General features: G+C 39.6%; 1 protein-coding gene across 1 annotated transcript; it reads left to right on the top strand.

Annotated features, from left to right (window-relative positions):
• Positions 1-9186: 9186 nt before the first annotated feature.
• On the top strand, positions 9187-161495 carry ROR2 (receptor tyrosine kinase like orphan receptor 2). Its single transcript, XM_033086343.1, has 9 exons — positions 9187-9253; positions 113936-114013; positions 124529-124816; positions 125874-125904; positions 148260-148387; positions 151731-152045; positions 154420-154665; positions 156264-156466; positions 158125-161495. Exons 2-9 carry the CDS (start codon positions 113941-113943, stop codon positions 159565-159567), a joined length of 2727 nt encoding a protein of 908 aa, XP_032942234.1. The 5' UTR covers positions 9187-9253; positions 113936-113940; the 3' UTR covers positions 159568-161495.
• The last annotated feature ends 87827 nt before the right edge of the window (positions 161496-249322 follow it).

Below are 249322 nucleotides of genomic sequence, written 5' to 3'. Positions count from 1 at the left end.
AAAGATTAATTCTTTTAGAGTTTATCTTGACACTGATGCATGTATGTGATTCCCACAAATGGTAATGCAAACTAAAAAAGTTGTAGGCTTCAAGTTTTTCCAAAAGTCACTCCAAACTTATATACCTCTAAATAAACAAAATTAATGCCATGCAGTTTATTGTAGCTAATAGGAAGGCTAACTTTCAAGCCTTAAACATCACAGTTCTTTGGATGTTATCAATGCTAAAGACAGGAGTTTTTTGATTAGACTTTGCCCTGAAATTCTTAACACTGTTTGCTTGTTTTGTTTTGTTTAAAATATTGAAGTTGTAACTAAAAGTAAACAGAAAAAGTTAAGTTTCCAAGAGTAGAAATAACTCAGTCATATTGTACATGAGGAAAATATTTGTGTTTCAGCTGAAATTTTTTTGTGGGAATTTTATTACCTGGGAATACAATAACAGAATTTTTAAAAATTCCAAATGTAGAAAGAAATTGATTGTAGAATGAATTTATGCAGAACTCTGTTTTAAGTTATCTTCTTCTTACTGCACTGTCAATGCAGTCTCCTTCCTTTTGTTTCCAAAAAAATTTAAAAAAAATAAAAAAGAAAAAAATGGCATTAAAATGTCTTGTAAGATTCTTTATTTCAATAATATACACAGTTTTATCAAACCATGTCTTTAGTACATCATTAATAAAATACCCAGTATATGGTCTGCATGTTCTAGGAACTCAAGCTCTTGTCCACAAAGAAAGTCCCTCAATTTGGTTAATATCTGAGGAAAACTGTCGATTTCATACTCATTTCCACTAACTGCAGTTCTGCTAAAAGATATTGAAGCTACACACACACACACATTATTTTAAAAAATAATTTCTTATTATTTCTTCCATCCATCCAGATATATTTATTTAGTTGTTTTTATTTCTATTGCCATGTGTGGCTCAGAAGCCCTGTACTCCATTGAATATAAGCAGCTCTGTAAGTCACAAAAGAACAGTCTTCCAATTCTTCTCCTACCCTTTCAAAAGTATGTATATATGCTGTCTTTCCCCACTTCCTGTTGAATTAAAAGCTGAGCAAGGGTAGAAATGCAGAGGTTAAATCGATCACCTTCATATGTTTTATGTTACATACTGGAGCAAACTTTCTGCCAAATCAGTCTACGCCTTCTTATCTGACTTAGCTGCTATTAAATACCAAGTACTTCAGAACAAACCACATAGAGAACTAGTATTACCCTCCATTGTCTTTTGCTTTTCCTATTATCCACAACTTGCAGGCAACAGAAAAAGTGCTGTTCAGATTCTTCACATTTGTCTTTGACATTCTCAGAGGGCTTCAGTTCAGAGTTGGAGATGAGCTGTCCTGTTTCTCTAATTTTCTTAGGGGGGTTGATTCCCACGCTGCTTGGTAGTTGCTGAGAACCTGACAGAGGACAGTGGTGCACAGTGTCTAATTTTTCCTGGGCCAGCACTGCCTAATGTTAACTGTTGCACAAGGCAGAGACTGGCACATACTGGGGACTTTTAGATGAACTCTTCTCCACAAAAATTACACTGGTCTCAGAAATATCATCAAGTCTATGCAATAGCTCAGAGCATCTGAGTCTAATTTTACTGTGCTATTTAATATAATTACAGATTTGTTGCAAGAATTTGGCTGCTACTATGGTTGGTTGGGAAAGAAGTAAGATCAAGAAGTTAGTCTGAAAGTCTTTCTGATAAGGCAGATAGACACTTGCATGGCACAGCTACTGATGTGGGGCAAGTAAGATAAGCCCCCATCAAAATCTATAATTCAGGAATTTCTGAACAACAGAAACCAAAGTAAGTTTTCTGTCCTCCTTGATCGTGGTGAAATCACAGCTCTTGGGGACAACAGTAGTGACTGAACTGATAATCCGTCCTTGCCTGTTTGCTTAAAGTGGGAATGTTGACTGATGCCAGATGAGGGGTAGTGATCCCTGTAAGCAGAACCTCAGATTAGGCAGAAATTCAGTTTCATAACTGGGACTTGAACCCCAAAATGTATTCTCACAAGTCCTGTAGTGAAACAGAACATGGTGTCATCAAAGCAGCAGACCAGCTATGAAAATATTGATTCCATAACAAAAGGTGAAAAAACTTACTGACTGAAATCCCTTTTCCTCTGCCTCATATGTATGGAGATAAGATCTTTGCACTCAAGAGAGTTATCTAATCTGCCCTTAGGTTGAGGCAATTGCCTACCTCCCTCAGTAGGTCAGGCTGAGTTTGCAATTAAATGTAAGACAAAGCATGAATCATTTTTCCAACTATTACTTGTCTCCAATCTTGTTGTGTCTCTTGTGAATGAATGATACTGAATGTAAAAGGGATGATGATAATATCATGAAGGCAAAATATATTTAGATAAATTTTTTCTTCTTGTACACAGAAGAGATGGGACAATGAGATATTAAAAATTCACTTTAAGAAAAACAAAGCAGTTCTGAAAGAGGGTCAGAAAAGGCACAAACTCGTTTTTGCAATTGTGTAACAACTTACTATTCAGATTACTCCAAAGAAATAAAAGGAATGAGAAGAGGTAGAGAGACTCTTCAAGTAAACAGAAATAACTCTCTTTATTGTTTAGTTTTGGGAGATTTTTCTTGTAAACTCTTATATATTTATGGGACTGGTGCACAGAGAAAAAGAAGGGGAAAATACTATACAGAAGGTAGCAACACTGCAAAATCGAACTGATTTGAGAGACAATTATGATACAATTCAACCTTGCAATTGGATATAATGAAAAAGTATATTATAAAATAATTTTACTTGTTAGCACTATACTGCTTTTAATAGAAGTGAACCTCACTGATTCATGTGGGAGCTGGGAACACAATTTTTTGTTTTGTTCCAGGTGATTGGCTTTGCAAATCACTCTGAAAAGTTCCCTTTAAAATGTTTTAAAAGTGCAATCCAATATAATCACATATGCTTCAGTGCAAAGACTTTATCATCTATATTGTTAACTAGTTGTGTGTGAAGCAATTTTATTCAAACTTGTAAATCTATTTGAGCCCAAGTCACTCTCACAGGTTTCTTTTCTTTAAGCATAATGTTCTGTGAATGCTGTAGAAAGCATTATTAGCTTATGGTATCCCAGTATTTAATATATTTAATGTTCTTTCCACATTTTTTTGGAGTTCAGATTGTAGGTAAGAGAAGGGAAAAACGTGGCAGACTGTCTTCCTCTGAATTACAGACCAAAGGGAAAACCCTGGGGAATGCGTACTGAGAGCCACCTGCTCCATGCTATAGAACACAGCAGCACAGAAGGGATTGTAGTTGTATTCATGTTCCCATTACTGCTTGTTTCTTGTCTTTGAAGTTCTTCCTGTAGCTGCTCTTGCTCCCTTATGTGTGCATGCAATATGTACCCCCAAGCCTGGGGGAGAAGAGGGAAGGTTTTTATTTTACCACATGGCTGATCCCTACTGCAGGATTGTAGTGTGTTTGGCTTGCCTCTGCTAGATTGTTTGTTGTCTATTTGGGGTTTTTTTGGGACTCCAGAGGCAGAGGACTTGCAAGAAACTTCATGTCTATAACATAAGAAAAAATAAATTGTGATGGCTACTTTTGGTTTCCTTACAAATTTTATCTCTTTCTCAATCCATCTGTTTGTGAGCCTGCACCTCCATGTTCCAATCCTGAAGATTGCCTGTTCTTCAGCTAAGGTTGCCTTTCGAAAACAAACCAACAACAACAACAAAAAAAAACAACAAAATGCCCCTAGACTCAGACCTGGATTAGAAAAAACAAACAATCATCTTTTATTCCCAGCCTCCCCCATAACTGTCATTTAGGAACTGACAGGCACATCCAGGCTCTCACAAGATCATTCTCCATAGACAATATCCTTTGAGTGCTGGTTTAAATTCTTGGTTCAATTCAGGGTTTGTTTGATACCTTCATATCCAGGTGATCTTTCAGAGTGAAGTAATATATGGCTTTGTACTGACTTGTAAAAATCCGATGCATTTTGAAATTGAAATTTTATCCTGCATAGTGTAAATATCTCTGGTGTAGGATCCACTGATATGGTTGTATCTGTCTTACTGACATAATGATGTGTTTTTGGTCTTGCCTTGTAAACTGCAATCTTTAGCATTTTATCCCAGTACTGTGAGCTTGGGTGAGCTTGGCATTTAGAGTTCTTTAAGAACTCTGCAAGTAACTTTGGGTGTCAAGGATATTTTACTTTGCAGTCACTCAAATATCTGATGGTTGGTGTTCCAACCTGACAACCAAAACTTCCCTTGGAATTTACATAAGTTAAATAGCTACAATTGTAATTGTTCACATGCTATTTACAAAATTGTAGCCTGACATGGGATAGCTGACATAAACAACTAAAATAAATATACATAAGTAATTCTGTGCAACCAACAAGATTATAATGAAAACTGCATGAAAAAAGAAATTCAGTTTTATTTTTTTGAACGTGAGACTAAATGCCAAGATGACTCTTTAGTGTAATCACAACAATTTCAAGGAGTATTTGAGTCCTAAATTTAATTAAATCAGACATTCATGTTCTGGTTTAGTTTATATAGTGAAAACCTAAACCCGAGTCCCTATTCAGATCTTTATCTTCAATAGCTTGTTCTGTAATTGTTTCACTTGTCGGAATAATGGATACAGAAGAGAGATGCAGCTTTTTCCCCCTTTCAGTTTTTAAGATGAGAGGTTTGAGGGTGCATCAGTCTGAAGACACTGCAGGAAGTTCAAACCGTTGAGTGAGTGTGATTTTACAAGTTAGGGCAACTGGCTCTGGTTTTGGGAATGTTGTCTGCATCCTAACTTATGAAACAAATAAAACACTTTATTGTTTCCTGTGGTTCTAGACATGAGAAATATCCTTGGTGATTATCCTTCAATAACAGTGTTGATGAATCTGCAAGAATGCTTGCAGATTTGTTTATTCAGTGGTGGGTTGGCTCCTGTAGCAGTACTACTTGACATGTTTGTGTATGTTGACCTGGAAACAAAAGCAAGGAGATAGCTCCTGAGCCTGTGTAGAAATGGGTTTTACCTTCTGGAGGTAAAATAATTCCTTCACAATATTTATTGTGTCTATTTTAATACATGCACACACATGTATCTCTCAAAATCATGTATATTCAAAGCATAAGAAAGACTGGTCTAAAAGTGTGGACCAAAACCTGATTTTTTTTTTTTTTTTTTGAGGTAGGAAAATATTTTCTAATTAGTGTTTTTAACCGGTGTTTTATTTTAATATTCACAAGATTTAGTTCATTTAAAAACTACCAACAAAACAACAAACCACAGAAATGTGCAGGTCGACTGTAAAAATGCAGTTCTTTATTCGAACAGCAGCTTCAAACGATTTTCTTTTTGTTCAGTGTTTCACTAACTGTAACATTTATCAGGTGACCAACATTGTCATCGAATTCCCTACGCTATGTGCAATGTCTGAGCAATCCAGCTGGACTTCCCACTTCAATCCCAGACTCTCTAGTTTGTTTGCATACAATGGCAGAGCTGCAGTAAGCAGAGTAGAATGTGTCCCACTCTTCTGCACAGTGTTTTGTGACCAAGTCACTCCCTGAGGACTTAGATGTTGAGAAACATTGAGAGCCCAGCTCTCTGTGAGTTAGGCTGGTATTTGCTGGGGCAATACATAACACTGAGTACAGTCACTTCAGTTTTCTTCCAAAATATGCTCTTCAGAGGACAGTGACTAAAATTGTATGGGTGGTCAGAATCAGGCATGGTTTGTCAAGAGTCTCAAGCATTGTGGCAGGAAAGTTTCTGGATCTCTGTGGAAGTGATCATTTGGTTGCCGTGGCTGGGGCAGTTCTGAATGTGTATAACTGATCAAAAAAGGAATGTTTACACCTAGCAGGATTCAGCTAGGAATGAATGTTCAAGAGTAAACAAGTGAATTTCTGCATTACACATTTGGACTTTGAATCCTATGTTTTATGCCCAAATCCTGTTTTCAGTTTTGACCAATAGTGGGAATCTACATGATGTACTTTAATACTGGAGAAGAAAGCCCAAGAGTCGCTCCTGAAAATGTGGAACATGTAGGTAATGTTTTCTGTACTGCTTTCATCACAAGAATAAAAGGATCAGGTGGGGAATTATTTTTTTGCTAAAGATAGTGTACCAATTAAAACTGATCTAAGCTTGCAGAATGGTTATAGACACACTAAGACCTTTGAGTTGGAACCACATTTAATCTTACACTTTCTTTAAAGCAATTTTTGTTATATTTATTATGAAAGAAGACAAAAATGGCTTAGGGAATCCACCCAAATTCTGTCAGTGATTCCCAAGGAAATTCATGCTGAATTCCACTTTGCCCATTTCTCTTAAGTGCTCCTGTCAGGCACATACCATATGGTCATGCAAACCAATATGTGCACGGCTTTTTCAAACAGTGACAAAACAGTTTGAGACCATATGCTGTACAACACAAGTGACCTCTCTAACGGCTTATGTGAACTGGGAGAACCAGCTCAGAATGTCCAGTTGTTCCATGTGTCTTTGCTGTACATGTTTTTCTTCAATACAGAGTAAGAATTCATACTGTGGTTTCTTCACTATAGTGACTTTATTTGCAATGTGAAATATGAATAGCAGTTTTTGTGATTAGTGACAAAATAATTTTTGGGGCTGAAGCTGACTTAAATTCTCAGTAGCTAACTTGGCCTAGTCATTTAACCTTCATGACACAACCAGTTTCCCCTCCCAAGTCAGAAAAATTATTCACAACCAAAGTTTATATCAAATGCTGATTTATGCCCAAATGCAAAAAGTAACTTTGCAAGTTCTTTGAGAGTATAAGAGAAAAAAACCAAAATATTCATTGGCATGATTATGCAAAATGTAGAATAATTTATGCTGACATTTTTATTTCCTATTAAGATTGGAAGGCAAGTAACAATCCTAAATTTCAGAGGAACATGGAGTTTGAACTTTTAATACTTTAAGCAGGTAATTGTTGCAGTTTTTAACCACCTGAACTTTGTTTTAAAAGTCATAGCACTGTCTCTTTTTTAGTTGCTTGGGGACACTTCTTCACACTGATTTTATTTAGCAATGTGCAACCAAAATTTTTTTGTTGATGCAGAGCTAAGAGGTGTTCTTAATAAAAGAAGGTGCAGAAGGAATTGATCTTGATGGGTTGTGCTACAAAAAAGGGGAGTGGAGTGGCTTTATGAGGCCAGAATTTTGATGCAGGTCTCTGCTGTTAGTTATACAGAAAGAGGGAAGTAGATTTTCTAACACATCAGAGTATACCTATAACTGGCAAGGTGCTGTAAATCAATGGTATTTCAGTCTTTTCACCACTAAAAGGAAATTAAAAGTGCTCTAGTAGAGAAAACATCTTCAGCACTATGTTGAGCTCAAGCCACTCACCATCAGAAAGATTAAATCAGACTCGCAAAATTTTGGAGGAATCGGAAGATATTCAGGGTGACAGGAAAAAGAATTAGGGTGATCAGGGAACACATAACGGATGATTCCAAAGGAAATGAAAAGATTTAGGTTTTTTTAGTGTAACAACATAAAGGCTGAGGTGTGAATCTGTTATTTTACGTCATAGAGAGGAGAAGTGGGAAGGGTAGTAGTGACACAAAAGAGAAGGAATATAAACTGATCTGAATACATATAGTCTGGAAATTAGGAGCGTGTTCCTAACTATCAAAGAGGCAAGTCTGGAGCAGCCTTTAATCCAAGGAATGGAGTTTATAAAAAGGATCATCATTACTTATACATTACGTTTCATATGTTTATGAAAGGGATTTTAAAATGTGTTGTTGTGATAGCAAGGGGTTGAAGTCAGTCAGTCTTACATTCCTGCCAAAGAGGGATCAGGACCCCCCTTTGTCATTCTTAGGTGCCAGAAGAATTTTCAAGATGGAACTGAAAACTTGAGAGGAAAGAATCAGAGTGCAAAAGGAGGAAGAATTAATATGTCATAAAGTTTGCCTTTGTTTGCATTAAGAAGCAAATTTAATGTAAAATGAATTTCACCAGAATTATTGTGAATTTCGAGCTTGATTTGGAGAAGAACTTAAAGGGATGTATGTATTCAGCATTCCTCAGTGTCAGATATTTAGAAATGAAATCTAAACCAATAGAAATGTATTTGTAGATACATTGTTAAATTATAACTTTTAAAATGCAGCAATTAAATGGCTGAACTGTATTCTTGGATCTTATATGAGGTAGTTAAAATAAGCCTGCTTACAGTTCTGCTTTGTCTTCGAATACTGATTTCTTTGAACTGCAAACCCAAACCAAGAAAATTCCTTTTTTCCTCCCCCATCCCCCCAAAAAATCACTTTGGAAAGCTTACTTAAAATATACTTAAAATGCTCTTATTTCTGGTAGTAAATAACTTGGAAATATTTTGAAACTCTGCAAGCAGAACATTTTCTGCCTGCTGAAGACAGAAAGCAAACTTTACTTTTGACACCCCATCATGAGAGAACTGGTGGAGCACAAAGAAGATCCCAGTCGTGGTGGTTCTTGCCTCTCGGAGTACGTGCAGCGGGGCTGACGCCCCTAAGCGTTTTGGGGGCAGGAGTAACTGTGTTCAATCAATTGTTTTTAACGCTGTAGGGGTGCAAAAACTCCTCAGTTGTGCAGCGAGAAGGAAGAGGGCTAAGGAGAAAAGCCGTAGCGGTTTTGGCCGATGTGCCCTTCTCCCGCTTCTTTCTGTTTTATTGGGGATTTTTTGTGAGGAAGGTTGCAGGCTCCTGAGGCTTCTGGGAGCAGGACTCGCCTTTCAGAGGGGGCCCAAGTCCTGCAGGCTCCTGGTGATCGTCAAGTGCGGAGGGAAAAGTGTGCGCGGACTCGCCCGGGGCCGGGGTCTGCCCCCGGCAGAGGGTGCCGGAGCGAAGGGACTGTCCCGTCCTGTCCGCCCCTCGCGCCGCTCCCCTCCCCTGTGCCGGGTCCCGGGTGACGTTCGGATGCTGGAGAAGGAGGAGGCGGAGGAGGAGGGGAAAGGAGTGCGGCTTCCTCCGCCCCCAGTCGGGGCCGGTCCGTTAGCGGGAGCGCAGGGCCGGCGCGGCGGTGCCCGGGACGAGCTTGCGGCAGCGCCACCGGAGCCCTCTCCGCCCGCAGGCGCTGCTCCCGGCGGCTCCGGGCGGATCTGTGCCGCGGCGGCAGCATGGACCCCGCAGCGACGGGACGGCGGGGGGCGGCGGGCCGCTTCCTGCTCCTGCTGGCAGCCGCCGCGCTCCTTCGCCTCCGCGCGGCAGGTAAGGAGCGGGACCCTGCCTGCAGGGCGGGATGCTTCTGCTCTCCGAGCAGGAGAGTGTGGGGACAGGGCAGGCGGGGAAAGCTGCTTCTGCTCCTAGGAGAATTGCGCGTATCCATTTGGGACCGGTAGAGCCGCCAGCATCCCCAGGTGGTGATTCATGTTGTCTACTTTTTCTTTCTTATCTTTCTTCTTTTATTTTATTTTTTAAAATAATCTTTCTTTTGTTTTCTTTTCGTCCTTCCCTTTTCACTTTCTTGCTTTCTTTCCTCGTTTTTTTTTTTTTTTATATTTTTTTCTTTCTTCCTTTTCGGTTCGTCTTGGCACAATGGAAACCTGATGTTGTGTTCTTTACGAGGGGGCGGGGGTTGGCAGAAGCCGAGGGTAGCTGAAACTTTTACCCCGAGCGCGTCCCCGCACCTCTGTCCCACACGTGCGGCTGGCGCTTGTGCCTCTATTAGGCCGGTTCAGCGCTTCGAGGCTGTTGGTAGCCCCTGAGAGAGGCCAGGGTGGAGGGAGAAAGAAGGAGAAAACAAAGGAAAAGTTCAGGGTTTTGTTATTGCTGAGGGTGGATAGCAATGAGTGGAGCTTCCTCTTTCGCTCTGCCCTCCCTCCAGCCCTCTCCTCGGATCTCCTCGGAATGGTTATAATAATGTGTTATTATTTGGGACGTTGTGTTGCCAGAATCTCAGCGGGAATCAGGAGGAGTTTTAAGTTGACTGGGCGAGGGGGCAGCCGCCGTGCTTGCAGCTCATGGAGGCTTGGCGGGGGGTTCTTTCTGAGCGCCTTTGGACTTTAGAGGATCCCATTTTCTCCGTGTACCTGGTCGACCTCAGGGACTGAGGAGGTCGGACTCAGGGCTCAGGAAACGCTAGGACGCGCGGTTCATTGAGCTCCGCGATTGCTTTTAGGGTCGAATAAACTGTTCCTATTAACATCTGACCTTGTGCCGTGGCAGCAGCGGTGCAGTTGCTGAATAGATAGATACCAGTTTGTTCGCTATCTCCGAAGTAGCGCTGTGATTTGCAAGACCTTAAGGGAACATGTGGGATTGGAGAGCCACGATGGTGTAACACAGTTCCTATAAAAGAAGCCTCATAAACGACTTTTTTTTTTCCCCTTAATTTTTTTTTTTTTTTTAAATTTTTCCCTCCCACTCGCGCCTAAGTTGTATGGTACTTTCAGAGCAGGAAAGGGGAGGCTTAACGTTTTCCTTTTCTCTGGGATGTGAAATGCACCGTCGAGGTAGGAACTGCCGGATCCAGCTCTTTGATCTTTCATGAAGCCGTTCTCTGGAAAATTGCCCTCTCCTCCTCTGCACCAGATAAACCTTACTCTCAAAGTCCTTCCCGGGAGTCTTTGCCCAGGGACTGAGGGAGCAGATGACAAGGCTGCACAATTTCCATGCCAGGTTTGTAACCCTTCCCGTTATGTCCTCACCGGGCAGCGCGGGAGCTCGGCGGGTTAGCAGTGCCTTCTTCCCCCACCTTTTCTGGCTTCAACTTAATTGCACCGACGTGCTGGGGGAGACCGATGATGTCTTTAAGGAAAAACAGTGATGCTGCAGATTAGAGGGGACTTGTTAATCAATTGCACGTTTGAAAGAGCTTTTCTTCCCTTTGTTGCTTTCGCTAATCCATTTAGCTCTCCCCGGGAGGTGACAGATGCCTATATTTCCTGTTATTCAGCTCCGGGGTCCGAGGTCTTGCCATTTGTTGCCTTGCCATGTAGGGAGAGGGTCAGCAGAAAGCTAGAGGTCTGTGAGCTTTCCGGGGCGAGAGCAGGAGGCGGGCATGTTACAGCTCACGGATTTGGGGTCAGTTCCCGCAGCGTTTATTTTTCCTAGAGCCTTTATTGCTCCCTTTGAAGAGGCTGCCCCGCTGCTCTACCCCTCCTGCGGGGTCCCGGGCTCTGGGGATCCCCCCCGGCGCCGCAGGGAGGATGCAGTGTGTCCTGCGAAGGTTGTGAGAGGAGATGCCAGATTGTCTGTCCCCCGTCCGCGCCTTATCCCCTTTTCCCTGAGCAGCTCGATCTGTTTTTCGAATGCAGCGGGAGGGAGATGTGCACAAGTGTCCCGTGAACTTTTTTCCTTCCTTCCTTCATTCTCCTGGCCCCCGTGCTGCTCGGCAGCACCGACGCTGGTGCATCTGGCCGGACTCTCTCTGCCTTCCCAGAGCATCCCCACGGCTTGCCGGAGGGTGGAGGGGTGCGGGCTCCCGGGACACTCTGGCCAGGCGCGGAGCTGCCCGCGGGTGGAGCGCCAGGCGCCGGCAAAACGGGCTGGGAAAACGGGCCGGGAAGGCGCTGGGAGTGTGGCAACGTGTCTCCGTCTTTTGCGGTGGGCAGTGAGCTGCCCCGTCCGCTGTGTGTGCTCTCAGGAGACATGTCAAGTTTCAACCTTCTCGGAGGCAGTATAAAATCATAAATAACCATTGAAAGTGTATTTGGGGTTTATCTTTTTTATTTATTTATTTTATTTTTATTTTTAAATTTTTTTTGAGCACTACCCCGTAAGCAGGCTTGTGATTATCGTCTCTACCACCTCCACAAAGTGTGGATTCACTCTATTTCGATAGGCATGAAGTCTGAGACTCCATTTTCTTCTCTGAATAAGCAGCACAATGCTTGAGAGCCCATAATCACAGCAATAAATTCTTGTGTACTTCTATTGTTGAGGGGTATTCGTCTGTTTAATTTGATTTGCTTAATGGTAAACAGAATATTTGTTAATCTACATATCCTTTAAAGGTTTATTTTTGAAAATGTTGCTTCAGCCTTTTCAGTGTTCACTTTTAGAATATGGCCAGATGAGAAGCAACGTTGAAAATGGTGATGCACCATGAACTGGGCTTACGGATTTTTGACCTCTTGCCATTAAAGAGGAAAGGGTATTTAATCAACTGGAAGTTAATGCTCATGTGACTTGAGAAATATGCAGAATGCAGCATTAAAAAAAAACCAAAACAAAAACAACCAATCAAAACTCCATCAACAGACTGTCTAGGACTGAAAACATATTGGTAACTTATGCCTATGATTTTGAAGGCCCTGAAGTTCGTAAACTTCTACCTAACTTCATAGAGGAAAAAAAACGCCTCTAATTTCTCAGAGTACAATTTTGGTGGAGGAAATTAATACAAGTATGGATTACTTCTGAACGCCTTTAAATGCTGAACGACAAAAGTTGTAAAATACTGAAGCCTTGAAAGTTGCGTGAGATTTAGCTATAGCTCCATTCTGACTTTAATAAAAGAGATTCAGCTCTGGAAATTGTATACAGGTCATCTGATAAAAGTGAGTACAAGGAGTTTGCAGATAGCTTTGAATTAATTATACTGACCACATTAACTATTTTTAGGTCAAATCTTAATCAGACCTTTCTAGCGTTAATGAAGTCATTAGTTTAGTGATGAGGTTTATCTTTGGGTCAAGATTTGGCAGTGAATCTTTTCCCCATGAGCATCTCGATTAAATTAAGTATTTGTAGTGGAATTGCACTTTTTCCCTTAATCCCTTTGTTACTGTAAATAGCACAGAAATACAAGATGCTGGAAGAAAAGGACAAGATGAGAGACAAAGCAAATTAATCCTGTTTAGTGAGTTTTCAGTTGTTTGCAGAAAAGCTGATCTCTTTTCTAAACTCACTGCACTTTATCTAAGGTGTGAATAGCTTTCAGGCATTGGCATGGAAATATGTTTGACCACTAATTAGGAAACTGACAGTCTAAGTCCACGAATAAGTGAGAGACGGAAGAGTAAAAGGAAAAAATGGTAAGAAATGGTGAGTTTTGTTTGATAGCTGTGAGAATCTTCTGTATAGAAGACTTGTGGTGTCCTTTTCATGGCTTATTTTCAGAGTCTTAAATTCACATTTTTAGATTCAATAAGAATGCCTTTTAGAAGAAGTCAGCATCTAAAGCTTTTAATCATACTTCTCTTTGTATTTATTTTTATAACATTGCAGGCAAGGTATTAAGCAAATTTTTTCATTTAAAAAAAGAATAATTCTTTCTATAGATGTTCTCTGTTGCCTTGTGTGGTTGCTCAGAAGGAAGAAATGCTACTTACAGTATTCCATCTAATTTATAGCATCTGTCACTGTGTTCTCTGTGCAAAGAATGGTTTGCTATTTAAGTTTGTTTATTCATTGTGAGGCTGTTGCTTTATAAAGGAAGTTGTCATTAGGCTCAGCATGTCTGGAAAGCATGCAAGCACTCAAGTCTTCTAATCCAGTGACTACAAAGTAGTTAATGCTTCAAAGAAAAGGAAGACAGGATTTTGTTGCAGTGAAAGAAGATGCATTGTTTGTTAATCCTGGTTTTAGTTGTTACTCTACTAAAGACTGCTACAGCATTACTAGTAATCATTTGAGACAAACATGGATTTTACTAGAATTATTACCTTTTCTCTTGATTTTGTCTAAGCATAAGTAGTGAAATGTCCCTTACCAGCTTTTTGCATTTACTTTTTCTGGGCCTTCGCTATACACCAATATTCACTCACAGCATCCTGCTAGATAGTTTTGCTGATGTTTTCCACAGACTTGACTCACAAAAAAGCTTTTTCTTTTGACATCTGTTTGTCTTCCTTGGCCAGCTTGGGAAAGGACTTCCTCTTCCAAGTGATGCTAGCTGGTGATCTTTTTCTTAAAACTAAAAATGGATGTACATTACCTTCTAGGCTATAAAGTATACTTTCCAAAAAGTCAAAAGGTGATATCTTAGCTATAAATCGTGCCTTTGTCTTTTAGATGGCGAGAGGCAAAAGCTTTAATTTAAGAACATAAACAAATGTGCATTGTAGTTCAGTGAGAACAAGAAATCACAATAGAAATACTTTTCAGTAAGTAGCACACTATTATTGTGACGGGCATAAGTAAATTAATTCCACCTCCACCTGTTGAGGACAGTTCCATCCTTCTGAGCTGGTGTTAAATTAATCTGTGTGTAGCTCCTTGAGCCATTATTCACATGCATTAGTAGTAGTCTGTGCTGCTCACCAAGCACAGGGAAAAACATACTCCTCTGTGTTGACTGCCTTAGCCCTCAAGTATATTGGTACATTCTAGTTTTGCTGTGACGTGTGCCTGTCTTTGATGGTGAAGAAGAGTGATATAGCGGCTGAGGAGAGGAAGGGTATCACAGTATCACTGGTTCTGTAGAAGGTATTTAAAGAATGAATGTGCCTATCCCTCTGAGTCTGTAGCAGAGTTCACTGACATCTAAAGGGAAGGCTGTGTGGTTGGTGAGGATGTGGTTTCACCAACACCTGAAACTCTTGGTTTATTTTGTTAAATAAGCAAGCTGACTCCCCCACAAAGTAGCCATAGAGAAAAAAAAGTGGAGGAATATATGGATTGAGAATTAGCACAAAAGATAAAGCATTGTTTTCTTCCACTGTAATGATTCTTGTTGAAGCAAAAAGAAGTTGTTTTGTCTGGGTACAGCTTACAGAAACAGCAAAGTGAAATTAATGAGGAACTGTTGGGTGTCACAATTTGCCAGAGTTTGGTTTTAAAGTGTGAGTAGCTGATCAGGAAATTAGATTGGGTCCCCAATTTATTACTTTTCCCTTGAGCAAGCCATCAATATCACATGGGAGACACATCTCTAATGTATCTTTTGGATTTGAAATTTCTATTCACATGTGATTTTAAGACGGCAACAAATAAAATCAGTATTCTTTGTTGACCAAAAAGCACCATGTGTATATTGTCATACCTATGAAACTTCTACTGAACTTAGATTTCTGTCTTGTAATTCCTTTGCTGCACTTCCTTTCATATAAATGGCATAAACAATTCTGTAACTCCAGGTTACTTTTCTTCATCACTTGCCACTTGTCTTCATCAGAACTGCTCTAGGGTATTCATTTAACAGTTCATCTGGTAAGTACGTTTTCAAGGTGAAGTAGTTTCTGTAAATTATTTTCCTTGCTTTTCACACTTTAATATCTAACATTATTTTTTTGCCCCTGTGGTATTGTCTATATAAGAAGAATGATTTGAGTGGTTGTATAAAGAAGAGGTAAATTCTGTAAGAGTTCTAAAATTCTGAAGACTTACTTTCCAAACAATCTACACAACTGTCTAGTTGAATCATCATGGAATTTATTAGTTCTTTACCGGAGCAGTAACACAGTCACATGTTCAATTGTTGTGTAGATAGAGGACAGATAATGTACCACAAAAGACAGGAAGAATTTTATTCATGTGTCTTTAAGTATAAAAATTACAGTTTGAAAATAATAAGCTTGATTTCTATTAGTCAGAAACATTCTCATAAGTCAAATGAATAAACAAACAAACAAAAATTATTGTATATAAGTCTAAAAGAGGAATCACAGAGCTCTACCAAAGGCAGACTTGTGAGAGTGGCAGGCTGGCTGCTGCACAAATGGAAGAGATTGCTTTCTTCCATGTCTGTGATAGAATAGATGGATGTCATATCTCCAGCTTGGCTGTAAAGGAGAGACAAAAGGTGTTTTTGAAGAACAAAGTCCAGGGGCAAAGATAAGCAGCCCAGGGAAATCCTAGGAGTAGGTTAACTCAAAATACACACACCTCAGGTGCTGGAGGCATGTTTCACAGGAAGATCTTAATATTGCTCCTTTGTATTTGAAAGACAATAATCTTTCACTTCTGAGGCCCTTAACAAGCTGTAATTGTTGAACTTTTTGTTTTGCACATGGCAAGGCATCATTAAAAGAAATTACCTCTTTTTGCAGCCCCAGTTCTTCATATATATATATGTATATGTAAAGAAATACAAAGTAAAGAAATAATAATGTGAAACTGGTACAGTAGGTCCATGTGAGAGCAGTATGATGAAACTGTAATTGTCTGTGGGACAGCCAGTGCTGGCAGAGGGGGTTGTGCATTGAGGGACCAGATGTCTGAGAAGCAGCAGTTCCTCAGATCAGATGAAGGTGCTGTGGGACGTTGTTTGTTTGTTCTTCTCTTTGGAAGAAGAACAAGCAAAGGTCTGATGCTATGAGATGTCTCTGGAGGAAAAAGGCCACAAAGAAATGTTCTAGAAAAATTAATTAAATTTGCTTGGATTTGCATGAGAAATTATTCATGCAAGTATATCAAAAGTATTGTTAAATAGAGCAAGGTCTGAACATGAGAAAATGGAAAAAAGTAAGAAAAATGATGTTACTTGGCAGTCTTGGACTACATCAGCTAAGTAACTTTAAAGTAGGTTCTGTCAATCTCTTGTTTGAACCAATAATAAATAAAATTGCTTGAAAGCTTAAGATGTCCCAACAATGCATAAAATTTTCTGTGTCATTTATCATCTTAAAATTTAGGAAGAAGTTACAGGATGTAAAGAGAATGCTGAGATATTTTTTATGCTTAAAACGAGAGAGCATGTATTCTGGAAGATAAGTTAACAACTGTTTTTACTGTGCTTGTTTCTATTTTGAAAAAGTGACACAGCAGAGCTGTGTTATAGAAAAGCCCAGTTATAACACTAGAACTAGTAATGTTGCAGCAGTATTGCTGTATATAATAAAATTTATCCCTTCTTAAAAATCCAAAAGTATAAGTAGTGAAGGCTACAGACAGAGAACCCAAATATTATATCATATGTACACTTTTATTTCAGGCAATAACAATTCTGTTCTGATTATAAATATGTGTTGGTTTCCACATTTTGCTGACAAACTAGACGAGCATTTTTAAAATAAAATGTCTTCTTCACACGTGCTGCTCCGAAGTATATTTGTCAAGTAATACAGAACTGTGGAAACTGCATATCAGAGAGCTGACTGGAAAAAAATTAACCCTGCAGGATCCAACCCAATTCTTTCCAGGCTCCCTGAACTGGCTTCCCTCCAGTCCCGTGTATAACCAGTATTTGTGTGGGGAAGAAACAATCGATGACTGGGAGGGTGAGCACATGGCAACCCTGGCAGAACAGCTTAAATTGCCATGGAACTTAATTCTTGGAGACAGAAAATTGGATATGCAGAAGTATCAACCTAGTTGTGTGGGCTAGAAATTTTAGAGACAATTCCAGAATATTATTGTAATTGATGGCTGTCTAAGATTTGGATTGTGCAGTGAAGCTGAGCCTATGCCGTTTAAATAAGAAAATTCTCACCCTCCTCAAAAGTCTAGTCTGCAAACAGGTGTTTGATTAGTTGTCAGATTCTCACCACAAACTGTCTTAGCCATTTGTCTTTGTGTTAGAACTCTTGAATCTTCAGCAGTTGTTGCTTAAGCTGCATTTTAGAAGTCCACTGAGTTTTTCATTGCATTATAGGAAAGAATAAATGAACTTCAAAATTAAAAGTTGTAATAAAATAACTGGTGTTTTTTTAGTACAATAAACGTGGAAATAGACAGAATCCAAGTTCTGTGAAAATTCTAAAGACCTAGCAAAGCTTTCTGAATATGCTGTAAGTTGAAAACACCAAGCATCTATTTGCAATGACTCCTTTAAATCTTACAATTTCCTGTGCAGAAATGCAGATCAGGCTTCTTTTGAGTAGATGTGAAACATTTCTTTCATCAAGTTGAAAAGAAAAAAGCGGAGGAGTCTGTGGCAGAGAAACCAGAGAATTGCATTCGTGTATGAATTTCCTTTACTGGGGAGTGGAAAATTAAATTAATTTATGATGCCCTACGAACTCGGTAGTTGAAGGCTGAGCTTAAACATAAAAAAATGTTCTAAAAATTGTAGTTACAGTGGTGGTTAATGATGACTCCTTTCATGGTAGACCAGAATACCTTACAAAGGGAAAAGTGGTAGTATGTAGATAAAATTGCAGGCTTGAATAGGATCTGAACCAAACCTATATGAGAAAAACATATCTGCTGTTGTTTCAGTTTTAAAAATAACAGTGCTTCATAGCTCTGCCTGGAAACAATTTAATACAAGAAATTGGTTTTTTATAAAAAGTATTTCCAGTCAGACCAGAAGTAGTACTTAATAAATACCTTGAAAGGGTGAGTCTGTTCTTTCAACTTTGTTTTGCAAACTCAGTTTATTTGGATGTTTATATCTGAAATTATGGATAGTAAGTAATTCAACCCATATTTCTAAAGCTGATTTATATTTTTCTCCCTGGGTGAGTGTAGAAATAGGATTCATATATCTGTTCTGTTAACAGAGGTAGTAGAGAAGCTGTTACCAAGTTCATGATACTGTGGTTTTGAAAGCAACAGGAAAAACCCAACGGTGGTTCTTTCAAATTTTATGCCTAGAGAGCTCTTGGATAATATTGTTCTTGCGAAAAATATGCTTATTTTTAATAGTGTTTTATTTAAGAACCTATCACATGCAGAAAATGCTTTGAAGAGGATCATGCTACTCAAAGACAAGAGCATACAGAGTTAGGAAAGACAGGTTTCAGAAATTACAGTGGTCTGTAATCCAAAGGCCAAATTTAAAATCAGGAGCAGCTTTGATTCTGGAACTTGAGGATGGTGTGTTTACTCAGAAAGGACTGCAGAAACAAAGGTGTTGGTTTATAGCATATTTTCAGAATTACTAAACCTGGAAAATATTATCTCACATTTACTGAGTACTTACTGTGTCCATGGAGACAATTATTAGAAAGTGTGAAACCAGAGTAAACTAGATGCAATTCTTTTCCTGCAGACAAGGCCTTAATGATCAGTGGAATACTTGTAATGCTATCTTTACTTGCGCTAAATCAAATTGGCATTTGATTTATAATTTCTAGAAATAGAGAAAAAACAAACCTCAATATTAAGGCATTAGGCTCCGTATAAATATTTCAAGTGTCTTTATCTCTGTGATATTTTCTAGGAAGATCAAAGGTAACCACAGTATGATTGGGGGAAAAAAAACCTACAAAGACTTTGTGGGGTTGGATTATTTGCTCTTCAAGACAGAATCAACTTTAACTGGCATAGCTTATTCTCTAGAGGTTACAGAGCAGAGATTCGGTGACTTCCACAAGCAGACATACAGGCTTAGTGATTACTTACACTTGTTTGCAATCCAAGTGCATTACTTCCTGTTGCACTTTGTTCGTCTACCTCTTGTTGTAATTGTACTTGATTTTATTTTTGCGGTTTCTGAAATAGTTCCTCAAACTTTTACAGAAATACTTCCCAAAAATTATCTTGTCTCCTTGTAGGTATCTCTCTTTCAACACCCACTTCACCCACTATAGTTTTCTCAGCCTTTCCTCTTACATCTTATTTTCTGAATCTCATGGTTGTGCTCATTCTTTTCTACTGGACCTTCTCCAAAACTTCCTTCCTTCTTGAAGCATGCTACCCAAAACTGGTATATTCTAGCTCATGCTGTACCAGGACCAGCTGAAGGAAGATGATTGTTTCCTATATTTACTGGATGACATTTTATTTCCCAAATTGAAGTCTTACTGTTTTGTGGCAGGGTGGCCTTGCTTAAGTTCTGATCCACTCCAGATCTTCCACAAAGAATTGTTTCCAAGCCCCTGTTTGGTACTAGTGAAATGGTTTAAGCAGGAAACTTTCTGCCTGTCCTCACTCTATTGCCCATCTTTATTCCCACTGCTCCATATAATTTTTGCTGGTGTTTGACTCCATTTACTAAGACCAGAAAGTTGGTTGCACCTAACATCTTGGTGTTCAGTCAGGCAGATATCCATAGCACTGGAACTTGTGAAGCTCTGTTGTTTGAGTTAACCGCGGAGACTTAACTCTAATGGTTTTCTAAGGAGCTGTCATTTGCCTCTGTATAAAATTTCATGTTTCACCTGTAAGAATGTCATAGGGAACAGATCCTCTCCACTAGCACCTTCAGGCTATCATTCTCTAGAGGATAGTAGATGTCCTCAGGAGCTAAACTTCCAGCAGCAGAAACTCTTTTAACATGTGCAAGTCTCTGCTTTTGTGGTTTCTTCTTGAAAAACTTGCCTTTCTGTAACTTTCATTTTTATCTCTGGTAAGGTACATTTTCATATTGTACCAGATTAATCAATTTGAAGGGCAGAGAGTTCATACCTGCCTATTTTCAGAAACTGATTTTTTTTCTGAGTTCTGATGAAGCCCATAGAAAACTTTGGAAATGACAACTTTCTCTCTCTCTCTCTTAATATCATGCCTTAATATCATCAATTTCATGGATTAAAACTGTACCCTTTAATCTTACAGTAACGTATTCCTACTTCTTTTAGTCTTCAAAGTCCCATGTGAAGTGAGTACTTGGATGTCACATGACCAAGGCAATTATCTAAAACTACTCTAGCTTTGGAACCATATGATATAAATTCATTTTCAAGCATGAATACTTACATGAAATAGGATATGGGTTTAAATTTGTAGAACTGATGTAAGAATAAATAGGTGTAGTTGTCATTGTCTCTGCAGGGTTCTCCTCATTTCCTCATAATCCCATCCTTTTTCTTCATCTTATTTTTCTGTACTTTGATTTAATATTTTTCCCTATACCGTGTTTCCTTCTGAAATTTGGGCATTTTATTGTTTGATTGTTTTCTTTCTGACTAATTCACTGCCTATTAAATAGCACTTTAGATCTTAGGAATTCACAGACATGTTATGGTTGCCTACTAATGCTAGTAGGTACTTCAGTGATCCACAGCGGCTGCTCCTAGCTGTCTGGAAAAACGGGTTCCTGGACATCAGGTAGGAAAAATGCCTCTAAAGAGATGGTTTTCTGTGACTGAGCAATTAGCATGGTCCTTTGTAACTCATGTTGCTTGAGAAGCTGCTGGTATCAGTACCTGTATTTATTTTAACATGAAATAGAAGACTAAAGCTAGGAAAGAGTGGTATGGGAACAGGCTGGTACGGATGTACATGTCTGAGCACAGCATCTGGACTGCGATGCAGTTTATGAAAGAAATAAATGTCTGTGGGGTGTAGAAATAGGGTTAGGATTGTAAGAATGTGTGACAGCAAGTTTAGGGGAGTTTAATGTGCTCATGAGTGTGTAATGGCAGAGAATTGGAATGTTCAGCTACTGGACCACCACCATAGCTGCAGTGCTGTCTTTGGAAAAGTCCTACCGTATACTGTATTTATTTTTTTTCTTCTTCAGAACATACAGTGTGACAATGGCGATGTCTTTCACCCTGCTTGTATAGCAAGCTTTGCTTAGGAAAAAGGAGGGAAGTGGAATTGGGCCTGCTGTGATGGCCAGGCCATATTTCAAATACTATGTTGAATTTGAAACACTCAAAGTGAATAGAGGTGTGAAGGAAGATTTTATCATCTACAGGTTCTGACACTTTGGGAGCTTTAATAGTGTAGAAAATACAATGGACTCTGCTTTTTTAGCAAAAAAAACCCCATGCTTTGTTTTTCTGCATGCCAAAACCATAGTTGTGAAATAGTGAAAATTATTACATCTATTATTGTTGCACATGTCTAATGTATGAAAACCGTTTGTGGTTTTTCCTCCCCTCTTTACTGTTTTTCTCTTCGCCCTTTTAATTCTTTCTTTTGCCCCCTTTTCTTTCTTTTGCCCCCTTTCTTTTCCTTTGCTCCCTTTCTTCTCCCCCCTTTTCCTTTCTTTTGACTCCTTTCCTTCCTTTCTTTTCCCTCTTTTCCTTTCTTTCCTTGCTTTCTTTCTCCCTTTGAACTGATAAAACCACTCTCTTTGGTAATTCTGAGTTAGTTGGGTCAGTCCTGGGTTTTTCTGTGCAGAGACTGCCAAGTTTTTAGAAAATATGTGGTGGTTTAGGGATTTAGATATATATATCCAAAAGGGACAAGATTTGAGACCTCCAAATGTCTTTAATTTAAAACCATAATTCGGAAACAATCTTTTCTGAGTCCCAAGAGAAAAAAACCAATACTTTCATTTATACAATTAGCCATCATTCTCTTCACCATTAGGGCTGTCCTCCCTCTTGAAAAGGCTACAGTTTGTTTTGCTGCCTTAACAAAAATGAGTTCAGTTGATTTAATGTTCTGTTTCATGATGAAGTGTCTTATCTAGGTCATAGTTTAGCTGTTAACAGGATATTTATGAAGTGGTAAGAATTTTCTGCTCTGCGGTGAATTTAGTCTCTAGAGTGGGGCAAAATGCTATTTAGCTAGCAAATAAAGCAGTTTGACTTCAAATTATGTCAAAGTTGACTGCAACAATTTTAATCTTTTAGTAACCCCCTAAATATGTAGAGTGTCTGGAACTGCTCAAGACTTCAGTAATTTGACCTCTGCTGTAGAAAAAGTATTTCATATAAATTAATATTGTAAGTAGCTATCCAAGGAAGGGATTTTTTTTTAAATTTAGAAACCAAGTTAATACTTTTATAGTATGTGCAGACTGTAAAACACAGCTAAAGACTAAGAACATATTCCTGAGCTCCCTGTTTCAGTACCCAAGACTTTTTTTACTGGCTTATCAAATACTGTGCTAAATCCTTGTAAGTATTTGAAGCTGGTATTTGTGATATTTCCTTGGAATTGTTTTGTCTGCCATGTAACAGTGTTATCAGCAGATATTTCCCTAATTTCTGTGTAGTTCTTATTGGTGTTTGATATGATTACAACCATAGTTGTGAAGGCACAGGCAGTAGAAATGTTCATGTTCTGTGTGTTTCCCAGACATGGAGTAAAAATACAATTTTTTAAAAGGAATTCTGCATGAACTACTGCTTCACCATAAAAATTTTTGAAAATCACACTGTTTGGTATTTCATTTATATCTTTTGAAGCAGCAGTGGTTTGTTTCTGTGTCTCTCATGTTTACAAAAAAAAAATTGTATGTGAGCCCTTCTCCTGTTGTGTATCAACAGACCTTATTTCAGGCATGATTTGTGATGTACTGAATTTTGCAATAAATATAGAGTTGCACTTACATGATAAGTGAACAATTAGTGACTTACAGCACTCATTCACTGGCCATGTGTCATTAGCTCTAGACTGCTACCCCAGCTCTGTGGGAATAGTCCTGACCGGATTCTCAGAAACTCAATTTTCCTTGTATTTAATTTACATGAACAACAATTTCTGTGGAGTCCCTATTTCTGGCCTCATCTAGACAGGCAAACCTTTGTAGAGTATTGTGAAGAATAGAATAGTTGCTTTAGTCTCCTCTCTATTTTATGTTTTCATTTGTATAATTATACATCTGAATGAAAATAAGTCTTCATGACGATTTGATTTCCTGACTAATGTGCGTTTTTGCATTAAGATGGTTTATAGTTCACTGTAAGGTTTTGTTGAACTGGACAACAATGACTGAACCTGAACCATCTAAAGACAAACCTGACTCTGTTTCCATGAGACTGCTTGGTTAAGGAAGAATGTGAACCATGACTTGTTCATTCCTGAGATCCCACGAAACTGTGTGCGCAAAAAACTGTAGGCTGTTATGCCATTTCTCCCCCAACCAACCGTCTGCTGGGATGAACTTAACAACATCTGGTTTCATGAGCACATTTTCCATTTTATTTTACTTTTAAAACAGTTATCTTTCAGCAGGATGAAGACATTTGTATCTTATGTAGCAGCATTATAAATTGCATGAGAAGCAGTGCAGTTCTGGAAGCCGTTTCTACCTTTTGTATAAGAAAGACAATTAAACTTTATTAATTAAGGTAGCATTTGTACCTCTTTTATAAAGGTAAAAATGAGTTTTTAACTCTGTAAATAAACCATATTTTCTTGTGAACATAGAGTGTTCATTTTTTTTCCTGAATAAAAGATATTAAAAATAAAAGGTCAGACCTAAATGGTCATAGTATATCTTTATAAAATTTGAACTGAAAAACACTTCCATCACCAGAGATAAATTTTTGTGTTACTTCTGCACCCGTTAGTGTTCAGCACCTAAAATGGAACAGGGAATCTCGTTTCACTAACACAGTCACAGCTGTTGGTGGTATCTTGCTTTGTAGAATCAGTAGCATCTTCTGAAGCTCCTGTTACCAAGGCAAACAAAGTAATGAAGGCTATTTAATTTTAAAATTACACAAGAAAGTGAGATAGTCATGTTTATGAGAAAAAATGAAGTAGAAGGAAAGTGTGTGAAGTGTGCTGAGAGCAGAGGAGTTTTAGTGTAAGCAAGAGTTTTTGTACAGTGTGTCCATGCACACCTGGCACCGAACGTGATTTTGCATTTATACTTAATATGATGTTTAATGGACAACTTGGCAAAATTCTGTAAAGAGAAAATGAAAGATCAAAATACTAAGATAAAAGCTTTATGTCAGAGAATTCTTGTTGTTGATTTGGATTCAAGTAGTCAAGTAACTAGCTTGCTCACATTTTTATCCAATGAAATAGAAAATTTAAACTCTTACTGCATTTTCATATCCTGGTATACATGTACCCTACTTCATTTAAGTAACTTTGACTAATTTCTGTGGTTCACTCTCACTGATTACTTGTTAAAAGGAGGGAACAGATAACACAGCATAAATGGCAAAAACTTGACAGCATTTTATGAACAAGAAGTGTCATGAACAAATTATTATCAACCAGAATTGTAAAGACACATATGAAAGCCTGTTTTTAAAACAGAAAGTATAGAAGAAAACTTGGCATTTCATAATAGGATGCAACAGCTGTTCTAAAGTGACTGAATCTCACATCATCTCCTGCTAAAATGGGTCTACTAGAAAATAGGAAAATGTTCATGAACAATTGAATAACTGACTTATGGAATCATTGTGCCATGTTTGTAGTATGTGTTTAGAGAAAATTAGTATTTTTCCAATTGATATCGGTGAATAGAAAGTTCCTGTGATAATTCCTTAAAGTAATTTGGGGAATGAGCAATTTGGCATTTTTATTTTAATGGCAATTCCATCTTCCTTCTTCACAAGATAAAGGTAAAATGCTTTATCTACTAGATTTCCATTAGTAATTATTCTAGACACCATAATTCACTCAAGTAGATAGCAAGCTTTTGAAGTATTTTTGTGAAGGACAGACTTCCAGGCTTTGGAAGACATTGAAATTTTATTTTATGTAGACATAGAAGAAGGGATTTAGTCTGAAAGAAGAAATTGAGTAATGGGGAGTTTTTCTGGGACCAGAAAGCCAAAACATCATCCAGACACTTTCTTACAATTACTGCGTATAAGTTTTTGTTGTTGTTGTTGTTGGTTTTTTATTGGTTTTTGTTTGTTTGTTTTGTTGGGTTTTTTTTGTTTTGTTGAGCTTAGATTTTTGTTTGTTTGTTTTTTAGTTTGGTTTGGTTTGTTATTTTTTTCGATTTCATTTTACAAGAGAAATTGAATTGTGGAACAGTTCATTTTATCAAAGTGAATTTTAAGATACTGGTGACCACAGAAGTACCAAACACCACCAGGGCATTTTCTCTGCAGGTGTTATAAAATGGCAAAATTCTGTTGCAGTCAGTGATGCTACAGTGAGGGTGTTATTAAACAATTTAGACTAATCTAGACTTTCCTGATGATGTTTCTATGTCTTGAAGATATTTTAGATTAGAAAGCCTGTGTTCAAGCAAACTGGCCTTGAAACATAATAGTTGTAAATAGCAACATTCCTCTTGCTTGTTATCAAAATACAGGAAAGTATTTAGTCTTGCACCTTTGTATGTTTTTGCAATTGCTTCCTGCTGGATTTCAAGGTATCTGTTATTTTTGTTTTATTTTGTTTTTCCCTTTTTATTAACTTTTAGTTAAATGATGGCTGAATGATGTTGTTCGGATTGCTTGATTATAGTTTACAGCCATTCATTATTTGCTTTGGTTTTTTTTTTTTTGGTTTTTTGGGTTTTTTTTTATTCTCCTAAAGGTAAATCAGAAAGGTGGGATATTTTAGAACACTAATATGCTAGGGATTCTTTCTGAAGGCAAACTGGTTAAAATGAAAGAAATTTTTAAAAAAATTTTGCTTTGTGCATCTAATTTGTACAATCTAGATAGAGATGTTAATGGATGTGTATATTTTTATATATGCAGAAGAGCACATAAATGAAGTGTAGTCTTCTCTGAAGTTTGAAAATTTTCATTTGCCTAAATGTATCTTTTTTTCTGACTTAGTTTAGTAGTGTATTGTCCTATGCCTATTGATAGAACTTGATTTTGCTTTTTATCTCACTGGAACAAGTGTCACTGGAAATTTTGCTTTTAAATGTGCTTTAATTTACAGCAGTTTGCTTATCTTCAGGTTGATTTCTGTATTTGTGCTGAGGGAAGGCTTTCTAAGAGTGCTGGAGCAGAAAAATACACAGCTCAGCCAATGGTCATTTCTAGGGTTTTTCTTGAAGGACTGGATTTACAATGTAGCCATCCTGAAGAGGCTGATATTTAGTTGTGAGATGGATAATAGGTCAAAGAATGGCAGAAAATGAAAATAATTGAACATTAGGTAGGCTAGACACTGAATAGGAAAATGAGCTGGAATATTCACCATTTGGGGAACATTAGTGTCGGAAGGACCTCAATTTCTCATAGGATACAGACCTCAAAGCAGGGCTAACATTTATGTGGCTACTCTGCCTTTTACAGTAATTTCACGACCATAAAGTGCACCGGACTATAAGGCGCAGTTTTTTTTTGCCACGAAGATCCACGCCGTGTGCAGCAAAGTAACGAATTAGTAACAGAATCCCGTGGAGTTTACTGTCATGTGCTTAAATTGGAAACATTTTAACAGATTGGTGTAGCCTTTAAACGCAGCCCCAAGTGCCCTCCCTGTGCGTGGGGCCCGACATCGCCCGCCCCTGGCTGGCGAGGTGGGGCTCGCGTCTGCTGTGGTTCAGGGCAGCCATGGCTCACACCTCGGGGTTGCTGCGGTTCAGGGCGGCTCGGGACCGTCTGCGGCTCGGGGTGGCGCAGCGCTGCCCGGTCCCTCTCTCCCTGTGCGGCTGCCGCTGGCCGGAGGCTGGCCACTCCTGCCCCCCCCTCACGGCTCAGCTTATGGCTCGCACTTTTTTTTTGCAATGTGGAGCTGAACCGCATGCAACAAAGTAATGAATTACTGGCAGTGGCTTGCATGGGTTTTTTTGCAGCAAGGAGCTGAGCCGTGTGCAACACAGAAATGAATTACTGGCAGTTTGCAAGCATTTTTCACAGACTGGTGTAGCCTTTAAACGCAACCCCAGGTGCCCTCCCCTGGCCGGGGCCGGGGGCAGCTCCCTCTCTCCCCACGCAGCTCCTGCCGGCCGTGACCGCCCGCTCCCACCCCGCCTCACGACTCGGCACTCCCACGGCACCGCCCCCACCATTGCAGCTCACACTTCCCGGGCGGCAAATGTCCATATATAAGGCGCACCGGACTATAAGGCGCACTTCTGGGTTTGGGGGAAAATTTTAGTCAAAAGGGTGCGCCTTATAGTCGTGAAATTACTGTATATTAAATCACCAAAGAAAAAACAGATATCTCTAAGGCATTTTTCATTTCTCTTGACAGTCTGCTTTACAGCATCTTTCACGTTTCCTTTTTCTCTGACTCTGCAGGAATCATATGTTGAATTAAAAGAAGTATGAATCAAATTTCAACCTGAGTGCTTGATTGCCTGAGCATTGATTTCACAGCCTGAAGGTGCCATCAGCATTTAATTTTTCTCTCTATGCGTAGTAGGGAGGATACTCTGAGTTAGTGAAGAGTGGAGATCTTCTTTGTTTACTGCTTTGAAGATGAGGTTATACAGCTGTAATTACTAATAACTGACCTAAGCCCTTTCCCTTTAACAGGTGAAGCATCATTTCTTTTATTTGCATTGTATACTTTATTACATTTGAAAAAGAGTTCTTAAAAGTGTTCTCTGGTGCTGAGAACTCTTGTTCTGTTTAAACAACTCCTCTTTTTGATTGCTCTTGACCAGCATAATCTGAACTGTCGTTATATTTTTCTAATATAATTTAAGTAAATGCCCTTCTAGCTCCTCTGTTTCTCTCACAAATCTGAAAATGTTTTTAGGTTTATTACTCTATTCCTCAGCCTTCCAGAAGAGTTTTCTTCCTTTTTTCTGTGATCAGCAGACAGTGTGTAAAGCTGTGCAGTTCAGAGTGTAAGAACAAAAAGGAATCATGACTTCTTTGCTTTCATTAAATGTGTGCTGTTGTATTTTGTGTTGCATTTTGCAAATTTGGGAAGCATTTACATTGTATTCAGTGGCCAAATTTGGCCAAATTTTCTAACTTGGATGTTTGAATTTGCTTGTAGAATTTAACTAACTGTAGAAATACAGAGTATCTGCAACTTTCTTCAGAAAAAAACCACTTGGTTTTAAAATTTTAAAGTATTTTGTATGGATTTTACTCGTATCATGACATACCATGTACAAGAAGAATATTTTGGTAGAGAATTGTACTCTACATAGAAGTCAGCATTCATATTTTCCCACCAGAAACATAGCTCAGTTTCTATATACTGTTGTAACTGTGACAAGAACATAAATTAAACTCAAAATACTCTTTTATCTTGTGTATTTACACTGTTATTGTTTTGATATTGTTTTTTTTACTATCTTTCACAGCAAGGCCCTGGATTTTAGCCTTGAGTATTCAGGATCACTTGGAAGCCTGTCTTGCTGATTCTTGGCTAGTTAATAGTTTCAAGTGGATGCAATTTAATAACCCTTGTGCTGTTTTGATTTGCCTCCCACACCATCTGGTCTATGTCTTTCTCCTGATCTTTTTTTTCCTGTCTTAAAGGATAGTATTTTTTCAATAATTCAAACTCTCAGGCATGTCATCTGAAAGTGTAGCTTGCTCTGAAACTTCCCTGTGCAATGTGTATTCCCAGAAAGAAGGCTTTCTGTGTATACAGGAAAAAGAACATGAACAGGAACCTGTGGACAGGTTGGAATGGCAGGAATGTAGAGCACAGTAAAGATGTCTGTTTCTTCACACTGAAATATTGTTTAAACACATTTCAGGAGTTAAATAATTTCATGGCTCCAAGGTCTCCTGGATGGCTCTTTGTACTTCTCTCTAGTGGCCTCCACATTTAATTATTGGCGAGTGGCAAAAGATGTCTTTGAAATAAAAAATCACTCAGCTTTTACTGAGATGAAAGTTAAGTTGTGATGAAATTTGTGGTCTATTAACTGACCTTATTTGTACTTGATTTAGTAAAGATAACTTAGAGTAGTGTTAATTAAGCTTAGTTCTGTTTGTCACAATGCTTTGAAAATACTGGGTGAAAAGTTTGTTCATGTTGTGTGAAAGTATAAATTCTTGACAACATTTTTTTCAAATTTTGGGCGATCATTTGCCTGGATGCTTGTACTTTAGCCTTTATGTTTTAAAGAAGTTCCTTTAGCCAGTGTTCAGTTTATCTGTGATTTATGCATGGTTAATCTGAGTCTGTGTTGTATAGACTGGGAAGACTGAAGGGATGGACTTTGCTCTGTCCCATGTTGTGTGTGTTGGCTGGGAGTAGCTACTGGAGAAGCAGCAGGTGGCCAAGCAGTGGCACCAGCTGTCTGAGCTGCAGAGACAGAAGGAGGGGCTGAAGATGTCCATCTCAGGTTTGGTTGGGTTTGTGTTGCTGTCTTCACAGCAATTCTTCAACATCTTCCATTTTCTGCTGGACTGTGTCAATCTTTAGGAAGAGGAGTGTTTGGTTTCCCTTTTAGAGAGAGAGAGTGTTAGGACCTTGCTTGCTTTTTTTTTTTTTTTTTTTTTTTTAACCTGGTGATTTTTACACCACTGGGTATCAGAACAACAGTTTGATTAACATTTAGTCCATATATGTGACCTTTGGAAAGAATTTAAGAGATTCTTTTTCTCTAGTTCTGTCAGTGTTTCACTTCTTTTGACTGTACAGTAAATGTTTAACTTGAAGTGTGTGGGAATAATGTGTCCATGCAAAATAGCATTTCAGGAGAATCTCTGTTCCAGAAAGCTTTACAAGTCTAACCCTAATTTTGACATCCCATTTTCCATAAGTAGAAATAGACCATACCTAGTTAAGATTATCTAAATTTTCAGCAGTGCACTGGTCCTATGTATTTTGTTTCCTTTTGCAGAGATTCTTGGGCAGGGAAGAAATTAAGATGTACACCTAATTCTGTGCTCTGCTGACTCAAGCTACACCCAACCACAGAGTGTTCTGCAGAGCATTCATTCCCCATGATGCAGAGATCACACTTCCCTCCTGTGAATCAGGGCTGGGACATTTATATTGCTACAGTGGGCCACATAAACATTTCAGGAGCCAGCTAAAAGAAAGACATACTGGACAGCCATGTGTGACTGTGGCACGATGTTTCTCATCATATCTGTGGAGGAAGCTCTTGTAGCAGTGGCCCATCTTCAGAGCTGGGAAGGAAAGGGATGCAAGTGAGCAAAGGAACCCTTGATATTGGAAGCTTATTTTAAAATCAGCTGTTTTTCTTGTTCCATAAACTTCATTAGAAAAAGTGTGATTGATGATTTATTAATGCTCCATTTTCCACAGACTTCCCCCACTGTTATTATTATGAAGGGATCAACACCTACGAGATATTTAACAACAGAGTCACTGTCAGGTTTTTATCACCATGGTAATCAGTTTTCTTTTCTCCTAATGAGTTGAAACTTGTAGTTTCAGTGCACTGTATTGCACAGCAATAGATCAAGTTGTCCATCACCATAATAGTGAAACAATTTGAAAAGAAGATTCATTTTGTGAGCTCTGAAGAACTTGGTTTGCCGGGGCATGCAGAAAACAAAGCATGTTGCTGTGGTGTTTTTGTGGTGAAGGGCTTATTCTACTCCCCAGAGACTGTCAGGTCGTGCTGTTAGTAGTGCAGGAGATGGAAGAGTGCCCTTCTCTCTTGTTTGACAGGCCATCATTTGAGGCTGGGAGTTTTGCCAGCTAGTGACCTAGTGTATCCAGTTTCTAATTTGGGTGAAATGTTACTGAGAAGGTGGTGGCCTGACAACTCTGGCATTTCCTGGGGTTCTCAGATTACCGTGACACCATGTGATTGGTTTTTCAGGCAGAGTCTTGAGTTGAACCATTTTTGCTGCTTGTTCTGCTAGTTTACCTGTGACCTGCAGACTGAAATAATATTTTTAATTGTTACTTACCAGTGATTAGTTTTGATGTTGAAGTTTCTGGGAACTCAAGAGTCTTTATGTGCAGATGCCTAGTACTAAAGGAAGTTCTAAAGAAATTCTGAAGAAAGCCTTAGAGCGGGACATATAGCACTGCTTGCCTTCTGGGAGCCCAGACTTCTCTTTCACTGTTTTTTGGTTTGAACAATACATACAATGAGCTAGATGCATTTGAAGCATAAGATTTCTTCCACCACCTCTTGGAACATTGTTGATGAGATATAGGGTCATGAGGCAATAAAATAGATTAATGTTTCTCTAAGATTTGGTCTAAATTAATCCAGTTGTTGTGTTCTGTTTTGTTTTTCCTGAGGATCACTTGAAAATGGGAAAAGAATGTAGGTGGCCATGCAAACTTAAAGCAAGAATGTTTCATGATTTTCCTCAGGGATCTTCTCTGGGTCTGCCAAAGCCTTCAGATGATGAGCATCACCATCCCTTCAAAACAGGCTACAAAATAAGGAAAAAGCTTGTTGTCAGAAAATCTGGAAGGAAAATTTTGTTTTCAAGAGAGGTGTTTGGAATTGTGATAATTCATGCTGACTGCCAGTCTGAGGCCAGACTCAGTTCCTATGATTTAAACATATTACAGGGAAGATGATCTTGGGTTCATAACCCGCTTATTGCATTCCCAACTGTAGAACAGAAAATATTTAACAGAACAACAAAACATTCTTTAGTGTAATGTAGGTAGCTTTCCTCATTTTAAAATCCATGATCATTACCTTCTGTATTGCAAACTCTAGTTTTTTATGTTTCACATTCTCATATATTAAAAGTTTTCTTGTTCTGCTTTGACTGTATTGTACACAGAATTCTTAGCAAGTTTCATTTAGCTCAGAGCAAATATAATGAATCTTTTATTTTTGCCTTTATTGACCTTTTGCTTTTATATAAACCCTGTAGCAAAAGTTGTCATAAATTGGCTCAAGAAAGTTGCTTGGCTGGTCCTGCTGATTAGGGTCAAGCATCAGGCTTGGAATTCTGATAATTTATCTGAACAAGAGCCATAAGGTTTATCTTTAACCTGACTGAAAAAATGTTATCTATGACAAAAAGCAAATAAGTATTAAAGTTTTTCCTAAACAAAAAGTATTGAAGTGTGACTTGATCTGTTTATGTAATCATATGAAGATGAATTAATCTCCATTTTCTTATGTTCCTAAGTATTTACAGTCGCTTTACAGTATTAGAAGTAGAATTGTTTTTATTGACTTGTCAAGGCAAAGAACCATTTTCTTATTCATTTTGTTTTCTTATGGACAACCCATGATGTGGAAAGGCTGTGATCAAAAGAGATTTCCGTTCGGCACCAGACTAAAGTTTGGCTTGCCAAATATCGAAGTTACTTTGTCTTGGAAAGCGGTGCAAGTAATGCTGCACATGTAAGGAGTGGTGAGCTATGTCTTCTATTCTTTACTTGGATGCAAAAGCTGCATGAGGCAATGAATGTGCCCCAACCTGACCAGGCTGTGTGACATGACTCAAGGTTGCCCTGTTTGTTCAGCTAGCTGCTCTGCCTAGTGTGCAAATGAGGCACCACCTATATGGGCATATGTGGCTTGTCATCTTTTATCCAGGAGGAAGAAGACTTTTAGAAAGGACTCTTGCAACTGGAAAACAGGAGCTCCTTGTTTCCATTTCTGTTGCCTGGAGGGAATTTCTGCCTCCCTTGTCAACAGTGTGTAGTGTCAGTTTTATCTGTCTGTTGCATTATTCATAACATGTGCACGCTCCTTCCTGTGGCTGGTACATTTCATCTTTTGTTGTAGAGGCAACATACAGCCCTAAGCATATTAGCCGCATGCTTTAAGGACTTCAGGCTCTAGAGCCTTAGAAAAAGGATTTAATTTTCTCTAATGATTCACATATATTCTGTTGGAAAAACACAACTCAAAACACAAATGCATAAGAGACATTTAATTTATTGATTTGCACAAATTCTTAGGGAATTATTACATTTCTTCCCCTGGCCATGCATCACAGTGTTGTATTAGTGCTAGCATGAATAGACTCTACATCCACTTTTTCCTAAGCACAAAACTACCTCATGAGCATTGTTTCTGAGATTGATCAAGAATTTATGAATATTTAAAATCGATATTTTAAAAAATCATTGTTATGCAGAAATAGCATTATGGATGTGTTGTTTGTAAAATTCAGAGCTCCTGTGTAAATCTGATGCCCAGTATAACCAATGAAACTTTCTGGTGTACAGAAAAAAAGGATTAGTAACACAATGTACATTTGTGACTGTGAGCATTTTCAGCTCAGGACCTGCTGAAGGTATGGATTGTTTATGTGCTCCAGACTGGAGCATTTTATGGAATCTTGTGAAGGATTGTTCTAAAGGCAGGATCACATCATAGTCTTCTCCTATACAAGTTCATAAAGAACTGATAAGTTTAAATCTTAATTCTATTGTGTTTGGGTTTTTTGTGTTTTGGTGTTTTAGGTTTGTTTTTTTGGGTTTTCTTGGTTGCTGGTTTTTTTTTTGTTTGTTTGGTTGGTTGGTTGGGTTTTTTTGTTCTTTTTTTTTTTTTTTTTTCCAGCCACCAAGGCAATTGTTTCAAGCTTTTCTGACTTTGATCAGATATTTTCAAAATCTCTTTGTCAGAGTTTTTCTCTGAGTCTTTTAGCTAATGTGATGTATTTTTATCTCTATCTTGGTCTCATCTGAGTATGAAACAGCATGGTATCATTAAATTAGACCTAGTGGATGCTGTCTTGCCTGCAGTGGAACAGCCTTCCAGAAAATGGGGAGGAGATGGCAGAAGAGGACATTTCTGTTCCTTCTGAAAACTCTGTTTACAAAACAGATGTGTGTTTGGTATTGTCTTCCAGAGCAGTGAGCTCTAACATGAAGTTAGAGTTTCACGTTCAGGGTTTCAGCTTCGAGGATGAAAAACAGAGCCCAAAATTTCACTTAATTTAATATGTTGCTACAACTACTGGCACTTCATTTAAAGTCAGAGGAAGAGTGATTCATTTTAATGGATTTTGGTTCGAACCCATTGGTGTAGGAAAATTATATATAGGTTTAGTATTCTATTCTCTGAAATGGGATTTTTTTTTTTTTCTTTCAGTAGCAGAAGACTTGCTCTCTGAAAGATGTGCTTCTGCACAGTGAGTCACCATCACTGGAGGTGTTTAAAAGACATGTAGATGTGGCACTTAGGAACATAGTTTAGTAGTGGGCTTCGAAGTGCTGGGTTAACAGTTGGAATCAATGACCTTGAAAGTCTCTTCCGACTTTAGTGATTCAGTGATTCCATGATACATTAACATCACTAGATAAATATATGTGGGTCTTTTGATTTGCCAGTAGTGTTGTACTGAAAAATTATCTGTTTTCTACTGGTGGTGTTAAGCTGAGATCTCAAATGGTGATACTTTTAGCAGAATTAATAGCTAGACTTATGTTTTATCTATTTATTTTGTAATATTTTGTGTTAAATACCCCATAAGAGTTGATGGTCCTGAAAAATAATTGATCCTGGAACATACTCTTAGGTTTAGGTATTTTAAAAAACAACAAAAATGTCAGTAACACGCTATAGCAACTGATTAGGCAGACTAAAGTTTGGTTTTGTACCTGGTTTAGCCAAAATTCAGATTGAACGAGAGCAGTATTTCCGAATTAAAGCAGAATTCTGCTTGTGCATTTGTTACCCAACCTCTAATTTAACCCTTACGGAAGCCTGGAGGTTTGAAATAAGTATGTTATCCAAAGAAAAACAGGTTATGGAGAGAAATGATGGGTAGTAGAGCACAACTGTGATTGCTGGGGCTGGGCCAAGTAAAAAGGGAATGCATGTCAGGACTGATTAAAGAATTCCATATTGTAAGAGTATGATATTTTAGGATGATAATGGAAGGATGAGAAAATCATGAAAAGAATGCAGTTGGACAGAGCATTATTTTGTTTTAATCAATTCAAAGTCTAAAGAAAAACAGAATTGCAGCAGGATTAAAATAACCTTTTTTTTTTTTTTTTAAGACATGCTTTCAAGTTAGTATAATTTAAACACAAACGATTTTAAATTATATGGTGTAGTATTTATTTGCCTCTTACATGGAAATAGCATGGTAGTGGAGATGATGGGGATGGATGGGGGAAATCTGGGGACCATCTGAAAGCAAATGTTAATTTTTTTTGTAATTATGCGTTCTCTGTAATAATAAAAGACTTTAATATTCCTGTATGTAAAATGAAAGCAGCTGTCAGAAACAAATGTCTCTTTAAAAGAAGCCATGAGTAGCATTATTCAAAACACACTTTTCGTAGGAAAGTTAGAAGAACTAGCACTGACCTGTGATTACAATGGAGGTGTTACCTTTGATTTGACATCTGCATTCAATTCTTTAACCATCCTGGGGGTTTTTTTTCCTGGCAAATTACTTTTTAAAATATTTGTTCCTTAAGTACAGGTAACAGCTAACATAAAGCAAAACAAAACAACAAAAATAACCAAAACCAAATAATAAAAAAATTACAGCATTTTAATTTATTACTAAGAAGGCCACATTTAATGCCAGTCATTCCAAAAGGTTGCAACAAAGCCTTAGCCTAAGTTCAGTATTAAAAGTTTCTACAGGTGTTTTTTGCTGAATAAGGAACCATAGTTAACCATTCTAGGAAGAGTATGTATTTCTGTGTAAATTAGAATACTGTGGAAAACAGCAAACCAGAAAATAAATAAATTTCTTTTAACTGTATTTTTTAATGTTTTCTTATTAGCTTAGGCAGCCAGTGTACTCAATTCTGTCAAGTTTAATGCTTTCTGAATGTCAGTACATGTATTTTTTCTTCTATTTTTGTATAATTTGGAGACTTTGGTCTGTGTTCCTCTTTAATAGACCAGCTTACATTCACTCATTTGCTGCACTATTTTTCTTACTGTCAGTAGTGTCAGATACCTTCTTCAGGTATTTTGTCAAGTGATGCCATTGAAATGCAGCTCAGCTGTTCTCTGAGCTGCTTCTTCAATGCACCAAGCTAACAAGGCAGACTAAGGCACTGTGGTGGTGTTGCTACAAGTTGTGAATTACAGTGCCAGCCAAATACAGTTCTGTCCAAAGTCTGCAGAAAGCAGTGTTTTAAAGGCAGTTTCTTCAAAACTTGTTTCACTCCAAATATTAGAGAGGGCAGAGCGATGGGAAGAACACAGTATTGTGAACATTTGTCCTTTATTTCATTAACAACCTTTTATGTAAAATCAAAACCAAGTCTGTACGGGCTGCATTGCTGTTGGCATTATTTCTTAGACCCTTTTGAATATTATAGTCTGTGTTTCTTTAATAGAAAATTCCGCATCTCATTTTTAAATTAGTATGACTCCTTCTGTGATTTTGGAAACCATCAGCAAAGTTTCCATCATACACTTTACATCCTGCATTCTGCTTTGAAATGTTCCTTTGGCAGGATTTTAAATACAACAGGAAATGGAGTTAGAAGGTACATTCCTAAACATGACTCCGTTACAGCTTGCAAGCTATTTCAGAAAGTTAACTGAGTCTGGGAAAAGGGATTTATAAAACTCCTGCAGTTTGCAGGCAGTTGCCAGTATCAACTGAAAAGTGAACAACTCTGTTCTTGGGATATAGGAATTGAAGTATGATCTGGAAATTTTATAGTATACAAAATGTATATGTGATAGTATATTTCATATATATGTGTATATGATATCCTAATGTATAGTGTACAAACATCTGTGTCTTTTTTGTAAATGCTATCTGAGGTGGAGGTAAAAATGTATTTATGATCCTTCGTGTATACAGTAATTTTAAAGTATGTTGAAAACTTCTACTGAAACTGAAGTGTCATGGACTTCATGATGTATTCATGATAAATTATATATTAAGATCTTTTCCTAAATGAAATTATCAACCTTATTTCCATTTTGTGAAAACAATGTGTGTATTGTTTTTCATTCAGTGTTCATTTACATAATATTTTTGGTGATACAAAACTAATTAGATATGTTTGATTTAGGTACTTGACAAAAATTGTTTTTTTATGATGTAACTTTTCATTTTAAGTGGAGATTCTGTCATTGTAAAAGCTTATATAAGATTTTTGCACACAGAGTATTTATACTTTTAGAATATTTTAATTTTTCTTAATTTTGCAGATTCTTCTTTTTGAAGTATCAAACTACTTTCTTCTAAGCATGTCTACCTATTCTTCCATGAAAGATGTGATAGATCATAAGAATATTTTTACCTCCACATTATTCATAATTGAGAAGACATGTCAACATGATACAAATATTTCATGTAGGTAATGAAATCAATATGTAATAAAACTCTCTCCAACCCATCTTCTATTTTTTATACAAAAACTTCTTTCTGAATACCTGTGAACTATGAACGATAAAGACCAAAATCTTGCTTGTCTGTGTTGATGGCCTTGGAGTTGATCATTCCTGAACCTAGTGAAAATCATACAAATTTTTGCCAGCTTTTTGTGGTGTGCGGTTTGTGGGTATTGGCTTTTTAAAATTTTTAATTTTTTTTCCCCAACCCAGAAGATCAGCTTAGTCTTAAAGTGCTAAGAGCTCCAGAGAATTGAAACCTACAGCATGTACTTCTAACTCATATTCTTTTCACTTTGAGAGAAACCTTGAATTGCAGTTGTGAAAAGCTGAATGGATTGAGTTTGATAAGAATTAAATGTACATATCTGAAGCTAGAGAGAACAGTTTTGGAGGTGGGTTGTGGAGGATGGTGACTTTGTTTCTGTCAGTCTCATCACTTTCTAGTCCATGAATATGGGTTCTTCTGCTGTGAACATTACTTTAGTCTTCAGGATTTGCAGGACAAAGAGAGTATCCATGTGGGTGAACAAGAAGTTGTACAGCTCAACACACCCAGCTGGTACATGTAGGATATTTATAAGCCCACACAGATAAAAAATTACTGCCCCTAGCCTGTATCTCTTGGATGTTTCTCCTTGGATAGTAGTTTGAATTCCCTATGTCACAACTTTGCACAGCTTTTGTAAACTGTGGTAAATGGACTTGGCTCATGGCAGTTTTACTGCCATGTAACCATTCAGGCTTAAGCAGCTGTAAACTTTCTAAGACTTTAACTGGTAATTGTGTTATCCTAGCTGTGAATTTGAGGTGCAAGTACTGCATTTGTTTTTTGTAATACTACCTTTGCAACCGTAAGAATGCTGTTATGCAAGCAGAAGATAGACCAAGAAGGAACAGGCAATATGCATTAAAATGAAAGCACAAAATTTTCAGGAAAAATAAATACAACGGGACATCCTCCCCTCCCTGCAACAAAATACCCCAAAACCCCCCAGCCATATCTTCTGGGTAGGACAGGATGTTGGTTAGTCTTTATTTTTTATTTGATGTAAAGAATTTCTAAAAGAGAAGATAGTGTGATTCACTTTTAAGAAAATGGGGCTTGTTTTTTTTTTTCTTTGGTTACTTTTTTTTTTTTCAAAAATGCATTTATGCTTTCCATTATTGCACTAAAATTGACTTTTTTGGCCTAGTCACAGATTTCTAAGTGTGTTCCTCACTGCCAACAATTAAGGCTTCTTTCTTCTGCCAAATGAATCATTAAGGCAGTAAAAAAACCCCAACTAACCTTCCTTTGCTTCTATTCCAAAAATTTCTGAACAAATAAGGGTAATAACAGATTTAAATGTAATTGTAATATTTTTTCCCAGTTGACCAAGGATTTGAAAAGGCAGCAGAGAAAAATTTAAGATAAGAAGAAGCAAAACATAATTAATACTGGATTTTTTTCAGAAGGAGTTATGGTAATATGTAAGAAGTAGGATGGGAGAACTAAAAACAATAGGGATGTTCAATAACATTTTTGCCCTGATTATTTTTGAGAATGACTCTTCAGCAACTTTTGGTTGCCAGTTTTAGTCATTGCTTCCTTTTGCTTTAAATCCAGCCCTTCTCCTGTCTGTTATAAACAATATTTTTATGCATCTGGTGTAGTGTGATGATGTTTCAAGTACAAACACCCAATTGATGATTGTTGATAAATCTGATCAAGGGTAAGTCTCAGCTTTTAAGCAAAACTGGGCGGTGAAGTAAGGTGGTGAGATAGTGAAGATAATGAAGATAATGGTGACTCACTTTGTAGCTCTCATATTTCTGTAGTGTTTCTGCTAAACGTAGAGCATTCCCATAAAAGATAAAATCATATATGTATGCAATAGTTTCTACTCATGGTGAGAGAGGGTGAAATGTGAGTTTTCCATGTCTTTGGTGTGTTAATCTGTTAATGTTTTGTTAGCCTAGTGAGTTATCTCCTCACTTTTTCTAACTTTACATTTCCAGATTATATTATATCACCTTTATGCAAGTAGCCAACACACGAATCCTTCTTCTGACAGACTCTGAAATTAAGGGAGACTAAAGAGCAGGAGCTGTAAGTTGGTACTTTGCATTTTGGACCAAGCATAACTGCATACAGTGTGTTCTGCCACATAATAAATGACGAAAAGGACACATAGAATTCTGCTCAGCAGCAAAACCTTCCTCAATGATCCCATAATGCAAATTCACTGGACAGAGGTGGAAAAAAACAGTTCTAGTTCTCACTATGTTATCTAGCCCTGTACCTCCCTTATCTTGAAAAGTATCAATTGGTAAAGCATTATCACTTTGTAAATATGAATCAAGATTTAAAGTGCCCACTTTGTTTTATAAATCACTGTGGCTGTATATAAATGGATAAAATACTTTGAGGTGGATTGGTCTGAAAGGATTTTCATAAATTTAGTAGTGCTTACAAATTTTGGTAATTTAGAACTGAAATTTGAAAGAAATATTCTTGCTTAGAATTTTGTATTCACATTATGCAATGTTAATTTCTAGGACTAAAGGTGTATTTCAGTTGTAACAGTGTAGATGTTAATTAAAAGGTTTTCATTCCTGACATAGCATGTTCTGGAAAATTATATTCATCAGGATGATCTCAGAATAGACCTACTGCTGCATCAGTTATGACTTTCATATTTGTATTTGTCCTCTGAAAGTTTTGCGTGTTTTTAGTGGGATTTTGTAATGGTTTTCACAGCAGAAATGTTATTGACCTACCTTTTCACGTGTCCATTGCAATTTTCTTCTTCTTCATCTTGGGTTACCTATGGATGTAAAATAAATTGCATGCCAGAAAGGAGGAAAAGATGGCTTGTATACTTCATTTGGCATAGTCTAGGCAATGTGGTCCCTGGGGAACAAGAGAAAATCTCTTTAATGTAATTTTAAGTGGCATCTCTGGTCTTATTACTTTAGGAGACAGAATGAAAGTCAATTTGTCAGAGGTGATTTATCATCTGAGCTCTTTCAGAAAGCAATTACTCCAAGGAGTGTGTGGCTAAAGAGCAGGGCAGTGCTGATGATGTGCTGAGGATGCTTTTTGACATGGCTTGAGGCAGCTGTGCTCTAGAGCATAAACTGTGGTTCTGTCACCAATTCCACTTTTGCTCAAGTTGAGAAGTACTTTTATTTGATTAGGAAGAAACCTTGTGCATGTCAATGGAAACTTTGTAGATGCTGTTCAGAATGCATTTCTCCAATAAACTGTTTATACACTTAATACCTTATAACTGTAGCAGATTTTAATTTTCTCTGGATTAGGAATGCATTTGTGCAACAGACAATTTCTTCATTAGAGTTCTTTTACAAAGAGAGCTCCTTCAGCATGTAAGGGAGGGACAATACAAATTGTAATTTAACTCTGGATGTATCTGAAGTGGCTGTCATATTTTTTTTTACCCCAGGAAAGAAAAAAATAGATGGTGAACTATACTTGAAATGGTGCAGTTGATATTAACTGAAATTTCCCCAGTGCCTCAAATAATTTAATAGTTAGGAGCAGGAACACACTAATATGAAGAGGGAAAAGTTGAGACTGCATGGAAGCATAGGAATATATGTTAGTTTATATAGTCATCTTTCTGTATAAACAAAGTATGTTGGTATTTCAGAGTGTCTGCTTTCCTGATAAGGAGGCGTGTTGATTCTGTTTCTGATTCTGTACAATATGACACACCCAAAAAGTCCAGCATTTGGATGTTGAGTTATTGCAAAGCAGGAACACTTGTGCTGGAAAAAACACCACTTACATGCTTGAATAAGTCTGTATAGGACTTCTCAAAAGAGTAGATTTATACTAAGATGTGAAAACCCTTAATACATGTTCACCATTTTAGAGGCACTAAATACTCAGTAGGGTAAAGCTAATTACATGTGTGATGTTTGTAGACCTAAATGGTAATTGTAAAAGTCATATTGAAAATACATACTGAGAGAGTGACTGTGTAGCAAATTTGATCACATTGTGTGATATCCTAATTGTTAATTTAGTGTTATATTTCTTTTGCTAATTTTTGTTCATATATTTCAAAGATAAGAAACCTGCTTAAATGTAACGAGTAACTGTTGGTGTGCTCAAAAATTCCACTGAAAATACTACAAGTCAGTCCTCAACAAGTTTGGTGGCCACAGATCTGGCTGTTGCTTGGATAAATATTTTTCCCCAGGTGCACCCAATATTATGCAGACCAGCACCAGCTTTCATTTAAAGTCTACTCAGTAACTGTAGCCAGAGGCAGTCCCATGCTGCCTGAAATAATGCACTCCAGACTCATCAGCGAAAAAAAAACCCAAACCAAGAAACCAACCAACCAACCAACCAATCAACCAACCAACCAACCAACCAACCAACCAATCAAGCAACCAACCATAAAAACCCCACCACTACACAAAAAACCACCAAACAAATAAAAACTCCAAACAAACAAAAAACCTGACCAACCCCACCCCTGCCTCCCCACAGGCCCAACCAAGGGTTGTATCCAATCTGTAATTTGAATGTGGAATATTTTATCAGGAAATGGTTTTAACTAAATAACTAAACCTATTCTTTTATAATAACATTGAAATATCAGAAACTGTCTCCTTGCTAGTTAAGCAAGGAAGCTGCTAGCTACCAACCAGACATGACGAGAGAGACTCAGTGTGATGATTGTGGACTTTTATTGGTAGCTGTAGTTAGTGCTCCTTATAGGAGGAATGAAGCACCTGTGTGTTTTGCAGGGTCTGCCCAGTGTCCTTAGTGCATTAATCTGTGCAATCCACTTACTCTGTCTACCAAGGCCTTTGTGTGATCCTCCCATTCCTCCACATATAGGGAGTTCCTTGTGCCCTTAGCTTATCCTCAGTGTTGAGTTTTTGTCCTTTTTGTCTTTCCCTTGCATTCACCACCTTTGAACCCCAGCACCTTGGTCTACATTCTTGCCATAAACTACAGAGGATCTGTTTGAATCTTGGACACCAGTATGCAGTTTCCTGGGGAGTTTTCTGCCATGGTTCTGGCCTGTGGGTGTAACTGTGGTGCTGCAGTAGCATGATGTGGAGGTGGAACACGTGGCAAGGTGTGTTCGCAGGCTTAGCTTTGCTGTGGCCAGCCTCTTTGGGGGTGAGAAGAGAGGTTGCAGACACATGGACATGACCACTGCTGTTTCATTTGTCCTCAGGGCCAACAAACTGTCTCTGTCTTTTCTGCACAGAAAGATCTGGTGTCTGTCCAGCTAGAATATACTGGGTACACCCTATTCATGTTTCTAGTGACTTCCAAATTTCAGCTCTCAGATTTCTTTCCGTGCTGTCTCTTCTTTGTGTATAACAACACCTTGAGCCTTCCTCCCGAAAATGTCCTAACTTCCTAGTTTGTCACACTTTCTCCATGTCTTTCTTGTGACTCCTGTTTGCATCTCCCTACTTCTAGGCTTCCTTGCACATTAAGTCTGTTCATGTATCCTCTCACTTTGCTCTGCTGAAACAGTGTTCTTCCTCTTCCACCATGTTCAGAACTCTAAGAGGTGAGACATTTGGGTTATTGCAATATTCAGTTCCTTGAGAACAAGAGGGGAGGTGGACTCCTGCTTCAATCTGCTTCATTCTGGTAGGTTAAAATACAGGCAGCCTATTCACATCTTGAAAAGTAGTTGTGTCTGTACAGAACAGTCCTGCTGCAGTTTAGCTGTGTTTTGCTTCCAACAAATAAACCAAGTTAAGGCTGCAGTTTACTGTGCCAGTTCTTGGACTTGGCAACAGGTGACAATACTGACTCTGAGGATGCTGATCCTAGTCTTCTTGTACCTCTGTATTGCATGTGTCAGACAAGGACTGAAGGCAGTATCTTTCCCTCCTGGTAACAGTCCCAACATCTTAATTTGTAACCAACTTATTTGGCATATTGAGGTGCTGGTCTCCAGGGTTTCTGAGGCAGCATTTTACAAAGAAAATGTTTTTCTCTGAGAGCAGCTGTGTCTATGGTTATGCTATTGGAGGAAAAGTCAAGATAATTTTAAAACTGGATAGCTATATTGTAGGCAATCTTGTTAAACAAAATAAACATGATTGTGGGTTTCTTTAATTAATTTCTCTAGTGATACTTGTGCAAATCTGAGGGAAAAACAAATTTTCTCTTGTCAGTGCTTTAGTGGTTTATTATCTACAGTTGTAATTGAGAAGTCACATGTCTAGCTTTTTGCCTTCAAAGTTAACCCCTTTATTTTCAAGTGTTTGCTTGAACAGGATTTATGCCTGATTAAGTTACTGTCTTTTATCATAATTAAAGAAAAATGTTGTGGAGGGAGAACTAAAACCTCTGTTCAATGGAAAACAGATTGTTGTGCCTGCAGTGAAACAAAAGGGACCCTGTCACACAAAGTGGCTTTTTTTCCCCCCTGTCAGAATAATCAGCAGTCAGAAAGATTTATCTGCTGTGAGAATGATTCAACTGTCCAGACTAAGGGTGTGTGGGGGGAGGAAACATGTTTAAGCTTTTCAGAAAGAAAGCAACATGCTTCAGAATTTGCCTGAGATCACAAGAATGGCAGCTTTAGCAACAGTACTTATAATCTGTATTTGTAAACTGTATCGCCTGTTTGCAGTTCATGCCAAAAATGGATTAGCAGATTTTAACAATCTCTCTCTTCAGGACTGTTAGTGAATTACTGTATACAGTGTGCCCTTGATTTATAAAAGGTTTCTTCTTGTGGTGCCTTAGAGTCTCATTTTAAACAGCATAGCGTGCTTGCAGAATTTTTTATTTTTTAATGTATACTCCTGGCAGAGAAAACTCCACTGTTGCTGTCAGCTTTCACCTATTTGAAGTTACTTTCAGGCAGTAACACACTGGATAAAAGTTTATAAGAGAACATTAAAAAGTGAAGAGAAAATGTAAACCAATAACTGTTGGATTATTCTGTCCTTCTAACAAAATAGTGTATTCTGACAAGCTATAATAGAACTTTTGTGGTTGATCATATTTTTTTTTTATTTAGAAAAATTTTCTGTCCTGCTGATTTTAAAAGTTTGAAATAAGTTTCTAACATTAAAGCTTGAAGCAATTTCTATCAAAGAAAAATTTTTTCCAAGTATCAAATCAAAGAAGAGCTGAGTAAATTATAGATGCTAAAGTATTTTCTTTAGTGCAGATTTGGCTGCATTCTTTGTACTTACACTCTTTGGAAAATTACATAGAAATAAATTCATCTCTTACACATATTCTCTCTGTATATATTGACAGTGTTTGATAGCAAAACATTCTGGCCTAGACCATCGAGGATTGTTAGTCTATATCAGGGCTTTATCAGCTCCGAATGCTGTGAGGACAACTACACAGTATTTCTCAACACACTATGAGATAATTTACCATTAGAAATTACAGATTAAGTCCAAGAGCACATCACAAACATTACCTTAAAATTCCTCTAAGAAATAATAACTTCTGTTTCTACTCATGAATGTGCAAATATGGATTGTCATGTGGGCATTTTTGAAACTCTGAAGTGCGAGTAGTACAAAGCTAATTGTAAGGACCACTGTTGATACTTTTTTCTTAGTTATTACCCTTTGTACTCTGTTATAGGTGTTTGATATACATCTGACAGTGGGATATTCCAGTTCATAACTCATTTACAGATCACAGTTTTTTCCAGAAAGCATGGGTGAGACAGATGAGGTATTGCATTTTCAGTATTTTTAAAGTTTCATCTTTGGCTTCAGAGAAAATATTTTGGTACATTCAGTATTTTCTTCCTGTAGCAAGAGTAGCAAATTATTAGCAGTTTATATTCAATTTGCTCCTGAGAGTTTATATGGCTGGGTCTTGTTTGGATGCAATATGGACTGATCTGGTTGAACATGTAATGATTTAACTCATCTGCCGTTGTATCTCCTGGAAGTTTAACATCAGAGATGGTTCTTTCTTCCTCAAGCAACAACACCATACACTTGTAATTCTGTCTTACACCTGAGCTGGTTTTATCTTCCTTATGGTTCATCTTTTGCCTGGCTTCTTGACAAGGCAGCAATTATAATATCTGCTGTGCTGATGGCAGTGATAGATCCTCTGTCACTACGGCAGCATTTTACTCGCCTTCATTCTTGATTTTTATACAGGGAGGAAGTATTTCAGTTTTATGACTGGTTTCCAATGCAAGTTTACAGAGCAGGAGAGTAAACTGAACAGATTGCTTTGGAAATCATTAAGGCAATAACCCTGGAATGAAGTGATGCCTCTTATGAAGTTGCCCAGAATGGAACCATAATTAGTATCAAAATGAGAAGATTCAAACAAGCTGTTCTTAAATTCCAACATTTAAAAATGTTGTTGCATTTATTTATTGTTTTTCTTGTTAACGTACTCTTTGAAGATTTACAGATCTCAGTTGTCATTAAATTTTTGTAAGAGTTCTGTCATTAAAGAATACTTCTTTCCTAATCACATGCACAATTTTAATGCATTATTTCATTAATGGAGAGTGGCAAGTAGTAAGTAAACATTAGTTCTCAATTTGACTGAAAGACTCAATGATATTGATAGCATTCAATGATACCAATAACATTATTTAATGCTCATCTGTTCCACATTTACCAGAGAGTTTGAGTACTATTTATGAAATATTAAATTGAGAGTTGCAATGGAAATATGTGCGCTCCTCTTCTTATGAATTACAGTAATTTCACGACTATAAAGTGCACTGGATCATAAGGCGCACCTCCGGGAGTCAGCAAATTGCGCAACGTTGTGCATTATATAAGGCGCACCAGACTATAAGGAGCACTTTGGTTTTTTTTTTTGCAGCGTAGATTTGTGACGCGCGCAACAAAGTAACTAATTAGTGACAGAATCCCGTGATCGTGGAGTTTACTGACGGGTGCTCAATTTGCAAACATTTTTCACAGATTGGTGTAACCTTTAAACGCAACCCCAAGCCCCCTCCCTGTGTGCAGGCCCTGGCACTCCCGCCTGCTCCCGGCTGGTGAGGCGGGGCTCGGGGCTGCCTGTGGCTCGGGGCCGTCCGTGGCTCGGTGCGGCACGGGACCACCCGCTCCCTCCCTCCCCGCGTGGCTCCTGCTGGCCGGGGGCTGCCCAGTCCTGCCCACCCCACGTGGCTTCTGCCAGCCATAGCCGCCTGCTCCCGCCCCCCCCCGCGACTCGACTCATGGCTCGCACTTCCAGATTGGCAAATTTTGCAACTTTGTCCATTATATAAGGCGCACCGGACTATAAGGCGCACTTCCGGATTCAGACCAAAATTTTAGTCAAAAGGGTGCGCCTTATAGTTGTGAAATTACTGTAATTGAAAAGCAGATCTCCACTGACATCAGAGGAACTCTGAGCCATCGAGGGCTACTCTGATGATAAAACTGGTAGTAACTGTTCAGCAACGAAAGATGATATCCTGCTGGTGATATTTAGCATGATATGTTTGAATTGCAGGTTCAGGATTTTCTTTTTAATTGTGTTTTCTCAGTCACTGTTAAGGTCCAATGCAATAAAATAAGTCAGTTTTGGGAGGAGAAACCTTTTCTGACTCATCTTTGGCTCAATGTGTAAACATAGAAATTGCCTAAATAAAAAAGAAAGGGAGACTGATTTTATTCTGGGGTGAGTAGGAAGATAACTCACCTTTTTCTCCTGAAGTTTTGGAGTGTTTGACATAGAAATGAGGTAATTGGAATTTCATTTGGACTTACCATAATCATGAAACAATTGCTATCCTATTAAACCTTGTGTTTGGAAGTGAATGAGTTTCTGGAAGGAGGTGGATAGAAAATTAAGTCTTATTCCCTCTTTTCCTCCTCCTGTATTCCTTGTTACAGTAAATTCACGAATACAAGCCGCACGGAGTATAAGCCGTATATCCGGTGTGTTGGCAACATTGATGTCTTTGTCAATAAATAAGCCGCACCCGGAATATTAGCCGCACTTTAGTTCGCCGCGAACTTTCACAAAGTCGTCATTTAGTAACACAATCGCGGGATCGCCGGGGCTTACTGGCTTCCTGCCGACCTCGGAAACATTGTTTCCAAGTGAAAAAAGACACACCCTTTATTTACAAGCCGAAAAAGACAGGAACAATAGTGTGGTCATTTTGCGAGCATTCCCAATGGATCTGTGTTGCCTTTAAACAGCCGCTCAGCCGCGCGGGCAGGCAGCTGAGCTCCGAGCGGAGCCACATCGCCGTGCTGGCACAGGAGCGGCCGCTCTAGCCCTCGCAGCCCCGCGGGGCGAGCGGCCGCTGTAGCCCTCACGGCCCCGCGGGGCGAGCAGCCGCTCTGGCCCTCTCCCTGCGGGCTGAGCGGCTCCCCCAGCCCTCTCCCTGCGAGCCGATCGCCCGCTTCATCCCTCTCCCTGTGGGACGAGAGGCTCCCCCAGCCCTCTCCCTGCAAGCCCAGCCAGCCCCGCAGCCACACAAGACTGAAAACACTTTAAAAAGTACAGAGAAATATCACACACTTTTATCGAACTGCCGAGGTAACTCGCCGAGGTAACTCACCCCGATAACAACCCCCACCCCTCAGTAACGCCACCATCCACAGGCAGGCAATAAGCTGTTCTCTGATTGGTTCATCGTCGGAACAACGGGAAACCATGGATTTCAAACTGTTTCGTCTTGGGACTGGACTGGTATGATACTAGGTAAGGGCAGATATCACATTTTTGTTCATAAATTAGCCGCACCCAAATATTAGCCGCACTTCTGGGTTTCCACCAAAATTTTTGTCTAATTACTGAGGCTTGTATTCGTGAAATTACTGTAATTGGTTCCCAGTCCCAAGCAGATTGATTCCCTTGTAAGCAAAGGGAATAAGGTTATCTTCTTCCCCAAGATGTCCTTCTAGTGACTTTGTGATATGTTTTCTCTCCCATGGACTGTGGGATTCTACAACTCACCATTAACTGAAGTTTCAGCTGCTCATCACCAGAAGTGGAAAAACTGAATGGTGGTTTACTCAACTGCACAATGTCTTCTCTGGGTCATTGCTGCAGAGAGGGGAATTGCTTCTAGTGTGACATCATAATCGGCTTTAGCCCTTGCCCAGCTTTGAGGGGTCACAGAAGCCAAGGCTAGACAAGCCTGAGTTTTAGAGGTGAGGCATAATTTTAGCATTGTTGGCCAGGCACCACTGCCAGCATCACTGCCTGACAGCAACAGTAATGTGGTTGTAGAATTGGACAGAGTTTGGCTGAAGAATATGGGTGTTTAAGGTTGGACTCCCTGTGTGTGTTCTTACACTGGTATCATCCTTTTATAGCATAGCCACTATAATGGTAGTAGCTTAGTAACCTTCTTCTTCACCACATTAGAAGATGAGACATCACCATGTGTATGTAAAGGGCAGTAAATATAGAGATGACTTAACCCCCAACTTCACTTATTTTTGCAATGCATAGCCAATCTGCAAAGTTAATTTTTTTTATTAGGAAGGAGATTGTGCTTTTAAACTGTCTAGCACAGACTGTGGTTTGGAAATTTGTAGTTTGAACTACGTGGTGCTATCAGATGTAAGCAGACAAAATGGTGAGTATTAAATTCATTTTGGGGGAGGAAAGAGAGTATGTCATATTTCAGGGCAACCCACTCTGCACAAAGCAATTATTCTAATGTTTATTAAGTGCTCATGACAGTGAGATAATTAACCACTTTGACAAATTAGATGGGTAGAAAATCTGGGCTAAAAGCCAGTAAATAGAAACAAAGCAAAGCATAATGATTCCTTCCTTGTAACACCCACACATTAATGGACACACCTCTCTTCTGGGTGAATAGTAGAATTTTTCTTCTGAACGTTTTCTTAATGATGAATTATATCTGTACTGAAATTCTTCTACTGGCAGAAATTTTAAAGTGGATGAATATGTGTAGCTCATGATATGTGAATAATAAGTTTTTTTGGGGCGGAAAGGTTACCTATCCTCAGATTCGTGGAAGGTTTGTATGTCAATCTGCATTTCTTAGAAATAGATATGCTTCAGTGAAGTTTGAGATTTCACATTGAGATCCATATACTTAAAAAAAAATTTCACTGGTTTTCAAAGAAAACTCTTGGAAAACATTATAAGAGACATGTCAGCAAGTGAGAGAAACTAACTGTATTAAAAAAAAAATAATAGTAGGTGTCAGGTCATGTGCTTCCTGTTCTGTCTGTCCACCAGACTGTTGTGGAATATGCCATCATGTAGCTGTGCCACCCATTGATCAATTAGACATGAAGAAAGTGTGTTTGGGAGTACAAAAAACATACGGATTTCTTCATGTTTTGATCACTTAGAAGTTTCCTAAGGTTCAGTAGCGGCATAGCAGAAACACTGAATTATTTTGCAACTGCTGTTGTATTTTGTTGTTAGTATGGAAAATACAGAAGTATTAACTAGATCATGGAGGAATCTGATGTACAAAACAGGTAGTTTTGATAGACTAGTCCTGTTGAAAGAGAACTTCTGTTAAAAGGAAGATAGGCCATAACTTTAACAGGCTCTGGATTAACTTAGTTTCTTTGGGGATAATGCATCTGTAATAATAACAGAATCTTTGCTATGGTAGTGAAAGTTAATTTTTTCAAGATTTTAAAGATTTTTAGGAAGGCAACCAAAACACCAGAGTGATGCTTATTAATGTAAGTGCAGGTTTAGTACCTTTAAATATTATTATTTTCCTATTTAATTATATAACTCAATGTTGCAAATTTATAACCACTTAAATAGAAGATAATCACAGTTATATAATTTTTGTTGTACTACTGTTGGTTGCAAAATCTGGGTGTGTCATTTTATTTGTTAGTGTAGAAATTCTGCATTAAAGACACTAATATTCCACCATTGCATTTTCACATACGAATAGATTTAGTGTGTTTTCACTTTTCTCTAGTCTGTGCAAGCCTGTAGTTTAAGACTGAATGCTTTTGAAAATTGATTCATGTGCTTAAGTATTTTTTGCAGTATATTCACCCATATTTTTCCAGCCCCACCTCTTTTCTGTTGCAAAGATGAACAGAGAAAATTCTGGAATCAACATGCTCATTTAGCTCCGCTCTCTTGTCTCAGATTAAATCAGCCTCTGGACTGTGACCAGAATTTGCTTTCATCTCCTGCCAGTAAGACTTCATGCCTAATCTAGGCCCAGTGGGTGTCCACAGGCGACAAATGCATATTAATTTTGCTCTTTTAGGTAGGGAGAGGGAATGGAAGAGACAACAGATTATTGCTCATTGGAAAATACACCTCCTGACAGCACCTTTTTAACAGCTATTAAAGCTGAATTCAAGCATGGTAAATCAAGAAAGTCTGTACGAGAAGGTCACTGTCTTCAAACATAAAAAGGAGACATTCCAGGTTGTTCTTATTGTTTAAAGTGCTTCACGTCTCTTCAGGCAGCACTGATTGGTTTGCTTATGTCCTTTGAATGGAAGTGATATATCGGAGTGCTTTTCTCTAGGACCTGGGAAATGGTACCTCAGACCTGTCAGTTCCACAGGTCCCTCAAATTACCCATAGTTAAGCCCTATTGTTTCTATTACCTACCTTTTCCTGCCTTTTCTCTTGCCCATGGGATGGCTACTTTCTGTCCATATTTTTTCTCTGTCATCCATCCATTTCAGGAAAACATAGGTAGTTGTTTCATTTCTTTCAGGCTTGTACCTGGAAAGAGAAGTTTGGCTAGGATTTTTCTAGGAAGGAACTTTCAAAATATTAGGAACTTAGATGCCTTCTTTTAAAATACAATTAAGTAAGTATTGTCAGTTCTTTGCAGAAATTTCAGCTGTAGGATAAAAACTAAAAAGAAGTAATTAAAGGTTTAGGAAAAATGGAAGTTCAAAAACAGACAGGAAGTGATACTGTTCAGATTCCTGTTCCATTCACTTTTTGTGTACTTCAAAGCAAGCCCTGACAATCTCTAGTGCAGAAACTGTGTGTTCCTTTGCTCACCTGCCCTCAGAATAGCATATCCTCTCCTGGTTTCTAACCCAAATCCTCTACGCTGAAAATTGTCTTGATTTCACCTTCTTGTTCATATAGCAGAAATTAAAAGAGATGCTCTCTTGTCTTATTTATAACAACCTTTTGTACAATGGGCAAATGCTTGCCTATGCTTAAACATGGTCGTGCCCTTTTTTTTTTTTTTAAGACTCTTGTTTCCTGTTTCCTTTTGGAGCTATGGTGACCATAGCTTTTTCAGCGGTGCCCAAAGCCGGACAAGGACCTTGGCATTTTATTTATTAAGGGAGTAATTATTTCCAGTTCTTATAAGCATCTAGTAGACCAAAATAATTCATCCAGATTCCCAGTCTGATAACTTAGTAAAATTTTGTTTTTTGTTTATTGTGTTTTTAAGTCTTAAGCATTTACAGCCTACCTTTCTAGTTTCTGCAGCAGCCGGAGTTACTCTTTGGGCAGGTAGTTTTTGAGTTTGCTGTGAATCCACGGAACTTACCTTCTTGCTTATGTTCCCATTGCCTGTTTTGAAGAGAAGGTTAGAAGCTGTGGTAGTAAAGATATATTGCATGACTGCCATTCAGCCATGCCTTCTGTATTCTGACATCCCCCTGGCCCTGTAAAGAGGCAGCTGCTGCTCTTCTCACCTTGTATACACGTGGTCCTGCCTTGTGAGGACATGTCCATGGTATGATGTGGGAGCCTGGGGACACTGTCCTCATCTCAAGGGCCCTTAAGACAGAATCTGATGGGATAGGGCATGACAGATCAGATAGAGATAATGACCTGAAAATAACTTCAATTTGTATTTGGTTATTCAAGTATTCCTTAGTTCAAAACACAGGTCACAATTAGTTTTTAAAAACTGATTAAGAAATCTGCTGTTTGAGAAAGCAACTTCTGCCTCTATATTCTTGCATTTGTTTTCTTTCCCTCTTAACTAAGGACCTTAATTTTTGTATTTTCTTCAAAGGTGGTTTATAGAGAACATGTTTTTACTGTCTTTTTGTATCCATGCTGACTCTAACTCATTGTATGCTTTGGCCATTCTGATTTTACCCATATGTGTTAATGCAATTCCTCTATACTATGCCTAATCATTCATCACACACCCTTATTTATGAACTTTAAAAAGAATATTCCTTTTATATTTCCTGACTGTAAAGAGGCCCTTACATAACTGCATTGGTCCCATACTGTGCTTCTTGTTTCTTCTATTTTGGGACAAATTCTGTCTTCTTTTTGTTCAAGATTTTCACCTCCAGGCACTTGCCAGCATCCTTAGAATTTTGTTTTATGTATTTCTGTATACAGCATTCCTTATTATATCAGTTTTGGAGGTTGGTTTGGGGTTTGGGTTGTTTAGGTTTTATATTAATTTTTAAAGAAAAGTTTAATGTATCTATCAATCTTGGTTTTTTGCCTCCACAGAATAAAGAATTTGTCATTTTATGACCTCTACTTTGACTTCTGTTTCTTGACTTATCTCTCTTTTACTCAGATTTAAGTCAACCTCACCTAAGAAAACTTAAAAATTATGCTGGATTATCTGTATATTCCTTTTTGTCTGTTTTCCTTCTTACCCATGGATTTCTCAGTGAAGACCCCACAATCTCACCTGTTTTATTCAGGGTGCTACTTCTAGTTATTTAAGGGATAAGCATAATGCATTCTCATCTCTGATAAGTGATCTATAGCAGATTTTCGAGAACATGTGACTGACCTCACTTTTTTCACACTTTGTATTTGCTCAGAGATACTCAGTAATCTGCTTCTCAACTCTTCCTGAACTTCAGAGCAAGTGTATATGTTCTTGATTAACAATATAAGACCTTCTCTATTTTTCTTCAACCTTGTATAATTTCACCAGCAAGTTCATTTCACCCTTCCACACCAATTCCAGCTTTGTGAGGTGGATTAAGTGGCAATTTCTGTTGATTGTAAAGAATTTAATGTTCTTCCTGTTTATTCCCCTTATTTCTTATTTATGTATAAACATCTCAAGTGTTTAGTATGTTGCTCTGTTACTCTGCCAGCTGTCCTTCCTGTGATTCTCAGAAAATATTTTTTCTGAAGAATATAGTTATTTTGGATGCTCAGTAGGGGTGTTTCATAGGAATCCATTTTCATGAAGCAGCTTTGCCAGAACTAAGAATATGTCCCACTGAGGATTCAAAAGTGGAGGTGTGCAACATCATTAGTTTTGAAATTAACATCTTCACATCTGGAGTGAGCTCTAGTTAATTTTTTTAACCTTAGCTTTGTTTTCTGCAAAGTTGAGTCAGTTATAGTTCCAACAGCTTAATTTAGCGTAAGTCAGCACAGAGGCAGAAGCTGGAGCTTTGATAGTAATTTATTTTGATGAGTATTGGCTCTTGAATGTCTGCTGTGGTTCAGATTATGATTTGTGTTCTCAGTTACCGTATTACGGTAACAGTTTGTTTTCAGTTACCGTATTACGATTAACAGTTTTCTGGGCTATGATTTTAAATGTTCCCATGAAATGCTTATGGTGACTTGCCAGCCAAGGAGAATCAGCTAAGGCAGAGCAGCATAGGTGGAGCTCCAGTGGGTGTAGCTTCCCTCCTGGGCAGAAGATAGAGCACTTCCAGGGGATAAACAGATACGCCTACTGTTTTCTGCTGACTCAAAGTTCTTTTGTGGCTTGTTTGTTACAGAATATTGGAAACCAAAGTCGATTGTTTTTTTCTTTTTTACCACTTTTTTCTTTCCCCTGATGTGCTCTTTGGAGGGAGGTTGCTTGGCAGTGCAAGTTAAAGGTCCAGTATGCAAGAAGGGATGGGTGGAAGAATGGAAGCCAACAAGGGAAGTGGTAGAAATCCAAAAGACTTAACTACATGAAAATAATACTTCTGCCAAAGGGCAGTTTTATCCTTTCTGTTCATAATAGCAGACTTTAAGTCTTACTCATGTGGATGGATCTGTATGGAACCTGGAAGTGATTACTTAAATGGGAACATAAAAGGACTATATTTGTGCTTTTTTTTAAAAAAAAGAAAGAAATGGAAACTCTGCAATATTCATAGCAGCTCCTGCCAAGTGGTCTTGTCATCAGCCTAAGCCTTTTAGCTTTCTTCTTTTCTTTCTTTCTTTCTTTTTTTCTTTCTTTCTTTCTTTCTTTCTTTCTTTCTTTCTTTCTTTCTTTCTTTCTTTCTTTCTTTCTTTCTTGTTTTCTTTCTTTCTTTCTTTTCTTTTTTTTTTTTTTTTAAATTCAAGGAGATTTATTAAAATAGGGATTTAAGGATAAATATCTATATGGAATAGCTGTATGAACACAGTTGTCTCTCTGGCCTGCATATTCATTCCTTTATAATAAATCTAAGTTTAAGTTTTTCCCTTTTTGACTTTTTTGTTATGGCAGTTATTTTTCAAAATGTTATTTATTAACACTTTACCTCATATTCCATGTGAGTGATTCTGTCTTAATGTCAGAGTACATAGGGATACACCTTTGTGACTGTCAAGACAGCTCAGGATGTCTGACTTGACTTTCAAACATGTGATAATTACCAAAATTTGGTTGTGTATGGTTTTCCTGTTTCTGCTTTATACTTTCATGAGGTTGCATTTCTGTGCTCAGAAATGCCTTCTGAAATATGACCACCTTCTCTTAAACACCATCGCGTATCATTTTGGGACAAATTCTGGGATGAAAGAATCCAAAATTTTATCTGCTGACAGGATCTGTGCAGGAATCAGTGATACATTATTTTTCTTTTCTGTTCTTTACTTCTCCAGTGAAAAATATTCCAACTTCTCTTCCTTGATCTCTGAGTTGTATCATTTTACTTCTTTTTATGGCAGTTTTATGAGCAGTTTAGGGGATTTTACAAAGAGGAAATTAATGCAGAGTAATATAAACAATGTAACGAGAAAAATAAAAATGTGAATGTGAAGGTTTATTAAAGGCGTATAGCTGCATTATGTAGTGTGTGGGGTAGATTGGAGCCTCAGCTTACAGAAAAGGTTCTTGGCTCTTGCAATGCAATTGGGAAAGCTTGCTGTAAATATGCTATGCTTGTGGTTCCTTGTTCAACCAGTGGTGCCAGGAACCAGACCAAAGGTGGGGGGCATGGGGTAGATGTTTTTTTGTTTTGTTTTGTTTCTTTCACTAAAAGTTGCTTGATATTTTATTACATTCAAGTTTTCAGTGTTACGGTTCCATATTTGAATCATTATGGGCTTTGAGATATGCCTTGCTTGCAAGGAGTGTGGATATCACCAGGATCCTGCACAGTGTGTTTTCTGTATCTGCATCCACATTTTAATGCATTTTTTGACTCTTTGCCCAGGGTTTACTTATAAGGTTTTCCTCTCATGCTGAAACAGAAGTTAATCTGGTTTTCACTTCAGATCACACAGATACCTCATCTCCTCTAGTTTTAGTGAAGTGCTGTAAAGAATATAGCAGTAGTTGTGTGGTTTTCTTTTATACACACTTCTTTTGTTTGAGAACATGATATCTGTGACTATTCAATTTGAAAAAAGCAACTTACAGGTATGGTTTCTATACTTATACTATAAAAATTGCATTGACCATGTATTCACTTCTTGGATTTTTTGGTGTTTTCCTGTCTGAAAGATAAATTTTGTTCTGCATTTCACTCTTTTTATTGAAAACTGTTACCTAGGGATGTTGGGAGTGTTGTTTGCCAAAATGTAGTTTCAAGAAACTTTGGTCAAGGTTATGGATGAGAAATCCCTTGAGGGTTACTGAGAATGCACTTCAGGAAGTTTCTGAGACTTAATAGAGTTTGAAAGTGGAAGACTTAAGGAGAAGCGCCACATATAAACCTAATTTTGACTATTTTTAGCTGCAGGACTAAATGTTCATTTGATCTAATGTAATGTAGCCAGTTTAGATTATGCTTTCATTCTTTGTTAGCAATTTTGTTTCATAGTTATAAACTGGAGTAAGTTTTACATTTTGTTCCAGGTCTGCGCATTAAGGGATCTCCAGAAGTTCCAGAAGCTATTAAACAAACACCGATATTTAGCACAGAAGCTTTTCAACTGCAGGCAGCTAATTGATGTGAGACTGTTCTGGAGATGTCATTATAAACTGTCTTTTATTTTTTAATATTCCTTTCAAGATAACTGCCATAGACCACTGAGGGAGAGAGGGTATTCTCGGACATGGATACTATCCTTGGTTTGATGTGGCCTGGCCTGTCTTGTCAGAATGTCTCTGGGTAGTGTCTCAGTAGTGATAATTGCATGAGTTTCAAGTGGGTTCACCAATGCAGCTTCTTTATAGTCCATAGTACAAAAATCTGATTTTCTTTTATGACTGAAGAGCATCTTCATACAAGTTTTAGGTTCTTCCACAAAAAAGATGAGTGTGTCAGAAACTGCGTGTTGTGTACCAGAGTGATGAGTGTTGGGGTGCAAAATTCAATGGAGTAAGTGCTTTCAAAAAGAGTAATTTATGTTGTAGTGAGAAAATTCATGTCTTAACGCTGGATTAATTTCACTTTCTGATGAAAAAATTTCTGTGTGTGCAGTTACCAACTGCCTTCCATGTAAAAGAAGCTGTACTATTAGCAAGTGATTTTTTTTTTTTGTAGTGGTAAATCTGTTACTTTTCATGGTAAATAACTCATCTGTTAACACCGACCACAAATGCTCATGCATGGGCTGAAGGAAAAGAGCATCCTAGGAAGAAGAAAAAGCATTTATTTGTATTACTGGTGAAAGTACTACTTCTTTCCTCTAAATGTGGGAACCTCACAAACAATATCGAAAGTGGTTGTCTAGGGAAGCAAAATTTGCAAAAGGGAGAAGTGATGTTTCTTTGCCCTTTTCATCTTTGTTATTGAGTAACAGAGTCTGGAATGTTATTAACTTCTTATCTAGCTCTCTCTTTTTTTCCCTTGTTTTTTCCCCACCAAAATTGCTTTATGGCTGTTTCATTGTTTTATTCCTTGTTCATTATCAAAAAAAACCCCTTCTGAATGTTCTGAATATTAAGTCTTTGCTCAAAGTCAGGATGTAAGAGCCATGACCCTCAATATAAGGCAAAATATAATAAGAGGGCAGTATTTACTTTGCAATACATGCCACAGCTCAGTAGTGAGAAAATCTGCAAGAAAGGACGAGAAAAATGGCTTCTGAGTATCTCTTATTTCTATCATGTCTAAAATGGTGTCTCATTCCCCTGTCTTTGTTAGAGAGCTGTTTGGGTTGGTATAGTGTGGAGCGTTCAGAGCACTGCGCTTCTGGCAGAGGAGTTCTTTGTGTACCTGGAGCTCCTGAAGGTTATGATGTGAAGTAACCCTAGCTAAAACGGCGACATGTGTTCTGTGGTAAACATCCTGTCCTTGTCCTCAGCACTTAACAGCAACTGCCTGAAAAATGAAAGTAGAATAGAGTAAATTTTCTGCTTTGTCCCTCAGGTCAATACATCCCTTGCACATTTTGGTTAAGATCCGTGTGTTTTCATTGTTAGCAAAGCAGTGCAAGTAAAATTAACTGCTGTATAAGAACAGTTCCTATGCTCACCTCTTACACCATGTTGAGAGATTTGCATCTGTATTTTCAGAAATAGATCTCCAACTTCAGAGGCTGTGACTTTTTCTCCTTTAAAAATACAGATCTTGGGAGCAGTGCCTTCAACATTGCCTTTGCTTTTTTTCCTTTTTTTTCCTTGAGCATACATATAACCTCTTTTATTTAAAATTCTGCTTTCATACAGTTATTTCCCTCCTGAGCTGAAACACTCTAGTTTCTTTCTGAACAGGAAGGGCTTTGAATTTTGAAGGTGATTTTGGTGTTTTTAAATACAATATATCTAAAGCCTAGAAGTTGTAGCATCAAGTGAATTCAAAACCAGATACTGCTTTTCCTATAATCAGAACGGTCTGAATAGGGAGGGACCTTAAAGATCATCTTATTCCAACCACTCTGTTATTGACAGGGACACATTCTGTTAAAGTGGGTGACTTGAAGCTCCATCCAGCCTGACCTTAAGCACTTCCAGGGAGGTGGCATCCACAAGTGTGCAACTTGTTCCAGTATCTTATCATCCCAGTAATAAAGAATTTATTCACAATATATGGTCCAAACCTACTGTCTTTCATATTATAGAAGATAAAAATTCCAGCTGATTTATGGTGAGTTCTCAGTTATATGATAGATGGCAGTCTGATAAACCAAACTGGAAGGCACAAACTTACAGCTTCTCAGAAGAGAGTCCTCGCTTGAATATGGTGGTATGTTATAAAATTCAGAGTTATAAAATGACATTGCTACTGAAAAATACAGAGACTCTCTTTTCTGGATAAATCCAAGGCTAATACAAGACACTAAAATAGGTACACCAGGGCTACGAAGACTCACAAAGAAATTGACTTCTCACAGTTTCCTTGTGAAATTTTATAAATCAATATCATGGGATACTCTCTGAATACCAAACCATGTGTACTCGTTTCTCCAAATGCATATTTTATTCTTTAACTATGATAAAAGACACAGAAATTACAGTAAACTCTAAATTATTTTTAAGTATAAGTCAGTATAAGATAGTATTAGTTCTGTCAAAACAGTTTATTTGAAAATGGACTTCTATATTGAAAATCTGTGTTCTGTAAAATGCTGTTACATATGCTTGTCTTAGGTAGCAGCTACACATCTGTGCACGCCGACCTCCCCACGCACTCACACAAACCCACAAATGATTTCACTGTCTCACCTACACACTCATAGCTCCACATCCCTCCACCAAGACATGAACCTTTACAGACACGCACGCTCTTACACCCACACGTACTTGCACACGCATCTGCAAATACCCATCCATCTATACTCGCTCCTACACATAAACACACTCTATCTGCCCAGCTGTGTGAATCCAAAAAACTTGTATGAGCATCCCATCACACACATATGTTTATGTGCACATGCAAACACACACAAACATCTATGAGTTGTGTGAGTGGGACTGGGATTTAGAATGCAGCATCGGCTTTACATTTCATAGGCTATTGAGAACAGTGTGTTATGCTACAGCTAGGTCTGTATAACTCCACTGGCTTTAATGTTTGATAAGCAGGTAGTCAATAAATATTTGAGGGTCACTAAGGAAAAAAACCCCCACCTTCTGTCTTGGTTTCTGGGGGACAGCTTGAGCTGTGTTCCTCACCAGTGTGAGAGGACAAGTCACAGCCTTAGGTGGTGCCATACAGAAACACCTCAGGCAGCCCTGATGGCTGTGGGTGGCAGAAGCCTTTCAGCTGCTTTTCCCTGTCCTCTACCAAAGTGAGTGATGCAGTGCTGGGCTGTGTGATTTTTATATTGACCACTGTGTTGTGTTATCTCACAGGCATGTCTTTGATCACCCAATGAACTAAACCACTGAATTGAAATGTCCCCTGTGCCGTGGGGGAAATCATAAACACTTTTTTGTTAAGGTTAGAGCAGAGCGATGCTTAAATCCTTTCTGATAAGAGACTGTAATCGAGAGTGTTCATCATCATACATAAGGAGCCAGACAAAAGTTTTACAATCAACATTGGAAACAGTATACAGTATACACTGAAATTACCTATGTCAGCCAAGAGATTTCAGTAAAATCTTGATGGTTATCTTTTACATTACAGAAAAATATAGTTCAGCTTTCCAGAGAGCTGTGCGATTTAAAAGATAAGTATTTATATCTTAAACATAAGTCCAAAAATGTTCCCTGCTCCTTCACAGGTGTCATTGAAGACTGGAAAGTAGCAATCCTTGCCTTTTCTTACTTTCTTTGCAAGTTAAGCAGAATAATAAGTACATTATTATGAATGCTGTAGCTTGTTCCCCCCAGTTCTCTGCAGTGCAGTCACCTATTTTCAGGGAGAAAGAGCAATTAAAGTATTTCTTTAGTTCTTGGTAGTGTTTTACAGATGGTAGTTGCCTGTCAGAGGAGAGAAGCTTAACTCAATGTAGACTTTTCATTAAGCAAATTGAAAGGACATGGAAAACTCTAGAAAAACCCAAGGTGTGTTCACATAAGAAGTTCGCATGAGTAATAGGAGGATGAAGGGAATTTTCAAATAAGAAATCTACATTTTTCTTCAAGGAAAGAACTGTTTTTTGTAAAACAGATATAACTCAAAGACAACCCTTCTTCAGTACTTTCTGTCCAGTTATGAGTGACTTTTGACAGTGACACAATTGCTTTCTTCAGGATTGCTTATGCTTTTGATTTTTGCTGAGATAGTTGGAAGTTAACAATATACAGTTAAATTTTGCATCTGCTGTTATAGTACACAAAAATGGCCATTTTTTGGGTATTTGTTTTCTATTGCGGCTGTTTTTTGCTTGCCGCTAGATTCTGAACATCTTTGTGATAAAAAGAAACAAACATGAATGCAATTAAAAGTACAGCAATTTATTGGAAGAATTTAGGTCCCAGTTCTTCAAACAATTACTTTCATTAGCTTTGCATTGTGAACAGATATTGCAAGTTAAGGACCTCATTATGGAGGATACACAGGAAATGAAAATAAGCAATTTATAGTTACAAAGAAGTTATTTAATTCAAGTTCTAAAAATTATTCTTCCTTTTAGTTCCTGGCCTATTCTGCCACCAAAATAAGAAGAAAGTTTCTTATTAATAGGAACTTTATTTCTGAAGCCAAAATGTGACTGAAATTTTTATTGAAGTCTTTTACTTTTCTTTCAAAAATAATTTTATTTATCCCAACTTATGATGTTGATGATTTACAAAAAAAAGAAAAAAGAAGTGGTATTAAGAAAGAGTATTTGCATTCTTTTCCACTCTGATTTGTTTGAAGCTATATCTATATATTTAGAGTGACTTATTTTTATTTTTTTTTTATTTTGGAGACCTGATTATATATAGAATATCTAGCTCAGGGACCTGGAAAACCTATAGAACAGATATTGGGGGAAGACTAAATAATTCAAATGGAAAAAAAATATCATATTTCTGTGTTAAATTTTCCCTGTAAGTTTGTGAATTTCAGTACAGTTGAAGTGCTCTTTAAAAGCATAGAAATTGAATTGATTTAAATTATATGAATGTTCAAATGGTTTACCATTGTTATAAACTAATCTTGAGCTGGTTCTCACTTTGAATTTGTGGAATGATTCCTCTTACAAACATCAGTCCAAAGTAGAGTTTTACTTTTCTTTTTCTAGACATCAGCACTTCAGAACTCTGCAAAAAGAATTCAGCTACTGTAGTACAAATAATAGTCTTATGTAGGAACATCTCTTTTCCATGAAGTTAGCTGTTATATCACCAGGGATTTAAGAAATCTGGTTCTGTAAGAAAAGCAAAAATAATCTTTTCTTTCACTGCTTCTTTATAGTGTGTTCAGTGGATTCATTTGTGATTCCATCTGCTGTGAAATTGTCTTTGACATCTCCCAGTCTAGCAGTGTCACAGTCCAGTGAGACTCTTTGACTGGAGAGACTATTGAGGAGGGTCAGGTTATACGAATTTGGCATAGCCTTGTTGAAGTCAGTAGTCGAGTGTCAATATACACCACCCAGAATGTGGAATGCATCTCTGTATCTTATGTTTCCACCTAAGTTCACTGATACAAATACTCTTCACCATACAAAAGACCCAGCCGGCATTGACAATGCATTAGATGATCAAAAGGTGCACTGCATCCTTTTATCTTACCATAGTCCTACAGGTAAAGTTAATACAAATTTTGTCAAGTGATGTGTGTGATCCTTCCTTCATATTTCTTTGCTGTCCCTATCCTTCTTACTGTTTTTTTTTTTTTTTATAGTAAGATACCATTATAAGGCAAGGTTTTAAGAAAGAGTACTTACATCTAAACATGATGAAATTATATGATCTGCCATGACACAGAGTTTTAGAAGTATCATTTAATATTTGACAAATGATCTGATGAGTTTCTGTTGTGTGTGTTGAGCTCTCCATTGAGAGTGGTGTCAATCAGAACTTTAAATTCATCCCAAAGTGAATAAGCAGCCAATGAAGCTCAAACTGCTTGGATCTCGTAGGCATACTGGCTGATTCATGCATGTGGTTTGTGAGTTTCACTAGTATGTATCCTCTTCTAAACAGAATTAAATAATACATAATAGAAATGAAATGTAAGTTAATTTTAGAGGCAGTCTCTTCATTTCAGAACCAAAGTAATTTTTTTTTCCTGTCAGAAAAGAAAAATGAAATGTACCTTTGTTCTCTGTGGAGTTTGTTTGTGTTGTATAGCAAGACTTAACAAGAGCTTAATCAGAGACTCACAGATTCATTTAGATTGGAAAAACCTTTTAAGGTCATCAAGTACAATTGCAAACCTAACAAAAATAAATGCACCATGTCCCTAAGTGCCACATCTACTGCATTTCTTTTAAGTACCTCTATGGATGGTGATCCCTGTGCAGCCTGTTCCAGTGCCTGTCAACAGTGAGGCACTGTTTTAGGGTGGAAATTTTCTCTATATTTCCACACTCACTAATCACAGAAATGATAAACTGCTGTCATAAAAAGATACATCTGAGCAACCTTCAGTTGGGAGGAATATATAAATGTGATGACTACCCTGAGTAATACAGACATTAAAACAAAATATGTAAATATACATGTTGTTACAGAAATTAGTTTTCTTACACATATTGTTGTTTTTTCTAAGATCCTTGTGTAAAAAACTCTTCAGAAGTCTTTTAGGGGTACAGCAATATCCTGACACTGTTGCCTGCTGCAGAAATCAGATCAGATTTATATAGGTGGGAATGTCAGTGCTTGACTGGAACAACCAGCAGGCTCTTAGAATATATCAGTAAAAAGCTGAGATTAAAAATGTAGGATGCCTATAACAACAGCTTTCTCTAGTCACTCTGACTTTGCTGAAGTTGCCTGTGGTCAAAGTGTGAGAAGATCCGGAGCAGTATTGTCCAGTTTTTCAACAGCAGACATAGTGACATTAATGTCAATAGCATCTAATAAAAATACACTAAAAATCCTTATGTTTCCCAAGGCTCTGTTAAAATACTTTTGAATAATTTGATTATATTTAGAAATTAGTTAATTTCTAGTATTTCTCTTTGGTAGTAGTATTAATATGGTCATCAGATCAGGTTACTGCTGTTTCCTGTATGGAGCTTCTGACATCTCTTATGACTAATCTACTGCCCTTTTCAGTGGTCTCAAAAAGGGGTCTCTTATAATTTCTCTTATAATTTCCCTTCACAGCCCTCTTCTCCTCCCTGTCTCTTCAGTTTTGTCTCTAAGTATTTCCTAATCCTCTCCTGATTGCATTCCAGATATATTGTTACATTATCTCTTTACAGGGTGGCGAATTTTAAGATTATGGTGTTTTAACCTTTTTCTGAGTCAGTTAAGAGTCTTTAAAAAATAGATTGATTATTCTCTTTACCTTAAAATCTCTTCATACACTAGAGATACCCTTTTTTTCCTGTCTTTATTTTCATTTCTCTGAAATGTACTATATTACTGCTGTGGTGGTTTTCTTTCCCCCATGAGTATACTTTTTGATATATTTTTTTCCTGTACTTGAAAAAGTCTCATTTCACTTTGCCTAGTTATTCTAGATGTAAACCCTCTGGAAACACGTGGTTAATGTATTAATTCCTTTGACAGTTGAGTCTCCTTTGGGTCTCTACATCTTCCTTTCTCAGAAGATACTTGTGTAGTCTATCTCTTGTCTGCTATTAAAACCTAAATTCCTTAGGTTAAGACTTAAGGTTACAGTATGTCTTTCTTCTACAAATAGTCTTTTTACTCAAGGCTAATTTTCCCCTGTTTTTCATTTGCAATACAAAGATTTATGTTGCAAACAATTAAAAAATTCTAGTGACAACTGAGGCAAGACACTGTCAGATGTGTGTCCAAGAAGGATTTGATTTAAAGAAAGTCCTTCTTCTATATAACTTCCTAGGGGTAGTCTATGTTATCAAGTTGAATATTGGAGAAGGGCTTGGAAGTAAACTGTTTAATCTAAGTAAAGGCCTCCTAGTATCAATCAGTTCAAGCAGACTGGTGTTTGCTTGAATTGCATGTTAGACATTCATCTCTCAAATGTCTGTTAATGTCTTTGTGTTACTTGAAGAATATTCTTGTCTTTGTAAACACAGTTGTTATAAATCAGATAAATTTCGTTATTTGACAGAGATTTGGCATAAAAGATATTCTGATCCTTTTTGATTTAATGTATCTCTGGAGTACTTCTAATAGTGCTCTCAGTTCTGAGTAAATTATTAATGAGGCATACTTTCACATGTCTTTCTGCAACTGTATTAAACTGTAGAAAGTATTTCTTTCCAGGGATAGGCTTGCGCATCTGCTTCATCTGTGAGCAGTCAAAAGTAGAGACTTGAAGAGCTGTGAGGATGGAAAGCTCACTCTCCTGCTTTCCTTCCTGGAACTACTGAAATTGCTGAGAAGTCCTTAATTATGCTTGTTTGCTTAGGCTTTTTGCTCAGACTATGAACGTACTCCTTTCTGCCCTAGAATTGCTTTAGAAGTTGATTCTGATATATAAAAAACTCAGTGATAATTTTTTTAATAGGTAATTATTGACACATTTAGGTTCATATCCAAATCTTGTTAATTTCCAAATTAGTGTCCAAATCTTGTTTTTCTTCGTAAAAGTTCATTTGAGTTGTTTTTTCCTCCCCTGCTGTTCTTGCTTAGACATACCTATGTGTATTTTCTGAGGTGTGTTGTTGATGATTTTTGGTGTTATCCATCACCCTTCTTGCAACTGTTGTGGCAGTTCTGCTCAAAGTTCTGCTCAAAAGGTCTCTAATAAAACCATGTCCAGACTCTCAGGATGTTGACTCCTGTTACCTAAGGTTAAAAGATGTTCTTGGCTGGGGTGCGACTGAACACAAATGTGTCACAGGCTGTGAATAGGAGGGGGCAGCAGGGGTGGAAGGTCACTTCTGGGGGGCCCATGGGTGGGCCACATGGAGCAGGAGCCCCCCCAAAAACTGCAACCCACAGCCAGACCAGAACAGCCCATGATGAGGCAGGGGCACTGAGGAACAGAAGGGCAGAAACAATAATGGGAAGCTGAAACAAACTCAGCATCTGGCAGCAGAAATCCTAAGAACAAAGAAGCAGATTAAATCTGTCATGTGCACCCCTTCAACCTCTTATACTGCCTTTTGTTTCCCTAGATCCATGTGAATGGATTGAGCTTAATCTCTGGTGAAAGTCAGGTGAAATTGAGACTGGGGGAGGAAGATGTTATTCGTTTATGTAAATATCATCGTTTATGTTCATTTTCTCAGTGGTCAAGTCAGTGATCAGAGATTTGGGTTGCATGGCAATAAATTAATTAAAGTACAATTCCTCAGCTGCAGCCAGTTTTGTCTGTAACAGAATTTTATTCTGAAGAAAACATAGTATTTTTTTTCTGTAAGTGAAGAAGTCAATGTACAGGTAGAACAATAAATGAGGTGTGGCTGTGTAGCACAGTTTCTTTTTTTATTCTAGCTGATGATTACATAAACTTTCAAGCAGGGAAGTATGATTTTAACACTTTGTCTTTTCTTCATAATTCCTCAAACCTGGACAATTCCTATGAATGCATTTAAAGCATATAGCTTAATGTTGAGATACTTGGCTTTTGGGTGCAGGGCGAGGGCACAGTTTAATTTTAGAATCCACTTTCTTTGTAAGTGGTGTGGGGAATACTGGCAGCACGTTCTCTGCCAAGGGTGCTGCGTGGTATACTGCAGCAGTACTTATTAAGTACTCTCTTTCGGGAGGAACCAATTTCCTGGTCTTCATTAAATTGCTATGGTACCTTGGAATATATTTGCCAATTACAAAGCCGGTTTTGCATTGCAAATAAGGAAGAATCTTCTGCAGTAAAGTACAAGGATTTTGTTTATCAGAAAGTAAGTGACTTACAGAAAAAAAGTATGTGTTAGTGATGAAGCAGTATAGGAAAATTGAATCCACTAGTGGTTTCATTCATACTGTAGATCTGATTTGAATTTGTATGGAGATGTACTGAAGTAACATATAAGAAGAAAAACAGGATCATGAACTATGCAATATGTTATTGTAACTTTCTTGTTTGCTCATCCTCACAAACCAGCATGTTAGGTGTGGTAAAATCTAGGACCAATTCTTAATCTTAGCACCATTAGCTGAGACCTAAACTTAGTCTTTGAATCCTTCTCTTTTAGCCCACCCATAAACAGAGAAGTTGTTGCCAGCAGACATAAGGCAGAGCAGCATTCTTGGGTTGAACTGGAAAAGCAATCATTTCCTGGCAGAGAACAAACTTGGTCAAGTTATAAAGTGGTTTCACTTGAACAGAGCCCTTGCTATCAACTTTTATTAGGGTACTGTTTATCTTGGGCCTTGTGGGAGTAAAGAGAAATGGAAATTTTAGGTAAATGCTTCTGCTGCACTTAAAGGTTTTGCCTTTATGAAGTATGGGACTGGGGACAAATGTTTCATCTCATTTTGAAATCTCTTGTCAATTCAGAAATTGCCGGTTGACAAAAAAAAAGTGTTAAAAATGTTGAAAACAAAGAAGAGTAAATCCATTTCAGAAGCCCACTGCTGCTTTGATAGATGGGCTTAAGAATTATTTGTTGCATTTCTCTGAAAAGTAAGCTGCACACTTTTAGAAAGAGAAAGGGTCTGTGTACAGATTTTATTACAACACTAAAACCATGACCTATGTACTCTACAGCAGTGCTTGCTGTGGCCTAGCTGAGGAAAACAGTGGTGCATGAGATTTACAGAATCTAAACCGTTTTTCTTTATCCTCTTCACCCCCAGGCCCAAAAGTCATTACATCCAGCCAAGGCTTTTTATCCTCAAATGTGCTGCATAGATCTGCATCGGGAGTGCTGGAATCAGCTAGTAAACTCAGCCAGACTTTTCAGAGAAGTGTTTGGTTTTCTCCAGAAGACATGCCTCAGAGTCCAAGCTCTATTAGCATGGAGCAGAGCCACCCAAGCTGGTTGCCCTGAATAGCCCACATTCAGCACACCTTTAGTTTGATGTTACTGTTGTGCTGATGTAGTATTGCCACTCCTAGAAGGGGCAGCCACAATCTCCCCAACCCCAGCTGTTTTGCTCTGGTGCTGTTTTCAGAGCAGTATTTTTCTAGAGTCTCATATGAAACAGGACCCTGTGGCTGGGGTGACACACCCGTCACCTTCTCAGTCAGGCAGGATCTATCTGGGGAATATCCTGCTTGGGTCAGTCCACATCTGCAGGATGAAGTGTGAAGCATATTGCTGGCTTCTTATTTCCTCCTCATTCTGGCATTAATCATTCTGGTTCTTGGTGGTCATACTCTGTACTGTCTCAGGAACTCCTTTTTCACAGCCAATAAGTTGTAACAGGGATCAGCTGGAAGGGAAAGAGTAGAAGTCCAAATTCTTTATGAGCTGTTGAATCCAAGGGGAAAAAACCAAGTTTCCTAGCACTGTAAGAAACCTCTTGCATCACTGAGCAGTTCTCTGCTGTTGAAGGCACTGTGCCATATAGTCCCTTCCTTTAACTTATCAAAGTCAGTATGAAACCAGCTAGTGTTTTCTTGCCTCTGTTACTCCCATTGGAAAGGCTGTCCTAGGTTTTGATTGCTTTAATAGGTAGGAATCTTCACTTTCGAGCAGAAGTTTATCCACTCCTCATTTTGTCTGTTTATTTTTGTGCAAGCAGTTATTTTTCATCCTGTGCTTATTTTCCCTGTATTCTCCATGAAGATCAGACATGAGGTCTTTTTAATTTTGTCTTGCTGTGGGAAACAAGCAAACCTGGTTTTCATGTATTCAGTAAGTACTGTCTCTCAATTCCTTTTTCTCTATCTGTTCTATTTTCTCTTTCATTCTTTAACATATATGACATAAATTCAAGGATATATACAGAACTTCTAGCTGTTCTGCAGTGTTGCAGTGTCCCACCTGATATGTTTAAGAATTTTATTTTCCTTTTTCATATCAGTACTACTAGCGCATTTAGACCAGTCCTTAACTAGATACTGATTCATTCAATTCTTCTGATCCAGACCTCAAGGTCATGCTTCTTAGGCTGTTTTTGGTTCTGTCACTTGTACATTGTGATTAAGTGATTTCAGCATCAAAGTTATGATATTTCTTGCAGCTTTATCTATAAAAACATTAAGCAAGGTTGGACCAAGCACCAGTCAGTGTTGAATCTCTTAATGATCTCCTGACAGTCATTTTGTCAGTTGCGTGTTGCCATCTCTTTTTCATTTTGCTCTTGAAGTAACTGTCATTCGTCCGACACTGAATATAAATTTCCATATAAATGTTTTACTTAAGCAAAGCTAGGATGTTGTCTATAAAATACAGTGCTTTTATCAGAAAATGCTACCTGGTAAAACAGATAGAATCCTGTTATAATTATAGATCCTGTTATAATTTGGTTTTTTTGCAATTGATCTGCATATTAATTATTCTTCCCTTAAAAATATGTTCTGAAGTCTTGCCTGTGAATGAAACCCAGGCCTGGAAATTCCTTGATCACATTTTGGTTATGTCTGATTGGTTACATCCTAAATCCTAGCTATATAAGACTCTGAATTACTTCTTACTCATGCCTGATTGCTTTTCTCATTCATATTAGAACTTGCTTTCTCTTACCAACTTACTACTTTTTATTTCTTATTGCTATACTCTTATCTGCCAGATTTACTTTTTATTGTGTAATTGGTATGGAAATTACAGATATATCTCAACCTTTTCCCCTTGGCTTAGTGTAAAGCTCCTCTTGTTAGTCATGTCAGTCTTACTTAGGGAAGAATTTATCAGGTTGAGCCAAGCCTCTTGTTCTGCTTATGTTTATTGGGCACCTACCTTTCCATGGCTGGCTTCCTGTAATTCAAACGTAATTACAATTACTGTAATTACAAATGTAATCTAAATAATAGCAAAAAATGCAACTTCCTAAAGTATCCAAACCTCTATAACAGGGGAATTGCAGAACCTGTCTACCATTTTTCCTGTTCAGAAAAGGAAGAGTAGGAGTACCAAAATAAAGTTGATCAGAGTAAAGGTTTTGTTGTACCGTGGCACTGTCTTTGTTTTGGTTTTTTAAATAGTCCTTTGAAGACTCAGCCTGCTATTTCTTGAATTGCTGTTTTCCTTTCCTCATGTCCTTGAATGATGCCTGGAATTCAGGTAATGCTGCCAAAACTGTAGAGCAGATTTTCGCATTCTGTGTTGAGGTAAATATAATAATAGAGGAGGCAGAATTTTGTAGTGCACAAGTATGAAGCCACATACAATGGGAGTTTTAGGTTTTCTAAAGAACATTTTCAAAACATGCAAAAAGGACCATTGAGGGAAATGAAGAAGCTACCTCTGCAGGATCAGCAATGAAACCTTTGCAATATTTTTAAGATCCAAATTTATCAGCAGTTTTTGTTAGATCTTTACTAGATGATTCCTCCTGCACATCATTAGGTTCATTTGCCTTCCACATAATACAGAGAAGATTTTCAACAAGAACAGGCATATTTTTATAGTGTATTCTACTTTGTACTGAATAATCACAAAGTCTTTTCCTTAATATTCTGTCATCTTTGGGTGGACGAGAATATGTCATGCCTCTACTACCTGACAGGTAATGCATTGCTGTAAAGCATTGCTGTGTGCTGTGCTTGGTTCAAAACTGGAGGTTGTTTCAGTTGGTGCAAAATGAGTTCTTTAGTTCATGGGTGTCAGTCTTTAATATATGTTTGATCAAGTTGATTTTTTTTTTTTTTTTGGTACAGTGTGTGAGTTCTTGTAGTGCTGTCCTTTATTTTTTTTTGCTTTGAATCTCTGATTTGGACATCACTGGATTGGACATCTGAGTAAAGCAAGGCTTTTGATCCCACTGCAAGATTTAAAATAAATATTTGTTCAAATTTACAGTAATTTCCCGACTATAAGGTGTTTCTTAAACCCTAAAATTTAGATCGGAACCCGGAAGTGCGCCTTATAATCTGGTGCGCCTTATATATGGACAAAGTTCAGAAATTTACTGACAACCCAGAAGTGCGAACCGCGAGCTGAGCAGTGAGCCGAGCCGCGTGGGGCCGTGTGGCTCAACGGGGCTTGGCAGGGATCATGTGGCTCGGTGGGGCTTGGCGCGGCTCGCACAATTCAGTTACTAATTTGTTACTTTGTTGTGCACGGATCCTTGCTGCAAAAAAAAAGTGCATCTTGTATGCCAGTGTGCCTTATATAATGGACAAACTTCAGAAATTTGCTGACATCCGGAAGTGCGCCTTATAATCCGGTGCGCCTTATAGTCACAAAATTACTGTAATTATAATTTTCTACTTTAAAATTGCTTGAATTTCTCTTCCTGATAAATATATATTTTCAAAGACCTTGTTGAGGAAGTCAGGTGTTCTTGTATGAGTATGTAATAAAGTTCCTGGAGTCACAGTGGAAGTTGGGTAGTTCTCAGTTGCAGAAAGTGAAATACTTTGTCACATTAATGAAATTACAGTAATTTCACGAATACAAGCCGCACTGAGTATAAACCGCATCTCTGGGTGTTGGCAAATATTTCGTTCTTTGTCCATAAATAAGCCGCACCTGAGTATAAGCTGCTCTGTCATTCGCAGCGAGGACCCGCGTGCAACAAAGTTGCCAAATAGTAACAGAACGGCGGCAGGGCGGGGTTTACTGGCTCAGCTAAGGCTGTGCAGGCTCGGCCCGCTAGGGGCTGCTGACGGGGCCAGGTAGCCCAGCCCGGCGCTGCTGCTCGGCGGGGCCGCTGGGGGCCAGCCGCCGCTGCCACTGGGCTCGGTCACCACGGCCCAGCGCTGCCCCGTGGTGACAGGCAGGGACGGAGCCCCCCCCGCTCCCGCGGCGGTGGCGGCCGGCAGGGACAGAGAACCCCACCTCCTCCCCAAGCCGCGGCAATGACGGCGTGGGGCCCCCCTGTTTCTCCCCTGGGCTCTCCCTCCTCTCTCCCTGCCCCCCATGCTGCCTGCAGGGAGCCAGGCTCCACCCACGGTGAAACAGAGTAACAATTTGTAACAATCGCGAAATGCTGGCTTTGCAGCTGCTCGGCTCGGCACTCTGGCTGGCACTTCTGAGGTTGTAAATGTCAGAAAATTATTCACATATTAGCCACTCCTGAGTATTAGCCGCATTTCCGGTTTGTGAGCAAAATCTTAGTCAAAATGGTGCGGCTTGTATTCGTGAAATTACTGTAATATAATAATTTATGGTAGCAGAACTAAAAATCGGTCACTGTGGATTACCTTTTGGGGTTCTGAAGTGCAGAGAGGAAATTACCCTTGTCAAAGTGAAAGGATACTCCACAAGAAAATTCTGTTACAAATAAAATTGCTAACTTGCATGGTGTGGAGTAAAAAATATTCAGCCTTCTACATAAAGATGATACTTTGTATCTTGATTCTGTTTTCTGGTGGGAAGGGTGAAGGACAGTTAATACCTTCAATTACAAGGTGGTTAAGTAGGCTCTGAGCATTGTCCTTGATTTGGAAGGCTGTGGAAGAAGGGCCACAGAAGGAATTCTCATGAGGGCACTGTAACGGAGAGTTTATGAGAACCCAGAACAATATTGTAATGACTGAAAGGAAAGCACAAAGAAACTAATAAACAGTGATGTAAATGGAGAATACAGTGGCTAGAGTGCTCTGAAAAGAGGATAGGAATCCAGCATAAGGAATGAGAGAGGCAAGGCAGGAAGTGGGAACAGAGTATCTGCCTTCTTGCCTGATGAGGGCATGAAGCAGAAAGGGCACTGGCAACTGGCCACTTCCTGATAGAGAATATGTGCAGGTGACTTTTCCTTCTGACAGTAAATTTGTACTTTGTGTAACTTCAGGGTACATTTTTTACCTTAAGGCACTGAGAGAAAAGTGAGGACCTCTAGGTTTTCAGTCTTTCTCAGACCAGGTTCTGTTTTATTTACTGAAATCAATTAAACCAGTGAATTATTAGAGTATTGGTGTCCTGTCACTGGAAAGAAAATTTCTGCCAATGATTTGCTGTATCCAACACAGTCCACAAACACTTGGATCACAAATTGCATATAAATATATAACTTTTAATGAATACATGGGAAATAGTGGTTTTGTTGTTCCGCCCCCCCCACCGCCCCCCCAAGGTTTTTGTTTTGTTTTGAAGGACATAGTTATTAAAAGATGAGGTTTTAGATGAACCTTTTTTGAACTTTTCTCAATTCTGGGAAAACCATTGTATCAGTGATCCTGCTTGCATGAGCATAGCTGAAATGAATGGAAAATATTCTGTAGAGACGAAGGATAGAAATTCTTACTGGTAGTGAAAATGTACTACCTTATTCTACTTTTAAAAATATAAATTGCTTTGTTTGGAATGGAGAATAAAAATAGACCTGATTTCGCCAGTATCTCACTTACACCAGTGAGTGTTTCTTTGCACTTCATCACAGCACAGGACTCACTGGGCAGGCGATGATGTGCAGTTCCAGGCACTCCCTGGCAAGATGTTCCTCATGGGAAGACTGTATAGTTTCATAGCTATATCCTTTTCTGGCAGTGCTATTCTGCACTGCAGCCACTGCTTTCTGCTGCTTATTCAATCTCTAGAGATCACATCATCAACTGGTGCAACAGGATGTGCAGCTGTGTAGTGAACTAGATTGGAAGATTGATTTGTATTAAGAATACCTTTTTAATCTTTTGCTGTGTTATTTTTAGCCTGGTTAGTCACTTGACATAAGTCACAGCATGGCTGGATAAACTGATACACGGCTGCCATAGTCATACTGAGAAAATGGGGTCAGGATAGGGGAGATAAAGACAGATTTAAACAGCTTTGTTTCAGAAGGAAAGGTCTCTGGATGTTCTGAGAACGGCTGGGCTGGCAAGCAGACTGCAAAGGGGTGTTGTGTAGGTTGTGTGTGTAGGTTGTTGCAGATGTGAATGTGCCATTAATAGAGAGATCTTAGTGTGAATTGAAAGGAACTTGAAGGATAGCAGCAAAAATAATCAGACCTGTGTACTTGTGTACAAATGTATGAAGAGGAGTGGCCAGATGTGCGCAACTGGAGGAGGTGAGGATGTCATAGGAAGGTGCAAGTGAAGAAATACTTAAGTGGTGTAAGCATCATTGATGACAAGGGGTATGGTGAAATAATGAAAAATAATAATAATAAACTTATCTGGCTTTGGTTGGTTTTTTTTTTGGTGGGTTTTTTTTGGGTGTGTTTTTACTGCCAATGCAATGCATTGTAACATCAAAAGGTATCTGTTTCTGTCAGGCATAGTTTCTCAAAGGAGTTTCAATTTCTTGGAACTCATATAGCTGAATTGGATAAATACTAGAAAACATACTGTATGAAGTAATTGTCCATTGGCAGAGAGATGAATGACTGTGATCCGTTACACATTTACATCTCTTGCGACTGTGAATCAAAGGTGGCAAATGCTGTTGAAGACCAAAATGTGTCTCAGATGGGAAATTCAAGATGAATGCAGAGTATGCTGTGCAATCATGTTATTTGCTATACCTACTACCTTTTATCTGCTTGCTTGCTCTTACTCCTTCATATTGCAAGTGTTTCCTTCATGGCAGTCAACCATGAATGAGATGCTGGGCTGGATTCCAGTGAGGCTTGAATTGACTTCAGAGGTCAGAGTGTTGTAGTTAAGCTATATTATCTGTTTATAAAGCAATCCTCCTTGTGTAGACAGAGTTGCTGGTGATTGGAATATTTTGAGACAGGAATTTTCAACTACTTTCCTGTACAATGGTGAAAAGCTTTGCAGCCTTTTATGAAAGAGTGGATACAGAAAAGTTCAAACCTGTACTGAACCAGCAAAGCAGATTTTCACTTCTCTGTGGAGTACTCTGAGTCTTGGTAGTCTAGCACTGTAAATGTCTGGTAGGTATTGACTGGTCTTTTTTGTAGATGAGGGACTTACTTTGCTTTTCTCACTTTTTTTTTTTTCCATTATGTAATCAAAGCATTTTTAAAAAAATCACAATAGTGAATACTACTAAAAATACATTTCCATGCAATCTTCTTATATTTCTGATCTTATATTTCTAGTCAGGTATGTTCCTCTCATGTCCTTAATAATATAAATACTGAGATAAAATTGAAGGGCCAATTGGAATGATACTTCACCTGTGGTCTGCTGTCTAACAAACCCAAATGCTGATTCTGGTTGTGCCTGGCTTTAATTATGCTGAATTCCTGGAAGCTGCCCTCTGACTATTTCATTCCCCAATGGTAAAAGTATCTTGAAACCAAAATATTTCATAAGGTTATGTCTGTATTTGAGTTGGTACCGGAAAAATCAGATTGCATTTGGTTTCTGGATCAAGCTCTTATTTCCTTCCAGGCACTGAAGAGGACTAGATGGTAAGCTTGCTTTTTAACACATCTGTATTAAATACATAATATGGAGATATGGTTTAAATGTAATTGGTTATGGTTTATGTGTAGCTATGGAATTTGAGAATCATCTAATGATTTTCCCTTTAAACAGACTTTTTTAATGTACCAATGTGGCATGCTTGAAGATTTCATTGTTTTTGAGCCCTCCCTTTCATCCAGCCTATTTCTCATCCTTCTTGTGTGTTAGCCAGTTCTGACATTTTCTTAATTTGAAACCTAATGCATGACTTGAGTTCTAAGTAGTCATGTGAGTAATTCTACTGATTGTAACTCAGTGTGAAAGACCTTTTCAGAGTCAACTCTTTTAACTCTGTTCTCTCACGATCTTCTTCTGTAAAGTGGATATGTATCAGTGATGCTGTACGAGAATAACCTGTTTTATTCTTCTTGTGATTACTTGTTTCTGGCCTAGCTTGTAAGTATGAGAATGAAAGGAGAAACGTGTTGGGCTTGTCCTGACTTTGATAGCTCTGTCAGCACAGGTTTTCCTAGTCTCATATATGTAAAATTCCTTCTGATTTCTATAAAAACTGAAAATGGTGGGGTTTATTGTATATTTAAATGGTTCCTGAAACAGATAAAACCACATGAGTTAATTCTGCTGCTACTGACTGTGTATCTGAGGATTATTATTGACTCAGTTGCCTTTCTTTGTAATCAGTGAAGAGGCAGATTCCAATAATAAGGTGATGTGAATGAGAAATAGTAGTTTATATTAGCTGTTAAATTAGGTTTATTCTCTAATTCTCTTTGGATGCTCTTAGCCATTGCAGGACTGTACTTTGTGATATGAGAGTATCTGCTGTATGGTTAGGTTAGATTAAGAAACCAATTATTTTATGCTCCATCTTCAGTTCTTACTGAATTCAAGAGCCACATAGACTGCAAAGGGTGATTTGGATGGTAAATCAATAATCCCATAAGGCCTTTCTCTTAGACTGTAGCCCTTTACTCTGCAGTTTGTTTATTTTTACCTTTTGTATCCAAGGATTTTAAAGTGCACATGATGGTTTTAATTTTGCCGAGGAATAGAATCAGCTTGCTGAAATGCAAGCGTTGTTTACCAAGGTACTTACTCTTGTTTTATTTCTTTATTCAGTGCTAGTTCTGAATCCAACATATTCCCTAGTATTGTAGTAGCATATTATGAATAACCTTGAATATTCTATGTTGTTGAGGATATTTTCTTTGTATTATTCCACTGTTGTTCATAAAGGAAGAAATTTGTGGGAGACAGAGTGATAGATAAGTTGATATCTAATGTAAAACAACAATCATTATTTTGATGTATGTGTGGTATGTCATGCCATGTGTTTCTGAAGGCTGTGTTGATTTACTTTAGGAGGATGTAGGTTGCACTTCTGTCAGGCACAAATGAATGTATTTTCTGAGATGCAATTTACAATGCATCATTAATTGGGCAAATGCTTACATATCTTGGAGGGTAATACTTAACTTAATTCCTTTGTTAAACAATTAATGCAATGAAATTTCAGACCAGCAGGGGTCAAATCCTAAATCCTTTCCCCTGTTCAGTGCCCTCTAAACACTGGCAGCTAAAACCATATTTCAGAAATCTTTCTCCTGCGTGAGGCTTCTGTTCCTTGTCACAGGTTGATAAAAGCTACACAATTGCATTCTGCAGCTCTCTGGATCAAAAGCACAACCAGTTTTTGCAAGGGAAGGCAGACAAACTCTTCCATTTAAGGTTTTTTTTGATATATGTTTACAGGAGTCTACTGTTTGGCTGGGTTGTTATTAAACATGCTAAGGTTTAGTTTTAGTTGTACAGACCGGGAAAAAAGAAAAAACCCACTTCTGGAAAACAGCCTTCAATAACCTTTGCTACCAGAATAGCCCACTAACTAATTGCAAACACATGGAAATATTTATAAAGAGCAGGGCATGGACTCAAAAATGACTGATCTCCTGCTCTGGTTTAGCATATATGAATGACAACCCCTAGTAACCCTGCTCTCTGTCAAAGCAGGTCTGCTTTATCACACTGTGACAAAGTACAGCTGCTCTGTAGGCTGTGGGCACCCCAAAATATTTCAATGAAAGTACTTTATGCTCGGAGGAAAAAGATTTTGGAAAAGCAGTTGCCTTGCTAAGAATTAAAAAGGAAAATTTACTTTTACTTTCTATCAGTGCATTGTCTGTGTTTGGAAATTTGAGGAGAATTCAAAAATCTTGTGTATTTCTCTTATCTTTTCAGTGTTACTTGACACTTAGCAAGAATAAGTAATGGCTGTAATACAAATGTTGGCCTATGCACAGCAGGGCCCTAACATCACAGCCTTAAAGCACTGAGCACATAGTTCATTTTCTCTTCCCCTGTGAACTGTTCTCCTCCAGAAGGGTCATGTTTGTATAAACAGAACATGGAAAAGTAAAAAAAGACTGTCAAGTTTCTAGTAATTTTCATGTAAATAGCAGTATATTCACTGTTCAGTGGCTGGGGAGTTTGATGTTTTGTTTGATTCTTGGTGGGGTTTTTTTTGTTTTTTCATGTGGAATTATGAACAAAATATAGACCTATAGTTACTATTCCTTTGCCACAACACTGTTGAAAAGTGAACACAATTTCTATTTTCATTGATGTCCAGTATATTCCAAGGACTATTTTGATTAGCTTTTGGAAAAATATCATAGTTTATTACGAGTAACTTATTTTGTAACAAGGTAGTCAGAATTTGGGGTTCTGGAATGAGCAGCCATCCACCCTCATGATGTCTTTTGGTGTCTACGGAACCAGTTTTGAAATTCTCTAATCTGGAGGATTAGAGATTTTGAAATAACTCTTAATAGTGTTTGGCATTTGTTCAGCTACCTCTCTCATCACCAGAAAGTACAAAGTTCCTTACAAATGCTTAACAGAAAGAAGGGTTTTGAAAGAGAGCTTCAAGCTGTCGTTTTAGTGAGGTTTGTTTTACTTTATGCTTGGTGAAAAATCTTGGGTGTTTGGGCTGAATTTCCTTACAGTTAATAAGGCAAGTGGTATGTCTCCCATTTTACAGAAGATGTGAGTGTATGCTTTCAATCAGAAATATGAGTGGCCTATGAATCAGCTTGTGTTTTGGGTATTCCTTTCTTCTTTGCTGTTATTTTCCATCATATGTGATACATACGAAGAAGCAAAGCCTGCATTTCCATCAGGTCTGAGGTACTGACATGAAAAATGAAGAAAAATGGTTGAGAAGAAGAGAATATAACTGCCTCTTATCTAAGTCCCAGAAATTCTGGCTCTGTACTGTCTGTTTTCCTAAGAGTTGGATGTTAAAGTTTCGCTGTTGTGAGTATGGATCAAGTTCTATCTGACTTCAGACATGGTACTTCCATTACAACAAAGTGGCTTCTGATTTCAGAATATGCTACTTATGTTTCTAGAAAGTATAGAATTTTAATTGAGGAAATAATGTACAGTAATTTCACGACTATAAGGCGCACCCTTTTGACTAAAATTTTCCCTGGAACACGGAAGTGCGCCTTATAGTCCGGTGCACCTTATCTGATGGACAAAGTTCAAAAAAATTGCCTACCCGGAAGTGAGAGCTGCGAGCCACGGGGGGAGCCGGCAGGGCCATGGCTGCCAGGTGGAGGTGGGGCGGAGCAGGGGCAGGCACGCCCCGGCCCTGTGGAGGCGGAGCCGCCCCTCCAGAGGCACGCCCCGGCCCTGTGGAGGTGGAGCCGCCCCTCCAGAGGCACGCCCCGGCCCCGTGCAAGCGGGATGGCCCCTCTAGAAGCACCCCCCGGCCCCGTGCAAGTGGAGCCGCCCCTCCAAAGGCACCCCCCGGCCCCGTGGAGGTGGAGCCGCCCCTCCACAGGCACCCCCCGGCCCCGTGGAGGCAGAGCCGCCCCTCCACAGGCACCCTCCAGCCCCGTGGAGGCGGAGCCGCCCCTCCACAGGCACCCTCCAGCCCCGTGGAGGCGGAGCCGCCCCTCCACAGGCACCCACCGGCCCCGTGGAGGCGGAGCCGTCCCTCCAGAGGCACCCCCCGGCCCCGTGCAAGCGGGACGGCCCCTCTAGAGGCACCCCCCGGCCCCGTGCAAGCGGGACGGCCCCTCCACAAGCACCCCCCGGCCCCGTGGAGGTGGAGCCGCCCCTCCACAGGCACCCTCCAGCCCCGTGGAGGCGGAGCCGCCCCTACACAGGCACACCCCGGCCCCGTGCAGGCGGACCTGTCCCTCCAGAGGCACCCCCCAGCCCCGTGCAAGCGGGACGGCCCCTCCAGAGGCACGCCCGGGCCCCGTGCAGGCGAAGCCGCGCGTCCAGAGGCACCCCCCGGCCCCGTGCAGGCGGAGCCGCCCCTCCACAGGCACCCCCTGGCCCCGTGCAGGCAGCACGGAGGGGCGGCGGCCATAGCCCGGCCCCGGAGAGGCGGCACGGAGGGGTGGTGGCCATGCCCCGGCCCCGCCGGATGCAGGCGGGCCTGGGGCCCCGCGGCACCGCCCTTGCCAGGTACAGGCGGGCCCGGGGGCCAATGACTGCCGGGTTGAGGCGGGGCCTCGGCCAGCAACCGCGCGGAGGGAGCTGGGGGCGGAGCCTCGCTGCAAAAAAAAAGTGCGCCCTATAGTCCGGTGCGCCTTATCTGATCTACAAAGTTGCGAATTTTGCCAACTCCTGGCGGGTGCGCCTTATAGTCCGGTGCGCCTTATGGTTGTGAAATTACTGTAATCACTATCTGCCCAATCTTTGTCATATACTTGCTTTTCTTGTGGCGATTGGAGTAGCAATACAGTATCAGGAACTTTGGTATCCCGTATGCTGCCAAGTCAATAATTATTATTTTAATTTATTCTATTGTATTGATGATTTAATTATTAATATTATTTATTATACTAAGTACTTGCTTTATACAGCCAGGAGGTTCCTCACTGTCTTCAGTGCCTTGGTTTCTGATAAAAGTTTGTATTGAAAGAAAGCTGGAAGTTGTTGTAGCATAACAGATCATCAGAGCAGTTTATTGGTGTGCTGGAGTATGTGACATTCAACAATACACAACTTACTCTCAATTTACTGAGAGTCTGATAATTTTTCTGTTTATTTTGACTTTTGCTGTTGGATATATAGTGACTAAATAAATCAAGTATATAGGCAGAGAAAGAGAAATAAATGCTCTTTACTCTTTGACCTTGTAAAAGAGACAAAATACTTCATTTGTTGGGGGAGAAACTTGGGACACAAATCACTTCCCAGCACACAACAATCTGATTTAGGGAGATGAAAGCATAGTTTCTAGACAAATTAATAAGGGAAAATAACAAACAATAAATTTGATTCCATTAATGTTTTGGAATAAAATGAAATAAAAATAAATCTGTCTGAAAAGAGTTGACCACTACATTACACAGAGCAAAAGAATTCGTATTTGTTTTCCAGGATGTATACCTTTTCTGTGTTAGAACAGAAGGTATGTGGTGATTCCTGCTCTATGCATAGGTGGCATCTGCATGGGGAATCCCCACTTATGTGAAGGTACTCACCCACACTGAATGGGAATTATCTAATGCTAATTTAATTTTAGCCGTTTTGAACATTACAGGTTTTCTTTTTGTTCAGAGTATTTAACTAATTTATCTGCTTTTTTTTCCCCCACATGGCAGTCCAGTTCACTCCCATGAATTTACTACTGTTAGTTTACTAAAGATTGTTTCTATAGTGAACACTTTCAACATACACATAAATGTGGGGCCCTACCTAGCAAGAATTTTTTATCACATCATCCATAATTTATCAGTGTTGTTTTCGTTTACCACCTACCTCCCATTATGCCTGTTAAAATTGGCTAATGTTTTTTCAGGGTAAATTTTCTTAAATATAAAAGAAATAAAGTTGGAGGTGAAAAAGCAGAGCGTGGAAAATGCCATCAACATGCAATGTACATACATCTTTCATATTTGTTGTGAATTGTTTCCCTTCTAACTTGTGTCATTCATCTAGCTCAGCAAATGTATAACTATTGCAATTAGTGAGAAATTTCTTCCATAACAAGGGCCTCTGAAGTACACTGTTACTTGGAAAATAACAGTATTCTGGTTTTTAAACATTTTTAACATATTTAACATTTTGAAGTTCTGTTTTTTAAGATTACAGTAATTTCACGAATACAAGCCGCACCAATTTGACCAAAATTTTGGTGGAAACCCAGAAGTGCGGCCAATATTCCGGGGCGGCTAATACATTAACAAAATTCTAAAAGCTGCCAACACGGAAGTGAGAGCCCGCGGCAGCCCCAAGCCAAGCTGGAGCCCGGCCGGCCCCGGCAGAGGTGGGAAAGCCTGGCAGAGGCGGGGCCAGCAGTGTGGGGGGCGGGCGGCAGAGCCTGAGCCAGCAGGGCGGGGCAGGGGGGCGGCAGAGCCCGGGCCAGCAGGGTGGGGGAGCCCGGGAGAACTGGGGCTAGCAGTGCAGGGGAGCATGGCAGAAGCAGGAAGGCCGACGGGTGGGGCTGCCTGGCAGCGGGGGAAGCCCAGCAGAATCGGGGCCAGCAGCGTGGGGGAGCCCGGCGGTGCGGGGGCCTGCAGTGCCGGCCAGGACGAGGAAACGCGGCGGTGGTGGAGACGGGAGGGGGCGGCCGGCGAGCCTGGTGGCAGCGGCAGCCCACCGGCCGGGCGAGCGAACGTGGCGCGGGGCGGGCGGCGAGCCCGGCGGCGGCGGCGGCAGCCCTGCCGGCAGGGCTAGCGAACGCGGCGCGGGGTGGCCGGCGAGCCCGGCGGCGGCGGCGGCAGCCCTGCCAGCCGGGCGAGCGAACGTGGCAGCGGGGCGGTGCTGACAGGAGAGGGGGGCCAGCGAGCCCGGCTGCAGCGGCGGCAGCCCTGCCGGCAGCGCGAGCGAACGCGGCGCGGGGCGGTGCTGACGGGAGAGGGGGGCCAGCGAGCCCGGCGGCGGCGGCAGCACCACCCGGCCAGCCCCGCCGAGCCGTGGCGCTGAGCTGGGCCACCCGGCCCCGTCGGCAACCATGAGCGGGCCGAGCCTGCCTGACCCCGCCCCGAGCCAGTAAACCCCGCTATGCCGCGATCCTGTTACTAATTGGCCAATTTGTGAAAGCTGCGCACGGATTCTCGCTACGAACGAAAGTACGGCTAATATTCCGGGTGCGGCTTATCTATTGACAAAGACAGCAACATTGTCGAGGCACCGGAAGTGCGGCTTATAATCCGTGCGGCTTGTATTCGTGAAACTACTGTATATTTTATCTCTTCAGGAGTGAAAGAGATATTTCATTTGAGAGTCAACTTTCCTGAATCATTTATACTTCATTTAGGGACTTCACATAAAGGAAGAGGAAGGTGTATCAAACATCTGTGTCATCAGAAAACTGGATCAATGTTTAAATTATTAAGAAAGACACTCCCAAATGCAGATTAATAAAGTTTTTTAATATTATTCCATATTCATAAGTAACATTTGAATTTCAGAATGGGCATCTGTATTAGGATTGCATGATGTTATCTTTAGCAAATTCAAATAGTCAACCAACCCAACCCACTTAAAAACTATGAGCAGTGAATCAAAACAAACCAGCCAACAAACCAGAAAAATCCCCCTAAACAATAAAGACATTTCCTAATTATTGAATGAAGTTAATTTATTTAGATATGAAAGTTTTAAGAACTGCAACACTAAGTTACTGTATAACACTACTACATTCCTGAATACTTAAGAATTCATTGTTGAGAGAGAGAAATTCATATACATTTTTGGTGGCATTCTTGGAAAAAACTCAGACTTCAAGTATGACTGAGGAAACTAAAAATGAAAAAGGGGCTTTCAAAGGCTGGATTCATTTAGTTTGGCAAAAGCTACAAAATTAATATGTATTTAGAAAAGCAAAGACTTAAGTGATCACAGCTTTTGGCTCTTACAGAGAAGGAAATACCTTTAAAAATTCCATATTGCGCCAAAGTTCATTCTCTGCCTCCCTCCTCTTTCTAACCCCTGCTTAATGTTGTGAGGAACATCTGTTTGGGGAAAGTAAGGCTAGCAACAGATTTGTTAACGCTTCAGCTCATAGATATCCAGGTTTATTCTTCCCAGACTACTACGTTTTGGGTACCTTTGACTACATTAATTTTTTTTCCTGCCTCTTTGTCACCACATTGTTGTTTGTTTTTTTTTGTTTCATGTAGGAAACAAAACAAATAACAGCAGGAAAGCAAACACAGCAAGCTTTTCACTTCTTGTAAGAAAACAGAACAGACCATAAAAATAGTGAGAAGTAGGTGGATTGGGTAGCTATCCTGGACCTTACTGTCTTCATTTTGGATATAAAGGTCTAAAGAAACTTCACTGCATCTCTGAATGACATTTTTGTGAAGAGGTGCCTCATGCCTGCATTAAAAGCATGCTCTGGATTTCAGTGAACGTGTAAGGGCAGAGTCACTTAGCAGGGAACTGGAAAGTGAGGCTATGGGTTTGTTTACAAATATATTTTAGGAGCATATTATATTCAGTGGATAAGCATGAGGCAACCCTTGAATCTTCTAGGTTGTTTCACAAATTGAAGGGGTGATCTGGATCTGTCTCAATCTTTTTTATCTAAGTCAAGTGTTTAACAGAGCCCTTGCACATTTTCAGTTACACAATTGCCTTTAACCCTGGTTCTTGTGACGAAGAGCTGCCTCCAGTATTTATTTCTGCTACCTGGCACTTGGTTACCTTTTGCTGGGTGTCCGTACGATGTCTTTTGCTACTGCTCAGGAGATAAGCCTGAGCTGGCCAAGGCCTCACCTACCTCAGACACAGGGTTTCTTTTTGATCCCTAGAGAAATTAGCAACTGAGTGCTGCTGTTCCCTCCACTCCAGGAACTGAGGTCCTTTCATCAAACATCCCCAGCTGAATTCAGGGGAACAGAGGTGTCTCTGAGGTACCTGAGTCACCAAAGACATCACTTTCCCAGCAGGATTTTCTTAAGGTACCTTCTCTTTATTCACCTGGAACAGCTGAAATCACCCACTCGCTGTGTAGTGCTCTAATTTTGTTAGTTTCAGGTGATTCTGCTGACAGAGTTGTGGAACAGAACTGAAGGTCTTCAATATGAAGATTGGTACTTTAAGTTTTCTTTAACTCAAGGTCGCTTTCCCACCCAAGTTCATAACTACTGTTGATTAACACTGCAGATTTAATTAAGTTAATGTTTCTGAGACATGACTAATGAGATAAGGAGAAAAAACTCCATCTTTCCTCATATCAGTCCAGGAACCTGCCTTTGGCTTCAGAAGAACATTTCTAATGTATATATAGGATGGGTTTTCTGCAAATGTCTGCCTAGTAGCATAAGAAAAATGTGCTTAAAATTCTCACAAAAAACCCCACAAAAGAATGGAATTAATATTTTATAATGTTCCTGTTTAACCAGGTTGATACTTTTAAGAATCTATTTATCTAATGAATGATAAAATCTTTTCAGAAAATCTCTAATACATTTTCTAAAACTGTTGACATGTCTCAACCACGAAGACTCTGTTTCTCTGTTTATTGAGATTTCTCTAGATGGTGTTAGAGATTATAAAGCTTGTAACTATCATATATCTGTGCTAAAGACAGCATTCAAGAATTTTGAAAAAGCTTTGCTAAAAGTATAGAGACAAATCAAAGATATAAATGAGGGCAAAACCAGGGGCACTGTTGAGTACAAGACCTTCAAGAAACTTGGTTTAGCATCAATTTGAGCCAATAAATCTGTATTACACAGTACCATTAGATCATCCAGCTTTTATTTCTAAATACAGATGCAGATCCAGTGCATATTTTTACAATTGAAAATAAAAGCCCTGTGGTAATGTTCTCTATGTTTGGCAGCTCTGAAAAGGGAGTCTGGGGGGCTGACTTCTTTTGAAAGTCCAGAATTTAGCTTGTGCTGTGTTACCAAGTCTAAAAAGTTTACATTTTTGTGTCTTTTGTGTCTTTTTAAATAGAGAAAGAGAAAATAAATCTGCTTAACCAGATACTCTGAAATCTGTATTAAATACAGTGAAATGAGTGTATTTAAAGTGAGTTCTAGTCAGGTCTTCTGGATTGGTACATCAGGTTCTGCTTGAATGACAGAAGATACATACTGTGTGTTGCACTTACCTTGTTGGATCTTGTATTTACCATTTTACATGTTACAAAGTGATGGTTCTTTGCCATTTCTTTTCTTTCCCAGAACTGCCCCTGCTTGGTTAGTGCAATTATAGTTATATTGTTGCTACTGCATAATTACAGTGCTGCAGGGTTTGTGTGCTTAGAACTTACATGCTTGGCAAAACACTAAAAATTGAAGTGTGATGGTTCACTGACTGCTGGACCAGTGGGACATCTGTTGGGACATCTATTCACATATTAAGTCATGTGTAGTGGTCACTGCAAGAAGGTACCACATTAAAAAAAATATTAATAAAGACATTAGTTAGTAGAATGTGTCACAGACATTTCTATTTCAGCTCAAGCGTAGCCTGACTTTTTTCTACGTGAAGGTGGTGGAAGAATGCATACTGCCTCAGATGCAGGCATGTAACCACCATAACCTGGCTTTAGCTGTATGTATCTGAGCTACATAGGTTCTGGGGTTAAGCACATACTGCTATCACTTCTGATTTGTGTTTAACAAGCATAGCTGTATTTCTGAGCTGACTGTGTAGGGTTTATTTCCTTTGCACCCCGCTCGAGATGACTTTAACCTTCCCATCTGCTTTTGGATGTTGCAGGATCCATGTTCCCAGATACTTCTGTTCCTTGTCTCCTTTTTACAGTCCAACAGAAAACCATTTCTATTGTTCTGTGCTGGATACTGGAGACAAAGGATCCATCTCTGGGTACCAGAAAAGAAAGCTGTTCTCACTTGCACCTGGCTTCAGCCAGTTGTAGCCATGTTCAGTCATAGAGTTTTAGGCCAGATGCCGTGTCACCACTTCTCAGTGCTGTGGCTGTCACGGTTTTCCCAGGAAATATTGGGCAAACCCCTTTCCTAGAAAACTGACTAGATTTCCAACTCACTGCAATGTGTTCCTATCAGCCTCTGTAACCCCAAGGTGAAGGCAGCCACCTTGCATGATGCTGAGGATGAATGGGAGAGCGAGGCTTCTACATTGCCTAAAGTTATTGCTATATGAACTTTAGTAAGCCAGAGTTTCCTGACTTATATTTCATCTGCTCAGCCTTGAATCTGAGGAGGGCCAATGATAGGTCTGTAAAGGAACATGAAGGAAAAGGGGATTATGAGTGGCTAGCAAGCTTGGGGGCAGCTGAGTAGATGAACAGAGTTCACAGAGTTCACTCAGGGCTTTGCTACATTCTGTTCCTGCATTTTATGCCCCAAGATCCAGTTTTACTGCTGAGCCATCTCCTGCCCTGTGGAGGCTAATGCCTGGTATTGTGCAGTGTCTGCAAAAGGCCTAGTGCTGGAGGCAGCCAGAACTCCTTTGAGATTGACTCAGTTCATTAAAGCATGGTGCTAACAATGCCAAGGTCACAGACTCAATCCATGCTATGAGTCATTGACTTAACATCTGGACTCCGTGATCCCTGTGGGTCCCTTCCAACTCGGACTGTTCTGTGGTTATTGCCCTTCTGTGATTTCAGTACGGACTTGGGTCTCATGGTGGTGCAGAGTGGAAAAAACTTAGAAAGCCAAAAAAAAAGAACTTTTACTCCTGCCATAGTGCATTTATCTTTGGTACAGTTTCATGTGTCCTAAGTTTCTTCTTTTGCTGGTCCTGTGAACAGATAGCTGTAAAACAGGGATGGATGGCTACTCACTAGCCACCGGAATATCTACAGGGTCACTGGTACCTGAAGAGACCATGAATACAAATGTCTTTATAACAGTACACTCTTATCCATTTTGCAACGTTTTTACTACCTAATATGGTATCAGAGCTCAGGCAATTGCAGCTAATTATATCAGCATAGCCAAACAGGATCAGCTTCATACCTTTCAGGTAGCTTGTTCTGGTTGGTGAACAAATTAGGCTTTATAAGTTCTTTGCTTTTACCTGATAACTTAAGAGTTGTTAAAATTTATTAATATATGATTGTAATAAGCAATTATATATTATATATACCTATATTTGTGACTCAACAAAATATCCAGACTATATTTGCAGTAAAAGCCTTGGTGTTTTTTATTCTGCCTTAACAAGTGGTTGTCTGAATGAACTTCCTTCGTTTGAATAGAAGTAACATTATCTTTAGATACTGAAAATTTTCAGTGGAGCTGGCGGAACTGTACATAAACTGTGTGGTATCGCATGCTATTACAGATCAAAACTGTGAGGAAAGCCTCATATTAAATCAGAGCCAAGAAACAGAACAACAAAAAAATATGTTCAAATTTTAAAACAATCAATATTAACCCAGAAGTGAATCTTGGAGGAAGAAAGCTTGATTTAATTGGCAAAGTAGCTGAGAGAAGTTTGTACCTTTATCTTAGTTCTGTGGTTTTGGTCAAGAACACCTACACTGCATCACAACATACCATTTCCTTTCTCAAGCAATTAATATTTTGCTTAAGTGATATAACTGCCTGGTTAAAATATAGACCTTCAGACTGGGATCAGGTATGCATCAAATTAACTGAGCCAGTGATACAGGTTTTTAGGTAATTACAAAGCTGGCTAAGCTAGTTATGCTTCTGCTGATAAACACAGCTGTAGCAGTTTGTTACATGTTTATATAGGGGAAAAAAAAGGGGAACGTTAGTTTCTGCCTTTATTTTACATTAAATAGTGCTCTTAACACGTTTCCTACCATTAACTAATATCAAACTCTTTGAATCTAAGTGCCAGCTAGACACCTGGCCCATACCATCAATTTGAGGTGTTCTGACTTCACCTGGATGACTTGACTGCTGCAGAAAACACCTCCTTGTAGCCTAAACTGGCCCTTTCAAGTCCCTCCTAATTTCTCTTAGGGATACAGAAGATGAATTTCTAACAGTAAATGACTTAATGAAAAGCAACTTGATGAAGTCTTTTCAGTATACAATCTACATAGTTATGGAGGTGCTGTTTTACATCAAAGCAGTTATCATGCTTCCACCCCAGGACTTTAAAGCAAATGAACTCAGATGGGATAGGTAGGCTAGTGCCTCCCTTGTCACTTCTACAGATGTTCTACAGTTTGGGGGAAATTCCCTCTCTTGTCCCTCCTTACACCATGCCTTGCTGTTGAAAGATGAAAATACTTCTCCTATACCATGAGAAAGGGAAAAAAATTGTCTTAAACAAGAAATGAGCTCTTTTTTGGTTTTTTTTTTTCAAGTTAAGATAATGGGGAGGGTGGTGCTAACTAGCAGATTGCACTGTCATCCCCATGCTGCCGTATTTTATTAAAAGAAGATGAAATCTTGTGCCCTTCAGTTTCCAAGCAGTGTAACTCATTCTGTTTTCCTCCAAATTCTAGCAAATGAAAAACAGGGTGGAAAAAAATTTAATGCAAGTGCTTCTGACTATAATTGAAATTGGAAAATCAGAAAAACTGTTACTTTTAATCTTATTTTAAGTTTGTTTTGGTTTGTTTTTGTTAGGGTAACATTTGTTGTCTTTGGTGATTAAAACAGTTTAAAGGTTTATGAGTATGTTACTAATAAAACTTTTTTTTCTGATAGGGCAAGGCACTTCATCAGTAGAGTGATTTAATATACATTTATTATGTTTTCTCATTTCCCAAGATTCAAACAATGTTAGTGTAAACACTTATTATCTGTGGTTGTGCTATTTGTGTATAAAACAAGTGTTGGAAAAAAACCACAGTAAAATAAAATCTCTTTAACATTCATATGGAAGAGAAAATTATTTTCCTAAAATATGTTTTTAATTTGAAACATATTGACTTAGTAAATACAGTTTTATCTCTAGTAGTGAATTGAACTGATTGTTTCTTGTTACCATGGACTTTGAGATTTTAAATCTGGATCTCAGCCGCTCACCTAATTTTTATTCATGGATTGTAAGAGAAAAATAAGGTTTCCTGGCTCTTAAAATCCCAGTTGGCTTTCCAGCTTTGAATAAAGTAGTTGAAATTTGGAATGAAACAAAGACTCACAGTGCACCTGTGGAATAGTCTGTTTCTATCAAAAGCTGGTTTTGCATTTCAGCTTATTCTAAGTACAGTTCCTTTGTCTTTGGCTTCTGTTTCTTCGGAGATGTGTTTTTTCTTGAGCAGTTTAAATACTACTCAATATTTTTGTAGCTTATATTATTTTTTTACTAGCTTACTGCTTTGCACAGAATACAATATTTTAATATTTAAATATAAGTAGGGTGTTTGAAAATAAAATGTTTTTAAATAAAGATCTGAAAAACAGCTATTAAAAAACAAAAACAAAAAACCACCCTGCCCAGACCCTTCAGAGATCTGAGAAAATGTCATCTTGTAGAAAATAAATTCAATAGAAAGGAATAGATTTTTCTATTTCAGTAAACATAGTTTTGCTCATCACTTTGAAAGCAGACAGATGCAGAGGGAAATGTAGTTTTATTCTGTCAAAGTGCCATTTATACAAGAGAATTGTTTTGTATGAAAGATAAAATATATGTTTTAGTTGAGATTATTTTGTGAATGACTCCTGTCATGGCAAACTTTCACTTTAAAGCACGGGGCAGTAAATACAGCATGTTTTTGCTCTACAAGCATGTTTAAAATAGACATGTTTCATCAAGGAGTATGTGATCTTGGCCTTGTACACAAATAAACAAGCTTTGCCATATGCTGCAGGTGGTACTGTTTCCCTGCCAAACTTTTTGGGAGCTCACCATTGCAAGAGAGGTCTTGCAGAGCTCTTACCTCTTACAGTTGAGGCACCAGTTTTAGTGTCAGATATCTTTACAGCCTGTTAGAGCAGGACAACAGGCTTCGTTTTCTTCTGCAAAATAATTCTAGCTTCATGTAATCTTTCTGACTTCCTTCCCTCACAGTATATTTATGAAAGTATTTTTCTCTTTTGATCCAGAGTATAGAAATCTCTTTCAAGATCTACATTGCTAGGTAGGGGCTTTGTATGTTTATGACTTCTATCACATAATTTTTCTTTTAAAATATGTGCTTATGTAGAGGTAAGTTGGAAAATTGAGTGTTGCTAGAAGGTTGTCTGACAATCAAGTCAATGTCATATTTTCCAGCAAGAATACCAGATCTATGTCATGTGTGATTTAACCAGCAGTTTCTGTGTGAAGAACAGTGTTCACTTTGTTTATTGGAAGATTACTGAAAATCCTACAATTTATCACTAGTCCATCAGAAACAAGCTTTGGCTGATTTAGTGTCTCATTTGGAATTGAAATGTGCATATTTTATCTTAAATGTTTATTGTTCTGTTTCAAGTCCTACATTCTAGCTTTGTGTAGAATACAAATAGCTTTAGTATATGTTTTCATAAAATGACAAACTGTATTAATGAAAGAAGATGCTTTGAGGCGTGCTGCTACGAGTTTTAAATATACTGTTTACTTATTATAAAGTCGTTTTTCAAAAGAAAATAACTGGAGTGCAAGGTTATTATAATGAATGATGAGGGTTTGTAGTCCTTTTTCACACATAAACTAGCATGTGTAGCTTCAGAAATCTGGGGTGGTTGACTTAAAAAGAGTAAATGCCTGTTTCTTACATCAGTCACTACTCTTTCCTCTACGTTAAGAGGTGACTATAGGCTACTGAGAATTAAAGCCTTTTAAAGTTTCTGCTTCCTTAAAATCCTTTTGTCTTCCTTGCTCTCTGCTTGCACTTTGGTTACAAGGTATAAACAGGAAAATTAACAACCATGTCTACCTGGCTGTTTTATCTAAAACAATGTTTTCAGTCTTTGTAATAGTAGAAGCTCCATTATTGTGATTGTGAAACCACTGGCTTGTGTAGGTCTTATGAACTTGTAGATTATGGTTCAAACCCTGCTCAGAACTGAGGCAGATACATAAACAAGCATTTTGACTAGAGTGTAATTTCTTCTATGTGTATATTACATTTCCTTATGACAAAGGCCGAGAGATCAGATAAAAGCCATATGTGGTTTTCCCATCCTCTGATTCTGGTTCTATTACTGCCAGTCTGTTCTCAGAAAGAGTGGCTGGGAAAGCTTTGGGTTGGCTTATGTTTCCTTACATGTGCTACCAGGAGGTTGAATGACTTTATAGAATTAGCAAACTGTTCTTTCAGAAACAGGAGTTAATGACATGACTCAGTCTGGCACTTAATGGCACTTTACAGCTGCAACAAATGAGTTTCAGTTAGTAGCTTTTCGCGGATACTAAGAAATTGAAAAGCACCAGGAAGAGGATTAGCCATTCAACCTTTAACTGTTTTTGTAGTTAAAAAGTATTTTACCTGAACATCTCTCATTCTCATCTGTAAATTAAGTTATTAGTGTATTCCTCTAGAAACCATCCCAATGTTAGTGTTCATGCAGATTCAATCTTTTCAGACTGTGACTAAAAGTAAAGCAATGTACACTTCAAATTATGAATGTCTTTGTGCAAATAAATTGTGCACTTGATGTTCTATGTCTTATCTATCAAGAGCTTTTTATTTGTGACTCCAAATTATGTTTCAAATGACAGAGTTTAGTTTTCCCCTTAACTCTTGGTTTCACAAATTTTCTAAAATGTCTTGGGTTGCTTTTAGCCTTCATGTCTCTGATATGTGAGAAATACAGGCTCAGGTGGTATGGTTAAAGGAGCTTATGTTATACTAGGTATGTGAGCAGGTGTTCTGCTTAGAAGTCCATTAACCAGCTGGCTTCCTGTTTTTCCTGATGGGACTTCTTTTCCCTCTTCCCATATGTCACTACATCTAACTGTGTTCTAGAGTCCTGCAGTCCCTCCATCCTGCCTGTCTTTTTATTGATCTCCATATGGACTTCTTCCCCTTTGCTCTGTTTGGTTTGCCAGAGTGAGGTTGCAGTATGTGCTGCTGGACAAGGAGAGTGGCTACTTAGCCAGATGTGGACCATACAGCTGCCATACATGCCCTTCCTCAGTCAGCAGCCAAGCTCCACTATGCCATCAGATTTGCCACCTTTGTGATCCTTTGGCTAAACACCCACCACATTCTACCTCTCCATGGGGAAAGGCAGAGTTTTAACTTTGCCCACATCTTGTAGGTCTGATATGTGTCTGTTGACTTAATGAAGAAGCAAGTAACAAGAATAAACAAGATTCCTTTAAATACCACAGATGATTTATGGTATAGTTGGCATCTGGTTTTACTGTCTTTGCCAGTAGTAAATGTTTAGACAGGGAAGCTGAGGTAACAAGCGTCTGCCATCCCACCAATCTTAAAATCCAAACAGCTCTGAAAAGTACGCTGTAGTGTACTTTAAGAGCCATTGTTCCAGAGAGAGCAAGTTGGAAAAGAGTATTTTGCTGTGATCAGAGTTATTGGTGGTGTCAGCCTCTGGAGCAAAAATGCATGTAGTGCTATCCAGAGCTGGGGAGCAGGGGTGCCATCATCGACTCCCAGTGCAAAACTTCACAGCTGTACTTTCTTCCTCTTCTTTCTGGCCTGAAGATCAGCTAAGCCACAGAAGCCATCTCTGCCCGGGTTTAGTTAGGCAGGTCCCCATTCCCATGTCCCCTCCTCCCCGCTTCTCCACACCTACTTTCCCATGCTTCCGCAGAAACAAACATATTGTCCCAAGGGCAGGTTCTCTGTTTGCGTGAGTTAAGAGTGCGAGTCTGATGTCTTGGCTCATTAAAGGAAATGGAAATCCCATCTCACCAAGGTCATAAACACTCACCTTTGTGCGAGGTGCATGGTCACTACTAGTGTTTTATCATGAAACCCTTAACTTCTTGTTAAGTGCATGTAAGGTTTGAAATGTGGAATTCAGAATACTGTTTTATTAATTTTTTTGTACTAGTTTTCAGATAATTACTCAAATTTCTACATTGTTGAATATCTTTTAGAATGTACATGCTTAAAAGATGCTGGAGGAATGGGACTGCAGAGAAAAAAACCCTCTGAATTAATATTTACTGTGTGTATATTTATGCACATGCAAGTTATTCCTACCAATACCTATATGCTCTCTTTGCAATATAACACAGACTATCTTTCACACAATGTTCAGGTTTCCAATTACCTACAAATAATGATCTATTCTCTTGATGCTGTCAATTTTGAAAGGAAACATGCATTGAAAATGTTGGAGATAAGAGATGTAAGAGTTTCTACTTCTGTGGACTCTTGAATCATCAAGATCAAAAGGTTTCCTATTTGAAAAGGTTCACCCTTTGCTATTTTTGAACGTCTGCAGAGCACCAGTCTCGGTTTTAAGTTCAGTTAGGAGATTGTTTAGTGTGTAGGTAATAACTCTTCCATAACACATCCCCAGAGCTGTTTATACATGAGCAAAGTTACACATTTCTAAAAAAGAAAGGAGACTTGAAAATGTAGCAGTGTCTGTTCATAGATTTAAAAATGTTAAATCCTAGCAGTCAAAAAACATGACTATTAGGTGTGAAAAGTACATTCTTGCAAAAACTATTGCAAAAGATTTTATGGAAAAATATTTTACTCCTATGATTGCACAATTTTAGTTCTACTTACTTTGTTGAGGAATCTTGATTTCCTTCAGACACATAAAATGCACAGCCCATCTCTGCACAAATGCACAATTCCTAAAACAACCCAGTTACTGTTTAAACAGCTAGTATAAATAATGAACCACTCCATTACCAAGAATATAAATAAATGTAGACAAGTAAGGGTTCTCCAGAGCTGAATGTTTAGGTTATGCAAAAACTTCGACAGCTGTAGTTTGTAGGTCCTTGTAGACTGAAGGGTGTGAGTGATGTAAACTCTAGAAAGCTGACATTTAATGTATGTCTATTTTGTCATTTTGCCAAAAGGCAGGACTTGACTGTTATGTTTCTTTTGCTGTGTACAAATTTTGAATAGGGCAACATCTGGCAGAAAAAATTCCACAAAATGCCTGAAGCTTTGCAGTGGTGTAAACAGAGCCCAATGTTCAACTGCTTGATGAGTAACAAGTCAACATTTTAGAGAAGTCTGGTCATAAACATCTTTTCCCTGGATAAAATAGGAGAGAAAAAAAATTTCTTAAAATTTATTACTTGACATGTTAATATTTAAAATTAATTTAATTCTAAAAAGTAGTTTCGTCAGACCTATGCATCTAATTAAATCTTAATATAACTGATTTGTTGTTTCTTATGATTTGAAAAATGAGGGATGTAAGACCTTTGGATCTGAGTCTTTAAGATCCCACATCTAGAGTAGATAAATGGAGGCAGGTCAGTTCTATCCTCTAGATAAATGGAGGCAGGTCAGGTCTATCCTCTACACTTAAATAATCCCTGCTATCCAAGGGAAGCACAGTGGAAAATGGCTTAACCAACTTAGAATTTGGTTGATTTCAGTGAGAACAAAACTTTCTGTCAGTAAATTCAAATATTTTTTGCTGTGGGTAATGCAAGTCCTTTTGCTTACATTGGTGAAAACATGAGGAAAATCAAGAACTTTCCTTGTGTGGGAGGCAAAAGGGAGAAAGGGGGAGGAAAAGTGGTAAAGATGGATGGAAAGGGAGAGACTGCTGACTGACCATTAGCCCACCAAGGTATCCTTACCCCTGGGAATTTTGTAAATACACAGAGAATGGTCCATTTTTTATGACTCTTGTCTAGAATATTTACAGAAACACAGATGTCTATAGAATTATAGAATCATTAAACTTGGAAAAGATCTTCAAAATCAAGTCTAACCCATGACTGAACACTACTTTGTCAACTCCACCATGGCACTGAGTGCCATGTCCAGTCATTTCATGAATCCCTCCAGTGATATTGACTCAACCATCTTCCCAAGCAAAACATTCCAATAGTTTGACAACCCACAGAAAGTGAAAAATTTCTTCCCAATGTCCAACCTCAAGCTCCCCTGGTGCAGTTTGAGGCTGTGTTGTCTTATTCTGTTGTACCTTGCCTTGCAGAAGAGGCTGACCCTCACCCAGCTACAGCCTCCTTTACTGTGGGTTAATCTGAAAATGCCTACACAAGCAATTGTGAACTACCAAGGTGCTATGTTACTATGTTATGAGAGAAGGTACAGAGTTTAAGCAGGCTGGTGATAGTGTTCACAAACCTGATCTTCTCTTAGAGTGAGAGGGACTTTTGGTCCCCCAGTACTTGTCTTGTGTACTGTGTGGTCTCAAGAGCTGTGGGAAGAAAGGTTGCCAGAGAAAACTGAGGCAAAAAATGAGTTACTTGTCTTCTCTTCTTCCATTGTTACCAGTTTCTCAGCCTTGCTTAATAGGTCTCGGGAGGGGTAGGGGAAATATGCTTTCTCTGACCTTCCTTTTTGGGCTCACATGCTTGTAGAAACACCTCTTTTTATTGTTTGCATCCCATGCCAACTTCAGCTCCAACTTTGCCTTGGTCATCCTGCCTCCCTCTTTATGGAGCTGGACTACATCCCTATACTCTTCCCCAGATACCTGCCCAAGCTTCCACTGCCTATGCATTTATTTTCTGCCCTTTAGTTTGACCAGAAGTTGCTCCCCTCCTCAGCCATGCCGGTCTCCTGCCTTCCTGACTTGATTTCCTACATCTGGGAATTGAGAGGTCTTACACTCTACGGAAGACATTCTTAAAGATCAGCCAGTTCTCTTTTGCTCCCTTGTTCCTGAAGGGGGTTCCCCAGGAGTCAATGACTGTCTAAGGGGTCAAGAGAGTCCTTGACTATCTCTTCGAATACCTGGAATTTTGCTTTCTTTAAGTTCAGCATCCTATCTTTTTCTTTGTCTGATCTTTGCCATATCTCTCAGGTCTGTGACTCCGCAAGTACATGATCAGTGCAGCCCAGGCTGCCTTCAGTCTTGATGTCTCCAGTTAGCTTGATCATGCTGGCGACTAGGTGGTCCATCACCCTGGATGGTAGGGTTTTCTGTTACCTGGCTCCAGAAGTTATCTGGGAGACTCATGGATTGCCTAAAACTTGCTTTGCTACTTTGCCAGTGAATGTCAGGGTGGTTGAAGTCCCTTGTAGGACACAAGTCTTTGAGCATAACGCTTCCCATAACCTGAACAGGAAGGCTTCATCCACTAAATGCCCTGGATCAGGCAGCCAACAGCAGACACTATCCGCAAGGTTCCTTTTGCTACCTTGGACTCTGATTCTCACCTCCAGGCTTCCAGCCTGCTTATGGCTGTTCTTCTGAGATGGCTCTTCAAACTCAGTCTACCGACATTGAGAGCAAGCTCTCCAGCCTTGCTTCCTCTCCTGTCCCTTCTGAAAAGCCTATAACCATCCAGCTGCACTCAGGAGCCACACATGGCATTTTCCCACCAAGTTGCAGTGAAGGCAAATAGGTGATATCTTTCATGCACTGAAGGGACTTGTAACTCATCCTGTTTGCTGCTCATGCTTCATGCAGTGCTGTAGACACTTCAGTGGGGCAGCTGACTATGTGAGCTTTGTAGAGAAACACCCCTTAATTTTTTGGAGATGTTTCACTGATGTCAATAGCCGCAACATTTTGGTGGTGACACCAGTCATGGAGTCATTAATGAGACAGGACTATCTGTTTCTTCAGTGTTTGTTTCTCCCACTGCTGCCACACAAAGGCTTCACCTTACTTTAAGATTGTGTGTTAACCTTTACGGAGTCAAAGCATTCATTTTTGAAAGATTAGTCACTGGAATGTGGGAAAGCTGCAGTATTTTAGTAATTCTTGAATTCTGTAATAAATGGTTTTGCTGAATATACCTCATTAGACACACTTGCAGTGAACTGACATAACTGGATCTTATGATACCCTGACTGATACAACAATTTTAGCTTATATTCTAGCACTTTGAGGATGGTGTTGAGTGTTGTATTCATTATTTGGTGAGCAAAGTGCTTATGAAACTATTTGGTTATTGATTTGCTTGTTGCTATTGAACTGGAGTTCTATTAATACCATTTTTATGAATTTCTCTTAAATAATAAATTAAAAGGATAAGAATTAGAATGCAATAAATCAGAATGTGCTGTAGTCTGTTTTATTAACTAAAGCAGCAAGGGGCTGTTGCTCACTTCAAATTTCTCCATGAATTTTAAGTCCACTAAGAATTACTGTTTTATGACTTGGGCCAATAAGGTCACTTAAAATCTACTTAAAAGCCTTGTTGCAGTAACATAATACTGTATATATGCTACTTCTTTTGTATATGAAGTAATTTCACAAACTCCTGCCAAGCCAAATGCTTGAAATTTGTGGTAGCCTTTGTCTCATGGTGGGTGGGAAGTGGATTATGGTAAATTAATTCAGTCCTTCTGTGACTACCAAAAGTTGAGTGGCAGTGCTGTGGCCAGGATATGTGCTCTTCGAAGCTGAATTTCACAGTCTGTGATTGTCCTTCTTCATCATTCTAATTTAATCTTACTTTTGCCATTTTGTAGACCTTTTCCAGGAAACCCAGGGAAGTGTTTTATGCCAATTAAGGACTTTGTTATTGTTATTTTCACAAACTTCTATTAGCAGTTGTAAGCATGCAAGAATTGCAGTGCCAGATACTCTATTCTGGCACTTATTTTCCAATTTCTGCATGAGGTGTGAAATTCAGATTCTTTCACAGCTTTTTCAGGGAAGGCTGGTGTTTTGTTGTGTACTTATTTTCATGAAGGGAAAAACAGGAGGAAGAAACATGCGTGTAATGCAGTCTATTTTGTTTCTTCTCTATGCATGATAATTTTTTCACTGATTATATTTAGGTTGCAATGTTAAATTTACATATTCAAATTTACCACTGTATAAGAGAGGCAAATTCAAGGAGAAAATGGAGTTAATTTACCTTGTGTTGTAACTAAGATTTTTTTCAGTTTGACTAGCATTTAGTATTATTCAAGATAGTTATAAAAACATAGAGAAATTTTTTTCTTGGTGAATAAATTAATTCACTGTTCTTTTTGTTCCAAGTAGGAGAAAATGCCAGTAATTTATGTTTCATTGAATCAATATACAAAATGTAAAGAAATATTCTTAGAATATGTTTTAGGTATTGCTATCATTATCCTGCAAGGAATCTTAATACGCTTTTCTAATGTTATTTTTCTTCTGAATAGTGACAAAAAAAGTCTCTGCTTTATTGCATAGTCAGGAGATACCTATGGACAGTCAAGTATCTGAGCAGAGTGCTTAATAACCAATTATCTCTACAGTGCTTACTTTATCAAATGAGAGAATATAGATATTTCAGATTAATATATACAAAGGAGAATACAGAGACAGAGCAGAGCAAAACAGACTAGCCAAGAATGACAAGGTCGAGGGTAATATATCAATCGTTTGGCTTACTGGGTCACAGTAGTTTTAAATATTTGAGAATCCATTCCAAGAGTTCTTTGTTTAGTTTTAGATCTTTGACCAGATCTTATCTACACTCATAGAGATGGACTGTAAATCACCCAGTCTCTTTCAAGTTGTCTGCTGAAAGTCTGAGAGGCAGTAGGTAGTGGACACAGCAACGGATCTGCAGGAGCTTTTTTGCAGTGTGTTCTTAATTTCATATCTACCATCAGAAAGTGCAGCATATGCAAATAACCACTCCAGACTTTTCAAAGATGCTTTTCTTCAGTGCCACAGTAGACAGCTAATGGTTATGTTGTGGTTAGCATCTCACTTCCTGCTTTGAACAAAATTTCCTAAGTGTTTTCTCAATGAGAACATGCATATATACCAGGAAAAATATAACCTTCCATACAGCTAGTTAACACAGCAACTGCTACCTAATGCAGGTACTCCACAAAGATTTAAAATTTTATCTGTAGTTGAATTTTTATAGGAAGATGTATATTCTCACAAATCACAGCGTGAGGAAGAGAAACTGGATGTACACAAAAGAAAGAGGAATGCTGTAAATAACAGACATTTTTAAAAGGTAGGCTCTGAGAAGTTGATGCCTGGTTATACTAGAGAACAAAGAGCTTTGTTTTCATTAAACTGATGCACATCTAATAAAGTTTCCTTGTCTTAGGTAACATGACAGATCACTCTTACCACTTAAATGATGGTATCTCTGGGTCTGCTTGCAAAGATAGCTAGTGGTTGCTAATTTTTAAGGTAGTCTTTTGTCATGTAAAGGTTATTTACCACAAATGAAGCTGAGCCCCCCAGGTAATAATGATTAGATAACTGTTTCTATTGCTGAGACCATTTGCCAGGATAAACTCAGGTGACTGGGCATATTTCATATCAGGGAGTCTGATGCTTTTGATAGGAAACAACTGTTCACCTTGTATTAATTTTGATTTGTGTGGGCAGCGAAATGCTTGGATGAATGAGAAGAAATGCATTCTGTTTTCAAGTCATCTTACCAGCCAACCGTTTTGTACCATTGTGAGTTTCTCTTCCATCCTGCTTGACTGGGCATGCCACTGTCATTCCTACAGCTTGACTCCTTCCAGTCTTGACTGAGCCCCTCAGTTGTCCATGGTGAGCTCAAAATGATGTCCTCTCCATCTGTAGCAGCTCCATCTCTACTGAATCTGCTACTGTGCCAAATACCACAGATCACAACCTGAGTGGGAGTGCAGAACAAGCTGGCAATTATCTGATGGGCTCTGTACCAGCCAGACCTGGGAAATTCACATAGCATGGAGAAAGTGTTTTTTCCTGCATGTGCTAGGAAGGATGGAAATATTTGATTCTACTTTTCTTTTAAACCAGAGGAAACCCATTAGTATTTGACAAAATATCCAGTATTGAGAATAAATAAGAGCATTTGACATCAAGAAGTTGCCTGTTAAGATTAGCAGTTTTCTGTCTTTACATAGCACAGTAGGTACTCTCTATGCAAATGTCACTTCCATGTACATCACACAAAATGGGACACATTCAGTGAAGCTTCATTATCAACAAATTCTCAGATTCCTACAAGCACCTAAAACCATGCAATTTCTTAATGTTCCTCTCCATTATAATGGCTGCTTTGATTGTTGTGCAGTCAGATATATTGCAGTTCTAGCATCCCTTCCTTTTTGCTAGAGTTAGCATCATAGCTCAGAAGCGTTAGGATTCAAGACTATCATATTTGGCTGTTACATGCATTTGCTGTTGTCTGCTGTGTGCTTTGCTCTTCAGGAGTGGATCCAACCAATTTTCCAGTGGTAACAGCTGCTGCTTCCACACAGCTAGTTCTACTCCCATCTATGATCAGGATTGCATGATCAGACATGTGAGCTTTTTTGTTGCATTTGTTCAAAATAAGAGGCTATCACTTCAAGCGAGTGCATTTCTGAAAACAAATCTAAGGAAATCTCAGCTGTGATTGTATGTGACTTCCTGACAGGTTTTGTTCAATACGTAAGTATGAATTCAAGGTCACAGCACTGGGCCATGAGTTAACCTTGCAATATGAAATTACTTCTTGTGAAAATAGGTGTTTTACAGCCACAGTATTTTGGATGACATAGAAGCAAGACCCACCATGTGATGAACAAAAACCTGTCAGTCCTGCTGTCAGAATAACAAAAACATGGCAAAGATTGTAGTTTGCAAATTAAGAGTTTATGCATATAAGATTCAGAGCTCTTCAATGGAAAAAATAGAACTTTGAAAGTGCACTGCACTTGTACCCAAGAGTTCCTTGCAGAACAGTAAAATGACGTTGTGGCAGCCTTGAATGTTGTGGCTGAAACAAAATACTAATACAATGGGTAAGTCTGATCTTGTCACCAGTTACAGTTATTAAACTGGGTAATAAATAATGATAGTGGGAGCTCAAGAAATCCATTCCTGGTATAGGGAAATATATGAGTTGGGTAGAAACTGCTATGTGCTTTGTGCTTGCTTGCTGATGGGTGCATACCTGGGCTGGCTGCACTGCAGTGTTACTGAAGCTGTTCCCTGCTTTGCTTTCAGGCAGGCACAGCAGAAAGGGATTCTTGTGCATCCTTATGGCCATGTTGGCTACTGTCAGTGACTCTGACCAAGTTTTCATTTAGTTCTTTCACTGTCCACTCACTGAAAATAGAGTGTATCCACATCCAGAAGCATTCTGAACACAGTGTTTTTCACCTCGGAGCTCTACTCTTGTTTTACTTTTCTTGAGAAGAACATAGGCAAATAATATGCCATCTTTTTTTGTCCAGAAGACTGTTGCTTAGCTCTATTAATTAAATAACAAAGAGGAACTATATCATGGTCCACATAAGCATCTGAGCTTCCCCGCCACCGTCCCCCCCCCCCCCCAAAAGAACAAAAAATACTTTAAACAAAAGTAGGAAGAGAAATGGGAATTTCTTTCAAAGCAGACAACTAATATGACTTCAGCGTATGCATTCAGTTGTAATCCAAGAAGTCAAACACTTGCAGTAGGAAGAAGATATTTCCAATGTAGACTGGACAAAACCTGTCCAAAAATTTCCAACAGAACTAATCTGGGGTTTGGGTATCTACTCTCAAATGAAGAGATATAAATACTATTTAAACTTGGCTATTAGTGTTATTTAAATAAATAACTCCATTTTGGGAAATGTAGAAAAGCCTACTAAACAAATGAATAACATATCTTAAAACTTCGAATTTGAAAATCTGTTTTGCATTTTTCAATGGCTGAAGTACAGATTGGTGTTAGTTTCTATTACATCCTAGCTCATTTTCTTATCTTTTTCCTCTCTTTTCTAGTCACAGAGGCAAATATTCACATATGCACATGCATGAGTGCACACACAGTAATGTTTAGCCACAACAATATTTGATCTGGTTGAAGGTGGTGGGAGTGCTCAGTTGTGACCTACCTGGCCACACCAACTGCACATCGACTTTCTCTCTTTATACTCACTCTGTGGCCATCAGAGCTTTATTGGAGGAGAGGAGTTAATATTTTCTGTGTGTACAAACCATGGCTAATTACTCATTATGTGGAGAACTTCTGGTGGGAAATTATGAATTTTGAACTCTTGATCCAGAAACCAAAATACTTTCTGATAAAGAGACATTTGCCCTCTCTAACAATTGAATCTGGTATATTTAACAATTAACTATGTTTTTTTTTAATCTAAAGCAATAGGGAGAAGTAAACTTCACTTGTGATCAGCTTCTTTTCTTTGAGCACAGTATCTGTTGTTAATTTTAGCAGTGTAATTTGTAAAACTCTATTCTACTCTGACTTAGAGCACACAAATCCCAAGTACTTAGGTAAAGCTTCAGATTGTCAGTATAGCATTCTGTCTACTTGGGTCTTTAAAAAATAATTGATGCTTTGTGATAGGAAAGACCAAGTCCACCTATTTGTGATAGCTGGTGGTAGAAAAGAGCATGAACATCTATTTAATGATTTTATTGAAGGATGAGTAATACCCCATCATTGGCTCACTTGCCAGCCTTAGTTTCTTAAAGTGTTGTTAACTCAGATGTCCTGCTTACGTGTTCAGGTTTCTCAAATTAGTCCCAGCTCCTAGTGTTTGAGAGTTAATTATTCCTTGGTTTTCTCTGTATCCTTTTGGTCAGGGAGATGTTTATAATATTTACCATAAATAATACAAAAAAGTACTCTAATTGATATGAACAGGTGATTTACTCTCACTATTTTCCAGAGAGGAGAGAGGCTAGCTGTGACCTCTCTACCATCCAAGACTGGTCCAGCAATTTTTGTTTTTGAAATAAAATTACAGAATGAAAACTAAACAACCCATAGGAAGGTTTTCTTTTGCACTAATGACAGTAGCTCAACCCAGTCAGAATAATTATTAGAATAGGTAGTAAGTTCTGTTCTGTTACACTCGGTTGTGATCTGTGCTACTTTTATTTTGCCTCTTAGGCTAAGGGAGATTATTATTGTTGTTTTGTTTCAAATATAGGAAAACTTTTAAGAGGGTGCTTAGAAATAAGCCCATTTTCAAGTGTTTTTCTGACTCAGGGTGTTTTCCTGAACTGAAGTGTTAAATATTTCAGCCTAAGGCTGCAAACAAGACTGGCATTTTTGGATTCTACTCCTTTTTTTCTTTCAGAAAAAAAGAGCACTGTGAAAATCATTGTTTATCCCAGTTGATGGAGTGTTATACTCATAAATCATGATTATTTTCAACCTTTTGGTTGAGATTATTTTGTTTTCACAGCCAGAAGCAGTAAAAGAATCAATCATGTAATAATACCATGGATAATTATCATGTTGCTTGGTGTTCTTTGAGCTACTGCAGGTGTGTTCAGAGCCTCTACTGATTGTGTTTAAACTGTGATTTTACAACTGAGGTGGTGAAGAGCTTTGGAATGTACCCACAATTGGTTTACTATTTTTTTTTTCCTCCAAAACATAATGCAGTAGCAACAAATACCATTCGTTATGAAGTCTGTAATTCCTTTGGGGTTTTTTTTCTATGATTCAAAGCTTTTATACGCTCTCTGGTGTATTTTCTCTCACTATTTAGCATAAAATTCTACAGAAAAGCTATTTTTGTGGTTGCTAGTAGACTTAGCTACATTTCTGCTAAATTAGAAATTATATTGAAATCCATTTGTGGTTTAAAAAACCTCAGGTACTTTTCACTGTAACTGCCATGAAGTTAATTCTTACTTATTAAACACTCAGAACAGTTTTAATATTTTAATTTTTTTCCAAGTAGTGGTTTATGTTTCACTTTCCTTGCAAAACTAGGGTTCTGGGAGACTGTGGAGTTTCTTTCGTCACAGATTTGACTCAAATTCTGTAGTGAGTTGTGATATGAATCACAACAGTCTTCCAAAAAACTCTCTTCCTCCTTTTCTCTGTCTTAGTTTCTTGCTTCCATGCTGCTCCCTTTTTTGTGCTGACTGAAACACTCATGCAGCTGCACTGGGAACCACATAAGGGAGCTAACCTTTTCCCCTCTCAGCCCCTGGGCAACTGAGGTAAAAAAGATTAAGGGATATTTGCTGCAGACATGAGATTCAGGTGCCCACATGCTTTTGAAAATCCTGGTAGACATCTGTCTGCATCTTTTGGCAACAAATTATTTTCTAATCTGGCCTAAGGTGACTTGGCCAGAACTTTGCAGGAAGCACTAAGAATTGAAAATAGGATTTGGATATTCCTTCATCATGTAGGCTGTGTTCCATCAAATATTCTCCTCTTTGCATTGTAAAATAAGAGGACCTGGACTTTATTTTAACTTTAGCAGAGTGTTTTGGCTATGAACTAATAGAATAATTTGTAATCCAAAATTTAGTATCTTCAAAATTTAGTTGCACACTGAAAATGGTGACTTGAAATGAATGTCTACTTTTCCATGTATCCTGCTTGTTGCACTTTAATGTTTTGACAGCTGTTAATGAGACTTCTTTGACTGAAATCTGAACAAGCCATTCTCTCTGGTTTGTCTCTAGCATTTCTGAACTCTCATTTTAAGTGGCAAATAGGAGCTGCAGGAGGAAGAATCTAAGTTATTTAATAGCTAAGCTCTATGATGAAAGCTGTGCAGTGAAAGGACGAAGATTGACAATGCAATTGAAAATACAGCTGTGTGGTTAATGTAAAATATGCTTTAACAGTATGAGGTGTTGAAATAAATCAAGGTATTCATTGAAGTCTGCATTTGAACCCCTGTTGATAATATTTTAAATGGCTTATCTGATTTCTTTCTTTACACACTGACTTCATCATACTTGCTAAGGCGCCTGGCTGATGACTAAGAAGATAAACTGTATCTTCAGTATACTTCTTTCTGTTTTGAGGGTTTGTTGCAGCTCTGTGTGAAAATCAAGAATCATTCCTTCCCTATAGTTCTGTGTGTGCTGATGACCAACTGATCTTTATTGCTGTGTTTAGAGTGGTTTGATGGTAGGTTAATAAAGATTATTTAATTAAATGAAGAAGTTCCTGCAGGTATTGTGAAATTTATAAAGTGTTATTTTCATCATGCACTGAACAAGAGTTCTGAAACAGACTACTAGTCTGTCTTGGATCAATCTGTGAACATACATTCACAGCAACAAAGATTAATGCAATAGGTAGATTACTTCTTTATGCGTTTAAGTGACAAAATACAAAATTTTGAATCTCTCTTAACATGTGTTTGAGAAATGAGTCTTCACTGTGCAGAATAAAAGTGATTTAATGTCTATGGATGTCTAAAATTTTATTTAAAATTTATATATTTTCCATCCAAATAATGATACTCTTTTTATTGCTACAGATCATAAACCTTGTATCTACTTTTTTTCCTGTAGTGTAGTTCCCACATTTTGCAATAGAATGTTTTCCCTCATACATATTGAAAAGAAAGCATTTCAGTATAGCTATTAGGTAAAATAGAAAAAAAAAATCTATAGAGGGGAAAATCCATGCTAATGAAACAAGATGTTTGCTTTAACAAGGAATGCTTATGAATTGTGGGAATGTATTATTTATAACTCAACCCTGGCTTTTAAAAAAGGTTTCTTGTCTGTGTTGTATACCAGCTTTCTGAAGGTTCTGTGACTTTTAGGCTGGTGTTGCTTTTACTTTAAACATACTTTTAAAATGTTATTTTGATATTATAGCAGAGCAGGCTTAAAAGAACTTACTCCCTTTCTAATGGTCTCTTGGTAAAAACTTTTTATTACTATTAATTTAGCCAAAAGTATTTTTGAAGAATTTTGGATGGCCAAAGTATGCAATTTAATTAGTTAACATGCTAACCTATGAAGAGTATGTTTTGCAAGCTAGCTAAGAAGTGACTGTTTTGTGGACTTCACCATTGTCTCAGTAGAGCAACAGCAAGAGAAAGTGAAGGTTATTTGCCCCACCTTCAGCTATTTTTATGTGAAGCTGCAGTAGTTAAGAAACGTGTGCTGTGAAGGTTCTAATCTGCCATCACTATGAAAGGGGTGCACTGATTTTATGTTGCAAACTGCATCTTTTGTAGCCTATTCACCACCCTTTACAGGTCTGCCAAGCCCACTCTGCAATTGGTTGCCAGGGGCTGCAGATGTTGGAAAAGAGAAATTTCAATGAAAGACCCTGATCCAGCAACCCAAGCAGCCTGCTTCCCCCAGCCAAAGTAATCAGATTGGCAGCTGAATCAAAGGGTACAGTGGGCCCTTTGTTTGGGAGCTCCAGAGGCAAGCAATTGACAGAAGGTCAACAAAGTTTTATGAAGAAAAGAACAGAATATTAGAAGGTATTAGGCTGAAGAGAGAGAGTTTGAGAGTTTTTATGTTATTGGAAGAAAGTGAGAGCCCAAGTAAAAGGTTACAGCCACAGGAAGCAAAGGTTGCATATTGATGTTTAAATCTGAAAATAGTTTCAGCTACAGAAACAGGATTATTGATGAGTGGAAGAAATGTTGGAACAAAAATCTACAGTTCCACTAATTGTAGAGCTGTACAATTTTTAGTGTTGAAGGATTTATTTGTAAGCTTTTGGATTTAAAATTAAATGGCAGAGGGATGGTTCATTCATAGAATCACAAGATTGGAAAAGATCTTATGAAAACCTGTTTCACCTGGGAGAATTGTCTATTACCTGCAGTATAATATGAATTAGACTTGCCAAATATGCCACACTGGAAATTTGATCCACTTAGACTTCTGTGTTTGAATAATACTCATTCTCAGTCCATAGCTAATCTTCTTCAGACCAAGCAGGTGTAGTAACCATTATGTTTTTGATTTTCATAGTCATGTTTTGTAGACTGTCTACATGGTGCTAGTCATTGTATTTTAGTTTCACTCTCATCCATCTTGAAATGGGAATACAGAAAATTGGAGAAAGTAGTCTAGAGCCTTACTAGCTTTGAGTGAATGGGGAAGATTACAGCTTTTTATGTGTTCTATGTGAAGTCTGTCTTGTTTGCAGTACCTTGTGATTGTTGACTTATGTGTGATTCTAATCAGTGTCAGCCAAGTCAACATTGGCTTCTATTTTAGTTATTACTCATCTCTCTGCTTTATCGTAAATGCTTAAAAATAACTTCTTTGTTCCATTATTTTTCCAGGAATTGAAGTTAAACTGATAGCCCTATAATTCTCTGACACTCCTTTTTTTACCCTTTTTAATAAATAATAGGAAATGTTTGTGCAATTTCTCATCTTTTAAGATCTCATCTGTGCTCTGTGAATAATGAAAGACAGTAACATTGCATGGTATTGCATCAGCCAGCCCTTAAGTGCTTTAAATCAATCAGGCTCACTCTGGTTGAAAATACTTGAATACTGTTTTTCTGTGTGAGGCTGAGGCCTTGGTTTGTTCCTGGTATCAATTATGGTAACCCCGTCCTTGTGACCGGCTTTTTGATGAAGATTAATGTGTTGTTTTGATGTCTGCTTATGGCCATGAGCATTTTGGAATCTGTTTATTGCACTTACCTCTCAAGTAATGAGTGATCTGCGAAATCATAACTATTTCAGAAGAAAAAATTCAGCTCTTTTATGATGAGAGGTGTATGCCCTATGAGTTGATACTGTGATCAGCTGGGTAACTTAGTTTTCAAAAGTGTAAAAGAGCTTTCCTGACTCAGTAACACTGGATATTTGCTTCCATATTTTGTCATTGTCAAGCAGTGGGCCTACCTGTGCTGGATCTTATCAGTAAGAAAGTCCCCATATTTTCAGAAGAAGTGAAATTAAAAAATAAGCAGCAATTATTTACATACAAGTGGGAAAAGAATTTTCTGTGTCACCAGTCCCCTTGCTACAGCCTGCTTTGTAAATCAAAGGAAAGTAATGCATTTTTTACATCAGAAATATAGATTTTTATATTTATTTTAAATATGTATTTTCTTTTGGAGTGGGATTTTCCATAAATTGAAATGGCTTACTTTACTGCCTTGAAAAGTTAAGAAATCATTTTTGTGTGGGTGAGTAGTTTAAAAGAGTTAGTGTTTACAGTATCTTCATTTTACTTGTGTGTTCCCTGAAAAGAGGATTAATAATGTATTCCTTAGTATCTGGCATGTCGTACATCTGGCACATACATTGTCCCATACTGGCCATTGGCATTCAGGGTGAATTCTGGCTCTGTTAAGTCTTGTCTGGTCTCTGTTAAGTCTTGTCTTATGCAATGCGTAAGGAGGACAGGGCACCCATGATCTCTTCTGCCTCCCACTCCCACTGCAAATGTAAATTAAAGAAGTGGGTCTTCAGAAACTGTGATACACTCAAGGCCTCTGGAGAGAACGTATGCTTGTGGAAAGTGTGAGAATAATCATACAGGAGCAGATGAGAGATCTGGGTAATGCTGTGTCTTGGTTCTGATGGCAGCAAAAAAGGAAATGCTGAAGTGAAAGTGTAAGAAGAGATCTAAGAACGTAGTACTACTCTGTCCTGGGTGTTTACCCAGCCTCTAGCCATTTTTAACTCAGGGACTTCCGTACCCACACAGGATTTCTGTGAGACAGGTTCATTGGACTTGTCCAGTCTCACCTGTAGGTCATGTGAACTCTGCACTTAGTCTAATTACATCTCCTCTGAGAAAACTTTTTCTGAGTTTTGAAATTGATTGTTGTTTATTTTTTTCTAACACTGCCGTTTTTACCAAGAGAGTCCATCCACTCTGTAGACTGTCATGACTCCATAGAGCTTTAGGGTCATTGAACTAAAGGCATCTCCTTCCCAGAGCGACAAGTCCTAGCAGCAGTGCAAAACCTGTGAGTCAGTAAATATTCTCACTTCTCTGAAACTCTTTCAACTCTTCTGTACCCTTTTTGAAGTGAGAGAGCCTCAACAGCACACAGTGCCAGAGTGAGTTTGTAAGATCACATGCAAGATTCAATTATACTGCATTTCTTTTCTTACCGGTTTTTAATAACAACTGTAGAGTGTATTGCTGCTGTTCTTACAGTTTCGTGTTTTGCAAGCCTTCCTCTTTTCTTAGTATGATGATGCTTTATCTGTTATAGATATAAAAAAGATGTGACTCTCTGGTATCTTTGTGACATCTAAAAGCAGTTTAATGAACAATTATGTTTTTCCTAGTTGTAGGTTTTTACTGATGAGAACTGGCAGTGAAAGTTGGTCACCTTAAACTACTGCATGGATTACTTTTCCCCTTCAGAGAGTGGAACAACATGAATATTCTTCTAGAAAAAATTTACTGAAAGTAGGGAGAAAAAAGCAACATGTAATTATGAAAATATTGATTAAACAAAGTGAGAAAAGGGAGTTACAAATCAGGGGTAGACAGGAACATAGTCATGTAGGCGTCTTCAAACAACAATAAGACTGCAGGGAGTTGCTGATGGGACATGATCAGAGTGCATTTCCTCTAATGAGGAAAATTGGAAAAAAAAAGACAAAAATTGTTAGCTGCTGAAGTAAACACCATGGGTTCACTCCTAGCAGGAAAAACATACTATGTTATTAATGCAAAATCAGAAAGCACTAAAAATAATATTAAAGAGGAGTATACTGGTCCTTCCTTTAAGTTCTTGACTTCAGAATTCTAAAATTCTGTTTAGTACAGGAGAAAAAGATTTTATTTTGTTATAGCGACTTGCTGGTTGTCTTTATAGTGTTGAAAATTTAATTTTTCAAATTGATGGTAACTTTTTAGTGTTTTAAGTTGTGGTAGAGAAACTTTAGGATTAAAGCTTAGAATTTATCATAAATTTGGTTCAAGTGGAATTTTTCAGATTACAGAAAATATACATGTTTCTTTCATAAAAGCAGGTTTAAGTGACAGGTCTGATTTGTATTTATGATCTGCAAAGTATGCAGAGGATTTTAATTTTGACTTTGCTTAGTTCTGGAGATTTTGATGATAGGTGGCATCTATGGTTTGTAATTGTTCTCTGGTCAAGCACATCTGAAGTTCAATGTTTTTTCCAGACAGAAGCATATCAATTACAAGAGTGAATTATATAAAACCATTATTGGATTTTTTTTCAAAACAGCAAATGTCCACCTTTGTTTTGAAAAACTTTAAAATATTAAGAGATATGGGTCTGGAAAGGAGAGATGAGAGAGGAAAACATTTCTGTGCTCATTTATCTGAACTTGTAATGTCTTTTTCTGTTGTGAATCCCATGAGATTACTGAAGAAATGTAAACATATATTTTAAAGTTGTTTTAATGATATTAAACCAAAAGTGCCACTCAGATCTCAGGCAGCCTGGAGTCTGGATAGCTGAATGTTAAGTACAGTAATTTCACGAATACAAGCCGCATGGACTATAAGCCACATCTCTGGGTGTTGGCAAACACTTCGTTCTTTGTCGATAAATAAGCCGGACCTGTGTATAAGCTGCTCTGTTGTTCGCAGTGAGGACCCGCGTGCAACAAAGTTGCCAAATAGTAACAGAATTTTGGCATGGCGGGGTTTACTGGCTCAACTCAGGCTGTGCAGGCTCGGCCCGCTCGGGGCTGCCGACATGGCCAGGTGGCCCAACCCGATGCTGCTGCTCAGCGGGGTCGCTCGGGGCCGGCCGCCGCCTCTGGGCTCGGTCACCACGGCCCAGCACTGGCCCGTGGTGGCAGGCAGGGACGGAGCCCCCCTGCTCCCACAGCGGCAAAGGCAGGAGGGGAAGGAACACCCCTGCTCCCGCCGCAGCAGCGGCAGGTGGGGGTGGAGCCTGCCTGCTCCTGCTGCGGCAGGCGGGGGCAGGAGCCCTCTGCTTACCCCACGGGCCGTGGGAATGGCAGCACGGAGCCCCCGTCTCCTCCCCGAACCGTGGGGATGTCAGCAAAGAGCCCCCTGCCTCTCCCCCGCCTGAAGTAGGGAGCTCCCCTGCCTCCCTCCCCACCCCGCGCTGCCGGCGCTGAACTGGCCCCACCCACCGCGCAACACAGTAACCAATTTGTAGCAATCGCAAAATCCTGGGTTTTACTGGCAGGTACTCGGCTCGGCACCCTGGCTGGCACTTCCGGGGTTGTAAACGTCAAAAAATTATTCACATATTAGCTGCTCCTGAGTGTAAGCCACATTTCCGGTGTGGGAGCAAAATGTTAGTCAAAATGATGCAGCTTTTATTCATGAAATTACTGTAATTGTGTCCTTAAGAATCAGTTTGTAATAATGTTCCATCCTATGAATGCTGGTGGATTATGATCACCAGAACAAGATGTAAGCAGGACTTGTAGACTAAAAAACTGGTTGGTTTTTCTACTCTTCTTTCTGCTCTGGCTGTCTCATCTTGGATTTGTCTTCCTTGAGGCCAGTAGATGTTCCTGCCCCTTCTATACCTCTTGTGTGACACAGAAAAGGTCAAGTGAGAGCAAGGCATAGAGGTGAACTTGTCTCACTGCCCCTTGATAAGAGCAAGGTGTAATGTATCTCTGCTGAAATTTGTCAAAATATGCCTGTCATGCATGCACCATTTCACACTGAATCAAACAAATCAGCAAAGCTTCTGTACAGCTAAAAGTGAGGCACTGAGTCTGTACCATGCCTGCAGGGGTATGAAGACACAAAGAGTCGGAATTTGTAATGGCAAAGGTTACAATAGCCAGCTTGGCCACCCCTTTCCATTTCTCCTCCAGTCTGCAGAGGAATATTGTCTATGATTTCCACTGGCCAGTGCTGGGAGTGCCAGAAGATGATGTCTGCCCAAGCCTTAGCTGTTCCAAATTGAGAGTCTGTTTCCAAGGGTACAACACCACCTTCACTGGCACTCTAATTGTGAGAATGAGCACACATATGAAGTGGAATCTGTACTATTGCCAAAGAACCTCAAGCAATGGGAGATTAAGGGAGAGATGATGTAGTGACAAGGTGACAGTAACTATGACAAAAGAAATACAAGGTGACAGTAACTATGACAAAAGAAATACTTTCAGACCCAACCTGTTGAGGAAAATGTCTCTGATTTCTGTGTTTTACCTGTTAAAGGCAAGTTAGCTGAATCTGTTCTCAAATAATGGGTGAAAGATATAAACAACAACAATGAAAAAGTCATCTCAATTAGTTTCTTATTTCATAATATGGTATAAGATAGGGATGAAGTTACTTGTATTTTACTTACATTCAGAGTGGTATTGTAGTTTGAAGAAATGATAATGGGGAATAAAGCAAGAGGGAGAGTCTTTTGTCCAGCTTTGTTTCACCCAAAACAATACCATGAATGCCCTCAACAGATCTATAGTACAGTAGTTTCACGAATACAAGCCGCACGGATTATAAGCCGCACCCCCGGTGCCTCGACAATGTTGCTGTCTTTGTCAATAGATAAGCCGCACCCCGAATATTAGCCGCACTTTCGTTCGTCGCGAGAATCCGTGCGCAGCTTTCACAAATTGGCCAATTAGTAACAGGATCGCGGCATAGCGGGCTTTACTGGCTCGGGGCGGGGCCAGGAAGGCTCGGCCCGCTCATGTTTGCCGACGGGGCCGGGTGGCCCAGCTCAGCGCCACGGCTCGGCGGGGCTGGCCGGGTGGTGCTGCCGCCGCCGCCGGGCTCGCTGGCCCCCCTCTCCCGTCAGCACCGCCCCGCTGCCGCGTTCGCTCGCCCAGCTGGCAGGGCTGCCGCCGCCGGGCTCGCCGCCCGCCCCGCTGCCGCTTTCGCTCGCCCCGCTGCCGCTTTCACTCGCCCTGCGCCGCGCCTCGCGAGCGCCGCGCCTCGCGAGCGCCGCGCCCGCCCCGCCCCGCGGCGCTTTCGCGACGAGCGGCGGCGCTTTCGCGGCGAGCGGCGGCGCTTTCGCGGCGAGCGGCGGGCGGCGCTTTCGCGGCGAGCGGCGGCGCTTTCGCGGGGAGCGGCGGCACTTTCGCGGCGAGCGGCGGGCGGCGCTTTCGCGGCGAGCGGCGGCGCTTTCGCTCGCCGAGCGGCGCTTTCGCTCGCCCCGCCGGCAGGGCTGCCGCCGCCGCCGCCGGGCTCGCCGGTCGCCCCCTCCCGTCTGCACCGCCGCCACGTTTCCTCGCCCTGGCCGGCACTGCAGGCCCCCGCACCGCCGGGCTCCCCCACGCTGCTGGCCCCGATTCTGCTGGGCTTCCCCCGCTGCCAGGCAGCCCCACCCGCCGGCCTTCCTGCTTCTGCCATGCTCCCCTGCACTGCTAGCCCCAGTTCTCCCGGGCTCCCCCGCCATGCTGGCTCAGGCTCTGCCGCCCTCCCTGCCCCGCCCTGCTGGCTCAGGCTCTGCCGCCCGCCCCCACACTGCTGGCCCCGCCTCTGCCAGGCTTTCCCACCTCAGCCGGGGCCGGCCGGGCTCCAGCTTGGCTTGGGGCTGCCGCGGGCTCTCACTTCCGTGTTGGCAGCTTTTAGAATTTTGTTAATAGATTAGCCGCCCCGGAATATTAGCCGCACTTCCGGGTTTCCACCAAAATTTTGGTCAAATTGGTGCGGCTTGTATTCGTGAAATTACTGTAAATCCCAGGTCTTTACTTTAGACCTTGATGAAGATTTTACATATCTTGGTGATATGCTAAGGATGTAAGGAATTTGGATGACTGAATATAAATTAGAAAATATAAAATAAATAGGAGGTGTCATTTTAGAAGCTGTTTTAGTTAAAGCACATCTATACCCTTATCTGAGTTAAAAGTTCAGATCTGATCCTTACCTAATTTTTTAAAAGGGAGAGCAAACAGGTCAGCTTCTGATTTGTGGTTGGAGTTTTGCAAGACCTGAAAAATGCGAAGGAAATTCAAGGTTCTGCTGTCAGAACTGTGCTAGCTTGTACTGCTATATTAGACACAAAAAAAGAATTACATACAGAAGACTTCTATCCATTTCCTCACATTTTGAAATCCTTGGAAAACAGTTATTATAGTTTCATTTCTAAAGTTATCTTTTAGGGATGGCTTGAGCATAGGATAAGAAAGTTGGTAGGCATGATCAGTCTGATCTCTGGAGATAGAATTTGAATTACCATAATGGAAATTTAAAAGCAAGTTTATATCATTTTGTAACTGAGACTGTCAGTAAAGCTCAGGTACTGCTTAATTTGCTACGCCAGCATTGCTTACAGGAAATGTTTGAATGTGTGAATTTGAATCTGCTAAAAACTGGAATGTAGTTTTGGTGCTTTTTATTTTGCCAAACACCAAGTATCCACAAAGTAGTTATTGCAGTGTTTTCTAATCTGCAATGGATAAATCCTGACCTTGTTGATATGTGTTTCGTGTGTGCTGTATTTTGCATGTGCTACTCTGGAGACAGAATATTGACTGAGAGAGTTTGCTGAACTCACTGTTAAAATGTTGTGTAGCAGAAAGATTAGGTCACCACCTCAATTCAACAAAATCTTTTTTTCTTTGTAGGTGAGATGGAAATTCCAGATTCAAATGACCCCTTAGGTTATGCAGATGGACTTGAGAGACCAATTCCGACACCTAAAGGTAAAATGAATTGTAATTTCATCACTCTGTTAAAATACAAACATTCTTCAGAAAGAACCAGCAAAATCCTGTTATGGAATCTTCCCCATGTTTGTCAATACAAGTTTGTAAGGAAGGCAACCTTCCTTTTGTGAATCAACACTTCTGGTTCCAAGCAGGGTATAGAAAGGGTAAAGGAGTCCATAAAAATTAATTTTGAAGCACACTGAGTCTCACTGCATGGAGGGGTTAGATGTTTGATCCAAATATAGAGTGCTATTATTACCTTCCTACATATTTTATTTCACATTGTTGCCATAAAGTTGATTTAATTTTGTACAGTGCCACACCTAGCATCTGTAAGCAAATGTTAAGTATTGGTGTCTTTAGTTTGAGGTAATTAAATCTGAGCTCTGAGCATTATTGCTTTGGTTTTTTAAACTGACTGTAGTGTCGGAATTTTTAGTTATTTATTAGTTAACATTAATTTTATGACACTTTACCGCTTAAAACTATAGATCCAAATGCTATTCTTGGATCTGAAGATGTACATGTTTACTCAAATTGTACTTTCAATTGCAATTTGGTGCAACTTTCTAAAGCAGGACGTTTTCTGTATTCTACCTGAAGAACCTTATTTTCTCAATTGTATACTGAATTTATCTTTTCATGGATGCGTTGCTGTAGTAATGGCAGCTCTTATGCTAAGGAAAAGTGTCAGATGATAATGTCAGCTGCATTAATGAGCACAAGTTAAAGTCTGTGGAGCTCTGTGGTATGGGCCAGATGTTCTTGTAGTTTATCTTTCAGAGGAATATGAATTTTGAGGGTACGTTGGACTGTGGTCCCTCTTCTCATAGATACCTGATGGCATTGGATCCTTGCTGTTCTCCTGAATGCTAGTTAGATTTCTTACCCTACCTGTACATATTAGGAAGGTTTTTATGGAATCATCCTTTAAATTTTGTCCATAAGTCATTATAAAATATGTGTTTTACATATATGTAATCACCTTCTACTGATTATCAGTGTGGGACTAAGTCCCTCCTATTTGGAAAGAAGACCTGATATACTCAATTTCTCAACTCTTTGCCACTTTCTGAAACTACTGAAATATTTTAGAAGCTCAGAATTTGCCATCTATTCTGGCAATAAATTTTAGTAGTAGACATTCCTGTCAATAGCACTGTATTAATACCAGTTGTTCTATTCACAGTGAAGTACATACTACTTTCAATTAAAATGGACCATGTTTAATTTTTAACTGCATCTGATAGGCTTGTTTGCCTTTCAAGTTGGTCCCACTTCTCTATTGTTATGTCTGAGCTTTTAAGACTACGGACAAAAAAGAGGGTTTTTTTTTTTTTTTTTTTGTTTTTTTTTTTTTCATGTGACAATGCTTGGTTAAATTCTTGCTGAAAAAGGAGTTCCAGTTATTTCCTTCTTTTGCAGAACCACAGGGAATACCTGTCTGAGGAAGTAATTAATCACATCTCACATATTTCTACACCATAAGAATTGTATATGTCCTTCAGAAAAAAAGCAAAAGGAAGAAAAAAGAACCCCATGTTTATAAATTATTCACTGGTATAGAATCAGTTAGTTTCCAGTACACCTGGTTTGGAAATGGCCTCATTTTGCTCCTATTTTATTTTTTTTTTTAATTGGGGTACAAAATTCTCTATACAAGCTAAATTAGTTGGAATGTTAGCCCACACATTTCTGTGTCATAGTAAGGTATCAGGTTTTGTTACAAAAAACTGCTGGACAGTTCTACTTCAAAGTTTGGGCATACTGTTGAGACCATTAGAAACAGTTCTTCAGCCCTCCCATCACGTCAACCTTCTTCCTTCTGAAATCTTTACTTAATCTGATTTGCTTGTAACCTTCAATTTTTTAAATTACTTTATTAACACCCAAATTAAAACACACTTTAGAAGTACCAAGTGTATCAGTCATCCTCTTCTCTAGAATCTTCCAGAAGTCCTGAGAAATGATTCTGTCCCCAAAGGCAAAACTAGTTTAAGTAAGGTATTATTAATAATGTACATTTACAAAAACATTGCAAGTCTCTTCCTACAAGTGAAGCTAGCCTTCTCATGGTTGAGGAGAAGGGACAATAGTTTGGCTAGGCCTTTGAGGAGAATTTATTTTCCCTTGTTTCCTTTAAATGAGCACCTGAGTGACTAAAATGCACTGTCTCTGAGCAACGTTTTACTGAAAACCAGTGCAGAGTAGTGAGCTATTGCTGTAGAAGAACTTGCGTCTGCTTTGGAATAAAAATAAAACATTCAAGCACAATTCTCCTCTCAGTCCAGTCAGTCTTTGCAAAGATGATTGCTTCCCCAATCTTACTTTCAAGTAAGCCTTGCTTGGTGTCTTTCTCTTTTGCACAAATGCTTTAACATACTCTCACTGGGTCTAAAAACCCACTGATTTCAGAGGAGAGGACACTGTGCACATTGTGACAGTGTTCCAAGGCTAGTTCTACTTCATTCCTGGATTGGTAGTTGTTCATTCCTTGTTCCTAAGGACGTTTCAAGAGAATGTGAACCAAATCAACTTATTTGACATGTTTCTGGATGGATTTTTGTACACCGAGATAAAAAAATAGAATGAAGGATAAGATGCAAATCGGATTAAGTTAGGCTGTAGAGGTATCATTTCATCTGGAAATATTATGTGGCAGTTTATAATAGTGTTGTTTCCTTAACTACTCATGTGTATTTTAGGAGACCTGCCAACATCCTTTCCATTTTCTAAGCTGACTCAAATAAACTATAAATCACTCATCTACATATTGGGATTAAATAAAGTAGAGCGTGAAAAATTGAGGAGACTGCTTTTTATTTAGGAAAATGTTCTGTGCAAGAAATCATGAATCTTGAGCTTCAATCTACCCTCTGTACTAGGATGATGTTTCTCAGTTTATTTGGAGTTCGAATTTACTTGTGGAAGGAGTCACTTCATACTGAACTCTCACCACCTACCAAGATATTATAGTGTCATTCATGTTCCCTAAACTCATGGATTTACAGCAATATTGCTATAGAAAGACCTCTAGAAAGACATTGTTTGAATTTCAGCAACTTTCACATGCATTTTCTGTTATTAGTCTTCAGCTCTTTTATAAACCTAGGAAACTCTGCATCTCTTGGATATTGTTTTTTACCTGTCAATTTTATGAACACTTTATACTTAGTACTGTGTTCATGATACAGTAAATTTTGGAACAATGGGATCTTCCTCAGCATTCCATAAGCTAGAGTATGCATCCTAAGTGAAAAATTATGTCTTATTGTGGGAAAATATGGCTTTGCTTATGGTGGAAATATAATTAGTTTACTTACTCAAAACCCTTTTGTGTTGTATATAAGTTTATATTAGTCTAAAATGCCAGAGCAGAAATTTGCCATTTGAAAGAGCTGTGGTGAGAAATATCATGCTCTTTTATTTATGCCTAAGGAAACAAAATTATTTGAAGAAAAAAAATTCAAAAAATCTGGGAAGGCATTAAAAAAAGCAAAAACTAGATAGCTTTAGGGAAAAAAATCCCACATTGCTTTTTACACCAGTCACAATGTACATATTTGCATAGGGGTTTTAAGCATCAGATTTTTTTATTCTATGTATCTGAAAATGGTCTAAATTTATGCTGTAATTCAAAAAAAAGGTATTTTCCCTTTTTAAAAAACAGCTGATTTTAAATTCTGAGTATCTCAGGCTGAGAATCTTGTAAGCTGTGATGTGTTCTATAATACCAAACTGATGGCTTTATGGGTTTTTTGGCTGTTGCATAAAGTTCTTTAAATAAATATATGTGTCTTACAGAAAAATGGGTATTCTAGCAAGCGATAAAACATATATGCAACTGTTACTACTTGGTCTGAAAAGACTACTGTATCTTCAGGTGTCTAGCAATTTATTAATTCACTTTTCCTTTCTTTTTCTCAAAAATCAACTTGGAGAGGAGCCTAAGTGGATGATTATCTCAGAGCATCATTATCTCAGGGATACAGAAAGATGTGAATCTCAGTGTAGTATGATAGACACTCACATTTAGTCCACGTGTAAATTGTCAAATCACTTAGACTCCCCTTGCTCTACTTTCTGGTTTTGGAAGGGAAGGGTGATGGTATCATCCCATCTCATGAGATTTCAATATTCATACATTATTTGGAAGTTCAAAGATAAAAAGAGTTTAAAAGAAAATTTACTAAGTACTATTCATGGTTGAAATATTGAAGCTTGTTTTAAAATTATGAATGTAAAATTATTTTTAAAATCACATAGAAAAAGAAGAGTAAAAGCAATAAAAAACGAACAGAAATTAAAACTTGAATTGAAAACAATTAAACCAGAATTTACATGTTCTGAAGTAAACTAAGGAGGTTTAAAATATTTTTTTAGAATGAACTTAAAAATCACAGCTAAGATCTAAAAATAACAAAAGCAGAGCAATCATTTTATATTGTGTTTATGCCAAGAATAACACATATGGTTTGAGCCAATAAATTGGACATGTAAGTGCCAGAATAATGTAACTAAGACTAAGAAATATGATATGCATGTGAGGTCTTAGTATTAGTTGCACCCTTTAGGTTTTTAGTTTAGTATCTATTCTTGTGCATATCTTGACAATGATTTGACACACACTGGAAAAACTTATTTTTATATTCTTGCCAAAACATGAATAATAGACATGTCATCTTAATGTTGATTTGCTGTGGGATTCTGTTTGATATATTTATATCAAAATTATTCCAGTTAAAAGAAAAAAGAAGTACTGGCAACCTAACAAAGGCTTTCCAAGTATGAAAGAGGTTTGCTGGAATCCATGTCAATCATTTCCCTAAGCTATGTTATTCATACTGTACATAGAATACGATAGCAAAACATAATATATAGATTAAGTTTCATTGTCCTCTCATAGCTTCTTGACAGAACAGTTTTTAATCTGTTCAAGCAAAATAAATACTAGTATTGGTTGTAGAAACCATAGTGAAAGAGAAATCTAATTTACAGCATTGTTACCTGCAGCAAATGCAGAAATATCAACCATATAGATTTTCCTTTTGACATAGTTGAACCATGCCAAAGATCACTGAAGGCAGAGGAAACATTTTCCTTCATTTCAATGACCCTTGGAAACAAGCCAGAGTATAAAAACCTATATATAACAATATTAATTTCACAACACAGGAAATTTCTGGACATTATACTAGTATTTAAAAAAAATCATCTATTTGTTATCCATCTCCCCAATAAAATACAATTCTTTATAATATGACATTTACAGTAAGACATTTGCAATTACATTTTACATAACATTGTTATTACATTGGCAATATGTAACAGGCACAAACTATTTTATAGACAGTATTTGTTCTCTGTTTCAAAATTATGTCAGTATTAAAACAGATTCTGTTTGAGTTTTAAAAAATTCTGTTTGACTTATGCTTAACACTAAATACAGGACACAAATTAAATATAAGTTCTGGCATTTTCACATTTCTTTTTCCTTTGTACCTGTCCAAATTATGATTTACTATGACAGAAGGAGAACTACACTGGGAAAAAAAATTGCTTTGCACATTGTCGAGGTCCTAATTTATCCTGGGAAAATTTGTGTTTTTTCCCCAAAGCATTCCATCAAACTGGCATCTACACTGTGTTTGTGGTGTAACGTACATTACCAAAAAAGTAACTGGTGATTATCACCACAGAAATTAAATGAAGAAAACATTCTTTAGAACATGGTTGGTTAAATTTTCCACTTTGTTTGAAAGAATTGCAATTATGGGTTATCTAAAGTGGACACCAAATAACAGAGCAGGCTCAACAAATGGCTGCCCGCTCTGTCATACAAATACTTCAGAATCAGTGAGTACATAAACAATGTTTTTCAAAGAGGAAATGAAACCAGCAGAGAGTGTGCAGTTCAGGGTGGACAGAGGCAGAGAATAGGCCCTGAGCTCTTAGGCTGCTCTGGAGAGCTCTGGAAAACACAAATGCTTCAAAGTTCATTAGGTTAAAATATTTATTACTTGGTTTGCAATAAAAAGGTAATATAAAACACTGCAGAAAATACTGCGGTAAAATTGGCAAGAGTAATGATGAACTAAAGCTGAATTCTGACCTGCAGGAAACAGATGTAGTGATGCTGACTTCAGGCAAAGTTTATCTAATTGCACTGGGTCTGAATTAACCCATAAATCCTTGGCATTGCTTTTCATGGTAACAGTTTTGTTCTAGTTATTATTAGGATCAAATTCACAGATTCACGTAAAATATTTTGGATGGCTTAACAGATACTTCCTATAGTAGCTCTGTTTTAATTAGTAAAACAGGAAGTCCTAAGATGGATTTAATCCTGAGTTAATAAGTCTTAATGACTAAACTTACTATCTGTTTTCATCCAAATGCATTTGAATGTAATATCCATGACTATCCCAAAAAGAAGACTCCACCCTGCTGATTTTATAATCAGCAAAAGTGAAAGAGTGATAAAGGTTTGAGCAAGGTATAAACTGACCAGTGGCACAAGAACAATGCAGCCCTTTCATGTATTTGCATGTGAAGAGCAAAAACTGTATTAAAGAGCCAGACAAACCACAATTCCTGTCTATTGTCTTGTACAGGCTGGAATTGGCCTCACCTTTTAGACAGATCTTCTCTGCTTCATTCATTTCTTGGGCATCAGAAGCACCTCTGAGCCAGACGAATGTACCTCTGTGCTGACTCTGTGCTGGAAGAGGCCCAGAGCTTATTCTCAAAAAAGGTCTTAAAATAGTCTATTTTGCCTTCCTCGTATGAGCAGATTCGGCCTGAATCATAGACCCACAGAACTACAGAACATTCCAGCCTGAGAGGCACCTCAAAAGATCATCCAATCCAACTTTTCTGGGCAAAAACACAAAGCGAGCTAGTACTTTGTCCAATCATATCTTGAAAACCTCCAGTGATGAGAACCTTGCCTCATCTCTAGGAGTTCATTTTCCAATGAATGGCTGTTCTCACTGCAAAAAAATGTGTTTATTCTATTGAAATGAAACATTTCCTTACACATATTGCCCTTTAGTCTTCTCCATGTAGCAACTTGTGATGAGTGTCTCCAATGTTTTGTAGATGACTTTTAGGTACTGAAAAACTGTGGTGATGTCCCCCTGGCTGTTCTCTTCTCCAGGGAGAAGAGACTTAACTCCTTCAAGTCTTTCCTCACAGGACAGATTGTCTAGCCCTTTGATGATACTGGTAGCCCTCTTTTGATTCCTCTCCTGTCTTTCTGTGTTATTTTTGAATTTTGGGGATCAGAACTGGACATAATACTCTGGGCGTGGCCTGATAGTCACTGAGTAGATAAGGGTTTTGGTGTCTCTGTCTCTGCTAGGTAATGCCCCTATGGATGCAGCCCTGTTTCTCAGCGGCGCTCCTGAGAATAAACTACAGACAGATTATAAGAAAGTGGGGAAATAAGTCTCTAAATAACAAGCTCTGAGTGAAATAACCAAAGAAAATCCCTTTCTAACTTGTGGTAGGACTGGTCATGCTTTCTTTCATGCTGCTAGAAATGCTTATGCATGTGAAATGTTGGCTTAAATAGGAGTTTTAATCAATGGCTTCAGCTGACTACATCAAGAAGTAAATTTACTGGTTTTGTTTTCCCTGCCACAATGTCATCATAGTATTTCTATTTTTTCAACTATGAAATGTAAGTGGAAACCATAACAAATTACATTGTCATGACGTGACATTGCTGAAAGCATTAATATATGTACTTTTTCTCCTGTTTATATAAGTTACAGTAATTTCACGACTATAAGGTACACCCTTTTGACTAAAATTTTTCCCCGATCCCGGAAGTGCACTTTATAGTCCGGTGCGCCTTATATGATGTACAAACTTGCAGCATTTACTACCCTGGAAGTGTGAGCTGCAATGGAGGGGCGGTGCCGTGGGAGTACTGAGTCGTGAGGGATGGGGTGGGAGCAGGTGGCCATGGCCAGCAGGAGCCGTGTGGGGAGGGACGGAACCAGCGCCAGCCCCGGCCTCCATGCGGGGAGAGAGGGAGGCGGCGCTGGCCCTGGACATGGTGCAGGGAAAGAAGGAGGCAGCGCCGGTTCCAGAGGCAGGCAGCGCTGGTCCTGTACGAGCCACGCAGGGAGAGAGCGGAGCGGCGCCGTGCCAACCCCGTGTGTGCTGCGTGGGTAGAAAGCGGAGCGGCACTGCCCCGGCCCCGTGCGTGCCGTGCGGGTGGAGAGTGGCGCCGTGCCGGCCCCGTACGAGCCACGCCGGGAGAGAGTGGAGCGGCGCCGACAACTGCCGCAGGGGGAGAGAGGAAAACGCCGCCACTGGCCCGGTGCAAGCTATGTGGGGAAGGGGGGAGCGGACAGCCACAGAAGCCGCAAGTCGCGGCCACCCTGAGCCAACCCACACCACAGGCAGACCTGAGCCACCCTGGACCGCCGCGAGCTGCGACCACCCTGAGCCCCGCCTTACCGGTCAGTGCCACAGGCAGGCAGGAGTGCTGAGGCTCACGGCATGGGGAGGGCGCCTGGGACTGCATTTAAAGGCTACACCATTCTGTGAAAAATGTTTGCAAATTGAGCACGACAGTAAACCTGCGATGGTGCGAATCTGTTATTAATTCACTACTTTGTTGCGCGCCTCGTGGCTCCTCGCTGCAAAAAAAAGTGCGCCTTATAGTCCAGTGTGCCTTATATGATCTACAAAGTTGCAAAATTCACTGACTACAGGGGGGTGCGCCTTATAGTCCAGTGCGCCTTATGGTTGTGAAATTACTGTATTAGAAAATAGGTATTGTTTGTGTTCTGTCAGAATGTTTTGAAGTTTGCTAAAGATTTAAAATTAAAAATAAGAACAAGTAATATAAAATTACATAAACAATAATTTATTATTTTATGACAAAAATGGATAAAATATTTTTCCTAGAGGTTTTCAATATTATGTGCGGATTTTATATACTTATATTTATTTAATTTTCTATTTAGTGACAAACTAAATTCACACTTGCCTCCATTGTATTTTCATATTATTCGTTATAACAGGTTTTCTTTTGAAAGGCCAGTGGTAGAGAACAATGCAATACACAGGAAAACCCACTTTTCCAGCAATATCTGGCTTTGTGCATTTATTATATTCAGATGTTTCTACTGCTTCCTTCTCCAATGCTATACTTAGCTATTATAGAGGAACTGATTTTCGTGGTCCTATCAAATATAAATCAAAGCACGGCATCAATTTTCTTAAGGTATTTCAGCAATTAGATTGCCAATGTAGACCATCTCTTCACTGGTGTTGGATTCGTGTACAGTAATATGCTATTTCTTAATTTAAAAACTGCAAAATAATCTGACTGATGGGAAATGTCCGCATGTGGGCATCCATCAAAGTTATTTGATATTTGGATCCAACTACCATAAAAATAGAATATAATCTGCATTCCTGATGCTTTATGTCTAGGAGGGCTAAATTCACTGGAACAAACATATGAGCATTACCTGTTTTGTAAGGTAATATAACAACATTATTGTTTCAGTGGAAGTACATGTTGTCAAACTTTCAGTCTATCAGTTGCAGGACTCCTAACACCAAATTAAATTTATAAATAATAACCTACAAAAGATTTTATTTTGTTGTTTTGACAGTGTTCTTCCATCAAGTCTTTCTTTTTTTGTAATCCCTAGAGATCACCAATACAACCTTCTTGACAAGCCCTTTGCTTTCAAGAAACCACTAATTAGGGCTTTTAGTTTTCACTTACAAAATAACTACAAAATTTTGTTACACGATATCCATACAGAAATTTCCTTTACCATATATTTTGACTTAATGTAAAAACTGGCAGTCTATAATCATCTTATGAGTTTTCTCTGCATCACAGATTACTTTTGCAATTGGGACATTATTTCTTTAAATTGAATGTGAGACATACCATGTTTAAAACTTACTATAATATTCGCCTGTCCAAATCAGTTTAATTTTAAGATTTTGTTGAGTAACTAACAAGTAAAATTAATATCTAAAAGTAACTTTTCCAGTTGTAGTTCTTTTTGAGACAAATCTGTGGTCAAGGAAGAAGATTATGTGGTAAAATCACAATGATATCCCAACATGGTTACAACTGAGATTATTTTTTTATGAAACAAGGGTGTATTTTTCTGTTAGAACAGAACAGCACTAGATGTATGTTAGGATATTTTGACATGTCAAATGTAGAAAAAGTCACTACTCCTTTAAAATAGGTGTCCAAATAGGCAGTTAGGAGTGTAATAATATCAATTCATGATTGACCTTCGAATCTGCATACCTACCTGCACACAGACATGAAGTCAGCAATGAAACACAAATTGGAGGGGGATGCTATTGCACTCTTAGGACAGTGAACTGCATTTTTTTGAGCTTGAAAGAAAACTGAAATTGTTTCTGACGTTCTCTCTTAGAAAAGTACCTTTGAGCAGGCTTTTACCTCAACCCAAGTAAAACTTGATCTTTTATGATCTTTTATCCTCTTAGGTTATTTCCTGACCTTCTTGGAACCAGTAAACAATATCACTGTAGTCCAGGGGCAAACAGCAATCCTCCACTGCAAGGTAGCAGGAAATCCATCTCCAAATGTCAGATGGCTAAAAAATGATGCTCCAGTGGTTCAGGAGCCAAGACGGATCATCATCAGAAAAACAGATTATGGCTCACGTCTGAGAATCCAGGATCTGGACACCACAGACACAGGATACTACCAGTGTGTGGCTTCAAATGGGATGAAGACAATAACTGCAACAGGAGTTTTGTTTGTCAGGCTTGGTGAGTTCCTGGCTTTTATGACTACCCAGACTGCTTTATAGACTAGGTATTAGTTTTAACCATAGTGTAATGAGAAATGAATTTGATGTTTTAAGAAAAATTCTCAGCACAAAAGAAAATAAAGTGAGTGCCTGAGGCCTCTCTCCCAGCACAGTACTTCTTAGTTGAACTTGATACCACTTTAGTGGTAGTAAAAGAAAGTAAATACAGATGTAGAGGTCTGTAAATACACAGCGAAGAAAAAGAATTAAAGATGTGCCAGTAAAAAGTACAAAAAGGTAACATTTCATTGCCTCGAGTTTTCACTCTGCTGCTGAAGTCAGTCTTGGAAAAAAAAAAAAAAACTGATGAGAAGAATGAGAGATGATTTTCTGTGTGATGTTCATAGTTCTGGGCCCATCCCTGTGAATATAATTTCTGTACTGCTGTGTGAAGTGTGGCCTCAAGTTCTGTCCTTTCACTTTTGAAGCTACACCACACCTTTCAAGAAGTGCTTATATTGCATTTTGGAGACTTCCAATCTGGAAGTCAATCTTTTATTTAGCTTGCCTTTGGAGCAATGGGAGAAAAAATTTTAGATGCATTTTTCTAAATTTTTATTTTTCTAATTTTGTAGTGTAAATAATTAATTCCACAGTTCAGTTTGTAGTGATTGAGTGTTGAAGTATTGAGTATTGAACCTTGCTCCTGCTGTCACAAAAGCTGGTCATCCCCTTGCCACATCCTAAATTCCAATACTAAGGCTTAGTTGGATTTTATTAAAAGGTAAGTGATGTGTTAAAATAACACCTTGTCTAACTGCCTGTGTTTTTATGGTGAAAAGTATTTTATGAAAGAAACTGAGTCCATTCAAGTTGCTGCTGGAGCAGACAGTAGATTAATGTGATTTTTATTTGTGACTTTGAAAATAACAGTATATAATTATGTTCAGGAATGCAGAGGGTTTTGTTTGGATCTTGAGATAAACCTTCCTTAAAGAGACAATTTCCTCTAGATTGCTATTGACTTTTTTTATTATATTGTCCTTGAGCTGAACTTGCTTGTTTTATGTTTGCAGGTCCAACAAACAGCCCAAATCACAATCTTCAGTAAGTACTCTTTGGAAAATTTCTTAATGTACGCTGACTACTTTTGCTCTGTTAGAATTTAGTTCATGAACTCAGTAAGTGCTGCCTGCAACCACAGTCATCTTGCTAAAAGTATCTAAATTGATCAAAAACTCACAGAATGGATGCAAATTTTAAGATAGAGGTAGTATTATGTTACGATGAATTTTGATTTGATTGACTGTTCTTGAGCAACTTCTGCTTGCTTATTTCATGTTTTGAACAAGCAAATTACCACAAAGTTGTGTTGAACAGCAATTGTTTACAGGGCAAGTATGGGCTAGAAAAATGTTTAAAAATGAGTGGGTAAAATGCTTAGGTTGCTGTGGTTGCAAATTTAGCCATGTTATATTGCTGTAACTTGAAGAGCCAAGTAAAACAAGACTAGAATCCTGTCACTGAGTAGCTAGGCAAAACCCCTGTTTGTTGTTACCATTTTGACTTGAGTGGTGATTTGGTGATTTCTGTAAGACACCTGGGCTTTCTTCCTGATTTATTATAGAGATGAAAAGAGAATCCAGAATGGTCTGGATTGGAAGGGACCTTAAAATCACCTAGTTCCAACCCTTCTGCCATGGGCAGGGACACCTTCCACTTTATCAGGTTTTTCCAAGTCCCATCCAACCTGGCCTTGAACACTTCAAGTAGTAAAGTATCCACAGCGTCTCAGGTCAGCCTGTTCCAGCTCTTCACCACCCCCTGCGTAAAGAATTTGTTTTTAGAATCTAATCTAAACCTGCCATTTTCCAGCTTAAAACCAGTGCCTCTAGTCCTGCACTATCCACCAGTATAAAAATCCTCCTCCTACCTTTTTATGAGAACCTTTTAAAACTGCACTGAGATCTCCCCAAAACCTTCTCTGTCTCTAACAACCCCAGGTCTCTCAGCCTCTCTTCACAGAGGGGTGCTCCAGCTCTCTGATCATGTTCAGGGCCTCCTCTGGACCCAGTCTAAGAGGTTCATACCTTTCTTGTGCTGAGGACCCCAGAGCTGGACCTAGGATTCCGCATGGGGTCTCATAAGGGTCATATAGAGTGATAAAATTGCCTCCTTCACCCTGCTGGACTGACTGCTTTGGATGCAGCCCAGGCTACAATCGTCCTTCTGGGCTGGGAGCTCACACTCTTGGGTCATGTCCAGCTTTTCATCCACAAGAGACTCCCAAGTCCCTCATCAAAGGGCTGTCTCAGTGACTTGACCTCCCAGTCTGGGTTCATGTCTGGGATTTCCCCAACCCCCTGAAGCACTTGGCACTTGAACTTGTAGAACTTCACGAGGTTCTCATGGACCCATTTCTCAAGTTTGTCCCTCTGTTATCCCAGTGGCACCTCTCAGCTTTGTGCCATCTTCAAACTTGCTGAGGGTGCTCTTGATCCCATTGTCTGTGTCATTGATGAAGATACTGAAGAGAACTGGTCCCGTGAGGAAGCCCTGAGGGGCACTGCTCATCACAGGCCTCCATCTGGACACAACGCCTTAGACCACAACTTTCTGGCTTCATCCACCCAGCTAGTTCCCTACCACTGAACAGTCTAAATCCTTGTCTCTCCAATTTGGAGATAACGATGTCACGTGAGAAGGTATCAAGAAGTCTAGATAGATGATATCTGTTGTCTTCTCTTATTGACTGTTGCGATCACTCTATACAAAATGCAAGTAATTAATTGTATTTCTGTTGGCTTCTCTAATATTTTCCAAGTGATTCTCCTGTACTGACAATGAACTTGTTAATATTTCACAAACACCAACATAAATAGAACATTTCAATTGATAGAGTGAAAAAAAGTGTTACTGCACATGTGACTTCCTCAAGCAGAAGTAAATTAGGGTTCCTAACACATCCTTAATCCTGGTTTTTCCTAGGTTTTTAATGCTTTGCTATGCAAGCTGTGCTGATTTGGAGCACTAAGTTAAATTGAAGAAATAACTGGGGAAAGTTTTTTTTTAAATCCTGTCATTTGGCTAATGGCACTTCACAGTGGGTCTTGTACTACTGGTATTGGAAACAGTAGTGTGCCATCACTGTTCTGGACCTGCCATTAAAAGGTGAAGTGAAGAGTACACTGCTGGTAGATTATTTTCTTTTTAATATGCACTAGATTGGAGGGAAACCTGAAACTTTTTTTCGGAAAAACGAGGTCAGGTCAAAGGTCTAGTGAGAAGTCATGAGGGTCTTATCATATGAGGCCCAGGAGCTTTCAGGGATTAGAGATTTTTGCCTTTATTGCATGCTTACTTCTGTTTCAATTTTTTAAAAAATCAGTTGTTCAGATAAAATACCATGTTTTGTTGGTATAATTATTTTATTTTCAGAAACTGAGAAGGATTTTTCAAAAACCCAGTAAGTTGCATGAAGTCATGGGGATCATTTTGTAAGCCAGAAAATAGGAAGGATGGAAAAAGGCAAAGGAATATCTAATTGCTTGGAAGGAGCTCTCATGGAACAAAGGACTCTTTCCATTTGCTGTCTGCACAGTACAGCCTCGCACTGTGAGAGGTATTGCTGCTGGTATTAGTGCCTCAAAAAAGACATGCTTCAGTGGAAACCTGAAACAAAACCATTGTAACTTGGTTTAAAATTATACTAGTGAATATTAAGGGATAAGAAACTTAACCTATGTAGATACTGTCTAGCAATTTTTATGCAGTCCATGCTGTTGATTCCTAGAATTAATTGGCAATTAAAGATTGACAGGGAGAAAATGTGTGTTATGCAGTCAGACTTGCCAGTGCAAAAAAGCATCAGATAATGAAGTTGAAGTGTTTTCATAAAAATCTAAATATAAAAACTTTCAACCAAATACATAGTCTTAAATCACTGTGGATTATTTGGAGATGTGTTTATTTTCTGTCAAGATCCATATGTGCAAAAATTTCTAGGATTTTTCTGTAGAAATGCAGAATTACAATCTGTTCTATTTATCAAAAGCATTAAAATTATCCAAAAATAGTAATTGATAATACAGATTAATTTACAAAGGAAATAAAGTCAAAACATGGTTAAAAAAAGTTTCTGATTAGCCTTTGTTGTCCAGAAGACTGTGCTACTAAAGGGTTGTTTTACTAAAGTACAACCCTTTAACAGTCCTTTCTCTCACTGCATTATTCTTTTACCTTTTGCATCATTGGTATTTTTAGTTTTGCCTGTCAAAAGTGAGACATTCTGCCTGTTCAGAAATACACAAAGATATGACTGTAAAATAAATATTTAACGAATACAGAGAACAACTTTTTTACCATCACTTAAAACAAAATAATGGGCATTAATATCTTGGAGTCTAGGAGCAGGGAGACAGAAACAGTTGTCTTTCCTTCAAGTATTGTTTTTAGAAATAAAATCATTCTAAAAGACTGTGTGTTCTCTAGTCTAATATATTTTTTTTTTAAATTGAATGTTTGATTAACTTTTAGCCATTGGGCAAATACTTGTTTTGAAGCAATTTAACTATACTAGTGCTACCTTGAAGGGAGCTTGGGATGGGAGATATCTAATATTTGAATATTCAGTTTGTTGGCTCTTGAGGGCTTCTGGAAAATCTGATGAGGCCTTTGTGAAGTGAGGAAGGCACACAGAATGCAGACAGAGAGGAATGCCCCTAAGCTCAATCCTTGCCATGTGTATGGGAAATATCTCTGCTGTCACTGCTGCACTTTTCATTATGTGACCTTTCTGAAATCTGCTCAGGATGCCAGGAGCTGAACATTTCCTTCCAGAACCCCATGCAGAGGAACTGGGCTTCCCAAGAAACTTTGAGAAGTCCCTGTTTTATTGAACTCTGATCAGTTATCCATTTACAGCCTTTGATACCTCTGTGCTGGATGTTTAGGTGAAATAGGTAGGAACAAACACTGCTACCAAATAGGAACAATCATCACTTTGTGGAGGAATTTTTGAGATATTAATTATTCAGAATAAATTTGCATATTCTTATGCCTGATTTTCAAGTAGTGTACTACAACAGTAAATTTTTAAAAAATTGTTCCATTGAAGAAAAGTGATGTAGAGAATTTTCTGTTGAGAAAAACAATTGTAGTTAGGAAAAAATAATTCTTTCAAACAGTGAAAAACAGAATATCTGAAAACCAGTAACGTGGCTATGTTAAAACTACAAGGAGGAGGCTGGGCTCCTGAGCAATTTGTTCTCAATGGTCTACATATCCCAAAGCACACCTTTTCTGTGACTCCAAAGGAAAATTTCGGCATGATGTGAGGGGTGCTTGTATATCTTTATGGCAGAACCAAATTCATTTTTATCATGTAACAAACTTTCATGTAATTACAAGATGGAAAAGACAATATAAGGTCTTGGGAAAGAAGGTAGAAAGCAGTGGATGGATCATCAGAGCACTTCACCCTCAGGCCACTTCCCTGCCCTAAACTGGGGTCTTCCAGGTAAAATACAGTAGCTGAGGGGGAAAATAGTTTTTGTAAACTGAATCTCTCTGGCAAACCAAAGGTATCTCACATCACACTAAAAAGAAAGAATACTTTCCTTATCATCAAATAGCAACACCACTTGTGTCTTCCTCCTTTCCTGAGGTGTTATGGCAAATTTCTTTGGTCTCAATGTAGTTTAGCCACAGATAGAATTGTTAATCTTGTAAATTATACAGGATTATCTTAAAATTCACATAAACAGATGGTATTTTAAAACAATACGAGGTTGTTTCAACTCAGAATTTAGAGTATTTATTCAGGCCCACAAGAACCAGGTGTTTGATGATGTGCTGCCTCCAGGATGACATGCACGCCTTTTGTTTCATCAAAATATTAATGTGGCTGAGACGACCATATTTGAACTATGTATGTTTTTTAAGATGCTTGTGGTAATGTTGAAATGTTGAAGTTACATAATAAGCTCATACTTGAGTTTTCATTTCCTGTTTTAATCAAGGAAAAAAAAAGAATTTTGTGATTAAAACACTGGACTGTAATTTCAGAAGTCTGGGTTTAATTTCTGACTGTACTCCTGTCTCTGTGTGTGATTGCAGCAAGTTGTTTAACCTTTGTCTCTCTGTGTTTTGTACATCAAATAGAGATGGTGGATCTTGGGAATTTTTTGCCTTCCTCTGCTATGGGATGAGATTATTTCAAAATGTTTCGGGTACGTTCTTCTCCCCATAAAGCATGGAATGTTATCCTGTTTTATGAACGAGGAACTGAGGCGCAGATTATCTTGGGCTGGTCTACATTAAACAGCATGTGTTTGTCTTGGCAGATTTCCTGACTCCCTGACAATCCAATTTGGGGATCTGGCTGAAACATGCTGCAATTCCCTCCTAGCCCCTCTGTGTCAGTTTCCTTTTTTTTCTCTCAAGTCTGAGGGGGAGGCTGTATTTCACCCTCCTGTGGGTTTGGGGCTCCTTTCAGGGGATTTTGATCCACAATCTCAGATCTGTTTTTGACTTCATCATTTTAAATGTCCTGTGACAGTCCTTCAGGCCAAGACAGGAAATTTGGAGGAAGGACAGAAGTAAAAGCAAGGTTGCACTAAATTTTTTCTCTTATCTATTTTAGAGTGCAATTTTTCAATTTTTCCTCTAGTTATATAGGATACAACCTAGAAAGGCTCAGAAGTTTATGACATCACAAATGAACATATAACTAAAATTTATACTCTTGTTCTGCCCAGAGATATAGGGTGCACTCAGAGGAAGCTGACAGTCTATCTTGTAATAAAACCTGATTTTTTAATCTTAATGTTACCCATGTGTTTCAAAAAATGCTTTTTTCTTCCTTATTTTTAACCCCAGAACATGTGTAATTCAAGGCAGAGTTAAAGAGCAGTGGGAATACAGGTTTGGGTTGCTTTGCACACACCAGATGACAACTTCTTCCCACATGACATTGTTTCCTAAATTTTAATCTTCCGCTTAAATGCTTTCTAATCACAAGGAAATAAATGATGAACAATCTCATGCATTTTATATTATTTAGTGATAGAAGTAAAAACTCAATGTGCTTACAAGGTTGATGAATTTTAAGAGCCACATTTGTATTTAAATACCATCTAAATTTAAATACATACCATCTTGGAGTAGACACAAGTGTCTGTATTCCTGCAACTTTTTATCTGGGGATGCCTTTAAAAGTGTTAGGATTTTTTCCTTTCTGTTAGAGGAAGAGAAGAATTGAATAAAGAATTTTAAAGGAAATATGTAGGGAGAAAAAGGGATAATAGTTTGTTTCAATCCATTATGCTCACTAACCCATGTTATTCAGAACCAAAAATAGCCAAGCATATGCACAGGTGATTAAGAATAAATCTTCATTAAAGTTTTACCTTCTTTTTGTTACTGTATAAATCAAATTGTGTAAATTAAAGTGTAATGCAGATGCACTGCTTTACTGAGAGAGACTGGTGGCAAAGACAAAAAAAAAATCTTTAGAACTTGACCTGTAGTTGGGCCAGGTTTCTAAATGCCTTAGGAAGAAGTAGTGTTTAATTAAATTTCTTACAATTAAGCTAACTAGGGGTTAAATGTAGGAAGCACTTGTTATTAGCAGTACTGTCACGATACTTTAAAATGGGTTAGATCAAGCATTGTACTGAATGTAATTCATTATATGTACGGCTACAAGGGGCTACACCCAACAACACAAAGGCTTGCTTTCCTGAGAGTTATTTTTTCAAAATTTAGACCTTTAGCTTGTGTATGAATATTTAAGGGAATTGGTATTTTCTGTGGGTGAGAGTTCACTCACAGCCTGCCTATTGGGAGAGCCTTCTTCCTACTCTGCAGAGCAGTGGCTAGGTTTCTGATAGCCAAAAAAGCCCAGACTGTCATATCAGGCAAGCTGTAAGGTGGAACTCAAGCTGTGTAATCCATGGCAAAAAGCTAGTTTACAGATCTTTGTAAATATGTGACCCCAACACGCCCTCTTCCAGCAAATTCCAGATCCGCAGCTGGTGCTCAGATTTTAGCAGCTCAGAGAAACTATTTGTGTTAAACTACCAATGAAGTTGCAAGCAAAGACACTTGTTATTCCCTTTAAGGATATATGTAAATTGATATTCAAAGTAGTAACGGCCCTTGGGCTTTTGGCAAGCAGCTACTGCAGCTGTTGGACATCCCTGATACAACCAGCAATCTTTAGTGTGTTTAGATTTTACTTCTTCCCTCTATCCCTCCCCTACTCTCATTTGTTCAGTAGCTTAAATGGCTTTCAAAGTATTTATTGTATGTCTTACAAAAGGACAGTTATATGTCCCTGAGACTTCCTGTAGGCATTTGATGCCACATTGAGTTTAATTAGAGTTCCTTAGGATGCTGAATAGCCTCTAAGTGCATACAAGGAAAGCGTGAATGTTGTAGTTAGGCATGAAGATAAAGGAACACTATTCTAATGAAAAGTAGGTAATTTAACAAAATGAGATAATGCTGGAACACCACACCATAAATCATCCTTTCAATTTTTATGGCTTTATGGTTAGATTTTCCCTACTTTTGTATAATTATGTTCTCTATTTCAGTTTGAAAGAGCCAAAAAAACTATATGCAGATAATCTAGTGTACTTGAGAAGAAGTCAAACAGATGGTACGAACCAATAATATTTGAACAATTCTATTCAAAACTAAATAACATTAACAGTTATGGAAGGAATTGTTTTTTGAGAAGAAGAATGAAAATTCAGTATGGAAATCTGCTCTGTTAAATTGGTACTGCTTTGTTACGTCTAAAATCTGAAGTGTTTGAGGTAATACTACTCTAAAAGTAGGGCTGCAAGAAGCATGTGTTACACTCCTCAAAAAGCTTAATCTTCAGCAACTGATTTCTCATTTTGTTCACTCTATTAATGACATAGTAGAGGCAAAGGATTACCTTAGATGGGATGCAAACAATGGTATATCACAGAATCTTTGCTTTTATAAATATTTGTTCACACACATACACGTACTTCCACCCATCCCAAGTTTACCCAGCAGTTCAATTTGCATGCCAGAAAACATTTTTCTCCTGCCTCGCTGTGCTTTCCTTCAAGCTGGGAAATGTCTCCTAACTTTAGCAGGCTGACCTGCATATAGAAATTTTTATACTTTTATATGACTCAGTTTTGCAGAAAAAACATTCTTTTTTTCTGCCTGCCTAATCACAATAAAGTAGTTCTATATTGCAAAATAACTAGCAGAGGAGTAAACACACTAGAATAGAATAGAATAGAATAGAATAGAATAGAATAGAATAGAATAGAATAGAATAGAATAGAATACGATACGATGCAATGTAATACAATACAATACAATAGCATATAATGCAATGCAGTTCATTGCAACATAATAAAATACAGTAGCTCCAGATGGCAGGGACCTACAATGATAATTTATTCCAGCTTCCTGATCATTCCATGGGTTGACAAAACTTAAAACCCAGGATTAAGACCATTGTTCAAACGTCTCATTTTAAGGCACAAGGCATTGATCACCACTTTAGGGAGCCTGTTTAGGCTTGACCACCCTCTTGGTAAGGAAATGTTTCCTAATGTCCATTTGGAACCTCTCCTGATGCAGCTTTGAGCCATTCTCGCATGTACTGTGGCTGAACCCCAGGGAGAAGAGACCAGCACTTCCCTCTCCTCCTCCCCTTCTCAGGAAGCCATAGAGAAGAGTGAGGTCATCCCCTTCTGTCCAAAGGCAACCAAATCTAAAATCCTCAACCTCTCCTCATGGTATATTGCTTCCAGCTCTTTCACCAGCTCTGTTGTCTTCCTCTGGACCATTCCAGGACCTTCCCACCCTTGTTAGCCTGTGGGGCCCAGCTCTGCCCACAGGACTCAGGGTGAGGCTGCACCATGGCTGAATCCAGCAGGATGATCCCAATCACAGCTGGTGATGTTGTGTCTGATGCACCCCGGGATGGGGTTTGCCCTCCTGGTTGCCCGGGCACACACTGCTGATCACCCTGAGCTGCTGCCAACCAGAACCCTCAGATCCCTTCTGCAGGGCTGCTTCCCAGCCATAGAATCATTTAAGTAGGAAAAGATCCTTAAGGTCATTGAATCCAACCATAAAATGCTACATTACATGAAAAACATATTCTCAGCTCAAATATCTACTAAATTATGCAGGAATTTCAACCTTAGAGCTAAGGCATGCTTTGGTGTAGGCCATGTTACGGAGCTGAAGCTGTAGTCACTTTTCAGGTTGGAGCTGCTGTGGTGATATTCCTTTGTAGATAGCTGCAAAACTGCATTTTCATACTGCCTTGGTAATTAATGTAGAAAAGACAACCTCAGTGTGTAATGAAGTTTAGTTGCTTTTTTTTTTTTTTTTAATCAGATTGAGGAATGGAGAGCCAAACAAAAATGTAACACAAAATCAATAGTTTCAGGATTCAGATGCTCCATCAAGAACGTGCTGTTTGTTTGTGCTGTTAGATCATTGTAACTTTATATACTCTGTGGTTCAGACTGGCAGATATATCAGTATATGCAGGATCTCCATTTTTAAGCATTAAGAACTAAATGCTGAAATACTAAACTTGGGGAAGCATTTGTTTTCCTAATTGAATTTGCCACGTTTTGATTCGTGAACAGTTTATTAATGTTACACCCGATTACATTAATTTACAGAGCTGTGGTGTTGGTACAATTGCTACTCGTAGAGTATCAAGCTAATGATGTTTGCATAACATCATGTGTGTGCCATCTGAAAATAAATTAATCCTGACTTTGGAATATGAGCCATTTTGCCTGTTAAACAATGCAGCCAGCATCCACTATTATACTGTGGAAAGATTTAAACAGAAAAATATGACAATCTGGAATTAATTGGTTATACACAGGGAAAAAAAAAGAAAAATAAGTAAGGAGTCTTTGAAAATACATATGATAAACATTCAGTAAGTAATTTCAAGTCCAAAGAAAGAAATGTAAGGGCAGTTACCTTTGGGATTACGTCAAGGTTGGATGAACGCCCCAGCCACCCAGCAGTTTTGGGTGATTCAGGGTGCTTTTACCCCAGCTCCAGAGAAGGGAAGCTACAGAGCCAAAGTTTGCTCATTTCCACCCTCTTCCGGTGACTGAAGTAGAAGAGTGTCTGTTTATTTTTAATTTTTGAGAACTCCAGAGGCCTTGACTGAAACTGGCATAGAATTTCCTGTGGAGAAAAAGCTGATTTTCCTAATTTGGAAAAAACCAACAAATCTATTATGTGAAATTATGACAACACACCAAAATTATTTGATGAATTCTGGATTCCATAGCCATGCTAGCCAGACCTCAGCTGCTGGAACCAGATGACAAGCGGATAACATAACCTTAATAATAGACTGCTGTCTCCAGTACAGACCAGCCCACAAGACAAGGCACATCCTTACTCATCCATTGACAGTAAAATTATTAGGTTTTGCTCCAGATTTGAGGGAGATGTGTGCTTCCCTGGTGGTAGCCACTGTATGCATCCCTACCCTGCCTCTTCATCCCCCTTCCACAGTCCCCTTACTCCCGGGCCCTCCACAAACTCCTCATGCCAGCGCCTCAGTTGATTAGGAGATAACCATGGGTGCCAAGCAGTTTTCTTTTGTCACACACAGGTGCAAAGCCTGCTGTAGACAGAGTATTTGAAGAATAGGTGCACTCTTATTGATGGGGCTGATGAGTGCATTAAGGTGGAAATTACATAAAGGCTGGACAAATTCAGGCAGTGCTTCATGGGAATAGACAAAGGTCTGCTCCAAGACTCATGACTGCTCAATAGAAAGACAATGGGATAGCTTCAGAATCAAGTGGCTGCTCCTTCCATTAGTAATGGCTGTGTTTGGGGTTTTAATTTATTTTTTTCTAAAGAGAAACAAAATATTTAAAAATTCCTTGTCATTATTTTTTGAAACATCTAATAATTTCCTTAAAAGTGAAAAAAAAAAAAAAAGTCAAAAATTTTCTTTGAACTGTGGAAAGAAAGTTTCAACTCAAATAAGCCCTATCAAAGACAAGATATGATAATTGTCTAGGAAGTGTTCACAGACTCTAACTTTCTGCAACATTGCCTAGAATTATTTCATATTGCATCCATTAAAAGTAGCAGAGAAACTGACAAATAGATTGTTGCTTAGATGTTTTAAAGGCGTACAGTAGTTTCACGAATACAAGCCGCACGGAGTATAAGCCGCACTCCCGGTGCATCGACAATGTTGCTGTCTTTGTCAATAAATAAGCCGCACCCAGAATATTAGCCGTACTTTCGTTCGTAGTGAGAATCCGTGCGCAGCTTTCACAAATTGGCCAATTAGTAACAGGATCGCGGCATAGTGGGGTTTACTGGCTCGGGGCAGGGCCAGGCAGGCTCGGCTCGCTCATGGTTGCCGACGGGGCCGGATGGCCCAGCTCGGCGCCACGGCTCGGCGGGGCTGGCCGGGTGGTGCTGCCGCCGCCGCCGGGCTCACTGGCCCCCCTCTCCCGTCAGCACCGCCCCGCTGCCGCGTTTGCTCGCCCTGCCGGCAGGACAGCCACCGCCGCCGCCGCCGCAGCCAGGCTCGCCGGCCGCCCCGCGCTGCGTTGGCTTGCCAGGCCGGCAGGGCTGCCACCGCTGCCAGGCTCGCCAGCCGCCCCCTCCCGTCTGCACCGCCGCCACATTTGCTCGCCCTGGCCGGCACTGCAGGCCCCCACACCGCCGGGCTCCCCCACGCTGCTGGCCCCGATTCTGCTGGGCTTCCCCCGCTGCCAGGCAGCCCCACCCGCTGGGCTTCTTGCTTCTGCCATGCTCCCCAGTTCTCCCGGGCTCCCCCGCCCTGCTGGTCCGCGCTCTGCCGCTCCCCCTGCCCCACCCTGCTGGCCCAGGCTCTGCCGCCCACCCCCCACACTGCTGGCCCCGCCTCTGCCAGGCTTTCCCACCTCAGCCGGGGCCGGCTGGGCTCCAGCTTGGCTTGGGGCTGCCGTGGGCTCTCACTTCCGTGTTGGCAGCTTTTAGAATATTGTTCATGTGTTAGCCGCCCTCGAATATTAGCCGCACTTCCGGGTTTCCACCACAATTTTGGTCAAATTGGTGCGGCTTGTATTCGTGAAATTACTGTAATTTAGTCAAGTTTTACAAGAAGATGGAATATGCTAATTTTTCCTTAAGACTGGAAAACTGACACTTCAGTATTATATGTTCATAAATACTTGATGTTTCTGTAGTTTTAATGAAAGTGTTCTGCAAAAGACTGAAGATGCACACTTCTACATATAATTATGTAGCAAATTTATAGCTGATGCTATGATAATTTCTAGCTGTTTTACAAAGCTCTCTGCTATCAGATGTATAATCTCTCTGATAACTGAGATTAGTTCTGTTTTTAAAAAAACAGAAAAAAGTAGGAGGAAAAAAAGTTATTCCAGTACAGTTTTTTCATTTTTCATTTGCTCGTAGTCTTCTAGAAATGATCACATTTTTAATGCCATAGTCAGATAAAACATTTTTAATTCTGAAAAAAAATTAATAATGACTTTTGACTTCTTTTTGAAAAAAAGTTTTAATTTTTAAACCTCAAATACAAAACCAGGAGGCACTTTGTAGAAAGCTTATATTCCCCATCATTCAAGGAAAAGGAGAAAAACTACTGAAATGAAAAGCTTAAGATATTCCATAGGATTTCATTTTTTTGTTTTAAATTATTACTTTGTCCTTTTTTAACCTCCTCTTCTCTTTGGACTTTTATAACTTGCAGTTTTCATCTATGCTTTCACAGTCTTTTCTCTCAAGACTTTCTACTTCTTACCTGTCTTCCTGGCATATATATACAAAGTTCTGTCAGTGGATTTAAATCAAATGAACTATAGTAAATCTCAATGCATTAATGCCCACCTGAAAATTGAAAGGAGTTTGTAAAAGAAAGAGGCTACCATATTGAGCTTATCCCTGGTGGCATTTAAAGAATGGGGTCAGGATCACACCAGACAGGGTCAGAGTAGCCTGGTGGGAGGTGGGCTGCTCTTCTCTCACCCCTTCCCAGGGTGGGAAGGGACCCCAGTTCCCCCTTGGTGAGGTTAGATATCCCATCCTCCCCTCCCTCAGCACCGCAGGTATCAAAGTTCTTTTCACCTTCTCCTGCATGGTTTTCCCACCTTCCCTGGTAGCTGACATGATCTGTAAGCTCTGTCCCCAGTCGCATCGCTCCTTTGCTGAAGCCCAGCTACCCAGGCGGAGCTGCCTGCACTGAGCCCAAGGCACGAGCATCCCCATTGCTGGAGTCCTCTCTGAGCTGCCCAGGATGGCCCCTGACAGCTCTGCTTGCTGCCTGATACAGCAGCAGTTTTAATGATATTTTTGGCTGGTGGGCTATTCTAAATGCTTTTGGAGTGGATCTGTGTGTAGTCACTCACTCAGGGTGGCATGGCAGGATGAGGATGGATAACAGTTAAGAATTTTGCTTTCCTCTGTCAGCAGAGAGAAAAGGGAGCTACTTGTAAGAGGCTCTTCAGAGAGGGTCTGTTGGCCCTGCTCACTTGGATATGTCAGAGAAAGACAATTTATTACATAGTCATAACACACTGAGAGGGATAACATGTCTTGAAAAAAGGGGTGGAGAAGAAAGTTCATAATTGCTTCTTTGGTGAGTGAGAAGCTGGAATGCTGCATGGCCAGATTCGTGTTCTCATGTGTTGAAATTAGTTTTCTGAAGGTTTTTCTTTTCAAATTTTCACTAACCATGGTTGTAACAGAAATGTTTCTGTTAAAAGTGTTTGACACTCAGCAAAACAGATCTGCAGCCTTCCCTGGATTGCCAGCTGATTCATGTGATTTCAAGATTTCATCCCAATGTGCTAACACCTATGAAAGCAGAAGGAGGATTTACAAAAATGTCCTTTGAGTAAAGTGAAAGAGAGAGTTTGGAGGCAGAAGTTAGAATGTTGTTGGCAGAATATTAGATCATCTGTTTGAAGCTACATGTGTTAATCAAGAGGGTTGTGGTTGGTTATACAGCTAGGGACAATCCTCTGTTTCTTGCAGAAATTCAGAACATTGATGTCCCTGTTTAGTTTTGCTTCCTTGACTTTTTTACCCAGCTTAAAAGTAGTAAAATCAATCCTGCCATCTGTCTATACTTCTGTGTGTGCTGAATTTGGAATTTTTTGGTACACTGAAAACTTTCCTAAAGATGTAAAGCAATAATAAATACCTGAAAAAACCCCCAAAATAATAAATAATAATAAGAAATACCTGAATACCAAGAAACCATAGCAGCATGCAGTGTTATCTAATGAGCAACCTGCTGCAGTTTTTTTGTGTTCTTTTATCTTGTATATGTTTGCCTGTGAGGGTTGTTTTTCATTTTATAGGAGTAATGGTGGGTGAGTGTGTGAAAGTAAGGAAGGCAGCACCATTTTCCTTTGGTTTTATCCACTTCAATAATTGATTGTATAATATTTTACCAAGGACACAGCTCATCTAAGAGTGCTGACGCCCACTTAAGGCAATGATTATTGAGGAGACCAATTTGGGACATGAGTCAGTGAAGGTCTGTGATTAAATTCTTTTGATGTTCTCTCCCTTTCTTGTTTTTACATGATTTTTAATATTTAGTAGTAAAAGAATTCTCCTCCTACAGTAATATTACAATATATGTTTAAAACTTTATTTTGACTATATCTTAGAGAGACTCTTCAGAACTTGAGTTTTGCATTTAAAAATACTGATTTCATAATCCATTTTGGTGGTATTTTCAATAACCTACATATTAGGGTGTTTTAAAGTTTACAAGTTGCTCTTTGACAAAAAAAAGAAGCCTTCTCTTTAGTTTGTCACAAATGTTAGGTGTATTTGTAGGTGTGTTTTTACTAATGACATTTCAATTAGTTTCTTTATCTATTAGCCAGCTTAAAATGCCCTCTCAGGTCGTATTGTTCATATGAAAAAATCCACAATCTGGTAGAACGAGTAGACTAAATATCAAATGTTATTTTTCACTGATCTTAGGCATTGAATATGGAGTTTCAGTTTACCCTGTGTTTTTTTAGTAACTAGTAGATAAATATTCAAATCAAATGCAACACAATTGTTCTGTTCAGTAATTGGAACTTTCAGTAAATTTTTTAAGGAATTCTATGATATACTACTTTTCAGATAAAAAGCAGGAAATATTTGTCCATGTTGCATGTTAAATGTAAAGGAATCATGCTTTTTGGGTCTGTTGTTACACTCAATAAGCATCTGGTAGCAGAAGTCACGGGCCATATCCATTGTGAGTGTAAATTGTCATAGGCCCATTAACTTCAACTGAGCTATGACTATTTACACAAATTCCCCTGCCCATTAGTTTTTTATTTTTTAACACTGCACTCCCCTTCTTTTCTGATAGTATTTCTTACATTCCTTTAGTGCAAAGGAAAAGTTTGACTGCATTCTAAGCATTTAGTATTCTAAGTCTCTCTTTGAGGAATTAAGTGCATCAGTGTGGATTTCCTGAAATCTCAGGAGCACTGATCCTTAGATGCAGGTGAAGTTGTGCAAACAATGATTTTAAGTGCCGGAAAGGTGGGTTGTTTGCAGAAACCTTTGGTCAGAGGATGACACTGTTTGTTTAGAGAATGGCTACAGGTAGGGCAGGAGGCCAGTGCCCTCCTCCTATGGTGTGGGTGCAGGGTAACCTCCATTCAGGCCAGCAGTCAAGCTGTCCCTGCTACCATTAGTTTCTTGGCTTCAACAGGATGGACATGAATATGCATGTGTGGAGTTTTCAGTGCCTTATGGTTTGTGAGTTTGGGGTTTTTTGAGGTTTTCCTGTACACCTGGTTTTCAAAACTACACTAAAACCAAAAACCTACTTGTGTGTGTTACTGAATTTCTGCCCTGTGTTATGAGTGATGTCAGAAGCACCTGGCATTAGCCTAGCCCTTCAATGCATAGTAATAGTTCAAACCACGCTTTCTAAAAACTATGGGTTTTTTCCTCCATCAAATATTTATACCCCAATTTTGTTGGTTTAAATGTCAGTAATAAAACTTCCACTGATGGTGTGTGCCCAGTGGAGGCCTATGAGAATGAGCAATTTTAATAAAAGACAACATTTCTTGAAAATTTTTCTTAATGCTGAAACAATAAATTGAGTGTTATATTTGATATTTTCTCTGAAGGTGAATATACAAACCTGACCAGAAGGTACCAAGTATTTTTCTATGGTAACATAAATATATATTCATTATGTTTTTGACCAGAGGCAAATATTATAGGTGTGATATGGCATATGACAAAGGTAACATTTTTCTGTTCTCTCAGATTTCATCTGTGGCCTGTTGAGGGAGGGGATATTTGGGGATGTAAAATAAATTTAACCGTTGAAAAGTGATCCTCTTGTGAACAGACTTTGCTCCCTAGCATTAGGATATGATATGATACATGCCAAGAGTAAGGCTAATGCATTAAGAGGACTGTGGTGCAACATTATAAGATGTCCTGATTTTGAGATTCAGTATAAGCAAACCATGAATATATAGGTTTGTATGTATCTACACACATATATATGTGTAAAAACCCAAAAAATACCTTACTTTTTTACTGCAGCCCTCTGTAATGCCCTTCCCAGTCAGAAAGATTTGCCTCTCTGTGATTAAACATGGACCCTTTATTCCTTTATTCTTTTTAGCACTGTAGGTAATTTAATTTCTGTGTTTTATATTTATGAAGTAGCCACACACTGGGCTAAGTGAACTCATAATCTGAAATATGATGCCTGTCCTTTTCCCTCTGATCTTAATGTCCATCATTATCCATCTCATTACACAGCTTCTGACATTAGTTATCAAGTTGTAACTATCAAAAATCTTGACATCCCAACAACTGTACACCAAATGTTATATTTCTCTAAGAATAGCAAATAGGCTGACATAAATAATTTGTCCTTTCCTTCATCTGTCAGAGTCTGTGGTTTTCTGTGCACTTGTCCTTTCTTTGCCATTCTACTTGTAATGGAAGATTAGGTGGAGGTCTAACATTGTCAGTATTTAACAGTTCTTGATTAAAAGCTACTTAATCCCTGGACAACATGGAAGAGAGTCAAAGCTTCAGGTATATTTATTGTAGGAAATTTTATGGGAAATTTTAATTGCATTTTGTTTACTTGTGGGAAACTTCTGTAACAAAGTTTCTACTACCTTTTAAAAGCTAGCCTTTGGAATATCCTGCTGTAGTCTATGAACTGGCTTATGTTGTTTACTTTGGTAAAGTGCAGGTTGAGAATATGTCTGTCCATATAACTGCTAGGGTAAGCTACTGGGGTGTTATTAAATTAAGGTGGTTTTTTTTTCAGTGTATTCAATTGAAAAACTCATTCTTTCTGAGTTTTCTGGAGAATTTCTGAGTTTATTTCTAGGGCTGGGGCACGGTGTTTTATCTCTTCTATTTTCAGGAAAATAGTTTTAACTTAGATGTTTCTGCTGTCTTTGTAAGTAAAACTTGTGGTATGCAAAAGGGTCTCACTAGTAAATGGATATCTGGTACCTCTCAGTTTCGTAATTACTTCAGTGAATCCTTGCTAAAAACTAACTCTTAAAGCTTCTTGTGTTTTCTCTGTTTCAGAGGAAAACCACAAGGCCTGTTTTTACTGTGCTTTCAGGGACACTAAATGCATACTGAAAATGCTCATCAGATTTAGGTGCTTCAGAAGGTGATTTTAGTGTTAAACAGTTTCCATGGTTGCCTTGTTTGTACTGTGACTCTTTTGTTTCATATATCCTCCAGTCTGTTCAGCTGCATAGTTGCAAACAATAGGTGGTGTTACATAGATAGCATATAATCTATTGTGCTGAGACACATTCTTTCCATGTTTCAAATTTTCCATGAAGAAAAGCATCTTTGTTGCCAGTGTGTTTTCTTCTGTAGTACTTTGTTTAGTGTCCTTTCTGTGTCATATGTGAAATTAAAGTAGTGCTTAATGAGGGGGTGAGGGTAGTGATGTCCACTATGTTGTTTCTAACATCTCTAAAAATCTCTTTATGCATTTCTAGAGCGGAAAGCTATCTTATAGAAGAATTGCATGACCTCCATCTAGAGAGTTTTCTATTCATCATGCTAGATTTTATTCTGCTTCAGAGGTACCTGGTTCTTCCAGTTCTTCTTTTATAGATCCTGATGTTGTTGGAAGTTATGATCTGTAACAGTGGAAGGAATGGCACTGCAGGATTGAATGTGCATCTTTTTTCTACACTGCTTGCTTGGTTACAGTAATTTCACGAATACAAGCTGCACCAATTTGACCAAAAGTTTGGTGGAAAATCGGAAGTGCGGCTAATATTCGAGGGCGGCTAATACATGAACAATATTCTAAAAGCTGCCAACACGGAAGTGAGAGCCCGCGGCAGCCCCAAGCCAAGCTGGAGCCCAGCCGGCCCCGGCTGAGGTGGGAAAGCCTGGCAGAGGCGGGGCCAGCAGTGTGGGGGGCGGGCGGCAGAGCCTGGGCCAGCAGGGTGGGGCAGGGGGAGCGGCAGAACCCAGGCCAGCAGGGCGGGGGAGCCTGGGAGAACTGGGGCTAGCAGTGCAGGGGAGCATGGCAGAAGCAGGAAGCCCGGCAGGTGGGGCTGCCTGGCAGCGGGGGAAGCCCAGCAGAATCGGGGCCAGCAGCGTGGGGGAGCCCGGTGGTGCGGGGGCCTGCAGTGCCGGCCAGGACGAGCAAACGCGGCAGCGGGGTGGCCGGCGTGCCTGGCAGCGGCGGCGGCGGCTGGCCCGCTGGCAGGGCAAGCAAACGCGGCAGCGAGGCGTTGCTGATGGGAGAGGGGGGCCAGTGAGCCCGGCGGCGGCTGCAGCACCACCCGGCCGGCCCTGTCGGCAGCCATGAGCGGGCCGAGCCTTCCTGGCCCCGCCCTGAGCCAGTAAACCCCGCTATGCCGCGATCCTGTTACTAATTGGCCAATTTGTGAAAGCTGCGCACGGATTCTCGCTACGAACGAAAGTGCGGCTAATATTCGGCGTGCGGCTTATCTATTGACAAAGACAGCAACATTGTCAAGGCACCGGAAGTGCGGCTTATACTCTGGGCGGCTTGTATTCGTGAAACTACTGTAATTCTCCATTTCATATGGACTTCTGCCCATAAACTTGAAGGCAGGCTGTGTTTTATGAGGTGTTGCAGTGCATGTGTGATAAGGAACTTGTAAATGCTTATCCGCACTTGGTTTGTTTCCAGATCTGGTACAAATTCCATGTTGTACATAAAAATAGTATAAATATTTTGGTTTTATTTATGTGTGACTGAGGTAGTAGGTTCTTATGCTTTTGCTTTTGATTAGAAAGCCTAGTTCTTAACTGAATAGTTCTCTAGATCACCTCATGGGCCTGGTAAACTAATTACACTGATCCTGAATTACAGAATAGAAGACCTGTTTAGTCATTCTTTACAATTTTATTTTAAAATCCAAACTCTGGTCAAACATGTGATGAGCACTTGGGAGGAGGCTTCATTCAGTAAGAGAATACCTTATCTCCATTCCAACTGAGAAAATTCAGTTTCCAGGTGCAGTCTTTGATTCAGCCTCCAGCAAAGATGCAAACAAGACTAACACTTAGCATGTCCCCGAGTCTATTTTCTAGGAAAAAAAAAACCAACAAAAAAAAAACCTATTAAAATGGAAGAAAAACACCAGAGAGAAAAGTTAGCAACTCTTGAACCATGTGCAAACTAAAGAACAAAGGTAAAAAAGTACCTGTAATGGATAGCTTGTAAGATTTCTGCAAGTGGAACAAATTGAACTCTTCTGGGTTCCTTTTGTGAAGTCAGATTTCTGCTTTCAACAGGGTTCTTGATCAGAACAGATATTATAGCTCAAGCAGCAGGAAATTAAAGAGTCAGTATTTCTGCCTATTTCCAGCAGCTTTTAATTATTGAGATGATCAGCAACTGAATTGCTGGCACATGGTTTGGAGCATGATTCAAAGCCACACATGGTTCCAAGGGCTCCTGTTTGAACTGAGCATTATGCCACTACTATGATGTATTATCAGACTCTCCCCAGGTTGCTTTTTGTTGCAGATTTTTTGCCATGTCCCAACATGAGGCTGAAGGACAGAGTAATCTATAAGGAGACTCTTACTGCTGCCACTTGTGTAGTAGAAATCAGTTTTTTCCCCAAGAAGACTAATGTAACTTGGTTTTCTGAATACTAGTACTAGTCAAACAACATTCCCTGAGTTTCCTGACCTGACAAGGTTGCATGTAGAATAACAGCTGCGCTTCTGTCAGAGAAACTGACATCAGGTCACTGTTTACTTTTGCTTGTGTTCACAGTAATGGTCATATCTAGTTCAGTATAATCAGCAGTTGACTATAACATGGGAGAGGGGAGCATATGTGTGTATTTATAGTATCTAAGCTGTGTATAAAAGTTCTTGACAGAAATAAATAAACGGAGCTAAGTAAGACATCACACTGCTTTTGTCACCAAACCCATGCTGTTTGGAGTGTGCTTTTTTTTTTTTCCCCATTTCTGGTACTGGCAAGAGAACTCTGAACTGAGACCTGAAGTGTGAGATACAGTTTCAGTAAGATACGTTTGCAGACGTTGCTCTGCAGGATAGGGGTATGAATTTACTCTTAAGAAAGAGGTCAAATAGAGGTTTCATATTCATTCAGCTCCTTTTGGGAATTGCTGACTTCCTACTGAGGTGGTCAAGGATCATAAAATAGGCACAGACAAAATGCTTTGATACTTTTGTCCCTTCAGGCATGATGCAATTGTTGCAAAATTGCAGGGTTTTTTTTGTAAGAATGAAGGAATGTCACTGCAGGGAGTAGTTGATCCTATGACTCCTCCTTTACTTCATCCACCCTAATCAAAAACTTACATATCTTTGAGGAAGGAGAACTTGTTTCAGAGTTTATAGACAAAAATGTTGCTTTATGAATGTTTAACAATAATACTGAGATAGGAAATAAAGGCCATATCTGGATAACAACTGCATGATACACTTTATATCCATAACTTATCAAGAGTCCTGTTAAGTCGTTGTCTTTTTGGGGAGCAAAGAACAGATGGAGCTCAAGTGGTGATTGGTGGTTCCACCTTTTGGCTACCTGTACAGACAGTTCTGCCCAACTTTCCACTGTCAAAGAATAAGAAATATTGATAACATTTCCCTGAAGCAGTGGGATATATCGGGGAGACACAACAGAGGAAAAATGAGAAAATTCCTAAGACAGAGTAAGGTATCAGTGTAAGGGGCTGCAGTGGGCACAGGTAATGTTGGCTTGCTGTTATCAGGCAGGTTTTCATGTTGATTTCTCTCAGCTAAAGTTTTAAACATAGTCACCCACTGTTTTGTCCTGCTCATGTGGTACCTGAAAGAAGGGTGGAGGTATTTGTAAGAGAATTGGGAACGTGGATGACCAAAACATTTATTATCTGAAGATAATAAAGTACAAAGTGCAGATGAACACTGAAGTAATACTTCAAATGTTGCTGGTATTAGAGAGGTATCTCAACCTTTGAACCATTTAGTTACAAAAGCTAACTAAGTTTTTAGATGTCCTACTCTAGAGACACATTTTTTAGGTCATGGTTTTACCTATTTTTGGTCTATCATGCAGTAAATGACATGATATGAATCCATCTGGTTAGTGAATCATAGCACTGAGGCAGTGCCATGCCAGAGGAAACACATGGCATACTGGATATTTACTCTGAGAATGCTCTCACTCTGAAGTCCCCTTCTCAGTGCTCTGACAGTTATGATCTGCAGATCAGCTCTGTATTATTTACAGGGACTTTGGGGATGAAGTGTTGAACCACTGAGCCTTTAGGCTAGGGCTTTCATGCCAAAATATTTATGTTGATGTAAGGGAGTGAAAGGGCCAAAGCTTTACTGAGTTGAAAACAATACTGAAATATATGTTGAACGACAAATTTGGCACTGACTTTCACTGGAGAGAAGAGGAAAGGAGGTTATAGCCTTGATTACTCTTATTCCATGTTTTAATTCAAGCTTGGCAAGATGTCTTTTGTTATCACTGGATGAGGAGCTATGAGGAAATGAAGACCAGGAGAGAGAAATGGGAGAAGAGAACAAACTGCCTAATTTTATGGGCTGCAGCTGGATGCCAAAAATGCATGGGGACATTAGCTAGATCTATGTTGTCATTTCAGTCTAAAGGCTTTTTAATAGATTCATTTGTCAAATTCCATTATTATGTTATTATTTTAAAACTAATTTTGGGTTTTGTTTTCTTCTTTCTTTAATGAGTTATATACAGGGTCTCTCATTAATACTTCTAAGGTAAGAGAGAATTGGAGGAAAAAGCTTCACCTTGGGAATGGGACAATTTCAGATTTACAGTATTTTGAGGTTTTCCACTTCTATGAGAATTTGTTTTGTAAAAATCCATTAGCAGCAGAGAGACATCTGCATGTAAAATCCTAACATGTCTTTTGCAGAGAAGATTACCATGAAGATGGGTTCTGTCAGCCATATAGAGGAATTGCGTGTGCACGAATCATTGGAAACAGAACCATTTATGTGGACTCCCTCCAGATGCAAGGGGAAATTGAAAACCGAATTACTGGTAAGCTTACACATCTCTTACACATCAACAGTGAAAGAAACATTCATAATAGTATCCAATTCAGGTAAACACAGTGCTATCATCCTTCTAGTTTTGTCAGCCAATGATGAACACATCTTTATATTAAGGTTTAGAGGGGGTGAGCCTGTTTCCCACGTGAGCAGTTAGTAAAATTTGGAGTGAGAAAGATGAGTATCTGTGGTAATGTGTAAGGCTTCTTCCATGTCCTTAAGTGAAATGCCATAGTACTGAATTTTTAACAGCTTCTAGTTTATACTGGAGGTTTTTTTGCATGATGGATTCAAATAGAAGATTTTGAGTTTTTAAAATGGATTTATGATATAGTCAGAAAGTACTGATCTTTTATTTTTTTGAAAAAGTGTATGGTAGCCTTTCCCTTGCGCTTCTTTCCTTTTTGTGTAATTGTGGCAGAGTCTGGAATTCACATTGATTTATATAAAACAAGAGCTGACATTCCTGTGCTCTGCCTATGCTTAATCTTTCTCTGAACATAGTTTTTGTACAGTTGCAAACATGTATCCAAAACCTTAGTGTTTTTTAATGGGCTGTATATCAACATGGGTTTTCTTAACTGGGTCTCAGCTGATATTAGCAGCTGTGACTCTGATGTACACAAAGTAGAGCAAGCAAAGCAAGCCCTTTGAATAGAGCAAATTCTTTGTCATAATATATAGCAAATGAACTCAGTCCAGCAGGAGCTGATTTGCATCTGGCCAGATACAGCTCACTAGTGGGCTCTCCAACTTCAGCATAACTAATTGCCAAAAAGAGTTTAACTTCACTTGTCAGCTCTAACTCCCTAAAGATATTACCTTAAAGACTCATTGTTAAGTTGGAAATCCAGGTCCATTTTTTTTCCGTGTTCTTGAAGTGGTAATCAGATTCTGGGACTGGGAAAATCCAGGTGTTGACCTTTACTTACATTGTTACAACACATTCTCCTCCCACCCTTTTCCTGCACTCTGTTGTAATGCCAGCCTCTTTAACATTATGTCATTAATTAATACACGTTGATTTTTTTTTTTGCCAGCTAATCTCTGTCCTGTTTGGATGTTTTTCAGCAATATACTATCTGAAATTATTAAATCTGTAATTCTATGAATTAGGTTCATAATGTTCTTTTCAAAACCAAAGCCAACAACAAAAAAGCCTGTGGTATTATCCATAAAATGTTTATTGATTGAGTCGTACTTGTTTCTGGGATATGGGTACTGATGATCTTGCTGCTGGTTTCCTCCTATTACCAATTATCAGCTAGATTTCCAAGGCTAGGGTGCTGGAACTCTCTGTTCTGCAGTTGTGGAGAATTCTGATGGAAATATTCTCTTTCAGGAAGACACCAAGAACCACCAAATAGAGCTGCCCAGTGTCTAGCTAGGCAGTAATGACAGTGTTAACAATACAGCATTTTCAAACTATTGAAGGTCATACCAAACATCTTATGGAAAAATACTCTGAGGATTTCATAGCATTACTGGTTCTTGTAAGTCATGTTCTATATAAAGCAAATATTGTAAGACCAGGTGCTCTATACCCAAATGAGAGGGTATTTTTGAAATTGCAGTTGCTGACTAGGTGAAGGAAAAACAACACCTGAATAATTGCTGCTGAAGTTTTGCTGATAGTTTTGCTGATACCTCCTAAATGCAATTTTAGCAGTAAGTGTATGTTCCAGTGTGCATGGTAAGTGAGGACATCTACTGTCCAACACCAGGAGCATTTAGAAAGGTTACATCTGTGGGGAATTTTCATTTTGATTTTCATTTCCCTACTGTACTGTTGAGAGAAATACATATTTTTTTATCTCCATGGCTCCTTGTGCTGTGTGGTCCTGGCCATGTGATTGGGTGAGAATAACAACCTTTGGTTAAAAGAAGAATGACATTTCTCGAGAAAAACTTTAGGTATGACTTGGAAGACTGGAAGGCCAACAGTGAATAGTGCACAGAACTGATGCCTCACCCATGAATATGTCTGGCTAGCAATGTCTCTACTGTGCAGTATGCCATCTGTTAAAAATGTTAAATATAAACTCCCTAGATGCTGCCACACAATACTTCTGACTTCTGCACCTTCCATCAAAGTAGAGATATCATTGTAAGCTGTGCCCTCTTCTCTCGTCATGATCTAAATTCTGTAACGCAGTGTCTTCACAAAACTTAGTGGGGAGTTTCAAACAACTAAGAATGACTACTTCAGTTCTTCAGTATCTATTTTTCCCTTTTAGTCTTTGTGACAAGCATATGTTAAAATGATCTTTTGAGGCCTGATGGTCTGCTTGCATGCAGTGTTCCCAACATAACAGATAAATGGTTATATTCCTGCATTAATATTTCTGAATGAAAATAAGCAAAGGTGTAAACAACCTAAAAGGCTAAATTTGTATCTGCTTGTTGCATGTTTGGTGCTCAGAGACTCCCTGAGAGACATGGCACCATGTGTCCACAGGAAATTGATGATTGAAAGGAGAGAGCCGGACAAGAGAAAAAGAATTTATTTGTAGGTGGTAAACAGACTGCTGAATGACATTTCCTCTCTTTTTACGGTGTGACTTGGTGGAACGTGCAGTCTAGCAAGTCTCACTCATAAATGATGCTTTACTGGGGGAGTGAGCATTCCTACTTTTAAAGGTTGATTCAGCACCAGACACGATGCACATACACATTTGTCTTTCCTTTGCAATGTGCAAGAAAACTTAGAGCTAAATGTTAGTGTGTAGGTGCTGAGAGCTGAAGGGGAGAATTACATTCCTAACTCATTATGACATTCATCTTAATGTGATCAGCATGCTGAGACTGTTTACATTAATTTGCCCCAAAGCTGCTGCCTGTTAGGCTTCTCATGTCTTATAAGCCATGTATCCATAGATATCAGTGATACACTTCTTTTGGCCTGACAAGACTTGAAAAAGACTTATTTATTAAAATGTCTAGAGGAGTAAGAAGTTAGGTGATCCTTGCTCAGATTTTATGTAAGTAGGAACTTTGGAAATACATACCAGTGTCCTGGCAGGCGTATCTCGATCCTTTCAAGTTAAAGTTAGCTGGTTGCCTGTAGTCTGAGCAATGGTAATCATGTAGGTTAATTTCTGGGAAGTGAGGCCTACAAGCTCTGTGCAGATGTCAGAAGGACACTGGAATGCTGTGTTTTCTTCCTGCATTTGTCAATGCTCTTTACAGCAGAATTTACCTCATTTACCTATTGCACAGTGGTTTTCACTCCCCAAGGAAAGAATAAAGGTGTTAAAGGCAAATGACATGAAAATGAAGGTTTTTTCTCATGCTGTGCACCAACACTAGTCACTACTTTTGCTCCTTTGCAGCTGCGTTTACCATGATTGGCACCTCAACGCATTTGTCTGACCAGTGCTCGCAGTTTGCGATTCCTTCCTTCTGCCACTTCGTGTTCCCCCTGTGTGACGAGCGCTCTCGGACCCCCAAGCCGCGGGAGCTGTGCCGGGATGAGTGTGAAGTTCTGGAGAATGATCTCTGTAGGCAGGAGTACAACATTGCCAGGTCAAACCCCCTCATCCTGATGCAGCTGCAGTTGCCTAAATGCGAGGACCTCCCGCGCCCGGACACCTTGGAGGCTGCCAACTGCATAAGGATTGGGATCCCTGTGGAGAGGCTGAGCCAATGTAAGTCTGGGTATTCCATCACTGGGAGAAAGCACAGCTTGTTGCTTCCTCAGATTGACTCTGAGAGACAATAATTTATCAGCCATTCTTTTTCTAAAGAAAGTGCTGAACTACTCATTTTTATCTTGTTAATACTGAACCTAATCTTGCACTGTTGTGAGGTATAATTAGGATGATAGGAAACCTAAAGGATGCTGTAAGTACCAGAGAGTGTTATATCAACCACCATGAGCTATAAAAGGCTGATTTACAGAGTGTTGCCTCCACCTGTGGCTCAGTCCTGGCCTTTTTGGGCGAGCCTCCCCATACACCTGTTTAAGAATTTTGTTTACCTATTGATAAATTTCGCATAGTTTGTTGAAGCTTCACTAGGAAGATCTGTCAGGAAATGAACTGCCTAGTGTTCATTCTTTCTATATGGAAACACACACAAATATTAACCCTGTAAATTAAACATGGGGTGCAATTTTCTTTCTTTACCTACATGGGATGGATGAAAGCCTTGATCTTGCTTCCATGAATTTATATTTACATCCATAAGTAGAAAGGCTGTTCCGTTGTCACTAATTATACACAGACAGTCTGTCTGACTAGTCTATTTCATAGCAATTAATCACAACCCCCTGCACTGTTTCAATAAGAAAACTCAAAGAGACCAAAGATATTTAAAGTTCAAAGTGTGATGAGATTATTCTGACTATCCATTGTCTGAATCCACAGTTAGAAACAGGAACCACAGCATAATGTTGGACATGAAAGACTAGCTCTGTGCTTTTCTGTAAATAATGTAATGTAGCTGAGAAGCAGAGGTAACTGAGAATACAATAGCAGACACAAATCAGGGAAGAAATACCAAGCTAAAGGCATGAGAACAAAAACAATAAAAAGTCTGGTGAAAGTTGTCCATGATTCTCAGAGCCAGTGGTGCTGCCGTTGGTGAAACAACTGCAACTTCAGAATTTGTGGGGTTTGAGAGAGCTGGATTCATGACGGCTGGAGAGGGGAGAACAGAAAAATGGAGAAGGTAATGTTGAGGAAAATGCATGATTCAGCTCAGATATTGCATATAGAAGACAAGCACTCACAAAGTATGAAGAGAACATAGCAGCAAAACAAAGAATAAAGATATAGGTCCAGCAGATATGGAAATGATGCTTTTAAAGAGATGAAGATCTTGACTCCTTTCTTTCTAAAGATGTAAATAAGGAAAATGAGGCATGAGGCATTAAAAAATACAGCACTGGTTTCTACAGCAAGTGAGCAGTGTGAAGAAGATGGGAAGATTATGAGAAATAGAAGTTTTCATTTTTGAAGTCTGAGGACTTTTCCTGAAGAGAAATTCATATCTCTCATTTACTTTAGCTTATCATGTTCTGTATCTAAAGGTCCATACATGCTTCTTAGTCTCAATTTGAATTCAGAATTGTGAATACTCGTGTTTGTACCATAGAACTGAGACATTCCTGGAGAGAATCTAGAAATAACTGAGTGCAAAAATACAGATACACAGATATACACAGAAATTTCAGAATGAACAGCTGTCATTAAATCTTGGGTACCTAAATTTAAGTACAGTAATTTCACAATTACAAGCTGCACCTGATTATAATCCGCAGCTCTGGGTGTAGGCAACCTTTAGGTCTTTGTCCATATATAAGACGCACTGGACTATAAATCGCACTGTCGTTTGCAGCGAGGACCCGTGTGCAACAAAGTTGCCAAGTAGTAACAGAATCGCGGAATCAAGGGGTTTACTGGCTCAGCTCGGGGGCCGGGTGGGCTCGGCCCGCTCAGGGCTGCCGACAGGGCCAGGTGGCCCAGCACGGCGCTGCCACTTGGTGTGGCCACTCGGGGCTGGCCGCCGCTGCCACTGCCACCGGGCTCGCTCTCCCTGGCCCGGTGCTGCCCCGCAGTGGCAGGTAGGGACAGAGCCTGCCCGCTCCTGCGGCGCTGGTGGGAGGCAGGCACAGACCCCCCTGCCTTCCCCCCTGGCCACAGGGCCAGCAGGAGGGAGCTCCTCCGCCTCCCCCCGCCGCACTGCCGGCACGGAGCCCGCCTCCACCTACCACGCAACAGAGTAACCAATTTGTAACAATCACGCAATCCCGGGTTTTACTGGCAGGTGCTCGGCTCAGCACCCTGGCTGGCACTTTCGGGTTTGGAAATTTACAAACTTTTTTCATATATTGGCCACTCCTGAGTATAAGCCTCATTTCCATGTTGGGAGCAAAATTTTAGTCAAAATGATGCAGCTTATAATTGTGAAATTACTGTACTTGTTTGCATACATGTTCTGTAGACTTCAGCTGTTTTGGTCATGGTGTCCCTTGATTGTTTTGATTTTTCTCACGTTTCCCCAAACCCTGTGTTTTAGATCATCAATGCTACAATGGCTCTGGAGCTGACTACAGAGGGACTGTCAGTGTTACCAAGTCTGGCCACACTTGCCAACTGTGGGACTCACAGAGTCCCCACAACCATGATCTGACAAGCACACAGTTTCCAGAACTAGGTGGAGGACATGCGTATTGTCGAAATCCTGGAGGTCAAATGGATGGTCCCTGGTGTTTTACAAAGAATAAAAACGTACGCATGGAACTGTGTGACATACCTTCTTGTAGTATGTATTCTCTTTCTTTTTTCTCCTACTACTGTTCTGAATCCTGTGTAATTTTGAATGTTCCTTGTTATTACAAGCAGAATTCATTTAGGAGGATGATACTTCTAAATGTTTAACTTGCAGCAACTTTGTTTTGTATTGTAATTTTTTAATGTTTTCTGGAGGTCAGAGTTTATGAGATATTGTGACACTTTTAAAATATGTACTGGAGACAGTCTGAGGTAATAATTAATGATGATGCTGCAGTTTTTATCTGTCAAATGACAGATTGCACATGCAAATCACATGTGTTTGGTTTGCTCGTGCTGCTCGAGGGTACATGCTCTTGCTCTACATGACATCTTGCAGGCAGCAAGGATTTGCAGATCCTATAGAGGGAGATATAGCACCATACCTGCTTGGAAAGAAAGGTTTCAAGTGCAGAAATGGAGCTATTTGAAGTGCTTAAAGCAGACGATCTTATCAGAAGTCTTACACTACCTGCTAGTGCTCTGTACAGCACAACTGTTTGCGAAAATAAAAAGTAAAGCTCTCACAGATTAGAACTGTTCTGCCCATTTTCCCTGTATTGTTACAGACTTCACACATTGTTAATGGTCTTTGAATATGAGTGTCTTTGGATAGGACAGTTAATTCTGTGCTTCATTAGGAAGAAAAGTATGTTTCCTGAAGCAAGATACAGATACAATGTGGAAGCCATAAAAGTGGATTACATAGATCTCTAAAACTGCTCAGAAATAATATTACTTTTTTTGTTACTTCACTTTTTTGCAGTAACATGATTTGACATTTATAATAAATTTCTACATTGCCTGTACCGTAGGGCAAAGATAACGCTGGGATGTGGTTGTGGTGAAAGCAGCTGCCACAAATAGCAAAACCACAGGTTAGCGAACACATCCCAGGCAGTTCCAGTGAACATTTTGGATGTCATTATGTTTTCCTAAAGTCTCCAACTATCAAGTGAAAATGTATTTTAGGAAGGTTCCAGAGATAAGTGTACTGATGGCTCTTTCATGTCTGTCTCACTCTAACATAAAAGCTCTGCAATTCTGTTAAGTAAAGAACAAATAATATCTCTACCAAGGAGAAGTGAAACTTATTTTATTCTGAGCAGAAGTAGCACCAGTAGAGGTAAAGGATGGGCCAAATGTTGATGAAATGGCTGAATCTATGAGAGTGAGTCAGACTGCATTTTTGTGCTGGGTCACATTGAGTTCACTGGCTTATATATTGTGATAGAGACTACTCACTTGTGTTTTATACCCTGAACAGGATAATGCAATGATACCTTGGTCTGTGTTCTGCAGTTTCCTCTACTGGAAATCTCAAAAATAAAGTAAAATTAATCACATGCTATTACAGCCCACACATTAAATGTGCAGCTCCTAGTTTATCTTCATACTTGCTATGTCCATTCAAGCTTGTTTGAAGTATGTAGTGGAAAATTACAAAGAAGGGGGAGAGGGTGATGTGGCTTCTGTTTTCAGAGTATAATTTAATTTTGGTTTAAAATATAATATTGATAATCATTTGTGTTACAATCAAATAGCTTAAAAATACTTATTGTAAGCAATGAGGATTTCTGTGCTTGACAGGTCCACGTGACAACAGCAAAATGGGAATCCTCTACATCCTTGTTCCCAGCATAGCCATCCCTTTGGTGATAGCCTGCCTTTTCTTCCTGGTCTGTGTGTGCAGAAACAAGCAGAAGGCATCTGCTGCTACACCACAGCGCCGCCAGCTGATGGTATCTCCCAGCCAAGATATGGAAATGCCTCTCATTAATCAACACAAACAGGTATTTCTTACATGATTTGTCGGGCCCACATATTTTCAAGTGTCATGATTTTCAGCACCTCAGGTTGTTCTGTGTTCAAATTGTTGTTGGGGACCTGATTTTCCTGCTGTGCAAGCCATCTACACTGGGAAAACCAGGTCTTGCACTTTGTAGGTTTATCTAGAAATCCTGACGTTGGACAACAGCTTTCAGTACACAGTATTTAATGGCATTTGTCCTTACCCATCAATCATCATTCTGCCTGTTGTCTGAGTGACTGGAAAAGTGTTATTTCTGATCCAGTCTTCAGCCTGCAGCTCATTTTTGCTCCTGGTAATGACACAGCCTGTTTAAAGCATGATGCAGAGTGGATTTTTTTGTTCTAATCCTTCAACTCAAGACCTCTGGTGTTCTGATCCATAAGTAAGTTGAGAGCTGAGATGGCATGCAACATGTTCCCAAGGCTGTGTGTCACAAAGGATGTAAAAAGGAAAAGAGCTTTGAACTTATGTCTACATATGTCAGCTCCTGCACAGGATTTTCTGGGTCAGCTAACTGGTCTCCGCACTAAAATCCTGTTCAGAACTAATGTTGAAGTTTTAATCATAGCATTTACAAGACACAAGCTCTAATAAACAATGCTTACTTTGGAAGTTGGCAACATCTGTTTGGGAAACTGTAGAGTATTTGATTAGTATTACCTATTGTAACTAATTGCGATGATTTTGTGTGTTAATCTGAATATTTAAAGGGAATTTGCAAGCCCAGTCTACAGGCTGTTGGACACTAAAATCAGAGATTATTCCCAAAACACCTGCTAAAATATCTGCCCAACCTGCCCTGCTCCCTCATGCAGTGGTGCCGTGTATGTGAAGCTGTGCCAGCTGCACCTCACTTGGTCAGGGACTTCTCCATCCCATGCTGGTCAGGACAGACTCATTACATCACCATTGCAAACTCCCTTGCTTTCCAAATGCAGGAGGAAGGCTCTGGGGCTTTCCTCCTCTTGGGCTTGCTACCTTTTCCTTCAAGTACCAAAGAGAAATTCTCTGGTACTCTCCTTCTCCTTTCTTCTCCGCTTCCACCCTTCTCTTTATTGAAGCTAACTCAAGGTTCCACAGCAGGGGTACTGTACACTTTTGCCCATGGGCTGGGGCCATTTCTCTAGTGCAACAGAGAAGAAAGTGCATTTTCTGGTACTGCAGAACTGAAAGAGAGAGGTTTTGTTCCTCCTTCTGCTGCAAAGGACGTTTCAGTTCACTCTGAGATGGTCATCTCCTCAGCCTCCTTGCTTTTCTGACAGACTTCTGCTGGGCAGCTTGGGGCTGGTTTGCAGGGAAAGCACAGATGCAGTCAATAGATGTCGTTGCTTGCCAGATTTACTCTGAACCCAATATTAATTTAGCTTGCAGGAAGTATGGTCGCTTCTTTATAAAAATGATGGTATCCATTATCCTGCAGTATAATTCCATTTATACTTCTGATAATAGTGTAACTCATTTCAAGGTTAACTGTGTAATCAATATACTGATGTGAATACACAAAAAACCAGAAAAGTCCTTTTGGCCTGGTTTATCTTCCATTTGGAGACGTAACTACTGGGAGACTTTCCTTAAAAAGAGATCCTTTTGTTCAAAAAACATTGGGATTTTTTACTGACTGTCTTTTCTTCATTTCAGGCTAAGCTTAAAGAAATTAATCTGTCCACTGTGCGATTTATGGAGGAGCTAGGAGAGGAGAGATTTGGCAAAGTCTACAAGGGGCATCTCTTTGGTACAGCACCAGGTGAACAGGCACAAGCCGTTGCCATTAAGACACTTAAAGACAAAGCAGAACTGGCTCTTCGGGAAGAATTTAAACATGAGGCAATGATGAGATCACGATTACAGCACCCAAACATAGTTTGTTTGCTAGGAATAGTGACAAAGGAGCAACCTATAAGTATGATATTTAGTTATTGTTCCCAGAGTGATCTCCATGAGTTCTTGGTGATGAGATCTCCCCACTCAGATGTTGGCAGCACTGATGATGACAAGACAGTGAAATCCACTCTGGAACCAGCAGACTTTTTTCACATTGTGACTCAGATAGCTGCAGGAATGGAGTATCTTTCTAGCCACCATGTTGTCCACAAGGACTTGGCCACTAGAAATATACTGGTGTTCGATAAACTGAACGTTAAAATATCTGATTTGGGCCTTTTCAGAGAAGTTTATGCTGCTGATTACTACAAACTGATGGGAAATTCCCTTCTTCCTATCCGGTGGATGTCCCCTGAGGCTATTATGTACGGCAAGTTTTCTATCGATTCGGATATATGGTCATACGGAGTTGTATTGTGGGAAGTTTTCAGCTATGGCCTGCAGCCATACTGTGGTTATTCCAACCAGGATGTCATTGAGATGATCAGGAACCGACAAGTTTTGCCATGTCCCGATGACTGCCCCACATGGATATACACTTTGATGTTGGAGTGTTGGAATGAATTTCCCAACAGAAGACCAAGATTTAAAGATATACATAACAGACTAAGAACGTGGGGGAACCTTTCTAATTACAACAGCTCAGCGCAAACTTCTGGGGCAAGCAACACCACACAAACAAGTTCTCTCAGCACAAGCCCTGTTAGCAATGTCAGCAATGCTAGATACATTGGACCAAAGCAGAAAACTCCAGCCTTCCCTCAACCTCAGTTCATACAAATGAAAGGCCAGATGAGACCGATGGTCCCCCCTCCTCAGCTCTACATTCCAGTCAATGGTTACCAGCCAATGCCTGCCTATGGTGCCTACTTGCCAAATTTTTATCCCGTCCAAATTCCAATGCAAATGGCTCCTCAGCAAATACCTCCCCAGATCATTCCCAAACCAGGCTCTCACCACAGTGGGAGCGGGTCTACCAGCACAGGCTATGTGACAACAGCACCTTCCAACGCGTCGGTGGCTGACAGGGCTGCTCTGCTGTCAGAAGGCACGGATGACACACACAATGGAACGGAAGATATTGCCCAGAACCCTGTCCAGGAGGAGGAGGAAGAAGAGGGCTCTGTGCCTGAAACAGAATTGCTTGGTGATAATGACACACTTCAGATGGATGAAGCAGAAATTCAGTCGGAAACCTAAGGAATTTGGCCTCATTGCTAAGAATTACACATTGCTTCCATGCATGGACACAATAGATCCTTAGGCTTAATAGATTGATCTGACTCAAAGAAACAAAACTAAAAAAAGGCAACATCCATTTCAAAGTGCAGCAGTAATGACATACCAGGTTTAATGACCATTGCACCAGCAGATTTTTGAAATATGGTGGTATAGACTTGCTGGGTTTAATCTTTTTTACTGTCCTAAAGTTTTTGAGAGAAGTTGCTTTTCAAATATGTACTGTTGCTGTGCAACATATTGCAGAGTAGCATTGCACATCATGTATATCACGATATATGAGTGTAATGTTAGTGAATTATGCTTAAACCAATAACACAAAAAGGAATCCAGCTATGGTTGCAGAATTGCTCTAAGCATAAAGAAGTGCCCTGGATGTGATGGACAACTTAGTTTGTAGTATTTATCTCTTCGACATAATGGACACAAGATTGTTTGCTTTTTGAGTCTGAAAAATTAATTTGAGAATAATGTTCTGTGTTTGTATCACAATAACAAGAAAAGGGGGAAACAACATAAAATTGACTGTGCTGAGTAATACCACGGGTCAGTAGCAGCCCAGTAGCATGTCTTGAAAGACCATTGATGATGCCTGATGAGGGATAGTCTTCAAGGGCAATTTCCCTTGCAGAAATTTCCCAGGGTATTGCCCCAGCCTCCAGCAATTTGTGGCTTAGAGTTTTCCCAAGACAGAAGTGGATTTTTTTTCCTGTTAAATAGCCTTTGATGGAATTTTCTACCGTGAATTTATCCAAATGACTTTGAACTCACATAGAGCTAGAGTATCCACAACAGCTGGTGGAATAACATGAGAGGAGAAAGGATGGTTTTCTTTCATCACTTTGGGTGAATGACTGACAGAAGCTTCCCAATGAGATCAACTGACTGCATTTGTAGATGAAAGTATTCCTTCTCTGCTGTGTTTTTTCAACAGCAAACAGCCTTAATACACTGTTAACCAAAAATGGGGATATTGTAGGGGATATTATAGGTGTGCACTAACTTAATAAATCCAACTTTAATTGGTTATCAAGTATAGAAAAAAGCTGCACATGTGTGTTCCTACATTGTAAAAGTGTTGGGTTTTGTGCGGGGTTATAGACTTACTTGATTTACCACAGTTACTGCTGGATTGCATATGAAATTATGTTTTTTTCCCAACGTTTTAGTAAAAATGATCTTTGAACCTTAGAAGACCAAAACAAGCAATAATGTACAAGGTGCTGTTTTTGTGCTTCTATTTGCAGGATGAATCATGTACAGACCTTTAAATGTAATTTATGTTTTACTACATTTTATATGCATTTTTTTCATTGTAATATTTGGATTTTTGAATGAATGACTTTATAACTTAACCATTTACAATATTCACATGTGGTGCAGTTTTATGGTATTGTTGTTTCATTTTGTTAAACATGCAGACAGGTCCATACATTTCATGACCCCTTTCTGTAATCCAAGTGGTACACATTCTCATTGTAGCATTGTAGCCAACACACACTGTAGCTATAAGTTCTACATCCAACATGGAGTATTCAATAAAGTGATGCAAAAAGTATGATGAAGCATGTTATCCTACAGCCACTGTTGTTTTTATGGTACTTTGTGGAAATAGAAATGGCCTCAATTGCTTAAGTTGCAGGTTTCACACTTAAACTACAACTTTTTTTTTTATTCCATTGGGATTCACTTGTAAGTCATGTATCATTGTGATCTACACCCTGTGTTCAAGGTATGGCAGCATACTTATTTCTGGCATTTCACCTGGACTTGGAAATGCACTGGTAGGAATAAAATATGAAAGCTTTATTACTTGTGTTAATATAATGCAGCTTTGGGTGCTTGTACTAAATAAAGGATAAATAAAAAAGAAAAAAGGATGAAATTTATTTACGTGAAGCTCCTGGTTTTTTCTAGGTTTCCTTATCTCAGATAAATGAATTCTATTAAATAACTACATTGTCTTTCTTTGTTACTTTTCTAACTTTCTTCAGAGTAAGTAGAGAGCAAATGGTTCAATTACATCACACATTTGTCAGTGAGAGTGAACATAAGTAGGCAAATGAATGGCAGACAGTGGAAGCTTCTGTACAGCACTGCCCGACGTTCAGCCTGTTTCTAGAAGTGGAAGAGCATTATGACTTTGTGTACTTTGAATACAGTTTGGGAAACTCCTAATTCTCTTCTTTAAACCTCATAAATTCACTACAGAGAAAAAAAAAAGGTCAGATTTCTATACTGATTTTCCCATCCCCACTTAATGTGGATATGCTCTCAAAGTGATGGCCTAGGAGCAATACATAATTTTCTAGGCCAGCCTTGGTAATACACACAGTACTGGACAGGGGTATTCCCCCTCTGTTGGTGTGGGTGGGCTCATCTGAGCTGCCAAGATTGGAGCTATGATGACATGCAAACACCTCCTCTGCAATTCAGGTGAGCACCACTGCACAAGAACCACTACCACAGTGTTAGTGGCTACTCTAAGTCATATGGATGGGCAGTAGTTTCTTGTTCTGCAATTTCCTAGACTGCTCTGCTTGTGACATCTACTGCACAGTCCCGGCCGGTGTCAGTGTGTACCTTTCCTCCTCGAGACTTGGAAGCAAGGCCAAGGGAGACCAGGGAAGGGATGAGGAGGTAAGTGGATGGGACAAAGTTGTAAGGTGGCAATAAGTAAGGGAACGGTTGCAGCTGGGTCCAAATAAAACCAGCACAATGTTGCTCATTTGGGCTTGCAATGGTACTTCTTCCTGGCGGGTCTAGCAAAGCTGGAATTTTTCTTGAGGGCAGAAAAGCTTTTCTTGCAGCAAATACATGTCTGGATGCCCAGTAAGGGCAAGGTGTTTTTGAGAAGACTAAGGTTGCTTAAAAAGTTTTCTCTTGCCTCTAGTACCCTGCTCTGTCTCTATACTTTCCATAAGAAAACTGGGTCTGACATTAGAAAAAGTGGATTGGGCATTGACACTGTCCACAGCAGTCCCCTGGTGAGGCAGGAAGGTCCCTCTTCATAAAAGCATATAGGGTAGATAGAGAATGGATTTGCAATCACACGACCAGAAAGCTGAGTAATAGTTCCTAGTCTGAATGAGAAAACTGACTATAGATGTGTCACTAACTTCAGTTTGACTCCTGTTCTGATATTGTTCAAGAATTGCATTACTGCGGGATCTGTTATTCTGTTTTTCCAATTGAGACTATAGGGAAGACAAAGCTGTAAAGAGTGCAATATAGGCAGCTGTATAAAAACGGGATACACCCACAATGCCAAATATAAACAGACATTATTACAAACCTTAATTGGCTGTTTCATTCCTTCGTATAAATGTCACGACTCTTAGTTTCATCTAGTGATTTCCCTAAAGACTCATCCAGAGGAATAAGCTCCCTGCTGAGGTAAGGATCCTTTGCTTCATGGCTGTGAACATAGTGAGTCATAGGGAATTTACTTCATTGTAACAGTACCTCAGATTTTTATTAGAGACATCAATTTGATTTTTTTCTCACTTATTGTCTAAGGAGTTAATCAGATATCACTGGCTTTTTTGTTCAGAGGAGTCCCCTCACTTCAGCTATGTGCGAATGAAGCAAAAACATCTGATGCTTTCTGGGAGAGAGCTCAGGAACATTTGCTGAGTTGGACCACTCTCAAAAGATGTCAGACCTTGAGGTGTTTGACAGAACAGATGTAAGAAGCAGAAACATCCAGTTTTGTGGAGAGTAGTATCTTCAAATAAACCCTAAGTCATAGTTTCACCATGCGTAGAAAGTAATTCTGTTTCTAGACTGGCAAATGCTAATGTAAACTGTTCTCCAAAATAGCATTTCAGTTACTCAAAATATGAAGAAAAAATCAACTGGCAAAACCATCTTCTTTTTGAGGAGAGGGACTAAATTAATATTGTAAGGGACTACGATGTGTGTTTCCTGTTCTGTAAATTAATCTATATATATTAGTAGAATCCATGACAAATCATTGGGGATTTGCTCAAACAATGGAAAACTGATATTAGAATAGTAGAAGCATACAGCACAGTGGCATGGCTTGGTGTATGAATTTTTAGTTTCACCTTCCCAGAAAACTGAATTTTATTCCTTGATTTTCTAAAGAAACCTTGTATAATCTTTGTTTTGCACAGATTCCGGCTATGACAAGTTTTGGTCTCCTTCAATCATCAGTATGAATTCTAAACAATCCAAGGACTGTTAAGCAATACGAAATGTGTTCACTTGGCAAGACAGACCAAGTTTATAATACCTGGGTCAGTCAGATCTTTCTCTAGACCAAAATGTACTGTGTCTACTGTGATAAAATATAGGAGAATTGGTTCAGCAGGATTTCCTTTCCAGAAAAATACTGTAAAAACCTTTTGCTCCTACTGCTCCTGGCTTGTGCTACGATTGGTGTTGTAAAGTTGTAGTGTTTGGATTCTGTAACAATTTCTCCTTAAAACATACACAGTGGGGGCTCGTAGCACTGGGTTGCCACTGCAGAAGACTGGGCCACCTGGCTTGCTTTGTGACACCAAAGAGAAGGCAACCTCTGCATATTGGGTTTGTGTGCACACATGCCCAATTTTACAAGAAAAAATATGCTGTACTATAAGGCAACATCTCCATGTTTGGGGTCAAATGAAATGTACGAACACGCTTGCATGATCTGCTGTTGTCCCAAGGCTGCCTGTGATCTTCTGCAGCTCTGAATCCAAATCCAGTTTCTCCTGGTGTGAAGCGCTTATGGGCACTGCTTCCACTCAGCCACAGCACTTCGGGCTGTGACAGGAGCAGACCCACAGGACAAGCTGTGTGTGAGGAATCCTGTAGCAGCACCCACGGAGCACTGCCTCCACACAGAACTGCAGAGAGGGTTTTCACTGCATCCCTCTTGTCCTATCCAGGCCCCATTTTTTGAGCAAAATGAAAAAATATGGTTCTAAATATTAGCTGAATACCTCAAGATTGCACAAGGAGGGGGAAGTAATGTAACAGAGGTTATGGCAGGAGCTGGAAATAGTATGGGGTTCTGAGGGCTGTAAATCTCCAGGAGAGTCGGAATTCAAAATAATAAAGTACTGAGGGAACGCAGAACCCCATGTAGCTACTTCTCATTTCTATTGATCTAAAAGAGGAACTTTACTTTATCTCGATCACAGTGTACCTGATGGTTTAACTGTCCTTTTTAAAACCTCCATCTAAAACTGAAATAATCCATTGGTTTAGTAGGTTGTTAACTTTAAAAGCAGTGGAATTAGAGAAGAGAATTTAAATTAAAATAACTATATTCATTTAATTGGATGTTTATTCCATACACCAAGTAATAGAAAACCATCATGGAGATTTACAGAAAATGTTTTTGTTGCTCCATATTTTATATCTGTTACAGAAAAATAAATTTTTTGTAGGAGCCACACTCCACAAAGACTTCTTGCAAATTTCTTTTCAAACTAATAAACTAGTCACTGGAGATGTTTGGAGCTGTTGTAGTTTTGATTCATAACAATCAGTTTTTAAAATCTTATTAAGAAGTTTAAATTTAATTCTTACCCTGCTTTAGAAGTAGCTATTTGATATCCACCAGCACTATGAAACAAAATAAATTCCTTTCAGAATGACAAAATAATTAATGGATGGGGTGGTGGGTAGAAAAACAGACACTAAAGAAGTGAAACCTGAGAAACTTAAAACCAGAAACATTTAAGGTACATTAATTTAATTTAGATATAATATTACTTCAGATGAGGCTGATTATTCTCAAATGTAGTCTGAGGCTTTACAGTTATGATAAAGATCATAGTCTTGCTCTGTTGTTAATCCTATTTTTCATAACTTGATGTGGTTTTCCATTTAATTACTTTCATATCAGATTTAAATGAGATATTTTTGTGAGAACTAACCTGAGGTTGTGGGAGAAATATCTTGCAAAATGCTAGTAGCCTCGTGTTTTTCATATCAAGGAAGGGATGTTTGCTCCAGTTTTGTTCCTTTGTCTTGTGTCCACACCAAATGAATGTCTCCTCAGTTAATCCTTCTCTTCTCGGCTCAGTTGATAATTTTACAACAAATTACTGAGGAAGCCTTTCAAATTGTATACTGCTAACACTGAGAGCACTGGGAATAAAAAATGTGATTCTTTATGAAGAGAAGGTATTTCATGCTGTCTTTGCTTCCTCTGTTCCTTATGCCTTTATTATATCCCTGTCCCTTGTCCTCTCTTAGATATTTCTGAGAGGACAACCACAGCAGTCACTATTACATCTCTTCTACTTGAAATACTGTTCTCTTAAGGCAGACTAAATGACAGAATTTATATTTTCATAAATAGATATGCTTATGAATAGACTCAGTCTTGACATTTTGAAAAGACAATGGAGTAAGAATTTTGTTGTTCACTAGCTTTCAGACTCAAACATTCCTGAATGAAGGGAGTGAAGAAGAAAGATCTTTGGTTTTCAGCACAAGTTCGCTCCTGACTTTGCTGTGGCCTGCAATTTTGCAACCTATTAATTGGAAGTGCTGTATATTAACTGACATTTTCCCATCTCTTTCCTTGTAATTAGTGACTATTTTTTGTGATTTCTTTACCTGTTTTTTTATCCAGTTATGTGCTCTAACAGTACTCTGCTGTTGGTGTCCGCTACTTTTGTGGAGACAGCTTCCCCATTTTGAAAGAAGCAAGACCAACCAAACCAATGAGGAATTCACCTCCAAAACAGATGGGATGCTTTGAGTTTAGGGCTCCTCCTGCTCAGGGATACTCTGGGATGCTCTGGGATGCTCTGCAAGCCACAGCAGGGAATGGTGTGAAAACTCCTTAGCCTCCTCAGCCTCAAGCCAGTTGTTTTGTTTGCCTGTGTTGGAGGTGCTGAGACATTGAGATAGCATTGAATGAAGGCAGGGGGCTGGTTCTGAGTATTTTTCATAAGGTTTGTTCGAGGAATGGGGTTAACTCTAGACTGAATGCCCAGGTTTGTCACTTGGCACTGTGTGGGACCCCATGTAAGTAAACAACAAAACTGTGTGTGCTTCTACAGGCATTGTGAAGGGAAAAGCATGGAGTACAAGAGAATTCTTACTGCAGACAAGATTAGCACTCTGACGGTGGGTGAGGTTTCATGCAAGACGTTGCACAAAGGTATTATGAAAGGCACCTTCTGTTTCCCTGGAGATCAGTGGATTAAGAGGCTGCTGGCACCCTGGGCTTGGTGCAGGCTGCCTGCCTGGGTACACCATGCGCAGATGTGGCACTTCCTTTGGGCTGCACTGCTCTGAAATGAGTGGTTACATCCCATAGTGACAAACGGCTTTGAGGCCTGAACCAAAGCCAGTTGAAGTCATTGGGAAAAACTCTGCAGTTTCAAAGGGATTTGGATTAAAGCCATTAGAAATTTTCCCTTTTTTAGAAAAATAAACACTTCCCAACTTGTAACAAACATTGTGCTCGAAGTTTAAAATTCGAATTTTGCTTTTAAAGCTTATATATCAGACAGTAAAGAGAACATGATTTTCTCAATAAATTAAAAAGTCTGTGCTTTTTATTTTTTTATCTGGTAGTGTGACATTATAATGCCTTAAATTGTTCTGTGCATACCAAAGAGTACTCATGGTACATACTGTAATTTCTTGTAATCATTTTGTTCACTAGCCTATGCCCTAGGGAAAAATATTTGCCAAAATAACATTCATGAAAACCTCTTTTTTTTCCCCAACTTTGCTTGGAAACCCACATACATATTTGCAATTATCTGATTTTAATAAGTGGGAGTTAATATACCTACCTTGTGCATGCATTTTAAAGTGTGCTAACACAAGAGGGTCTTCTGGAGAGGGGGAGGAAGAGTTGGAATTTTGCCTCTTTGGAATTCTGCCTCTTTGGAAGAGGTCCACCTCCAGTCTGAGTTGCAGATCTGACAGACTATGCCCGAGCAATGGAGAGTTTCGTGTTGCCCCACGGCAGCATTTATTCAAAACAGACATGGCCACATCCCACCCAAGAACCTCCTGGCCAGCCTGGATTCTCCTCTGCTGGCCTCTGGCCCTGGAGTCTTTGTTCCTTTCTTGCAAGGACCTGATTCCTGATGTGTGTCCCATGGCACTGAGAGCTGGGCACTGCAAGGCCAGTGTGTCCCGTGTGGCTCCAGGCAGTATGTCCAGCACCGCAGCAGGGTGTCATGCTGGGTGGGGACACAGACCCCATCTCGCAGCCTCCTGAGATTTCACCCACTGACCAGCTCCAGACAATGCATCCACAGTGAGAAGATGCTTCATCCTCTCAGGGATCTGCTCTGCCAGCAAGTTTCAGGCAGGGTTTTTAGTGCTTCCTCTCTCCAGAAGTACAGCCCTGCAAACCATCTCCTGCTGCTCCAACACTTCTGCTTCTGGATGGCTCCTGAAAGCAGGGAAACATGCCACAGGAAGGAGAGAAGACACTTTCTGGGATCCCAGAAAGCATTTTGTGCAAGTAAAATGTAGGGTTTAGATGAATTGATGATTTTTTAAAATAAAAATCAGTTTACATGATCTCTGTGTGGGTTTAATACACGAGGTCTTATGCTAGTGCTTGGTGTGGACCTTTGATACATAACTTCCATGTTTACCTAGGTTATTATCTTTGACTTGCAGTTTTCTGAGACACTCTCACCAATGTGTTTTCTTGTGTGCACACATTCACCTACTGTTTCGTGATTGGTTTTTGCTGCAAATACTGGGTTGCACGTCAAGATTTTGTATTTCTGCTAAGCTTCTGAGGCAGTGCTAAACCTTTTCAGTATTTTTTCACATAAATTTCACCAAAGCCAGGATAATTTTAAACCTGACTTTGAAATGAATTGTACATACATTAAATACTTACTTAGATTCCTGCTGTAAACATATGCATGTGCATACCTGTGTACTCTCACAGGGCTGAGCAGACTACTGAATGAATACATACTTGTAAAACTGGCCAATATTTTAAACTGTTTTAGAATCTGTATTAAAAAGACTGAATATCATCCTCACATAACATAGTCAAATACAACTCTGTTTTTGTAAAGGATGCATTTTCACCACTTTTTAAAAGGGATTTTAAAACTAATGCTTTTTAAAATTCATGTGAATATTAAGCAATGTCCCTGGAAAAGTTTCAAGGAAAAGACTGAGCAGTAAGTTTCAAGAAAGGAATCCAGTGAGCTACTGGCAAAGAATTTCTTGTGTTTTGCGCAGTACATTGACATTTCATCTGGCATTATAAATTCTTATAAATTAAAGAAATTGTAGATTATTAATTTGGCCTTTTGCTTTTATATATCCTAACCTCTCTTTCCAGTGTGGTTTTCTGCACTGATGTTGATTAGAATTAAAAAAAAAACTCGTCCAGCATATTTAGGAATCAACTTCAAGAATAATTTTGTTTTGTATTGCATTGTTTTGCTTATGCCATGGTCTCATCCCTGCAAGGAGATCCCAGTCACATTTGGCAAAGCAAGTGAGAGAGAAGCAGCAGTGAACTGAGCTGATAAACTGCCATAAGTGTTCTGGTTTTGTTGAACTCAGGGAGAGATGCTCTATCACCAGTTCTTTAGAGTGAATCCTGACTCTCACAAGGTTTGGCATTTCTGGTCAATCAGGTGTAATTTGAAAATCTTCCAATTTTGACAGCTGACTTTCCTTTATAAGAAAACATAGTAGAGAGAAATAAATGATGCTGGTTAATTTTATTGCAGTTCAATTTCCAGCTGGCAGTGAAAATCAAATAAAGAAAATCTGTGTAAAACTCAGTTTGGTCTTGGACTCTGACCTTGCTCTCTTCTTTGTCTTGGCTACAGCAGTACTTCAAAATACATCTTTTCTAAGGGCCCACAGTTATTAAGACATTTTAAATTTCAGGCCTACAAATGTCTAGGTTGTATAAGAGTCGTGTTAGGTAAGAGAAGTGAGATTTTCAGTTTATGTTAAACAGGAAAAAAGTTGGCATATAAGAACTAAAATAACACTAAAAGATGTGATAAAAGACTCTTTAAATTAAAGAGTTAACCTTGGTGCTCCATTGAAATCATGTGTAGGTCTCATTTTTCAAGGAAAAGGATAAGGAGGAAGGAGATTCCTTGTTATGTTTCACATTTACTCTTTGCTATTCTTTTTCATATAATCCCACATCTAGTAAGAATTCTAAGTACAGTAATTTCACAAATACAAGCCGCACTGAGGATAAGCTGCATCTCTGGGTGTTGGCAAACATTTCATTCTTTGTCCATAAATAAGCCGCACCCAAGTATAAGCCGCTCTGTCGCAGCGAGGACCTGTGTGCAACAAAGTTGCCAAATACTAACAGAACCGCGGCATGGCGGGGTTTACTGGCTCAGCTAAGGCTGTGCAGGCTCGGCCTGCTCGAGGCTGCTGACAGGGCCAGGTGGCCCAACTCTGTGCTGCCGCTCGGCGGGGCTCGCTTGGGGCCAGCTGCCACTGCCACTGGGCTCAGTCACCCTGGCCCAGCGCTGCCCCCGGTGGCAGGCAGGTACGGAGCCCCCCCCGCTCCCATGGTAGCGGTGGCGGAGGCGGGTGGGGACAGAGCCTGCCTGCTCCTGCCTCGGTAGGTGGGGGCAGGAGCCCCCCGCTTACCCCACGGGCCGCGGGGATGGCAGCACCGAGCACCCCGCCTTCCCCCCCAGGCCGCGGCAATGGCGGCACGGGGCCCCCCCGTCTCTCCCCCGGGCTGCGGCAGAGGAGGGAAGAAGAGAGCTCTCCTGCCTCTCTCCCTGCCCCCCGTGCTGCCTGCAGGGAGACAGGCTCCACCCATGGTGCAACAGAGTAACAATTTGTAACAATCGCGAAATACCGGCTTTTGCTGTCAAGTTGCTCGACTCGGCACCTCGGTTTCCACTACTGGGGGTGGAAATGTCAGAAAATTATTCACATATTAGCCGCTCCTGAGTATTAGCCGCATTTCCTGTTTGGGAGCAAAATTTTAGTCAAAATGATGCGGCTTGTATTCGTGAAACTACTCTATATGCTCAACGTAAGACAAAAACAATTCTTGGTTCCAATTCTTACCACTACAGTAATTTCACGATTATAAGCTGCACCATTTTGATTAAAGTTTTGGTCCGTACCTGGAAGTGCGGTTTGTATTCCAGAGTGGTTAATATATGAAAAAAGTTCAGAAATTTGCCAACCAGAAATGTGAACATGAAGCAGCCCCAAGCCGAGCCCACCCTGTCCCGAGCAGGGCCAGGGACGGCGGGGCAGGGGGAGCCGAGCTGGGCCAGGGCAGTTCCCCGGCAGCGGCGGGGGAAGCTGGGCCGAGTCTGCATGGCCCTGAGCCAGTAAACCACGCGATCCTGCGATTCTGTTACTAATTGACAATTTTGTGAAAGTTGCACATGGATCCTCACTGTGAACAAAAGTGCGGCTTACAATCTGGACCGGTTTATATATGGAGGAAAAACGAAACGTTGCTGACACCCTGGAAGTGCGGCTTATAATCAGGTGTGGCTTGTAACTGTGAAATTACTGTAATTCTAACCAATCTTTAAAATTAAGACCTGTTTTGTAATAAGAGGGGACAACACCCTCAGGGTCATGTTTAAAAAATTAATTTTCTCCATTTCCTTGGAATGTTACTAAGCGTTACTGAATGTTGCTGCCAGTGCAGAAATTACATCTCACTGGAGGTACTGCCCATGCTTACTTGGCCTTCCCTGTTTATGGTGTCACAGGTGGCAGCACGGGCCATTGGTCACATAAGAAAACAGGGGGAAAGAGATGTGACAGAGCAAGAAACAGTGAACAGCCTTTGTAGAAACATTTTACGTTTCTGCTGGCGTCACTAGAGGATGTCATGTATTTCAAGATGTATTGCAACACTAAACCCTAAATGCAGCTTTGACCTGTGATTGTTTTGGCTGGAGAGGATAAGCCCATGAAATGAAGTAGGAATGTGGGTGTCTCTACTTCTGAAACATGAAGATGCAGTTGTAGCAACAAGAGAAAAGTTCCACTGAAACTATTTTTCAGGGATATACAGGTTTTGGACATTGTTATATGTCTGTAGAAGCAGAATTTTGCAAGTCTGCTTGCAAACTGCTTGCAATAGGATAGTGTTAAGTAACTGTAGAAGCAATGAAGAAAATGTGTTTCTAGAAATCACAAACCACAGGAACACTTTTAAGGAATATACCAATACCAGCTCTTTTTGCAAGTGACAGATAGGGTAAGAGAGATACATTGTGAGATGTTTCATGGTTGTACTTCTGGAATTCAGTTTGCACTTGTGCTTCCATATAATTGAGAACTTAGAACTTCTACATTATGTTCCATAACAGGGTGAAACCACTTACATAATCGTGCATCATTGTGCCTTGATCTACCAGCACATCCTCAGTAAATTTTTTAACAAAGCAAGGTTCATACATTTTTCTAAGAAGCTTGAGCCTATTATCAGTAATCCTGAAACTAGACATTGGGTAAAAACAATTAAATCAATATTTATATCTTATCAATTGATTTCACAATCCTTATAAAAAAGAACACTTGGAACCTCTAGGATTTAATAAAATGAAGGGCACTGAACAAGGCAGATGCTTTTTGGAATATCCCAGAGCTGTGATAGTAAGACAGATTTGCCCATATGTTTCATTTCACACTTTCTCAAAGGATTTTATTGATTTGGTTAAAGTGTTGTATGAGCATAGCATTGCCAACAGCAGAGTATTAAGATGTGTTACCCATGATGGCACTGTAACGATAAGTTTATTTAGAATCTTTTGTTATGTAACAAAACATCTTGTGTTTACAATTGTATGACAACCTTATGGAAAACTAGGTAATGGTGTTGATCGTTTACTGCCTAGTTTATCTCCTTTAAAATGAAACTCTTTGCTTGGGTAATACAGTCGCTTGAGCAGTAACTTTCATTTACCTGTACATCAATCTTCCAATCTCCCACCTCTGCAACTTGTCTCTCATGCTAGTGGCAGTGGTTCTGATATTACAGATGACACTTTGGTATGTGTTCATCTCTATCGCTAGTCCCATAAATTTTATTTGCATCAATGTACACATTTTGCAATCCACATATAATCTATTATGCTCGATGTTATTTCTGCAGTTTCCCTCGTATCTCCAGTAGATTTACTTACAAAGCATTGCTTTTACCATTTACTTCTGTTTAATTAAAGAATTTGTGTTTCTGCATCTTGATCATACACCTCCTCTGGTGACAAAGGAATATTCTGTTAAGCGGTTTTCGTACACAGGGCAAATATAGCTAAAATACATTGAAAATATAATCCAAAAGAATACATAGAGATATCAATACACAGAGATATCAATCAATGCTTATATCTGCAGATTTTATTTTTTAGAAATTGAAGTACACTTACAGCAGTGTCACATTCACTTGTAACTCGGTTTAGATCTGCCTTCTTGCTGAAATAGTGTGAAATAAGTGGAATATGTTGCTCCTTCTTTGTATTCATGTCCTTTTCAGTTTTAGAAAAGGTCACATTTACATTCACATCAGAGATAAGTGTGTGAAGCTCTCTTTTTTCAACATAGTAATTAAATACCGTATAATGACCTTGGTGACATTATTGCACAGAAACATTCCCCTTCAGCATTATCAGGGTCAGAAACAGTAAAGGTGCAGTGTTTGTCAACTTCCACTGATGGAGGCTTTAATTAAAGTAGTTATCTATTACACCAAATACATCTTCCAAATAAATAGATATTGACTCATCAATGTTTTCTGCAAGTATAAGAATTTTTCATGCCTACATTCACAAAGCTTTTATTTTTCCCATTATCCATAAATGGGTCTTGCATTCAAATGAGGTAATTCTCTAGAGAGGGACAAAGGAACTTAACAAACTTGGTTTTCTTTTATGCTCCATTAAGTCAATGTTTTTCTTCCCTCCTCCCTCTCTCCTTTAAAAAGCAAGTAAATGTTTATTTTGGAGCAAAGTGAAGGCAGTCCATCTACCACTTTTTTTTTTTCTTTTTTACTTCTATTTTTCTGGTTCACAGGGTCAGGAGCAGCAAAGTTGCCTTTTAGTTTTTGGTCTGGGGTCGTAAAATACTGGTTTTGTAGACCTTTGCCTCATCAAGTAGGCATAAACCAACTAAGAAAAACAAACCTTTTAGGACTGTGCTATCTGGACCCTGTGTATTAGTATTTTGTGCTTTCAGCTGTTGTCCATGGAATGTCTGCTCCTGTGTAGAAAAATAAGAGTGCAGAACAATTAACTCCACTCTTCCCCAAACCTTTTTAAAATGAGGATACTTTAGGGAATTCACTCAGACTGAGGAAGCTTTTTGTCTTTTTATGGAAAGTCTGTCAGTAATTCCAAAACTTCCCTGAAATTTCAAAAACAAGTTGGATAAAAATTTTAAACTCTACGGAATCTAAAACCTTATTGAAGTCTAAGAATTACCTAGTTAGTAATTATCTAGTTAGTGTGCATCTAGATATTTTTTTGTTTTGCATTCTGTTTTCAATAGATCTGCAACCTGCTTGGTTATCCTTTTCACAAATAGGACACTGAAGCTCGACACAAAAAAAATGCTCAGTTTTGCAATCTTAGGTTTAAGTCTGCGTATTGTACATCAGTTGCTTTAAAATAATTCTGAAGATATGAGTGTATCTAAAATGTATCTATGTATCTAAAATTTAATTTGTGTTGGTTTCCAACATTTCATAGTAGCATTTCATTCTCAGCACTTATTTGTTATTCTGACAAATTTTTACAAAGTTTTAACAAATTTAGTTTTTCAGGCCTATATTTTCCGTTCATATTCTGTATGGTTAAAAAAAAAAAATCCAATCTAGCAGGTGCTAGAAAAAAATAGATGAGTTGAGCAGAGGCAAGTTCCTAAACTAATCATAATAGTGGTCTCCAGAGTTTAGATTATGCCACTGGACAGTACCTCTGGATAGTTCAGCATTTAGCGGAAAAGACTAATACAAGAAGTTTCCTACTCAAGTTCAAATCCTCTGTATTTAATTTAAATATAATTTAAAACTTTATTTGAAAAAAGAAAGTAATGTTTTCTTAATTTCTAATTTCCTGTTTCTGTATGAATATTCTACATAGCTGCCTCAGCTGAATAGTTTGAATATTTAGCCTGTTGCCTTTGTTTTCTGACATTGCACTAAAGACTTGCAAATAACCATACGGTTATAAAAAATTGGCAGTCCCGTATTCAGAAGTAGTTTATTCCTTTTTCTTTCTTATTTCAAAGAATTAGATTTTATCAGAAAAGCAAACTACAGTTATGAACCATAGCTTTTGATATGTGCTTCATATTTTATCTTCCAGTATGTCTTTAAACTGCATTTTTCTTTTTTACAAGATGGCCATTTGCTAGTAAGTTTAATAATTGTATTTTGTGGGTTTGGTGTTTTTCTTTTCAAAATGAAGATGTCATGGTGTTTCATAGAAAGTGCAGCATATTTGCCTTTATTCATGCATGACTGACTTTTTGTCTTTTTAAATGTAGTTACTGGAAGTTTTTCAGTGGTGTAAGACTGAGACTGTTGGTCACTGCTCAGATCTATAATGCTTTTAAAAATTTTTTAGAATATGACCTTAATGCATAAAATTAAATTTCATAGGTGTTACAAAATTGTGTGCTCTTACTACATAGAAACTTGGGTTTTACGGAACTATGGTAGAGGAGTTCCACATAATTCCACAGTTTCGATATATACCTGATTTTTTCTCAGTTCTGAAATGCATTTTCTGTTCAAACAAAACCTTGAGAATCCTGCTTTGATGCATTAATTTCTTCCAATGCCTGATTTTGAGAGTCATGTAAGGATGATGATTTATAATGAAGTTCATTTAATGTGATTAATTTCTTAGTAGTCTCAGAGCACTTTATAGTTGGAGCATTATACTTCAAATTAATTTAAAAATTAAACAGTGAAGTAGTGACAATCATCTGCTATTCATAAAGTATAAAAAACTCTCATCTAAGAAATAATTTATAACTGTCTGAGAAAGGATCACCAAAACACTCAGTAAATGTGCGTTACTGTCCTGCCATTGCATAGGCTAATAATAACAAGAATGTTTAACTTTGAAGCTGTTACCATTTCCACTGCAAGAGATAAGGGCGTTGTGGCCAATGCCATGTCCATGGGGACACAGACGGTCATACCCTCTTCTTTATTCACACTGGTTAGACACCAAAATGAGTTGTGGCTCCTTGTGGAATAACTAGAGGAGCTATAAGTCAACTTCCTTGTCATCTCTGAGGAAAGTGATGACATTTTGCATGCCACCATAGCTTCCTGTACAAGGAGATTAAATAGAAGAAACAAAACGTGTCAAGAAGCAGCGCAATAATGAACTGAAAAGGAAATGCCTGACAGCAAGAGAGTGGTGAGGAAGAGTGAGGCATTGTCTATAAAAGAAGTATGAATATGGAAAATTGGCAGACTTTCCAAGGCAAAAATTAAATTTGTAGTAGTTTCCATTCTGTTAACCTTATACAACCAACACAGCTGGGAGGGCAGAATCCAACTCCCCTCCCTTTCTTCCCTATCAACAAAACAGTTTGGCAATTTCCATTTAGATCTGTGTGTGTTCCCTCTGACGACATTGCAGTTGCACAGCTATTACTAATGACGTAATTTGAATACCATGGCTCTATTTACATGTTATTAGCCGTCTAATTTGTCTTGCAGGATTGTTATTACTCCTCATTATGACTTGAGTTCCTTGAATATAGGCCCATTAACATAGCTACCAAATTGTCCTTTGACTCAAACTGACCTCGGAAAACTTCATTGACTTCCCTGTGTTAAGGGTACTTAGGTTTAACTTTTAATAGGCTGCGGGGGCAACAGTTTTACAAAGTCTCACACATAATATCTGGCAGAATTCTGAAACCTGAAGAAATTGAGCTATCAGTACTTAATCCTTTAAAGTCAGCTTGGAAAACAAGATTTACCAGGATTTTCAAACCGCAAACCCAAGAAAGTTCCCTTGAATCAACTTCACTTGTTCAAATCTTGTAACTTTCCGTGTTTCCGTATGCTTAGGGCTGGCAACACGAGAAACTCTAGGTAACCAGTCCTCTTACCCAATGCATAAGCCATCTGAGTCCAAGTGGTCAAGAGAATGTCTTTCAGTGTCTGGAAATTATGCTGAGTGTTGCAGGAATCCTCAGCAAGTACAGATCTGGGGGCCATGTCGGAGGTAAGGCAGGAAAGTTTCTTGAGGTTTTACCAGGGATAATGTTTTTGACAGCAGGTTTTACTATAGTAATTGAAAAATGGGTGAGAGATTTTGACCAGAAAACAATGCTATTTGCAACAGATGTACAGTAGCAGCAAAATATACAAATGGGAATGCATGCTATGAATGAATGTCCTACAAAGGAACATACTGAGAGGAGGAGGGCGTAGTCTTTTGTACTTTGTCAGCACTTTATTTTATAGTCTCATTAATTTTTATGTGACTGGAATAAGACCTCACTTCTCCTCCTATTAGAAAAAAATTTCAACAATAACCACCTACAACTGGTCCAGTTTTGGTAGTGACGTGAAAGATGGTACTGGAGCAAATTTTTCCATAGGCTTACGGCATGGAGAACAGTATGTAAACTGTGACCCATGTTAAGAAGCAAATTATTTGGGTCAGAGTAAAACTGATTCATGTCAGCTCTAGAATTAGCGTGACTTGGACTAAGCCTGTGTGGATAGTTTGTAATTCAACACTTGGCTATTTGCAACCTTACTATTGAGATCACAAAACCTCTGGAAACAACAGCGTGCAATAAAGGAGGCAAGAGCAGTCACGTAGGAACTTAGGGCTATAAAGTCTCCTATAGGCTGTATAATGTACCACATGCTTGAGACCAAGAAAACAGAGGCTGGGACTCCATCTTTTTCTTGTCTGAAACACTCCCAGAAGTGGATTAAACTGTTGATGCTTCTGTGTTTCTTCATATTGTGATTGACCCATATTTTATGAGAGCTTGATACAATCAGAAGAACAACTGCTCTCTTCCACAAGAACTCTTCCAAAGTCCACTGTGCTTTATAGCACAGCTATTGCAGCAGCATCAAAGGACAAAGCTTTTGAGCATATAAGAGGTCAGAGGAATTTAAATAGTACAATTTGAAGGAGGTCTATCCAGCAATTTGGTAGCACAGTAGCTTGCCATGTCAAGTGACTTTTATTTAGATAATCACTCAATTTGTTGGTCTTGACATTGTCTGTAGAGGATTCTTGACCAATTGAAATATAATGTAGAAGTGTAAGAGAGCAATATCTGTGCTAGAAAGAATCAGAAATGTAGTAAAAAGGCCTGTTGCTTCTGAGAGTGGGATGGAGCAACTCCTGAAATGTTGGTTGGATTAGATTGCACCCAGACAATTCTATTTAATTTCTTTTGCATTGAGTAAGTGATGCTGAACTGCACTGTCATCTTGTTTGCTAGCATTCACGTGATGAAGGATATCAAAGAATAGCCATAAAAAAGGGAAATAATTCAAACCCTTGTACACAGAGTTTCAAAGTGGAATATAGTGATTAAATTTATTGACTCATATTAATGCTAAAATGAGCTGCATGGTTAAATCCTCAAGTATTACTGTTATTCCACCACACACCCAGTGGGGTTTCCTGGAGCTTATCACCTGTATTCTCCTGTGAATGTAGTTTAGCAAGTGGTTATAGATTAAAGATATGGGATCTAGAAAATCGTTTCAGTTTCCTACAGCTGAAATATTATGGCTGGAGGGGAGAGGACAGAAAGAAGATTTAGCCTGTGTTTCAAATTCTCGTGGATGGCAAGGGTACTTAGAACACAAAAGTATCCAAACCCCCCTGCAGAATAACACACTATCATCTTCTCTTGAGCTATGTATGAGGTAACTCATTCCTGGCTAAGATTCTGTGGCAAAAGCTCTTTTCAGACTTATTTTGTGCTTTCTCATTTTCCAATTATACTTAATTGACATTGTACTGGATAATGGAAAAAGTTAAATCTGATCTTTCATCATTGTGGTAATGTGTTCTTTTTTAATTATTGTCATTAGTTTGGGATTTTAATTTGCATTTTAATAAGTTTAATTAAGCAATCAGTGAATATTTATTTTCAGAACAATCAGTTTGTGATTTCCAAAAAAGTACTGGGGATATAAACAGATTCCAGTCAGCAGACCAGGTGAAAATAAATGTTTCTGTTGTGCAATGAATTTTTAGAAGCACAGTATCTTTCTGTATAAATGTGAACATGAAGGAAGATCTAAAATTAGTTTGAAGGAAAGAAATATAAATCAAAGAAAAGAAATCAAAGCTTTATGATGTACAGTTCTGCCCAACATACAGAAAGATAAGCCACTGAGTTTAGGTGGACTAATTGAAAATATTTGGCTATAAGACATTACCAAACAAGATTACTGCTTAATAAACAGCAAGATTTTGTCTTGAACCATGTTCCTCAGATTTCCTCGCATACAGAACTGTGTGAAATATCTAAGATTGCCTTGCAACTAGTAACTTCTCCACGAGATGGCACAAGAAATCAATCTTTCTCTACTCATACTAGGAGGGTTAATTCCTTTATTTTGATTCTGACAGACAGGTATGCCCTAATAGCCTACTAAGCAATTACAATATAATGTTCCCAGCTGAGAGCTTGGAATTTGTTATTGTACATTAATAACTGAGAGATAAGCATGTGGCAAGGGGAGTACTTCTTATTTGTTGATCAGGGAACACAGAATAGTATTGCTGTAGCTGAATTGTTTTCAACTAATACACATAAATATTCATGGAACTTACATGAATTAAAACACAAAGGCATCTGTTACACCAAGAGGGACTTAGTGCTACAATGGGCACTTCATGCTCAGTTAGAAAATGACCTCTAAAAAATCTTCTCAAACCAATCCCTCTTCATGTGGCTAAGATACTGCAATTTGTAATAAATTCTTAGTGGACTTCTCTGAAATATTAAATTTATAATAAGTTTATGAGGGAATAAAAAAAAATTTAAGGGATAGATAGTGCCAGTTTCAATCCAAATTCTTTGTATATTGCAGTGAAAGATACTTTTTTTACTGGCTATGATGAAATGTCTCAGTTTTCCTTGTCAGATAAGGTTTGAAGCAAAAATAAAGAATACGATAAGAGTATAATTTACAACTGGCAAAGTGCAAGCATGGCCTAAATGGCATCTATGAGAAATAACAGTGTGTTGTGATCAAGCTTTGTCCAGTCTTTCTGAAGTGGACAATCTGAGGCTTCTCTTCAGAGACATAAAATCACGAGGATATTTGCATACATAGGTGCCTCACAAGTTGGTTCTCACCTCTGCATGTTCCAGGTTGTGAAAGGACCTGGGTTTTTTTTTTTCTTTTTTTTGTTTTGTTCTGTTTATATCTTTTTTTAGGAAGTGTTAGAACATCAAAATTTTATAATCTCTGTTTTTACTAAAAAAAAAAAAAAAGGTTGTATTGGCAAAGGGAAAAAATCAGCCTCTCTTCTGTTCTGTGACCAGGAGCAAGCTATTTTATTCTTTTCCAATCCTGCTGGCATTTCTGGTCTGTTTGCAGAGCCTGAATGGACCACAGACCTGTACTCTACCAGCTCATACCAAAAATGCATCTATCTCTAGAAATTGCTTCTGTCATGGCTTATATCTGACCACTATGGTGTCATATTTTGAGGAGCATGAATAAAATTTAAAAGCTTCATGTTTTGAAGTGCAGTAATTCACCTGCTGTTCTCTTTTAGAAATAAGAAAATTTAAGCTTTAGTCTCCTAGTGAGAAGCATTACCATATGTATTAATACAAATATGCTCAATTATGCTAGTTTTTAGGTAAATTGCCAGTCTAAAGGGAATTTATGAGAAAGTAAATACAGGACATGCCTGAACAAAAGCAAATGCAGAGAAGTGTTTTTAATTTATTAAAATCTCTAGATCTTTTGAATTCCTGAATTACATTACATTAATTAGAGAGTCATTAGAGCAGTTTTGTTTTATTACAAATCCTGAAATTCCTTCAACTCTTTAGACATAGTCCTTTTGTGCTAATGTATATACAGGAAGTAAATACTGGCTCTGGACAAAAAGCCAAGACAAAATCATCTTGCCACAAGAATGTCATTCTTAAATTTGATTTAAAGTACAGTTGTGTTGAAATTAATTTTCAATGCAGTTTTATAATATGGTAGTGCTTTGGACTTGGGTACCTTACCCTGTCTCCTGGGAACTCAAGGAACTTTACAATTAAACTTTGGGATTGGGGAGTGAAGTGTCGAGTCACAATAAATGTAGATGGATTCATTTGCCTTACTATAAGTGAAAACATCTCTGTACCTTCTCATAATAATTACTGACTCCTCCTGTGCAGGCGATGACTTAAAAAACATCTTTTTTTAAGCCATACTCTAGAGTCATAGCTGTCTTACTCTTTATTCCAGCGTTGTGAAGATTTTAATTTCTAAGTACAATATACAATTTTTTTTAATCTTGATTTTTGTAGCTCAAAAAACAGATAATGCTTAATATATGCTTAAGTGACTAATGGTTTTTCTAATACTTCAGAGCCTCTAGACACCCAAATAGTATAGTCTTAGTGCACCTCAGCTGTCCTCAGAACATAACAATTGAGTTTAAAATACATGTTTCTTAAGTGAGTGGTTGATTATCTGGGAACACCCTAGATCTCATTCTTCCACCAAATTGTATTTTGCTATGCTTTCTCAGGTTATTTAATTTTTTCTGTCTTTAACCAACTCCATTCTTTAGTAAGAAGGGCACATCACTGCCCCTCAGACTTTCCCCACTACAATTGTTATACTGAGAGCTGGCTACCTGCAGCTACCAGCTTCTGACTTCTTTTAGTTTGAAGATGTGTGTGAGGCTGGTGGTGGGGTGTTTTTTCCCCCCTTTGTTCACTGTAATACAGAGTTCCTGTGGTGGCTGAGCTTTGGTGCATTCATGCTGAACTTTACTTATGAGGGGTTTGTTTACAAGAGGGTGTAGTTAGACTATAGATGTGAGATCCTTTCATGGTGAAGACTGGCCTAGGCTCATGGAAGGATTTTACCACATTTCTGAATATTTTTCTTTGCTGGAACCTGACCAAATTTTGTCCGAATCCTTCCTTCCCCACAGATTTTGCCCTTTTTGACAGTGATGTGATACAAAACCTGACACTTCATTTGTTGTGACATATTTTTTCACTCTTCAATAAAGAGAAACAAGATAGAGAGGGAAATAAATTTTGGGGAAATGATGTGAAGTGAAAGCAGCAAGTTTTGCATAGTTAGGGTAGGAGCTACATTTCTCAGGCAAAGATCAAAAAAGGGGAACTCAAAGTGAGACAGAGCAAGCCTGCTGGAGTTGTAAGTTACACTTTCTGAGAATAAAAATATCCTCAAATTAACCAGTTCAGCTTATATGAACAAGGGTGTGCGTGTGTGTGTGTGTGTGTGTGTGTGTGTGTGAACCCACATTCATTTATTCTTTGTACTTGGAATGTGTAACCAAATACACCTTTTCAGTGTGTTCCAGAGATAAGAAGTTTTTCTAGGACCTGCTTTCAGGGGCACAATAGAGTGCAAACGTACTTCAGAAGTCTCCAAATATTTGAAGACTTTACCCAAGCTTGAACTAGACTGTCTGGAATATGTCCACGACCAGTTAAAGCTTTAGTGAAAGAGATTAGAAAAGATATGTCAGAGTTCTTTGTGTTTTCAAATGAAAATACTCTCTGGCTTTCCTTTGTGCAGGACTGCTGGGCCAGAATCCTTAGGGGATAACTGAGCAGCCAAACCACATGCTAGTTTACCGAGATACTACTAGGAGAATGAATAAATAATGGGTAGATAAATAATTGAGTCATATGTTTTTAGGTTTTTGGTTTTTTTTTTTGTGATGTTGTAAACAAAGATTGAAGGTAGTCATTGGGGAAATCTTATTTGTCTTATCTAGTACTTGGGACTCATTCCATTGAAACTATTTTCTTCCAAAGTGACTATATGAATAAGAACATGCAAGGTTTGTTAATTCCATCTGTATTTCACAGATCTAGGTCATGCAAGATGGGTGTTGTTTTGGCTGGGTACAGAATATCCTGGGCTCAGGGCAATCATGAACATTAACCTTTCATACAGTCTTCATGTATGCCTTTATTAAGGGTTTAGAAAAAGTAAATAAGACTAACATGCTACTGTGCTCCAATACAGATTAATACGAAATTGGTTACTTGTGTTCCATTCCAAAGTCTGAGAGCAGAGCTGGCAGGAAGGAAGCAGAGTGTTAGTGCTTGCACTGATGTGAATGACCTCAGCAGGGTGAAAGGAAGCAAGGGTTTGCTCTTCTCTGGCCTTTCCCCTCTGCATTATGACAAAACTGATTTCTTTTGTTCTCCTTCCTTTCCCACTATAAAGGACAGCAATACTGAGACCTGCTCCACCTGGGATCAAGTTGTCCCCTGCGTGTTGTGACCCACAGACTGACATTCATCTCCCACAGCTCAGTGGGGAGCTCTAAACTAAAGTCTACCCTGAACTGATTTTTTTCTCCAGATGCTGCAGTAAGGGTACCAGTCAATAGTTAAATATTCTTGGGCTCTTTGTGTTAAAAAACACATTTAAATCTGTTCAGCAAGTTTCTTTACACTTCTCTTTTAATTTTATCAGCTGGCAGAATGAAGATTAGATCTTTGGGAACAGCTTTGGTTGGAGTGTTGGCTCATCCTATGAGAAGGGAACCATAATTGTAGTGGTGACAAGCTGTGGTCTGACCTGGTTACTGCCCAGGTGACTCTCCAACCCTGCCTGTCTTTAATCTCTGTGTCACATCACAAGACAGAGGTAAACCCATAGCCTTGGGCATTGTGGGGGAAGAGATTTTATAGGCACATTACCTCATGATCTCTGGCACCCATACTACAAGCTTGGCACCCTGAGCTTTGTCCAAGCTCCTTTGCTGCTCCCCAAGCTCTGCATGTTCTTGTAATGCCCTGGGAAATCCTTGGCTGTGATTCCGGCACATGGCCTTTGGTCTTCCCTTGGTGAGACACTGTCTACTTCCATTTCCAATTTGCTGCTCCCCTTCACAGAAATAGTCCAAGGGAAGAGCACTTGAAAGTGAAGAAGCACACTGACACCTAGGGTCTATGTAGCTAGACAATATCATAACTTCCTAGTCCTTTAATTAATGACAGATCATTTAATGATGGCAAGAGGAAACATACTCTTGAGCTTCAGAGTCTGCAGTGGACTCTGTGCTCAAACACCATGACTTCTGTTTCTTAAATGAAAATGTGGAAGAGTGAAAATAAAAAGTTATGAAGCAGTAAACCATAAACTGCATTCATCGGGAAGCAGTTAAATATACACCTGTATGTGTGTGTTGACATGTATAAATTTTATATAAATATACACTTGTATGGTGTGCGTTTCAAGCCAGCCAATTGCTCATCTAGAAGATATAGTGTGTCCTTTTTAAACAAAATATTCTGAAGCAGAGCTCTTTTCAACTAGAAAAGACATAAAATTCTATTTTGGAACATATTTGACTTCTTTTATCAATCACTTCAGAGTCATTGCTGTCTTTTCTATTTAGTATTTGCTATTCCATCAAGAATTCCTCATCACTTCACAACACAATTTGGAAAAATTTAAAAGAAAAACCCAAATAGAAACACACTTTGAGAAAAAAGAGAACATTTAAAGTGTTGTAGTTTCATCCTCTTTGAATAAAATTTTTATAACAATATGTTTGGAAAAGCTATTGAACTTTCAGCACTCACTTTCAGGAAAGAGACAATGCGTCTTCTGTTACTCTCATTTATCTGCTAAGAATCTTTTATGAGAGATCACAGGAGAGCTTTTTCTCCAAGGCTGTAGATTACACAAATAGATTGTTTTATGTAATTTTAGAGGTGAACTAAATGGGAGCTGAAACTGCGAGTGTCTCTGAAAATCACACCAATTTTGCTTAAGTAATTCATTTGCATTTTTTCACATCTGAAACTTTATCTTGAATTTTAAGTATCTTGCAAGCATTTATAAAAATCCCCATCTGCGTCAGGGTATTTTTTCTGGAGTTTTTTCAGCAGTATATCTCAGGTCATTTCATCATTATTTTAGCATTTCTTGAGAACTCAAGCAGTAACAGCATGTAGAATGTGGATCATGGGGTGCTGCTGGTTTTACATCTGTCTTCAAAGTGAGTTAGACTGAACACAGTGGATGTAATGAGATGAGGTGAGTTTCAGCAAGTGCAAAATCATTCCTTCCTGCTTGTATTCTTCTCCCTCAGTATGCAGGTCATGTACAATGCATGGTGCAGAATCATTGATGGAATTGTCAGTTCCAACATCATGTTATGATGATTTGTAAAGATTCAGAAAACACTCCAAATAATAGCCCAATTTTAAGATACAGGAGAGTTAACACCATTTTGTTTTATCTACAGAACAACAAATCTGCATGGTTGTGGTTTCTCTGAAAATTAATACCTTCCTTTGCAGAAAGAAAGGGATTGGCTTACAAGAATTTAAGGCAGTCTAAACCATTTTTTTTCAGATAGATTGATTTAGATCAATGAGTAAGCAGACTGGATGCAAGTAGTTTTGGTGAGTTTTTTTTTTTTGCTTCTCTTTGTTTTTTGTAATAGTAATATCAGTTTTTTCGAGAATATTAAATTGTTATTGATTGGTAATAACCTAAACATTTCCATTATCCAATTAATGGACTTAAATTTTTGAGATTTATATGTAAGGCTAACAAAAACCTAATTATGTACCTGTACATATTTATTAAACAGTTTGTAGCTAATTTTGCTAAAAGCAGTCAATGATGCATTTCTAAGTTACTCTGCGATTATTCTTTTCTTTATGGCTCATGCCAAATTGCTTTTTGAGTAGAGCAGGAATTCACTTTAAATGAACATAAATGGTGTTTAAAAAGTATTTCTGTTAAGCAGCAGCACTATAATAAATGTATTGGCTATGTAATGCATTTTCTAAAGTTAAAATATAATTTAGACACTAAATGAACGTATCTAGTCAAGCAATTAAGCTTGTGTAGAGAAATGAAAATGAAAGAATTGTTAGAAGATTTCAGGTTCTGTGGCCTATTTTTGCATAAACTGAAAAAGTTCTAGATTGTGGCATCGCTTTTTTTCTTAATATCTCATTCAGGCTATCAGTATCATCATGAATTGGCCTGAATTAGTTGGATAAACTGAATAAAATGTTCTTTCTTTGTTGAAGAAAAATTTCTCACCATCCCAGCATTACTAGAGGAGCTTTCTCGCTCTGCAATGTTTTTTGAAACTTTGGTGGAAAACAGACGTCGTTTCTTACTTGAAGAAAGACATTTAGTGAGCCTAACGATTTTGCATTTTAATTTGCAATTCTTTGTAGGATCTCCACATAATTCTGATACTGTCATATTATTTAACTTTTGCAATATATACAATCTGCCTTTCTGAATATAGACATGTAAGAAATTATTTTTTTATCTAATGTAAAATTGAGAGTAATCTGTATTAAGTAAAGTTAAAAATTATTCCATATGCTTTCATGCATGCATGAATCACTAAAATTAGAGAGATCTGAGAAAATAATGAAGTTGCGTACATTTTTTGACAAGTACCTTCTTGAGTAATGCATATCATGTATGTTCACTTTCAAGTAAATCGGTGAACATTAGATAAGATCTAGGCTTTTACAGAAGCAAATTCTGAGTATTTCTGTGTAGGTGTGACCTTAGAAGTTTATCTTGGCAATATTTAGGTTGTAATGAAGTCTGTTCTATGTAGTTGTATGCAAATGGCCCCTTTCAACTTTGTTTATAAGACAAACTTCACAGATAATTATCAAGTCAATTTGATGTATGGATAAGGTAATAACATTGATTCTTATTATACTGAACATTATTTTTGAGAATAAATTTTTTAAAATCTAACTGAAATTATAAAAGCTTTTTTTTTTCCCTCAAGATGAAACAATGAAATGTTGCATTCATTTAAAAATGTTCAAAATCCCTTGTATTTGATATTTTTTTATGCTGGAGGTCCTTTGCACACTCATCATCAATATGAAGAGATGTTTTTTAAAAAAAACTCTGAAAAATTCTCCCTATTTCTACTCATGTAGTGCATTAATTGCACTACATTTATTTGCCTGAACATAGTTTACTTTCTGCAAACAAATTATGTGCATAGGATGTTCTTCAAATTTATAGATGCACACTTAATGGGCATGCTTCAAGTCAAGGACAACCTAAGTGCATTTACCTTGGGAAAATGTCTCATTTTTGCAGCATAGGAATAGTACGGGAACTTTCTTAAAAATACAAACAGAATATTTCCTATTAAATAGGCAACAAGGTATAAACAGGAGGCCTCTGTTCTAGAGCAAATAGAAGGCTGGCCTTTTGCATCACCCCTTTACCAATGAAATATATAACCTACTTGGCATCCTTTCATGATGATTAATTTATAAAGCATTAGTGTGAAAGGGCTATGTGAAGCCATATTTGAGGAATGAAACATGTTCTGATGAAAAAATGTTATTGATGCCATCTGACTGCTGTGTCTTCAGCAGTTACAGAAGTGCTAACTTTTATGAGGAAATACTCATAATACCTTATGATGTAGGACTTCTGAAGAACAGAAATTATATGAAAACAATTAATAAGAAAATTAATAACAAGATAAAATACTCCTTTCATATAACATAGCTAATTGAAAGTGACGTCAATGTATACTGTGGTTTGCTATCAGTATGCACGAGGTCCCAGTATGGCATGAGGACTGGGGTCTCTCTATCAATAGACTGAAAACTCAGCTTACAAGAATCCAAGAACTGTTTTGCACCTAAAAGTCTCTTTCCCCCCAGTTCTGCTTGCTTCCTAAAATTTGACATCTGGACAGCCAGAACAGGCTGAATGTTTTCCATGCTCTAGCAAGGAACAGCTACCAGGGTGTGGTCTTGACCACAGGGCGTGGGAGCAGAGGACAGTGCTGCTCTCTGTCTAGGGTCTGGGATACTTGACAGATATAAGCCACTGCATGGATTCTTGCCTGAATAAAATCCTGTTTCCTCACCAAATAAACAGGGGAGATGCTGGTCAGCAAGAAATCCCCAAGAAATACATACTTTTCCAAATAATTTGTGGCTTGCAGATTAGTAATGGTTTTGTCAGTTTGTCTGATAGCATCTTCAATCATCTCCAGAGAGAAGAACTTCAACCACTGAACTCATACACATTGGATGAGGAAGCATCTTCTCCTGCTTGCTTTGAAATTGTCACCTACTGGCTTCCTATGAAATTCACCAGTTTTTCACCAGGCAATAATTATTCAATACATTTCCACTGCTTGTGATCACATAAAATTATGATATGCCCTATCTGATCTGCTATATGCCTTAGCATAAGCAGGCAGTATAGTTTGTTACACCTAGACAAATATAAGACCCTTAAACTGAGAATCTGTGTAGCAATCTGTATAAACAATACAGATGTGATATATATTTGGCATACAAGTATCTTTGTGTGAATGAAGGAGATCAAGACTGTATCAAGAATTTGAAATTTCCACCGGAATACCTGGGTATGTGACAAATACCATCTAGCACATTAGTTAAAGACATAAATACAGAAAACTTGCTGATTCCTGCCTTCAAATTTCAGAACTGGATCTCCATGTTTAGTGACTTTGCAATTGCCTCAGATTTAGCTTTTTTTAAAATTATCTAAAAAGGGTGTTAAACACTGAAAATTCCAAAGGTTATCTGTATTTAGTGAGTTAATGCTAATAGAAATGTGTATTATGCAGTAATAGCTGTAATTATTGCATTTAAAGACTCAGGAACCTGTTTTTTAACATTGTTTCCTGACGAAATTATCATTATGCAATCACTACTTGTCTGTCTTTCTTTTTGCTTAAGAAATTTGAATATGTTGACCAATTTTTATTGACTTTGGAATAGATGTCTTGAAGGAATTTTCCTTTAATATCTGTTGAAATTAACATCTAAAACAATATAGAGGGAAGGTGGGAAGAGACTTGAGCCCCTGTAATAGGTGAGTTTTCCCTACAAGGAAACAATGTGTTAAGCAGAAGTGGTCCAGCCAATCCAGGTGCACATGTAGGTGAGCTGGTACCATGAGCACAGACTCAGGCTCCTGTGAGAAGTTGTGATAAATCCTGTCTGTAGCCAGGAGTACAGTGTACAGGGGAGTAGTGTGTAAGAAGAGTCTGTAATAGGTTAAAAGTTTGGCTGGTCATGACAAGCTGAATTTTATTCCTTCTACTGATTATCAACCTTAAAGGCTAATGGCTATGTTTTAAAAATCACTGTGAGACATGGAAAGAAGAAATGTTAGAAAAATCCCAATAACAAAAACCTAACAGCAAGAAAACCCACCTGCATCAGCAGGGAAACCCGTAGGAGAATTCTGGTGGAGTATCTCAAGAGAAAAAATTCGTTTTAGTGAAGATAATGGCAATGTTTGGGTTCCTCATACTGAGTTTGCCCATGCTACAGAATTCATAAGTATTTTTACAAAGTCAAAGGTATGTGTTTTGTAAACATCAAACCATATCACACAAATTTCAGCTGCTCAGCAAAGTAAGTTCACTAAACTGATCTGCAGCGATGTGCTGAATGCATATAAAATCTAATATCTACTTTGCAGAGCAATAGCCATAAAACCACATTTTGCTAGGAAAAGATCTATTTTAAAAGATATTCCATCAAGCACCTATGCTACTCTCCTTGGAGTGTGGACTGATGCTATGTGAAATGTAGGCAGGGTCTAATCCAAAGTGCGAGTACAACTAACTCACCACAAGTTTATTCAGTAATTATCTAAGCATAAACACAGACAGGTGACAAGTTTACATTAGGATTAGGCCTCAGTTTTCAGCACAGAAGAAACTGGAAATAGTCAACTTTCCCTCCCTCAGTAAATCCAGATGACAAGGAAATGGGCTGAAATGGTCACTGGCTCAGCTGATGAGAAATGTGCATACATGTATAATGAAATTATGAGTCAGGGGCATGACAGGCACCTCCTTGGTCTTCTGACTGCTGGTGTCATCTGTGGGGCTCAGACAAGATCTTTTACAACTCTGCTGAAAGGTGGAGCTATTTCTCATGACACCATAGAAACTGTTTTCCTTCAGTGACCGGGATCCTGGGTTGCGGACTCCGCGTTTTGGTGTACACTTTTGGGGTTACATCCACTATTCCAGAGTGTGAGAAAGTTATCTTTGGTCTCTTTTTAGAGAAACACTTTTGGAGCCTGGTGCTGACCAGGGCTGTGTTGCCTGGTGATGCTACAAGTGCAGAGGGCTGTCCACTTCTGGGAGAAGAGTTGCCAAGCCTGGTGCCACCCCGAGCATCTCCCCTGCTGTTGTGGACAGGTCACATCCTGCACCATGGCTCAGAAGACAAGCCTGCTCCTTTGCACATGAAACATTAGAGTGTTTAATGAAGACATAATGGAGTTTTACAGGAAAGTCTCTTGGGGTTACAATTTAGACACCTAATCTGTGGCTAAATTACTGTATAGTTCATTTCTTACTGGATATGGCCTATAATCACAATAAGCTCTTTAAATACAGTGAGAACAAAGATGATCATATTTTTCTACATCCTGTCTTTTCTCTTTTTTTTAGAGCTTCTTAAGGTTTTCCTGAACAACTTTTCAAGGGCAAATGAAAGGAGAATAAAATTATACTTTTGGCATGAATAACACACACAACTATTCAGATGAAATTTTAGTTGTATAAGCAATTTTTTTCCAGTCATGTCATCTTCAGCTCAGGAGCCAGATGAGAAAATATTTGTACATCCTGTGTTCTTTATATATAAAGCAATGTCACTGCCAGTGTAAAATGGGTTTAAAGTGCAGATTCAATTTTTTTGTATGGTCTGTCTTCTTTACAATGTGTTTGACTTTCCCAGGTGTTACTGTGTGTGCTGTGGAAAGGGAAGGCAAAAACCTACATTGTGTCTCTTTATAGAAATAATCATTCTCCAAAACCTATCCCCTTCAAAGAATGTTTCAGCAATCCCCATGTTGTAACTGCTTCATAAGCATAGTCACATACAATTGATAGCAGCTGAAAATAGTTTCACATTTCCTCTTACAATTCTAGAGTTAATGTCTCAATGATTTGTTATAGATTTGAATTTCAAGAAGGTAGTTGTTTGTTCATGATAAAAACTTTTCTGGACAGGATTATGGAACATAAAATTCAGTTCAGGATTGTGTTGATATATGATGTATATAAAAAAGTAAATCAAATCAGGTTGATAATTTCTTTTCAGCATAAATTATATACAAAAGAGGAGAAATATTTTGCTGGGAAAGATAAAACAGACTGCATTTCTACCTTTCATTATTCAACACAGAATGCTGAAAAAATAAAATGTGATTTCATAGTGTTACATTCATGCTTTTTGAAATGCTCATATACTTCACAATATTTGTAACCATCAAAAAACTCCATGCCTGTGTATCCCAGCTGTACTTCAGTACATACAGCTGCATTTTGTAGTGTGAATTAGATTTGAGTCTGTCTTATTTTATCCATGTGCTAAATTGTAGTCTGTAGACCAAAACTAATCCACAAACATTTATTTTGAAAATTAAATTCACACCCCAAAACCAAAAGGGTGAAAATCTACACCACAAAATGTTTAAACATCAAGGATGCATGTGTTTAGTCAAAGCATCTCTGACGAGAGGCTGGTTTCCAGCTATGTGCCTAGATAGATAAATGGACTTCAGTCTATGCAATCCACAGGGCACTTTAATATGTATGATCTGCTTTGCCACATCTTGGTTATACTTGAATTTTTAAAAACATGTTCAGACTTCAGGGCGTGTATGAAATATGAATGCTAGAAAGAATGCAAAACCTTTTCCTTATTCACATTTCATTTGAAAACCAGCAAGGTCATTGATGTAGAATTTAATAAAAAAGAAGGGAATAATTAACACTGGACTATGAAATACTGTTTCTCCACGGAGGTATGCTGATGGAGACACTTACTGGGTTTCTAGTAAGCTCTGGGTACTAAGGGTCGGTAAAGGTCTTTCTCATTTAGCACCTTCTTTGCCTGGTCTGTCTCTAACAAGATGCTGTTCTCTCCTGATGCCTGTGTTTCAAAGAAGTGGCCTAGGGATAGCTTTCACTTCTAAGTACTAATCAAAGTCAGGGTTTTTTTTGTTTTATATTAAAACTGTTTCATGCTTCTGCCATGTAAACCCTTCAGCAAATTTTTTGGGTATGCGACATTTTAAAAACATAGCCTTTATGTCATGTCTTCTCTCAATCATCCACTGTGGAAGAATTGTGCAAACATCATGCTTAAAGTACAGTAATTTCACGGCTATAAGGCGCCCTGGATTATAAGGTGCACTTTATTTTTGCAGAGAAGATCCGTGCCGTGCGCAACAAAGTAACGAATTAGTAGCGGAATTCTGCGATCATGGAGTTTACTGGCAGGTGCTCAATTTGCAAACATTTTTCACAGATTGGTGTAGCCTTTAAACGCAGCCCCAAGTGTCCTCCCCGTGTGCGGGCCCCGGCACTCCTGCCCACTCCCGGCTGGCAAGGCGGGGCTCGGGGCAGCTGTGGCTTGCAGCTGCCGCGGTTTGGGGCAGCCATGGCTCACACTTCGGGGTTGCTGCGGTTCAGGGTGGCTCAGGGCCACCACAGCTTGCAGAGGCTCAGGGCCGCCCACAGTTTGGGGTGGCTCGGGGCTGCCCACTGATCGGGGTGGCTTGGGGCGGCCCGCGGCTCAGGGCAGCACAGGACTGCCCACGGCTCAGGGTGGTGCAGGGCTGCCTGCTCCCTCCCTCCCCACGCAGCTCCTGCTGGCCGGGGGCTGCCTGGTCCTGCCCACCCCGCGCAGCTCTGTGCTCCCATGGATCCGCCCCCCCCTCGCGGCTTGGCTCACGGCTCACACTTCCGAGTTGGCAAATTTCGCAATTTTGTACGTTATATAAGGCGCACCGGACTATAAGGCGCACTTCCAGGTCTGGACCAAAATTTTAGTCAGAAGGGTGCACCTTACAGTCGTGAAATTACTGTACTTTGTGCACCATGTAGCAAGCCAATGACTTTCTCAAATTCTGTCTCACAGCCCTGTAATATCATCAGGTTTACAAAACAGCTTTATTTTATGCTAATAAATTAATAAAACTAAAGGAAATCAAAAGTTGGAATTAGAAAAAAACCAAAAGAGGTCTGAATTCTATGGGTTGCTGCTGCCCTTGCTCTTTATTGTTAATAAAACAATGCCAGCTAACATCATGGATCCCAGGGGGTTGCAGACAACCATCAGCCAAAAATCACTGCAGGGGTGCAACACACAGGTAACTTTGCAGGGTCTTGCAACATCATACACTAAGTCTGTTTTGCAAGTCAGCAGTATCTGGAGAGCAAAAACTGATGAGACAATACTGATGAGCATGGCAGGGACACAGCCTTTTGCCAAGCATCCTCACAAAGGACACGGTTGCTGCCCCTTCCCCATGCGCTCCTTCCATCTTTCAAAGGAGAACCTGGAAAAGATGGATGGTGTCTGGTGTAGTTGGCTGTATGTAGGCAGGAGCAGACACAGGGAGGGACGAGGAGAAGATGGACTGTAGGTAAGCCAGGGAGCTCATCTTAGGCTGACATGTGGGAAGAAGAAAAACTGCAGTAGATGTGAAACACAGTCAGTGAGAAAAATACGCAGGTCAGGAGGAACAGCTGTGAATGAGCACAGAAAGTGTGTTGCAGCATTTGTCAAGGGCCACGAGAAAGATCTGTCAGTGGCTGAGCTGTAAAAATTAGGCCAGACATAATTTTTAAGACTGGATGGGTGGGAGAAAAATGTTTCTATGCAATAATAATATCATATAGAAAACACTGAAGCCAAACTGTAGATATGATTAACTGGAACTAGATTTCTTGCTGGTCATTTTACTTTGTAATACAAATGTTAGCTTGTCCCCACATGAAGCTCACTGAATTTGAATATGTTTCTGTATTGAAACAAAATGGAAAAATTGTTATGAAAATGAAGATGTCTGTAGAGAAGGGGTGTTGCTGCTAATGAAGCTGCATTGTTTAAAAGCTCAAAGAAGTCTTAAAAATTTTGCCTATTAACAGTTTAAATGTATATTTCAGGTATTTGCCATTTTTATGCCATATGACAAAACCCTTTGTTTTTAAAAAGGGAAGTTAGTTCAAAGTATTCATCTTTTGCAGTATAGGATCTGCTTCTCTAAACCGTGTGACTAGCACTTCATTTAGAAAGCATGTAACACCTGTACAGCTGGAACAGCTTTGAAAACATTTTGTTTTTCTCTTTTAGAGCACAAGAGGAATCAATTCTACTGGAACCTCTGTGGGACGGGGAACAGAGTGCATGATTCTTTGTATCCTAGCATACAGTTGTAATTCTATTATTTCTCTGTCACTTAGCTTTTGTTTGGATTTGAATCCCAGTGAATTTTTAAAAGGTATAAATTTGTTGTGGAGCTTTAATATTGACTTGTGCTGTGTAGTTCCAATTAAGTATTCCCAGAAATGCACTAAAATGGCATTGTGTTTGTTGTGTTCGTGGGTTTGCTTGTCAGTTTTTTTACGGGAGGAAAAAAAATCATGGCTGTTATTTTCCACTCACCTAAAAGCTCTTTTGTGATTATAATTCATATTATTCAGGCTCATACTGACCACACAGTAAATAATGTTTAATTGCCTTTGATTACAAAGAAGAAAAAAATAACTCTAGCAATTATGTAATTTGTTAGCACTGCTGCAAAATACAAGAAGAGTACTTGCTGATTCCCTAATGACTTGGGATCCCACAAAATATATGATTCTTTCCCATGTTTATCAGATTTAAATTCAGTATTGGACAGGGAGGAGGAGTGGCTTACTGGGAAAACAGAATATTTCAGGCAGGAGCAATTGCATTTATTTTTCCTGTAATAGGGAATAAAGAATGTGATTCAGTCTGATACATTAGTTTTTAACAGGTGGGAAAGAATGACTGAAGTCTGGAATCACAGGTCTGAAGAAATGTGAGAAGCTAGAGAAAACATTTGAAAGCTTGAAAAATTATTTTCATTGTGCAGACATTAATGTCTCTACATAAATTTCAAGATCTCTAGGCACCTCTATTCAAATATCCAGAGGAAGGATTTTTGGACTTTTCTGTGAATATCCAAGGCAATTTGCAGCTTTGGTGACATTTTAAAAGGCAGGTCATAGAAAGTTCAGTAGGAAAAATCCAACACTTTTCAAACAACCCTTTTCTGTGGGAGACAAACTCCAAAGAGAATTAATGGTATCCTCTCTTTCTAAATGCTGTTAAAGCCTTTCTGTAGGTGAAGTTCAGTATACATATATAGAGAATATCAACCTGTCCATTTTTCTTTCATGATGAATCCTTTTCATTTGGTACTTATCATGATGGGGAAAAGGTGACCAAGATTCCTGTGATGGGAGCCTGGCCTTATAAGTACAAAGTAAAAAATCTTCTGAAAAGGGAAATATTTTCCTGATTTCTCTATTCTGGTACAAGAATGCAATGGTACAAACATCTGTGCCATAAACTATAGTGTCCACAAGGCAGCTGTACAGACAGTTCAAAATATATGCTTGCATGTTCTTTCCATTTCCTATTTTCTATTTAATTTTCAGATCAAATTAAGCCTTTTCAATTTTCTTTCCCAAATAAAGAGGAAAATATGTGTAGGCAGAACTTATGAGCTAAAAAAGAAAACCTTGCTGGGTTGTTGTTTTCTTTAAAACCACTGAGCAGTTGTTAGTTGTTATAAAGTTGTTTATTGCAAAGACACATCAGTCATGAAAGGTGAAGAGTCACAAGCGTTAAGTCTGAGCTGAAAGCTTTTGGTATAGAGTCCCAATTAGAAGTAGAAGTTGCTCCTGTTGAGGCCCTGGGAGGGCCAATGTAGCTGTGGCATCTCGTCTCTTCTTTGGGCGATGGTGATGGTGAAGAGGAGAGAGCAAGAAAGAAAGAGCATGACTTTCTTCAATGTGTAGATTCTTATACACAAATTACCCAATAAGCTAAAAGCACAAACCTGAACCATTTCTTCTTAATATTTTAGAACTCTAGTTTCTTAGCACTCCAGGTTACATATAAACCATGCATATGGTCTATCTTGCTCTATCTAAAAATCCAAGTAATATTCTTTTCATAGTTTTTTATGTCTAAAACTATGTTCTTGGAGCCTACAAGGAAATTTGTTTTCAACACTAGTACCTAAAACTGTGTTTTTCAACCTTCACTAGCGCTTGTTCTTCTACACTGGTATCTAACGCCTTTACTCTTTGAAGCACTTAAAACATATTTAAACTTACCTACTTCTTACTTACATATACTTATTTAAACTTACCTACTTACTTACTTATTCGAAAACTTACACTTACGCTCTACTTTATGTATGAGCGGCTTAATATACTTCAATCCATCTAAAAGTTTCAGTTCAATCTCTGCACTCTGATTTCTCCCTGAAGAATTGAGAGAGGCGTCTGATTTAAAAACTCCAACAAAACCTCTGTCACAGCAGAGAGCTGGTGGAGTGCCACAACCGTCCAGAGAAGCGTTCTGGAAAGGACATTCTGGTGACACAGGCACATCTGCGCTTCCAGGCCAAGTGATTTAGCTCTTTTGTGAGTCTGCTTCAGGTGATGCTGGAGAGAAGGATGTATGGTGCTTCACAGAAAAGTTTACTGAGTTTCTTCCACAAAGGGCACCAGAGAGGAAGGAACTCTCAGAAAGACTGAGGGAGTAGGGTTTATATGGGAAGGATAGGGGTGGGGGAGAGTAACAGGTGAATCCAATGAGGGCTCAGGGGTGGAGCAAAGGGGGAAGGACCAATGGGGTACAAACAATTTGCCTAGAGCAGGGAGGCATGCTGGGAGGAAACTTTCCTAATCATTGTAATGGAGGTTAGCGCCTAAGAGCATTCTGTCCAGGGAAGAGTGGCAGACTCTTTCTTAGTCTATCAGCCTCCACAAACCTCAACCCAGCACATTATCTAGAAAAATTAATCCTTAAAAATCCCAACAATGGATATGACAAAGAAAAATCTGTTGGCAACGAAGACAGACTCTAGAGGCCAATAAAGTTAACTGTTTTGATGTTGTTTTTAATTTAAAGAAGTTCTCCTAATGTTAATTTTTAAGAAAGGCAGGTCAGAATTGTTTTACTCTCAGATTCCTATAAAATAAAATACTAGTATCATATGGTTGCAGGTATTTTCATGGTCCAGTTAAACAGAGGAAAGTATGCTTATTTATGCGAGTTGATAATTTGAACTTTATGTCAAATAATTCTGTTCCCATTTCAAAGTACTGAAACAATCACGCACACCCAAAACAGAAGCACAGGTAATTCAAGTTACAGCTGGAAAGAGTTTTCTCTTAGATGTAAGTTATGACAACTTCCTCTTGCAAGAAGCTGCTGTCTTAATTTTTTATCAGTAAAATGGGATGATGAAAAGAGCACCATTGCCCAATACCTAAGAGGATATATTTAAGATTATTTGTTTGCAGTGCTAGAAATATGTACCAGTGTATTTTATTAAGATATAGATCACTTGACTAAACATATTATTTTTTCCTAATATACTATAAGACTGAATTTATAGGCAGCCACTAGTCTGCGAATATACATCCTCTGTAACAAATGTTCATGTTTGCTTTTAGCTGCAATGCTTAGAGTAGCTGGTTTTGTGTATATGAAAAACAATCAAATTTCATGCAGCTGCCAAAGACTTGTTTATTCAAAAGCATAAAACCCGAGCATTTCACCCAGATCTAGAAGCTTGTGCAGGAAGTCTTAATTCTGGGAACAGAAAATTAAACTGCTGCTGAACTTGCCTGGCCAAGCATTTGTGGATGCTCCAGGAGTAGGTTCAACATGCAAAGACAGGGCTTCTTTCTCCCATTAAGCATTTCCAACAACTGTCCCCAGCGCTGAAAGCTCTGTGCTGACACCTGTTGAATAGCAGATCGTTTGCAGGGTTGCATGTCTTGGGCTTAGTTCATCCCAGTTTTAATAATCTCTTTATTTCCTGCATACCTGACATGATTTGAGATCTGCTGACACAGGATTTCTGTGTTTTATAACATGTACCCTAAGACAGAGAATGTCTTTAGGGCTCATGCTTCTTAATACTTTTACTTTTGAATTTCATTCACACATGATGAGACTAGAGCTTGACAGTTGTTTTGATACTCAAGAAGTTTCTGGCAAAGGCTTATTATTACTGCTTAATCTTCAGTGTGTGGACTTAATTTTCCAAATGCCATTGTGGGACTGGGAACCAGGAATGCCTAATGTATAATCACAGGTATTATCAATGTTATCCATAGCTTGGGCATTAAATATCACATCATTATATAAATTCTACCCTCTCTGTTTCCTTCTTAGCAAAATGGGCATTGCTCCTCATGAGCATTTCAATGACCTGATTTGACATTTTGGATATAAAATATTTTTTTCATGTACTAGACAATAAATGTCACTTTTATATTTAGATAGCATCAGACCCCTGAGCTTCAAATTCACATGCTTGTTAAATATTTTGATTGTTTTCCTTGGATGGGTTGCCCAGAGATGCATGAGAATGTGTCTTTTAATATATTTCTATCTTTATAACCCTGCTTGAAATCTTTGTACATTCTTATCTGATTTTGTAATCTTTACTGCATTCTTAAGTGGCCCTTTTAGTAGTAGATTAGTAAACCAGAGCAAAAGACTCTCATACAAATAGAAATTCTCTTAATTGTCCCCTGAAACAGTGTACAGCCTTTTTGTGTGTCTTAGCTGCATGTGAGGGAGCTGTATTTAACGAGGAAGTTGTATTTAATGAAGGAACTTTCTGATCTTGTATATACATATGCATATACATATATATATATATATATATATATATATATATATATACATACATGCACACACACACTTCTCTTGGCAGATGAGGCTTTGTGGCATACATTCCTAGACAACAGAAAGTGTCACTGGGAGGCTGGGGGCAGGACACGTTTTCTTATACTCACATTTCAGAGTCAATGGCTAATTATCTCTTGGGTGTTTCCCAAGAGAACAAAATCCATGACCATGACTCCTAGGACAATGCAAAAAGTAATGTGAATTAAAAAACGTGAAAGAGATGTGACTATTAGCTACAGTCAGAGCACCACAAATTCAAAAAATTCAGGCTGGCTCTATAGATGTCCTTTAGCAATGTCCTAGGGTTGTGATCTGTCTGAAAAATTGGAACACTACTATGTATTTAAAGATTTACTGTTGCATTTCCTACTAAGACTTTCACATTTGCAATTCATCCTACAACTGCTCTAAGAAAAACTAAGTTAAAGGAATATTAAATAATTTGTCTGGTAGTATCAAAACACAAGTGATGAAATGCCAATGACTGCAGAAGCCGCGAGCAAATGGAGGATAAAATGAACTTGCTACTAGATTAGATCCAAAAGAGTCCTTTATTTGGTATTGTCTGACCAATGGCTGGTTTGCAAGTTGTGCTTTGCACTTCCACAACTTACTCTGCAGCTTTCAGGTCAGAGCTTAATCTATTTTCTATGTACAAATGGTAGAAGGAATTTGGAGATCATAGTTTTTTGGTAGCAATACAAAAGTATGCTATGAGCCTGTAACTAATCCCCAGTCCTTTCCCAGGTAAAAGTTTCAGAAATCCAAACTATTTTATCCTCCTTCCAGGAAAATGTTAAGGACTCTCATCACCGATAGGTGTGGTTATCACCTGCCCATTTAGTAAACAGAGTCAGATAACAACTACTCTGGTATTGTGCTAATAGTTAATGTATTGCAAGGCGCAAGAGCAGAAAGCCTTTTTCTCTGGGTGTGGCAGTGTTTCAATGCCAAAATGAAGCATTTTATATATTGCGTAAATGTGCACTTCCTAAATGTTGTTTTTTACCATTAACTGACCTCATTAACTGAGTGTGATGAATATAACATCTCATGTGGTCTAATGTGGCAGGAAGCAGTGCTTAGCTTAGGAGTGAAACAAATTTCCCCCACCTATTTCTCACCTTTTTTTGAAGGATATTATTACAATACCTGGCTAAGAGTCTGCCATTTCTGGCTAAAAAAACCAGAACATTTGGGGTTTTTTTCCAATAAGCTGTTTTACTTATGTCTTTGTCATTCTAAGAATACTGTCTCCTTTATCTTTCTCAACAGACATATGAAATACAGGAGAGAGGAGGGAAATGCAATAAGATGAAATAGGTAAACTGAGGAGCTGGCACTAAACACAAGTGTAGGGGAATTAAAAAGAACTTGAAAGCTAGACCTCAATATAAGCAAGCAATTTGAAAGAAATGGGATTAGAATGAAAATGAAAGGTTATAGATATTAAAAGAATAGATGCCTCTTTGAAGAGCTACATAAGAAAAAAAAAAGACTATGACAAAGTGGAATAAAGTTGGAAAACAAAACAATCCAGTAGGCAAGGATGAGAATAAAACAGGGAGATGGAAGAAAAATTATCTTAAAAACATGAAAAAAATAAAAGAGGAAAACAACAGCATTGTGCTGTGCGACTTTCGTTCCTTTCTACAGAATGTTAAATGTTTTTAGAAGTTCATGGCAGTAAGGTCAACAGAGGAACCAAGACAATTTTATCCGAACATGTGAAAACTCACATAGTCTCTCAACAACCCAGGACTTCCATCTGCTGTTGCATTTTAAGGGTCTGACTTCAGAAGGCAAAGTGGAGATGCTGAAGGTAAGTGCAGTAAGTCCTAAGTAGCTCAGATGAGAGAGCAAAGGAAAGTCTTCCCTGAGAGACTTGAAACAACCCCATGCTCTAGTCTTTATCATTGATGGAAATTGTTTCCTTTCTGCTCACCTGCTGTCTCTTATGGAAGTGTGATTTATCCAGCAGGAAGAACGGCAGAAGGGTGTCTGAATGAGGGACCCTCCCACCCCACATTTTTCCAGCAGAACCAATAAGACCATGCTGCTCATGCTAAAAGTTGAGGTGTTAGGGCTGGGGGAGTGCAAGAAATCCATTTGATCTTCCAACTCATGTAGATCCTGGGCTGCCTCTTTCTTAGAAGAACATGAGAAATACCCTTCCTTGCTCCATCTCCCATGTCTTTGGTAACTCATCCACAGCTCAGGGAGTGATCACCTAGCAGCTGGCTCTTTCCTCTAAACACTGAACTTCTTTAGCCACCACAGCATTCAGCTAAAGCCACCACTGAGCGGTCACGACCTTTCTTACTCCTCATGACCCACTAGGACGTGGAAAACTCCAGCAGGAGCTGGTAATTTCTGTGTGGCAAATGTTGATTCTTCTCATTTATTGCTTCTTTCTAAGCCCACACAAACAGTGCACAGGTTTTCACAGAGCCCTGAAAGTTGGTTTGTTGAAGAGATCAAGGATGCTGCATAAATGAGCCTCGTGCTTGTATTGCAACATTGGGCAGTGATGCTCTCCATTTTGCATATAGGAAAACAATATATACGCCTGCCCACAGCTAGGACACATAGGAAATGTAAGAAATACAGCAGAGAGAGGCTGGATCAGGGTCCTGGGGCCTATCAAGGCAGCTTTTTCCCTTTATATGTGGCCGCAGTTGGGATGAGGGCACTGCCAGGCTGCTGTGGTACATAGATATAAGCATACGTCTGGGAGATTTCAAGAGTAGAGTTTGGACCAGAAACTTTGAAGGCCTTGCTAATAATGGAGTAGCTTCTGCTAAGGATTAATTCAATTTCTGCACTTAAATATCCTGGTAAATTAATTCAAATAGCAAACATTTTCTAAAACCAAAATTAACTTATGTCTGTCCTGTAATTGATGGCTGAGAAATGTCAAATCATCCTCTGTCTGAGACTAAAATATAACAATGAGCCTCTATTTTTACTGTTCATTTCATACCACAGACTATTTAGCAAAAAGGGGTGAAAATGACATTGGAAACTGAGATCTAAAGTTGGTAATTTTGTAGTTTAGGAGGAGAAACAGCGGGGGTGATTTTTATATAAGCTGCCTTCCCCTCCTCAACATAGCTTCATCAAAGTGCTTTATTATATTATCGTCCCTGCTTTTTGTACTGTTTTCTAATATTGTACTGACTTGTCTGAATCACTTTAAAAATTAGGGCTGCCTCCTTCTGAGACAAATCCAGGCCTCATTAAAATTCATAAACAGGCAACCAAAAGCTTTGAGCACTTTTCCATTGATGCTGAGAAATGGAATTGTCTTTATTTATCCTGATAGCATGTAATTTCAAAGGGTGTCCACATCCATATGAAACTGGATTTTGATTGATAACATTTAAGGCTCACTGTGAAAGAAACTGATTTTCATTAAACTCTTCTGTGACACAAACCAGTCAATGGTATTGCAAATCATCACTGTTTTAGTTTAATAGCCTTGTTTTCAAAAAGCCTTCATGTTCACATTAATAGCAAAGCTATGCTCCCACATAGCAGTGGTGTGATCTTCTCAGGCAGCATGAGTATATACCTAGAACTCTGCTGTGTACTGTTACTGCTGATGGCATGGACAGTCTCTCGTTTTTAAGGAGCAGTGGAGGAAGAAAAGAGATAATCACTTGTCTCTGCAGTTGAGCCCAGCTGAGCCCATGAGACACAACTGAAAACTAGATGTGAAGTATGTTTGGGCAGTACATTGTTTTTCTTTGTCATTCTGTCAAATATGCCCTGAGAATAATGATATTCCTCCAAAATCCTTCTCAGATTCAGTTACCAAAAAAAAAAAAAATCATATGCTTTAATCAAAGATGAAAATTGAAAAATTTTCACATGGTATAATTTCAGAAATACAAGAATTTATATATAGCAATTGTCAGGCCCACCAATGGTAATCAATCAGTAAGCTTTTGCAGGGCTTTGATATGGAAAGCATCTAAAACTTCAGCAGATTAAATCAACTGGGTAATATGTTTACTTGGAAGTCCGAGTAAATGTCTGTATGATATACACTTCATGAAAAAAACCCAATAAACCAAAAACTCCATTAGGCAAACCTAGCACTTACGGCTTGACTACATGAACTATTAGTAATTGACATGCTGGCCTTCAGTTTAGAGAGGTCTCTAGTACTATCACACAAATATGACATATACCATGGATATCAATGTAACCTTTCCTTTGGTGAGAACTGACATTTTTCTGAAGCTTAAGGTTATCCTAGAAGTAAAGCCTTCAAATTAAAATAATTCTTGTATTTAACCTGTTCTACTTTTTTATCCAAAGAGTTGGGATTTTATGTGCAATCGAAGATTTTTTTCTGCTATTCACTTAAGCTAGAGCAGATTCTGGTGTGAATCAGAATACTTGTACTTATCTATAGTGGGATATCTTTCTAGACAGATCTTTTTTAAAAGATGGCAAAAATTCTAAGATTAACTGGTTTTATCAGATTGCCACACCTTCAGGTAATATGATCCACATTATAAAAATGTAATTATGTATTTTTGCAATTGGTTTCAGCAGCATAAATCCAAAAGGCCAAGTCTAAATGCTACTTCTGCACTAGTTCTTCAGATCTCTGGATTCTGCCCTGTCCTTCCATAATGTACTGTGTACACACAAAATGTTCCTTGCACATCCTTCTTTTTATGAAATCTAAGAGGTAACAAGTGAAAATTGTTAAAGTAAGCAGTTAATATCACTGATGTTCATAGCAACTTTGCTGTTTAAAACCATTGAGAAAATGCAAGGTATAAAAGGGAAATTTCAGATTCGCTATTAAATTATTCTTTTATAACAAGACTAAGAAAAATCCCATTGTAGCAGTAGATTTGATGGTGGCTTCCTTTTATAAAATAAAAATAGTAAACATGATACTGATGAATTCTATTACATGTGTCTTCAAAATAACAGTAACTACATGACACAAGCCCTTTGTATTTGGAATCTCTATGCCTTCTAGATTTAATGTATGAATTCAAACCTGCACAACTAAATTTTTGTAAACTTGTGTTTAACAAATAAACATAAAGATGGTGACAGCTTTTAGTAAATGGGCTTCCAGACAGTTTATTATACAGCAATGTTGGTATTTATCTTCCCTTTTAGCCATATTTGTTCTGGTTCTCTGTCACAAAGTTGTGATTTCCCAAGGAAATCTTGATACAGGTTAGAAATCTGTAGATCTGTGATCATCATTAGAAATATGTGATATTGATTTTCAGTATTAAATGTTTAAAATTAAATCTTTAAAAATTCTCAGCATTTTCCCTGAATTATCTAGTCCATTCACTGAAATACTGAAATGCATTCAGAAGTCAAAACAGAGGAACTCAGTTCAGAAGTTCTGGACTGCCTCAGACCTATTACTTTTAAAAATATATAGGTTGGTAAGAAACACCCTTTGCAGTATTTTTCATACTGACTGGCTCCAAAATTCTCAGAGATCTTTTGCTTTGATATCTGGCTTGAATAATACCCATCTTAGATCAAGTAGATCGCACATTTTCCATGTAATATAGCCTTGTAAACAGAAGTTATTTTAAGTCAATTGTGTATTAGCTCTATGAAGTCAGTGAATACTTGATGAAATGCTTTTTCCATACTGAAATATTCATGAAGCTAATTTTCAACAATCAACAAAATCAAGTAATGTTTTTGAAAAAGAAAACATCTTTCCATATCTGCTTGTTGAATACAAATCAAAAAACTCCTAAAATAGAAGTGATCAAATTCACTTTTTGTATTTGCTCCTGATTTGATGAGAATTTGGAGTCCCAATCAGACCACAAGTGAATAGCTCCTTTATTATTATTTTGATTTGAGTTATCAACCATCCTCTTTTGGGAGTCAGTACAAAGTACTGAATTTCTAAATTTGATAATGAATCTGTAACACAACCCTGACCATAATGGGCACTAACATTTCAATGAGGCATTTAATCTAACTCTCTAATTCTCAAACTCTTGTTTTTACAGACACACACACACACGCACAGACACATGCAGAGTTTAGCTGCTTTCAACACAGTGGTCTGCCTAATATTTTATACTGTCTAGAGTAAAACCTGAAGTAGTATTTACCAGTTTTAAGTCCACTGAAATCTATCAAATCACTGTGATTTAGTCTAATCACTATTTTAGCAGTGGAGGTCTTAATTGCATGATATATCAAATTCAGTCTGAGAAGTGTAATTTGTTAAGGATTTTTCTGTGAGTCATTTTTAGCTTTGAACTCAAGAATGTATTTTGAACTTTCCTAATAGTGAAATTCACAAATGTCTTGAGGGTAAGCCTCTCATTTTAGCTGTGCAATGTAGAGATTGACACAGCTGCAGTTTTAAGGGAGAAGGATGCACAGCTGTAATTGTATGGCTCATGTGGAAAAATGCACAGTGGCTGCCAGTCAGATGGGTGGAGATGGAAGAGACATGGGATGGTGATCTTATCCACCCAGCAGTGAAGCTTGTCTGGCCCGGGAAAACAGCACAGGACTTTACATAATGCATATAAGCTCCCTAAAGGCTTCATGCTGAGAAACAGGGATTTGGAAGAACTACATGGGGAAAATTGTAGCCTTCCTACTGAGTGACTTGCCTCCTAGAGCTACCAGAACTGCTCACACAAAGCAAGATGCTAGAAATCCTAACCAGGCAGGGAGAAAAGACATGATATTTAAGCACCTACTTCTTCAGTTCCCCTCAGATTCACAGGTTAGGGCTCTCTGCAGAGAAAAGTGGCTGTTTAGAATGACTTGGATGGAGAAGGAAGATGGTAGCTGGGCTTGCCTTAAACATAGTAGTCAAGTGGTTGGAATGTTCTCTTAGGAAACAGGAGAGTGTATGCATTTACCCCACTCAGCCTGAGGCTGTCAAAAACCTTATCTCCTACCTCTCTTCTAGGGTAGTTCTGTCATCACCAGACTAACTCTAAAGTTGGCTAGAGGCAATCCCCACCCTTCCTGTGTAAGCTTTTCTCCTGCAAAACAAGAAATACAAGAAGCATTAGGAACAAGAGAAACACTGTAAGAGGATACTGTAATGTGACTTTTTGCCAAAGGTTAGGTGAGCTCCAGGAACGCCTACTGTAATGTATCTCTCACAGAATGCTTGGGCAGAAACAGACCTTATTCTTGATTTCTTATTATTTTGGTCAGTAACTAAATTTGGCATCAAAAACATGGGTGAGTTGGACCATCCGCAGTGTTACTGCTGTAGGCACCCGGAAATGTGTGAATCAGAGAATCCACCAGGCAGCTCCAGGCTTTGATGGCACCTGGCTTGAGGGGTTCAGAGCAAACTCTGGCATCTTGGATGTTCTGCCTGAATCCTGAAGCAGTTCTCCAGTGATCTAGCTTTTGAAAAGTTGTTTGATTATCAAGTCACTTAAGCAAAGATGCATTTTAAAGAAAGATATAAAGCATTTCACCTCCCTTGTATTCAAACCATTCTGCATGTAGAAAAAGCTAAGTTAGAATATGAAATGCCCTGGGAAATAAGAAAAAGATATGCCCAGTCTACAATGAGCCCCCATTAAAAACAAAAAGTCAGCAGTGAGATGGTCATGTTACACAAGTCAAGGGTAATGCTAGCTTGTCCATCTTCAGATGCACAGTTCACACATGATAGAGCTGAACAGGCTGTGCAGGGGATGGGACGACTTGTCAACTTCACTCTTTGCTTAAATAGATGACCTTTTTCTCACTTGGTAGGATTTCTTGGTATCATTTCTTTGTGTAGATAAACTGTTCTTTTGGCAAACTTGGCTCTTCTTTAACAGCTGAAATATTTTGGAACAGATACTGAGCACAACATAAACCTGAGTATGTCATAAATATAAGTGTAATTTATGAAAGGCACCCCTGGTCAGACTGAGTCAGCTGCCTTTTGGTTTGTTGACTGTGTTAGTTCTGGTGGAAACAAGCAAAAGACACTGGCATGCTAACACAGAGCAACAAGAAGAAATAATGTGTGTCTTTCAAGTGGCAGTGAAAGTAAGGCAAGAATCTGTCAACACATTCCTAAAAGGCAAGCGTCTCTCTTCCATGGAGAAGACTGGGGCTCTGGGGTATTCTTTGTCTACTATAGATCCACAACTGTTCTATAATTCCTTAATTGTATTTTACTGAGCTCATGTCTGCAGTGCAAGAGGCAACCTGTGTTCCACAGCCAGACAAACCTGTTTTTGTTCACTAGCAGGGCAGTGAATCATTTCTTCTTTAAGCATGTTTCAAGAGTTTTTTGTTTTATCCTGTGTTTTGTTGGCATGCTTTTTTGATACTGTTGTTACAAATGTGTACAAATGTCCTTGTTTACAGAGCTGATGTAGGTGGCACACGGAAGTTCAGGAATACATTAGTGGGTCAATATACTGCCTGGAAACTTTTCTGTGTCTCATATAGACACACACATCTGTCCTGCTTTCAGCTAGAACAGGGTTAATTTTTGCCAGGAGGGGCATGGGTGTGACCTGGATGCTATTCTATACAACTTCATGTCTTTGCTGGGCGTCAAGGAGAAGGGGAGAAGGGGCTCTAGTCCAGGCAAGTAAACTGGTGTATGGAGCCATCCAGTATTGTCTATTGTCAGGAGGTTCCTGTGAATTGTCCTTTTCTTGTACCCTCTGTCATTAGTATTGTTTCTGTTACTGTTCATTTTCTTATCCCATTGCTGTGTCCAGTGAATTGTTCTTATCTCATGCTATGATCTTTGCCTTCTGTGATTCCAGTTCCTCTCTCCAGGGTGCTGCAGGTGAAGAGGAGGGTGCAGCGAGTGATGCATGATTTTAGTGGGAGTGCTAAATTGAATGCCATTCCTAAACCACTATAAGCTTATTTTGCACAGAGGATATGGCACAGAGGGTTTAGATAACAGCACACCTGGTGGCTTTGACCTAAGCGTTTGTTGCATTAGATAGGGAGCCACTGGTCACAATGTTGCTTGGTCTGCTCCTGTTCTGCCTAGCCCTGCATCTATTCCTGCTCATGCTTCTTGTGGTGTTCTTTGTCAGAGCAGGGAGAGGGATCAGGATTGCTTTGTTGCTGTGTTGTGTGGCACCAGCTTATAACATGATGATATCAAGGATCATGTAGGGGGAAGAGGGGAGGATTATTTTCCCCAGCTTTTCACCCACTTTTTGTCCCTCAGGCCTGTTACAAACACCTGTTGAGAACTTTTCATTTCCCTTGGATGTTAAGGAAAGCATGTTCTTGTTGCAAGGTCTGCCAGGTCTCCTTAGTGTAGTCCACACCATGTTTAGAGTTATTTTTAGGGAAGCCTTTAGAGAGATCTGCCTTGAGGGTCAGTAGTCGTGAGTGGCATGGAATGTGGGCCTGTATTTGGAAGATCTGTCTCCTCCAGTGGTTTGGAATTCACCCCTGAAAATGTGCAGGATGTTGTGTCAGAGCCTGGAGGGATCGATGGCTTGATTGATGACATTGTGGGTTGCCTATAGGGGGAAAAGGGGGCAGGCCAGGCCTGGCTCTTGTTAGACACTGATCTGCTCCCATCCCCATCCCAGAGCCTGTATCCCAGCCCAGCAGAGCTGCTGGTCACAGACACACTGGCGGGGCTGGGGCTCGGCTCTTCCCTAACCCAGTTCCTCAATGAATGAATGAATGAATGAATGAATGAATGTCATTCCTGGCTGAATGATGGAAGTCCCACTTGGGCGGACAGCCCACAGGGTCCCATGGATATTTAAGGCTGAACACAAGGCCAGCACATCTTGAACCTACCTTCCACTTGGAGTTTGTCTCTAAGCACTGCTGGCACCATATGGTAGCTATATGTGTGTTTTCCCTTATCTTTTCTGTCTTTCTCTTCTTCTAATTCTCTCTTCTTGAAGCATTTTGAGCAACTTTACACTGAATAATTTTAAGGATTGCTAAGTTGAATGGGCCAAATTAATGCTGTGAGAAATGCTTTATGTTGATTGGATGTTGTAGTAAACCTTTCGCTAAAATTCCTTGGTTTTTCTATAGTTTGTCATGAGAAGAAGTCAGTATTTCTCCTGTGTATTTAACCACTGTAAACACCTTTTCAGTGAGTCACTTGGGGCCTTATATCCTGTTGGGCTGATAAAAAATGGGAAAGAAAAATGCTGTGGTAGCTCCAGAGGGGGGCAAAGTTATGCAACATGCTAAGCCCTGGTTACTGCGTATTGGACACAGCACCCTCATGGGGAGAAGGAAGAAAGCAGACCAACAAGTACCATGGCCACTCAAACTTCAGCTGAACCAGAGGAACAATCTGTGCTGGTAGCAGCTGCTCCTAGACAGAAGAAGAAATTCAAAAACAGTTTGCACAGTGAGGGATGAAGAGGAACAGGAGGAAAAGGCAGGGCCAGAAGTTAACACCCTATCTCTAACCCTGAGTGATCTCCAAGAGATACAAACAGATTTCAGCTGCCAGTTGAATGATCCTCATGTGGCCTGACTGCCCTGATGCTGGGATATCATGGCCCATGATATGAAACTAGATGGTAGCAACTGGAATCTCTTCCTGGGATGTGGACATCGACAAAGGAGTTGGGAAGAGGACATAAACTCTCGGCCCTGGAAGGTGATTCCTGTCAAGCATGAGAGAATGGTATGCTTTCAAGGATGATGTAATAATGCACCCAAGCCATTGGAGCACAATGAAGAAAAGTACCCAGTACCTGAAGAAATAGATGTGCTGGAGGTAATCCTCAAGGATTCAAATAATGAGCAGTCCCTTGTAGATGCAGATGAGGTCCAGTGTACATAATCCATGTGGCAATACTTTATAAGGAGTACACCATTTTTATATAGCAGGTCATTGGCATTGATGTCAATGAAAGAGAACCAACAGTATTTCAAATGACTACCCAACTTGGGGATTTTTAGGTAATCTTTTCTCCTCCCTAATGGCATGCTCCTTAACTGTGGAAAGACTGTCCAATGCCACAGATACATTTGAAAGACTGAAGAAAGCAAGTTAAAAAGAAAATGTCCCATGCCCTGACAGCATGGACCAGAGTCGCTGCTATAGGGAGCAAGCACCCCCATGTTTGTGAGAGGGAGGGTCCAGACCATGAAGTAACCTGGGGTTTTACCTACATGACCCTGAAGAGGACATGAGGAAGTGGGATGGAAAAGACACATCTGCTCTTGCAGCATCAGTACATGAGTTGAAAGGAAGAAGAGCCACCATGGGAAATTCTGGATAAATGCCACTCCAGTTTCCAGTGGGCAAATCCTCAGACAGAATAGAAGGGCTGATGTTGATTACAATCCTCTTGAAGGGATCTCACTTCATATTTACAAGGAGCAAGCAATGAGTGCCATGACCAGGACTAGAGGGACTGACTCCAGACAGTTTTCAGAAGAAAGATCTCTTGGATCCACTCAGATCTATTGGACTGTGTGGATCTAGTGCCCTGGCACATCAGACACACAGGAGTGTAAGGCTTTAGCTCAGGCACACAAAGTACTCTGATGCCAACAAGATATGTGGGAACAGAATCCATCTCTTTCTGGGGTGGCAAGGGGATCCCAACAGTTGACTGCACTAGAAGGTGGAGAGAAATGAAAGGCAAAGACACCCCACTGTGACTGGCACAGAGGCCTTATGCATCCTTGGCATAGGGTGCCTCAAAAGAGGATATCCCAAGGACCTAAAATGGCATTGTTAGGATTTTTGGGATAGCTGCTGTGGAGACAGAGGAAATGAGACAGCTGAATACCTTGCCTGGTCTCTCAGAGGACCCCTCTGTTTTTGGGACTGCTGAGGGTCGAAGAACAGGTACAATTGCTACCACAGCACTGCAGCATCCACAATACTGCACCACCTGGGGCTCTGTGACCCTCATCCATGAGATGATCCATGAACTGGACAGCCAGGAGTGGTCAGCAAGACTCTTTTCCCCTTTAACCGTCCTTCATGGTCACTGTGTAAGCCCAGGGACCAACAGACCATCATGGCCTGAACAAAGTCACACCACCACTGGTGCCCAGCATGCTGGGACTTCAGTACAAGCCGCAGTCCAAAGCAATCAGGTGGTGCCACCACTGACATTACTATTTTTTTTTTCTCTTTCTTTAGCAGCAGAGTGCAGGCCACAGTTTGCTATCACCTAGAGGGGTATCCAGTACACCTGAAGTGTGTACTGCCCAAGCGTGGAAACACAGGCCCACCATTTGCCATGGGCTGATCCAGGCTGCACTGGAAAAGGGTGAGGCTCCAGAACACTTGAAATAAACTGGCACTATCATGTGAGAAAACACAGAAGAGGAAGTTTATTGTGAAAGGGGAGAAGACAGCCCAAGTCCTCCTGAAGGCTGGTTTTACTATAAATCAAAGCAAGCCCAAGGGACCTGGCCAGAAGATTCAGTTTTTCGGAGTAAAATGGCAAGATGGACATCATCATATTCCAATGGACATGGTTAAAAAAATAGTAGTTATGTCCCCATCAACCAGCAAGAAGGAAGTAGAGGCTTTCCTAGAAGCTGTTATTTTTTGGAGGATGCATATTCCAGATTGTAAGCTCCATCATGCTGAAGAAGAATGATTTTAAGTATGTTCCACAACATACAACAGCAAGCTTTTGAACAAATTTTAAAGGATTCATGCAAATGCCCTTGGGCCAGTCAGGTCAGGACAAGATATTAAAAATGCATTGTACATTGCACCCAGGAAGAATGGTCCTTCCTGGGACCTGGCAAAATATATGTAGGGAGGATGACCCAGGAAATACTCAAGGATGAGCCTAGGGGTTCTGAAGTCAGGGATACAAAAGATCCAAAGCATGCTACATGCCAACAGAAGCAGAGATACTGGCAGCTCAGAGGTGATTGACACCAAAGTACGGCTCCTCCTGGTGCCCCAGCTGCCAGCACTGGGCTGGATATTCAAAGGGAAATTCCCTGCAACACATCATGCCACTGTGGACTAACTGGGCTGCTCCGACCACACAGCAAACTTGAATAGGAAACCCCAATTGAACAGGGATCTTGGAAGTCATCACTAACTGGCCTGAAGGTGAAAATTTTGGGCTATCATCAGAGGCGAAAGTGAAAAAGGTGACACACACTAAGGAGGCCCCACCATAAAATCAGTTACTTGAAAATTAAAAGTGAAGCACTTTCTTTAATGACAGTTCCTTTTTGTATCACAGGGCCAAATTCCGTGTGACAAATCACAGAAGTTATTGAAGGAAAAGGTGAATCAAGCCAGGCTGCAGAGCTGAAAGCCATCCAGCTGAATAAGAGAATGGTCAGCAATCTACCTCTACACTAACTCATGGATGGTGGCAAATGCTGTGTTGGGGTGGCTGGACTGACAGAAAAAGCCAATCAGCAGTGCAGAGGAAAACCCAACTGGGCTGATGAATTGTGGCAAGAACTTGCTGCCCTGGTAGAGGAGCTGGCTGTAGAAGTACATCATGAGAAGCACATGTGTCCAAGAGTCAGGCTGCTGAAGAATATTGGGACAATGGAGAGGTGGATCAGGCCACCAAGATTAAAGCATCTCCAGTTAATCTGGACTGGCAATGTAAGAGCAAAATATTTCTGGCTCAGTGGGCTCAATATGCCTCAGGTCATCAGAGAAGAGATGCAACATACACGTGGGCTTGTGATCAAGAGCTAGACTTAACTGTGGACACCAACCTCCCAGTTATCCATGACTGTGAAACGTGTGCTGCCATTGAGCAGGACAAGCAGGGAAAGCCTCTCTGGTATGGTGAGTAATGGCTGAAATACAAACATGGGGCAGCCTGGCAAATCAGTCACATCACACAGCTGCAAACCCACCAAGACAAGCGCTACCTGCGACATGGGTGGAAACAACCACTGGATGTCTGGAGATGAACCCTGTGACTCACACGAGGGCCCAAAACACAATCCTGAGCCTGCAACTTCTGTGGCAACATGGCACCCCAGAAAAAACTGAGTTGCACTAATGGGACTCATTTCATAGATAGCTCAACAGACACATGAGCCAGAGAGCGGTATGAGTGAGTGTAACATATTCCCTATGAACTGCTTTCAGTCAAGGACAAGGTTAATTTTTGGCAGTAGCTGAGAGGGGGCATGGCCAGAATGCACATATTATTCAATACCATATCAGGTCATTGTTGAGGGTGGGCAGAATGGACCCTTTGGCATCTAAGAAGAAAGACATGGCTCTGCCCAGGAAAAAATATGGCAGTATTGAAGGCGTTACAGAATTCTAGATAGAAGATGCTTGTTGGCCTTTTCAAGTTAACTGTTGCCATCACCCCATCATAGAAGGTCACCCGACTGGTCAGGCACAACTTGCCCTTAGTAAAGCCATGCTGGCTACCTCAGAACACTTCCTTGTTCTTTGTGTGACATAGTATATCTTCTGGGAGGATCTGCTCCGTGATCTTTCCAGACACAGAGGGGAGGCCTGTTGGTCTGCAGTTCCACAGATCTTTCTTTCTCCACTTTTAGAAATGGAAGTGATGTTTCCTTTTTCCCAGTCACTGGTGACTTCACATGACTACCTTGACTTTTCATATATTATGAGATTGTCTTGGCAGCAGCATCACCTGATTCCCTCAGGACTCTGGAATGTATCTCATCAGGTCCCATAGACTTGGGGCTATTCAGACTCAACAAGTGATCCCAAACCTGCTCTTTACTTAGAGGGAGGGACTTCACTGCCCCATACCTACACAAAGGATCAATCACTTGAGTGGAAAGGGAGACTGCTGGTGAAGAGTGAGGCAAGGAACTCACTGAGTACCTCAGCTTTCTCCATCTCAGTTGCCACCCATTGTTCCTTCAAGCTTATCAGAGGGGTATATGTTCCTTGGCCTTTCTTTTGTCACCTGTGCACTCACAGAAACCTTTGTTATTCTTCAAGTCCTTTCCCAAGTCCTATTCCACCTTTGCCCTGCCTTTCCTGACCTTACCCTTACACATTCAAACTGTATTCCTGTACTGTCCCTAGGTCACATTCTCTGCTTCTACTGGCTGTGCATTTCCTTTTTATTCCTCGGTGTGAGAAGCAGATGCCTGCCTCCACCATGCCAGTTTTCAGCCTGCCATGCTCTGTTTCCTGGATTAGAGACAGGACTTTTGTGCTCTAACTGTGTCTAAAGAGTAGCCAGCTCCGGTCAGCCTCTCTGTCCTTGAGGACAATTTCCCAGGGGATGTGATTCGCCAACTCATTAAACAGCTGAAATGCCACTCTTCTGAGTTAGGGTTCTGGCTTTGCTCCTCTCCAGGGCACAATCACTCCAGCCTAGGCTGCCTTCAATCTCAACTCCTCTAATGAGATCATCCCCACTGGAAAGCACCAGGTCCAATATCAACTCACCTAGTTGGTTTCTCTAACACCTGGACCAGAAAATCATCCTCCAAGAGTCTCCATGATTGCTTGCAGCCAGTTGTATTGTTTTCTTATCAGATGTCTGGACAATTGGAATCCCAGTTGAAATTGAGATGAAAGCTTGGGAGTGCAATGGCTGGTGTATGCAAATCAGAAGATCTCTCCAGCAGCCTCTCCCTTGCCAGGCAGCCTGTAGTAGATCCCCACCACAAGGTGTCCATTCTTGGTCTTGTCCTTGGTTTTCACCCACAGTCTCTGAATCTGTTCATGTCTGGTTTGTAGAGGCAGCACTTCACAATCTGTCCCTTCCTACGCTTAGAGTGCAATGACCCTGCATCTCCTTCCTAGCCTACCTCTTCTGAAAAGTTTGCAACCCTCAATTGCACTGCTGTACCTCTTTCCATCATGTTTTTGTGACAGCAATTAGGTAATGATTTTCTAACTGTACCCCAGTTTCCAATTCCTCCTGATTCCACCCATGCTCATTGGTGATGAGGCACTTCAGCTGGGGTGGCAACCTCTTAATCTTTGGGGAGGAGCCGTCTCTAATTCCTTTGGGTTGAGCTACAAATACAGTAATTTCATGACTATAAGGCGCACCGGGTTATAAGGCGCACCTCCAGGAGTCAACAAATTTCCAATCTTTGTCCATATAGAAGGCGCACCGGACTATAAGGCACACTTTTTTTTTGCAGTGAGGAGCCACGCCACACACAATAAAGTAATGAATTAGTAACAGAATTGCATGATCGTGGGGTTTACTGGCAGGTGCTCAATTTGCAAACATTTTTCACATATTGGCGTAACCTTTAAATGCAGCCCCAGGCCCCCTCCCAGTGCTGTGGGCCCCAGCACTCCCGCCCGCCCCCGGCGTCGACTGGCACGGCACAGTGCTGCCATGGTACCATTCCCCCTCACAGCTCAGTGCTCCCATGGTGCCGCCTCACCATCATGGCTCCGCACTGCCACGGGGCCGCCTCCACCTCACGGCTCTGCGCTCCCACAGTGCCGCCTCTGCCTCGTGGCTCAGCACTGCCGCGGTACCGCCTCTCCCTTGGGGCTGCCGTGGCTTGGGGCAGCACGGGGCTCCCCTGGCTCGAGGGCTGCCACGGCATGGGGGCGGCTTGCGGCTTGGGGCAGTCGCGGCTCACACTTCTGGGTTGGCAAATTTCTGAACTTTGTCCATATATAAGGCACGGGATTATAAGGCGCACTTCCAGGTTTGTACCAAAATTTTAGTCAAACGGGTGCACCTTATAGTTGTGAAATTACTGTATTTCCCTGCTGGTCCCTAACATGCTGTTCTTTTCTGGTTCCTCACTGACACCCAGTAGACCACCCCCTTCTCCTGCTAAAAATCTTGTGTAAAGCCCCATTAATAAGTCCTGAAAGCTTACCCCCCAGAACTCATGTCCCACTTGGTCAGGTATTCCCCATCTGCTAACATCCCTGGCCTCTTGAAGGCATGTCCCAGATGAAAGAACCTGAAGCCCTGAACTGGTTCTTGTCATTCACCCTATCCACTTGTCTAACTGCCTGAGTCCCAGTCCCCCACCTAGGAAGATGGAAGGTAATACTGTCTGTGCTCCAAACTCTTTCAGCATCTTTCTGAGACACATGAAATACAGTAATTTCACGAATACAAGCTGCACCATTTTGACTAAAATTTTGCTCCCACACCGGAAATGCAGCTAATACTCAGAAGTGGCTAATGTGTGAATAATTTTCTGACATTTACAACCCCAGAAGTGCCAGCCAGGGTGCCGAGCCGAGCACCTGCCAGTAAAAGCCGGCATTTCGCGATTGTTACAAATTGTTACTCTGTTGCACTGTGGGTGGAGCCTGGCTCGCTGCAGGCAGCACGGGGGGTGGGGAGAGAGGCCGGAGACCTCTCTCCTTCCCTCCTCTGCCGCAGCCCAGGGGAGAGACAGGGGGGCCCCACGCCGCCATTGCCGCAGCTCGGGGAGGAGGTGGGGGCTCTGTGCTGCCATCCCAGCGACCCGTGGGGTAAGCAGGGGGCTCCTGTACCCGCCTGCCATGACAGGAGCAGGCAGGCTCCGTCTCGGCCCGCGGCCGCCACGGGAGTGGGGGGGAGCTCTATCCCTGCCTGCCACCACGGGGCAGCACTGGGCCAGGGTGAGTGAGTCCAGAGGCGGCGGCCGGCCCTGAGTGGCCCCCCTGAGCGGCAGCGCTGGGCTGGGCCACCCGGCCCTGAGCGGGCCGAGCCTGCACAGCCCGAGCCGAGCCAGTAAACGCCCCGCCCTGCCGCGATTCTGTTACTAATTGGCAACTTTGTTGCATGTGGGTCCTTGCTGCGAACAACAGAGCGGCTTATACTCAGGTGCGGCTTATTTATGGACAAAGAATGAAATGTTTGCCAACACCCAGAGATGCGGCTTATAGTCCGTGTGGCTTGTATTCGTGAAATTACTGTACCTTTTGGTATTTTGGAATTTCTTTGCCATGGCATCATCGAATCCTACATGAAAGAGTAGGAGTGGGTGATAGTCCTTAGCTTTTAGCAGGCTTGGAATACTCTTTCTGACATCCCAAATGCCAGCTCAAACTGTGTTCTGTAGGCAGCAAACTGCTCTAGAGAGGTTATCTAGATGAAAAATCTGACTGACATCCTGTCAGTCAACAATAACTAATACACTCTATGGTTTTTTGGTGGCACTTGTTCTAACTTTATGTGGGATGATTTTTTAGGGCGGAATAAAATATTCTGGTTTATGTATTTTAATCTAGACTACTTCTCTATTTAAAAGGAAAAGTAACTAATAGTTTGGCTCAATTTTGCCCCATTTGCCTATAAAATAGTGTGAGGAAGCCAAATTACTGGTGTAATCCTGATAGATGTTATCTGTCTGTTAGTAGACTGGTTTCTGCAAGACATGCCTAATTCTGTTCCTGTCATCCTAATTCTGATAAATTCTCTTGGCATAACCCAGGGTAGCTTTACCTGTGTGACATGCCAGGATTAGATTCTGCTATTAACTGCATCTCCAAGCTGCCTGCCTGAATCCAGTTTATATTCCATTGCTGGCTTAATGCTGCAGCTACAGAACATTATAAAGCACAGGATTTCATCCTTTGGTTGATTGTTTTATGAACCTTTGTTAAAAATCAGCCATTTATGTCCTGATTTAGAGTCTAGTCCATATTCTGCATGTCTTCTGCATAACTCATGCAGAGGATGTACTGTAGCATTGCAAAGAATGACTAATTCTTTCTCTATTGTGATGACTCACTATTTGTTGTTCTAAGAAACAGGTTTCTGAAATGATATCTCTCAAAGTTCTTTTTCATTCTTTTAATTTTTTTATATCTTTTCATATTTACTATTTATCAGTCTAGGCAGATGAGTGACTCCTCAAATTTTCATATAGATTTTCCTACAGTACCTTCCTTAAAGTATTGTCTGTAGAATTTTTGCCTCCTACATGAACATATTCAAGTATGTAATATGATGAATAATTTAACATTTGAAAGACATATTCTCTCAATGCTACAATTAAAGCACAGTTGCTCCTTACATTTATATGCAAAGAAATTTTCTATCTAATCCTGTTGATTAATCACGTCTTCCTTTTTTTCCCACTGACTAGCTGTCTAAATTTACATGTTTTTGCAATTACCTTAAGCACCGACCTATAAACTTCTGCTCTTATAGCTGTCTATAGGTAATTAATCAGAGAAACAAACAGCTAGGTGTTGATCCTTTAGTAAAATTTGGGTAATTTATTTCTGTATTTTGTATTTTCTTTGAACTGTTTCATGGCTGAGGCCTGCAGCAGAGATGTTTTAGTATGCAGATTTTTCTTCCTTTCAAAACCCTGCAGTTCTTCCTCCATTTTGTAGTACACAGAGAAGTTTACTGTTCACTAAGAAAATGTAATAAAATTATTGTATCTTTTGGCAATGTCAGCTACTTTGAACAATAGAACTCTTTTGAAAACACCAGCCAGCAGAACATTCCTGTGGCGCATGCTTCAGTTTTGTGAAATGATTGGTTTTGTTTGCTTTGGGTTGGATCAGTGATTGCAAGTACATTTGTAAAATTTCTTGTCATAACTTATTTTCTTTAAATTGTTATATTTTCAATGTCTGTGTGCCCTGTGATGCTCAAATTGGCTGCATCATTAACTCCTGGTGAAAATAACTACTAATTTAAAATGTACTATATCTTTCTGTTAGATGGATGCTGGCATGCACTTAACTTTGAAAATCTACCCCCTTGGTAGCTATGACAACTTGTGACAGATTCTGGGGTATTACAAGCAAATATGAAAGGTGCTGAATAGCACAGAGGCTTAGAAGAATTTCTCTACAAGGTTTGCTAGTATCTGTGACCCCACTGAATTCCTTTACAGCCTGGACAGTGAAGGCACTTTACAAATATCTCAAGCTTGTTCACATCTGAGATGCTATGTGCTTATGTGCAGGAGACTGCAAAGAAACAAAAGAAGTTAAAGAATATAAGCACTACATGCAACAAAATTTTTATTTAGGGCCCTTGATTGTTTTTCTGGATACACCTTCATCTTTCATGTGCAAGGTTCTCTTTTTGGTAAAGGACTGAAATGTGGACTGCAGGCTATGGGAACTTCCTTGTTCATGTGGGCAAGTATCTCCTTCCTGCTCAGCTGCTATTCAGGTTCGGGAATTGAGGATGGAAAATGATAATCACACAGTCTTTGCAAAATGCTAGTGTCCTTCATTTGTTGAAAAGGAAGTTGAAAGTCATCTTGACCTCCAGCAGGTGACCCAAGGTCTTTCTGGCATTTGTGATCATGGAAAGAAACTGCAGAGCACGAATCACCTGCTAAAAAGCTCTCTCCACAATTCAGATATTTTCTTGGGATATTTCTGGCCTGGAAAAATATAGAATCTTGCTGCTTGTGCTTGTTAGCTGCTTTCAGCTGATTTCAGCTGCTTGGGAAGAGACAAGAAGAACCCTAGAGGACAGATCAGCTCGGCTTTCAATTCTCTCCAGAACAAACAGCTTTATTTTTGCTATTTAGAGATTTACTTGTCAGGCAGTGCTTTAAGACACAGGAGGAACAATTTAACCTTGAAATGTGAAAACATTGATTCACATGTTTCTGCTGGACTCTTATGGAAACCCAGAAGGCAGTACCCAGAAAAATGGAATCCACTACAGAAAGAAGAGACAGAGAAGAGGAGAGAAGAGAAAAAAAAAAAGGAATTACTAAGAAGAAATTGCTAATCTGTAAGCAGTGCCTATCAGCTGAAGAAAAATAACTTTGTGTGCTAGTCTTTTTGATAAGGCAAGACCATTACCAAGTGTGTCCTCACTAACTGGAGCTTTTTAGACACACTAGTAGCAAGGCAGACAAAACAAAACAGGTCAAGTAGTCTCAGTCTGTGGAGTCAGCCACAAGCTGAAGGAGTTGCCCTAAACCCTGGGAATTACCCAGAGCAATCGAAGCAGAAATACCAAAAGAACCAGAAATACCAAAAGCAGAAATACCAAAACCAGAACGACCAAAAGGCCTGTACAGTGGATTGGGACTAGGGATCAGGGAGGTGCAAGGCAGCAGCACTGATCAGTATGATATGGGGTATTTACTGCTACAGTGCAATGTTAGCACGGTTAAGGGAAATTCGAGGAGGGGGTGGATTAGGATAACGAGGATGCTTAGGAGCAATTCCAGAGCCTCCTCTTGTGCTCCAAGGGCTGCAACATTTATTTAAAAGTTGTAAAGAGGAATTGGCGCAGTTTGTATCATGACTTGTAAAGCTGATTACTGTTTGTGACCATTCCTAGTGTACTGAGAGCAAACCTGCAGGGCCAAAATGCTTGTTGCCTGTATGTTCCTGTCTTTCCAATGCACTCTTCCTAATGGAGCATGTAAACAACAACAAAAAAAAAACCCAATAAAATGATCTCGTATATCACTCTCAAGTGTGATCTGTACAAATGGAAGCTTGTACTTCCTGGTAAATTACTAGGCTGTATGGATGACAGAGTGACTTTGTCAGGAAAATTCCTTCAGACCTGCTTCTGGTTTTTATGCTGTTTTCTACGACATTTAAAAAAAATTGTGAGCTTAGGAGGATGAAAACATTGAATAAGACCAAGAGTATGAGCACTTCAGAATATTTCACCAGGGAAAGTGCAAGCTGTAGACGTGTCTGGTAAAGGCACTGGAGTTGTTTGAGTGCATTCCAAATTGGCTCTCAGAAGTGAAACATCAATAATCTTATTTGGAAGACAAAGGTGTGAACCACAGAGGAAAAAACAGTAACTATCTTACAAGACCATTAGATATTTTAAAAATAGGTGTAATTTCCATATTTAACCTCTTTTATTCTTTTCCCTGCACCTTTCAATAATTTTCAATAATGAAATCATAAGATAGAAAGGTAGAAGCAAAATAACAAAGAACAAAAATAACAAGTGCTTGTGACATTAATAATACTTTTTATTTGTAGCATGCACCAAATTCGAAGATTTTGCTTCAGTATTTGGTATCTTTTCGGCAACCAGTTTTCTATAGAGTTTAGGATATTCTAACATAGCCCTGACTTGCCATCTTTGCTCTCCTCTGACTCAGCTCAGTCTGTGTCTCAATAGTTGCTCAGGTTTTGGGTACTGTGGATGTCAACACGATATCCCATGTGTTTATGTGCACTGCAGGGTAAATCAATTCTTGGTCTACTGCACATATTTCTGCTGTTAAGACAAACTGCTTCCACATGCTCACAACAAAACCCCACTTGCTACCATCTCATCAAAATACTGGAGGAAGTCTGCATTGCTCTAATATTTTTTCCTCTCTAGAAGAGAGCTTTGAAGTTGCCATCTATGTACCCAGGTTTTCAGCATGCATGCTAACTGTCCAGAATTAATAAAATGTGGCTTATTACTCACATTTTGTTACTAAAGGCATTTCTTTTTATGGCATATTCTCATGACTCTTATTATAGCACTAAAGGCAGGAAGTGATAATTTTATCTTTTATTCAATATTGCATCATTTTATCATCCAATTAAAGTCCATATGGTCTGGTTGAATATCCATAAAATTTACCTGCCTTTCAGCCCACACTTTCTCGGATAGTCAGTGATACACATCTTTGCGAATTACCTTGGAAGAAGAAATTTTTTGGTGCTTCTGAATTAATAACTTTTAATTATTTTCTTTTACTGCTAGGAAAAAATCTTGTAAAAAAGAAAGCCACCCTCCTTCATTTCAGGGGCCCAAAACACAATGGGAATTTTCTTATCTGAAGTCTTTCCCCTACTTACGCCTATAATTAACTTGCATCTCCTGTATCAGGCTTATTAGGTTCACTGCTGTGTTTTGAAATTATGTCCGTAGTCCTTTCACAGAATTAATTATCACCCCTTTGTCTCTGCATGTGGTCTGCAAACTCTACCCTTTCTCTGAGGCTTGAAATAACAGCATTTTCAAATTAATTTTATAGAAATGCTTTTGTGATATCTCAAAATCCAACCTTCCTTTAGTTAATTCTCTGGTGGTTTGGAGCCCTGCTTTTTTTCATTTAAGAAAAAAAAAGAAGGCATAATGCTGTTTGGGAGCTGGGAGTTGTTGAAGAGGTGGCTGGACCCTGTGGCCAAAGTAAAAAGGAAGAATTTGTATTACAGTTTGAATTCTGTATTTGTCTCATTATTCTTGGTCCTAAAAATATTGTTTGGTTGCATTTTTTGTGTGTATGTGTTTTTGTTTGGTTTGTTTGCTTGTGTTTTGTGTTTTTTGGGGTTTTTTTTGTTTGTTTTTTTAATATGAAGTACAAGACAAAAACAATTCCTCCAACCATAACCTTAAAAAACAAGGTAAAATATTTTACTCTAAGGTTTTTCTTCCCTGGATATCTTCATTATATCAGTACTAGTATTTTCTTTAGGAAAGGACTAAAGTGTAACTAATTGTTTGTGTTTTAGTTTTAAATATTGGTGAAAATTAAATTATTAATAAATTACTTTCAGCAAAGTTCTTAACCTTGAGGAGAATTTCAATAAAAATGCAATGTGATTTTAAATGAAACTGGGAAAACAGAGTGACATTTTTATCTCTGTACAAAATTCTGGAAGTTTTATAGCCTAACGCAGCTAGTCAGAAAATTTAATGGAATCTGGACACTTTAGTTCATTTGTCTCCTCTGAAAATGTCAGTTAATACTGTTTGTCCTGTATGAAATATTTAAGGACTTTCTGTACCAGAATAGCAGAGCTGCACTATTTGTATTTAGTCTGGTATGAGTTCAGTTGGTATCTCAGCCCACCTCTATCCCTCTAACAGATTCTGAGGACATCCTGAAAATCCCATAGGATGAATTCTCTTGTTTCTTAAAGCAAATCAAAAACTCCTCAGTATCTTAGCATTTTCTTTTTCTAATTTTTTTATTGCTTAATTTTGCCTATTAAAAAAACTTGGGAATGTGAACAGGCAAAAGATATGATTGTGGAGACAACACTGGCTGCATGCAGCCAAGATACTTGCCAGATAGTCAGTAAGTTAGTCACTAGTGCAGTTTTGTATCTTGGATATCACCAGTCTAAAACAATCTGGAGCAGTTCAGCCATGTCAGGTGTTAGGGTTAGGGACATATTTGTGACCTTTGTCAGCACTCTAAAAAAGGCAGCTTGCTTATTCTTCTGTGTTAACCAGCTATCAGTAGATATTTGTCAGTAGATTTTTCAAAGCATTAATTTAACACACCTGTTACACCTGCACTGGTGCAGTTATCCATTCATCTGGCTTAGAAAATTATTGCTGTTTCCTTACTTATTGCTCTCTGTATCTGCTGCACTTGTCCTTTTCTAGTGTATTGAAAAACAGAGGTGAAAGAGGTCACTGTTGCTTACACGTTCCTTCCAAACTCCACAATTCTTCCTTCATGCAAAATGGTTAGCCTCATCTTACTGCTGTCCACCTGTTCAGATCTGCTCTTTCACCATTATCTGTCATGTTTATAATAATTATCCCCATAGACTGCAACAAAAACTTCTAAAGCATTTAATTGTGTCCCTTTCATTCCTTTAACAATTCAATCCATAAGCTGCCAGATGTTTTCCACCAGCCAGAACTTAAATTAACCTGATCTCTGCCAATCAAGTGCTTTATGTAGTTTTCCAATCTGTTTGCCAAATTATTTTTAGGTATTTTTTATATTGAAATAACTTGGCAAGTGGCAACAAGCTCACTGGTTTATCTTCATTAAAGGTGACAGTATTTCCATCAGATTAATTCAGTTTTAACTCCCCTTGACTTCAAAAACATCATTAAAGATTCTAAACAGCTTAGAAAATGATGCTACTTTCAAAAGCTTAAGAATCTCAGTTGGGAATCTATCTGTGCCTGTAGCTTTTTTTCCTGTTGACAAATACCTAATTAACTGGCTAATGTCCTGATGCAGAATTTCTGTCTCCTGTCTAAGCTGCTGTATCTAACTTGGAAGGGATTCTCCCATCAGGAGTGATCCACAGGTATTTCTACTAGTGGAAGAAATGTAATCTTTATGCAATGTGTAAATTTAGTCTGACAGCCTCAACATTAGCCCAATTTTTTCTTGTGCTGTACTTTTATTTAAGTTTCATTTGAAAGTTCTTAACTGCAATTGTTTACTTCTAATTTGTCAAATCTGCTTTATTTTCCTGAGGTCCTAAGAATTGTCTCCATGTGAATAGAATGAAAGGCTTGCTTTCAATACATTTTGATGTGGCTGATTAGTTCTGCTCACTTTTTTTTAGGTTAATTAGTCACATCAAATAGTAAAGAGCCATTTAAAATTATGACTGTGATACTTGAAACATATTGCTTGGTGTCTAAAAATAGTATCACAAGCTTTATTCAGAAGCAGAAAAAGCCAAGCATGGATAAAGTGAAATAGAGTCATACCTAGTTTTTAAGTCTAGTTTACAACCTGTGTACAAGTGGTAACTATCAGGAATAAGTTAAAATTAATTCATGGACAAGTGAGTGTGAGCTGTGGTATCTGGAGCATAGGGCTCATTGCCATTTTGAGTGGTTTCTTCATAGACAACATTCCACTGTTCTGGGCTGCAAAAGTTGGTCAAATTGCTTATAACTGTGGTCTCTCATCTGCTTCAGGAGGAAAGGAAAGATCAGAAAAGGCAGGAGTGAATCCTATTAAGCTCCAAGGAGAGCTGTGAGTCTTGGCTATTTCATTGGTGCAAAGTGGTTTGGAATCTTTCACTAGAAGGTGGCACTATCATCTAAACTATTCAGGATGAGTTTTGGTTCCAATGTTTGCACATTCTATACTGAGAGAACAGTTGTATTAACTCATAATGATCTTATGGAAAATAAACCCAGATACTGAAGTTTTGAAGCCCAAAGGCAACATCAGATATCAGTGGTTCACTTACAGTCTTCCAGGATTTTTGCTGAATACACCAAATCTTTGGGGATTCTGATTGTGCAAAGTGTGATGTAGGAAGGCAGGCACTGATCTGATCATTGCTGCTACAGCCTCTGCCAAGAGGACAGAAACTAGAGAACAGCTTCAAGTATTAATCACGTCTTTCTTCATTTCTTCCATATCTAAGAACTGATTTGTACTTGGAAAGTTAGATGAAGAGATGGAAGCTGACAGCCTGCACACCAGGGGATGTAGCATTCTTGCATTAACCTTTTGTGTCCAAAGGATTGTGGATACAATTAAGATATTAAATTGAAGGAAATAGTATGCTGTAGTTGAGAGAATTCAGTAAATACTTCACAGGTCAGTTAATATTTCTTTTATTGTTGACTTCAGTTATCTCTTTACATACAGGTACAGTGTGCTTTTTCTTTCAAACACCAGTTTTCTGCAGTGGGTTGAATTGACTTTGAGCAGTAACTGCAACAGCACTTTTGCCTTGCCTAACAGTTCTAGCATTGCTTTCCAGGCTTATGGCTGGACTACAGCACTCAAAAGAGCCCCATGCCAGGAAGGCTGAAGATTCCAGCCACGCCAGAAGGAGATTGGAGGTAACTGGGCAACCCTCAGATGCTGGGAGAGTGTGTGCTCATTGCAGCACCAAACCTTCTTCACTTCTCTTGGCCTTCACAGATCAGGGACAGTCCTTGGGTGCTCTGCCTGAGACACTACAGCTGGAGCCACACATCTGTAAACACAACGTGTGAGTGCATGCATGCAGGTGCACAGAGATCATGTGGAAATTACAGCTTTTCCTCATTTTCCTTTCCTACTCAGGTTCCACTTCAGGAGAGGCTGCCACTGCATTTCAAATAGTTAGAAACCAAACAAAACCAAGCATGGCATTAGACCTCTCTCTTTGACTTTGTTTCAAAATTATGAACTGGATAGCTTTTGTCCCAACATCTATGTGAATTTTTTCAAGTTCTGCTCTTGAATATACTGCTGTTGCCCCTGATTTCCAGAAAATGTCATAAATTGTTTAAAGAAGAAAGAAATTTCCCAAGACAAATATAAACATTCAGCAGAAATATGTGGTGGCCTATTTCCACAGTGAAGTCAGAGGAAATTGGGATTTCACCCCTCTGACCTCTTTCAAGGAAAAAATGTGCCCAACCCGTATAACTACATTTTGCTGTCAGCCCTCAAGAAGTTAAAAAAAAGGAGACATGAAGAATCCCTTCCACTTTCTTCTGAGCATGAGTTTCAATTCAGAACAGGAAAAGAAAACTGGTATCATTGTGTCATTATCATATGAGAGAGAACAATTTTTAATTTTTTGAAGTTCATTCTTGAAGGCATGTAAATGTGACAGCCTATTTTAAAAAGCCCAACAGGGAATTTTCTGAATCCAAACACCACAGTTACTTCACAGGAAAACATGTATTTCTTCTAGTGTACTCATAGTTGTATTTTAAAATCTAGATGCTAAGCAGACATGTGTGTTCAACCAGGCATCTTGTCCGTGCTGCTTGCTCTTAAGGTACAAATGGCACGAGCCACAACTTAATGAGATTCCAGTCCCACATGAACAACTGGCTTCTGCCAAAATAGAAATATGCTGTTAAATTTCCTTTTTGACAGCACTACCATCCCACTTGACATCCGATACATGTCCAGGGCGACATAATGCTTTAAAGTACTAGACATCAGTGAAAATAGAGATGGGGTGGCAGCGGGAATAGGGGGGCTGGGCTTTACAGCAGGGTGGTAACACTCCAAGATCTTAGTGCCAGTCCCTGGCAAACGGTGAGCAAAACAAACAGAACAGCCCTGAGGTACACATTTGTCTCCTGGAGGGGCAATGCAGCACTCAGGTGAGGGGCTGTTTGGGACAGGAAGAGATGCCACTGACGCCTAACATGAAGATGCCAAATTTCCCAAGTTACAGAAGAGCAAGAGGCCAGCAGTAGTGGGGCAAGGAGCAGGCTAGAGAAATGAGAAGGAAAACAAAAGTGTGCCACTGTGGAGATCCATCTCCATACAGATGCCATCTCTCTAATGTGCCCCAGTGACTTAGTGTTGTCTTGAGAGATGGCCAGGGACAAAAGATGTCAGTGCTAGAGCTAGTATGGCATTGACGCAGAATCCCAAGCATTGGGACCTCCTACATGGCCTTGGGATGGGGTTGTACTAATGAACTGTGTCTGCTGGCACACAGAAAAGTGTATGACAAGCCTTTTCCTGAAGGTCTCCTCCATGATTTGAGAGCAGAGCTCATTTCACACTACAGTTGCCAGCAAGTCATTTACTAGTGTAAATAAGGTCATATTTTGCAGGATCAATCAGAATTCAGGCTCAATTGTCCCTGCTGTATTTAATAATATGCAACTGTAGGTGGTTTAATAGTACATGAGAATTACAGGTGTGTGTTTCTGGGGTTTACTCTCCATTAGTAAAGATGTCATTTACTTTCTGACTTATATTTAAACTTCAGAATCTATAAAGGGTGTGAAAAAGCCTCAAAACTCAGGATCATTGCTGAAAATAGAATCCTTATGTCTTTTCCTGATAAGGACATCTTAAAAAAATACAGTGTCAAAGCTTACAACTGAAGGGCTGTGTCCTAAGTGCAATGGTACCACAAACCACAAATAATAATCCTAGAGAATAAGGGAGGATAATAATACTTTCCATGCATTTCTTTCTGCTTTCCCTTTGTAGGCTGATGTCATCATTATGAATTGTCAGTTCCTGGGATTACAGTTAACGCTCTGCTGGTTTTGTTAGAAAGATAATTCATGTAGTGGCAGAAGCTAATTGTTCTTTGGATTTGTCCTTCATTGTTGCATTTTATGAATAAGTTTGTAAGTGAATTTGAACCTTATCTGAGTCACTTGGGTTTGTGCCCTGGTGCTGCTAGCTTTATTCCCAGGTTAAAACCAGCGAGCTAATAAAAGTCTCTGCTTCCAAAATTAGCTAAAGGGCACTAAGAAAAGCATTTGACACTGTAAAATGAAGGAAAAAAAAGTACAGCAGAGGCAGCCTTAGGTTTCAGAAATGCTTTCATTGTATTATCGTCAGCTTTTCCAAAAGCTGCAGTAGCCTCTGATGACCTGTCTGCAAACAGTTCTATTGCAAAGAATAATAGGTGAGGCCATCCTTTGTCTGTTGTCTTTTAACATGTGCTTAGAAAAATAGCAGAATGTCTCATCAGACAAAATAAAAGCAAGGAGAAGTATAAAGGAATGTTACCAATAGGCACTAGTGTAATTGTTGGATAGGGATGATACTGCTTATAATTCTGATTTTCCTGCAGTTGTCTCCAATCCCAGCAGCCTCATTTTCAGCAGGATCCAAACCTAGTGCTATTCAACACTTTTCCCTTTAGTATACGAGGTAATTTACCATTTCAGTTGGACTTGCAGTGACTGAAATATTTAGGGGATTTGTGTAGTGACAGAAATAGATAAGATGTTTGAAGCAAACGGCTTAGCTCTGTTTAGGAAAATCTCCATGGGATTTAAGAGGATGCACTGATGTAATACAATTGGTGGTTTTATTAAAATTCTTTCTGTATAACATCTAAAGTAAAAGTATAGCTTATTCCCATTGCAAAGTCCTCCTAACCTTCCCCTGTAATATCCTTCCTGAATGAATTAGAAATCTGTCTAGAGAAGTAAATAATACAAAAACAATGAATACAGTAGTATTTTGAAAATCTATTTGTTGTCTGTGTATAGTTCATAGCTGTGAAAATTTCTAACAACCCGATTCTACAGTGTAAGCTAAAGCTTAAGGTACCTTCATAGAAACATAGAATCATTTAAGCTGGGAAAGGCCTTTCAGATCATCCAGTGGAATTCTTAATCCAGCACAGCCAAGTCCACCACTAAATCATGTTCCTAAGTGACGTCTACCATTGCTTACAAAAATGTCAGAAGTATCAGATTATCTTCTGTTTATATACTGCTCCTATCTTGCTTAATTGCAGTACACAAATGAAACGAAGAATGCTAACATTCTTTGTTTCATGTCCCAGCACACCTGTCTCTGCATGCAGTTGTCCATATAACACGTCTGCATTCACTGACATGGAACCAGAGTTCCCACTCAGTGCTGGTAAATGATTTGTATTATTGTTATGGATGCACTCTAAAGTACTTAAAAAGCTAAGAAATACAAAAAAGTGAATGTTGGAACAACCTTAATTTGTTTTCTTGGTGTGTCCTTACAGCCAAGGGAATTGTTTGGAAATTTTTCTACACAATGTTTTTGTCACAAAGCTCCAGTCTATCAAAACAAAGACATTCATGGACACATTCTAGTTTTGACATAACTTTTCTAAAGTTTTCTAAAGACGGGAATCTTTATGATTAGAAATTCAATTTATGGCTGGTTCAGACCAGATTTGTAAACCTGGATTGTTCTAGAAGGAAGCCCTAACCAGGCAACATCTAAGTGACTGGCCATTATTTTGTTTCCCCTTGTTTCTTGGTGTTCTGACTTGAGGCTGTAAGACTGCTGCAGAAATGCTGAATGCTCACGGCTGTAGCTGTAGTTAGTGGAAGATGAGCTTTGAAAAAACAATGCTAAATAATAATGGGAAAGGTTGCAGACATTTGAAATTGCTTACCAGGTTTAATGTCTCCACCTCACTTCTTAACCTGTGAAATGATTCATTAACATTTGTGTATCATTGTAGCACTGTTATGGTAAGCACCACTGAAAAGCCCTTGAGGAAATTTTATATGGGTTTTTTCAGACCAGGCTTGAATGGTGTTAAATAAATAAAGCATTAGGCAACAGTGTACTGCATGAGGAAAGAATTAAATATTAAAAACCTACAGGGCACTGTCCTTCCTAAGTATTTAAAGAGGCAGAGGTCTTGTAAGAAGAAACCACTGTGTGACTGTCTCACCATACATGATGACAATACATATGTACCACAGAGGTTGAATTAAGATTGCACAGGGAGCCTTAATTGCCAGGATTTCCTAAATTCTGAATGCTTAACATTGCTGTCTTTTAGAAGAACAGTACTAAGGTGAGCTTTAATACAGCAGATATAGAATCTGTAGAGATAATACATAGCAAATGTTTGACAGAAAGATTTAGGGATGAATTTGGTTGACCTTGTTGTTTCTGAATAGTAACTGGAATTACATTTCATTAGTATGCTTATTGAAGTTAAGTATGTTGAGCTATGCAGGAGTAGGAGAAACAATATTTTTTTAATTGATATGTTTTCCGGATCCCCAGTCGAGTTGAGATCTCTCTTATACATAAGCATAGTTCTTACCTAGCTTCAACGACTGTCTATAACCTGCTTGCTGAAAATTTTCACCAGCTTTGGCTTGCTTTTAACCTATGAAACTGCAGTGGAATTCAGGGTTGGGGCATACAGATGAGAAAGAGGTAAGGGTAGTCCAGGAAAAGAAGCTGCCTTTTAAATTCAGGAATCAGTGGCTCAGTCCCTAAAGTTTGACACCCACCTGAGAGCATGGCATCACTGATGACTTACAGATATTTGTGCAGCACTGGTAGAAACTTCTGGGTCTGCAACTAAATGTTTTGGTATCTTGTGAAATCCAGCATTCTCTATTCTTCTTATGACTGACAAATGAAAATTTCCCTTCCTGTCAGTAATGAGGAATGACAAATCAAATCCTGAATGCAACTCCGTGGTGCTCTGATGGGACAGAAAGGAAAAAATACATAAACTTTCTTGTTCTGAGATAAGTAAGATTCACTCAGCGCCATAAAAACTCTACTTTTTTTTTTTTTTCCAAAATATCCAGAGATTAATTTGAAACCGTAGCAACTGAGCTCCTGGACAGCTCATATAGATAGTTTTAGTGCAATAAGTCCAGGTCCCTTCAACCATTGGATCTAAAAAATGGGTCTTGGGATTTTTCTCAAAGGACACAGCCTTATGCCAGCCAACCCCAGACTAATATTCCTTCTTCTATTTATTTAGAAGAAACACCTTCCAGAAGATGAGGAATCAATGTTTAGGCATTTAGGGTGGAGCAAAACAGAAGAGAAAGACAAATGGTGTTACAAGCATTATTACCTCCAGTTCTGCAGCAGAAGCTCTCCTGAGTAAATGGATACTTTATGAAACTGCTATCAGAGGCTATGAAGTGCCTCTGCCACCTCAAAGTAAATATGTTCAAGAATTAATTGTCTTTATTCAGTGGAGATCCATTATAGGAGATGAGCAGGGATTTCTTTGTCTTATGTGAAGTCATAGATTACACATTACCTTTCCTGGAATGTCCATGAGAAAGTTACTTAATACTCTGAGCAATACTTACAAGGGAAAGGGAAGAGAACTGTTATCACTTGGGCTGACCCCTTGGGGGATGCTGTGATGATAACTTTCCTGTTTAAATTTGGGACATACATAGTGTACAAATGAATGAACTTCATTGTCTTTGAAGCTTCCTATGTGACTCATGATGAAGACTTTACATAATTACATTAACATTATGGGGACAGGAATCAGCATGCAAACAGGCCACAGGCAGACATATAATTACATGATTCTATCAGCTATACAAATGAAAATTAGCTCCCTTTCCATACTACTTGCCATGCTTTCTGTAAGTGTTACATAAGTTAGTGATAATATCTAAATATGTTTTCAGAACTTAAAAAATACTTGCCAGGAGAACAAATCAGTATAAAAGCCTTACAGAAAATTTGCTGAAAGCCATTACTAGTATTTTATTTAGCATCAAACCTGCCAAGTATGCCTGTTTTGGGGAGCCAAATACAGAACCTTAAGCTGAATACCCTAACAAGAGCACCTTTTTGTCACTGCTCAGGCAAGCTGTGTTGGCTCTCAACCTTGTTTTCACATTTCTGGATTAGCATGGGGGCACATTAAACAGACAGTGGTGAAAGAGATTGCAGATTGACTGGGATGTCAGGAGGCATTTAGAAAGAGCTTGCTAAAGGGACAGAGGTATGAATATCTCTAACAGAGTTTGTCTCATTCACACCAGCACTACAAGGAACCTGAGCAAACTCAGGTTGTGCTGCACACTTTCACTGCTGGCTAATCTGACAGTCAGACAGCTGTCAAGTGTTATTGATGGCTAACAAGAGCTTCCATTGGATTGGATGGAGTCTGAAGGGGAATGCAAAATTTTCATTATTATCATAATGTTTCTGAAGCCCGTTGCTACCTGTCACCCCAAGCATTTCTCCCTGTGGAGGGTCAGAAGGAGGGGGTAGACTGAAGGAAGTCTTACAGAACAACCTGAGAACAAGTTTCAACACTGACTGTTGCCTCCTAGTTCTTTTATTTATTGCTGTTTTCTTTTCTTTGCTTTGTTATGAAAAGAAGTCCAAGTCTTTCCCTGTGGTAAAGTACATTGTGTTTTGGGATGGGCAAATGGAATGTATACTAAATTAACAGTTTTTTCAAATCAGATCCTGGTGCTCTGTGACTTCTCTCAAAGTGCAAGCAAAATGGCAAATAGTGAAGTATGAAGGACATGTGCATTCTTATTTTATCTTACAGATGATTATCAAAAAATAACACAGGAATTTCAATTTCATTTCTTCATGTCAGCAGACCAGGAAGATTTTCCAAGTGCAGTCATGTTCCTTTTCTGAAATGACTTCTAACTCTGCTTAGCTTAATTGGGGTTGCCTCTGCTGCAGAAATAGCATGACCAGAATTTGTAAGTTGGAGTGGCTAGAGCCAGCATCCCCAAGCCCATATATAGGCATCCAAAGAAATAGTCTGATTTCCAAAACTGCTGAGCAGCCAGCAGCCCTAATTGGAGTCCATGGGAACTGTTGGATGTTCAGCACATTTGAAAAATCAGGTCACTTATGTAAGCAGCTAATTGTTGCAGTAAGAGCCCAACTTCAGCACCTAGTTTTACAAGGGCTCAATGTTGTTTTGCCCAGACACCTTTCAAAACTGGGCACCTGTCTTGCACTCACTGCTGACCTGAGTGGAGCCCTGTCTGCTGTTTACTAACCAGCTAACCCCCTCTGGCAGGCTGGGGTTTCCCTCCTCTAAGTTTTTAATGGGAAGTGTGTGATCTGGGGTGCTGGGTTTGCAGCTGCTCTCTGTGATTTGGAGGCAGTGGCTCCTCCAGGCTGCAGTGGGTGCATCAGGAACTGCCTGCACCTAGGCCACCTCCCTAGACCTCACTGACTGCCTCTGAGAGACCAGGGGCCATCAGAGTCCAGTTCCAGAGCCCCCCTGAACTCTGACATGAGAGAGGAGACACTTTATAGTGTTTGCCTCATTTAAACAGTAGTCCTGGAAATTCAAAGTCTTTACTGGCTTTATTCTGTTGCCTTTGGAAAAGGAAAAAAAAAGACAAACAGCAACCTTGTGGAAAAATCCTGCAGAAAAAAGCCCCTGCTCTTTATGGAATGACCATCATGTGTCAGCAGGGATCAGTCTCCAGGTCTGCATGACATGCTGTTCGTGAAGGGTGTGAAGCAAGTATGGGACAGAGTGCCATGAACTATTTCAGCGCTAACATGAACTTTGTGTAGCAAACATGGGGAGGCTTAAGTTCATTTGGTACCTAAGAGGGTAAGTTTGCAGAAGTTCCTGTAAATCCCTATTGCACAACAAGCTCATGACAGTCATCCTGAAGTAATAGATATTCTTCAACATTGTGAAACATAAATAGGTGTCTTAGTCTGACTTTCCACATCAGCAAGGATCAGTGCAGAGTGTTTTCCTCTTTGTTCTTATGTTTAAAATAGAACACAACAAATGTAAGCAAGTTTCTTAACTCCTGGGTAGGGTCTGGTTTCCTAACTCCTGGTGCTGGGCCAAGCACTAATCTTGGGCACACAGCATACATAAATATGTATCTCAGCAGACATTTCCAGATACATGGTGCTGCTTACAATTCACCCGAGATTACAATCTGACCTGTCAGTGGAGGATACGGGACAAACAAGTCATGCAAAGGAGCAGAGGCAGCAGTGGTGCTCCTCAGGCTGTGAGCCCCAAGTGCTGCTAGCAATAACAGACCCCGAGTGATGATTGGTAATTTTCAGAAGCAGTGTCTCTATGATGTTCTGCTGGTATTATGAAATATTTGCATCCCTTTCATTACAGTACCCTCACAACCTTCAGAAAGTAGGGCAGTCTGACGGGCAGCATTCAATGTAAAGATGCACTGGGTGTGACATCAACGCCATCACTTTAAATTACAAAATTAGCTGTCTTTGTTTAACTTAATTTAACGGGGGCTGGGAATAGGTGATTGATTGTCAACCCCACAGATTCAAGTCACAGGATTACAAGGTGCTTCATATGCTGGGTCTGAGATACAGCCAGGGATGGCTACAGCTCTGGTTCACACACTGGCATAAGAAGTACAGCAGATCCAGTGATCCTTCTGCCAAAGGTAGCACTGAACCAGCACATGGGCTAATCCACCATCTGTCTGAGCTGCTCGCTGGCCAGCCCTGCAACTCCTGAGAGCAAAGTGGGATAGGAGCAGGAGCAAGTGAAAAATGCTGGAGTGAGGACAAGAAGTGGGAGATCATTTGAAGTAACCTTCCCATTCCATTCAGCTGGCTGTGGTGTAAAAATGCACATTGAGCAAAGCAATGGAGCCAAACATCTCCCTGTTTTTCCTGCACAAACCCCTTCCCATTTGTGAGGCATACAATTCTCCACAGGCAGGAGCACTGCACCTTTCTAAACTAGATCCCACGTTTTGAGTAGAATATTATTTCTAATTGCATGAGATTGTTATTTCTGTTATAAGATACTCATAAATACATTGTATTTGCAGTGCTGTTCTGTAACTCAGTAGGCTAATATGCCAGCATGGAAGAAAGAAGGAAATAAATTATGTAGGGTTTGTTCAATCAGCCCTATAGGTTGAATCACATTTTTTGATATTTTGATGCAAAGTTAAAATATAAATTAAAATACAATTTTAAAAAGCACAGGTTGGTTCCTGTGTTTTATGGGTAGCTGTTGGTAAAAAACTATCCTCCTTTAACATCTTAAAATCTTAAGATGTAGGAATTAAAAGCTGGTATTAATGACTGTTCACCTTTTTCCTTTTCCATCCTAAAACCCAGCCTCACCCAGTTGGTTTTATTGACTGTTTTACAGTGTTGCAGTCTGTTCTTTGACGGAGAATTGCGGATGTATTTTGTTTGCAGGAATGAAGACAGAAATGTGTTTTTGTGCTTTCTGACAAACGCAGACATAAGCCTACTCCCCCTTCCTTTTCTTTTTCATGGAACATGCTGTCATTTTGAGATGACGCAGAAGTGCATCATCACAGAATATCGTGACTTGTTAGGACAGGCATCGCCTCTAGCTTTGTTTTAATGTCTGAGTTACAACTGAAATGAAACTTAAAAGCTGTCATACTGATGGTAGCTAGTAAATATTAGTGGTAGTCAAAGTTACAGATAGAAAGCTGGCAAGGAAAATCATTTACCTACTCAATATCAAAGAGTTGTGTCTGTGCCAGCAGCAGTGAGACAGTGCCAGAGCAAATGTGTTGCAGTAACATTACACATTGCCTTTCTGTGCAAAAATACTGGACCAAATTCAGCCTTTGGTGTAAGCAAAGGCAGTTCCATGAACACTTCTGGTGTCATGCCTTCCTCTTTATACTCATGTAGCCCACAATTATATGTATAAATTACATAAAGTGATTAAGAGGAATTTTTTTAAACGGCTGCAAACAAAGGAAATACAGTTCTAGGGCCAGTGGCACAACTTCAGCTCACATTGCTGGGGCTTGAGTGTTAAGGGACAAAATTTGACAGGCTGGAGTCCAAATGAGAAAGTGGAATAGGGTCGTTTTTCAAGCCAAAGTCTCCCCTCAAGGGCCCAGGTTATGGGGGAAGCTTCTGGTTCCTTTCAGCTGATGTTTCCTTCCCCAGTAGGACCCAGAAGGGAGATCATATGCAACTTCTCAAAACATGCTGCCAAGCATAAGTGACCTCTAGTCCTCTTTCTCCCCAAATAGCTGCTCTCACCCTTTCTGCCTGAGTCTGATGGGCTACAGGCTCTTCCCTTGTAGCTGTGTGCTGCTTCATGATGCCACTGCCTTCAGTGCTGTTTATTTCCAGCCTTATTTCGTACCACAGCTTTTTTTTTTTCCTTAAAATGTGGTTTTTGTAAACCAGATAAAACCATTATCATGGAAAATAATGTGGTAACCCAGCGGGGCTACAAACTGGTTAAACCTGAATGTAAACTGTTCTCTAACGAATATTGCTGGTATGTGGGCAATAACCCTGAATAATTTCATTAATTAGTTATATGTCAGCAACTGTTTTTAAAGGGCATACGATTTACACTGTAGGCAGTTGAACATGTAATTACATGCTAAGGAAGTGTGCTATTTTACTGTCATGAACTCTGTGGATGCAAGTCAAAATATACATTATAAAAGCAGGTGATCCAATTTATATCAGAACTAAGACTCTTTCTGGAGACTCTTAGCATTAAGACAGACGGGTTTTGATAAAGGCTGTTTCTATGTCCAATACATTTTTCCTGTATTTGCCACTCTATTATAGAAGAGGGCCATTCCACATGCTAAAAAAGGGCATGCATCTGCTGTCTATATACGAGTTCACTGCAAAGACAGCATATGAAAAAGAAAGAATTACTTTAAACTGTAGGAATGTTTGATGCTATTGCAGCTCTTGGTATTGTAAGACAAACATGCTTGTTTATTGCAGGCTGTCACTACTTGTCACAGTTGAGCTAGTTTTGATGACCTTACTGTGAATTTCTATTAGTATAAATTGAACTTTGAATTGTAAGAGGTTTTAATATTTGTTTAGGGGATAGATGCAGTATTTTTGCAATGGTTATTTTGTCCACATTTTTAATCTCTCTGTCCTAACTCTGTTGTTAATATAGTCTTAGCCTGGGAATACTATACAGTAGATATAATGTAGTAAGCAGTTGACAGCTTTGCATTAATATAATGTACTGTTGTTTGATGTTTGCACTGAGAGAGCTAATGACAGCACTGGAGCTGGAATTGTTAATACCCCACTGAGCACACCTAGGATATGTATTTGCACAGCAAGTGCCAAAATGTGTTGATATTGGCCTTTCAAATTAATGAAGAGCCAGAAGAAGGAACACAGTAAAAATTAACATAGCAAAGGAAAAAGTATTAAACAAGATGAAGAACATTGCCTGAGACCTAGGCTTGGTGGGATATTTCTAGAGAGCACCAAAGGGAGCAACTGAGGTAGCAGACAGTATCTGCACTAGTGGAAGAAAATCTGGGCTACATTCATCTTACTTTAGTTCATTACTCTAGAGAATGTGTTGTAAGATGTTCAGTTCATGCTGCCAGTAATAATTTGTATTAGGGTGTTATCATCACGCTGGTGTCCTCTCAGACAAGCTTCCCATCTAGGTCAGAGTGCAATGCCCTTGTTCACTGGGGAGTGTGTCAGAGCCTGGTCCCTCATCAAGCCTGCTAAATGTTATGGGCCCTATATGACCTTCCCATTTTACTAGTGGGTCTTAGCCCATCTGTAACAGGTACTCAGCCACTAACTTAGTTGACCTGTACTTTCCTGTCCTTTCTCTAACTTAAGGGAGAAAGTGTAATGAAGCAGGTCAGGAAAGCACAGCTTTTTAAGGCAGCTTCTTGTGTTCCTGGACTCTTAATGATCTTGCCAATCAGAGGATCCTGCTCCAAAACACAAAGCCAACAACTGTTCTTCTGATTAACAGTTAGATTACAGAGGGGCTTAAAAAGTTATTTCTCAAGCATCCTAGGCTTCATGTTCCCCTACTTTGTTATTCTGCCTCTCAGAGTAAGGAACCAAGCTCATGGTGCAGGACCAGTCTTTATCCTTGGGCAGGTTAGGTGATACATAGCTTTTTGTAAGGTTCTATTTAATGTGCATGACCTTTTCAAGTGATGAAATCCATGGATTGATGAGAATTGTCCTGAATTTATATTCTTTGCAGTCAATACAAACCTTAAACCATCTCTGACTCTCAACTACTTATGATCTACTATGGGAAGAACTAAGAGAAGAACCCAGAAAATCCTGAAATCCAAGTATTGTACTCACAAACATTGTTGCACTCAGAAGGCTGTGCTCCAACAGACAGTGGCATGACTTTCTCCACCTTTTCCTCTGCAGAAAGAATTCAATAGGACTATGCAACACATTCCTTTGCCATTCCAAAGCCACGTCCAAAAAAAATGCTCAAATGTCAGCATCCTGACAGACAGTCCTCTGATGTAAATATTGCATTAGAGAAGTGAATTTGCATGTGCAGTCTACTAACACTGAGTTGATGAGAGCTGACTTTTTAGGAACTGGGTGGAGTAGAGCAACTGAAATAACATGTGCCTGCCTACTTGCGGCTACCAAATCTCAGCCATCACTTTCACAGAGGTAAATTCCCAAGCACCCCAAGTAACTCTCTTCTAAAAGTTACTAGCACTCTATTAGAAGACTAAATACCTGGGAGCATGGTTGATTATAATCTTTTGACTGAAGTTTACCAGCACAAATTTCAGTTGGATCTGTAGAGTTAAAACTGCTCACATGTAATTGATGTTTTGTGGCTGCTCTAAGGCACAGGATTTTGGGCAGGATTTGAGAGGCCAAGACCCTCAAAGCACTCCCTAGACACAAATTCCTTGCCTAAATGGTGATTCCTCACCTAAAAATGGTGATTTTTAGTTACTAGAAAGTGCAGCATCAGTTTGTCAGTCACAGGTAAGGAGCTACAGACCATGCGTGGTTATAGAAACCTCCACCAATTTTTACATGCTCAGTAGTTAAGATGAGGGTTTTGTACAGCAAGGCTGCTTTCCACCCCCACAGTACTAGAGTGTAGGCTTTCAAAAAAGGAAGTTGGTTATATGCCAATTAGATGCAAATACCTAATAGCTTGTTAAATAATTGACGTAGAGTATCACACATGGTGTAACATCAAACTTAGCAGCTACAATCGTCCCTACTGTACTGCTAGTACTTCACTGGTGCTAAACTGGTTTGTACCAGCTGAGGATCTGGCCCACATAGCATATGGAATTTCCTGGATAAGCTACTACTCCCTGTCATACTTAATCACTGATAAATACAGGCCAGATTTATATTGTATGTATATGCTGAATTTATGGCGTGATCTTTCTTATTTCTGCCATCAGTTCCAGCAGTCCATTAAAACACTCATTGCAAATGACTCTGTGCTGGAATCAGAGCTGATCACATGCTGGCATTTAGTTTTCTTGATAAAGAATAGAGGAAATAACATAAACAAGTATGCTTGATTACTTTCCCACCCCCGTTCATCCATTTCTGAATCATGTTGGATTAACAACACATTTGAGACAAAGATGCGGAATTTTATTAGCATTGCTTGCTCACTGATGTCATTATTAAACGCTACATTATTAGCTACTCGGGTATAGTATATATTCTTCCTGTACCATTCCTCAGAAAATAAGCAAAAGCCAAATTGTTTTGTGGCATACTGAAACCAGTGCTGACTTTATGCAGCAGATGTTCATCTAGCCACGCATGTAGATGATTTCATAGATGGGGCGAGCTCACCAATCACACACATTGCTTTTTTTTTCCTCCAGCACTGAATCATCATCTCTCCTTAACTGTTTTTTATTGGTGGTGGGTTTCTTTTTAATGGAGAAAGTAAAGCACTGTGCAAACAGTCATGACCTTTCCCATCTTCAGCCAACATTTTTTTAATGCCCCAATTCCAGGCTGACCTCCTTTTCCAGAGCTATCTTTGGAACTCAAATAATACTATGGAAATACATTTGTCAGCTTCACGATGAGTGCTTTAATGGTGGTGCTCTTTCACTGCTTATTTTCCCCCTGCTGTTCATATTATAGCAATTTTATTTTTATGAACACATAGAATGGTAAAAGAAAATCCAATTTATTTCCTTAAATTTACCTCTATTTTGAAGTAATTTCTGAGGGCTGCACTTTGTATGTGCTTAAAACTAGAGAACTTGCAAGACTACTTGAAGCTTTTGTTTGGTCTAAAGAGGAGAGTAGGAGTTACTTGCCTAGCTGTCACTATCTTAAGCATCTTCAACAGCTCTTTGCATCTAATCTAGCCGCAGAACTAATACTGATACCACATGGTCCACCATCAGCAATATGGCTACATTTAAGACACAGAGACATCTAGAAATATTAAGCAGCTTGTGGTGTAAAGGTCACAGCTACTAGCACGCCCCTTGTCACAGGGGTGGGAGAACGCACTGTGTCTGGTATGTTGTGATACTGGGATGTCACAAAACATAGTTATATAAAAATATTTTTCAAGTTTCAAACCTAACCTCTGTCATCTCATAGTGCTTTCCCCCGGTAGAGTTGAAACAGCAGTGTGTAGAAATGGCAGTTTGTCATTGCAGGGAGTTCCTGAATCATGCATGCCCTTACATGGGTGTCCTCCCACTGAAACTGGCTCTAGGATATTGCTCACCAGCCAGGTGGTTAGGTTTGCAGAAAGCATGCTCAGCTGAAGCAGGCTGCATACGCTCAGAGCTCCTCTGTACAGATATCAATTACTTTGCAAGTTTGCTGTAGGCCAAACAGAACCAGGGAAGTTTGTGTATTTGTGCTTGGTCTAAGCAAGTCTTGGTTTGGGCAGGGTGTGTCACCTGTGCAGCCAGATGTAGAGATCTCTTTACACCCTCACAGTTGTTTCTTGACTCCACCTTTTTTCTTGGTGTTTTTTTGGGTTTTTTTTTTTTCCATCATGCTGCTTTTCAGTTTTTTTCAACAATCTAAGTAGATCCTTTATTTAAACTTATATTTAACACACAATTTTTGCAATGAAAATAAAGTTTTTAATGTAAAACCAGTGTACTAATCCTTATTCTTCAAACACTTTGCAGAAGGTCAAGGAGGAAAGATAACTAGAAGAATGAAGAAGTTCAGCAAACTGATGAAGAAGCAAAGTGGAGAGAGTGGTGTAAGTTACCCTTCAGGATTCAGTAACTCCAGCTCTATGGTGAGGACCACAGACTTGGCTTTTCCTTGCTGGGCATCTCCTTGCAGTGCTTAATACTGCCTGGGATGTGCCTTATTAAAATACAGAGTTGTGGTGAGGCTGCTGCTTGGCGACATCCCATCCTGCTGGGTGCCTGACGTGCCACATCCTTCCCACAGCATGGCACTGAGCAGGAAGCCATTTGACCCCAGCCCTGTGCACCCTCAGGCTCTGCATGCACCTTGGGCTCCAGGAAATAAAAGTCTTCTGGCTAGCTCTCCTTGCACATGCCAGTGTGAGCATCCTTTTAAATTGAGCCCAGCACAATGCTGAGCTTTGTCTGTGCAGTACCAACTCTAATACTGCTCCGCAATAGCAGCAAAATGCTTTGAAAGTGAATCCTATATGATTTTAAGTAACACATGCCAGTCCTTGACAAAGACAAACTTTTTTCTTGGAGATTTTTTGCCAGTAATGTTCATTTGTATTACTGCAGCTTCAGCAACAAACACAGACGGCTGGTAATGACCTGATTTGTTTAAGCATCTTGCAAAAGGAAATAGAAACTGTTGGCATCTGTGCATGGGTGATGATCAGATACTTAAACAGAGCCTGGAAATGGAAATACACACCTGATACCACTCCAGAGAGCAAATGAAATTTTTGAAATGGTCTTAAACCCATGTTATTCAAAACTCTGCACATAGTGTATAAAGAGACAGGATATAGAAATATGTCAGACAAAGAATCTGCCAGGGAACACACATAGCTGGCCCTATCTACTACAGAGGTTTTTCTAGCTGTAAGTCAGGGGCTAATCTGCTTCACCCCTCAAGTCAAAGACTGGATTTCCAGACATTGCAAAGTTTGATGTGAACCTGATAGGAAACTGGATATTAGTAGCACTCTTCAATTTGGAGCAGCATACAGATATTGAAATGATGACTGGACAAGCTTAATGTTTCTTGATGGTCCCTTTCCCTGAAAAGGCTGCTGGTGAGCCATGACAATAACCATAGATAGATCACCTGCAGACACATCAAAAACTTGAGGAGACATTGAATTTGGTATAAGGGATATCAGATAGAAAAAGAAAGAAACAAGAAAACTTGTTTCCTAAAAGGAAAGTACTAACACCAAATTGTATCTGTTCCAAAGTCCAAGCTGCAGTAAAAACACCAACAACTTACTAGGAGTAACACATATCAAGAACTATTTTATGGCTGTGCAACCCACAAAGCATCTGCACTAGTGAGCCTGTAATAAAAACTTTGATGCTTCACAATGGGAAATTTGAGCTTACTCTGCTCTACTGTGAAACACCTACCTGCTCAGTACATAGCCAGCAGTGAACAAATATCATTTTCACCTGGGAGAGACATGATCCTGTGTGCAGAGTGTGGCCATTTCAAGCAGCAACATGGAGCACTGCTGCTTGCTCTTAGCTAGGTTTGGAAGAATAGAAAACACTCTGTGCTGGTGCATAAATCCCCGTTAGCAGTTAGAGCATGAAAACTGGCAGTATTACACAGACACATTGTGTCTGAAGGTAGGCATGTGGAGTGCAGTTAAAATCCCATCCAATTTACATAAAGTTAGCCTTTCATGGGTTTTATTTGACCATGATCTACAGAGAAGTGTGCAAATCTCAAAAAGCCTCCTTTTTGCTCTTTAGCTGTGAGGTGTCCTTGGAGTTAAACCTCGAAACGTGCTGTGGTATAGAGGAGCCTGCCCTCATTTCTTCCACGGAGAAGGTGATGTTGTTGCTCTGTAGAGGCCAGGAATCAAATAAAAACTACTGACAAGCATGACGGGTGTACTTCTGCACTCAGAAAGGATGATAGTGAACCAAAGAGTGCAGAGCATGTTCCTGGAGAACACATAAAGAACATCTCAGTTCCATACTGGGAAAATTTAGGTGAAAACTAGATTCTTGTGTCCCATCATCTGAGGTTAGGTGCTACAATAAACACCTGCAGTCCGTGCTTAGCCACTGTTTGGTGGCATATGGTTCTCCTGTACCAAGTCTTTGATATTTTTATGCCAGATTCTTCCTGCACTCTGATCACAGTTGAATTCTGTCTTCTGTAGCTAACCCAAAGTAGTGGGATTAGTCAAATTCATTTAGTCCAGCCCCATTAATCTGTGCATCCAGTTTGCTTCTGACATCTTCACTCACCTCCCTAACCTCTGTTCACTCATTCTTCTCCTACACCTCCTTCCTGTTTTACTACTTCACTTTATCACTTTCCTACTTCCTCTAATTTTATTTTTTTTTTTAATTTTAATTTTTATTTTTTTTAATAATACCTCTTGGCTGTGTCATCTATGTGCAGGATTTCCTGCCTCCTTTTTCTATTAGGTTCTTGATGTAGGCCATCGACCTACTGATCAGATTAGTCCATAGTATGATGTCTACAGTTTACTTCAAAGATGAGTCCATTGTTTACTTCAAAGTACTTTTCTGTTAGAGTCACAGTCTGCACATTGATACCATGTGTTTCCTAGAGACATCAATCTTTATGCTCATAGTTTCTCATATATCTACCTTATGCTGTGTCCCGGTTTAAAGGGACAGTATTACCAGGAAAAGGAAATTCAGGAACTCGCAGGCACAAAAAAAAAGGTACAGGTTGGGAATAACAGTTCTTTACTTATATATTTATAAGACAAACAAAAACAGCATCAGCTATATGAAAGAAAAAAAACAGTGACAGAACAGAACGGAATTCAGTCCCAGTCCCTTTTTCAGTCACCGATGGCTCTCCGATGGACCAGGGTGGGCGGCTTCTCAGTCGCGGCTGCTGCAGGGGCAGGGGAGGGGGTCAGGTGGCCTCACCGCCCCAGGTGGAAGAAAAGGGCGAGGAAGGAAACTCTGCTCACCGTGGGCGTCCCAGTTCCCAGTTGTTCAGAGGAAGCAGGAAGCTTTAGCAGTCCAAATCCAAGAAGCCTGATCCCAACAGGAGAAAAGGAACCTCTCTCCTCGAGTTCGGCCGGCGAGCTGTAGAGTTCTCCTACCCCCAGTGTCCTCTTACTTGCCGAAAACAAAAGCAGGACTCCACCTTTCCCTAATGGGGCCATCAGGATGCTTCAGCTAGTCCTTTGTCTCCAGCTCTTAACGGCTAATAGGAGAGCCATCCCGGCTAGCTTAACATAATAATGGGAAAAATTTCTAAACCTCGCCAACCCACAACATTATCCACCCCAAATTTTTTCCATGCTAACATACTACATTAAATTAGAACCTTTAAATTACATACATACATGCAGTTACAGACACAGTATCATAGGTAGTTCACCCTAGAACAAGGTCTCCTTGGGGTATGCATCGGGTTTCTCCATCCTTTTGCATCACCCACCAGGTACAACCTGGTCCTTGAGCAAAAACCACCCCACGGACAGGATTGTCTTTGCTGGAGGCAGAGTTCACCCAAACAGTTTTCCCTAGCATACCTCTCATGTGTACCACTGGAACCTTATCCCCATCTGGTGTTCCCAAGAGCTCAGATTGGGCAGGGCCTGCTCGGTTAGTGGAACCTCGGGTATTCACTAACCATGTGGCCTTTGGTAGATTACTTTCCCAGTTCTTGAAAGTCCCCCCACCAAGTGCCTTCAAGGTGGTTTTAAGCAGGCCATTGCACCGTTCGACCTTCCCAGCTGCTGGTGCATGGTAGGGGATATGGTACACCCACTCAATGCCATGTTCCCTAGCCCAGCTGTTTATGAGGCTGTTCTTGAAATGAGTCCCGTTGTCTGACTCAATTCTCTCAGGGGTGCCATGCCTCCAAAGGACCTGTTTCTCAAGGCCCAGGATGGTGTTCCGAGCAGTGGCATGAGGCACAGGGTAGGTCTCCAACCATCCGGTGGTGGCTTCCACCATGGTCAGCACGTAGCGCTTGCCTTGGCGGGTCTGAGGCAGTGTGATGTAGTCAATCTGCCAGGCCTCCCCGTACTTATATTTGGACCAACGCCCACCATACCAGAGGGGCTTCACTCGCTTGGCCTGTTTGATGGCAGCACACGTATCACAGTCATGGATGACTTGAGAGATACTGTCCATGGTTAGATCCACCCCTCGGTCTCGTGCCCACTTATACGTGGCATCTCTGCCCTGATGACCTGAGGCGTCATGGGCCCATCGAGCCAGGAACAATTCTCCCTTGTGTTGCCAATCCAGGTCTATTTGTGACACCTCTATCTTTGAGGCCTGATCAACCTGCTCGTTGTGTTGGTGTTCCTCATTAGCCCGACTCTTGGGGACATGGGCATCCACGTGACGAACTTTCACAGGTAGCTTCTCTACCCGGGTGGCAATGTCTTTCCACTCGTCGGCAGCCCAGATTGGTTTTCCCCTACGTTGCCAGTTTGCCTTTTTCCACCTTTCCAGCCAACCCCACAGAGCATTGGCTACCATCCACGAGTCAGTATAAAGGTAGAGCTTTGGCCACTTCTCTCTTTCAGCAATGTCCAGGGCCAGCTGAACAGCTTTGAGTTCAGCAAATTGACTTGATCCACCTTCTCCTTCAGTAGCTTGTGCAACCTGTCGTGTGGGGCTCCATACGGCTGCTTTCCACTTCCGGTTCATCCCCACGACGCGGCAGGAGCCGTCGGTGAAAAGAGCGTAGCATGTTTCATCTGCTGGCAGTTGGTTATACGGTGGGGCTTCCTCAGCGCGGCTCACTTGTTCTTGCTCCTCATCATCGGCGAGACCAAAATTTTCACCTTCTGGCCAGTTCGTAATTATCTCCAAAATCCCAGGGCGATTTGGGTTTCCGATGCGGGCGCGTTGCGTGATGAGGGCAATCCACTTGCTCCATGTGGCGTCGGTGGCGTGGTGGGTAGAGGGAACCTTTCCTTTGAACATCCACCCCAGCACTGGTAGTCGGGGTGCCAGGAGGAGTTGTGCTTCCGTCCCAATCACCTCTGAGGCAGCTTGGACTCCTTCATAGGCAGCCAAGATCTCCTTCTCTGTGGGAGTGTAGTTGGCTTCAGACCCTCTGTAGCTCCGGCTCCAGAATCCCAGAGGTCGGCCTCGAGTCTCCCCAGGCACCTTCTGCCAAAGGCTCCAGGACAAGCCATGGTTCCCGGCTGCAGAATAAAGCACATTCTTTACCTCTGGTCCCGTCCTGACTGGGCCAAGGGCCACTGCATGAGCGATCTCCTGCTTGATCTGGGCAAAGGCTTGCTGCTGCTCAGCACCCCAGTGGAAATCGTTCTTCTTACGGGTGACCAGGTAGAGAGGGCTCACAATCTGGCTGTACTCAGGAATGTGCATTCTCCAAAAGCCTATGGCACCTAGGAAAGCTTGTGTTTCCTTCTTGCTGGTTGGTGGAGACATTGCGGTGATCTTATTGATGACCTCAGTGGGGATCTGGCGCCGTCCATCTTGCCACTTTACTCCCAGGAACTGGATCTCTCGGGCAGGTCCTTTGACTTTGCTCTTTTTAATGGCAAAGCCGGCTCTCAGCAGAATCTGTATGATCTTTTCTCCTTTCTCAAATACCTCCACTGCCGTGTTCCCCCACACAATGATGTCATCTATGTATTGCAGGTGTTCTGGAGCCTCACCCTTTTCCAGTGCAGCCTGGATCAATCCATGACAGATGGTGGGGCTGTGTTTCCACCCCTGGGGCAGACGATTCCACGTGTACTGCACGCCCCTCCATGTAAAGGCAAACTGAGGCCTGCACTCTGCTGCCAGGGGAATGGAGAAAAATGCGTTGGCAATGTCAATGGTGGCATACCACCTTGCTGCCTTGGACTCCAGCTCGTACTGGAGTTCCAGCATGTCCGGCACGGCAGCGCTCAGTGGTGGAGTCACTTCGTTCAACGCACGATAGTCCACAGTCAATCTCCATTCTCCATCAGACTTGCGCACGGGCCAGATGGGGCTGTTGAAGGGTGAGTGAGTTTTGCTGACCACCCCTTGGCTCTCCAGCTCACGGATCATCTTGTGGATGGGGATCACAGCATCTCGATTCGTCCGGTACTGCCAGCGATGCACTGTTGAGGTGGCAATTGGCACTTGTTGCTCTTCCACTTTCAGGAGTCCCACTGCAGATGGGTTTTCTGACAGTCCAGGCAAGGTGTTCAACTGCTTAATGCCCTCTGCCACTACAGCAGCTATTCCAAAAGCCCATCTGTATCCCTTTGGGTCTTTGTAGTAGCCACTCCTGAGAAAATCTATGCCTAGAATGGGCGGTGCCTCTGGGCCAGTTACAATCGGATGTTTCTGCCACCCCTCTCCTGTCAGGCTCACCTCAGCTTCCAGCAAAGACAATTCCTGTGATCCCCCCGTCACCCCAACAATGGAAACACGCTCTTCCCCCACATGTTCTGATGGTATTAGAGTGCATTGTGAACCAGTATCAACTAATACCCTGTATTCTTGTGGTTCTGATGTGCCAGGCCATCGGACCCACACCATCCAATAGACTCTGTTATCCCGTGCCTCTCCCTGGCTAGAGGCAGGGCCCCTCTAGCCCTGGCTATTATTCCTTTCCTGAACATACATAGTGGAGGTTCCTTCAAGTGGGTCTGACAGATCATCCTCCCTTCTGTAATGCCCAGCACCTTGGTCATGGGAGGTTGAGGCTACCTTCACTTTAGTGTAGCTCCCTCGGTTAGCATTTCCCTCCCTGAGTTGACGCACCCGTGCTGCCAAGACAGAAGTGGGTTTCCCATCCCATTTTCCCATGTCTTCCCCATGGTCACGCAGGAAAAACCATAGGTCAGCTCGTGGGGTGTACCCTCTTCCACTAGCTGAGGGGCGTGGGGCTGTAACCTTGGGGTATGAGGCTCGCACTGGTGCTGCCTTGATCTTCCTGATCTCCTCCCTCATCTCACTTATGTCACCTCTCATCCCCCTCACCTCCTTCATCTCCTCCCTCATCCCCCTCATCTCCTGGACCACGGAAGAAACCTGGGCCTGCACTACGCCATTCATCATACTGTGAAAATCCCTAAGCTTGTTAGCAACAGAGCTCACTGTTTCTCGGTGCTCATCAGCATTAATCATTGCAATGAAGGTGGTGTATTGAGATGGCCCTCGGTTTGCCAGGTTCCACAGCATGTGACCTGTGCACCTGACCTTGTCAGGGTCATTGTCATGCTGTCCATCCCTCCCAAAGAGTACCTCCAGTACCGCCACCTCTCTCAGCTGTTGAATCCCTTCCTCAACGGTTTTCCAATGCACTCTATTATGGTACTCCTGCATTCTTTCTTTGTTGACAAACCTCTCTCTTACACTCATTAAAAGCCGCTCCCAGAGGGGAAGTGGGCCTGGCTCCCTTACGAATATTTGGTCCACACCTGAGTCCTGGGACAAGGATCCCAAATTCCTTGCCTCTGTACCATCCAAGTGCACACCTGTACCCATAAGGTCCCAGACCCGAAGTAACCAAGTTGTCAAAGCCTCCCGGCCCCGTCGTGCAATATCTTTCCGCAGATTGCGGAGATTTTCATAAGACAGGGACTCAGTGATGATTTCAACCTCTGGCTCCCCTGCTGGTTGTGAGGGTCCTCCTCTCTGGTCCTCTTTGTCTAGGTGCCTTGTTTTCATTTTAGACTTCCTAGTTTCTACAGGGGCGACTGCTGCTGGCTGTGAGTGCCCTTGCAATTCAGCTGGACCCTGGGCAGATGTAACACCTATGGGTTCCACTACAGCATCACTGGATTCTCCCCCTTTATGGCAGGGCTTCTCACCAGCTGGGGAGAGGTACTCCTTCATCATCTGGCCCATCTCACTCATCTGCTTCACTAGAAGCCCCACCCACTCCGGGTGGTTTCTTTCTGAGATGGGCTGTGGGGCAGGGTCAGGCTCTGGGGCAGCATCCCTAGTCTCTGGGGTAGGGTCAGGCTCTGGGGCAGCATCCCTATTTCCTGGAGTAGGTATCAGAGTTGTTATCCAGCTCAATCCCCCCTTATCTCTTAATGTTAAATAGGACAAGACTATCAGTAACACCAGCCACTGTATGATATCATTAGCATTCAGAGGAAATCTGAACCCTTCAAAAACTGGTGGGGTAGACCCAAAAATTTGGGTGAGGGGTTGGGAGAAAATTTCCCCTGGTGTTATTCCCTCACAGTAGGTGCCATTATTAAAGTAATCCCAAAAACATGCATTTAGTGTGTGGTATCCCTGAATCCATGTACCCGCCATCCAAAGGAAGTTAAAAATCCATGAATTCCTCACCTTATCAACCCATAAAGCAAGTTCGATAACAGTCACAGTAGCCTTAGTTACAGGGCCCATGCTTATGTAAGGGTTTGCAAATGGGAGATATACATGTATGAACACGTGCAGCCCAAACCAGATTAAACTGGACCACATGTTGCTAGCACACACACAAAAAAAAAAAAAACAATCTCAGGCAACTGAAGAACTGTTATTCCTTAACCTCGTGCCACACGTTCCGGGCGCCAAGATCTGTCCCGGTTTAAAGGGACAGTATTACCAGGAAAAGGAAATTCAGGAACTCGCAGGCACAAAAAAAAGGTACAGGTTGGGAATAACAGTTCTTTACTTATATATTTATAAGACAAACAAAAACAGCATCAGCTATATGAAAGAAAAAAAACAGTGACAGAACAGAACGGAATTCAGTCCCAGTCCCTTTTTCAGTCACCGATGGCTCTCCGATGGACCAGGGTGGGCGGCTTCTCAGTCGCGGCTGCTGCAGGGGCAGGGGAGGGGGCCAGGTGGCCTCACCGCCCCAGGTGGAAGAAAAGGGCGAGGAAGGAAACTCTGCTCACCGTGGGCGTCCCAGTTCCCAGTTGTTCAGAGGAAGCAGGAAGCTTTAGCAGTCCAAATCCAAGAAGCCTGATCCCAACAGGAGAAAAGGAACCTCTCTCCTCGAGTTCGGCCGGCGAGCTGTAGAGTTCTCCTACCCCCAGTGTCCTCTTACTTTCCGAAAACAAAAGCAGGACTCCACCTTTCCCTAATGGGGCCATCAGGATGCTTCAGCTAGTCCTTTGTCTCCAGCTCTTAACGGCTAATAGGAGAGCCATCCCGGCTAGCTTAACATAATA

This window comes from Catharus ustulatus, chromosome Z (assembly GCF_009819885.2).
Source record: "Catharus ustulatus isolate bCatUst1 chromosome Z, bCatUst1.pri.v2, whole genome shotgun sequence".
NCBI classification, from domain to species: Eukaryota; Metazoa; Chordata; class Aves; order Passeriformes; family Turdidae; genus Catharus; species Catharus ustulatus.
The sequence above is the reverse complement of the archived record's forward strand: the minus strand, read 5'-3'. Positions and strand labels throughout refer to the sequence as shown.

Bases quoted from the DNA above. Each gene is read 5' to 3' on its own strand.
- ROR2 (XM_033086343.1), top strand. From the start codon at position 113,941: ATGGAAATTCCAGATTCAAATGACCCCTTAGGTTATGCAGATGGACTT. The intron at 124,817-125,873 runs GTGAGTTCCTGG...TTATGTTTGCAG, and splicing joins AGTTTTGTTTGTCAGGCTTG to GTCCAACAAACAGCCCAAAT. The intron at 156,467-158,124 runs GTATTTCTTACA...TCTTCATTTCAG, and splicing joins TCATTAATCAACACAAACAG to GCTAAGCTTAAAGAAATTAA.